The following is a 212,319-nucleotide window of genomic DNA, read 5'->3' on the forward strand; positions in this document are numbered from 1 at the left end:
TCTCCTATACAGAAACTGAGCCCACTGGGCATACATATCCCTCCAAGCAATTTTTTTTTCCAGTATGAAAAATATATATCTGTTGTAGAAATATTGAAAAGTATGGAAAATGATAAATGAGAAAATAAAGACAATATGTAATTTTATCATCTAGAGATACCACTGCTAATGTTTATTGTATTTTTTCCATTTTTTTCTATACATACATTTTATACAGTTAAGGGATATAAACAATGTGAACTTTTATCCTGTTTTTCCCTCACTTAGCATTATATCATAATGACCTGATAGTTTAGCTTTAAAAATTAACTTATTTAGTTTATAAAATTACATTTCATATAAATTATAAAAAATATTTACAGCAAAAGGAGGTAAAGTTGCTTATAATTTTACACCCATAAATAACTACTGTTAAAATTTGGTTCATATCTTTCTATTAATTTCCTAGGAAGACAATTTTTTCCCTAATATTAAGAAATGAGATTTCCTTCTACATCCTTGTAATAGATCCTTTGGGGATGGCTTATCTAGCTCTCACAAGCCCCATTTCTTTGGGCCCCTGAAGACCACATTGGTACTGGATGTCATCTAGCTATAGTGGAGTCATGCGTGGCTCATTAAATTTTTACTCTGAATGTAGATTTGTCTGGAATTATACTGTTCCAGAATTGGGACATGTGGATAGCCATATTCTGCCAAGACTTCAGAAGAGTTACTAGAAAGCTGATCTGTAATGAAAGTGAAGAATGAAGCAGACATGCAAAAACAAGTAGGATGAAGGACATAGAAAAGATCTTAACAGCTTTCTATTTCCTGTATGAGGCCTGACTGTTCACCCATATTTCATTATTTGGATATTACATTCTCCAAGTAAAATTCTTACTCTTTTCTCTTTGAGCTATCTTGAGTTGGTTTCCTATTACTTTTTCTTTTTTTTTTTTTTTGCGGTACGCGGTCCTCTCACTGCTGTGGCCTCTCCCGTTGCAGAGCACAGGCTCCAGACGCACAGGCTCAGTGGCCATGGCTCACGGGTCTAGCCGCTCTGCGGCATGTGGGATCCTCCCGGACCAGGGCACGAACCCGCGTCCCCTGCATCGGCAGGCGGACTCTCAACCACTGTGCCACCAGGGAAGCCCCTCCTATTACTTTTTACTAGAGAATTTTAACTAACACAATGGTTTGTAATCTTTTTTTCAATGATGATATAAATATGTGGAATTTTTCTATTTCTGTAACATTAGTAGCTGTATAGCTACCTTTATATACATGTATCATATATTATTTTTCAAAGTCCTGTTATTCCTTTAGGTTCTGAATTTCAGTTATTATAAATAATATAATTAAATTAATATCATTAATAATTAATATAATATAATCAAGGGATATATTGTTGCTAAATTTGGGGCCCAAGTTTGTGTTCTTTCCTTGGACAAGTTGTTGGGTCAAAGCGTAAGTATATATTTTAAGATCTTTGATGTGCATTGCCAGATGGCTGTCCAGAAAATTGTACCAATTTGTGCCTCCATCTGCAGGAGCAGGGCCTCTTTATTTACACTCTACCAGGATTGGATGTTCCTTTTCTAAAAAGGCTTTGCCATCAACAAGTTTGACAAATAATCAGGAGGTTTTCTGAGCATTCTGGTTTTCCAGAGATGATGGGATCACCTGACGCTACATTTTTATTTTTTAGTTTTGCTAAATAGGAGTGACCATGTATCTTGTGTCCACAGGGAAATCTTCCACTTCCTGAAAGCACTAAGCTAGATGATTAGTACAGGATGGAAAAAATTGGTGCCCTCAGGTAGCCAATCCATTGAGCCTCTCTAGGTAAAACTGGACTGTGTTTTTTTTGTTTTTTTTTGGCTGTGCTGGGTCATTGTTGTGGCGCACGGGCTTCTCTAGTTGTGGCATGTGGGCTCTCTAGTTGTGGCACGCAGGCTCAGTAGTTGTGGTGTGCAAGCTTAGTTGCCCCACGGCATGTGGGATCTTAGTTCCCTGACCAGGGATCGAACCCGCATCCCCTGCGTTTGAAGGCAGATTCTTAACCACTGGACTGCCAGGGAAGTCCCAAAACTAGATTGGTTTTAACCAATTGGTTATTTTTCACAATTTTTAGAACAACTCTTAATTTTTAAGATCAACTCCAAATGATATCAGGCTGGACAGAAGATTATTTTAATTTTCTTCTAATAATAACTTATACTTATTGGGGACTTACTATATATCAGAGACTATACTAAACGCTTCACATACATCACTTACTTAATCCTCACACCAAACCTATGGTGGTATTTCTATTATTGGCCCCATTTTTATAGAGGAATAGGAAATTATCCCAGTCACTTAGTGAGTGGTGGTGATGGGCTAGGGAGAGGCAGCTAGACCAATGTCCCGTGACTCTTGCCAAGCATGGGGTTGCTTCTGCCACATGGTGCCACCTCTCTCCAATTCTCTATTTCTTTTTCATCCTTCCACATTTCCAGTAATTCATATCCATCCTTTAGGGACAGTGGGCCCTAGAAAAAATTCAGTAATCAAGAAAAAAGTTACAACGTTTATTTTTGAAATCTCCAGACCAAGGCCTAGCTCCACACGTGTGGGTAAGTACCTGCTGCCTGCTCTTCACAGCAGTGCTAACTTACTAAATGGTCTTTGGCATTTGTGTGTATGTTTGGAGAAACTTTAGTTGAAAACAAATCCTTATTTAATTATTAGATCGGCTATGAAGAAAATAGGCCTCTTACGTAATCATAATAGCTGCTTATCCTGGATGAGAGATTATTAATTTATTTTATAATTTATTTTTTAATTTAAGTATAGTTGATTTACAATGTTGTGTTAATTTCTGCTGTGCAGCAAAGTTGACTCAATTATACACACATATACATTCTTTTTTATCTTATTTTCCATTATGGTTTATCCCAGGATATTAAGTATAGTTCCCTGTGCTGTACAGTAGGACCTCGTTGTAAAGAGATTATTTATTATAAGAAAACAAAACTGTCATTTTTTTTTTACCACTGTCATATACTTGATGAATTTTTAGTTTCTGTTTTCAGGATTGAGCAAATTGGTACGTATGTTCTCATCTTGAAAAGTTAGGGGAAATTACCAGGTTTTTCTCTGAAAGGGAGCAGTGTTTTCATCAGTTGTCATCTTATGGTGCGATATTTTTTGGAGTTGAACTTGGAGGTTATTCTAAGAGTTTACTATGCAGAGATGTTGGTGTCCCCTGGGGGTTTGTGTTATATTTGCCTTCTCATCCAGTACATTCTTGGTAGAAAGAAACTACAGCTGTTTGAGAATGTAGACTTTGGTGTCAAACCTGTATTTGAGCTTTGGCTTACTAGCTTTTTAATGTGGGGCAAATTACTTAACCTCAGTTAAGTTGCTTGGGTGATAGTTAATGTATCTATAAAATGAGGCTAATAATCGTTTCTACTCATAGGGTTTTGATGAATAAATGAATTAAAAGAAGTGCTTAGCTCAGTACCTGCACAGGAAAAGTGCATAATGGTTAAAAATTCTTATTGTCTGTCCATGTGTATTGAAGACTCCCAGATCTCTATCTCCAAGCTGGTCTTCTCTCCATGGTATATTCCTAGCCGCACACAGGACTTTACCATTGGCAGCCTAAGCTGAAGCTTAACACCTTCACTGTCTCTGTTCCCGATGGATTCCTGGTCTAGGTGATGGCACCACTTTCTGCCTAGTGCCCAAACCACATGCCTGGGAGTCATCCTAGACTCTTTCCCCTCCTCCCCCCACTGCTTCCAGTCAGTCCCCAAGCTGTCCCTTCTTTCTCCCTAACTCACTTCATCTCATTGTCTTCACTGTCTCCTGCCTTAATTCAGGCTTCCTTCTCGAGAATAAATTTTAGTGGTTTCTCCCAAACACAGGCACTTGGTGGACTGCTTGCATAGGTATTAGGTTTTTCAGGATGTTTGGCTATAAAAAGCCGAAGAGCTACTAAGAGCTACAAGTTATTTGATTGATTTTTCTTTTCCGTGTGGTTTTACTACTTCCTCTTATTCACTTATGCTTTTATTTACATCCTGTGTATCTAAGCAAAATGAGCTGTTCATGTCTTAAAGAGTTATCTTGCAGAACTCTCCAGGGTGAGGAGGAAGCTGTAAGGAAGAAGATAGCAGGGGCAGCAGTGGATGGCCCCAGCCAAGTGACTAAGCAACCAGATAGGACCCTGAAATCAAGACAGTTATTGGTTCTTGCTGCTTTGGAGAGTAGGCTAAAAGTTTGCTTTGATGCTCTTACCCTTCAGTGTTTTGAGAGTCTAAAAAGGTACTGAATTATTGGAAGCTACTGAAATAACCCATTTAAAGGAAATGCCCAGAATAGTCAAGACTCTTATTATGTTAGGCAAAGACTTTTAGGTGAGCTAGGAGTAAGTTGAATGCAGTGTGTTCCAGGAAGATCAATCATGGAAAGTTGATCCAGTAGCAAAATTGCTAAGTAAAAAACTAAGGATGAAATGGGAAGCACAGGTGAAGGTTACCCAGCCTGTGCCGCAATTTAAAGCCAGAGTCCTTTCTCCTGTGGATTAACTTTTGAGGAAGATGTAACAAGAGCTGAAAAGGCAAATGAAAATGGCCAATTTTGCTTGGATTATTTAGATCATAATATGGAAGAATTTTGCCTTTATTGATTTGGGTAATTTTGTCAGTTTTAATTTTTATTCCTGTTAGAAATCTGGCATGTGTCAGGTATGTTTAGAAGCCAAAGCATACATGTAGTTTCAGCTGTCACAGGCCCTAGATCAGGAAATAGCTATTTTTGTATGTTCTATGACTAAGTGCTTCATGCGATACAGAGTTGAGTAAGAGTTTATGAAAAGGGTTGTTAGTGTCTTCTTTGAGTTTCTAAATTAGAATTTTGCTTCTAGATGAGGTTTTTTATGGGCAGGATTACCTTCAGGAAATGTGGATGTGAACTGCTCCATGACTGGCTTTTAATTTCGGTATTTTTGTTGGAAGGGGTGAATGTGTCCTTCTGTTGACTTTTCCCTTGTTATACACATTTCTTTACATTGTTTATAAAGCTTTTTAAATACTTTGAAGCATTTCCATATTTCTTTACTTTAAAATTAAGATATCTGTATAGTATTTGAGAGGGTTTTATTTCTCCCTATTTATAATTACATCAGTGCTTCTCCAAGAAAGAAACATATACTTATCTTGAAGTTAAAGCTAACCTAAGGTAGGTGTATATATGTTACTACTGAATGGCATAGTTAAAATACCTGAATATCTTTTTTCCTGTCATCACTATTACATATAAGTTAGTCTTTAAAATTTGATTGGTAGATGTTTTCTTGATGAAATTATACACATCATATTGCAACCAATATACTGAGACTTGAATCAGAATGAGTTTGCAAAATCTGGTTTAATTCATATCTGGGGAGGGTAGGGGAGCATGTTGTGAAAATACATATGCACAGGAACCTAATCAATGCTAGACAAATAATGTGTTAGTTTACAATATAATAGGATAACCAGAAATTCAAAGGCTCAAATTGAGTCCATCAGCGGTAATACAATTTTATATTTGGCTCAAGTGGCTGTTGAATATCAAATGGTGCTGAGTTCCTCCAAAGCACCTCATGACCCCCCAGTCTTGGAAGGAGTTTCACCACAGTCTCAGAAGAAATCCCAGTCGTGCTTTTATTTCTTTTGGCCCTTGGGAGTCATTGCTGCCCAAATACAAACGCAGGCCAGGGATTTCCAGTGGCCACATGTTATTGCACAGAGAGGTCTGTTCTAAGCAGACCCTTATGGCTAAGACGGTGTGAGATTAGCCCTTAAATAGTGGTCTAGCATTAACGTGGTCTATCAAAGCATGTTAAGAAATAGCTCCTTAGTGATTATGTGCCAGCTACTAGTTATCACACAAACAGAAAAGGCAACGTGGCAGCTTCACATTTCACATGAAAGACTAGCATTAACTGGGCCTGTCTTGCTGGCTTAACTTTCACATAAATCTAGTGATTATTTTAATTTAGACCCAGGAAAAAATGATTTCATACCAGTCTTTTCTTCACATAGGTTTGTGTAGCATTAAAATGGTTATGGGTTAATGACTAGGCCATGAAGGCAAAAATGTTTAACTCTCTCCTTTGCCAAAACAGAAACAATCTCTGTTCTGACTCCTGTCCAGTTTCCAAAAAACAAAACATACATACACCTTTGTTATTGCACATCTTTCACACAGACTTGTGTATGTATAATATACATATATATTTTTTAAATATGCTACACATAAAAAAGACTATGGCACTTTACAGAATACATGTTTAACAAAGATCATTACACCACAGATGTTTGATAACTATACAAAAACCCTTACATAATTAATGTAACATTGTTGAATTAGCACACAGGTTTAAAAAATCCACAGAATCCAAAGCAAACATTTCTGCCTTCTTGGAGTTCATTGAGAAGCCCAGCCCCATCACAAAACTTTAAGCACAAACGCAGGCAAAAAATAAATAAGACTTGCTGGTAGTAATAATGGTCCAGGTATATTAGATTTTTAGACTGAGGCGCTTGATAGAAATTTATTAGAAAAATAGGTTCGGGTCAACGATTGTCTAATTGTTTTTAATCTATTTCCTTCTAACACATTCCTCCTATTCAGTGGTTTTTAAACAGCCATGCAGTTTTCGTCTAGACTAGCCTGATTTTGATATTCCATTTATCCCAACTGAAGCCTGGCTAAATGGACTAAAGGTTTAAAAGGCCCACGTTACCTTTTTACTCTCTCTGCTAGAGAAATGTAATCTCTGCTCTGCTTAACAAATCAGTGTTTAAGCAGTTTTTAGTGGTTTGGGGTTTTGTGTGTGTGCATGTGCAGTTTTTTTTGGTCTTCTGTAGCATTCAGACTAATGAAGTAAACACTGTCAAGTGACTTTCTTCTGGCCAAGAGAGGTCACATTTTCGCTCATGACTTCTGTTATCAGAGTGACCTAGGAATATCCCACCCTCCACCGCCCCTCAGTGAAGGCGCAGTCAGGCAGTAAAGATGATGGACGTGCTTAGAGGATCCTCTAAGCTTATGACTTGTCTGTGAGGAGAGTGAGAGTGTAAAATTAGTGTTATAACATGGGTTCTCTATCTTGTATAGAAGAAAAAGTAGAGTGAATCTTGTGATGATAAGTTTAAGAAAAAAAAATTGGGTTTTAAATTATTTACCTGATGGAGGGAGCTGCTTTTTTTTTTAAATGAAAATTATTGCCAAGGGTTAAAAAGCGATGACTGTGATAGCATCAGAACTCGGCTAGAGCGTACAGATGCACAATAAGGGGTGGCGGTCCTGTCCAGTGGCTGCCATAACCTATTATTTCTGTGTGGCGTCAGACACAGTTATTGTTTGTGTCCTGAGCCCTTATGACAGGCTGCTATGAGGATACACATTTACCCCTTGAAGTCACAGATGTACATCTCGCTTTTACTCTGAACTTTGGTCTAAGAATGGTGAGCTCATGACGTCCTGGTTCCATGCCCCTGCCTTCCTGCCCTTTAGCTCATTATCTGTGAGATAAAATGGTTTCTGGTACAGGCCGAAGGCTAGAATGGAATTAAACTGGAATGGAACAACTAAAGCAGTTACTTGTTCTGCAGCAAGGCATGGTTTTAGACTCACACAGCTTGAAGATGACTTACTCAGGGCAGGGTTGTAGCATCTGAATCAGGGTTCTATGCCTGGTGGTGCCTAGCACACAATACCTTGCCCAAACAAGGTTCATAGTTATTTGTTAAATTTTCAAAACAAAGCAAGCCCTCAAGTAAGCAGATTCATAAGCCTAAAGAGACCTGTCCTTTTAGTCCTTCCAGAAATTTGGCAGGTCCACTCCATTTGCTTAAATTGCAAAGAAGTGTTTCTATCGCATTCTGCAATTCTGAAGCTCAGGATAATACCAGACTAGGTTCTTTCTGGTCACTTTGATCGTTCCAAGGTAAGTTTGAAGTGATGGCTAATATCATTTTCCTGAATCAGTTATGTTGGTGATTTATAGAAACTAGATTAAAAGCCCCTGAATCCTTTTTCATAGTGGTGTTTCATTCATTTTGTAAACAGGTATAGGCAGGTGCTATGAGCTTGGTCTAGCTCTCATTTTGCATTAACTTTCTATCTATCTACTCTGTGCTTTCCTGAGAATGAAGCCTTTGATGTAACTCACCAGTTAGAGCAATTTAATGTTATTTCAGTCTGCTTTCAGGACCAACACCAGTAACTAGAAAAACTTAACTCCCATCTTTAGCTCCTTTTTCTGCACAGAATGCCATCCTGCTGCTGCTGGGGGGTGGGAATACAGCTGAACACAGCATGGTTACCACACAGTGGGAAAAGGTCTCCCTGCAAGTGCTGAGATCCTGGCAAGCTCTCCCAGTCACCAGATGAATGAGCTGGCTCGGAGACCTCTGTCCCTGGAATCAGGAAACAGAGTGAGGTTTCCTTTGGCAGTCAAAGCACAGTCCTAGCCCTAGAAGAACAACATGTGATCTCCAGGGGAAGAGGAGACTGGGCCAGTACTGGCGCTAGCCTGGCTGCTGAGGAGTGGAATCAGTTTGTCTCCACTAGCAGGATTTTGTACTTTTATTCTCATGATTGGACAGGTCCTTATTCTTCCTTTACTCAAATTTCTAAACTCTTGGAGTGACAGATCAATTGATCCACCTGACTCTGGAATTCAGCCTAGAATTAAGTCCCACCACAGAATTCCACACTGTCCCTGCTGACGCCTCGGGTCAGCTAAGCAACAGACAGTGTCTTGCTCGGCCCTTTAGCACACATCCTCTCCCCGGTGGGTGTGTAGTCTTCATTGCAGTCTCCACCTGAGACAGTTTGAAAGAACTAGGAGGAAACAAAAGCACCAACCCCCAAACCTCACTCTGAGGCAGAGATGCTCGCAGGCATGCAACCTGTGCAGAAATGTCTCTCAACAGCCTGCAAATCTGGCCAATGGTCTCTTGTGTTACCAGAGAAACTGCTGCTTTAATGGTTTAGATCATCATCCTTCATTGAGCCTTGGGGGGAGATGGAGTCCGACAGAACTGAACTGCATGTCAGGGTTTATGTACTATTTTCAGGTTCCATCTCTTACAGTTTGCACTGTGGCCCTCCTGTGCAGTCACTTTGTGCAGCTGGGTGTTGCCTGTCGTTGGTCCTGGCAAGGCTCAGGGCTGTGGAACGTGGCTTTGGTAGGTAAAAGCTAGTTCTTCACTTGATTCAAACGACAGAACCAGAAGTGAAGTGTTTCACAAGGTTACAGGAGCAAGAAAACGGCATTGATGTCTCTTCCAAACTAAAGGAGGCAGATAAGGTTTTTCCCCTCTTCGATTTCTTCTTGTACTTTGTCACTGGAGGTGGCAATTTCTGCTTGTGCGGAGAAGACGGCACAGATGAAAGTGAGGACCGTGCCCCCGATGGCGGTGTAGAAGGCCCAGCCCAACGAGCAGTCTCCGGGTTTGTAGGCCGATGCGTAGTGTCCGCAGTAGCCTATGGCCTTCTGGCAGCCCCAGCCAGCAGGGTAGAGTATCAAACCCAGGATAAGGAAGAGGCCTGCAGGGCAGAAGAAACACAGGTGAAAGCCCCACGGCTCTCCAATGGCAAGTGAGTAACTGTACCAATCTGTGTCACGGCTACTTGATTTGCCTGCTCTGGGCAATGGCATCCGTTCTGCAATAGCAAGTGTTAGGGACTGTTTTTAGGCAACTGATCTGGCCTGATCAAGACAATCAATCACTTTACTGAAAATACTTTTAGCTGCTTTTGTACATGTTGGAATGTGAACCCACTAATAATTTCTCTTCTAGAAAAGCAGGTAACCTTGTTACTACTTCTTCCCACAGGGCTGTTACTGCAGTGAGCAGTTAGTTCCCTTTTGGTCTGAGGCAGAGGTCGGCAAACTAAGGTCAAGTGGGGTCTTGTTTTTGTAAATAAAGTTTTATTGGAGCACAGCTATTCGCTTATGGACTGCCCATGGCTGCTTCTGTGCGGGAACAGCACAGGGAGAGTTGCTACAGACCCTATGGCCTGCAAAGTCTGAAATATTTACTCTCTGGTCTTTGGCAGGAGAAGTTTGCCCACCCCGGTGTGAGGGAATTCACAGAAAACCATGGTTAAATGCGAGAGACCACATCTTAAGCTGGGTGTCATGCTTTAAAGATAAACCCACGAGGAGTCTGTTTGCTGGCATTCGGCTGGGTGACCTTAGAGAAGTCTTTGAACCTAAGTATGATTACTCACCTGTAAAGTGAGCTAATCCTTAACTCATGAGGTGGGTGTGAGTATTACACAGTCTGTAAAGAGTACGTGCTGTGTCCCTAACAACAACCTGGAACACAGACTAGCGCTAGGTAACAGGTTAAAGCCCTTGGCAGGCCCCTTCCATGCAGAAGCAGTGTAAAGTTTACCAGTTATGAATAGACAGGCCGGCCTATGCAGGGGAGCGGGGGAGGCGGGGGTGTGTGTGTGGATATTTTGAAAGGTGTCAAAACTGGGGGAGAGGAGGCTACAATTAGTACCCTTGAAAGAATAAACTATTCTCCATCTGAACAAATGTAACTCAGCTGGGGAGATCTAGGATGACTGAGCTAATTCTTTTGTATTTCTAAGCCTGTGATAAATCCCGATTAATTCCTACCTTGTTCCCTAGGTAGGGAAACCTCGCCCAAGGCGCATGGAACCTTGGGAGCTTCCTCCCTCAGGTCCTAAGTTACTGCGCTGGAAACCAGAGGCACCATCGCTGGGACCTGCAGCCTGTGGGCAAGGGAGTATTAACGGCTCTCCCTTTTAAAAGGCCAGAGTGTTTATATTTGAATATTAATTGCACACATCGTTTGTATTATGTGGGTTCAACAAGTCCAGTTAGTAAAATTAATGCATTTTAATATGCATTATACCCTTGAATTGTAAGGGTTTCTCTTTATGGCAAAATACTTTTCTTAACCACCCTTCTCTAGAGTGGCTGTTAGCAATTTACATTCCCACCATCATCACAGCAGGGTTCCCTTTGCTCCACGCCCTTTCCTGCACTGGATAGGGGCTGGGGACAGGAGACAGAAAGCACAGTCTGCCGTCACGTAGCAGCTCTGCTACCCTGTGCTGGGCTCTGGCTTGTAGGATGCACAACATAATGTGGCTGTCTCAGATCCTGGGAAGCCAGCAGTTTTAAAATAACTATTATTTTAATATCATCAGACCCCTTTTTGCAGAACCCTCAGGAACATTCACCCCTGTACTTCTCCTTAGCTGTCCCCTTTGCTGGTAGCTCAGATAAGGTTCCTGAAGTGCTTCAGGCCTTCTTAAAATCTTGTGGCTGCTACTGGCCAATCGGTCTGTGAATAAGGACAGCAGGGAGACTTATCATAAAAGGGTGCCATGCTTAAGAGTCTGTCCAACTCCTCAGCTTGACTATTTATAAGCCCACAGGGCAGTCCCCCGGGAGGGTGACAGAAAGTGGCTCTGGTATGTCTGTGAGCCCCAGTGCATGTGTGCCCGAACGACAGGCTCCCAACCTGGGCAGCCGGGCTGGTGGGCCTCTCCTCCCAGCCGTCGCCAGGGCTGCTCCTGGCTTGGTTAATGCCATGAAAACACAGGACAGTCGGAGAGAGAAAACAGCCAGCCTTCAGGTGAGCAAGCACAGAACAAGCATTTGTCATCTTTCTAGGTATTTACAAAAATGCTCCTTTTCCAGAAATCTTCACGCTTCCGGTGGCCACCCGCGGCCCTCGCCTGGCCTCGCCGGGCCGGACTCTCCACCGCTCCCGGGCCGGCGCAGCTCTGGAGCGGCCTGGGCGCCGGCTCCCGGGCCCTAACGGGCGCTCCTCAGTCACAGCTGCTATCTCAGCAGGTCCCTTCTGCCTCCGAGTAAAATTATCGAGAAGCCCAGAAAGGTTTCCCAGCTCTCAGAGTAAAATCCAGTCTTCCCGCCCTGGCCCTCGAGGTCCTCTGGGTCCCGGCTCCCCGTCGCCGGCCTCTCTTGCCCTTGCTCTCTGCTCCAGCCACACACCAGCCACGCTCGGGCCCTCGCTCTTGTTATGCTCCTCTCACCTGCACCGCCCTTCTTCCAGACGGCTTTCCAGCCATCTTCAAATGCCACCTCCTTGGTCTTCCGGTCCCGTCTATTTACAATTCCAAACACCTACCTCTCCCTTAACTTGCTCTCCCCCTTTCTTGCTTTATTATTTCTCTTTAGCATTTATTACTGACAAACAGAATATATTACTTTGAGTCATATGAAACTGTCAATATTTGTCTATTTTTTTACCTACAAAAATGGTCACTTCATGTGGTTCAACCTGATACTTCACTTAGTTATTCCGATTGTTAATCCACCTCCATTCTAAACTTTAAGCTCCACGAGGGCGGTGCTCAGAATAGCGCCTGGCAAGGAGCAGACTCTTAATAAAACTTTATCAATGTCAGTGCAATTTGTTTTGCAATACAGTTTTTCTAAACCATAGTGCCCCTGGGGAGAAAGAGTAAAATAACTTTGGCAGATGCCAATCAACAAGAATGAAGTTATCCCGGCAGGAAAGGAGATGCAGACTCTTGGTTGGCTGGCTTCTCCTGTCACACTGCCTGTTCCAGGCCTGTGAATCCCAGGGGCTAGAAGCAAACATATGCCCCAGATTCCAAATAGGCTTGATGACACCTGCTACCGAGAACAGAGTTAAAGTCCACGACTTCTTAGATGGGCACATCAGACAGCAGGCAAGAGAACATAGTAAGACACATACCAAGTCTGCTGCAAATGTGGCGTGGCTTTTCTAGTCATCAATTTGGAGTGCACCAGGGACTGTCAGCTGAGGTGTGCTTTGGATTGAGTTTCACATAAGAGCCACACCAGAAAATGGTCTGCTCTCCCCGGCAGCTCCTGAAGTGAGGCCAGCCTATCTCTGGGGCCTTTCCTCTCCTTGCCTTAATGCATCACAGTTTTGGTTGTGTGTGAATGTGTGTTGGGAGGGTGGCAGAGAAAATAAGGGACTAGGCCAGTGGACATGTCATTTTCTTTTGACTGGCATCTCTTCCTGGTGCCTGGCTGATCTGCGACAGGCCCAGCTGGGAGGAGGAGGAGGAAAGGCAGGCAGGATGATACTGGCCAACTACCCAAGAAAACAGCCACCACTACAAGAAACCACAGGCAGTTCAGAGGGCTGGTAGCTTCTGCAGTGGCTCGACTTGATGATACCCAAGAAGGTACCATTTTCCCCAACCTTAAGAGATATCCTCTCCCTTGTATCCTGTCTTTTCTCTTGCTAACAGCCTCCCAGTTCATTGTACCAAGAGGACTAGAAGATGCCAGCATATGCTCACCATGGGGTCCCTTGGGGGATGACTCAACCTCATCTGGGGAAGAAATTAATTAATTAAGAAAGAAATTAATGGAAGGGTACGGATGGTTAGTCACTTGGACTACCCCACGGATGACACACCAGGTTGGAGACAGAGCCCTGACAATTTACCAAGGCTCACCATAGGGTGCTGGCACTCTCATGGGCACCAGCTATCACACTGCCAACACCCATCATGTCCCTCTGCCATTTTAGTAAAATTTTCCCCTACCTGGAAGGAGGTTTCAGACTCAACCTTGGATTCCCAGCACTTCTATCCTGCTACACAGGAATTTTTAGAGTCTATGGGCGACCTAAACACGTAGTTTGGGTTAGACTCCATGAGCTCTGAAAGGGAGAGGTCAGGAGCTGTGTTTCATGGCTGAGTTTCCAGTGAAACACCCTGGGAAAAGTAAAGTCATAGTCTTCCTGATCAACAGTCAGCACTGACTGTGATTAGACCAGCCACAAAATTATATATCTTAGGTAATTTTCTTGCTACTGCCTTGAAATCAAACAGTATGTTATCAAATAGAAGTTTTAATCAAATCCCTTAGGTGGGGGAAACAACCTCCATAATCTTGCCAAGCCTCCAATTTTGGAAAGACTAGGAGTTGCTGAATACAGTAAATAATATTTTACTTGTCTGAAGGTGACCAACTCCAGGTTTAAGCGTCCGGGACGCTAGGAACGGGGAAGCCAAGTCTGAACCACTGCTCTTCAGCCTGTGAAGGAAGAGTACGGAAGGCTCAGTGGCTACTTCACAGGCTCTCCCTGGCTGTGTCGGCCCCGACTCCCTCCCTGCCAGTCTGTCACCCAATCACCCCACACTTTCACTACCTGCTGGCCAAGGGAACGGACTCCAGGTTTCTTGCCTTTTGTGGGTCACCCACTGTCTGTACAGAAGGAGGCCCTTTTTCCTGGCCTGACAAGTGACAACTAGAGGCTGGTCCCTGTTGTACAGAAGAACAAGTGAGTCTTTGGACATCATACTCCCGCCTCCTCTTCAGACAGGCTTCCAGACTAAATAGTAAAGACTGACTAGACCTCAGTTTGCAAAGGAATTTTCTAAGGACGGGAAGAAAAGATGGCCTGTTACTGCTACCAGCAGCCTGTGGAGAAGCCCCCAGTGAGGGACGCACACTCAGCCTCCACTAGGTCATAATAAGCTCATTCTGAAGCTCTGAAATATCCTAATATCTCTGGAGAGCGAGTTCACAGCAGACAGCGGATAGCAGGCTTAGCATCATTTGATACGTTTGGGCTCCAACTAGGTCTAACTGAGGAGTGCCCGCTCCCTGAACAAGGGGTCTCACTCATGCTGGGGTCTCACTCATGCTGACCCCTTGGGCACTCATCCACCTGGAAATACCCTCCCCCCATCCCAGCCCAAATGTCACCTCTGTGTGACATTTGTTACCACTTCCTGCCAGAATGTTATTCTCTGTGTGTTCCCACTGCCCTGTGCACATCCCTCTTCAGCTCTTTATCCTATGTTATTTTTGTATATTCAACTCAATTTACTGAGTTACCTACTAAGTGGCAGGCATTATTCTCGGCCCTGAGGATAGAGCGATGCCCTAGCAGGACTCTGAGCCCCTTGAGGGCAGAAAAGCTTTATCCTTCTTGATTTACATCACAATTTTATCTTTAGCATTTACCATAGGGTATGTCACACAGTTAACCTTGGGTAACAGAGGTCAAGAGTTCAACTTATTTCTGGCTTTGAAACAGCCACTGACTCATTTAGGAACCCGGCAGGAAACCATCTAACTATCAAACATCCATTTCCCATTCAACATAGCTCTGGCGGGGGTGGGGGGAATTCACCTGGTGGTGTTTATCCCTATCAGGTCTACCCTGTGACTCAGACTGAGCTCCAGTCTCTGCGGTGCTCAGCTCCGCTGTGCCAGGAGGCTGCCGCTGTCACCACACACCCTGCCCCTCAACCTCTTGCCCAGGCGGCCATCTCTCTAACAAGAAGCAAGACAAATCAGACGGGAGAGTGACTGGCTTCCTGCATCCCATCCCTATTCTGGGACACAGCTCAGAGAGCATTCCAGGCTTGCTGGGGGTGACAGCTTCAGTCAGCAAGTTCAGGAAGTACTGACAATCTTGTAGTAAAGGAAGACTAAGGAGACGGCAGTGCTCCTTGCACGATCATCTGCCAGTGTCCTGCCTCCAGACGGGAAGCCATGTTGGCTGTCCCTTCTCGGTATCCTTGGCTGTTCTTCCTCACCTTTCCAATCTCAACAATGGGGGGCCCAGGGCCCAATCCTTTGTCCTCTTGTCCACATTCTCCTTATTGATCACACTCGGTCCCACAGTTTTAAACACTGCCTCTAGGCTGGCATCTCCTGAATTTTGATCTCCACCTTTAACTCCAGATTTGCATATCCAACTGCCTACTTGACCTCCACTTGGATATCTAACAAGGTACTTGAAAGCTATGTCCAAACCTAACTCTTGATTCCTACTCCCCACTTCAAAACCTGGCCTTTGCCCTGTGGACCTCATTTCAGCAAATGGGAGTCCAATTCTTAGACCTGCTCAGGTCAAAACCCTTAGAATCCTCCCTGACTCCTCTCTTAGGGCCCACATCCCTCTGCGGCAAAGCCTACTGGCCTTCATTCCAGCTGCCCCCTTGGCCGGGAGAGCTCCTTCTCCTGACTGTCCATATGGCTGACTCCTATATCTCCTTAAAGTCTCTGGTTGAATCTCTCCTCACCGAATCCTACCCTGACAACCCTATTTAACATTGCAGCTTCCCCCCTTATCACCCCAGCATACCCAACCTCTCTCACCCTGGCTACTCCTTTTGTTTTTTCTTTCTATAGCACCCATCACTTTTTAACATACTGTATAATTATTTGGTTTATTGTGTCTCCACCAGCTTGAACGTGAACCCCGTGAGGATAGAGAACTTTGTGCAGTTTTTTCTTTATGTATCCCAATTGCCTAGAACAATGTCTGACGTGTAATAGCTGTTCAGTAAATATTTGTTGGATGAATGAAAGAGTGCTATGATGTGGATGGTTACATTTTAAAATGAAGCCATTTTAAGTTCTTGCCAAGTTTTTTAAATGGTTGGAGGAAAAGCTACATTCGATAACGGTGAATCCCAGGGGTCTGCAGTTTTGGCTAACAGCACACCAGCCACACTTACTAATGAGACACACAAAGGGACCAAACCATGGGACTGGCCTTCTACTTGACTGCAAGCACTGACTATCTCTTTTCTGGCTACAGAAAATAGATCTTTGTTGGCAGATGACATAGAAAAAAGCAGTAAGTCAACTAAATGTAATAAGTTTTCAGTAATCTAGAGATCATTTTAGCCTCAAAACTCTGAAATTGTTTCCAACCATGCTTGGCTGCGGTAACGACATCTATAAAGACATGCTGTGACTGACTGTGGGAACTGCCCTGGACACCAGCTGGGAAGGGAGGCGCAGTGCAGGGATAAACCTGGAGAAGTTCAGGAACATGGCAGGTGGCAGAAGGGTACACCAGGGGCAATGAGGAGGGAGGTGGACCACGGCAGTTTGCAGAAGTGGTAAGGGCGGTATCCAGAAGCAGCATGAGCCTGGAGAATGGAGAGACTAACAGAAAGTGCCGGCACTGAAGGCGGGAATGTAGAACTGCTGACGGCTCAGGAAAACACCCACTCCCATCAGCAGTCCTGAGGACAGTGTCATAGATCAATCGCAGGTGGAGTGATGGGGGGGTGGTCAGGAGAGGGAGAGGAGGTGATTCTCTGCTTCCAAGAGGAATAATACGTTTAGTTATTTAACTCTAAGTCTGGGACCATCACGGGGTACAACAACTGATGTACAGAGTGATACACAACAACCCTGGGCCTGCTAGTTAACATTTATCTGTATGTTTACCTCTCTTTTCTGTCTAAATTTTTATTTTTTCCAGAGTCATCTTCCATGCTGACAGCTGGAAGTCATTTTGGCAGTCCCTAATAGCTATTTGAAAGTCATCAACTGTTGTTAGGTAGGGACCTTTTCTCTTTCACAATACCCTAAGGCAAACTCTCAGGTATTATTAAGACTGTGCTTTGAGGAAGGCACCATGTCAGACCGACGAATTTGCCATCAAGCTATTCTCTTTCCAAAGATCACAGTATGAACCTGTATATTCCTCCTGTGCAGGGACTTTGGAGGCAGCCTGTAGTGACCATTCTCACTCACCAAGGCAAGGCTGAACTAGGTCCCCTACACTCTGTTTTAAGAAGAGAGGCAACTCAGAATTTCATGGGTAAAAAGTTTAAATAAAAAATTACAGGGCCTCCCTGGTGGCGCAGTGGTTGAGAGTCCGCCTGCCGATGCAGGGGATACGGGTTCGTGCCCCGGTCTGGGAGGATCCCATATGCCGCAGAGCGGCTGGGCCCGTGAGCCATGGCCGCTGGGCCTGCGCGTCCGGAGCCTGTGCTCCGCAACGGGAGAGGCCACAACAGTGAGAGGCCCACATAACGCAAAAAGGAAAAAAAAAAAAAAAAAATTACAAGTAAATGGTTAACCAACTATCTGAAAAATTATCCAGAACAATGATAGTAAAAACTAGGAATCTTACTGTGACATACTATGCATTTGTCCCATAATAGAACAGCACTGGCTCCAAGGTCTCTTAGATGCCTCAAAGTATGTATATTTGGCTCAGATGAACTCCCGCTGGATTATAAACTGGGCAGCAGTAAGGAGTGTGTTCTATTCCTTGGCTTCTACCTCCATCTCCATCCCAAATCCAACACAGTCCTCTACACATACTGTGGTGTTGATCAACTTCACATGTCATTTCTGATTCCCATTTCCTTTCTAGTCTTCTCATTTTTGGAAGAACCTTTTGGAAAGATCGTCTATGGTAAAAATGGTAGATTCCAAGCAAAGATGACATGGAGTTTAAGCTATAAACACCCTCCCCCAATTTTACACATTCACAACTAATACTTTAAAGCTGGAAGTTTATACAGGTGATTAGAACCTTTTAATGATCATAATGATAATTGTTATAATAACAACGGCAGCAGTTATTAAGTGCTAAGCACTACAATGTGCCAGGCACTGGCTAAGCACTTTAGATATAACTCAAATGAGAGTTCTCTCCATGAGAGGATCTTGTGAGGTTGGTACTATTAATATCATCATTTGACCGACGAGGAAACTGAGGCACAGAGGGATTAAGTAAGGTTACACAGCTAATCAATGGTGGAGCTGGGACTCAAATCCAGGCTGCTGCTTTACTGCACACCAAAGACTAGCTTCCAAAACAAAAGCATCTGTGCAGCTGAAGAGGGGAGATTGCTATATCCTCAAAAGCTGGCTTATACCTACGAGACGTGAGAGAGCAGATGACGATGAACAGCTCTCAAGTGGAAAAAAACCACAGGAATGCTGTAAGGGGATGACGGGGAGAGGAAGGCTGCACAAAAATAAAGGCTCACCTATTCTGAGGCAGGTTGATTTGCTAACACTACAGCAAGACAACAACAAGATAAAGAGTTTCCAACCACCCCTTCTCTTTCATTACAATCTGAGTGTCATCAGCCTCCTTTACTGCAATATAGGTGTCACCTTGGAATGGCTGCCACTGGCCAAAAAAAACTTCTAGAAAGAAAACCTATGAACAGGTCAAACCAACATAATGTTCGCTATGATGTCCTCTCCTGAAGAATCTGTGTGAGCAGAAAACTGGAAATAAAGCACAAAACCCATCAGACCAGAGGGAGAAAATGTAAGCTGTATAATCTGTTCACATTTTAGTCCTTGAGATTCTGTGCACTTGGGAACCATCTGAAACTGCACATCTACCTAGAATACTAATGCCATCCACAAACTGGTCCACAAAAAAACCACATCCTATGAACTTTCCAGGAGAGACATCTGTAGCTGATTAGACAAAATCGAGCACCGAGAGCATTCTCAGACAGCCCCCAAATTACATCCCTCCTCCAGCAGCCGGGGCCATGGTTTAACCATCCCGCCTCCTCCAAGTGGCCTTTTTTTTTTTTTTTTTTTTTTTTGTGGTACACGGGCCTCTCACTGTTGTGGCCTCTCCCGTTGTGGGGCACAGGCTCTGGCCGCGCAGGCTCAGCAGCCACGGCTCACGGGCCCAGCTGCTCCACGGCATGTGGGATCTTCCCGGACCAGGGCACGAATCCGTGTCCCCTGCAACGGCAGGCGGACTCTCAGCCACTGCGCCACCAGGGAAGCCCCAAGTGGCCTTTCTTCATTCACAGAACAGAGCTGAGGATCTCTGCCTTGACCTCCTCCTAACCCTGAACCCTTGCACCATTCACCATTACCTGTACACAGGCAGTAGGTTTTAGTTAATCCTGTGCTAACAAGAGATCTGCTTGCCTCAATGTCTACATTCAGGGGATGCTGCTCTCAATCTAAGGCATCAGGCTCTCATGAAATCTTGCTTATGACAACTACAGACACCAGGATGGGCCCCCCCCCAGGTCTCTTCTACCCAAGAAGAGTTCTGGTCCTTGTCTCCCAAGCCCCAAAGCTAAATTAACAATGCTATTATTCCAGCCTGCTTGACTTCTCCAGATGCCAAGACACTACCCTCAGTACCAAAATGCCAGTTAGCCATTCAGAGTCAGGGGTATTTGAACAGTATTTATAAATAAGAGTAATATAACAAAATATTAGTTATACCATGAATCAAGGAGTTCTGCCTAAGAACTGCCACCTTTGGTTATTCTCTACTTTTGAAATCACTTTGCCCGCTAAGGCTTTTCAAATTTTCATTGAAGATTTATTCTATAAAGCCCAAACAGAATTTGGTTTTACTGACTGCCAGTTCTGAAATGATTCTTATTGGTTCTTTGGATGATGACTCATTTATTTATGCTCTGTCTAGGAGGGCAGAGTACATGCTAGGATTGAGACTCAGCAGCATTTACTACATCCTTTACTCTTTCCCAATGCCTAGAAACTCACAGTTTCTAGCACGGATTAGTGAGCACAGAACAGACTATGTTTCTGTCAGTGAACAACATTTACTGAGCGCCTAGTGTGTATGTGGCAGGCCCCATTCTGAACATTAGAGAGCTGTGAAAAAGTCACAATCCACACCCTTGCTCATATTCTAGAACAGTGGTTCCCAAGCTTCTGGACTTCAGACACTAGCAAAATCTCCAGAAAAATTACTGGGAGGTCAATATTTTTTCTTTTGCTAATATAAGGATACTAAAAATAACCGTTATCTCCTCTCATTATCATTTCATAAAAAAGGGCATTTTAACACAAAAAGGGTAAAGGATGTAATCTAAGAATAAAGGACAGTTCTTTAAATTGAACACATTTATAGCACTATGAAATCTTACAACATTGTCCTTATTTTTCTCGTTTTCGCTGAGGACTGGTGGAAACTAAAAATTGGGGCTTGCCATCTGCCTCTACAAGGACTAAGTCACTGGCCACTGCAGCCGCTGACCTTCAGCACCCCCTGAAAGGAGTTCAGGGTGGAGATCAGGAATGAGGCACTCTGTGTTCTGGGAAAAACTGGCAGAACAGGCCTTCAGATAGATATTTGCAGGAGAAGATTTTATGAGCCCAAATTCTTGCATCTTCTCATCTCTAGAAAAGTACTAAAATCATTAACGGAGACATTTTCTCCTCGTGACTAGCAGCAACCTTCTGCAAAAATGTGTGCCTGACTGCATGCACCCCCTTCACCAAAATCACATATACACTGACCTTCCCCCCTTGACCTCTTCGAGCAGTTCCTCAGAGCTATCTGAGACGCTGTCTCCTGGGTTATAGTCCTCATTTTGCCCCCAATAAAACTTAACTTACAACTCTCACGTTGTGCACTTTTTTTTTCAGTCGACAAACCTTAGCAGAGTGGACCCGCCCTTGTTCAAAGGCAGTGAGAGGCCGCTGGGGTGTGTGTGTTAGGATGGGGACATCTTTCTAAGAAGCCTGTTTGTTTACTGTATAAATGAAAAGGTAAAGAGTTTTCACTGCACCTCATTTTAAAGTTTCAAGGGTTTATGGACAAGCTAGACTGGGCCCAACTGACATTTAAAAACTCTGCTTTGAAGGCCAGATCAGAAATGGGAGGTCACTGGTAATGAAAAGGGTTTTCAGCCTATAACCAGTGTCTTTGCAGAGCAGATTATATCTACATGTCATTTTAGTACATGATCAATAACATTAGAGGTTTTTAACCAACAAGATTTTCTGAGGGGAAGGAGAAGAAAAGTGAAGGATCGGTGTCAGTAATTTTTTACTTAAAGTTTGTATTAATGCTTACACCGTCTCCCTGGAGGAGTCTAGTAGGGTACTTGTTTTCTACTAAAAACACTTCCATGGAATTATAATTGGCAAGAAAAATACTCTTCCAGGGTGGTGGGTGGAGAACGGATGACAAAGCAATAAAGAGAATTCTTTGGAAGACAATCAGAGCATAGTTGTCATAAAAAGACCTTACAGCCAAGCCCCCCAGAGGAAGTTTCTGTTACAATTACTCAAAATTAATGACCATCAATTAAGAATTGTTGGATGCCCCTAGAATATGTGGAGAAACAATCCACAAGAAAGATGCAGTTTCTCCCACACTAAAGCCTCCCTAAACCTTTCCCAGCAATAATTCATGTTTATATGCAAATTACTTCACTGGCAGTTTCTAAAACTTTAACTCTTACCCGTTAAAATGCATCCCAACAAACTAATTTAGTCAGATTATTCCTTCCCATGAGTTAGTGATAAAATTTTACTTTGCATTCCAAGTGAGAAGGTGTTTCCTAAACTGTTTCTATGCAACTGGAAGAACTTTAAAAACTATTTCTTGATAAATTATTCATCCAACATGTAGGATTAGAAAGAGCTCCTGTTTGACTCTAACCAAAATACACTTATAATTCAAAGTAAGCTGCCGCCCCCCCCCCACCAAAAATCAAATGCAGTGCATAGCAGAACAAAAGACACTTAAAAAATTTAGTTACTGAGCTCTGAAATTTTCAGGACAGTAAGTAAATTTCTTGCCTGCTCAAAGTTTTGGGGTCCAGATAATGTTAAATAATTCCTGCAACAAAGCAGGTGCCATCTTTTCAACACTAGGGCCCTGAGGCTGGCCTCTCAACCCTGAACACATAGCCACTGAGTATTTTGGTTTGAAATTTTTAATATTGGCTTCATTTTCTCAACATGTGTATTTTAGGTTTCATCTGTACTGGGGGCTATCTTTTTTTTTTTTTTTTTTTTTGCGGTACACGGGCCTCTCACTGTTGTGGCCTCTCCTGTTGCGGAGCACAGGCTCTGGACGCGCAGGCTCAGTGGCCATGGCTCACGGGCCCAGCTGCTCCGCGGCATGTGGGATCTTCCCGGACCGGGGTACGAACCCGTGTCCCCTGCATCGGCAGGCAGACTCTCAACCACTGCGCCACCAGGGAAGCCCTGGGGGCTATCTTTTAATAAAAGAGATTGAGGGCCAATTAATAAAGCTACTGGGAAGCCTCTATACAACAACTGAACTCATAACTGTGGCTAACTGTGCCTGGGCACATAAGAGTGCACAGATTACTTCAGAAGTGACGTCAGGGCTTAGAAGAACACCACTGTTGCATTAAGTTCTTAAAACAGAGTGCCTGAACCACTTGTATAAATATTCAGAGCCATACTTAATGTGATGATTTGTTACTGGAATTGGAACATAGATCATCCAGGGCTCTGAGATTATTTGTCTACAATTAAGTGGTTACCATAGCAAAGTACTTTATTTGCATATCAACTGCATATTCTATCTGAATTTTAAGAGAGTTTGCAAGTTTTGTCTAGATTTTCCAACTGATTCTTTAAAAAGAGATCCCAGTCCCTAGATTTACTCAAATTAATGCGTGCTTGGTCCACTTGCTCTTAGGCAGTAGTTCTGTTTTTCCTCTAATGATAAAGTTGAATTCTTTTGCTCCCTTTATATATGATGATATTTTGCTTTGTTTTTGCTTTTCTAGGGTACAGCTTCCAAAGCAATGACTCTCTAATATGGTTTTGGAGCAGAAACTCAAGAAATTGTAGACCTGAGTCTACAGGTCTTTGTATTTATCGGGCATCCAATAAAAGCTCCTTGGATTGAAATTTAATTCTGGCCTGCCTTATAACATTTTGGCATTCTTTAGTTTTCCACAAGGTTGAGGAATGAGTCAGGGGTACTCTTCAATTGACTCAGACATAGAACGGTTACATCTGACTTCTGGTGGAGGCGTTATCTGTCTGGAGAGCCAGAAATCCAGAGCCTCCTTTAGACAGCCAGAAGCTTCCAGTGCCTCATTCTAAGGAGAAGTAGGGGATGCTCCCTCTACTTCCCTCATGTCTTTTCTTTGAAGTCGGGCAACCAAGGTCACACTACCTTCTCAGAGAAAGCAAGGTGAATTTTTCAGGTGTAAAATGGGGCCAGGTCTCTGAAAGAGTCAGGAATCTCTTCCCCTCTCCCCATGTTTCCCAAGTCCTGTTCTTACTTCTCTCCTCTCCAGTGACCGACGTGGTCACCGGGAGTGAACAGGTAGGGCATGGGATAAGGCAAAACGGATGCTGCGACCAGGCTGAGTCGTGGTTATCTTTCACCCTCTGAAAAATGGCAATGAGAATGCCAAGACCCAGAAAGCAGTCCTGGTGTATCTCACATGCCCACCCTGACTTCCCCACGCGTGCCAGACTACGACAAAGCAATTCTACACACAGCAGAAACAAAACCCTCCACTTCTCTTCTAAGATCCTTCTTTTATTCCTTTCCCTTTCTTTTTTTCATACTGTTCTCCTTCACCCTCAATCATTGCTCACTTCTAAGAAAACTGAGTCTGCACAGCAGGCCCTAAGCCCCTGCTGCAGAGAGCGATGCCAGTGAGCATGGATGGCGCCACAGTGATCTATCCAGTCAGACTAGTGGGGCAGCTCGCTGAGGCCATCCTGCTGGGCTGAACGCGGTGTAGACAGACAGAGGGCTACAGGGACTAGACAGCGTGAGAGCCAGCCAGACACGAAGCAGCACAGAGCCGGCGAGGCAGGACTGGAGGACAGTAGGCAGCCAGGCCAGAAGCTCACACGCTAGTCCAAGCCTCGTGGCAACCCCAGGGGAACAGCCCGGGCCAGCAGCAGTGGGCCAACTCCTGAGCTCACTGCCGTGGCCCCGTCCCAGACCTGAGTCACTGGGGATTCCACGGACTTCTAAGAGGGCCCTACATGCGTTTCCAAACCCAAACTGCTTGATGCTGTCATGGAAAACCTGGATCTTTGCATTCTACGCTTTCACTGTGGACCACATCCAGGTCACAGCCTAAGGAAGGCAGCTGGCGAAAACGACCCTGCTGGCTGATTCCCCAGCTTTTGTAATGAATCCCAGAGGGCTATGAACTGACGTGTGTTTCTGGCTCTACCAAGTCCCGGACGAGTTCTCACCCAGTGAAGACCAATCAGCCTGTGATTTAGTCTGCAAGGGGAGCCTGAGAAGCCACCTGCAATCAGGACTCAACCGCTAGAAGCTGCCTCCAGAAAGGAAAGGATGGAGAACGTACAGGTCAGGGGAAGAGGAGTGAGAGGAAGAAGCTCTTTGTTTTCCTGTCAATTCAGCTTTTTAAAAAAAGCCTGAGGACACCCAGAGGCCCATAGGAGCCACAGGACTGCTCTGTGCTCTTCAGTCCCAAAAAGGCAGGCTATTAAGGGGCCAGGAATGGCACTTTACAATGTAGTTAACATTTGGTTACGACAGAATAAGATCAGTTCTAAGGACCCTATTCCTTAGAATGCAGCAATTGTAGGGAACACAAAAGAAGGTACTAAAACCTGCCCCCAAAGCATAAATACTTTAATCATCACCATATAGCTACTACCACTTACTATTTACTATGTGTGCCTAAAAGCCTTTCTCATATATTATCTAATTTAATCCTCAAAACAACCCTGAGGTATGTACTACTATTATACCCGTTTTCCAAGTAAGAAAACTGAGGCTTAGAGATGAGGCAGACTGGTTAACATTTCACAGACACTTTAAGGTGAGGTCAGCGCTGATCCAGAGCCAGATGAGGTTTGAGCTCTAACTGCTGCTGAGAGCGCCTACTGAACAGCCAGGGCATTTGTACATGAGCATTTCAGAAGTGTCAGCTGGGTGCCCACCATTAGGTAAGGCCTTGAAGGCGAATCCTGCTATCTGAATTAGCTTAATGGTCAATAGTTGTATTTTCATTTTTTTTTTTAAGTAACCCAAACTTTGAGATTTCCACTGACGTAGCAGATTCTTTTATACCCGACTTGTAAAATCAAAATACTAAGATTTTGATGGTTTTTGTTATACTATGGACAGTGACAACCATGCGAACCTGTGGTCTTTAAGATGAGGCATAGTAAAGGCATACTAGATAGCCTGTAATTCGTCACCCAGTTACATTTTCCGAAAGTGTCATTTTTGCCAATGCGAGTTGTAAGAACAAACACAATCTGAGTATCTTTCTGAAGGAGCCTTTCGTTGCTTTGGCAACAGTCTCCTTTCCCGCCATTTGTTTCAATGTCAAACGGATCCAGAGTTGAGAGAAGGGTTGTGGGGAGAGCAGAGACGGATGCTCACAGCTGCAGCAAGTCCTTGGCTGAGGCTGGGGCTGACCAGATGCTCTTAGAGACCGGCCAGGAGGAGAGAAAGCAAGCCAGCTGCTTCAGACACCCAGGGGGCAACTCGCTTAAGCCATAGACTCAAGGGCCATGGCCGCCACTGATGCTGGCTTGACCTGCCTGGTGGAGACCTCGACTACTGGAGAAAGAGCCCACTAAGCATCCCTCAGAGATGTGCCCCTCATCCCCTCCCCAACAGGAGGGAGCCAGCTGACCAGCGTTCAGTCCATCCTTCCAATGATTTCTTCTCAGAGGGGTGCTGCTGGGCTGGGAGGTGAGGAGAATCCACTTTCCTGTATTTCAGCTCTTAGCCTTAGACCAGTGGCCCCTTAGAGAGGCAGAATCTGACTGTACAGGAATCTCTGCCTCTGGCCAACTTTTAGCAATTTCAGACGTTTTGAGATGCCATATGTATGCATGGGGAACATACGTGAAAGGGGATGAGGAGAAAAATTTCTTTTAGAAAAATCAAGACTTTGGAGAGACAGATGACCAACAGCCCAGCATCTTGGGCGTGCTACTGCTCCCTTCTCCCCAGTCCTTCTTCCTAGAGGCCTGAGGCAGAGAGAAAGAGAAAAGTCAAGAATAACTCACTGGAGTGTATGAATAATACCTAAAATATGTACTCATCTCTGTGCCAAAATGAACACTCTAGCCATTTATGTGAAACAGCAAACAAGAGCACCAGAAGACTTGTTGGACTAATCCACATTCTTAGAGACTAAATTCACTGGAGTAACACCTTATTAAAAACTGCATGTAAACAGTCTTCGAGACTGAAAGACATCCATAATTTTCTGCAAATTGATTGCAAAAGACCGATTGTGGTGGTATGGCCCAAGATGTCCCACCCTACTGTAAATGGCCAGTCCTTTGCTGGAAAGCACCAAGTTTCTCAAGATGAAAAGCATTCCTAGGGATGACAAACCAGGAGTCTCATCTGCATACCAGCATATTGACAAAACTCATAATAAAAGCATGAAGTCATCGAAGATAAGCAAATAAAATATAGTCAGGGCAAACTGAGCAAAAATACGCCTCTCTGGTGAACCAGGACTCTTCAACAGGATTAATTATTTGTGTAAACTGGCTTCCCTTCATCTACATGTTTATTTTGACTTTTCAAAAGCTTTAGTAACACTTTGGTAACACTCCTCAACAAGCTGTAAGATACACGTGCCCCCCGAGGCACTGTGTGCCTGGCGGGGATAAAGTAGAGGCCTTTCTCTGACAAGAAAAAGATGAACCAGGATGGAAACCTACCTTAATGAACATTTCTCGGAAGTGAAAATCCAAGCTTAGGGGATGAACTGCAGATTTGAGAAGTGAATCAAAAGGGGGACAATGAGCTTCACAGAATCAAAACTCTAAGATAGGATCATATTTTCCAATCTCCCTATCTTTCAGAAGAGGAATGCCAAGATCCACAGAATTGGTGCATTTATCTCAAGTGAAACTGCAAGTTAGTAGCAAAGCTGAAAATCAGAATCCTGGCCTCCCAAATTCCGTGAGTGCCTATGAGTGCCTGGGTCTCTCATGGTACAGCTGATCCTGGCAGATAAAGAGATGAGGGGTCCTGAGATCTGTCACGAGTATATCCCCCATTGAAACAGAGCATGACTGTGAAGCACGTCCTCTGTCATTTCTCTGAGCCCATTACCCTCTCCCCCACATACACACATGGGGCCCCCTAAGGTTTGAGAAACAGAAAACATCATCTTATCAGCTGTTTGGAAAAAAAAACTGCTGTTTGACCTGTTTGTTTGGAAGCCAGCCCTGCTGAGCTCAAGAGTTTGCTATAAGGCAGGCAAGAGCTAATTCATTTGAGGTCTGCTTCTTTACAGGCCTGGATGCCAGGCTCAGTGCTTATCTCCATTGTCAGCAGCCCCGTGAACGCAGCTACAGGATGTGCCCTTCAATGAGGGTTCTAAGTGGATTGCTGTTTCTCCTGTTAGAGTTCAGATTAATAAATACCTTGGTTGTGGTTGTTTAAAAAGTGAATTTTTTTCCTGAGAATCAAAGCAAGAGTCTATTCCTCTGCTTCCTGAGGATGTCTTCAAACTCTGTGGAGGGGGAGTACTGTGGCTGTGTGTGTGTGGGGGGGTGTGTGTGTTTCTGCTGCTCAGAACAAGTCCCTTGAGTGTGGACAGACGGATACCCTCTTGGTTCCAGATCCACTTTTCAACTCCACATGGGACAGCCTATGAAAATGCGAGCGGCCATGGAAGTTTTCTTGGAGCTCACGGCCTCCCCTCTGGGATCCCCGTAAAGTGCTCATACTTTTCTTTCCACTGATTTCTAACAAGCTCATTAGTGAGAAACTCCCAGAAAGTGGAACAGTTAGTTTGTAATTTCTGATCTGAGTGCACAGAACATTCTGACAATTGTCTCCAGGAGACAGACAATTTAAACCAGAACATTATTAAACACAGAGCAGCTGATACTAATTCCCTTCCAGCCAGCTTCTTCGCCTGCGAAAGCTGAAATCATCCTGGGGCCGGGGATGGGGCCGAGGACGGGGCCGAGAGTGGGTGGCAGCACCAGGCTCACTGCCTGTGAATGAACGCCCCACGCTCACGCTCATCCCAGCACACAGGGCCCGCTGCTGGGGGGCCTCACACACCGCAGTTCTTCCCTGGACGCACGACGCGCAAAGCATGCTGTTAATTTAATGGGAAAAGCAAAAAGTAGGAGTAGTTACTCAAACAAAACCCAGCAACGTAGAACCCGAGGAAATACGCAAGGAAGAGGAGCAGGCCAGAGCAGAGAACAGACACTTCCTTCACTTCAGGGGAGTGACGCAGGGAAAGGGAGCGATGAGGGCAGCGCGCGCCTGCTGCGTGGAACCGGACAGAAGACCGTCCTCCTCAAGTGTGGCAGCAAATGAACGAGCAGTGAGGGTGCTGCACACACGCACGAGCACACACATGGCTCTCAGGCCCCCTCGCCCTCCGCGCACGCCTACCTGCAATTCCTTGCAGCAGCCCGCAGACGTTGAAAATACTTTTCTTCATGATGCTCTGCACACACATGGTGAAGACGGACACCAGGGCCACCATGCAGAGAATGAAGATGCCCACGGCTAAGAAAATAGCGGTGGCCTGCCAGAAGCCGCTGGCGATCTCTCCGAAGGTCTCGGCGTAGGGCCCGCACAGCGTCTCCCGCTGGAAGTGCTGCACGCCGGGGTTCCGGATGCAGCGGGCGTAGATGCCCAGCGTGGGGTGGTGGGGCTCCAGGGAGCCTCCGCCCTGCTCGCTGGGCTCGGCGCTGCCGCGGGGCTTGGCTTTTCCAATCAGCCAGTCTGCGCTCATGAAGGCAATGAGCTCGGCAAACGCCACCACAATACTCAGGAGGGTCCAGAGCATCGAGCGACAGGTGACAATGACATGACACATATTGATGTTCGAGGCGTCAGGAGTCGGGAGGCCACGGGGTGAACTGTACAGGCGAGCCCGGAGGGCGGTGGGGAAGGCGCGGGAAGGAGGCTCAGGCGCTCCGGGCCGGCAGTGGCCGCTGCTCGGGGGCTCCCTCGTCCCGGCGGCGTCGTGGGGCAGCGCTCTCCGGGGCTGTCATGCTGCCATGTCACAGCTCCGCGCGGCCGCAAGCCTCACGCCTCACCTACGGAGGAGAGAGAGGGGAGGAGAGCGGTTAGCGGCGCCGGCCCCGCCCCCGCCGCCTGCCCGCCCGGCCGCCTGCACTTCGGCCTGTGCTCAGACCCCGGTGCGCGCCCGCGGCACGGCTGCCCCACGCCCTGCGCAGCCCTGCCCGGCGGCGCCCCTCGTGCCCACAGAACCTTGCCCCGGCGAATCCTGCGCCCCCGCCAACACGCCGCCGTCCTCGGCGGTGTCGGCTGGTGTTTTTGTTTCAAGGTCTCCCTCACTGCGCTCTCAGAGGCGTCTGTGGTTACCCTTATCTCTCGGCAGCACGACAGAGGGGCCCATGCCAGTCCCTGCACCCACCCGGGGGCACGCTGTGCATGGGGTTCCTGCCCCAGCTGCATGCTCTTGGGACGTGGCTCCTGCTCTATTATATCTTATTAGAAAAAGTCCAAGAGCACAGGGATCCAGACAGATGAAGATATGACTGCCAGTGAACTATATCAACGGACTGCCTGCGTTTTTTTTTTAAAGTTTACAGGACTCTTTGCCTGCTGTTTTGGTGTTAGGTGAGCTAAGTTAGAAAAACTTGCATCAAAACTTTTTGCTTAACAGTAGAGAGTAGTAACACCCAACTTTATTTCCTGGGAATCAAATTACTAGCAGAGACAAAGGAGGGAGTATTTGCTTCAGAGGTAAATGAGAATTTAAAAGGAAAACAATGCCCCGACAAATAATAAAACTTTGCCACCCAAACTTATTTTTCATCCATTTCTCACAGGGTGATTTTTAGACAAAATGAACTACACAAGTTAAAATACAAAGAAGAAAAATAAAGCTCCAAGAAGAACTGATGACTTACTCACTTGGGGAAATTATTCAAAACAGAGGCATTAATGACCATTGACTAAGTATCATTACCACTGAGGGGACTTGTTGACAACAGAGACATGCCTGTGAAGAATGCGTCCCTTGAACTGTCCCAGTTCATCACGTGTGCCTCTCTGCCTGAGCTTCGATTCACCCCAGGTCTGAAACTCAACATGCGCATTGTTTCTCATCTCACAAGGACTCGTTCTGTTCCCAAGGACAAACGGCTTCATTACCAGAGGGCTCGAACAGCTTAAACCCCCTTCAGGGAGGCCTGAACCCTGAAATGGGCCGCAGGGCTCCTCCTCACAGCCCCATTTACTGCGCGCCTCCCCCCGCCCCCAGCCCACCAAGGTCAGGAAGAATCGCACAGCTCACATCTGACATCTGGGCACATGGCTCTGTTCTGAATGGTTAGATCTTATTAACTGAGGTCATGTCAACTCCCCAAGGACGACAAAGAGCCTCATGGCATGTGGGCAATGGTTGGGCGGGGAGTTACGGAAGAGGGAGGGAAGTGGGGAAAGAAGGGAGTGGGTGTCACAGCTTCTCCACCATGCTGGCTAACATCCTAGTTAGAGGTGATTACTTACCTTATAAAACACAGTGTATTTAACAATCCTCACATGACTGCACTTATACAAGATGCTATATTGCAAAATTAGCTAGTGCAAAGCTAGGAACAGAGGAACTTAACCGTCATGGGTGTGTGTAGGGGGGCACTGGGGAAGGGAGAGGTGGTGTGCTGCATGCAAGGGTTTTGGTGTTCATCAAGTCTGGGCTCCAAATCTAGCTCCACCACAGACTGGCCATATTGGCATCTAACTTCTCAGAACCTTAGCTTTCAGCTGCCTCATGGACACATGAAGAAAAAAGGGTACCCTGCCTCACAATATTGTTGGGAGAAATAAGCAACATCCTGTGAAAGCACTTCGCACAGTGCCTGGCATAGTAGGTGCTTAGTAAATATCAACTCCTTTGCCTCAGAAGCTTTTCCCCTAACATGGATGACACTGGTCGGACAACTGTTTAACCAAGGGAAGTGCGCCGTGGATAACAGAAACTTGGCCGTTAAAAGATTAAGCAGAGGCTATTTAGAGATGGATGAGGTCACTCATGTCTAAAGCTTCCCTGGTGGGCTTTGAGGGTGAGGTCCTGGTCTTACTTCCTGTTTCCCTACTGCCTAACACAGCTGACAAGCTCAGCTGGGGAAAATAAATTAGCCTCAGGCCAGAAGTATAACCTACTCCCACTCACTCACTCTCACCTCCCCCACCCCCCAATATTACCAAAGAGAAATGCCTTTTGAGTAAGACGTTACCAATACAAAAGAGCTTTGGAGGAGGCTGTGTATAATGAAAGTGATCATTCTAAATGAGAACAAGCAAACAAGCTAGGATGACTCCCGGGAGGACGCCCCACCCCATGCAAGCTGGGCCCACCCACCAGGCTTACAAACACTTTCAATCTACAGGTGGAGAGTCTGCTTGTTAGGAGAGAATGAGGCTCTAGGAGATCTTCCCACTTGATTAGAAAAAGCCAGTTTACTGATGGGCCCAGGTGCTCTGAATCCCTGCTGCCCCTCTACTGTTTAATGGCAATTTTTCAGTATGAATAGAAAACCTCTACAGAGTTGTCCTCTTGCAGAACCTCAGACTCTGCTACAACCTCTCAGGTGACTTGGATCTTGATGAATATGCGAAGGGTATACTGTTCTGGTCAGCAAGCTCACCTCAGAGTCAGGGATGCAATTAGGGTGCAACTTCTAAAGAGAAAGGATGTGAAACTTCAGGAGAAGGGGAGATGGCACATTCAGGCTTAGCAAAATGGTTCATGCCAAATTTGAGGCAAGATTATTTAGGGACCCCTGTGCTTAAATTCAGAAAGTAGGGTCGTCTGTCCATCTGTACTGAAACAATGCCCCCCTCCACTATACCAGATTCTCACATCCACACCAGAGTGGCTGGAATGACGCCTTCATTTTTCTGTTTGCAACAGGGAGATAAGATGTTTTGGTCTTGCCAGCAGATCTGCTAATTACCACTATTAGAGGAACAGCCACAATATGCAAGGCTGACTGACAAAAACTGGCTTTCCTCAGCATCCAAGAAAAGCCCTCGGGTCCGTGGGATAGGGGAAAATCTGGAAGTGCAGCAAGGGGCTTCTACCGTGCTCTGTACTCTGGTCAAATGCCCGTTTGGCCATAGCAGATGTGCACGGAAAGTCACGTACTGAGATAACATCCACATCATGGGAAGACAGATCCCTGTCACAGATCTTGTTAACCCGGGGATTCAGCACAGAGCTCCTTAGCACCACCCTGCTGTTCACTGTGATTCCCACTCCTCCAAAGATCCTGTAGTAAGACCAGACCCTCGTTGACATTCCATGTAAACATTTTCTCTCTGTGGACCACTAAATACATATCCCCTCCAGGACACCTGGCTTTACTACCCCATCCCCGATGGATAATGTGGACAGCCCTCTGACTTTCAGAAAAAGAGGCTATGATTGTCACGAAGGTCCACAGAGGAAAGCCTCTGAGCAAGAAATAAGGAAAAAAAACAAAACAAACGAGACTCCTACAGAAACCTAGGGTAATTAATATACCACAGTCAGAATACAAAGCCAGGAGGAGTGACAAATGGCTGGTCCATGGGAGTCGTCATACATAGCTCTCCAAAGAGCCCTAATATTTAAAAGAAGGGGGAGGTGTGAGCAGAGCTGACACCTCTGAAAGGGGTCCTTTCCTTGGCAGCTTCGTGCTGTCAGTGCAAGCGGAAGAGAGTGCCTGTGAGGCAGACCCGCCCAGCACCAGTTGACGAGGAGATCACGGTACAGAAGCCTGGGAACAAAGGTCACAGCTTCTCGAAAGGTGGGGCAGACCGAGCGCACTTCAATCACCGCTGCGTCAAATGCCCACACTCTCCACCATCACAGCAACAGCAACAGCAAAGCCCGAGGAGGAGACCCTGCAAACCACGTTTTGAAGACCACCACCAGCTTACTCACCTTGGTTCTGTTTTTCAACTTCATTAAGAAAATGTGCAAGCATAGATATAAGGTGAAGAGAACAGACAATGAACACCGCATACGGAACACTGGTTAACACGTTGCCGTATCTGTTCTACAGATCCATAGCACACACACTCACACTCACACTCATATGCAGACATCTTTTCTCTGAATCGTCTGAAAATGAGTCACAGATGTCTTGACACTTCACTCCTAAATGCTTTTGCATACACCTAAAAATGAGGACATTCTCCTTCGTGACCACAGTAAAATTAACACACTCAAGAAAACTGACAATAACTCCTTTATATCCAAAAGCTGGGTCCACACTCAGATTTCCCTACCCTGCCTCAATTTTTGCTGTTTTTTTAAAACCATGACTCAGTCAAGGCTCACGCATTGCATTTCGTTATGTCTTTAGTCTCTTTTAGTCAAAAACAGTCCTTCCGTCCCTAACCTACCCCTGTGCCGCCTGCATTTTTCCCTCTGACATTGCTTTTTTTGAAGATACCAGGCCAGTTGTCTTACAGGATCCCACAATTTGTCTAGTTCCTCGTGTTGCCATTTAAACTTGTTCTCTATCCTCTACCCTATCCTATCCCCCGGTAGAGAAACTGGAGGTTAAATTGAAAGGCTAGTTTAGATTCAGCTTAAACATTTTTGGTGAGAATCCTTTGTAGGTGACGCTGTGTAATTCCTACTGCATCACATTTGGGAGGAATATGATTGAGGCTACACCTCAGAATCAGTAACTTTACACATACATACATATGCATAAGTGTGTGTGTGTGTATATAGAAAGACAGAGACAAAAACAGACAGAACAGTCTGCCTGGTCCTCTCTGGCCCTAAAAAAAATCCAAGTGTTGGTGAGGCAGTGAGCAGAAGTCTGCTCTGGGCAGGACGTGGGGGCGGGGCGGGGGGCACTTGGTGGTGGTCGTTCTGATGTCACAGTGAAGAAGCCCTGTCGAGGCCATCCTGGAAGCTAAAGAAATCCTTCACCAAAGGGATTTTACTTTACATAGTCTTTGTGGTTCAGTGAGTACTAAAAAAAAAAAAATAGGAACTCCTGTGATTAATAATAAATTTACTACACTGACCCATGTGGCCCAAACGAGCGATACGCTTCGGAGCAGACTGCACTTTGCTCCCACACCACGGGTCGTTTCTTGGCCCATATCCGTGTGCATTATTACCACCTCCCTCAGACGCACAAGCCCCACAAAGACTCACCACCATGGCCTCCAGCCCAGCGTCTCCGGAAGGATGAGAAGATTAGGAAAGTAGAATTTATGTGCTTTTGCCTTCCAGAAGCTGGAAAGACCCCCTTAGAGTGCTACTTCTAAGAGTGCCGTCCCTGGACGCCCCCAGCTCCTAGAGGGGGGATGTGGGCCACCTGTTTCCAAAAGCCTACGTTCCTGGTTCCCACACACTGAACCAAACTTTCTGGAGGTGCTGCCAGAAACCGCGTTTTTAGCAAGCCCCCAGGAGCTTCTTTACACACTAGACTCTGAGAGTCCGTCCGCTGGGAGGAGGTCTTACACGGGTGCGGTCCGCTTGCACAGCGCTGTTCCCTGGGGCTGGGGCAGGGAGGGGGCGTGGGCGGCGGGCGCTGAGGCCGAAGAGAAGGCCGACAGGCGGGTGGCCCAGAGCATCAGGACACAGCCAGACCAGCTGTCCCCGGCACAGCTCGCAGAGCCACGCAAGTCACAGGCACGGGCGACTCTGCCGGGAAACCAGCCGCCCTCTCACGCCTCCGCTCACGTGTTATCCGGGAATCCTTGGAGGACAGCGTGCGGGGGACCCCCTGTCCATCGGGACCTCCTCTTCGGAGCACAAGCGGTGTTAGAACTGAAGAGACAGCGCTGGCGTGAGCAGCTCAGCGCCTTCCACGATCTTTGTAAAAAAATCAGCCTGGTCCCTCCCTGACCTGAACTACACTGACTATGGAAATGCAGACACCTTGACTCCGTTTAAGAGGAGGGTCCAAGTACACTAATAAGTACACTGTTCTTCAGGCTACAGCCTCAACACCTCGTGCTCATTGCCAGTATCCTTTCCTCAGGGATAAACCCCTCCGCTCCATCCCACCTCTGACTCTACGGGCAAACCCTCAAGCTGTGCTTCTCAACCGGGGGCGACTGTGCCCCTCCCGCCTTGCAGGGGACACCTGGCAATGTCTGGAGACATTTTCGGTTGTCACAACTTGGAGTAGGGAGGGGTGCTACTCGTAGGTAGCGAGCAGAGGCCAAGGGTGCTGCTAACAGCGGCCCTCCCGCAGCAGAGCAAGTCGGGCCGTGGAGGGTGACAGCCCCGCTCTGGGGCCTTCCTGCAGTCTTCACATTTGTAGGTGCAACTTAAAACAGAGCTCGAAAATCCCCACACTTTAGAAAGGTCTGCTCTAATGAGCAAGTCATGTTCTATCATCTGGATGGACAAGCACAGTATTCACTAAATTAAGTACACTTGCAGCCGTTTTTCTGCAAAATTCTTTTAAGGTCCAAGCTAATCTGTATGTCCAAGATGTCAGGCTGACAGGATGTGGAATCCAACTTGCCAGAGTTGACAGAACCTCGACCCTGCCTCTCCCGGGGTCCTGGCAGTTTTTCTGGACCACAAATGAAAATCAGCTTTTGCTTTCAGTAATCTCTACTCTACGAATGGCAAAATGGGGCTTCTCGAAACTGCAAGTTTGGTCACATCGCCTTTATTTCTCTCGAATTCTCCTTCTCCAGAGTTGGGCTGGCCACTCAGTACGTGCTCAGGTGGCCTTGGCCACTGCAAATGTCAGGGAATCTCAAGGAACTTACCAAGTAGACCTAAGTAATTTCAGGCATTCCAGTTATTACCTGACCCCAGCTTGGCTCCCCTCTGCAAGATGCTTCTCTCTCCCACTGAACCCAGAGGTGGTTTCAGCTGCCTGGTGGCCCCTCCAGAGAAGTGAAGCTTCCACTCTCCAGAACACCTCAGCAAGCCTCTTTTTTCTGGGTCTGATCACTCGCTGAGGAGCCGCTCACTGTCAAGTTTGTTTTTTAATTCACCAGTCCTGGCTGGTCACATGTGTCTTCCTCGATGCCCACTCCAACTCCTCTGTATCCAATCAATTTGCTGTCTGAGCACACATTTCTAGAGGGATCATTTTTATACTCTGTCCTGAGGCATCAGCAACCAGGGACAACAGGTCCACCTGTCTGGTCCTATTTTCTAAATGATCCATTCTTTAAGATTTCTCAAGCCCACTTACACATTATTGATTTATTGATTTGGCTGTGTCAGGTCTTATTTGCATCATGTGGGATCTTCATTGCGACATGTGGGATCCTTCGCTGCGGCACGTGGGCTTCTCTAGTCGCAGCTTGTGGGCTTCTCTCTAGTTGTGGTGCGTGGGCTCCAGAGCACGTGGGCTCAGTAGTTGCGGGGCGCAGACGTAGTTGCCCCGCGGCAAGTGGGATCTTATTTCCCCAACCAGGGATCGAACCCGCGTCCCTTGCATTGGAAGGCGGATTCTTAACCACTGGACCACCAGGGAAGTCCCCCACTTACACATTTTATAACTTCTTTTCTTTCTACAAACGTCATCATCTAAAAATCTGCAGGAGGCAAGTCTTCCTTTACGTGTCTTTCTGTTTCTGTCCAACAGGAGAGACTGAAGAACCAACTTCCATGGTGGGCACCAAGGTGTGACTCAGCACAGATACTGCTAGCCAGGGCCCACATGCCTATGCCCTGTACGCACTGTGTGGGGTGTCAAAGGTTTCGGGTTTGCTGAAGCGGAATTACAACTTGAGCTTCAAGAGATGTCTTTTAATGTTACTGTTTTACATGATTTTCAACAGAAGGTATTTTTCATATTCATAATGAATTCTGGCAAAATATAAGCCATTACGTGAGCCTCACTAGTATTTTCAGGATCAATAAGAAAGCAGAGAGTTTTATGGACAAAAGTAACACAGGGTGGAAAACGAAAAACTTGTAAGACCTTACACATAAAAATCAAGATACTTCCTGCTTCGTTAACTCCCTGGTGTCACAGAGGGGGACTGCAAATGCCCTCTGTTTAAGTGACCCAACTCTGAGAATTAATAACCCTTGTGGACAGCTGGGCAGCCTGCCCCAGCACTGGGGAGCACGGATGTTCATTCTTACAGCAACTGCAGGCTTTCTTGTCCCTTCTGCACAGAGGCAGAAAGAATTGCTGCTTGTTCACAAGATACAAGGCCATCAGCCAGGTTCCCCTCCAGCAGCTTAAGAAGGCCCAAACACGATCAATGGAGAGGATTATGCCACCTGTTACTTCTGAGCCTCTCACACAAACCCATAAAACACCAAGTAAACTCAAGAATCAACTAGAACAAAAGTCCCTTCCTGACGGGAAGCTTCTGGGAAAGCTCTTGTGAAAGACTGTATTATACTTTCAAATATTCTGTCTCTTCTTCAAGGAAGATGACATTTTCCCACCCCATCAACATCAGACCTGACCACGGGACTTGTTCAGCCAATCCAACATGGGCAGAAGTGACACATGCCACTTCTGGGCAGAAGAGCTTAGGAGCTGGTGCTTTGTTGTCCAGCTCTCTTCCCACTCCCATGAAATCAGAAAAATCCCAGACAGAGATCTCTCCATCCGCCTGGGTCCCTGACAACACGAAGCAGAGGCACAGCCGGCCCTTGACGGACATGCAGTGTGGGTGAAAAAACCAAACCTCTGTTGCTGCCGATGCTGAGATTTTAGGGTCACGGCATGACCCAACCTCCTCTGAGAGCTGAGCTCCTGGCAGAGCCAGTGCCTTTGCATCCTGTCTTTGGCGTTGGGATACATTCAACTCCACCATCCCCTACGACAGACACGGCGAAGAACTGTTTGAAATTTAACAACAATAAAATTCATCTAGTGAGACACGTGAAAGCTTGGCAACTATCTCAGAAACATTCACTGTACAACTCACTGAGGTAAACTGCTTCGATAAAAACTTTACTTTCTTAATATACTTATTTTAGGGTTAATGAATGGAAGTGCTAAGAAAGAAGAAAAAGTCCCAATTGAGTAAATGAGGACATCAGCAGTGACTCTGAGAGCGACAGCTGGAAGAATCGCTTCCCACATCAGGCGCTTCTCCGAGCCTCTTTCCAAAGAGTCCTGACTCACTCAGAGCTGCCTCGGCTTTCCTTCTATTTCTTCCATCCTGGGATGGCTCCAGCTACCTTGTGCAGCCGCCAGCTAGGATGGCAACTAGGAAGTGTGCTTCTAACGAACACAAGAAGAGAGCTCTCAGCTCTGCCTGGAGGGAGGCTCAGCCGGATCAGCAGCGCAGAAGACACGTCCAGGGCCAGCTGGTACCAGGTGTCAGACCAGGACGCAGGTGCAGGGCTGCCCAGGGGCCTGTCTCCAATGGGCATCAAGTCAGGTCTTTCCAAGGAATGGAGCCCACAGGGCTGGAGTGAGGGTATCCACAAACCAAGGGGGCAAGAGACCACAGAGGAGGGCAGTGGGGATGACTGAAGCCCTGGGCCTCTGGCTGCAAACAAGAAGTAACGACAGCTCAGGATGCAGGGCAGTAAATGCGGAGAGAATGAAAAGCTGAGCCCATGGGGCATGAGGTGGAAGAAGCAAGTCACAGGCAGACAAATGGCAGTGACCACACTTTTAACTGGTTTCAGGTCATCTCCACCATGAGAATCCAAATATTCCCTCCAGGAATACAGTCATTTCAGAGATGAAGAAGAAAAACATAGCATTAGGGTGAAAACTGGTGGCTTCCGTGAAGAAAACGTTCATCAGCACATGAGAACACCTGTCACTTTAAAAATACAGTTGTTTTAAGTTAGGTATTGCCTCCTTTTGAACCAAGTCTGTATATATAGACACAGACACACACAGACGTGCGCACACACACACACACACATATGTGGTATCATCTTATAAACTCAAAAATTAGTAGTAGACGGGCCTCCCTGGTGGCACAGTGGTTGAGAGTCCGCCTGCCGATGCAGGGGATACGGGTTCGTGCCCCGGTCTGGGAGGATCCCATATGCCGCGGAGCGGCTGGGCCCGTGAGCCATGGCCGCTGAGCCTGCGCATCCGGAGCCTGTGCTCCGCAACGGGAGAGGCCACAACAGTGAGAGGCCCACATACCGCAAAAAGAAAAAAAAAAAAAAAAAATTAGTAGTAGACAAAAATGTTAATCTGGAAATAGTCACAGGTAGTTAAAGAATGGCAAAAACGTTTTTCTTTCCTTGTATCTCCACTCGCCCTGAAAACCTTACCCAATTAGTGCTACTGACAGAAGAAACGGGAGTGGTTAATGTTCAAGTTGGGCCTTAGTGCCAAGGTTCCAAGCAGCCGTTAAGGAGGTGACGGGTGTGAGCGTGAGCACAGCGGAAACCTCATCCCAGCGTGGCCCAGGGGACAGGCCAGCTGCATGACTCACAGAGAGGGGTGCCAGCCCAAACCCCAAGCCAGGAACTTCCTGGAGGGCATAGGGCAGGAGCAGCTCACAACAGCAGCAACCTTCACCCAGAATCCCATCAAGACAAACACCACAAGGCTTGCACTGCCATCGGATTTACCTGCAAAGCTCTCAGCAGAGTGACGCATTTCTAATTACCCACTAAAGGATATTATCAGTGAAACGGGCCTAATGATGTAAGATAACCCGCATCCTTAAACCAAGACCTAATTCGGGATTTACCCAGGGACCAAGACAATGCTAGCCATTGCTCACTTTAAAAAAAAAAACAGGGCTTCCCTGGTGGCGCAGTGGTTGAGAGTCCGCCTGCCGATGCAGGGGACGCGCGTTCGTGCCCCAGTCCGGGAAGATCCCACATGCCGCGGAGCGGCTGGGCCCGTGAGCCATGGCCGCTGAGCCTGCGCGTCCGGAGCCTGTGCTCCGCAATGGGAGAGGCCACAACAGTGAGAGGCCCGCGTACCGCAAAAAACAAACAAACAAACAAAAAAACACAACACCTTCTATATTCTCACTGAGGTCACTTCCGTTTCTAACCAACATTGCTAAGCAGTAGTGGTATTTTAGAAAGTTTTTGAATGATTTAAAGTAAAAGGCCAAAGTTTATTGTAGGCTGGTTCATATTTCTAAAAGCATCACTGAAATGTTCAAACTCACTGTTTTTATTATTTCACTCACACCGACGCTGGTCTTTCACAACCAAAGGTACAACTTGCAGACTTACGTCTGAACTGCCCTGTCTTGTGTCCACAGTACACACTTCCTGAAAGCCAGTGAGCTCAGAGAAGGATCTGGAAACAGCCTAAGGTTTTATGTATTGAACACACAAGCAATAAAGAACAAAATGCACAAGTGGATATTCACAAACATGGCTCTTCATTCATGCATCAAAAATTTCCCCTCTTTAGTGCCTTACTTCTCTCAAATATTTAAGACCCATGAAATACCATGTGATGAGGAATGCACACACACATACAGACACACATTCACACGCATTTGTAATGTTAGATGTTTTTAACATCTAAAAAGTCAGCAGGACAGATCTGTATGCTGCATCCATGCCCAGTTCATTAAACACTATCCATCTCAGTGATTGCACAGCCAGATATCAAGCCACCCAGCGTTTTTCAACTTTCCCTAATGAGAAGGCCAAATTCAAAACCATAGACAGGTTTAAACTTCCTTCATTTATTAACTAGAGGAATTCCCCAGACATTTAGGATTCAAACTGTGTTTTGAAAACAGATGAGCTTAAGTGTAGTTCCCAAAGGGATGCACACTCTTCGAGGAAAAGCAAGTTCAACATGGAGCTGCCAGCAGCTTCGGGACCATCCTTAAAGGCAGGCAAGGCCTCGGCCTGCATTACTGAACTGGCCTAAGGACTCGGGAATGTGCCAGGTGGGAGGAGGCGGCCCAGTGAGCTTTTCTCACTGCAGCTCAGATGAAGTCAGTGCAGACTCAAAGTTCAAGCCGGTCACAGAAAACCCCATTGTGGAAATTTGAACTCTTGTCCTTGTTCATAGGATCCAAGACTCTTTCTGGGAACAGGGACTTACTGTTACAGCTTCTAACAATAGCACGGCCTCGTAAACAGAGATGAACTCAGAAGAAGAGAGTACAGATCAGAAGACCAGGCCACTTAAAAATGAAAGCAACAGTGCTGGAAAGACTAGGAATACAAACGGCTTTAGGTTCACTTCCCTGAGACATCCCAACCACTTGTTCCCCACCTTCTCACCTGTAAGGGCTGCTAAGCGAGGTGGGCAAAGAGGGACCTGTCCCAGTTTACGCACGTGTCCAGTGCCCTGGACTCCAGGTGCCGCCGTGGGCACCTCCCTTTGAACCCGCATGGCTCAGAAACAGAAAGGTGCTTGGCAAGGGAGCCCCAGGCAATCAGGGGAGGGGAAAAATAAGACTGTGTTTTGCTTAGGTAAGAACAAGGAGCACCCTGGGGTGCTGACACATATTTCTCTGAGGTGGGTGGAGCTAACAGACTTCATTACAGCAAACATATCCTACGGCTCTGATGACCACGGACCTCGGGAGAAGACACCCACATGCGGCAGAGAAAGGCCCTTTCTCCACATCCCACGTGCCAACCCCCCATGAGCACGGTGGCTGATCATTTTGGGTGCCGGCAGAAAACGTGGGCAGGACAATGTTTGGGGAAAGGCCTCTCAGGCTTACGCACAGGATGAAGGTGTGCTCAACAGTCACCCTCTCAAGGTTGCTACCAAACCCACTGCCCCACCCTTCCAGCCAAAGAGCTCATCCAGAAAGGCAGCCTCCGGTGGGTGGGGGGTGGGGGTGATTCAGTCTGGAGCCAGACTTTCTGGATTTGAATCCTGGTTCTACCACTTACTAGGCGGTCACCTTGGGCCCAAATGTGGCACTGTACCTCAGTTCCTGTGTCTGTAAAGTGGGGATACGAATAGAACCTACCACACAGGCGTGTTGTGAAGATCAACTAAGTTAGAGTAAGTAACAAGCTTAGAACAGTGCTTGCTGGATGGTAAGTACTCCAGGCAGGTGGAGTACACTTTCTCGAGCAGGATCCAGCGTCCCCAGCCCCAAATCCCACATCAACAAGGCTACTTCCGAAGTCACACCATGGCATTCCTTTCTCCATTTAGATCTTCCTGTTTTAGGGCCCACCTGGCATGTGAGTAATTAGCCTCACCATCAAATATCAATTTTCTCCAGGTAAAAAGAGTTCTACAGCACAAAGGATACAAATGGATACAAAAAGGATACAAAAGACCCATTTCAACGCTATCACCCTGGCTGTACCTTTACCTCTGTGTCTTTGAACAATGACGTGGAGGTGTTCAAAGCATCTATCCCAAAGGGTGTTACAAGGATTAAAAATCCGTGCATGTAAAGCAAGGTATAATCTGAAGTACTCAACAGGTAGTAGGAATCATCACTATTACCATATTTGGTCAACATTTATTTTTATGCTCTTGGTGGGCTGTCTCCACACAGCCACAAAAAATCACCTTCTACTATCAATATCCTTCTATAGACTGAAGCTCATCAAATGGCAAAGTCATAGGTGGGAACAAAAACACTAGACAGGAAGCAGGGGAACACGGGCTCTGGTCTAGGCTGTTGGCTAATGGTGTGTGACCACATGCAGCATCCTTAACTGCTCTGGCTTCAGGGTCTCAGGTAGAAAGTGGGGGGGTGTTGGAGCTGCAGATCACCACTGTCACTTCTAGCTCCCAAACTCAGTCAGTTCAAGAACATGACCACCCCTGTCATAGTCTCCCAGACCAGGGGCTCCCCCTGGAGCAGGTGGCTTTCTAAGTCCTGTGGCTCCGGTTGCAGGGGAGAAAGACACACTTATGAGAAGCGCCAAGTGCAGAGGCGGAAGAGAAGGTCCATCTGAGCACAGGGAGCTGTCCAAGGGTCCCGGTCAGAGGGCGCGGGCTAGACTGGCTCCCTCTTGTCATCCCCTTTCTCCTCTGGGGAGGGAGAACCCACCTGTAACCATTCATTTCCAGGTGCAGAGTGGCTCTCTCATTCTTGGAACCACAGTAGAGCAGTCCCCACTCCAGCCTTCGGGTAACAACTAAAAACGAGGTCCTCTCTATCCTTAGCTTCACATATGGAGCCAGCAATGAAAGAACCCTTACTTGGTTCTGAAAAACCCATGGTTATAAAGAGGGTCCTTCCTTTCTTAGATACTTTACCTTCTGTTCTAAACAAGTGCAATGCTTGCTTATAAGGAATTTCATAGCCATACGCCAAAGGACATGATAGAATACAAAGTTTTGATCACTGTTTAAAGTATCTATATTTTGGCTTCCTGTTTATTGCAAGAAGGGTGCCAACTGATTAACAAAGGCATCTGAGTACAAGTTCTCCAGCTGGAGATGCCAACAACATGAGAGACTCCTTTTTAAGTGCTTTGGTTGCAGGCAGAATCAAGTCATATCCCTTTTATTTCAAAACATAAACTGTATGAAACTGTCCAATAAAATTAATGTTTGCTGCTATTTATTCTCTGTTCCTTGGTGAATTATTAAAGTCAAGCAGTGCAATTCTCCCATTAGTTATAAATGGCCCCAGAAGGCTGATTTGCATCCATCGAGGGGCACTTATTTCTGATAAGTATTCTTATTAATGATATAATAAAATGTCTTGTTTTGTTATGATCATTTGAAATGATTCAAATGATGTTTAAAAATCCAACACTCCAACCCAACAGCCTGGTGATGAAGCTGCTGAGCTGACATAAATTTAAAGCAATTTTCAATTTTCCTTGGTACTATCAGTGAGATCATGGATAGAATTTAAAAATTTTTTTTTTTTTAATTTTGGTCTCAGTGGTGTCAAAGGCAATATTTTACCAAGGTTCGGTAAAACTGATCTGATTACAATGATAATCACAGATAGCAAAGGCCTGGGTGGGAGAGGTTCTGGTAAGACAAATTATTTGGCGGTCAACCACACAGATCCTAAATTGCAGACATGGGCTGCGAGAAGAAAGCTACGTCAACAAGAACACCACTCACAAACACGCCCAGTTTCACTTCTCCTAATTTCCTGATCTTTGTCCCAAACTGCCTTTTAGCGGAGGTGGCCATTCACAAAAGCAAGGGCTGAACTGTATTCAGCCTCTGTGATACGGGCAAGAAGAAAAGCACAGCCCTTCTAAGGCCACTCTGTGTAGGTGACTAACGAGCTGATGACTGAGGTGTGCACACACAGATGCACCTCCCACCCCCGCCAAGAAGCCAAGAGCTCAGAGGCTTCAAAGAACAGAAGCAATGGACTGCTGCGGTTCTGGGTGACTGCACCAATTCTGCAAAAATAGCTCTTACTTTTCCCAGGACCCAGAATATTTGATTTCTGGATTTTTCCTCTGTTCTTATCTCATTAAATCCCACCCTTCTTTGAAAATAATGCTCATAAAACATCTGCTGAAACTAAAGCACTTATAAAGGAGTCACATATTGTGGGCTTCCCAAACTGGAGAATTTCTATTAATGTGTATTGTTGACCTTTGTTTATCACGGTGATTAGCAACTGCTAACTTTTATTGAATTAGGCACTGAAGCTCTAAAGAGGTAAGACAAGGTAAGTGCCCTTGTCCAAGATCTGACAGTCCAAGGTGTGTAGGGGACACACTGGGTAATGGGGGGGGAGGGAGAGGGACAACACAAAGATACTCCTACTGGCCTCATGGAAACGTCATTAAAGTTGGAATCAGGAAACAGAGACTTAAGACGGACCAAGGCAAAGTGGAGCGTGACTAGCCACTGAGGAGTGTGCTGTGGTGGGTAGGGCAGTACTAGATAATGGAGAACACTGAGGAAAACACAATAAGGTTTTATTAGGAGTATTATAATTGGGAAGTAAATCTATCGTTAGTTCAAATGGGAGAGTCGCAGCTGGGGTGGGGAAAGGCTGGAATTTTTCTGTTTCTGTTGGATAACCCTGGATGGTGGCATAAAAACACTTCTTAAAAGAAACCTAAAGGGCTGGATCATGCTGACATTGCTTATGCTCTGAGCAAAACAGAAGTGGCTGATAACCCTCACATTTTTTTTGGTGTAAGTAGAAATGATGGCTGAAAGGGTGAATGACAGTTAATCCAGGCATATCTGCTAGCTATTTAGTATGATGAATTTTAAACAGAAGAATGAAAATTAACCTTATTTTCTAACAGTCCCTTTACCCAAATTCACTTTTTTTTTTTTTTTTTTTTTTTAATTTATGGCTGATGGGCTTCCCTGGTGGCGCAGTGGTTGAGAGTCCGCCTGCCGACGCGGGGGACACGGGTTCGTGCCCCGATCCGGGAGAATCCCACGTGCCGCGGAGCGGCTGGGCCCATGAGCCATGGCCGCTGGGCCTGCGTGTCCGGAGCCTGTGCTCCGCAACGGGAGAGGCCACAACAGTGAGAGGCCCGTGTACCGCAGAAAAAAAAAAAAATAAATAAATAAATAAATTTATGGCTGAGTTGGGTCTTCGTTGCTGAGCACAGGCATTCTCTAGTTGCAGTGAGCAGGGGCTACTCTTCGTTGCGGTGTGTGGGCTTCTCATTGCAGTGGCTTCTTTTGTTGCGGAGCGCGGGCTCTAGAGTGCAGGCTCGGTAGTTGTGGCTCGCAGGCTCTACAGCGCAGGCTCAGTAGTTGTGGTGTGTGGGCTTAGTTGTGGTGCGCGGGCTTAGCTGCTCGGCTGCATATAGGATCTTCCCGGACCAGGGATTGAACCTATGTGCCCCTGCATTGGCAGGCGGATTCTTAACCAGTGCGCCACCAGAGAAGTCCCCAAATTCACTTTTTAACTTACAGGATTATTTGTGAACTTTTTATAATGATTTCAAGGAACTAGGATGGCCTTTAAGTGAGTCTGGCTTTCTGATCCAAATTCGATCAAGAAAGAAACTCCCGGGCCTCCCTGGTGGCGCAGTGGTTGAGAGTCCGCCTGCCGATGCAGGGGATACGGGTTCGTGCCCCGGGCTGGGAGGATCCCATATGCCGCGGAGCGGCTGGGCCCGTGAGCCATGGCCGCTGAGCCTGCGCATCCGGAGCCTGTGCTCCGCAACGGGAGAGGCCACAACAGTGAGAGGCCCGCGTACCGCAAAAAAAAAAAAAAAAAAAAAAAAAGAAAGAAACTCCCAGGACACACAGAGTTCGACAGCTTTAAGAGATAAACACGCTCCTGACATGAAGCCCAGATGGTTTTAGGAGGCTGGTGTGCTTTGCCCTCTTCTGCCTCTGTTTCAGAGCGTGGTATCTTCTGGTCCTTAAAAAACGCTGCTAGTGAAACTCTTTATCATTCATAGAAATAGTCTGTACTGGATAGAGTAAATATGTATTAACTCGGCTCAGGAAAAAAATAAATGACCACTCTAGGGGAAGAGTCTGTGAGTATAAAGTGTGATCCCCAAAAGGAATTTGCAACCCTTTTTTCAAGCCGTCCCTTCCCACTAAATTCTCTCTCAGTTCCTGACCACGTGGGACCTTTTCAGGAGAGGAAGGAAGGGGGCTCCAATGGATGTGGTTAAGAAAACTAAAAGTTTTTCATTTTATGTAAGACATTCAATGGCTATGGGTACCCTAATTTCCTCATCAGAAACAAAGCAAAGTTGAAGCAGGCTGGATGGTAGTATTCATTCCTCAGAAACCATATGATCTCATTTCTGAGAGTGAAAGATCACATTCACATACAGTGACTTCTGAAGTCTGTTCACGTGCCTGGTTTAGAACCAGTGCTGTGACACCAAAATGATGACCCCCCATCCTCAAAGGGGTCACAGGCCAGCGGGGCGACAGCGAAGTCAGCGGGTGGGCCCAGCACAGAGCAGTTGGTGCTATGGAAGCAGTCAAGAGGGGCGCCCTGTTCTGCCTGGAGGCAGAGAAGGCCATGGGGACAAGCGCTGAGCACATGGCCTGTCAGGGTCAAGGTCATCCCTCGAAGCCGGCGGGGGTGGGGTGGGGGGTGGGGAGCAGAAATGTGGCAGGAGGAGAGAGCAGGAGCCATCCTGGGAGGGACTGGATAGGTCATGTTCGGGATTTCTCTTTTTTTAAAATTTCTTTATTTATTTTTTTTTTTATTTTTGGCTGTATTGAGTCTTCATTGCGGTGCACGGGCTTCTCATTGTGGTGGCTTCTCTCGTTGTGGAGCACGGGCTCTAGGCGTGAGGGCCTCAGTAGTTGTGGCACTCGGGCTCAGTTCTCCGCGGCATGTGGGATCTTCCCAGCCCAGGGCTTGAACTCGTGTCCCCTGCATTGGCAGGTGGATTCTTAACCACTGCGCCACTAGGGAAGCCCATGTTTGGGATTTCTGAACTCTGTTTTATACGTTATGATGAGGGGCCCCTATAGTATTTTCAGCATAAAAGTGACAAAATTCGACTTGCATTTTAGAAAACTCATCTCTAGGATACCTGTGATGGAAGAAATATTCACATACTGAGGTATGGGGAAGTCATTCTGGCTTATACATCATTTAACTCGAATTTTATGCTAACTAAAACAGCCTGCTGGTGGTCTATCAAACATACATTGTACATCTGCTTGAATTATTAAAGAAAAGGGCACATTGACCAGAAGTAAAGAATGCCGATGTTAAAAATAAAGATTAAATGCCTCTCCTTCTGGGATGCCAATGCTGGTATTCCTTCCGTGATAAGACTCCCTTCCCAGATGCCAAGGCCATACTGACTCGCTGTGTACATACTGATGTTTTTTTTGGCTTTTCTTTTAAAATCCTGAAGGAATGTATCTCTGACTTGTTTGATGCTCTTTGTTCTGACAAGAGGAAAAAAAAAAACTGTGCTGAAAACCATGCTTCTCCAGAGTAGTTCTTCGGGGTTACCTGAGAGACTGTGGGGCTAATCTCCTCAGTGTAGCTCAAATAAAACTCTTTCCCATTCCTGTTACAGACTGTTTGTCGATTATTTCTGTGGACACTTTCGAGGGTTAAGCAAGTAACGGATGGAATAAACCTGTCCCAAGTGAGTGTCTGCGTGTGCCCCTTGCACACGTGCACGCAGAGCTGCACCAGAGCTGCGCACAGGCTCAGTGGGAGCTGGGGACCACCAGGTTTGTTCAACGGGGGCAGTGGCCCCCTCCATCCAGCGGATTGCTGCCTGTGATGTAGAAAGGGGCACATCTGTAGCGCCAGGAAGGCCAGTTAGGAAGCTCTGGCAGGGATCCAAGCAAGGAAGGGTAAGGGCCAGAACTACTGCACTGGAGGGGGCAGGTTCGAGAAATGTTTAGGAGGGGCCGTAAGACTCAGAGAGTAACTGGACCTGGAGGCTACTGGGGAGAGGAGTCAAGGAGGACTCCCAGATTTCTATACAGCTACTTGAATGTTTCCATTCCCTGGAGTAGGAATATGGGAGGAGGGACATGTTGGGTGAGATCACGAGTCTAGTCCGGGTGGAGAAGAACTTGAGGTCTGTGCGGACGTACACGAAGCACTGGGAGCTCTGGGGTCTTCGGGCGTAAGGGCTGCAAAGGGCATGGATGAGATCTCCCAAGTGACGCTGTTTAGTAAGAAGACAGGAGGAACAGGACGTACCCTGGGTATAGGAGAAAACTGCCAAAGGGATGGAGGAGCAGGCCAACGGGGAAGATAGAGGGGACCACGTGTCCTGGAAGGCAAGGCGGAGGGAGATGGGCGCGGGTCCCTGAGGTCCGCAGAGACCAGGGCCTACAGGGCCATTCATGACCCAGGAAACACAGAATCCTAAAAAGAGGTAACGAGGGCTTCCTTGGTGGCGCAGTGGTTGAGAGTCCGCCTGACGATGCAGGGGACACGGGTTCGTGCCCCGGTCTGGGAGGATCCCACATGCTGCGGAGCGGCTGGGCCCATGAGTCATGGCCGCTGAGCCTGCGCGTGCGCAGCCTGTGCTCCGCAACGGCGGAGGCCACAACAGTGAGAGGCCCGCGTACCACAAAAAAAAAAAAAAAAAAGAGGTAACGAGACGGCTAAGCAGGAGCTGGTCGGTCTCACTGTGGCCTGAGATACACTTCAAAATGCTGTGCACTGCATTTTAGCTAGATCCTCAATTTCCCAGCCCCAAGCATTTAATTAAATGCAAAAAAAGTCCCAAGGAGTACCTTATCTGAGGAGCCATTACAATAAACAGGCAGTTAGCACAAGGTCAAGATGAGGACGAATGTGAACAATACAGCGCTTCGAGGCTGCTGGGGGCGTGAGGAGGGGTGCTGGGGAAGGAAACGGGCCGGACAATGCACAGATGTGGACGTTTTCGCTGCCAGGAGTATCAGACAAACAGGAAGACCTTAAACTTCTCCAACTGGGAACGCTCAGTTTTGCCTGCTGAGCAGAGGGGCTGAGCACATGGCTGGAACACAGAAACAGAAGGTTGTGATTAAGGCTGCGAGGACTGCTCCACCCGGAACCTGCAGGCAGCCTAGGCCCCGCAGACCCTGCTCCCCAAGCCTGCGCCCTCCCCGGCTGGTCTATGGGGCTTTGTGCACATGGCCTGTGGGACCACAGGAGCCTCACACACGCGTGAGACCCAAACGAGGCCAGGACACCAAATTTCACAATTTTAAAACTTTTTGCTGACATCTAGCAGAGAATTTACATGTACGAAGCCTCTCAGTGGGAACCAAAGAAAAACTCTGATGTAATTATCCACATGGCATGCACTGCTCCGATAACCAAATCACAACGGAGGTATAGGAATTGTTAGCCACCTTTCTGCATTTCCAAAGTTAGGAAGTTCACAAAACGTAAACAGTTATATATATTTTCTCCCTATTGAGAAATTTTAAAATACTTTTTAAAACTATGCAAACGAGGAATATTTCTTTCTTTCTTTTTTTTTAAGTCTCCAATTGCTATTGCCAAAAAACTGAGCTTTCCTATCTCCCGAGGAATATTTCTTGAAATAACTAAAGTTTCATAACATCACCTGGTTGGTATCCCTTAACCATTAAACACAAATGGTCTGCTCTATCTATAACAGGGTTTTTCAACACTAACATTTTTGACATTTGGGGCTGGATAATTCTTTGTCCTGTAGTTGGAGGATGTTTAGCAGCATCCCTAGCCTTTTCCCACTACATGCCAGTAGTATTCTCCTAGTTGTGACAACAAAAAATGTCTTTAGATGTTGCCATATGTCCCTGAAAGACAATTCTGCCCTAGAAGGTACCCACTTGTGGTTAAGGCACAGGACGTAGACTGAGATGAGATTCAAGTCCTGGCAAATGGCATATACTAGCAGAATAAAGCTGGGCAAGTAACTAACTTCCCTGTGCGTCAATTTCCCCAGCTGCAATATAGGGATAATACTATCTACTTCATGAGATTGATGAAGATTAAATGGGAAAATTAATGTCAAATACTTGGTACAGAGCCTGACACACAGTAAGCTTTTAGCAAATGGCAGCAATGATACTGTTAAAAAAGAGAGTTGTAGTCCCATGACCTTGGAAGACAGAATTGAGCAGGTCATTTGTTTGTCCATCAGGTAAGAACAAGCTGCCCACATAGCTCACGTCTAAACAGTCTCTACAAGGGCACTTACGGCTAGAATGTTAGAAACACAACTACTATGGTACTAACCTTGAAAAAATCAAGTTGCTTGAATCCCTGTGGGGACGAAAGGGGGGTAGGCATAAAGGGAAAAGAAAAGAAAAGAAAAGGCTACAGGTAAAAATTCACGCCTTTAAAAAAACGACTTGGGGGGTTTCCCTGGTGGCGCAGTGGTTGAGAGTCCGCCTGCCAATGCAGGGGACGAGGGTTCATGCCCCGGTCCGGGAGGATCCCACATGCCGCGGAGCGGCTGGGCCCGCGAGCCATGGCCGCTGAGCCTGCGCGTCCGGAGCCTGTGCTCCGCAACGGGAGAGGCCACAACAGTGAGAGGCCCGCATACCGCAAAAAAAAAAAAAAAAAAAAAAAAAAACTTGGGCCATCAATCAAATAAACATGCTGAATCTGGGGTCAGGGTCCCATGATAAGAGCTGGTGAGCATCTATATAGTGACAGCTGGCCACTGGAAGGAGAAGAGGACAGTCCTAAGTTGAAGCAGCAAGGAAGAAAAGTAATGCAAGCAAATGCCAAAGAAGTGGGGAGCGGCGAGCACTGGAGATTCCCTCTGTGGCCAGGAGCTCTCTTACAGCTCTTCTGGGAAACACAGCCGAGCCTTTTGAGGAGGGTGGCAGAGCCCCCAGGGCTGCCCCAAGTCCCTTCAAAGGCAGTGATTAGGAACCTCAGACCAGGACATCTCCCCCCAGCTGTTCCCTGGCCCCTCAGTGGGACAGGTGGGATTTCACTGCTCAGTGGGCCACCGCGCCTCTCAGCCCCAGCCCAGGGCCCACCTGCACCTCCCCTCCACAGCCAGGGAATGGAGGCTGCCTCTCCCACCCAGCCCTTGTCATCTGTGCTTCCCACGCGTCCTGGGTTTGGATGGAACAATCAGAACGCAAACACTGTGAGTCAATCAGCATCCAAACCGTCTTGGGTTTGGAAACAGTCGGTGACTTTATCCGGTAGCTGAAGTCTGAAATAAGCTGTTTCAAACAGTCATCTGACTCACAGAGAATGCAATGCTAAATTGGATCTAACTCCTAATTAGTCATTCCAAAATACAACCAAGTCTTTGTGAGACAGCCTGAACATATTTAGTGAAACACCCTCTTCACTGTCTTTTTCTGACCCATGATTTACTTGTAACTCGAGAACATGCAACTGTCTATTATTACGTCATTCAAATGCACCATATTTTTCTTTGCTCATTAAAGTAAAATAAATAACCCAGAATAGTAGTAGGCTTGTGCCCAGCGTTCAAGGCTGCACACATTAACACGGGACCCTGCGCCCAAACATCTATAATCTTCTGAGCCCAACTCTTGTCCACCCAAAAACCCCATGCAGGCGAGTGACTTTTTACCCGGATACGCTATTATGTTGCTGTCAGTTGAATGCACGCTGAGAACCAAATGAGTAAAACAAGACAAGCCTCCATTCTTTCCTGAAGGAAGGCCACACAGCGGCCTGCATTTGACCCCAACATCAAATCAAAGACATCACAGGGCATTTACATTCCAGGGAAATTTTTACACGATAAAAACTCCCACAGCACAGCTTAGAAAGTAAAATATTTGACATAAATGAAGCACCCAACAGGTAGTAGGGGTTAGACATCGGAAAAACAGGCAACAAATAAAGAGTAGACTTAAAATACCCTAAATCATTTTGAGAAATTCCAGAGAGTTGAATCTAAACTCACTTTGTCAGAATTAATTTGGGAAACATTTAGTCCTGCTTGAGGGAGAACTGGGCTTCCCCCAGCCAACATTTGGTCAAGTCACCATTTCCAGAGCTTGTTCCTGTCAGTGAGTAAATAAGTGTTCCTCTCTCCCAGGGGCCGGGAGGAGGAACGCAGGGCCAAACACCTTGGAGACAGAAAAACAAACGGAGTCAGTTACTATGTTTTTAACTCAGTTCTGTCTGGAAATCAGGATGCAAGACGCTGAAGATCCAGCTTCAGGGAAGCTCTTAATGCTGAGGAGATTTTTCAAAAGTACAAATGAGAAGTCCCGGAGAGCTCAGCCGTGAGGAAGGCTGATAAATGGCACCATGACTTTGCGATGGCCTCCCAGGAGGCATTGTCCATCCCCAGTGCTGGGGATAATTTTTAATTCAAAAGGATCAAAATTTGGATCAGCTTCCTATCTCATGATTTTACCTGACCCTTTTTGTGTTTGCCAGTTTGATACACAAAGTTCCCTACCTAAAAATTGGTAAAGATGGCCAGCTTCACTGTACTTCTAGGGGAGCCAAGGAATGAAGGATTTTAGATTTTACTTCACTCACAAGGAAAGGAAGGAAGAAAGATGGTGAAATTTTTGGATTTCATTATTATAGCAGGTTTTTTTTTGTTGTTTTGTTTTGGTTTTTTTTTTGAGGTACGTGGGCCTCTCACTGTTGTGGCCTCTCCCGTTGCGGAGCACAGGCTCTGGATGCGCAGGCTCAGCGGCCATGGCTCACGGGCCCAGCCGCTCCGTGGCATGTGGGATCTTCCCGGACCGGGGCACGAACCCGTGTCCCCTGCATCGGCAGGCGGACTCTCAACCACTGCGCCACCAGGGAAGCCCTACAACAGTTTTTAATCTCATCAAAAGAGAAGCTGACCAATGTCATTCAACTGGAAAAATCAGCTATACCCTTCCACCTACCCCCAGATTTATTCATCCAGATCCATGATGTTTATTGAACTGCCTGGATGAGAATGTGAGGTGTCACCAACATTTCTGGTCTCAAGTCCTGAAGAGAGTGAGCAGGGATGGGAGGTGCAACACCCAATATTCATCAATCTCTACTTTCTATTTCTCTTGTTTCTCAGTTCTGATAACGCTCCTTCTTTATTTTCAGAATCTGACAGCTGCCAGGACCTTTCACTGATTACAGTCGACCTCTGGAAGTACCACCATCTGTCGAAAACCCTGACATGTTTAAGCCAATGCATTTCACGTGGGCATTTAGCCACAGAACTGTAGCTGCTGCGGGCTTCTGAGTTAAAAGACGCCGTATAAAATTGGTACCATGGGGCTTCCCTGGTGGCGCAGTGGTTGGGGGTCCGCCTGCCAATGCAGGGGACGCGGGTTCGTGCCCCGGTCTGGGAGGATCCCGCATGCCACGGAGCGGCTGGGCCCGTGAGCCATGGCTGCTGAGCCTGCACGTCCGGAGCCTGTGCTCCACAACGGGAGAGGCCACAACAGTGAGAGGCCCGCGTACCACCAAAAAAAAAAAAAAAAAAATTGGTACCATGGTCCTAACTCAACTCTGTTTGCATGCTCCCTACTTTATGCTCTCACTGTCCTTTACTGTATTCTTTTCAACTCATTGCCATGTTTGTGCATTTGATGCAGAATGTGTTCAGGCAGCAGTAACTCACAGCCGTGGTGCCATTTACAGGCTTTATAAAGCAGCAGGCACTGGGCTAATCGTGTACCACGCATGCACTGCTGCTCAACTTCCTCCCTCTCAGCTCTTAGGTGGGTGCTAGGATCTTGTATCATGGATGGGGAAACTGAGGCATGGGCCATTTAATCGAATCAATAAATACAGAGCATTCTGTCTAACATCCAAGATACAGTGTCCACATTTGAAAGAGCTAATAAATACTGACAACCAAGATACTTCTATTTTAATCAGTCTAATGCTAACAAATTTTGAAAAACTGTGTTTTTAGAAATTAATTCTTCAACTGGACACAACCAAATGTTAACTGGCAGACTCCTGTCAAAGGCAAGCCCCTTCATACCTTAAAATTAAAAGTTCACCCATGCCAACACCTGGAATCCTATAGCAGGTGTCTTCCTAAGAACTGAAAAGTACTTTTACTGATGACCTCATTTCACTGTCACAGCATTCCTGTGAAAGGTTGAAAAGAACTGACAAAGTATAGTACTTTCCCTGAAGCATGAAGCCACAGAGTGCCTCTGAAAAGTGTTTTGCAGTCTGCAGGCAACAGGGCCTAGTGTAGGATGGAGCCAGGCCATGCAGCAAGGCTGGCGTGGGTGGGGCTGGGTGATAAAATGCTCACAGCTTTAAAAACAGAAAGCATTATGTGAGGACACAGAAGAAAGGATTTGTGAAACAAATCACTGAATTTTCGCAACACTATAGAGTCTCAAGAAGGGAAATCATCTGACAGACTGAATCACGAATTTCTGCAATGCAGGAATTTATAAAAGCATCAGGGTATGAATCATAGCCACAAAAATTTTTTTAACATCCTTGTAAAAATCGCCCTTGTGAATGCAGCAACACTTCCAAAAGCACCTGTCTTTTTGTTTTAGGTACTGACTCATTTAACAATTTGTAAAAATAATTTTAAAAATCTACCTGAAGATTTAAAATTTCTGGAAACTAGAAGAAGAAAGGGGGAAAGAAAGAAACTAGTTCCAACCCCAGCATGGTAGATTGTTTGCATGCCATTTTATCTACACCAGAAGTATTACCAAAAAGGGAGATTATCATCTTACTCTTTCTCATGATACCAAGTTAAGCCATAAGATCCACTAGACACTTTATTTTTAGTATAAATATTCAAAGGCACTCCAATTCATAACTAAACACCATCAGTAGAACTTTTCTAAAACTACAAATGATTGTCATGAAATTTAAAATGAACTTCTCTGAAATGCTAGATGATTGTTTAAAATTATTTTTTAAATTCTAAACTATCTAATAATCAAATTACGTTTACACTTGAACAACACAGGGGATTTTCCTCTGCACAATCGGAAAATCCAAGTATAGCTTATAGTCAAACCTCCACATCCACGGTTCCCCTGTATCCAGGGTTCCACATCGCGGATTCAACCTACTGCTGATCATATAGTCCTGTAGCATTTACTATTGGAAAAATATCCTTGTACAAGTAGACCAGCACAGTTCAAACCTGTGTTGTTCAAGGGTCAACTGTACGTTGTAGGATTTAAAAACAGCAAATCAACTATTTCTGGTTTCACACACATGTGGCCTTAGTCTACTGCTTTTCCAATACTTGTAGAAGGCCATAACCACTAAGGCCCACACGAAACCAAGATGAATCAGAAACATTCATACTGAGAGGTGTGTCCACACATGGAGTGGGGAGCTGAAGAGTTCTACCCTGAAGGTGATCTCTTCATTAATTTCTCTCCCAGTGAGGACCCATCCTTTAGTGAGATCATCTGCCTTGAGTTCTACAGCAGCTGATAAGCTGTCCTGTCAAGGTTCTTCCCAGAAGTTCCATGCTCCATGGTTTCTGACTTTGTACCTATTTGGTCAGACTTCTGCCACTTGGACCCTAAAGTGGCCACCAGACTCTGATCACACACACTCATCCTTGGTCACCAAAAGCACCTACACCCATCTGAGAATTCTACCTGCAGATACAAAAGTGCTACTGCAAGTTTACTACCGAAAGACTGGGGTTGTTTCTGAACAGTTCTCAGGCTGTAGGAATATCGCCCCCCTGCCAACCACAAGTTTACTCATTCACAATCAGCAGTGGGTAAGGATTTGGGTAAACAATGGGATCGTTCCTTGGCAGAGACTACTGCTGTTCCTACCCAGTATCATTCTCTTCTTCTTGACTAGGAAAACCTATGGTTGGGACTGGGGTGAGGATAGTAAAGCACTTGCCCTGAGCACAAAATTTAAGGGAATGCCCAAAATTGATTAATCATGATAAATACTTTAATAAGCAATAATGTAAAAAATTTTAATTCATTTAAAAATCCAGTAAAAAAAAGTCACAATTTTAAATAAAGACTGGATCAACATTACCAATTTTTTCTTTTGCCTCAGGCTCTAATATGGCACTGTAACATTGCATTAAAACATCATTTATCTTGATTACTGAGTTTTTTGGTGCTCCCTTACATTTTACACCAAAGAAGAATGCTTTATTTGCCTTACCTCATTCCTGGCTCTGAAAGAAACCCTATCATATGGGGGATGGGGAGTGGGGAGGTGGCAATGCGCCCAGCTAAAAAAACCATTTCCCAGCCTCCCTTGCAGATGGAGTGGCCAATGAGCTTTAAGTGGATGAAATGGGGAGGGGTTTCTGCAAAAGCTATTAAAAAGGACCTGGCTCTCTCACCAAAAATTTTTAAAAAACCAACCAAACAAACAAAAAAACCCTCTGAAACAAAACAAAAACTTTGTGAGGTGATGAATGTGTTAATTCACTCAATGGTGAGAATCTGTTCACAATGTAAAATGTATATGAAATAATCACATTGTAACCTTATATATATTATTACAACTTTATTTGTTAATTATACTTCAATAAAGCTGAAAAACGAAAACCTGAAAAAAAAAAAACCAAAGGACCTGACTCAGCTTTGACACTGGCTCCTCTATGTTTGGGGAATGTGACCATAAGGCTCCAATGGGGACTTAAGGAATGAACAGTCCTGCGCCACCAATGGAGCAGAAGGAGAGAAAGAGCCTGGGTCCCTGACAACATCATGAAGTTAACATCTGATCGGCCTACCTCAGGATTGTTTATTACATGAAAACAGCAAAACTCTTAGTTTAAAGTGCTGTAAGTGCGTCTCAGTTAACTGACAAGTGCAGTTCTTAACTAATGAACAGTTGACCCTTGAACAGCACAGGGGTGAATCTGCGTGTAATGTATAGCGAGCCCTTTTTTTGTGTGTTTTTGTTTTTTTTAGTATCTTTATTGGAGTATAATTGCTTTACAATGGTGTGTTAGTTTCTGCTGTATAACAAAGTGAATCAGCTATACATATACATATATCCCCATATCCCCTCCCTCTTGCGTCTCCCTCCCACCCTCCCTATCCCACACCTCTAGTTAGACAGCCCTTGGTATCCACGGTTCCTCCACATCTGTGCATTCAACCTACCACGGACTTTGTGGTACTGTAGTATTTACTACTGGAAAGTATCTGTGTATGAGTGGACCCATGCAGTTCAAACCCACGTTGTTCAAGGGTCATCTACACCAGGAGTACTTTAAAAACAAAACAAAAACTGAAACACCGCGAGAAAGCCATTTAGGTGGGGTTGTTTTGAGAGGTACCACCACCATCTCAGATACTTCTCTTTCCATCTTATTAACCAAAACACCAGTGTTTCCATCCAGATGATTCTAGTGTCAGTTTATTATTATGAGGTCCAATTCACAGGCTCTCCAAGTAATTACAGAGGCAAAAATCAGGAAAAGACATGCATGGATTAGTAGCATTTCCCAGGATGGTGAGCAGGCTGACAGGACACTTGCCTGCTGCGTGCTGACAAGCAGACATGCTGAGTCAAGCCAAGGGTGCCAAATGAGCCCTGCTTTGGTGTATACCTGGTGCTATGTAGACCGGGCAGCACATGACTGATTTCAGAGGCTCATCTCCTGTTTTCTCCTTCACCAAGTCCACTTATATCCTTACAAATGGGGTCCAGTAGGCTGAAATTCTGTGCTTCCTCAGAAGTTAGGGAGTCACCACTCAACTGCAGGAAAAATTAACTTAGGCCTAAATCAGTGCAGTTCATCTCCTCAAAAACCAAGGTTTGAGAAAGACATCTTTCACATTCCCGGCATAGCTCCCCCTACAAAAGAGTCACACTCCTATATGAAGATACACTGGGGAGCACTGACCATTAAACCTTAACTATTGGATACTTTTAAACAAATGAAGCTTTGTTCTATTACGTACAACAGTAATTCAAACCATATGAACAAAGTGTTGCTCCGTGACATTCCTGAGAAGACATGTGACAAATATATGTGAGAATCAATCAGAATGAACAATACAAGTACCAGTCTGTATATGGTCTGTTAACACTGTGAGAGCTGGGGCTGGGAGGTGCGGACACCCTGGGAAAGGTAAGTAAAAGCAGAACTCTTCAATCTTCTTGAACAAAGGAAATAAGGGGAAAAAGTCCTCTCCCGCTGGAAAGATGTCGGTGCTTAAACTGAAGGCTCGTATTCCAAGGTCAGAGCCCCCTTTTCAGCAGAAGAAAAGAAAAGAAAGCGTCATTTACATTTCTGCCTGCTTGTATGGGTTGTTAAGTAATAAGCCATGTGCCAAAACCCTAATCTGCAGGATCAGCTCTGAAAAGAGGAAAAGAACTCTGCCAAGCATTTATCAACACCTTAAATTGTTTCTTTTCATTCCCAGAACTAGGGCTGTTTTATTAAATTTTTAAGCCCAAGGTCCACCATTCCCTTCCAAACCTGCAGTCTCTGCCTCAGATTCGAAGCCATTACTCTAAGAAAGAAAGGGACCAAAAAAAAAAAAAAAAAGCCAGAGTGGCTCTTAGAACAAGAAAAGAGCGGAGGCCCCTGAGCCTTCCCAGCCCTGTGGGGATGCAGACACCACTGCTCCCCCTGTACACCTCTGCAGGGCTGCTACTCACCCAGCCTTTCTAGGCAGCTCGAGAGAGCAGCACCCCAGATGGCATCCCAGCAGGGAGAAGCTGGGTAGCTGCAGCCAAACCTCCACCTGACGCTGGATGCTGGTGGAGGGACAGGAGGGACAGGAGGACAAGGAAGCTCGTCACTATGCCCCAGAAGGTCCTAGCGGGGGCTCTCTGGGAACCAGAGCCCTGGCATCATATTACCCTGCACTCCCTCCTGGAGGGAACGCAGCGGGGGCTCTCAGGGCCCAGAGAGTGAGGGAACAGGCAAGGGCAGTGTCCTGGGCCTGGGCCCAGCAGTGTGCTCAGGGCCACAGGGAGGATGGGCAAGTCACTGTGTCCTGGGCATCATGCTGGAGCACTGGCCTGGGACTCCAGGAACCTGCTCCTCTCCCAACACTGTCCCCAGCTGTGTGTCCCTGGGCGGGTCCTCTTCTGTTCCAGGGCCTCCGTGGCAGGCCCATAAATGAGGCAGGTAGAAAGGGAGCTGTGGAGGACTCTCACAAATGCAGCACCCGTGACTCAGTGATTCCCTGTCTGTATGCCTCACCCATCCCTGGTGCTGACTCAAGCATGTTGTGACCGCTGGGTTTTCTTTTCCCAACCACCCTTTGGATTCAAAGAAAAACAGGAACACAAAGGCAGAACTCCAGATGTGGGGTCCGTTTTCCCTACTTCCCATGTTACTAAAGCGGCTGCAGACCCCTGGGGCCCAAGCTTTGGCCCCCAGGGCCTCCTCTACCCAAGCAGGCTCCTACTGTCCCCCGCTCCGCTCCGGCAAAACTCACCTCTCCTGCCAACCCGTGACGGGGGAGGCAGAGGCTGGGACGAGGCCCGGGGATTTCAAGTAGAAAAACACTGCCAAAACCACCCAGCCACCTCAACTTAAGCTTTTCAAATCTTAGAATATTATTTTTCACCCTGTACTGTAAAGTCCATGGCAAAAACTTAAAAGCTATCATAGCATTTTGTTTCAAGTTGAACAAGTATGCTGGAATGTGGGGAGAAAAACCATCAACTTCTTAGGAGTGAAAGAGAAAGAAAAAAAAATTTTTTTTTCTAGTGTCCCAGGACTGCTCCCCATTACATATTAGTTCTTTGTATCCCACAAAGGGAAATGAGGCTTCATCCGAGTCCTGGGTCATACCACAGGGTCAGACATAAAGGAATGGGGTTCCAGAGAAGGTGGTTTCTTGCCAAGGAACTGCAGAGGCGGTTCTGACCTGGAGTACGACACTCAGCACCCACGTGCACAGGGACTGGCGTCCCACTCAACTCTCACCCTGAGGAAATCACTGTGGGGGGGACAGAGATAAAGACGATCCTCAGAGAGCCCCCTCTGGACCCCTCTGGTGCAGAGACCCCCTTCACGTCTCAGCCCCTCTCCTGCTAGCCTCATGTTCCCCAGAGCAGGGAGGGGACCATCCACAGCGGCCAGTGGGAGCTGGGCAGGGATGGAGAAGCACCATCCCTAGAGTCTCCACCAGAGCTGCCCAGAGTCATGGGAGCATGATGAGACCAGGAGCGGAAATCCAGGCAGAGAGCCCCTCCCTGTCAGCCGTGCTGCCGGCCCCCCCCGGCTCCGCCTGCTGATGCCCAGCCCCGCCCCCTCTGCCGAGGCTGTCCAGGCCCGGAGCCCTCATGCAGGAAGTAGGGAGGCCTAGCCCTTGCTCCCTTGCCAAGCCTGGCTGGGGGTGTCTGTGGATAACCACAGACACATCGTGACTGCTGCCCACTGGGCTCCGTCACTCCAGGACCCTGTCCCCAGGGGCAGGCAGGCTGTGGGCTCCTCCACAGACCTGACCGCACCATTTCCCCACCACAATGGGCTCTGGATCCTGACACAAACTGATAACCATCTCTGGAATACAATCAAAATCACAAGCTGGAGCCTCCCGGTCTCAGAGTTTTAATAATCAGACTGACTGTTGATACCCTTGGAAGGGACTTAGGCATCCTCCCATGAGGGAATTGGGAGTCGATCAAAAGACCCGTGAAAAGGGAGCTCGCTGGGCTTCCTTCTATGGTCACCCAGTCACGGCTTCCACGGTCAGACGTTGCTACAGTTTCTGAGGAGGCCATGCCAAGAACAGACCCATGACAGAGCCTGAAAACAGGCGCAGGGAGAAAATGGGATCACGTGAAGAGTGGGCGCACAGGGGGCGTGGGGAAGGATGCCATTATTCAGGTCCACCTTGGCCATGGCCCTGCAAACAGCGGGTGCCTGTACTGTCCAGACACAAGCGACCAGCCTGTCATGCTCGTTCTCTGAGAGACTGGATAAGGACCCTGGCCTCTCAAGGAATGATTCTATCTCCTGCACAGGGCAAGCTACCTACATTCTCATCAACGTTTTTAAATTATCAAAATGACTTTCACCTCCCAGCTCTAGTGTCTGAGCTATTCTTTTGCTCTTAAAATGTTGCTAAAGTCTGCCCCATTATTTTAGAAGAGCCTCAATTATACATCCACTAGCACAGGCTGCATTTTACTGAATTAATTGTTATGTCGACAGTAGAGTCTGCCCAATCATATACATTTTGACCAGCACAATTCTAATACACAACACTCGTAATTTTGTTGTTATATTAAAAGTGTCACCAGCACCACCAGGCAAGGAAAACATCTCAGGATGATGAGAAACAGCTGTTAAAGCACTGCCATTCTTTTTTTTAGCTTAGGCCAAATACAAGATGATAAAAAAATGGAATGGGGTCAACTCCCCTGCCGGTGTGCCTTCACCCTTCCTCAGAGTCCTGAAGATCATGGTGGACTCGAACCCTTTGCCCCTCAAAGTGTGCTCCCTGGACCAGCATCATCGGCATCCCCTGGGAGCTTGTTAGAACTATAGCATCTCAGACCCCTTTCCCCTCCCACCCTCCCACTCCCCTGTCCACCCCCTACTTTTACATATACTTTGGCCTCAGATCTGAGATCAGTCCCCACTCCCTGGAGGCCACTGAAGCTTTCTCCAAGGGGCCCTGTTGCTGTGGCAACCCCATGCTGGCTGGCATTCCACCCACCTGGCTGCACCCTGACCCTGCTGGCCTCCTCTGCTGACCTGTCCGGGACGGTTAGCAAGGCGTTTTGCCCCCAAAAAATGTTTATTCATGAGGAAAAAGATGTACTTTAAGGCGTCAACTGCCAGTCCATCCTGGCTCACCCAGTCCCTCTCTTCCCACTTGCCCAATTAGAAAGATCATCTTGTTTCCTGGCATCCAATTCTAAGGGCACTGAACACAGGCAGGGGACCAGAAGAGGGCTCCAAGAACAGCTCTAAGTGAATGGAAACAAGATGATTTCTGCTCAAAGCAATTTCCTCGGCACCCACCCTTTCCTCCCACCATGGACCCCATGTTGAAGGGATGCCAAGGCCACGTGGAAGTAACAGAACACCAACATATGCAAGACATTTTTTTTAACCCTCAAAATACAGCAGAAAGAACAGAGAGCCAATCACTTAACTCTCCTTTTATCCCACCCAAGTTGAAAGTCTGATAGTCTTATCCCAATTTCCCAGATGATAGAGAGATGAATCCAAGTTCTTCTTATGTGGAGAAGCGTGCATAAATAAGGGAGGATGTAAACTTCAAAAGCTTCTGACTTAGCTGTGTTCTCAAATTCTGACTTTTTAGGGGAACCCTGGAAATGACCATAAGTGCTCAATTTACCTTATCATCTTGCCATACTACAGGGATGGCAAATAGGTCAGGCCATTCCCCTTTTCTTTGCTCACAGTAGACGGCACTAATTTATCACAGTGCTTTTCCCCACTAAACCTAGACACTGCCTTAGAATCTTTTCAACAGACCCCCCACCCCAGAACTCCTGAACCAGGATGCACATTTGAACAGGACCCCAGGTGATTCGCATGCACACTGAAGTTTGAGAAACACTAGTGCAATCTGGACCTGATGTGAGATGCACTTGACACTCCTGGTCTACTATCTTGGGGTTTCCAACCTCTACATCCCCACTTCTATTCCAACTCTTTCAGAGGTTTCAAAAACTGGAGGCTTATATATACAACAGTTGATCCATTAAACTTTTTAAAAATTGGTAGCAAACATTCAAAGATTGGAAGACAATGTAAAAATCCAAATCTCTGGCTTTTCTTTCAGGTGAAAAAAAATCAGTACACTGGCAATACTGGACTTACATTTCCACATGACAACAGATGACTGGAGTTGAGTAGTGGCTGTTCTCTTTAGACAGGGCAGATTCTCCAATTTTCCCCAGTCTCCACTACTCCATATTGCCTTACAGTACAGCAGCCTGTTTTGCTCTTTGAGCTGCCTACCTGAATGTGTGACTATAACATCATAGAGACTATGTTTCCAAAATCGACAAGAACCATCGCCCACGACACCCACCTTCACATTCAACTCTTTGTACTAATTCTGAAGGTAAGCAACTGCACCTGCATTGGCACTTTCCCCTTCTCCATATGATCCCTGTGTTGGGGAGAGGACCACGTGCTGTGTGAGCTGCCTCTTCATACCATTCCTGTCTTGTTTGAGATCCACAGGTTGCTGGGGTCTGCAACCACACACCACGTATCCTTTGTATTGTCCAGTGCCCAGCACCAAGCCCACATCAGGGAACGCAATCCTGTTTGCAACCTACTTCAAATGCCAGCTCTGCCACTCAGTAGCAGTGTGATGACCCTAGGCAAGCCACTAACTCCCCCTGAGCCTGTTTCCTCATCTGTGAACTGAGAGGAAGCACTTAACTCAGTACTCCACTGAGTTATTGTAGGAAATAAACAAAAGATTGCTTGCCAAGTGCTTAGCCCAGTGCCCCGCACACCTATGCGCTCAATAAAAGTGGCTATTCCTATCATTATACACAGTTGGTGCTCAACAAAGATTTGTTAACTGATTAACTGACCCATCACCTTGGACCATCCCCCTCCCCAGAGAAATGGTCAGCTCTCACACCCTCTGCATTGACACCTAGGGGAGGGGATGAGGTGTTGTAGCCTCTGGGGGTTGGTCTCCGGACAGGCTACCCACATCAGCACTACAGGATGTGGGCCTGTGGGATGGAGCCCTAAAACCACACAGCCACGCCTGGCATTTTTCCCTCACCCCTACTCACAACTTCTACACAAAGCCGCCAGACACTGTGCTTTTTGAAAAGTTATTAGCATCTCCATATGCCTGCCTTGAAGTTAATAAGGTATATTTTAAAATTCCATTTCAACCCACACAAAGCTCTCCCTTTGCTGATCTCATACTGCACTTGGTGAGGACACCACACAGCTCAGCGTTTAAGGCTCTCTCCACGTTTCATACAGAAAAACCCTTAAGTGGCCTCTCAAGGTGATTAGCACACTGTGTGGCAAACAGAAGGTGTTTTTAAAAGTACACACACCTACACACTCGTCCATACACAACAATTTCCTTGTTTCAGGCAAAACAGATCTTTCTTGGCATTCATTTTGCACCAGCAAAGTGCTAAGCACACAACAAACACAATACATGCCATGCCCATCCGTAACCATCCCCTTGTGTTCTAAAAGACAAGCTTCGTGTTAACTAAACTATGAAATGGAACTCGTCCAGTTTTCTTTGGTAATGTTTGACCCATGCACTGTAAAATAAATGAAAAGGGACTGAATTGGGTCACTGGCTTGTTTCCTTAAAAAGGGACTGGTGATGATCTCTGAGCTGCAACACTTTGTCTGCCAACACTGCAAAATTGTTGGAAGAAACATGTATCTTTCCAAAAGCAATGCAAGCTTCCATGCAAGCTCCTCTTTTCGGTTCTATAATATCAGTCACTGATTTCAACAGGCCACAGACCTTGGCCTCAGCCATCCTTTTTAGAAACTACAGCGGCCACCCATTCACAGCCTGGAGAATGCAGGGGGGGGCGTGGTGGTCACCAGCGGGGGCGGGCTGGGAAGAGAACCACCCTGGCTGTTTTTAGTCTCCTAGAGATGGGGAGGAAACAGAGGTGTCTGGGACCACTCCTGGCACCTGTGGTCGATGGCAGTTAGTCAAACATCCGCTGCTGCTGCCGCTCCATGACTGGCCTTGACTTGTAAGTGGCACATTAAAGCAGCTCCAAAATTCACTGTTTTAATGGCAGCCCTTGACAATGGCTCCTCCGTGGGGCAGACAATGGTCTTTTTGAAGCGGCTCTCTGGGGCCGATCTGGAATGGTCTGTTTGTCTGAACAAACCACACAGCCCGGAAAGGCAGCCGCTACCTTGCTATGGAGACAGGGAGGACATCCCACATTCGTGGCCTTTAGCAACAAGGAAAACCCAAGGTCTGTGACTTCCCTGTGTCTCTGGTGAGGGAACAACATTGACCTCTAGCCCTGCCAGAGGGAACCATGGAAGCCTCTTTGAGCAGAGCCTGAGGTGTCCAGGAGGGAAAATGGCCTGAATACTAGCATTAAGAACAAAGGAACAGGGCTTCCCTGGTGGCGCAGTGGTTGGGAGTCCGCCTGCCGATGCAGGGGACACGGGTTCGTGCCCCGATCTGGGAAGATCCCACATGCCGTGGAGCGGCTGGGCCCGTGAGCCGTGGCCGCTGAGCCTGCGCGTCCGGAGCCTGTGCTCCGCAACGGGAGAGGCCACAACAGTGAGGGGCCCGTGTACCACAAAAAAAAAAAAAAAAAAAAAAGAACAAAGGAACAGAAAATCCCTTACCTCCCACTGAGAGGCAGTGTGTCCCTTGATTAACTGCTTGAGGTGTCACCAGGGAGTTGCAGCCTCATCTTCCCAACCATCTGTCACCCCCATTTCACCCCAGACCTGGGTGGTGCCGGCCCTGAGGACAGACGCTAAATCAGCCGCTTTGAAAGAAGTCGTGTAACGGGACCTCGCAGTTGGCCAGCAGTGAAGGCGGAGGAGGTGAAACATTTGGGGAACTAGAGGGAGGGGGAGAGAGTGGGAAGAGCATCTTCCAAGTATTTACTGATAACAAACTATAAACACTCTGACCAGAGGCCCAAGGCCTTGTGGCACTTCCTTGGAAGTTTCTCACTCCTCCTGAATGACCCCTGAGTGCAGGCGTGAGACACAGAAGCCGCTGGAGGAGGTTCCAGAGCTCCCACTTCAAAGGCGACCACTGCTCGTAGAAGCCATTTCACCTTCCACCGTGTGGAGAACACACTCAGTGAGCCAGTCACAAAGTCCCCGGGAAAGGGGGTGGGGTCCCTTCCATAACCTCTCGCAATGTCACCAGCCTAGCACCTGATAAATCAGTTACTGAAACAGATCCTGGCCTTCTGGTGACTGGGGATCCGGTAACACTCAAAAGGGGGGAAAAACGTAAAAAGCCCATAAAATAATACTGTGCTGCAAAACCCACAGAAAAGAGAACTTACAGTTTAGACGTGCACCACAGGAAAATGGTAATAATTAAAGCAACTGCCGAGTACCTGCAAACTTACAGAAGTGAGAGCCGTCACTGGCTTGCGCCCACCTAGCCAACAGAGGACGGGAACCAGAACCACTGGTCTGAGCTTAAGTTAAACTTGAAAAAGAAAAATAGCACCCCCATTTAAAAAATGTATTTCTGTAGAAGAAATGGCATTAGAATACTTTGAGTTTGAATTATGACAAGGGTGCACTTTAAGAGGCAAGCCATTTGTAATTCTAGAATCCCTAAGTTACAGAAATTTAATAGCTGTGACCTTGGATGTTAAAAAAAAACAACCCCATTGTAGCTAAGCTTTTGTCCAACTACCTCCGTATCCTTCAGAAATAAATCCTCCGGCATTGTGTGATGGCTCTGATTTGCCATCAGGGAAAGAAAAGTTAACAATCGACGGGCCCTCGTGTTACCCCAGAGCATGCTTCCTCCAGCAGGGTCCCTAGAGAGGCTCGGGTTTCTGAATGGGGGACAGGGCTATGGCCCGGGCAGCAGGACAATCAAACACACCCACTTTTACAGAGCTGCCAAACCCACTGGCCCTTGTCCCTCTGCGGAATCTACCAGCAAAGGCCACTTGTGAATTGCTTCCTGGGATTTCCAGGAATTGCTCCACGGGGTGGGGGGGCTCCCCCCTGTGCCCACGTGGGTGCTGTTATCTCGTCACCCCTTCATCTCCTCGCATCCCCCTCCCACCTGTCCTTCAAGGTCTAGCTCGAATGCCATCTCTTCCAGGAAGCCTTTCCCTTTAGACGGTCTCCCCCACCAGGTGGCCCAGGTTTTACTGGAGCCCCTCGGACGGCACAGCACTTTCTAGAGCAGGGTGGGTTTAAGAACACGATTTTTCTCCCTTATTGGACAGTCCACACGTTAGTTCTGAATCCTCGTCTGACTCAGCGTCACATCCCCACAGGGCCGCACACGCAGTCTCTGCTCAGCGACCCCCTAGAGCGCCGGCCCACCTGCAGGGAGGGCGGGTGAGCCCACAGGCCTCCGCAGGCCAGGCGCCGGGACCCCGGCCTCCCGGCCTCCCACCCAGGCGCTCTGGGCTTCCGGGCTTCCCACCTTTCTCACTGCCCCTCTCGGGGGGACAGAGAGTGGCAGGATGGCCCCGCCCTCAGCCCTATCCCTAGAGACAACTCCAGCCCCCAGGCCTGGCCTCCTAGGGGCAGGGGCACAGGGCCAGGAGCTGCTGCAGCTCTTTCTCCAGCCCCACCTTGGCCGCCCCCCGTGCAGGTCCCAGAAGCACAGGCAGCACAGGGAGGCCGTGCAGGGGCTGAAAAAAGAGCCCTTCTTCACCCAGTCAGGTCACCTTCAGGTCCACACAGATGGAGGAGTAAGGAGACGGGGAGAGCTGCACAGTGACACTGAGGACAAAGTATCAGTAGGATGAGGCAGGGCCCAGCGGCACTGTGGTCTGGGAGCTGAGGGCAGAGAGCTGACTGTGGAGACAGTGGAGGGGACCGCCTCGGAGGCAGACCCGGGCGGGGGCGGGGCGGGGGCAGCAGCACTCCCGTCCCTGGTGGTCCCGAGGGGCTGACAGCACCGCCCACTGACCTGGGAGCAAGCTGGGGGCCCGAGGGCGGCTTAGGGAAATCACTGACCACCCACCAGTGCCAGGGTAGCAATGAGGAGACACCTGCCAACGGAGCATCTCCAGGTTCTCAGCTCTGCCCGGCTCTCCGGGGCCTCCCTTACTCCAGGTCCCCAGGCTGCGAGAGCTCCGCTGCCACGCGGCTGCAAACCATGACCTCCAGGAGGGCAGAGACCCCGTCTGGCTCCCTGCTCACTATTATATCCTCACACGGCGTCTGGCGCACACAGCTGGCGTCTCCTAACTACCTGTTGGATGACTCCTCAGCGGGCAAGACAGAGCTCGGGTCTGGTTTGGAATCATAGGAAGTAGCACCGTTTGAACACGACGGGCAAAGAGCAAATCTGCGTCTCCATTCCATCATTTATACACAGGGGACCAGAGGGGGCAAATAAAATCTTTAAATCAAAATCGATACACACTTTCTTGTAATTAAGTCAGGAAAACCTCAGTGGTGATTTTTGTCAATAGGACGAATACGTATTATAGCAGTTCCCCCTTATCCATGGTTTCGCTTTCTGTTGTTTGCTACCCATAGTCAACCATGGTCTGAAAATATTAAATGAAAAATTCCAGAAATAAACAGTTCACAAGCCTTAAATTGCGTGTCATTCTGAGTAGTGTGATGAAATCTCCCAAAGTCCCCCTCCGTCCCTCCCGGGACATGAATCATCACCTTGTCCAGCTTGTCCCACCCGTTAGTCACTTAGTAGCCCTGCTGCAATTGTCAGATTGACTGTCGCTATATCACAGTGCTTGTGCTCAAGTCACCCTTATTTTACTGAAGAGTGGCCCCAAAGTCAAGAATAGTGATGCTGGCAATTGAAATCCGCCAAAGAAAAGCCGTAAAAGGCTTCTTCTTTAAGTGAAAAGGTAAAAGTTCTCAACTTAATAAGGAAAGAAAAAAAAAGCATATGCTGCGGTTGCTAATATTCAGTAAGAATGAATCTTCTATGTACAAAATTGTGAAGAAAAAAGAAATTCGTTCTGGTTTTGCTGCTGCACCTCAAACTGCAAAAGTTACAGACACAGTGCGTGACAAGTGGTTAAGATGGAAAAGGCATTAAATCTGTACAGTAAGATATTTTGACAGAGAGAAACCACATTCACATAACTTTTATTACAGTATATTATTATGTGTTCTATTTATTATTAATTATTGTTGTTAATCTCTGACCATGCCTAATTTGTAAATTAAACTTTATCACAGGTGTGTGTGGATAGGAAAGACAGGATATACGGGGTTTGGTACCCCAAGTTTTCAGGCATCCACCAGAGGTCCTGGAACGTGTTCCCCACGCATGGGGTCGTGGAGGCAGGGGTGGGCGGCTATTGTATTTGTCTGAATCTTCGAGTCACCGATCTGTGCAGATGCAGCGAGGAACCACAGCTCTGCTGCCTACAGCAGTTTTATAACAGTTCGTTCCGGCGAGGTCAGGCCACCTTGGCGGGGATGTCAGGCCAAGGGCAGAAAAGCGTGCCAGTAAGTCCTGGGTCACTTTCTTGTGCACGCGCGCGCACACACACACCAGAACACAAAAACGGCAAACCGAAGTGACTGTTTCGGCCGGCATTAATCTGCATCTCAGTCTGCTTTTTAGTAACTCGGTCAGACTCTAAGCTTTTCTTTCTTGTCTTCTCTTTTCTAAAAGAAAACATTCCCTAACCAAAATATGGAATTCATCTGCATGTAATCCCAAGTGGAGCACAGACTCATTTCCTCTTGATCTGTTTCACTTACTCCCACTCCCGTTTCTCATGGACAATGACTGGAAACACTCCCCGGTAGGAATTTCAACCGCCCTCTTTGAGACAGATGTTTTGGAAACCACTGACAAGCGGCCCGTCACTATGAGGCACTCTCACGACCATTCAGGTCCAAACTACCCAGCTCTACCACGGCCTGCAAGACCTTAGGTAACTGTTAGATCGGGTCAGACAGATACCTGTTATTTAGCAACTTTTTCTCCATATCCCCTTTAACCAACACTCCCCACCAGGAGGCCACATCCAAGACCCTATCTCAGCAAAGTCATCCTCATCTGCTACAGCATCAAGGGTGGGATTTCTCAGGCGTCTCTGTAAAGATCCAGTATGGTCAAATCTTTCGATGAAAACATTACTTTCAGGAAGTGAGCGAGGCACTTGGGAAAGAAAAATGAACTTGTATAAGCCACTAGGGCCCTGTTCATAAATTTCTGCTAGGCAAATGGGGCCCTTGTGGCTTGAGAGAGTTATTGCTCAATACTTCCTAAGCACCCACACAAGTTCATGTTTCTCCCTGGGGGCCTCACTGGCTCCACAAGAGAAACACACTACAGGCTTCAGTCTTGTTTCAAATGGGTGTGTTGCACGGAGGCAGATTGTTCAAGTCGCCTGGATGTGCTATGCAATAGCTGCTCAAACAGTTCCAGCTTTTCCAAATGCACCTACAAAAACAAACCTAAATGCCTGTTAAATTCACTCTTTAGGGGACTGCCCTGCTCCAGCAGAGTCAACTGACTGGAGAGAAGTTTCAGCAGATCCTAACGCTCTCACTGGAACCACGTGGTTATTGGCAGAAATAAGGAATAGCTCACGCACATTTGGAAGGGCACGAAGTAAGGGAAGAGCAGATCCGCACAAAGACTACCCTTCCCCAGCCTTTGTGAAGGCCGTGTGTGACACAGAGGATGGACTGGAGAAGCCGAGGTACCTACCACCTGAGAAAAACACCCAACATTTAACAACTTAAAACCTGTGCAAAGGTTATTCCATCTGCCTTAGCAACGCTACCTGCTGCTGTGGCTTCAAGAGTCCTAATTTCTCCTGCACCAGTAAAACTGTGGAGTGACTGTGAGCCATTAAATCCAGGCACAAACACACACTTCCAGAGCTGCACGTGCCTGCTTAGTATTAGCACCCCCCCCTCCCCGTGAGCTTAGACTGTTAGCTCCTTTTCTCTACATTCTTTTTACAACCAATGAGGATCATTTACACGCAACACTACATTTCAGCTTTATATGGAGCCATCTTGGAGCGGGTTGATCATAAAGTTGTAACTATGACAAGAAAGACATTTTTCAAACTAGGTATCCTTAGGTACTCCACTTACCAAAACCATTAGGGAGGAAAACACGCACATGTATAAAAATTAAAAAGGGACTAACAGGGCCTCCCTGGTGGCGCAAGTGGTTGAGAGTCCGCCTGCCGATGCAGGGGATACGGGTTCGTGCCCCGGTCTGGGAGGATCCCATATGTCGCGGAGCGGCTGGGCCCGTGAGCCATGGCCGCTGGGCCTGCGCGTCCGGAGCCTGTGCTCCGCAACGGGAGAGGCCACGAAACTGAGAGGCCCGCATACCGCAAAAAGAAAAAAAAAAAAAAAAAAAAAAAAAAAAAAGGGACTAACAGAGAGAGGCAATGTAGCAGAACATTTACAGACATAAACTCTAACCAAAGGGACCTAACCCCAGCTCCCCTATTGTATCAGCTGTGTGACCTTGGGCAAGTTATTCAATCTCTGAGCCTCAGTTTCCCCCTGTGTGAAATGGGGATAATAACAGAACCTACATTTACTACCACGGACATGTATCCGCAGCACAGCTCTCAGCAAATGGAAAGCTCTCAGTAATGGTAGCTTTTATCACGTGACTCTTATAACCTCTGCTCCATGGCTCACTGGGGCTTACTTAAGAATGACACTCTCTGGCAGAGTCACCTGCACAGATGACCAGAATTGGCCTCCTGTTCCCCTTGCCACTTAGGTCACAGTCTACATGTTCCGTTTATATTGACTAAGAGTTTCCTGATGACACAGCAGTTACCCAGAAACATCTATTTGTTTAGTTCTTTGCTTTTCGCTGCTTCCAAATGTCTGCGGATTGATCTATGTGGATCCCAGAAATGTAATCGTTACTTGCTCGGCTAAAGAGGCTTCTCTCTGTGTTTGTTTTTACTAGAAGTCAGTCCGCCGAACCTGTGGTTTGCAAACTTTCTTCTGAGCATAGAACACTATTTATCAAACGGAATCTGACAAGCAACCCCAGTTCTGTATATGAAACAGATCAAAGCAGAGCTGTGCTGATTAAAAAGTAAGAGGCTGACAAGGGCCACCTTGCTCCTGTCACAACCATTACATCCAGTGAGCCCCTGAAATGCCCTCAGGAACTGTAGCACTCTACAACATGCTCAGAAAAACCCTGATCTAAACCGCTCTTGCAGCTTGGTCCTCATGGCCCACAAACACCACATGCCCTGACCGTGAAGTCACACTGCAGAGCTCTGGCTTTTCGTGTCCCAGTTTCATCAGTGATGGCAAAGTCAGAGACCCACAAAACCACGATCCCTCGCTTAGCAACTGTCCCTAACATGGCTGTGGTCTGTGCAGACACACAGGCTTATTTTCCTTGTTTTACTGACTTACCCTGAGATACATCAACCCCCAAAAGAAATGCCCTAGGTCCACGGTGTTCACACGGCCGTGCCAGTCGCTGTGTATGATGCAGGATATCGCTGTTACTGGTTTCTGGAGGAGCCGAGTTCCATTTAGAGTTTTTTGCACCCATTGGGCTATGACGTATAAACCAGGGTCGATCTAATCTAACAAAACTCCAAAGAATTTTCAGTGACAGTGACATGGCCATGGTGGAGTATATACTCTTCACAGAGCTTGTGAACTACCAGCACAGGGTTCACATATGGGAAATGTAACAGGGATAAAAAATGAGAGAGATTCGGGGTAGGGGGTCAGAATACTGAAGCAGCTGGAGAAAGTCGTCATTTCAGAAAGCTTGGAGACTGGGAAGCAGGCCCCTCTCCTCCTTTGCTTCACCGCTGCTCAGCGGAAGTGTGATGGAGATTTAGCTGTGGGAAGGCAAGAGGGAGAGGGGGACTTGTCCAGGGTGGTCCAAGGGACACCAGCCAGGAGTGATGGGGCTGCAGCCAACCAACAAAAGGTCCCAACCAATCGTGAGGAAAGTATTTCCTTCACAGAAAAAGCCACCCCGTGTCCCGAGGGAACAGCTGGAAGACTCCCAGCCTGAGTCATTCGGAAACAGATTTTACAAAGCGCTCCAGAGTTTCCCAGGGGAACCATCTGGCCATGACGGAGGAAGAGGCTTCAGGACCAACTGGGTCTTCTCCAGCTCCAGCTCCCATGATCCTCGCATCTTTCTGCCTCTTCCCAACTCATCGTGGCCAGCATGGCTGTGGCCTGACTGTCACGACCCTCTAGCCCGAGCATTTTAAGGCCCGGATGTAGCGACTGACGGGGCTCTGCCTGAGGCCTCCCAGCTGCAGTGCACGAGCCTGCGGCCCTGACGTCCCTGTCCACAGCTCCTCCTGGCCTTGGAGCACTGAGAGGACGGCGGGTGTGATGTCCCAGGACCCAGTGCTGCCAGGCCTGGGTCCTCCACAGTCAGGCCTTGGCAATGGGCAGCACCCAGGCCTCATCCACTTCCACATCACACCAGCGCCTGCCGAAAACGGGCCCCTTCGACATCTGCTAATCAGATTTGCTCCACGGAGCCAGGAAAAATTAAACTAGGTCTATGCCGGGAATGCTGGCGAGATCATGGGACCTCACATCCCCACAGCTGGTTGGCAGGTGGAACAGATGTCTGCTGGAATTTAATCATTAAGCTGGAAGGATGAGCCCTAAGTGACACTGGTCACCTTCAGAGATAGGTGTCAGCCAGCCCTCGGGAAAATGTCAGGTGAACGGGCTCCAACTACTCCTTCAGTCCCTCTAACCTTCCGGAGGCAGTGTTAGCACGACCGCCCTGGACCCTCCACCTGTGATCAGGAGCCGTTTTCCGGTGCTACGAACCACATGCCAGACATTTTAGGTTCCTGTTAACTCTTCATGTGACTCGGGTTTCTGGAAAAGCCCTGTCCAGAAATTGAGTTTTAAGCTATAGAAAAGCTTCATAGAAAGTATCTGATTAGATAAACAACCATATTTTTTCTGTCTTGTTTCAAAGTTTTTGTCAGGTGCTACTGCTTACGTTAGTGTATCCATTGACTATGGCTGTGTAACAAAGAGCCTCAAAATTTAGTGGCTTAAAACAACAGTGACTTATGACTTCTCACAATTCCGTGGGTTGCCTGGGCTCACCCACGCACTGCTCTCAGCTGGGTCAGCTGTGCTAAAGGCCCTCGAAGGCTTCATTCACACATCTGGCAGTTAACACTGCCTGTTGATGGGGGCATCTAGGCTCTCCTCCACCGGCCTCTCATCCTCCTGTAGGCTAGACCAGCCTCTTCACATGGAGGTCTCAGGGCAAAGCCCCAAGAGGGCAAAAGTGAAACTGCCAGACTTCTAGAGAACTGGACTCTGGAACTCACATGACACCTGGGTTGCATCTATCACTCCAAGCAAGTCAGAAGGCCAGCCCAGATTCAAGGGGTAGTGAAATAGGCTCCAGTCCTGGATGGGAAGACTTTAAATCTACTTTAAATCTACCACATGTCAGCATCTCCCCCACTGTGTCAGAGTGACATGAGTTCTGGGAGACGGTTTGCAGGTGCTTTCAGATCAAAGGGATCCCAGGACAAATGCCGAATCCTATATGCCACCCCTGAAAAGCCACTGTACTCACTAGCATGGTAAAGTCTCTGAGAAGTCCCACAATAAAAATAAATCCTGTTTAACTTTGTTTCATGATGAACAAATATGTTTATAGAAGCCAAGGAACTTTTAACACCATTTTGGAAAGTGTGGTCATGAATCCTGGATTTGGAGAACAATTCTAGTTTAGCATACTTTTGTCTTTTGGAACATCCCAGAAATGTCATATGTGTCCAAAATACTCTCTAATGTGTGAAACTGGCACATACTACCAGAAGTCCTGCGTTGAGGTCATAAAACTAAAGATCACCACAGTTATCTCTCAGGTAATTAGACATGGAGAAACTTCTACTCAAAATCATCTTGATTAGCCCTAAAAAATTTTCCTCAAAGTTGATACACAAAGGTTTGGAGTCTTCATCTTCAGATATAATATTTTTGAGCATTGACAGAAGCCCTGATTCTTACAGAATGGATTCACTCAAACCTTCACAAGCCTAAAATTCAGTGAAAATATCATAACCAATATTCTTCCACAAGGGGCTGATGAACCACTCAAGAACTACTTTAATTCTTATCTACTGGCCACGATCTGTACCCTCCCATACAATTTTCTGCTCATACAGAAAGAAAAAAGCTCATCCATCCTCAAAACCAGGTTCTCTACTGGAAGCTTTCGATGGCTATGATACGGAAACAATAAATCTAACACTCTGATCATTAGACTATGATGATCTCAATAGTGGGTGAAGATTCATGTGGGCAAGGCCAGGTCAAATCAAGATTTAGGGCTGTTAGGATGACAGCACTTATCAGACTGGAAACGACAAGAGCAATCTCCCCAAATTCAAGGACCAGACCCCCATCCCAGTCCCTGCACTTGGAGAAGAGTACCGGCGCACAGCAAAGGCACACTGCAAACTGGATGCTAAATACAAAACTGAACATATATCCTATTTACTTTTGTTTTTTCTCTCGTGCTGGGGAGAGTGACTGACAAGGGATAGAGAGAAGGATTCATGCATCTGGCTGCTGGATCTGTTTCTTAGACTTGATTATTCTTACATTCACTCACTAAAGGACAGTGATTCATCCAAAGATACAGAGCAGCCAGGGGCCAATTTACTAAATCAGACTCAAGACGTCCTCACGTTTCTTTCTTTGGCATCAACTACTTTTAAGTCTTCATCTTATCTTATGAAATCATTAGGGAAGCATCTCCTGGAAGCCTGAATGCAGTTTCAAAGGATGGAAATGAAAGTGAATCTACAGAGGAATGGGGAATTCCATGGGGAAAAACACTCCATAAATGATACAAGAGGAAGTAACTAATTCCATATACTGTTAAACATAGCTAGATATTTAGAACACAGAACACTTGGGGCTTGATGGACTGATAGAAAATACATGGCAAAGAGAGGATAAATAGTATACTTTATGCATAATATTCACCACCTATATGAAGCATGTCACCTTCCCCTTCAACAAGGCATCCACAGGCTTTACAGGGATCACTGACCAGCCACTTAGCACAAAACGTAGGTTTCACTGCCAAAAGGCTGCATTGATGGGACTCCGAACCTCACCCAAGTTCTATAAGTGCCATTCATCATCCTGCACCTAAGTTGTTTGTTTCTATGACAGCAGGATGTTTGATGGGAACGTGGCCATGAGCCAATAGAAATGGTGTGGCTGTAAGTGGTTAATACCTGTTGACAATGGTGCAGGGGAGATGGCACAGGCAGGGGGGAGGCCCTCAGGACTCTCACAGGCTGACTTCTGCCTGCCGGCACAATCTCACTCACACCAACCACGCCCCGCTGCCTGACCACGCTCTGCACTTTCAGGCCCCTTGCCTTTGCCCTCACTGGTCTCTGCCTGGACTGCCATTCTCCTCCTTCATCCCTGAGTGAAACCCACTCATCTTTAAGGCCCAAATCAAATGTCACAGCTCTGGGATGCCTCCCCAAACAGCAGATTTAATTGCTCCTTCCTCTGTCCCCAATATAATCAGTTTATCACAGTGGCAGCTACTTCTCTGCTTGTCTCATGGCTGCACTGGGGACTCTTTTAGGGCAGGAACACTCTCCTGTTGTTCCGCCATCATGAAACAGGTCTAAGTAATTAGATGGCTGATAGCGTCAAGATCTTATCCCCTTGTCCCCTAGATGACACCAACAGAACAGATAACAGGATATTAGGATATATTGTCCATGTTAAGATGTATCATCAAGCCTGTTGTGTAACAGAAAGAATAGACAAACACGTAGCAGAGAAGGATTCTTTTTAAGGTCTACTAGCAGCACTGGATTCCACCTTGTTTTCCTTCCCCAGGAATTTCCCCAAGTAATGAAGGTGGCCCCATTCACACTTGGCTGGCCACAGTTTCCGCCAGATTTTTGTTTTCTTCCAGATCTGAGTGCATGGAAAAAATATCGTAATTTCCTTGTGGGCCTAGTTATCATTCTGTAGGCTGATTAGCACTGAAGAAACTGCAACCCTATAAGGAGCTGGGACAATCCAGCTGTTCCATTTGTTACCGTAATGGCTTATCAGCCTTTGTGACTGAGGCATGATGTGTCATTTTAGGAACAACATCTAGACGCCTCTCAGAGATTCCCTCTACATCGTCCCTTCCCCGGTTCAGGATCAATGGCCAATTCTCAGGATCTTTTAAATTCACTCCGACATCTATCAGGCACTGATACGACTTAAGTACACTCTACTCATGTGCTTTGTTTCTGACCGCCTGAGGCGTCTCTCTCTCAAGTGACCTCGTCTGTCAATGTTAAGAATGTTAAAGCCGTGTACTCAGCAGGCACTGTTGGTGCCCCAGTCCTACTGCCCTCAGCCCCCTCTCCTGAACATGTGGACAGCAAGCACTCAGGACCTCCACGTGAGGGCTCTCTTTTTGGCCCCAGCAAGGAACAGACCTTAAGCGCTTGCCTGAGGAGCACCCATCAATGACGAATGTGAGTTGGAGGAGACATATCCCAGCTTGCCGGCCCCTCAGATGGGATGATTCTGAAGAATGTTTCCTAGAGTTCACTAGGGATTGAGCAACCTGCTCAAGAGCATCCCTTTACTGGCTTTCTTCTCCTCCCTAATTCACATGCCTATTCCCCAAACAATGCTTTCCAGGATAACCTCCCAGGTAGCCTACTTGTGCTTGAATCTTTGTCACAGGATCTGTACTGGGGGAACCCCATCTAAGAAAGGTACAACAATGAAGCAACTTGATACCGATAAGGGAAGGCAGAACCCTGGGACATCCAATATTCAGGTGTAGTCAGTATTCATAGTAAACAAAATATGTCATGGTATATTTATGCTGAAGAACCTTTTCATGTCTTGGTCATAAGGAGTCTGAGAGCCTCAAGAAGCGAATGGAGCTGTCTTAAATCTCTGGGAATCAGTGCATTATATGTGTTCTAAAGATTGGATTTCAGTGGCTGCTTCCAGCTTCCAGGGTATTAAATTTCCTTTTATTCTTCCCAGCACCATATTTCCAATAAGCCCTGAAAAAAACGTAACCCTGGGGAAGGATATTTTGCTATCTTAATAAAGTCTTTCAATCCTTAGGAGACAATTCACCATATTTTCATTCTCCAAAATATTAATTTTACTCCCTTAAAGAATCTTATGAAAATAATTGTATTTCTTGCCTGATTCCATGGGAGGTGAATTGAAAAACTAGTTAATAAAGGATAATTCCAATATTACAGAAAAACAACACATGTGGAATATGGAAAGAATTAAGACCCAAAGGAAAAATGTCAAGTCCTCAAATCAAAAACCCTTTAAATAGAGAGTAATGCCCAAGGCCTCTCACTTGACTAATATGTGGTAGAGGTTATTCAAGGTGTACTTTGCTTTAAGCCAAGCAAGTAGGTGAAGAATTCAGGTTTCTATAAAAGATAAACTAGCGGATGAGGATTTACTTCACACATAGAATTAATAAATATTCCGTTACAATACCATGCCCTGCAAAACATCAATTTTACTTTAGAGAAACGTGATTTACTTATTTTTAAAGACTGTCTCTAATTGGGAAAGTGATAATCATTCATTCAGGGAGTGAAGCCTGAACTAGGGCAGGAGGAAGAGGGATGCAGATGGAGGGTGTGAAGGAGGCAGAAGTGATAGAACGTCATATAACCCATGGGATGTTGCCAATGAGGGAAAAGCAGGGTCTCGAGATGCTACTCAGGTGTCTGAGTAGCATGGAGGATGAAGTAGAGGTCTTTTTACCAGGAGATAGAATCCAGGCCACAGGGCCAGTCAGGGAAAGGGAACAGGTTCATTTGAGGGCACACTGCATTCGATGTGCCAGTGGGACACCAGGGGGAAACCCCCAACAGGCAGAAGGCTACATGGGTCTGCAGACTGGAGAAGAGGTTTGGTCTGGGGAGGTCTGGCCTGTGGGCAGCAACTGAAGGCACGGAGTACGGTAGAGAACTTGGAGAATGCAAGGAGATGCAGGAGAGACGGGGTCAAGGACTGCCTGGAAACTATCTTAAAGGGTAGGCAGGAAAAGTAAGCCAAGCAGCCTGAGAAGAAACATGAGCAGAAAAGAAGGAGGTAAGAATCACTTCAAGGGGTCAATGAACACTTCATTATGAGCCAACACGTTGTGTTTTTATTATTCCTCTGTCAACAGGCATTATACCACGTCTGCCTGGACAGGGCAGGATGCAGGGTGATGATGGGGTACCCACAAGGTCTGGGTGAGGGAGGACGGGTGCTCACTGGGTAGACTTGACTTTCCAGATGCTGACTGTCACAACCAACAAGCCACATCACAACCTCCGAGTGTGTTCTCTTTGACACTTCCACGCCTGATTTCCCCTCAAATACAGGCCAATTTGGCATGCAATTAACTATCAGTGAGAAGACACCATGCTCAAAGTTATGCATTCCAACACATCCTTCTAGGAAAATGGAAAATCATAAATGTCACAATTACCATAAATGACAATTTGACCGGAAAAGGACAGAAACAATCACAAAAGAGAAAAAACAAATGACTCTTCTATTTATGAAAAATATTCAATTTCATTAGTAATAAAAACAGTAAAATTTAAAATGAGATGCCATTCTCACATCCCAAACTGGCAAAGATGAAAAGATCTGATCATCTTCAGGGCATGACAAAACAAGTACTCTCTTATACTGCCAATGACAGCCCAACTTTCCTGGATATATTTTTAAAACTGAATCAATATCTATAAAAGCATATTCAAAGTTTATATTTAATGGTTTTAAAAAAATCAGAAATCAACTCGAATGTCAAAAATAAAATGTTAAAATGATTTAACTATATACCGTAAGACAATATTCAACCACTGAAATTTTTTTTAAACAAGAAACTTTTTATGATATGGGGAAACGCTTATAATATTAACCAAAAAAGTAACTGAATATAAAGTCACATACAGAATAAGTGCTCAGTTATGTGAAGAAAAGAACGTACAAAAAGAAAACCTTGTCACAAGATTGGCAGTGGTGATCCCTAAAGGAACTGATTATTTTTCCCTTCCTGCTTATACTTTTCTGTATGAACATGGATTATTTTTGATAATCGGGAGAAAAACACATACAAACATCTTCTGGCAATTCTAGTCCAGCCACAGGAGTAAGTACATAAGGACTACTGCTTGGCTTCAAGAGTATACAGTGCTCAAGGGCACAAGAAAGACTGAGGTGTGACCTTTGAGCAGGTAAAAAAAAAAAAAACCATCTTTAAGATGTGCAGACGACATAAATATACAAGCATAAAACATAGACTAAATAAAAATGTAATTCCTGGGTTTTTGCCCAAGTGACTTTCTCTGTAACTATCCTCGTATCAAAATGCCTGAGTTTCTAGAAGGGCAGACTTAAATATACTTGATGTGAGGTGTAAATGGCCAATAAACTGGTTACTCTGACCCTGAACAATGATGAGTCCATGACAGCAGTTGACCACCACCCTAGTCTGAACGTACCTTTCCAATCCATAGTCATTCCATGAACAGTAGGAGAAAAATAGATTGAACTTTAATTGAATCAGGAATGCAGTTTGAGAAAGAAGGAAGAAGAGAGAAATGAGGCAGTGAGGCAATGAGAACCCAGCTCCTACAGATTAGTCACACGAGATTTCTAAAGTGGATTTGCAGTCATATTTGTCTTCATTAGCTGTGAGTTAATGACAGGAAGTGTCCATTTCCTAACACAACTTGGCTGTGTATATAGAATAATTTGGATCAAAGTCAGGTACATTTCCAAGTCCATCTGAGCTTGCCAATTAGCTTTAAGAGTTTTTCATAGGCTGTTCTAGGCTGGTAACATAAGGCACAAAGACTAGGGGCCAGTCCCACCTTTACAGGTTGCCTGGCACCCCAGCCCTATAATACCTGGTAAATGGCTGCCCCGTGGCTCAGGGGATGCTGGTGTCTGGAAGGAGAGGACCGCTGTATGACTAGTGGTCTCCCCACAGTGTGAGAGCACAAGAGGGAAAAGATTACGAACACTTTATTTTGGTTATTGAATTAATCCAAAAGGAAATGTAGATTAAATCAATATTTAATTCAGAAGAAGTCAGTTTCTGTTACAAAGCCATGATGATATTTCAAAGAGTAGAGAGGGTGTTTAAGGGGGCAGGATCTTGGAACTTCACAGCTATATTACAGCCTTCTTTGGTTGTAAGCATGGATTGCTGTGGTTTGACATGGCAAATGATTTAATAAAAAAAAAGAATACCAAATAAAAATGTATGCAGCTACTATTTACCTGTATTAACAAGCTTCATATAAAAGCATAAATATATTTTATGGTGATAGTGAGGGAGACACCTCTACACTATCCCAGTGTATATTCATTCACCTGAGGTTAGTTCACCCCTTCCTTTCAAGGAACAATTTAAAGAGTGGACCATTAAAGTAGAAAAGCTTTCTACATAAGGATTATGGCATTTCTCCATGTATATGGGACGGACAAGAGAGGTACCAGCTGGAACCAAATCAACTTGCTGGAGGGTTTGCAAATAGCGTTTTTCATAGACTTAGGCATTTGATCATAACAAAACTATGTCTACTGATGTGAGATCCAGAAGGTCCTTGTGGACCAACTGCATCAGCTGGAGAACCAGAATTCCCTGTGGAATAATCCATTAGACAAAGAACCAGAATTCATAGGAAGATGGCTACATCAGCACTGAGAAGAGTTCCTTTCCATGTAGGGGATCATGGATTCTTCTTTTTAACCCCAGGCTTCACCTCCTCTCCCCAGAGCAGATGCACTTCTACTTCTCAAAAGAACTGAGGCCACCACGTGGGAATTCTCTTAACATCTACTCCTTGTACTTTAATCTTACCCTATTGCAAACCTCCCTCCCTCTGCCACACAGCTGCCCCAGCCCCTGCCCAGAGCTAACCCCACAGGCACCTTTCCCCCTTCCCCCGGGACTGCGCTTCATCAGTTAGCTGCAGCCCTGCCCACCCTCTCCTCCCCAGCCCTCGTTGTTTCTTGCCACTGACACCTTCCTACCTGGGCTCCTGGTCTCCGGTCAATCTGTCACTCGTGGTGCCTTCTTAATGTTCAACTTCAACTCTCTGCTTAAAAGAACCTTCTTTGCTTCCCAAATTATAAATGGGTTATATTCAGATGGTTACTAGACTTATCATGGTGATGAATTCATAATGTATTTAAAAGTCAATTCCCTATGTTGTTTACTTGAAACTAACATGATACTGTATATCAACTTTTTTTCATTTAAAAAAAAAAGTAGAAGTTAAAAAAAAAACAAAGTGGGTGAGTCTAATAATTTGATTCTCACCAGTGGTATCTGAGAGTTCATGCTGTTCCACATTCTTGTCAGGATTTGCCATTATCAGACTTAAAAACCTTTTGCTTATCAGGTGGAGGTGAGGGTGTATCTTGTGGGGGGGTTGTAATCACATTACTCAAGAGGTTGAGCAACTTTTCATTTTACTGGTTCCTTGCAGTTCCTCTTTATGAAGTGCTTGTTCAAGTATTTCACCACCCTTCTCCACTCCTGGATTTTTGCTTCAGTTGGTTGCCTATCCTCCTTATTTTTTTGGGGGGGGTTTTTTTTTTTTTTTTTGCGGTACGCGGGCCTCTCACCACTGTGGCCTCTCCTGTTGCGGAGCACAGGCTCCGGATGTGCAGGCTCAGCGACCATGGCTCACGGGCCCAGCCACTCCGCGGCACGTGGGATCCTCCCGGACCGGGGCACGAACCCGCGTCCCCTGCATCGGCAGGCAGACTCTCAACCACTGCGCCACCAGGGAAGCCCTATCCTCCTTATTGATTCACAGGCATTCTTTACATATTCTCCTTTGTGAATTTATGAGTGTTTTAAATATTTTATCTTTTCACTCTCTATATAGCCTTTTGATAAATTTCATAATTTTAATGTAGCCAAAGTTATCAATTGTTTCCTATGTGACTTATGCTCTTTGTTTCTTAAGAAATTATTTCCGACCTCATGTTAATAAAGATATTTTTAAATATCAAAAAAATAAACAAACAGGTCATACTCCCAAAAGTCCTTTATAAATTGGAAGTTATACTTAAACCCACATTCACACCTCCATTTGCCCAACATTTACTGAGCACATAACACGTGTCAGGCACTGTGCTGGGCAGCCTATAACATACCTGAAGTAAAGTTCTCTTCAGAGAATGTTACAGAACCAGCTCTACAGTCTAAGCATCATTTATCCTCCATCCATTCAGCTGATATTCACTCAGCACCTACCATGCATCAGACATTGTATTGGGCACAGAGGGTATAATAAAAGACTCAGACCAGCCCTCAGGAGGTTTACAGCCTACCAAGGGAAGCCACTTTTCATAGAAAGGGAATGCCCCTGCTGGGAAGAATGCTCAGGACTCTCCTTCAGACAGGCACAGTGTCTACAGCCAGACTTCTGACCAGAAAAAAGACAACCTATCAACATGCAAGTAACAGAAATAGAAAAAGAACTGCACTCAGTTTAAGTCTTTAATGCATTTAATTACCTTGATTTGCTTTTGCTAAATCTTGTAAACCACTGACTACTTATACTTTATCATTTTCTATCCAAAGAATGTACATTTCATCCAGTTTACCCTCAGTAAAAGGAGAAGGCTATAATATCCTCTCTTACTAAGTGCTTCTCCTCTCCTATTAACTGCTTTCAAGCTGCTGGTGGAAATGAATTCTATACTCTAATACTGGAATTTAAAAACAGTTAAACTCTCTGCAAGGAAAAGCTACCTTTCCTTAGCTGAAGATTCTTCATGAAATTTGATAATGGTTTCTATCTAATATATAAATATCAAATCCTGTTTAATTCCTGGATGAAGTTTACAGTACTGGAAAGTAAACTCTCTCATTCAGTTGCTCAGTATGGAAAAGTATGAGGACGGCAAGGTATTTGCCATGTTTCTTACAGAAAAGGGGTGCGGATGTCACAGATAAAGTACTTACAATGGAAGAATTTTGACAAGGAAAGTGACTGGTGTTTGTTGGCACCAATTACACAGGAACACAGAGAAGTTAGGAAACCTCACTACCATCACTTTGTGACACAGCCAGGACTCAAACCCAGACCAAGATGATTCTGAATCTAGTACTCTTCACCCCACCACTTAAAACACACTTAAGTGTCACCCAGGGCATAAATGTGAAACAGAATACCGATGATTTTCATTGTATTATCTTCTCACGTTTCATACACACACCAGTTACAACTAAACATCAAGCCAGCAATTATTCCCTTAGGAATGTATCTCTGTATTTCTGGTACTATAGTAAGAAGGGAGTGCTACTTGTTATAGGTGATTAAAAGTCATTTTCTCCTGGATGACAGTTCCTAAACCGATCTCCTGGGCATGGCAAAATGTGACCCGGGGAACAAGGTATCTGCATCAAATGTCAGAGCCAACAATCATCAAGGAAGCAGAATATTTAGCTGAAAAACAGTGTGTGGGTTCATATCCTGGTGGATGGCGGTGAGTGCCTCCCTTCGTACGTTTCGTAAGAAGGCTGAGGGGAAAGACTACAGCCAAGACGTCTAAATGGAGCCTCCTCAGGCTGTACCACGTAAAAGTTCAGGTAACAAATCAGCTACGTGCCTTTTCTTTTTCTTTCCAATTTTAAGTATTTTAAAAAATTCCTCTAAACTTGTTAATTGGTAAACTGAAACAAAAATCTTAAAAGAAGAAAAAAACCACTTTTATAATCTGCAGTCTATTGGAAAAACTTGCACTTCACTTAATAAATTAGAAATTACCCGATTCTTTCAAGGATCGTCTAGAGCAGCACTGTCCAATAGAATTTTGTGAGCCATGTACATTATTTTAAAATTTTAGGAGCAACATTAAAAAAGCAAAAAGAAATTAATTGAAATAATGTATTTAACTCAAAATATCTAAAATATCATTTCCACATAGAATCAGTATAAAAAGTATTAAAATATTGACAATTTTTTCTCTTAGTAACACTTCAAAATCTGGTGTGTATTTTGCACTTACAGCACATCTCAACTCAGGCACTAAATTTTCATCAGAAATACCTGATCTGATTTAAACTTTAAAAAATTTATAGTTGAAAAGTAGATGCCCAAGTTGTCCCACACACACATAAAAGTTTTCCAATAACTGAACTAACTATTAGTTCTAAATTTTAAATGAACTAAAATTAAATAAAATTAAAAATTCAGTGCCTCTGTCATACTAGCCATATTTCAAATACTCAATGGCCATATGTGGCCACCATATTGGACAATGCAGGTCTAGAGCTTTCACTTTGCAAATCTGGTCAATTCTGGTAAGAATTCTTCCAGACAGGGAAAGATCTGTTTACTCATGAAGAAAATCCAGGAAGACTAACTCCCAATGCTCTGCCCTTCTGAATGAATGAGACTCACATGGCAGGATATGGTCACTCTTCGTTTATTCAGGACAAAGATGACCTTCCCTGGTCTAAACTATCATAACATGATAGAAAAGGCAGCACAGTAAGCCGAGGTTCAAACTGGAGAGATTTTAAAACCACGGATATTCTTTTGAGTGAAATTCTCTGTCTCCCTTCTAAAAGTATTCTAGCAAATTTACTGGCATATTTCTTGAGATTCACCAGGTACTAGTTCCATATGCCCCACTCCACACACAGTACATCATTTAATCTCACAGCAATCCTGTGAGATAGGGTGAGAGCCAGAGAGGGTGTTAATAATTTGTTCAAGGTCATACACCTAACTATAAGGTGCAGAGCTAGGATTCAAGCCCAGAAAGTCAGATTTAAAAAAAAAAAAAAAAAAAAAGCCTGCCACAGAAGCCCTCTGATTCTAACCACACACCCTAAGTTCCTACTTTTCAAAGGCTCCTCACAATTCTCACGGAGTAGGCGGGGCAGAACAGAGCAGGAATCGCCTTGTACTTTACCAGGGAGACACAGGAGCTACCCAGCAGAGCAGTCCTTCCACCTCGTGTCCAATGCCTTTTCTAAGATGCCTGGGGTCAGGAGCCAGGCAGGGGGTACCTGTCGTCTACTATGTACCACGCATGCTGCCATCATGCCTTGTTCACTCTTTCAAACCACTCTGGAAGGAAGTAGTATCCACACATAAAGAGATGAGAGTTCCGTCAGGTAAGGAAGGCTGCCTTCGGTCACACAGCCAGCTTGCACCACAGCTGGAATTCCAACCCAGGTCTGCGTCCGGCCGAGGTGGAGCCTCAGCCTAGGGCCTCCTGATGATAAGACTCTCCCCAAATCACAGTGACTCTCTTTGCTCAAGAGAAACCTTCTACCAAGCTGATATAACATGAGCGACCATATACAGCAGAAGGTAGGATCAGATTTCTTCGTAATTTAGATGCTGTTAATCAGAGTGGCTGTTCCTTTTTTTTTTTTTTTTTTTTTTTTTTTGCAGTACGCGGGCCTCTCACTGTTGTGGCCTCTCCTGTTGCGGAGCACAGGCTCCGGACGCGCAGGCTCAGCGGCCATGGCTCACGGGCCCAGCCGCTCCGCGGCATGTGGGATCTTCCCGGACCGGGGCACGAACCCGTGTCCCCTGCATCGGCAGGCGGACTCTCAACCACTGCGCCACCAGGGAAGCCCAGAGTGACTGTTCTTATGTCTTCTGATTTGGTAAAGTTTTATTGTATTTACATGGGATGAATTCACAATTCAAAAAACAAAAACCAAAAAAGATACAGAGCAGGTTGGTTTTATCTGGTTAAATCTTCAGAGACAGGGATTTCAAGGGCAAACACGACTTAGCTGCTGAAGGCACTGGCAGATGGAATTGGCTTTTCCCCAGAGCTGGATTAAACAGGCCAGCCTGGAACTGATCCAGGGTGACAACTCACAAAGGGGGACTAAATCATCATTGGAATACATTGGAAACATGGAGCCACTTAACTCGGGGGTGCACTTGACTCATTACATAACAGGCAAAATGGCAATCAGACCTGTTTTCACTCAAGCAGACAATGCCTCTGAGTGGAAAGAAACACCCCTCACCAGCACAAGACTGTCTCTGTTGAGAATATTCCCCTCATAGAACTGTATGAGCAAAAGCAGGCCTCACCACCAACCCCAATTATCACCAGGCTAGCAGGTCTCTGGAATTCTGGATCTGAACAGCGCATGGCAGACTGTTATTATTAGCCAAATTTTAAGCAGGTTTGTGAACACCTGGTTCAGAAAATCACAAGTAATAAATCCCTTATTTTCAACGTTCAGGGAAAGGTATGTATTTTTTATTAATAGTCTTTATTAATAGACAATCAGTTTCTCCCACCCCCACTATATAAACATGAGCAGATATTTAAAGATTATCAGTTTGATAAAGTGCCAACAGGATACCCACCTGTCTTGGGTCAGCCTCGGCTTTCCCATGAGCAGGAACTTTGCTCAAATAATTTCATAATTTGGGAACATATGTATATGTATAACTGATTCACTTTGTTATAAAGCAGAAACTAACACACCATTGTTAAGCAATTATACTCCAATAAAGATGTAAAATAATAATTTCATAACTCATACGTGCTTACAGTTCCCATTTAAAAAAACAAAAAACAAGCCAAGCTTCCTCACCTAACCCAACCAGCAGTTGTTAGGACAATTTAAAAACATTTGAGAAATCAATAGTTCAATTCACGACATAAGAGCAATTTTTCCTTCCCCAGAATCTGTAAACAAAAAAGATCACTTTTCCACAAATGGGACGGTATCTGTGAAAATACTCTTCAAATTCCCTGCACGTGGCAGACCCTCCTGGACAGGGTGTCGGTCAGTCCCAAGTACATACCATGCACTGGTTCCCTTGGCCTGAGCCCCACCCTCAAGTTCATGACAAGAGCAAGGCCCCTACAGGACCAGGTTGAACAGGCCTCTCCCTTTTGAGAAACAGAGCTGGATCAAAGTCTTTGGGGACAGTTATTTAACTTTCCACTTTGCTTTCCTTGAATGCATACTGTAGGAGGTTACTCAGCCCCTATTCCTGTTACTAATATTCTCCTAAAGTGACCTTTATAAATTAAAATCTATAGAGTTAATCATAAATCACCTATTAGTCAACTGTTTTCAACTTTTATTTAGGCAATTCCTCTACCCATGCTGTCATCAAAAACTAAAATTGGGTAATTCGAATTGGCCATCTCTACTTCCCCTTTCAGAGGGAAATGATAACAAAGGGTGAATGATCCACAGACAAGCTCAAAAGGAAAGACAACTTAAAGCCAGCTGTGCCCATTATAAAGAGGCCTTAAACTTGTTTGTAAATGGTGACAGAACAAACCATGTCAGAACTGAAGGTATGGAATTTACAGCATTAAACTTAATATCATTAGTGAAACTTTACAGGGTCCTTTACAACATTTGTGTACGTTCATCAAAGTGGTATTTCTAGCCAAAAACAAAAACAAAAAAACTAGTGTTTATCATTCAGGGCCCCAAAGTTTGGAACACTGCACCTCTTTCAAGAAGTAAGTTGCCACCCACCTCGAAAGGGTTTCCAAAGGATCACTGATAGTAAGGGTATCTGATTTCATTTACTCACCTATTATATCTGCAGGGATGCTGGGAAGTCTCAATGAACAACTTCAGAAAAATGCCACCTGGAGAAACAAATTGAACAAAACATTACTTTTTTTTTTTTTTTAAACACACAAGGAAGGCTTACCATACAATTTTATGTCTCATTAAAATATGTGGTGTTTCAAATATTGGCCCCAGGTTGCATATAAGTTCAGCTTGCATTACAATGTAGCCACCCCTTCCTGGGAACACTGATGCACTAACCCAAAGTCCAAACCACTGATGAACCAGAAAAAAATAAGAGAGCAGGGAAAGGAGGTGCAGCCCATGAACATGTACCTTACGACATCCTTTCCTTTCCCCTCACAAGGGGATCAACTTGAAAACACAACCTGTGACCTTGAGGGCACTTTATGAACAAACAAAAAAAACTCAAATAATCCAAAAATGAATTATGGAATGAAATATAAAATTGTGAATGAGGAATCCATCCTGGCAGCACTTTATATCCTTTATCAGTTATTCTGTTAACTTTTTTTAAAGCTAAATTCACAAGGATGTCAAAAATTGGAGAAATGGGGAAATGGTCATTAAAACCCTCACATAGTAAACAGAGGAATCGAGAAGAAGAATTTCTTTAATGATTAGTTTATTCCAAAATCAAGTATTCCTTTTGGTGTTCTCAAAGTCTTTAGATAACCTTTTAAAATTATAAGCCTATTTAATATGGTCACAAAATAGACCAAAATGTCTTTCAGCACTGCTTTTAAATATTAAACATAAATGGAACAAATTTCTTATATAAAATATCACCGTTGCCATTTCTTGGGAATTTATTGTGCACCCAGGACTGTGTGGCATCAGATCATAACCTTTCCAGACACGGAGTATGTCCATTAACATATGAGGAAGCAGATTTTGAAAGAAGCAGAGAAATTTCCCCAGTATCACACAGATCCAGGGTTTCCAAATCATGCTCTTTTCACTCTGCTATGTGGCCCCTTGAAAGCACTCCTTTCACTCTATGTAGTCTATTCATCACCTCCCCAAATAGAAATCTGACATTCCTTAAAGTAAAAGTCTGGAAAGGAAACTGACTAGCAGATAAAATTAACTTGTGCTTTCTGCATGTTTAAAAATGTTGAGCCTAAACATGCCATTTAGGATTGTAACATAATACAGTACATGAGTAAAAACTTACATCCAGATAACTAGGTTAACAAGTGAAGCATCAGTATAAATTCAGACTGGACCTAAGGATGGAAAGCCAATACTGGACTCAAAGGCTCCTCTATCTAAAGAAATCATTTTAGTTCAAACTCGAGGATACTTGACAATGCTCAATGGGTTTCAGTTAAGAAAAAATACGTACATAAAAGAATTCTGAACTCCTAAGGTCCTTTGTTATATGATAGCTTGGGGGAGTTATGATTTTTTTAAAAGGTTCTTTATAAGTTAATTACTAGTTAAATTCCAAGAATTTCCCACAGTTTAATTTGACCCTTTCAGGAAGCATCATGGGAAGTCATGATCAGTATTTTTATCTGGAAACAGCTTCTGTGAAATAAGCCACTAGGATTATTATGAATGGGCCTGTTATAAATGAAGTTCTTGATCAATGTTTCATTACCTCTAAAAGCTAAATGGGTCACAAAAATAGCACACCTATGTGCTATTGAATTAGCACACCTCCAAATCAAAGATAACATTTTTGTTTTGTTTTGTTTTTGTTTTTTTTTTTTCGGTACACGGGCCTCTCACCGCTGTGGCCCCTCCCGCTGCGGAGCACAGGCTCCAGACGCGCAGGCCCAGCGGCCATGGCCCACAGGCCCAGCCCCTCCGCCGCACGTGGGATCCTCCCGGACCGGGGTACGAACCCATGTCCCTCGCATCGGCAGGCGGACCCTCAACCACTACGCCACCAGGGAAGCCCAAAGATAACATTTAAAAAATCTCTTTTGTTACATACAAGGCAAGCAAAAGTTCTGGACAGTTAAGGCAGATATCGAGACCCTAACAACAGAGAAGGCAGGGTTGAATCCTGATTCCCACCTAAAATTCTCCAAACTCACAATGCCAAAAAAAAGCACCTCCTAGAATACATAAATTTGGTCTAAGGTCCAAAGAAGTATGTTATCTGGGAGTAAGTTTTCAGTATCATGATAAAGCTTTTCTGACAGCCAAGTCCCATCTTGTGAAACCACCAAAGTGATCAGAAAGATGAACCATGCCAATTCTGTTATTGGATATGGTTGGTAAATAAGGTGTTATAGTTTTTTATTTTTTAATGCTATTTCAAAAAAATACAGTAGACTAAAAATATGTCAAATCTCACAGTCCTCAAAAGCTCATAAAAAATAATGTATTAGGCATTAACTGTCAGGCACTGTTCTATGTACTTCATGGAAACTAAGTCTTTTATTTCTCACAAAAACCCTGAAGTAGGTACTAAATATACCCATTTATTTTATTATTTTTTAATTAATTTTTATTGGAGTACAGTTGCTTTACAGTGTTGTTAAAGATTTTTTTTTTTTTGATGTGGACCATTTTTAAAGTCTTTATTGAATTTGTTACAATACTGTTTCTGTTTTGGTTTTTTGGCTGAGAGGCATGTAGGATCTTAAATCTTAGCTCCCAGACCAGGTATCGAACCCACACCCCCTGCATTGGAAGTGCAGCACTCACAAAGGCATTATCATGCTGCCATATCACCATTTTTCCATTTCTCTACGTGCAAATATGTTTTTCATTTACAGGTTGTTAAACACATAGGAGCTTATAAAAATTAGAAATATCTGTGTTTCTTATTTATCATTCTTTTGTCTTCATTTTTGTAGATTTTTTAAAATTAATTTTTATTGGAGTACAGTCCATTTACAATGTTGTGTTAGTTTTTGCTGTACAGCAAAGTGAATCAGTTATACATATACATATATCCACTTTTTTTTAGATTCTTTTCCCATATAGGTCATTACAGAGTATTGACTTCCCTGTGCTATACAGTAGATTCTTTTCTTTTTTTTTTAAGATTTTTTTGATGTGGACCATTTTTGAAGTTTTTATTGAATTTGTTACAATATTGCTTCTGTTTTATGTTTTGTTTTTTTTTTTGGCAGAGAGGCATGTGGGATCTTAGCTCCCCGACCAGGGATCGAACCCGCACCGCCTACATTGGAAGGTGAAGTCTTAAACCACTGGAAGTCCCCAGTAGATTCCTATTAGTTGTCTATTTTATATATAATAGTGTGTATATGTCAATCCCAAACTCCCAGTTTATCCCTCCCTCCCTTCCCCCCTTGGTAAAACAAACCATAAGTTTGTTTTCTACATCTTTGACTCTATTTCTATTTTGTAAATATGTTCATTTGTAGATTAGAAGTCTGCTGAGCCCAATAAATACAGGTACTATTTCTTCTAGCAAGGATTCTTAAAAAAATTCAAACCACCACATTTGTGCATATTAAGGAGTTAAAAACTTTTTGCTTCCCATTCACCCCCATTTGGTTCCCTGCCCTTTGGTTCCACTTCCGGAGATCAGGAGGAGAAACAATAGCTGCCTTTAGTGCCGGAGCACAGCCCCCATGTGACAGGCCCCAGCTCTTATTTATTGAATTGAATTGCCAAAAACAGGAAGCTGAGTTTAAGACCCCTTTCTCAGTTATAAATTTCTATAACTTTACATGCACTGATTTGAACTGTTTCTCGTTGCTCTGTAAAACTAGAACCAAGAAGTGTAAGTTATCTTGAAGTTAGGAGGCTAGATTTCAGCTTAACTGAAGAAAGAATGTCATCATAAACAGCTGTCCCACAGAGGTCTAGGCTGCCTCTGGGTGGGTGAAGAGGCAGCTGCTTGTGATCACAGATGCCCGTAGAAGGGGAAAGTCTTAATAACCGTCCTATAACAGAAAGAGGCATTTCATGAACCCTGCGGTAGTTCACAAAGCCCATACTTGGTAAGGATGGGGGGTCCCGTGTCAGAGCACTGTGTAAGTTACACGACACTTTGAAATTCATTTTCTCATTTGATCAACACTAGGAGTGGAAGGTAGATGGAGTGGGGGTGGGAACAGACATCATTTATTATTCCCATTTTACAGACTAGGAATTTGAACAACCTGAACTGAATCACACAGTAAACGCTATAATCTGGGCTCCAACACAGGACTTCTGACTCTCAAGTGCAGGGTATTTCCAACTAGGCAATATTGCAACAACCAAGACCATACTTATTCATCAAGGACAGGGGCAATGATGGGTCCCAAAGATGTGAAGCACGGAAGTGAATACCAAAGGAGATGAGCTGAAAGCAAAATACGGTAAGAGCCCTACTACTCTCACAAACCACCCCTTCTACCTCACTAAGAAGTACTCTATATTTTTGGTAGAGACACTTCTCTCGCTTACATGTGTCCACTAAAGGAATAATTGTCCAAATCCTACTTTACTGTGCTATGTTGATACAATAAGTGCTTGAGGCAGTCGGTTCACATTTTAAGGGGAGTTAGTGGCAGCATAATACACACAAAGAGCAGTGTCCCGGGACTTCCCTGGTGGCGCAGTGGTTAAGAATCCTCCTGCCAATGCTGGGGACGTGGGTTCGATCCCTGGTCTGGGAAGATCCCACATGCCATGGAGCAACTAAGCCCATGTGCCACAACTACTGAAGCCTGCACCCCTAGAGCCTGTGCTCTGCAAGAAGAGAAAAGCCACCACAATGAGAAGCCCGTGCACTGCAATGAAGGGTAGCCCCCGCTCGCCACAACTAGAGAAAGCCTGCACGTAGCAACGAAGACCCAATGTAGCCAAAAAAATAAAGAAAGAAAGAAAAAAAAAAGAGCAGTGTCCCATTTCTGCATGTAAAGTATAAATTGTCATTCAAAGCCTAGGCTGGGAGTTAAAAAAAAAAAAAGAAAGTCAATGGAATGCACTGACTATTCTAACAACAGGTCCGGGATAACCTTGGGTCTGACAACAGGAGTTTAACAGAAATGGGTCAGCCAGTGAAGGACCGCTGAACCTTACAAGATTTTCCAGGAAAGACGTAAGAGCGTCAAATTTCACGAACCTGTCTACCAAGTAGAGAGGGTGGCAGACTGCCAAAGACTGGACTGTGATAACTCATGTGAAATCCTGGGAACTTGAACCTCTACAATGCATGCCCCGCCACTCAGCCACACAGGGAATGACTGAAGTTCAAGTTTCCAAAGACCTCACAGACTACAAGCTGAATGTTCAACACAGAAACTTCCTTTTACTCGTAAGGAAGGAGAAATGACTCAATTCAAAACTCCCCACATCAGCATGAATCTGTTAAAGGGTAAGTTTTTAAGTATCTGCGTACCACAGAATAGCCTACTTGGATTTTATCTCCTGCATTTGGACAGTGCAAGGCACAGGGCAGATGTTTCATGAATGTTTACCGTGTAAACGAATGGATGATCACATTAGGAAAACTTGCCACAGATAGAAAAGGCACGATATGGGAAAGAGAGAAATACTGGGTTAATAGGAATGAGAAAATCATCAAGCCAAGATGACAGCAGGAATTCCAGAATGAGGAGAAAACACCAGAGGTGAAGGGTGACTCAGCAGGCGTGGAAAGGGTACGGGGTGGTGGTTATGCTGTCCTCGCAGGGGAGTCCTCAAGTCGGTGCATAATGTCTTCTGTCCTGGAGTATCCTTAGAATACAGGTGGTGGAGGAGGCTAACGGAGCGAGTGTGCACAATTAAAGAGCTCTTTAGGGACTTCCTGTTGGCGCAGTGGTTAAGAATCCGCCTGCCAATGCAGGGGACATGGGTTAGAGCCCTAGTCTGGGGAAGATCCCACATGCCACGGAGCAACTAAGCCCATGCGCCACAACTACTGAGACCGCGCTCTAGACCCCGTGAGCCACAACTACTGAGCTTACTTGCCACAACTACTGAGCCCGTGCACCACAACTACTGAGCTTGCACGCCTAGAGCCTGTGCTCTGCAACAAGAGAAGCCACCGCAGTGAGAAGCCCATGCACTGCCATGAAGAGTAGCCCCTGCTCACCGCAACTAGAGAGAAAGCCCACGTGCTGCTACGAAGACCCAATGCAGCCAAAAAAATTGTTTTAATAAATAAGCAAACAAACAAACAAATAAATAAATAAAAAATAAAAAGCTCTAAGTAATTCTGAGAAAGCTTCCTCCGGATGACAACTACTCTTAATATTCTTGCTTGCTTGTTTTTTAAACTTGAGTATAGATGTGTGATCATTTTGCAAGAGAGAAACAGTTGTGAATATCATCAGGCACTGGCAATGAGTAAAGCTCATCCAATCCTCCAAAAACCACTTGTTCAAGAACAGGTCATTTGAGATTTGACAGATGCAGGTGTCACAGGAGGGCAGGTGAGCGCAGCACAGCCGGGGCACATGCCAGGCAAACAGGCGGCCCCATGAGGAACTTGGACTGTAAGTGCTGACAAGCCCTTTCTGTTTGACATTTCTTAGCAGTCTGCATTCCAAATCTGGGAATAAACTTTAAGCAATAACAGACCAGTGTTTCTGAAAAACAGATGCCAAGATGAAAACTCGAAATAAAGAACGTCTACTCATTAAAAAGATTTCCAAACCAATTACCAAAGGGTAATTCAGACTCACACAGGCCAAGGCATATATACAGCAACTAGAGACGCTGCTCCCGGGCTGGCTGTCAATGATAAACCCCTTGAAGTCCAGGAATCAGCCTGTCTGACCTATGGAATGCTTCCTGAAGACCCTCACATGGCATTGCCTTCACAGAGGTGAAGCTCATTGAGGGGCAGGGCTGTTACACCATCGGGACAGGCCAACTCACCATTGTGGAAATGCCTTTCCTTTAAAGGATTTGCAATTTCCTGAAAACACAGGCAAGAAATCAGAGAAAGGGAGAGTCTGCCTCTAAGCAAGGTAGCTCTAGTGGTAAAATGGAGAGCTTGCTTTAGGAAGCCCAGCTTCCCCAGCTTAAATATTTACCCTTTTCGTTATCTTACATATACATAAAAGCATTTATCTGTCCATTATTTTATCTTCTCCCAGTCAAAAAATATCTGCCAGGCACTGGGGAGACCAAAACGAACAAGGCATTCCTTGCTACTTTCCAGGAAAGTACTCCCTCTCGTGTGTTGTTAGCAATTCTCTGCCCGGATGCCCCCGCACTGCACCCCCAAGACCCCTACTGCGGGAAGGGCTGGCAGCCTTTGCTTCTACCACAACGCATGTGGGTCACTGCTGGTATGTGTACCTTAAGCTTCAGTCTTCATAATCAAAGGCTTTGAGCTTTGCTAAACCTTTGACATTAGTGAGCAGGTAACAGGATTTTGGTGGCACAGAGACAATGAAGAGGACCTTCATTTACACCAGAGAGAGCCCAGAAGGCCAGTGTCACTGGGGCATGCGTGAGGATACCCTCTGAATGAAGGCTGGAGGAATAAAATCACTTCAAACGCTCCTCACTTTCAGGAAAAAAAAAAATCTCAAGAAATGTGTAAAAATCTGCATCACCATAAAACCAAGGGTACATGAACCTTTAATAAAATATTCTTAGCTGGCACTAAATCTCACACAGTAATGTACAGTATAATTTATCAATAAAAATAAATTCTAATACTCCTCGGTGGTGGAGTCCGGTAATGAGGCCTGTACTACAACCACCACCCCACAAGGAAGAGGGGAGCACAGCTGCTGCACTCTAAGGAGGGAGAGAAGGAGGTGGGTACTGAAATTCCCTGACATCTCCTCGGACAGCTCTGCTTAACTAAGCAGAGGAATGTGCACACCACAAAGGAATACAATGACTTAGTATTAAAGAATAAAAACTATTACACATGGGGCTTCCTTGGTGGCACAGTGGTTAAGAATCCGCCTGCCAATGCAGGGGGCATGGGTTCGATCCCTGGTCCGGGAAGATTCCACGTGCTGCGGAGCAACTAAGCCCGTGCGCCACAACTACTGAGCCTGTGCTCTAAAGCCCATGAGCCACAACTACTGAGCATGCGTGCCACAACTGCTGAAGCCTGTGCACCTAGAGCCTATGCTCTGCAACAAGAGAAGCCACTGCAATGAGAAGCCTGTGCACCGCAACGAAGAGTAGCCTCTGTTCGCCGCAACTAGAGAAAGCCCCTGCGCAGCAACGAAGACCCGACACAGCCAAAAATAAATAAATTAAAAAGAAAAAGCTATTATACATGACAGAAATCTTATTGCAGAATCACTGTATTTATAAAGCCTTCCATATAAAACTTAAAGTGGGAGGTGGAGGAAACCTGCCCTGATAAATTAGAGAAAATGAAGGCAAACACACTAAAACCAAAATAATGCCAAAGCTGCACGTGGAAGATGCCAGAGCTTTTCTGCGGAGTCCCCGCTGCTCATTTGTCCCATTCCCAACGAGCGCCCAGACCAGGGGTGACCTCAGAGCCCACACCCCTCATTTAGGAGAGCCACAGCCTGTCCTTCCTGCCCACCCCGCCACCAAGACAGCCTCACCCTGGGTCAGAAGCAAAGGCGAAGCCCCGTCCTCTCTCCCTCAAGCTTTCAGGCATCACAACCAGGTCCCTTCCCGGTGGCACCACACAGTGGAGTTCTTTCTCAAAACACATAAATGACTGATCTTCCAGCCAAGATGGCAGAGACTTCTGCAACAGCTCTCAGAACAGGAACCTTGCCGAAGTGGTCTTTAAAATCAGAAAAGGACACAGGATAAGGGGGATGTGGGGAAGGAACGCGCTCAGGGGGGCACCTGGGAAGGGGAGAAAAGGGGAAAACCCAAGATTCTTTCTCCCGTATTTTTCTTCCCCAAGGACAGCATTCAAGGTCAGATTAATGAATGCATCATCTTAGAACACACCTGACCTTAGCTCACCTGTCCTGGGTTTGTTGACCACTCCCCATGACAAGTCATGGGGCTATGCGTCCCTCTTTCGTGGCCCGCTTTGACCCCAAATCTGATGCTGTGTCCTCCAAATCTGCCCGTTTGCCTCTATATCTTCCCTAATTCCATATGTGGAACTCTTTTCAAGACCCAACTCAAGTGTCATCTTCCACGAAGCCTTCTCTAAACTTGCTCTTGCCTTTGACTTCTTCCCATCCCTCTCTTCTCTGAGCCCATGCGGACTTCTGAGCATGGCTCTGTCACTCCCAGCACACTGCGTAATAATTATTTCCTTGGTTGACTCCCAGGTCCAAGTACATCCATCCATCTGCTAGCTAACATTTACGAACTGTGGCTTCGGCAACATTACAAAATGGCCATGACTAAGTCCTTGACTAGGAACAGAGGCGTTCTCCAGTTCACAGATATTCATATGGCTTATCCTCTCACTTAATTCAAGTCCCTGCATGAATGTCACCTCCTTCTCTCACTGCCCGAGCTGAAGAGCACAGCATACATCCTCTCGGTCTCCAGCACTGTCTGCCATCCTCACCCAGCTTTATTTCTCCAAGCTCTCACCACTGCCTGACAGCCATCCATACAGATGGATGAATGGGCAGTTATAGACATATCTAGATATATAGGTACAGATACAGATTTTTTTCTAAGTCAATTGTTTGTCCACTAGAGTGTAAGCTCCATTAAGGCAAGGCCTTGAATGTGCTTGAGTCTGTGCTGTATGGACCCCTAATATCTGGACTAGCACCTGACTGAGTTCTTAATATCAGTTGATGAATACATGTATGGGTAGATGATAACATCTTGGTCAAGAAACCCAAGGGGAAAAGGAGATCAGGTGAGGGTAACCTCTATTTGCTCATTGAGGCTTTTTTTTTTTTTTAACAGATCTTTATTGGAGTATAATTGCTTCACAATACCTTGTCAGTTTCTATTGCACAACAAAGCAAATCAGCCATATGCATACACATGTCCCCATATCCCCTCCCTCTTGAGCCTCCCTCCCGCCCTCCCTATCCCACCCCTCTAGATCATCACAAAGTACCGAGCCGATCTCCCTGTACTATGCTGCTCCTTCCCACCAGCCAACTATTTTACATTCGGTAGTGTATATATGTCGATACTAGTCTCACTTCGCCCCAGCTTCGCCCTCCCACCCCATGTCATCAAGTCCATTCTCTTTGTCTACCTCTTTATCCCTGCCCTGCAACTAGGTTCATCAGTACCATTTTTTTTATTCCATATATATGTTAGCATACGGTATTTGTTTTTCTCTTTCTGACTTACTTGACTCTGTATCAGACTCTAGGTCCATCTACCTCACTAAAAATAACTCAATTTCGTTTCTTTTTATGGCTGACTAATATTCCATTGTATATATGTGCCACATCTTCTTTACCCATTCATCGGTCGATGGACACTTAGGTTGGTTCCATGTCCTGGCTATTGTAAATAGTGCTGCAATGAACACTGTGGTGCATGTCTCTTTTGAATTATGGTTTTCTCAGGGTATATGCCCAGTAGTGGGATTGCTGGGTTGTATGGTAGTTCTATTTTTAATTTTTTAAGTAATCACCATACTGTTTTCCATACTGGTTGTATCAATTTACATTCCCACCAACAGTGTAAGAGGGTTCCCTTTTACCACACCCTTTCCAGCATTTACTGTTTCTAGATTTTTTGATAATGGCCATTCTGACTGGCGTGAGGTGATACCTCATTATAGTTTTGACTTGCATTTCTCTAATAATTAGTGATGTTGAGCATCTTTACATGTACCTCTTGGCCATCTGTATGTCTTCCTTGGTGAAATGTCTGTTTAGGTCTTCTGCCATTTTTTAACTGGACTGTTTTTTTTTTTTTTTATATTGAGTTCCATGAGCTGTTTGTATATTTTGGAGATTAATCCTTTGTCTGTTGTTTCATTTGCAAATATTTTCTCCCATTCTGAGGGTTGTCTTTTCATCTTGTTCATGGTTTCCTTTGTTGCGCAAAAGCTTTTAAGTTTAATTAAGTCCCATTTGTTTTTTTTTGTTTTTATTTCTGTTACTCTAGGGGGTGGGTCAAAAAAGATCTTGCTGGGGCTTCCCTGGTGGCGCAGTGGTTGAGTGTCCGCCTGCCGATGCAGGGGACGCGGGTTCGTGCCCCAGTCCAGGAAGATCCCATATGCCATGGAGCGGCTGGGCCCGTGAGCCGTGGCTGCTGAGCCTGCACGCCCGGAGCCTGTGCTCCGCAACGGGAGAGGCCACAACAGTGAGAGGCCTGCGTACCGCAAAAAAAAAAAAAAAGATCTTGCTGTGGTTTATGTCAAAGAGTGTTTTTCCTATATTTTCCGCTAAGAATTTTATAGTGTCTGGTCTTACATTTACATCTTTAATCCACTGGAGTTTATTTTTGAGTATGGTCTTAGGTAGTGTTCTAATTTAATTCTGCTATATGTAGCTGTCCAGTTTTCCCAGCACCACTTATTGAAGAGGCTGTCATTTCTCCACTGTATGTTCTTGCCTCCTTTGTCGTAAATTAGGTGCCCAGATGTGCATGGGTTTTTCTCTGGGCATTCTATCCTATACCACTGATCTATAATTTTGTTTTTGTGCCAGTACCATACTGTCTTCATTACTGTAGCTTTGTGGTATACTTTGAAGTTGGGGAGCCTGATTCCTCCAACTCTGTTTTTCTTTCTCAAGATTGCTTTGGGCTGGGAGCTTCAAGATGGCGGAAGAGTAAGATGCAGAGATCACCTTCCTCTCCACATATACATCAGAAATACATCTACATGTGGAACAGCTCCTACAGAACACCTACTGAACGCTGGCAGAAGACCTCAGAACTCCCAAAAGGCAAGAAACTCCCCCACGTACCTGGGTAGGGCAAAAGAAAAAAGAAAAAACAGAGACAAAAGAATAGGGATGGGACCTGCACCAGTGGGAGGGAGCTGTGAAGGAGGAAAGGTTTCCACACACTAGGAAGCCCCTTCGCAGGTGGAGACTGCGGGTGGTGGTTGCGGGGGAGCTTAGGAGCCACGGAGGAGAGCGCAGCAACAGGGGTGCAGAGGGCAAAGTAGAGAGATTCCCGCACAGAGGATCGGTGCCAACCGGCACTCACCAGCCCGAGAGGCTTGTCTGCTCACCCGCCAGGACAGGCAAGGGCTGGGAGCTGAGGATCGGGCTTTGGTCGGATCCAAGGGAGAGGACTGGGGTTGGCTGCGTGAACACAGCCTGAAAGGGGCTAGTGTGCCACAGCTAGCCGGGAGGGAGTCCAGGAAAAGGTCTGGAGCTGCCGGAGAGGCAAGAGACTTTTTCTTGCCTCTTTTTTTCCTGGTGCACGAGGAGAGGAGGTTAACAGCGCCCCTTAAAGGAGCTCCAGAGACGGGCATGAGCCGCGGCTACCAGCGCGGACCCCAGAGACGGGCATGAGACGCTAAGGCTGCTGCTGCCGCCACCAAGAAGCCTGTGTGCAAGCACAGGTCACCATCCATACCTCCCCTCCCGGGAACCTGTGCAACCGGCCATTGCCAGGGTCCCGTGATCCAGGGACAACTTCCCTGGGAAAACACATGGCGCGCCTTAGGCTGGTGCAACATCACGCCAGCCTCTGCCACCGCAGGCTCATCCCGCATCTGCATCCCTTCCTCCCCCCAGCCTGAGTGAGCCAGAGCCCCCGAATCAGTGGCTCCTTTAACCCCGTCCTGTCTGAGCAAAGAACAGATGCCCTCCAGTGACCTACACGCAGAGGCAGGTCCAAATCCAAAGCTGAACCCCGGGAGCTGTGTGAACAAAGAAGAGAAAGGGAAATCTCTCCCAGCAGCCTCAGGAGCAGCGGATTAAATCTCCACAATCAACTTGATGTACCTGCATCTGTGGAATACATGAATAGACGAGGAATCATCCCAAATTGAGGAGGCGGACTTTGGGAGAAAAGATATAAATATATTTTTTCCCTTTTTCTCTTTTTGTGAGTGTGTATGTGTATGATTCTGGCTGCGATTTTGTCTGTATAGCTTTGTTCTTACCATTTGTCTTAGGGTTCTGTCTGTCCGTTTTTTGGTTTTTTTATTCAAAAATTTTTTTATTTTAATAACTTTATTTTATTTTACCTTCTTCTTTCTTTTTTTTTCTCCCTTTTATTCTGAGTCATGGGGATGAAAGGCTCTTGGTGCTCCAGCCAGGCGTCGGGGCTGTGCCTCTGAGGTGGGAGAGCCAAGTTCAGGACACTGGTCCACAAGAGACCTCTCAGCTCCACGTAATATCAAACGGCGAAAACCTCCCAGAGATCTCCATCTCAACGCCAAGACCCAGCTCCAATCAACGACCAGCAAGCTACAGTGCTGGACACCCTATGCCAAACAACTAGCAAGACAGGAACACAACCCCATCCATTAGCAGAGAGGCTGCCTAAAATCATAATAAGGACACACACACCCCCAAACACACCACCAGACGCAGACCTGCCCACCAGAAAGACAAGATCCAGCCTCATCTACCAGAACCCAGGCACTAGTCCCCTCCACCAGGAAGCCTACACAACCCACTGAACCAACCTTAGCCAGTGGGGACAAACACCAAAAACAACGGGAACTACAAACCTGCAGCCTGCAAAAAGGAGACCCCAAACACACTAAGTTAAGCAAAATGAGAAGACAGAAAAAAACACAGCAGATGAAGGAGCAAGGCGAAAACCCACCAGACCTAACAAATGAAGAGGAAATAGGCAGTCTACCTGAAAAAGAATTCAGAATAATGATAGTAGAGATGACCCAAAATCTTGGACATTGAATAAAGAAAATACAAGAAACGTTTCAAAAGGACCTAGAAGAACTAAAGAGCAAACAAACAGGGATGAACAACACAATAAATGAAATTAAAAATTCTCTAGAAGGGATCAATAACAATAACTGAGGTAGAAGAATGGATAAGTGACCTGGAAGATAAAATACTGGGAAAAAGGCTTTCCTGGTGGCGCAGTTGTTGAGAATCTGCCTGCCAATGCAGGGAACATGGGTTTGAGCCCTGGGCTGGGAAGATCCCATATGCCGCGGAGCAACTAGGTCCGTTTGCCACAACTGCTGAGCCTGCACGTCTGGAGCCTGTGCTCTACAACAAGAGAGGCTGCAAGAGTGAGAGGCTCGCGCACCATGATAAGGAGTGGCCCCTGCTCACCACAACTAGAGAAAGCCCACGCACAGAAATCAGGACCCAACGCAGCCAAGGGTGGATAAATAAATTAATTAATTAATTAATTAATTAAATTTTAAAAAATAGGGGAATAACTACAGCAGAGCAGAAGAAAGAAAAAACAATAAAAACACTTCAGGACACTCTCAGAGACCTCTGGGACAACATTAAAAACACCAACATTCGAATTATAGGGGTCCCAGAAGAGAAAGAGAAGAAAGGGACTGAGAAAATAGTTGAAAACTTCCCTAACATGGGAAAGGAAATAGTTAATCAAGTCCAGGAAGCAGAGAGTCCCATATAGGATAAATCCAAGGAGAAACACGCCAAGACACATATTAATCAAACTATCAAAAATTAAATACAATGAAAAAATATTAAAAGCAGAAAGGGAAAAACAACAAGTAACACACAAGGGAATCCCCATAAGGTTAACAGCCGATCTTTCAGCAGAAACTCTGCAAGCCAGAAGGGAGTGGCAGGACATATTTAAAGTGATGAAGGAGAAAAACCTACAACGAAGATTATGCTACTACCCAGCAAGGATCTCATTCAGATTTGATGGAGAAATTAAAACCTTTACAGACAAGCAAAAGCTAAGAGAATTCAGTACCACCAAACCAGTTTTACAAGAAATGCTAAAGGAACTTCTCGAGGCAGGAAACACAAGAGAAGGAAAAGACCTACAATAACAAACACAAAACAATTAAGAAAATGGTAATAGGAACAAACATACCGATAATTACCTTAAATGTAAATGGATTAAATGCTCCAACCAAAAGACATAGACTGGCTGAATGGATACAAAAACAAGACCCGTATATATGCTGTCTACAAGACACCCACTTCAGACCTAGGGACACATACAGACAGAAAGTGAGGGGATGGAAAAAGATATTCCATGCAAATGAAAATCAAAAGAAAGCTGGAGTAGCAATTCTCATATCAGACAAAATAGACTTTAAAATAAAGACTATTACAAGAGAAAAAGAAGGACACTACATAATGATCAAGGGATCAATCCAAGAAGATATAACAATTGTAAATATTTATGCACCCAACATAAGAGCACCTCAATATATAAGGCAAATACTAACAGCCATAAAAGGGGAAATCGACAGTAACACATTCATGGTAGGGGACTTTAACATCCCACTTTCACCAATGGACAGATCATCCAAAATGAAAATAAATAAGGAAACACAAGCTTTAAATGACACATTAAACAAGATGGACTTAATTGATATTTATAGGACATTCCATCCAAAAACAACAGAATACACATTCTTCTCAAGTGCTCATGGAACATTCTCCAGAATAGATCATATCTTGGGTCACAAATCAAGCCTTGGTAAATTAAAGAAAACTGAAATTGTATCAAGTACCTTTTCTGACCACAACTCTAGAAGACTAGATATCAATTACAGGAAAAAATGTGTAAAAAATACAAACACATGGAGGCTAAACAATACACTACTTAATAACCAAGAGATAACTGAAAACATCAAAGAGGAAATCAAAAAATACCTAGAAACAAATGACAATGAAAACACGATGACCCAAAACCTATGGGATACAGCAAAATCAGTTCTAAGAGGGAAGTTTATAGCAATACAATCCTACCTTAAGAAACAAGAAACATCTCAAATAAAAAACCTAACCTTACACCTAAAGCAATTAGAGAAAGAAGAACAAAAAAACCCCAAAGTTAGCAGAAGGAAAGAAATCATAAAGATCAGAGCAGAAATAAATGAAAAAGAAATGAGGGAAACGATAGCAAAGATCAATAAAACTAAAAACTGGTTCTCTGAGAAGATGAACGAAATTGATAAACCATTAGCCAGACTCAACAAGAAAAAAAGGGAGAAGATCAAATCAATAGAATTAGAAATGAAAAAGGAGAAGTAACAACTGACACTGCAGAAATACAAAGGATCATGAGAGATTACTACAAGCAACTATATGCCAATAAAATGGACAACCTGGAAGAAATGGACAATTTCTTAGAAATGAACAACCTTCTGAGCCTGAACCAGGAAGAAACAGAAAATATGAACAGACCAATCACAAGCACTGAAATTGAAACTGTGATTAAAAATCTTCCAACAAACAAAAGTCCAGGACCAGATGGCTTCACAGGCGAATTCTATCAAACATTTAGAGAAGAGCTAACACCTATCCTTCTCAAACTCTTCCAAAACATAGAGGGAGGATCACTCCCAAACTCACTCTACGAGGCCACCATCACCCTGATACCAAAACCAGACAAAGTTGTCACAAAGAAAGAAAACTACAGGCCAATATCACTGATGAACATAGATGCAAAAATCCTCAATGAAATACAAGGAAACAGAATCCAACAACACATTAAAAGTATCATACACCATGACCAAGTGGAGTTTATCCCAGGAATGCAAGGATTCTTCAATATATGCAAATCAATCAATGTGCTACAGCATAGTAACAAACTGAAGGAGAAAAACCATATGATCATCTCAATAGATGCAGAGAAAGCTTTCGACAAAATTCAACACCCAGGGGCTTCCCTGGTGGCGCAGTGGTTGAGAGTCCGCCTGCCGATGCAGGGGACATGGTTCGTGCCCCGGTCCGGGAAGATCCCACATGCCATGGAGCAGCTGGGCCCGTGAGCCATGGCCACTGAGCCTGCACGTCTGGAGCCTGTGCTCCGCAAAAGGAAGAGGCCACAACAGTGAGAGGCCCGTGTACCGCAAAAAAAAAAAAAAAAAAAAATCAACACCCATTTATGATAAAAACCCTCCAGAAATTAGGCACAGAGGGAACCTTCCTCAACAGAATAAAGGCCACATATGACCAACCCACAGCCAACATCGTGCTCAATGGTGAAAAACTGAAACCATTTCCAGTAAGATCAGGAACAAGACAAGGTTGCCCACTCTCACCACTATTATTCAACATAGTTTTGGAAGTTTTAGCCACAGCAATCAGAGAAGAAAAAGAAATAAAAGGAATCCAAATCGGAAAAGAAGTAAAGAAGTCACTGTTTGCAGATGACATGATACTATACATAGAGAATCCTAAAGATGCTACCAGAAAACTACTACAGGTAATCAATGAATTTGGTAAAGTAGCAGGATACAAAATTAATGCACAGAAATCTTTTGCATTCCTATACACTAATGATGAAAAACCTGAAAGTGAAATCAAGAAAACACTCCCATTTACCATTACAACAGAAAGAATAAAATATCTAGGAATAAACCTACCTAAGGAGAGAAAAGACCTGTATGCACAAAATTTTAAGACACTGATGAAAGAAATTAAAAATGATACAAACAGATGGAGAGATATACCATGTTCTTCGACTGGAAGAATCAACATTGTGAAAGTGACTCTACTACCCAAGGCAATCTACAGATTCAATGCAATCCGTATCAAACTACCACTGGCATTTTTCACAGAACTAGAACAAAAAAATTTCACAATTTGTATGGAAACACAAAAGATCCCGAATAGCCAAAGCAATCCTGAGAAAGAAAAACAGAGCTGGAGGAATCAGGCTCCCTGACTTCAGACTATATTACAAAGCTACAGTAATCAGGACATTATGGTACTGGCACAAAAACAGAAATATAGATCAATGGAACAGGATAGAAAGCCCAGAGATAAACCCACGCACATATGGTCACCTTATCTTTGATAAAGGAGGAAAGAATATACAGTGGAGAAAAGACAGCCTCTTCAATAAGTGGTGCTGGGAAAACTGGACAGGTACATATAAAAGTATGAAATTAGAACACTCCCTAACACCATACACAAAAATAAACTCAAAATGGATTAAAGACTGAAAAGTAAGGCCAGACACTATCAAACTCTTAGAGGAAAACATAGGCAGAACACTCTATGACATAAATCACAGCAAGACCCTTTTTGACGCACCTCCTAGAGAAATGGAAAGAAAAACAAAAATCAACAAATGGGACCTAATGAAACTTAAAAGCTTTTGCACAGCAAAGGGAACCATAAACAAGATGAAAAGACAACCCTCAGAATGGGAGAAAATATTTGCAAATGAAGCAACTGACAAAGCATTAACCTCCAAAATTTACACGCAGCTCATGCAGCTCAATAGCAAAAAAACAAACAACCGAATCCAAAAATGGGCAGAAGACCTACATAGAGATTTCTCCAAAGAAGATATACAGATTGGCAACAAACACATGAAAGAATGCTCAACATCATTAATCATTAGAGAAATGCAAATCAAAACTACAATGAGATATCATCTCACACTTGTCAGAATGGCTATCATGAAAAAATCTAGAAACAATAAATGCTGGAGACAGGATGGAGAAAAGGGAACCCTCTTGCACTGCTGGTGGGAATGTGAATTGGTACAGCCACTATGGAGAACAGTATGGAGGTTCCTTAAAAAACTAAAAATAGAACTACCATACGACCCAGCAATCCCATTATTGGGCATATACCCTGAGAAAACCATAATTCAGAAAGAGTCATGTACCAAAATGTCCATTGCAGCACTGTTTACAATAGCCAGGACGTGGAAGCAACCTAAATGTCCATCAACAGAAGAATGGATAAAGAAAATGTAGCACATATATACAATGGACTATTAGTCAGCCATAAAAAGAAAGGAAATTGAGTTATCTGTAGTGAGGTGGATCGACCTAGAATCTCTCATACAGAGTGAAGTAAGTCAGAAAGAGAAAAACAAATACCATATGCTAACATATATATATGGAATCTAAGGGAAAAAAAAAAAGGTCATGAAGAACCTAGGGGCAAGACGGGACACAGACCTACTAGAGAATGGACCTGAGGATATGGTGAGGGGGAAGAGTAAGCTGTGACAAAGTGAGAGAGTGGCATGGACATATATACACTACCAAACGTAAAATAGATAGCTAGTGGGAAGCAGCCACATAGCACAGGGAGATCAGCTCGGTGCTTTGTGACCACCTAGAGGGGTGGGATAGGGAGGGTGGGAGTGAGGGAGACGCAAGAGTGAAGAGATACGGGGATATATGTATATGTATAACTGATTCACTTTGTTATAAAGCAGAAACTGACACACCATTGTAAAGCAATTATACCCCAATAAAGATGTTAAAAAATAATTAATTAATTAATTTTAAAAAAGATTGCTTTGGCTATTTGGGGTCTTTTTTGTTTCCATATGAATTGTAAGATTTTTTGTTCTAATTCTGTGAAGAATGCCATTTGAAAGGGATTTGATAGGGACTGCACTGAATCTGTAGATTGCTTTGGGTAGTAGAGTCATTTTCACAATATTGATTCTTCCAATCCAAGAACATGGTATATTTTTCCATCTTTTTATGTTACCTTTGATTTCTTTCATCAGTGTTTTATAGTTTTCTGAGTACAAGTCTTTCACCTCCTTAGGCAGGTTTATTCCTAGGCATTTTATTCTTTTTGTTGCAATGGTAAATGGGAGTGTTACCTTAATTTCTCTTTCTGAGTTTTCGTTGTTTGTGTATAGGAATGCCAGAGATTTCTGTGCATTAATTTTGTATCCTGCAAATTTATTGATTAGTTCTAGTAGTTTTCTGGTGGCACCTCTAGGATTTTCTATGTATAGTATCATGTCATCGGCAAACAGTGACAGTTTTAATTCTTGTTTGAAGTACAGTTGGCCCTCTGTATTGGCAGGTTTTAATCCAAGGCTGATTGAACCTGCATACGCAAAACCCATGGATAGGGACTTCTCTGGTGGTCTAGTAGGTAAGACTCCATGCTCCCAATGCAGGGGGCCTGGGTTCGATCCCTGGTCAGGGAACTAGATCCCACACGCATACCACAACTAAGAGTTCGCATGCCATGAGTAAGAAGTCTGCGTGCCACAACTAAGACCTGGCGCAGCCAATAAATAAATATTAAAAAGAAAAAAAACCCCACGGATATGAGGGCCAACTGTAACTGGTTGGGCAACCAGGTAGGGGGGATTCCAGTAAGCAAAAGGCAGGAACTGAAGCAAGGAGTTTAGAGCAGACAACAGAATTTGGGAAATTATCAGGAGATGGTTGAAGCCATAGTTAAGGGTGAGATTACCCTGGAGTAAGGGAAGAGCTGGCTGTTGTATAGTAAAAAAAAAAAAAAAAAAAAAAAAAAAAAAAAAAAATTAATAGCATCTACCTCATAGGGATGCATACTGAAGGAGTGACTGCATGTGAAATATCTGATCTGTCTCGTCGAGGCTTAGCCAAATTACTCTATAGACAGCAGCTGCTCGAAAAACGCTTATTGAATATATGAACACCTATTAAGACTAAGACCAACCATCCTGAGTGCCACCTTACCCGCACAACATGGATTCGAGAATTGTATATTTACACGAGGCTGTTTTTCTCGCGTAGGATTCTGAGTTAGTCCAGTCTGATCAAAGATTAAGAGATACGGGCTTCCCTGGTGGCGCAGTGGTTGAGAGTCCGCCTGCCGATGCAGGGGACACGGGTTCGTGCCCCGATCCCGGAAGATCCCACATGCCGCGGAGCGGCTGGGCCCGCGAGCCATGGCCGCGGAGCCTGTGTGTCCGGAGCCTGTGCTCCGCAACGGGAGAGGCCACAGCAGTGAGAGGCCCGCGTACAGCAAAAAAAAAAAAAAAAAAAAAAAAAATGGTCCACATCAAAAAAAAAAATCTAAAAAAAAAAAAAAAGATTAAGAGATACTCCAGCGTTATCTACAGTGTGGAATAACGCTGCATTATGGGTTATTATCCAGTGCCGGAAAGAAAGCAGTCAGGAACACAATTACTCAGAATGGGGTATAAGAGGCAAAAGCTCATTCCTACAAGGTCAGTGAACATGAGCGTCCACCATGGCGCAAGCACTGTAGTTACAGGTTTGAATGTAAATCCACAAGGAGAAAAACTTCCTGGCACAGACTAAAAGCAGTGACAATGTGGCATTTGAGCTAAATTCAAAAGATGAGTCAAATGTAAAGGTCCAATCTCAGGATAGAAAAAAAATCACTGGTTGGCTTAGGTGGTTTGCTTTTAAGTTTGTGACGAACTGTAGCTTAACTAAAAATACCCACCCAGGATCAGCAATGGGAAACACACGTCACCGTGAGTGCCCCGTTCAGAAGAGTTAGTCAAGGAGGTGAAGGAAGGCCCAACCTCAACACGCGCAGGGGCCGAAGCAACTGGGTGAGGCGCCTGCTCTAAGTGTGCTGCAGAGGGTCCCTGAGCGCAGGGCCCCAGGGGTGCCGCTGGTGGGGTGCAGGAGGAAGCGAGCAGAGTGCTTCCCCAGCTACAACTTAGGGGTCTCTGCTTTTATCTTTTTCTTCTGAGTTAAAATCTCACTTAAAATCTTGCTTGACAAAAGCACTCCACGGTGAAAACACACACTTTGGAAACCACTGACCTGGAGCAAATTAATTCCAGGGATAAAAATCAACAGACGTTTTAAAATTCTAATTTTTATACCCATTTTCACAATTGGCTCAAGACTATGATGATTGGTGCAGAGATCAAGAGGCACTTAAGTTTTATACTTCTGTAATGTTTATAATGAAAACGAATACTTTTCTCATCAAAGGAGTGTTAAGAGATAACTGACGTTAGTTCAGATGACTTGCCTTTCCTTATCTTTCATAGAAGACAGATTACAGCTAAGTCTAATTGCTTCCCTGGGCAAAAATGAAATCCTACTGAGGGCTCATACATGACTGCATGTATGCTAAGAAACAAGAGAAAATGTTCTGTGTGTAATTAGTAGTAAAAATCTATTCATACAGAACCATTCTCTGGGGGAACTGTGTGCCCTGGAATCATATTTTTCCAAACAACTTTCGTAAGACTCCTGTACGCTATTCTTGTAGAGAGGAAAACCAAGCGTTTCAAATTTTAATTACAAAATGGTATTTCAATGAAGAAATGAGAACAGCTACAGAGAACAATGGACTTTCAGGAGTTAAAATAGAAGCAGATTTCTCTTCTAATGCCAACCCTTCTCCCAATTCCCAAAAATGAGGAGGGTACTGTCACAGCAAGAACTAAAGAGCATTATTTCAGTAATCTCTACTCTAACTTAGCCTTGGAAGTTTTGTCTTCAGGCTAGAGAGACCCACGAGCAGCAGGCACCAAGACCCTGGCTCACGGGGAGTATTTAAAAGATTTTTCTCATAGCTGTTAAAGATGTGGGCAGCATGCCCTCCATCCACCAAGATGAGATGCCAAGCTCTCCGTAACCAGGACCTGCCTGCAAGGTCCCAGGAGGAAAAGCTGAGTTCGGATATCCTTCCAGGCTCTCTGACCCTCCCTGTGATCCATGGCACACATGTGAGAAGCAGCTGGTCAGGGTTAAAAGTACAGTCTGGCTCCAGAGCCCTGCCCAGCTAACTGGCCCCCAGAGCTACTGAACCCTGACCTTGGCTTCACCATACCCCATTCTCTAACCAAATGTGTTAACTGGCTGCAGATTCTTGAACTATGCCTCAGATGCATTTCCCAACACACACACACACACACACACAGCGATAGGACAGACTTTTCTCTAGTAAGAGAATATTATTTTATTTGTTAATATCAATAGCTAAGCACTTAGCAGCAAATTCAACTACAATGGTAGTTGTATTTACCAATCAATTGATTTACCAATCAATGGTAAACAGCAACCTACAACTGGTTTAAATCCCTCTCTCCGCAACACTCTTCTGTGTTAGAGGATGCCTCACTGAAATCTCCAGATAACATTTTCCCCAGAGACAATTCTGCTGATGCATCAGTTTTGGTTCCTGAGCTTTCATTTACATGAACCATTCACACTAGAACAGGATGATTCTTCCTTTAGCCAGGCCTCCTGCTCTCGCTGTGTGTACTCCTCAGTCACTGAACATTTCAGCGTCTCAAAGCTCTCTGTGTATAGCTCAGAACTGCTGTTAGGGCAGGAAGAACCTCAGAGATGATCTGATACAAAGCCATCATTTTTTCAAACAGGGAACTCAGTCCAGAGAAGTGAAGTGACAAAAAAGTCTGGGTGGCGAAGCTGGGGACAGCAAACTGGGCACTCCCTCCGAACCCTGTGTTCATGTCAGGGGATTAAAAACCAGATTCCTCAGGGCCCTGGGTTACTCAGCTGTGTCTCAGGAACCATGAGGCAGGAGGCGGCCGAGGGGCAACCCCCAGAACAGCTGCAGTTTATCTGTTTCATATATTAAACACAAGATTTCATTTGAAAGAAAGGGTTTCACTGTAAATAAACAAACATCTTGAAAACCACCACATGGCAGAACCAACTTCAAATAAATGGAAAGTTAAAAGAAAGAACTAAAAACATAGGGTCTTACTTTAATGAATGTGTCCTTTTTTAAATGGAACAAGGAAAGAAACCAGCACTAAAACCAAATGTTATAGCTTAAGAGTTCTCTCCTTTATTTTTGCCTGTCTAGGAAAATAAACAAACAAAAAAGACAGAGAGAAGAAAAACAAAGGGAAGGTAGTATATTTTAGTTTCTAGGTTCCTGGGAATGTCTTAAATCCATATTACATTGACTGGGCAATTTCAAGAAACAGAGTCACATAGGACATTGACCTAACTAAAATTCTTAAGATAAATCTATCTTCATTAAAAAGAATGGAAGAAAGGTTTTCATAAATTACTGGTACACGCACACACAAAAGCCCTCCAGTTTTACCTTTTGCTTTCCTGTCTGCTGAGCACCTTTAATAGCTTATAACGTCTCCCATTTCTAAAAAACCAATTCTTTCTTACAGATGCTCAAAAGCCAATGAACAGTGTGTCTTTAAGGTCGGTAGGTGGGAGGGAAGCTCGTTTGTCACTATGTGGTAGGCTAGAGCTGGATGCAGTCTGCAGAAGTAGACGGCCAGCCCAGGGGACACTGGGAATTCAACAAGTCACTAAGAACTATGCTCACTGTGGTTTGGCATGCCACAAAAACTTATCTTGACTTTTTCATTTTTCTCATTCTAGACTCCTACTGGAGCCAGATGAGTTAAAAATCTTGTTTCAGACAATCTTCTTAACTTTTTTAAGTTAATAGCTTCCAATGACACTGAACCAACCAACCTCTTCGCATTTTATAGACCATTTAAAGCCAGCAAGTTGGATCATTTAGTAAAGCAATAGTTCTTTACAGGAAGTGCCCTCAAGCTAAGCACTGCTCTTTGGGGAGTTTGTTAATACGCTCAGTCAAGTCAGCTCTGTTGAAGCCAAGTGAGCTCCCAGTGCCACCCTCTGAAAAGATCAAATGTCATCTTCTAAAAGGACTTCTTCCTTCCTCCCTCCTACTCACTCCCCAATTTCCACAAGCAACATTAGCATACAACACAAATGAGAGACACAGTCATCTCAGGGCATGGGGAAGTCAAACATTTTTAAGAAGTCAAAAGACAATGGAACAAAGTACTGATTTTCCTTATGTTCTAAGGATATATGAATATTAACATGAGTTGTTTTCTAAACTTGGGAACTCTGCAAGATGCCATCTCGGTTAGCCTCCAAACAGACTTACCTAAGTGACCTAATTTTCACGTTCTACTTTTGAAGACCTCCAGGACAGAAATTCCACAATCTCCGCTGGTAACCTCAATTGTGGTTTAATTTCCTCCAGAGTCAAAGGTGACTGTTTATTTCAACTTTTTAAAAAAGTTAAACAAGAGCTTACCTCTTTTTAAAAGATGTCATTTGAATCCTGAAACCAGTAACTGGAACAACACAAAGTGAATAACCAAGAACTATGCTATAGGTTAAACCACAGACATCAGAAATATGCCTAGCTTACAAGGATGGTTATGCTGTTCTCTCCGCCCAGATGACCCTATATGCACCATGGGTGTCCGCACTCATGACTCAAATTCACAAGTTTAAGAAATGACTCTACAGCTTCTGGAAAGAAAGAAACTCATGTGCAATGAAGAGGTCTCTCGTAGTCACTGGTGAAAATCATTCCCAGGTCTTCCACACTTTCCAAATGAGTAGAAATTTTGGGTTTTGGTGTCCTTTTCCTTTTCTGTTTTTCTAAGAGTCCCCTAAGCAATATCATACTCAGGTTTCCTAAATCTTTTTTAAGGTGAACTTTCCACTGAGCTACCCCTTGAAACAAGTTTTCTGGAGATTTTGCCCTTGACCTCCTGGAATTTTTCAATGAAACTCAAAAGAGATGTTTACCTGACCTCCTAATGAAAGCTCTAGTTTTAATTCCTTGAATTTTTCTGTCTTTTCTTGTTGTGCCCTCTGGGAAAGAAAGACAAGTATAGTTGTTGGCTTGATCTCAACTGGCAAACACCAAGATAATCCAGTTCTAATAAGTTTCTCAAGAACTTGGATAGCATCACAAAGATATTAAGTATGTTCTCTTCTCTGGCATGGTTGTTTGCACTTCACCTTTTCAGAGGATCAATGTAAAGATAGGAAATGCCAGCACATTACCTTTGTGACAAAAAAAAAAAAGATGTCAATCACACAAAGAATAAAGGGAATATTACTGGGTTTTTCAAAAGCAATGAGAGAGCAGGAAAAAACTACGACCTAAGGGGCAGAGAGAAGAAGGAATGAGACCACTTTTTGCCAACTGGTGTCTAAATGAGGCTGAGTTCAGGCTCTCTCTAGCCGGGGGCATTTGGAGAGGTTTGGAATTGAGCACCTACAATCAGGTGTAGTTGATAATTTCCTTTTCTTGGAAGAAAGAAGGTTCCTGGTGTGGAGCTTTTGGCAGTTCCATTTCAAATGGAAACCTGTTTGGGAATGGCTTGGGTCATATATATTTCAGGGCCTTCTCAGTCCACCTGGGGACAGGTACTTTCCTCTGCTAAGAGATCAAGGGATGAGATGAATGGCTTCACTTTACTGCCAATTTCCTCTAGGAATTCTCTTCCAGGAATCATTCAGTATAAGGCTTCCAACACCATTCCACTCCACTCATCTCACACACTAGGTTCCCAGTAGCATCCTTGCTCTTAGCTATATGTCCTCTAACAAGGACAAAACTACCATGTGATCCATCAACAACATACATGAGCACTGTGAGGGCTCAGAGACTCCAAGTCCAGCTCTCTGATGCCTAGAAGCTACAATTCAGTGGCAGGGAGGCTGCTTATTCATAAATAGCTGTGTTTTGAGCAGACCCTTCTGAGAAGGTACACTCAGTATCACACTAGGTATAACACTCAAACCTTAGTACAAAAGTTTATTTCCTCCACCTTTCTGAATCTGAGTCTGCCAAAAAAAAAAAAGGAAAGAAAAAAGAAAAAGATGAAAACTGCCCTCAAACAAAGCAAAAAAGGCCCTCACACGGCCTATGAAGGGCCCCAAGTTGAGTGATTCTGGCCTGGCCATTTTCCTGCAGCATGGGTCAAAGCAGAGCAACTACTGAAGCCGTGGTTGGAATATTCTCAGATTTCAGGACTGAGCCAAGTAGAAAGATGCATCTGTCAAAATGCCCACCATACTGCATAATTTATACTGGTTGACTGAGTGGACTGATGGAGCTGTAGCACTCTTGAAAAACTGCTCCTGGAATCTCATTTACCACTTTTCATTTATATTCCAGCTTATCATAGCTAATCAAGGACTTTAACAGGGATCTTTAGGTGAAGGAAAAGACCAAGCAAGTCCCTGGAGCTTCCTCAACTATAATAATCAGAAGGAAGATGTTTGAGGAAGAGGCTGGTAGAGAAATTCATTCAATTAACAATAACAGGAAATGAGTAGGCAAATAAATAACTCAATAAATGTTTTCAACCCTTTTGTTCATCTTTGTCCAGCTCAACTCAGACTGGCTACTTCTTTATCCCTGGGCCACTCTGCATAAACAGGAGCCCTACAATTAAAAATAAGGGAACAGGGCTTCCCTGGTGGCCCAGTGGTTGAGAGTCCGCCTGCCGATGCAGGGGAAATGGGTTTGTGCCCCGGTCTGGGAAGATCCCACATGCCGCGGAGTGGCTGGGCCCGTGAGCCATGGCCGCTGGGCCTGTGCGTCCGGAGCCTGTGCTCCGCAACGGGAGAGGCCACAACAGTGAGAGGCCCGCGTACCGCAAATAAATAAATAAATAAATAAATAAATAAATAAATAAATAAATAAATAAATAAAAATAAGGGAACGAATTTTGTCCCCATTCCACTCAAATTTTCATTGATTCAGTCTAGTACCAATGGCTCAGTTTTTCTTTCTTTTTTTTTTTTTAAAGGAGTGACAGTTTTATAAATGGTTTTTCTTCTAGATGATAAATAAGGGATCTTCAGTCTTATTTCATGTTGAAACAATCCGACCTAAATGATTCTAGCTCTCGGCAAGTAGCTGATGAGAAGGACTTTGTAAATGGAGATGGCATTCTAAGCTCAAGGAGATTTCAGCTGGGAAGGGGAGGAACTGACCAGTTTAGGATTTTCACAAAATTTAGATTAACACTGAAAAAGTAGGAACAGAGCCTCCTATGTTCTTTCAATTTCCCATAAGTAAATGAGGATGAAAAGACAACCGGGATAAAAAAAAAAACCTTCTTAAGAAAAGTAAGAAGAAAAACAGTAGCATTTGCTGGGAAGTACCTCTCGTTGACAATGAAAATGAGGGAAGCAGTGTGACATCAGATTTTAGGTCCTCCTGTGGGCCTGTCTCTACCTGTTTCTAGGAAATGAGATAAGATGATACATGTCTACTCCTGCTTAAGTGATGCAGAGGGACATGAAGCATTTGGTTCTGCTCGGGACAAAAATGTTCCATAAACCTTTAAAGGATGAATTAAAAGATTAGCTCTGGACAGAGACTATGAATACCACTGGCCTTAAGAAGGTGTCGGGGTCAACAAGAACCAGAGGCCCAGCTGTCTCCACTGTTTGATGAGGAATAAGAATCTTGAAAGTTTGAACTCGGGTATGTGGAATGAATAGGAAACAGATGATGAGAGAGGTTCAAAAGTTGTTATCCGGGCCTCCCTGGTGGTGCAGTGGTTGAGAGTCCGCCTGCCGATGCAGGGGACACCGGTTCGTGCCCTGGTCCGGGAAGATCCCACATGCCGCGGAGCGGCTGGGCCCGTGAGCCATGGCCGCTGAGCCTGCGCGTCCGGAGCGCTCCGCAACGGGAGAGGCCACAGCAGTGAGAGGCCCGCATACCGCAAAAAAAAAAAAAAAAAAGCTGTTAGCCCTGGAAACCAGCCCCTAGGAAGCTACTGTGGGTGTGTGTAGCATGGGAGGGTCAGGAGTGGATGTTCAGCACAGAAACATCCCAAGCATGCATCCAGGGAGACAGAACCTCCCACAACTAAAACCTCAAGAGCACTGAGCACCTTAACAGTAACAACAATCCCCCTCCTCATCATCATGTATGGACTGAGCCCTTGCCCTCCACGGATCACTTACAACAATTACATGAGACAAGCTATTAACTCCATTTTACAGATGGGGCCTGAGGTCAGACCCTTCTCATACAACCTCCCAGTGGTCTAGAAGGCCATGCAATGCCGGAACTTAAAGTGGAAGGGATGGCAAGGCCATTTTTACACAATGCTTGCGCCTCTCTAAAGGACCTGAGAAGGAGGAACGGCATCAACTCTGGGGTTCAAATTCTTGGGTTTAAGTACCGGCTTCACCATTTTCGGTGTGGGGACATAATGAACACGGGTGGTCAAAAGCTGTCCATTTTGGGCTTCCCTGGTGGCACAGTGGTTGAGAGTCCGCCTGCCGATGCAGGAGACACGGGTTCGTGCCCCAGTCCGGGAAGATCCCACATGCCGCGGAGCGGCTGGGCCCGTGAGCCATGGCCGCTGAGCCTGCGCGTCCGGAGCCTGTGCTCCGCAACGGGAGAGACCACAGCAGTGAGAGGCCCGTGTACCGCAAAAAAAAAAAAAAAAAAACAACCTGTCCATTTTGGTCTCCTTTCCCTGGGGCAAGTTACTCAAACCTCTGAGAGCTTCTCCCCTCCTAACACGAGCTCATCATCATGCTACCTCAGCGGGCACCTGTGAGGATTAAATGAGATGGTTTCCTCACGATGAAGCAGTAGGCAAGTACTGGTGGTTGTTATTCCACGTTACCCCACTGGAGTTTCACGTTGCCTCATTTGCAGAAGAGTGCTACCCCATCTGGTTTTGCAGACGCAGTGCGTGTATTTCAGGCACAGCAGCGTCTGAGCGCAGTAATGGGCAGTGACTGAAGCCCCGCGCACGGAGCCGCCGCAGGGCTGGTGTGCCCCCGCTCCGCAGCCTCCGCTCCTCCCTCCACCATTCGTCTCAGTCACCGCAAAATGGTGACACACACTGGCAGCCAAGCCTGCGAAGAGGACTCCCACGTGGTACGTGTAAGTGTCCCAAGAGTGATCCCACACAAGCCCTACACGCTCTCCAGCTCTCTCCCTCACAGAGCAGGCGCACACATCCAATGAAGCAACAGCAGAAACGTCCAGATTTTATAGGGGGGAAAAATGTTGATCCTTAAATTCTGTTCCACCACTCATTGTAGGTTCTCTGCTTATTAACATAGTATAAGCTGCGTTTCCTAGCAATTATTATTTGAAAAGCTCTAGAAAAGGGCATTTCAATATAACAAGAACTAGAATATTCTTTTTATATATACTAAGGCTTGGAACGTTCTTTTTAATTGTTTTTGTTGCCTAATGAACACTGACTTAGATTTTTTAACTCAGTAAGCTTACCTCTTTATTGGAGATGGGAGAAAGCAGCTATTGCTTCAAAAGGAACAACAGTTAGATTATTACATTTATACCTATCCTTTCGATCTTGACCTTCATTATGAGTAATAAAATAAAGGTATTTCTTACAGTCATTAACGTCCTGGCCATTTGAACTGTGAAAAAACAGATATGAAACAAGGCAAGCCTGAATACTTTGAACTTTGCTAACAATGTGAAAATGTCTGTTGCACAGCCAATTAAAGTTGGCCATAGAGACTCACGCTTTCCACAGTCTATCTACTGGCATGGTTGATGCCTGTTAGCAAAGAAGCCAGTTACAGTCTTCTTACTAAACAGGACAAAGGATGACAATGTCAGGCACTGTGAGCTAGCTGTGGCGGAAGGATTTCACCACCTGTGAGGGTCTGTGAGCCAAGAACAATGGATACGACAGGAAAAGACCACCAGAAAATGCTGACACCTCCAGTCTCAGCATCCCACACCTCCAGGACACAAGGACCCAGGCCTTCATCCTAAATACTCCATGTCCACATGTAAGCCATTAGGAGTAACTGTGCTTGAAATTTAATTCCACATCTGCTCTTCTGCAGCCTTTGGAAATCTTACGAATTTCTCTGACAACTGTTTGCAAAGGCCGTAATCACAGTCATCTGTAACTGGATCTCCAGCTACAGGGCAAAACACCACATAATTCCAAGAGGCTTTTGACCCAACCATATTTGGTTTCTTGTCTCTCTTGCTTTCTTTAAAATTGCGCTGAGCCTTCAACTTGCAGACAGCCTGATTAGCATCGGGAGAAGGCGGCCCAGGTCCTCCGTATCACCCTCACCACACAGGCCCCAGCAAACCCTTACCGTCTCCCTTCCGATTGTAGCAGGAGGCAATTTGGGCTATAAAAGCAAGTGAGGGGCCCTGTGCCAGTGATGTCCCTCCCTGGTGGCTTCAGAATCCCAGGAGGCGGCCTGAGGAGGCACCCCGGCTCCAAGGGGACCAGAAGACAGATGCACTGGTACTTCCCCACCTCTTTCTTTCACTTGGGTTGCTCAGAAGCCGTGTGGCTCTAGGGCTGATATGCCCTTTCTAATTACAGTTGGCCACGGCAATGTGACAGTGATATGTGACACCTGAACAATGCAATTAACCTCCATGAGTCTGTTCTGTATTTTAAATATTTAACAGCATTCACTTATTAAAAGGATTCCTATACTGATCTATCTTCATTCCATAAACACTCACAAGAATCAAGCAGGAAAATTCTTGCACCAATTCAGCCAGGTACGGATTCAGTCACCCTGGGCAAATCACCTCCCATCTGGGGGCCTCCGTTTTCTAATCCCATTTCTAGCCATCCCCCCCCCCTTTTTTTTGTATGAAGAACAAACGTAACAAGGTACACAGAAGTGCTCCTCAAAGGATGAAGCACTATTATTACTGTCAGCCTCATTATCCTCTTCGGAAGCTCCATTCTGACAGTTAAGTGCTCTGGAGCCAGACGGACAGGGTTAACTAAGGTTAGGTAACTGTTCTAACCTCACTTTTTTCATCTGTAAAGTGGGGATGAGATAACAGCACCTAACTCTGAATGACTGAGAGAATTAGATGAGGAAATGTAAAGAAAGCACTGAGAACAGTGCCAGGAACAATAAACGGTGCCTAATATTAGTCACTCTCGTTATCCTGTCATTAGCCTTATTTTCTTTCTTGAGTTCATCAGGCACCTTTCAAAATAAAATACCTTTTTCGAGGCATTCAACTTTGGTGTGCTAAGGGAAAAGGGGGGACTCATTTAATGCTGCCAACCAACACGTGCTATTTCATTATCCCCTTTCATGTAAAGTCCAGAAAGGTCAAGTGGCTACTAGGTGGCAGCCAGCACACAAAGTCAGGCCTGAAGGGCCCAGACTATGTTTTCCACTGCATTGTTTCCATTTAGATATGAAGCGGAAGTATAATAAAGGTTTCCCTAAAAAATGTTAAAGTCACCTGATTTACACAGGCAGTGTGGTTCAAAGGTTATTGTAAAAAAAAAAACAGCTTTAATATTTGGACGTAAGCTGACAAGGCTCAGCTCAGCTGGCACCTACCCTTGACTTCCCTCCCCACCGCTCCTTAACTGCAGTGAGTGGTGAGAGAAACTCCTGTGGCACACCCCGCCCCAGCCTGTATGGACCCCGGGGCAGCACCTGTGGCGTAGGAGCACACCTGCGGGCTCCTGTCTCCTTCTCCTCCAAGAGACCGTGAGCGGCTTCACCTCATGTGCCCAAGGCCCCACCCGACACCCAGCCCACAGCAGGGCACAATGCTGTCAGCTGAATGGATGCATGAATCCTGGCCCTTCCCATAGTCCCTGCTACACCAAAGACTGGTTCATTTGACAATCATGAGAGGTTAAGGGGGTCCAGAATTAAACCTGGCCCCTGCAGGGTGTCACTGCGGAATACGACCTGTGTAGTATGCAAGATCACACCTCACAAAGAGCATTTCATAATTCTATGTAATTATAAAGACATCTAACCAAAGCATATTTATATCATTATCAAACTTGACTTGTCATGTCTGCTATGAAATGTTCTTGCATCGTGATACAAATGCACACACTACACACAGATGGCTGTGTTATGCCACTTCTTTCTTCGTGGGGGGCAGGGGCAGGGGGGCTGAGGTAGTCCAGGAAGACCCCGTCAGCAATAAAACATTGGGCAATACTTTTAACGGTATGTTGCAATGAAAGGTTGCCTTTGGATCATTATATTTCCTTTTAACAAGAACCTGGCAAGACAGTAGATACAAACTTAGATAAAGGCATTAACTGATTACATAAGTAAAACAAAATCCAAGTTCTTTTTTTTTTTTTTTCTGGTACGCAGGCCTCTCACTGTTGTGGCCTCTCCTGTTGCGCAGCACAGGCTCCAGACGCGCAGGCTCAGCGGCCATGGCTCACAGGCCCTGCCGTTCCGCGGCATGTGGGATCCTCCCGGACCGGGGCACGAACCCGTGTCCCCTGCATCGGCAGGCAGACTCCCAACCACTGCACCACCAGGGAAGCCTCCAAGTTCTTTATAATGTATTTAGAGCCTTAATTTACCTTGCCTCTTGATCTTTTATTTTTACAAACTCATTTTTCCCTTCTCACTTTATACATTTTTACAACTAATGAATACTGCAAGCAAAGTCTCTATCAAAGAAAGTTTGGAGAGTGTTATTTAATATTTTTTTTCCCGTTTTCAATTGCATCTTCCTTCTGAAAGGTTGAGAATCACAGAGACATACAACTGCCTCTTGACATTTAAGTGAAAACTCCCAGGACAACTGTTTTTGAAATATCTATGATGTTTACTCTTGGATTTAATAAAGATCGTTATATTTTTCTCACAAAGAATATTTTACACGAAATAAGTTTATACTTCATTAGACACTCAAGCAAAACCAAGAAATAGTTATAGCCATGCGAGAACACTGAGTCTTACCAAAATTATGTAGAATGTAAGGTCGTAATACCCCCAGAAAAATTTTATACAAATGGAGAATGCAGAGTCTGCCTTATGCAACCACAGGCTTATAGCTAAGGAGGTTGTCTTGTCTCTTAAGCCTTTGATCTATTTTAGGATCTCTGACCCTTTATACCTGGGGGTTTGTGACATTCTAGTAAAAATTAACCAAGTATTTCTTGGTGCTAACCTTGTGACACATTTAATGCACTAGTTTGTGGTGGAAGGGGGAAATCTCATTGACTGTTTTTCATAAAACCACCTCGTATATAGTCCCTGTCCATATAAAAAAGACTCCACAGAAGTCAGACATCATTCTTGGCATGTGTGTCTAAGCTCACAGAAGGGAATTCAGATGAGGACATAACCCCTAAATGACCACTCTGTCTGTTCCCATGACCAAGCAACAGACAAACTGCAAGGAACATAGGGAAGCAGTTGACCTACAAGGGCCCGAACATTTTTCCCTCTGCAGCTTTTGAAACAGTTTACAGTTTCTTTATCTTTATTAGGACATTTTCCTCATCAAATTAATGAGTCACTAAACAAAAGGCTTACTAAAATGTTTACAGTTGGGAATAAACTATCTGTTAAGGCTCTAACAGAAAAGACAAGTCATAATTTGCCATTGCTTTTCAGTGAAATCATCTGGGAAGAGCAAGGCCGAAGAGTTGGGATAGAAACATAGGACGGCAACGTGCAATTCAAAGTAAATCCTGAGACCAACGGAAAGACAATGCCTGCAATCCTTTTGGCCCTGTAATCCTTCACATCATCACCTCTACCCTCCCACCTTGACGCAGCTCTTTCATTCCGACAACTATCAAACATAGACATTCTGGGCTACCCTGGTGGCACAGTGGTTGAGAGTCCGCCTGCCGAGGCAGGGGACACGGGTTCATGCCCTGGTCCGGGAAGATCCCACATGCCGCGGAGCGGCTGGGCCCGTGAGCCATGGCCGCTGAGCCTGCACGTCTGGAGCCTGTGCCCCACAATGGGAGAGGCCACAACAGTGAGAGGCCCGAGTACCACAAAAACAAACAAACAAACAAAAAAACCCACAGACATTCTTGTGAAATAATTAGCATTGTTAAAACCAAGTCCTTTGGAAGGTAAGTGAGGGGTGCAGAAGTCAGTGGTAGTCAGGGGTAGTTGTCTTGTGACGGCTTAAAGAAACATAAGGGAAGCTGGTTAGCTGAGGCAACAAAAACAAACACTAGGCATGATTTAGAGCATGGATAGAAACAAAATAATGGGCATTGCATACATTCATCCAATTTTCTTATGGTTCTATCTGGGCACACACAACTGACATGAACATGCAGTTGACAGAGCTGAGACTAATTCCCATCTGAATTCAGGACTGACAGCCAGCGGGGAGGGCTGGGAAGGATGTGCCAAACACTATACCTGGAAAGTTTTTCTGAAAAGAAATGGTCCCTTTCAAATCATTTCCATTTGGTGATCTTTTCAATGGTCAAGAACATGTATTAATGAATTAGCATACAGTACAATATTCTTTTTAACAAGCAATACAGACCTACAGTTAGAGGTCAAAGGGAAGATATAGGTGTGGCAGTATAATTCCAGCCAGGGAACTCTGGAAGAGACCAGAAGAAGCCAGAGATGGCAAGGCATTTGGTCCCAACAGCTCAGGAAGGACAGGGCATACCTCCAGCAAAGGAGTGGGAGGATGAATGCCTCAGACGGCAGAAGGAAGCCTCTGCAAACAGGAGCCCGTCATATGGAGGGGATTCCTGGCTCTAAAAGATACACTGGTGGTTCTACAAAGTAAGAGCTAACCTGGGTTTATCTCCCGGGTGGTTTATAATTCTCCAGGTAAACTGCATAAATTCTCTGCTCTGTGAGGGGAGTGAAGTGCTTTTTCTCTACCAAAGTTTCACAATTAGGTGCCAAACTGACCCTTTTGGAACATCGCTCGCTTTCTTCCCTTCTAATTTCATCCTCATTAAGTTCTGCCCGATCATTCCTCAACTAGTGAAAAATCCAGGTACCTAGAAACACACACTTGGCTGAATCACTCCTGACAATCAGGCGGTTGTTCTTTCTGAATTTCAAAAAAGATTCAAAGCTGTACAAATAGAGGCTCCTTTACACAACCAGTCAGAACAAAATCTACTCCTGGGTCCCTAACATCCCATCAGAACAAGAACCAATGGGCAGTACGCCCATGTTCACAGCAACATTATTCACAATAGCCAAAAGATGGAAGCAACCCCACAGTCCATCAAAAGATAGACGAATAAACAAAACGTGGCTCATACACACAATGGAATACTGTTCAGCCTTAAAAAGGAAGGAAATTCTGACATATGCTACAACATGGATGAACCATGAAGACATCATGCTAAGTGAAATAAGCCAGTCACAAAAGGACACTGTATGATTCCTCTTCTACAAGGTCCCTAGAGTAGTCCAATTCATCCAGACAGGAAGCAGAAGGATGGTTGCCTTAGGCTGGGGGAAGAGGGAGTGGGGAGCTACTGTTTAATGGGTAAAGAGCATCAGCTTCACAAGATGAAAGAAAGAGTTCTGGAGATGGATGGTGGTGCAGATTGCACAAAAAATCATGAATGGATGTGACGCCACTGAACTGTGCATTTAAACATGTTAAGATGGTTAATTTTATGTTATGAGCATTTTACCACAATTAAAAACAAAACAAAAAGCAACAGGCTGTTGCCACACCTGGTTTTGGCAATTACTGCACAACCTCCATCACTGAAGGTTTCTGGCTGGGAGGGGCATTCCACAGCAGTGCCAGGTGCCCAGCAGCTTCTGACATTTATGTGGGGTGAAAGGAGATGCCCAAGGAGCTGGGCCATCACTCCCTGCATGGAGTCCTTTCCCAGGAGCAGTTTCTACAGCAGGAATGCCTGACTCACTTCGCTTCCTCGTGGGAATCAGAAGAGAAATGTTTCACTGCTCTGAAGGGGAATGGGTAATAAGACCTGCAGGTTCCCTGAATAAGGAAGGGGGAAGAGCTAAAGTCAAGAGCCCAAGGCCCGAGGATACCTGGGGACACGAGTATACCTTGTAGTTTCATGGTTGAGGAAGACGGGGCCTGGGAACTTAAAGGCACGAGTGTCTACCCCAGGTGCCTCTCCCTTCACGCCCAAGGTCCCATAATAATATCATTTTCGTGATTAAACGCTTTGGAAAAAAAAATGCTTGACTCGAGATTGGTTCAAGATGGCGGAGCAGAAGGACGTGCTCTCACTCCCTCTTGCGAGAACACCGGAATCACAACTAACTGCTGAACAATCATCTAAAGGAAGACACTGGAACTCACCAAAAAAGGTACCCCACATCCAAAGACAAAGGAGAAGCCACAATGAGATGGTAGGAGGGGCACAATCACAGTAAAATCAAATCCCATAACTGTTGGGTGGGTGACTCACAGACTGGAGAACACTTATACCACAGAAGTCCACCCACTGCAGTGAAGGTCCTGAGCCCCAAGTCGGGCTTCCGAACGTGGGGGTCCGGAAACAGGAGAGAATCAAACTTTGAAGGCTAGAGGGATTTGACTGCAGGACTTCAACAGGACTGGGGGAAACAGAGACTCCACTCTGGGAGGGCACACACAAAGTAGTGTGTGCATCAGGATCCAGGGGAAGGAGCAGTGACCCCAGAGAGGCTGAACCAGACGCACCTGCTGGTGTTGGAGGGTCTCCTGCAGAGGCAGGGAGTGGCTCTGTCTCACTGTGAGGATAAGGACAGTGGGAGCAGCAGATCTGGGAAGTACTCCTTGGCGTGAGCCCTCCCAGAGTGCCCCATTAGCCCCACCAAAGAGCCGGGTAGGCTCCAGTGTTGGGTCGCCTCAGGCCAAACAACCAACAGGGAGGGGACCCAGCCCCACCCATCAGCAGACAAACAGATTAAAGTTTTACTGAGCTCTGCCCACCAGAGCAACAGCAAGCTCTACCCACCACCAGTCCCTCCCATCAGGAAACTTCAACAAGCCTCTGAGATAGCCTCATCCAATAGAGGGCAGACAGCAGAAGCAAGGAGAACTACAATCCTGCAGCCTGTGCAACAAAAACCACATTCACAGAAAGACAGACAAGATGAAAAGGCAGAGGGCTATGTACCAGATGAAGGAACAACATAAAACCCCAGAAAAACAACTAAGTGAAGTAGAGATAGGCAACCTTCCAGAAAAAGAATTCAGAATAATGATAGTGAAGATGATCCAGGACCTTGGAAAAAGAATGGAGGCAAAGATCGAGCAGATGCAAGAAATGTTCAAAAAAGATCTAGAAAAATTTGACAAAAAAAAAAAATTTAACAGACAGAAAAGATCTAGAAGAATTAAAGAACAAACAAACAGAGATGAACAATACAATAACAGAAATGAAGTACACTAGAAGGAATCAAGGGCAGAATAACTGAGGCAGAAGAATAGATAAGTGACCTGGAAGACAGAATGGTGGAATTCACTGCAGCGGGACAGAATAAAGAAAAACGAATGAAAAGAAATGACGACAGCCAAAGAGACCTCTGGGACAACATTAAATGCAACAACATTCGCATTAGAGGGGTCCCAGAAGGAGAAGAGAGAGAAAGGACCCAAGAAAATATTTGAAGAGATTATAGTCAAAAACTTCCCTAACATGGGAAAGGAAATAGCCACCCAACTCCAGGAAGCTCAGAGAGTCCCATACAGGATAAATGCAAGGAGAAACACGTCGAGACACATAGTAATCAAACTGGCAAAAATTTAAGACAAAGAAAAATTATTAAAAGCAGCAAGGGAAGACAACAAATAACATACAAGGGAACTCCCATAAGGTTAACAGCTGCTTTCTCAGCAGAAACTCTACAAGCCAGAAGGGAGTGGCATGATATACTTAAAGTGATGAAAGAACCTACAATCAAGATTACTCTACCCGACAAGGATCTCATTCAGATTCGATGGAGAAATTAAAACCTTTACAGACAAGCAAAAGCTAAAAGAATTCAGCAACACCAAACCAGCTCTACAACAAATGCTAAAGGAACTTCTCTAACTGGGAAACAGAAGAGAAGAAAAGGACCTACAAAAACAAACCCATAACAATTAAGAAAATGGTAATAGGAACATACATTTGATATTTACCTTAAACGTGAATGGATTAAATGCTCCAACCAAAAGACACAGGCTTGCTGAATGGATACAAAAACAAGACCCATATATATGCTGTCTAAAAGAGACCCACTTCAGACCTAGGGACACATACAGACTGAAAGTGAGGGGATGGAAAAAGATATCCCATGCAAATGGAAATGAAAAGAAAGCTGGAGTAGCAATACTTATACCAGATAAAATAGACTTTAAAACAAAGAATGTTACAAGAGACAAGGAAGGACACTACATAATGATCAAGGGATCAATCCAAGAAGAAGATATAACAATTATAAATATATATGCACCCAACATAGGAGCACCTCAATACATAAGGCAACTGCTAACAGCTATAAAATAGGAAATCAACAGTAACACCATAATAGTGGGGGACTTTAACACCTCATTTACACCAATGGACAGTTCATCCAAAAAGAAAATTAATAAGGAAACACCAGCTTTAAATGACACAATAGATCAGATAGATTTAATTGGTATTTATAGGACATTCCACCCAAAAACAGCAGATTACACTTTCTTCTCAAGTGCACACGGAACATTCTCCAGGACAGATCACATCCTGGGTCGCAAATCAAGCCTCAGTAAACTTAAAAAAACTGAAATCATATCAAGCATCTTTTCTGACCAAAACACTATGAGATTAGAAATCAATTACAGGGCAAAAAAACATCAAAAACATAAACAAATGGAAGCTAAACCATACGTTAGTAAATAAGCAAGAGATCACTGAAAAAATCAAAGAGGAAATCAAAAAATACCTAGAGACAAATGACAATGAAAACACGAGGATCCAAAACCTATGGGATGCAGCAAAGGCAGTTCTAAGAGGGAAGTTTATAGCTATATAAGCCTACCTCAAGAAACAAGAAAAATCTCTAATAAACAATCTAACTTTACACCTAAAGGAACTAGAGAAAGACGAACAAACAAAACCTATAGTTAGCAGAAGGAAAGAAATCATAAAGATCAGAGCAGAAATAAATAAAATAGAAACAAAGAAAACAATAGCAAAGATCAATAAACCTAAAAGCTGGTTCTTTGAGAAGATAAAACAAAGTTGATAAACCATTAGCCAGCCACATCAAGAAAAAGAGGGAGAGGACTCAAATCAATAAAATTAGAAATGAAAAAGGAGAAGTTACAACGGACACCGCAGAAATACAAAAGATCATGAGAGATTACTACAAGCAACTCTATGCCAATAAAATGGACAACCTGGAAGAAATGGACAAATTCTTAGAAAGGGATAACCTTCCAAGACTGAACCAGTAAGAAATAGAAAATATGAACAGACCAATCACAAGTAATGAAATTGAAACTGTAATTAAAAATCTTCCAACAAACAAAAGTCCAGGACCAGATGGCTTCACAGGTGAATTCTATCAAACATTTAGAGAAGAGCTAACACCCATCCTTCTCAAACTCTTCCAAAAAATTGCAGAGGAAGGAACACTCCCAAACTCATTCTGTGAGGCCACCATCACCCTGATACCAAAACCAAAAATACTACAAAAAAAGAAAATTACAGGGCTTCCCTGGTGGCGCAGTGGTTGAGAGTCCACCTGCCGATGCAGGGGACATGGGTTCGTGCCCCGGTCCGGGAAGATCCCACATGCCACAGAGCAGCTAGGCCCATGAGCCATGGCTGCTGAGCCTGCGCGTCCGGAGCCTGTGCTCCGCAACGGGAGAGGCCACGACAGTGAGAGGACCGTGTACCGCAAAAAAAAAAAAGAAAAATACAGACCAATATCCCTGATGAATATAGATGCAAAAACCTCAACAAAATACTAGCAAACAGAATCCAACAACACATTAAAAGGATCATACACCATGAGCAGGTGGGATTTATCCCAGGGATGCAAGGATTCTTCAATATATGCAAATCAATCAATGTGATACACCATATTAACAAATTGAAGAAGAAAAACCATATGATCATCTCAATAGATGCAGAAAAAGCTTTTGACAAAATTCAACACCCATTTATGATAAAAACTCTCCAGAAAGTGGGCACAGAGGGAACCTATCTCAACATAATAAAGGCCATATACAACAAACCCACAGCAAACATCATTCTCAATGGTGAAAAACTGAAAGCATTTTCTCTAAGATCAGGAACAAGACAAGGATGTCCACTCTCACCACTATTATTCAACATAGTTTTGGAAGTCCTAGCCACAGCAATCAGAGAAGAAAAAGAAATAAAAGGAATACAAATTGGAAAAGAAGAAGTAAAACTGTCACTGTTTGCAGATGACATGATACTATACATACAGAATCCTAAAGATGCCACCAGAAAACTACTATAGCTAATCAATGAATCTGGTAAAGTTACAGGATACAAAATTAATGCACAGAAATCTCTTGCATTCCTATATGCTAATGATGAAAAATCTGAAAGAAAAATTAAGGAAACACTCCTATTTACCATTGCAACAAAAAGAATAAAATACCTAGGAAGAAACCTGCCGAGGAGACAAAAGACCTATATGCAGAAAACTATAAGACACTGTTGAAAGAAATTAAAGATGATACCAACAGATGAAGAGATATACCATGTTCTTGGATTGGAAGAATCAATATTGTGAAAATGACTATACTACCCAAAGCAATCTACAGATTCAACGCAATCCCTATCAAATTACCAATGGCATTTTTTTACGGAACTAGAACAAAAAATCTTAAAATTTGTATGGAGACACAAAAGACCCTGAATAGCCAAAGCAGTCTTGAGGGAAAAAAACAGAGCGGGAGGAATCAGACTTCCTGACTTCAGACTATACTACAAAGTTACAGTAATCAAGTAATCAATATGGTACTGGCACAAAAACAGAAATACAGATCAATGGAACAAGACAGAAAGCCCAGAGATAAAGCCACGCACCTCTGGTCAACTAATCTATGACAAAGGAGGCAAAGATATACAATGGAGAAAAGAGAGTCTCTTCAATAAGTGGTGCTGGGAAAACTGGACAGTTACATGTAAAAGAATGAAATTAGAACACTCCCTAACACTGTACACAAAAATAAACTCAAAATGGATTAGAGACCTAAATGTAAGACCGGACTCTGTAAAACTCTTAGAGGAAAACTTAGGAAGAACACTCTTTGACATAAATCACAGCAAAATCTTTTTTAATCCACCGCCTAGAGTAATGGAAATAAAAATAAAAATAAACAAATGGGACCTAATGAAAGGTAAAAGCTTTTGCACAGCAAAGGAAACCATAAACAAGACAGAGACAGCCCTCAAAATGGGAGAAAATATTTGCAAACAAATCAACGGACAAAGGATTAATTTCTAAAAGATATAAACAGCTCATGAAGCTCAATATTAGAAAAACAAACAACCCAATGCAAAAATGGGCAGAAGACCTAAATAGACATTTCTCCAAAGAAGACATACAGATGGCCAAGAGACACATGAAAAGCTGCTCAACATCACTAATTATTAGAGAAATGCAAATCAAAACTACAATGAGGTATCACCTCACACCAGTTAGAATGGACATCATCAGAAAATCTACAAACAACAAATGCTGGAGAGGGTGTGGAGAAAAGGGAACCCTCTTGCACTGTTGGTGGGAATGTAAATTGATACAGCCACTATGGAGAACGGTATGGAGGTTCCTTAAAAAATTAAAAATAGGGCTTCCCTGGTGGTACAGTGGTTGAGAATCTGCCTGCCAATGCAGGGGACATGGGTTCGAGCCCTGGTCTGGGAGGATCCCACATGCCACGGAGCAACTAGGCCCGTGAGCCACAACTACTGAGCCTGCGCGTCTGGAGCTTGTGCTCTGCAACAAGAGAGGCCGCGACAGTGAGAGGCCCGCGCACCACGATGAAGAGTGGTTCCCGCTTGCCACAACTAGAGAAAGCCCTCGCACAGAAATGAGGACCCAACACAGCAAAAATAAATTAATTAATAAACTCCTACCCCCAACATCTTCTTAAAAAAAAGAAAAAGAAAAAGAAAAAGAATTACCTTAAAAAAAGAAAAAGAAAACTAAAAATAGAATTACCACATGACCCAGCAATCCCACTACTGGGCATATACCCAGAGAAAACCATAATTCAAAAAGACACATGCACCCCAATGTTCACTGCAGCACTATTTACAATAGCCGGGTCATGGAAGCAACCTAAATGCCCATCAACAGATGAATGGATAAAGAAGATGTGGTACATATATACAATGGAATATTACTCAGCCATAAAAAGGAACGAAACTGGGTCATTTTAGAGACTGTCATACAGAGTGAAGTAAGTCAGAAAGAGAAAAACAAATATCGTATATTAACACATATATGTGGAACCTAGAAAAATGGTACAGATGAACCGGTTTGCAGGGCAGAAGTTGAGACACAGATGTAGAGAACAAACCAAGGGGGGAAAGCAGCAAGGGGTGGTGGTGGTGGTGTGATGAATTGGGAGATTGGGATTGACATGTATACACTGATGTGCATAAAATGGATGACTAATAAGAACCTGCTGTATAAAAAAAAGAAATTAAATTAAATTAAAAAATTAAACAAGAAAACAAAACTGGGGCTTCCCTGGTGGTGCAGTGGTTGAGAGTCCGCCTGCTGATGCAGGGGACACGGGTTCGTGTACCAGTCCGGGAGGATCCCACATGCCACGGAGCGGCTGGGTCCGTGAGCCATGGCCACTAAGCCTGTGCGTCCAGAGCCTGTGCTCCGCATCGGGAGAGGCCACAACAGTGAGAGGCCTGCGTACCGCAAAAAAAAAAACAAAAAACTGCTCTATAAGGTCCTCACAGACTCGTTCCTTGCCTCCGGGAGGTCATAATTTATGATACATTATTGTGTCCACATCAGGTGAAACATATGGACAACAGGCTGGGATACCCAATCAGTGTTTGGTGGGCCATGGTGTATTTATAGCACATGTGGTAGAGGTTGAGGACACACACCTTTTGGGGAGAACAGGGAACTGGACCAGAGACTGGACAGACGAAGGATGGGAGGAAGAACCTGGGAGCAACACACATGGTCTAGAGGGTAAAGACTGGACTGAGGCCAGAGGAGGCCGCCCTCACCAACTGACAGTTCAGCACCCTCCCTCCTCTGAAGCATTCCCACGAGCTAACCCAGGGCTTCCTGCTTGATAAGGCAAGAAAGAGAGAGATGGAGAGGACTTCTCATTCTAGTCGGACCTCAAGATAATATACAAGAGTAGCAAACCCTCTCATACTGCTTATTATGAGCTGTTCTTCTAACACTTTAAGATATTAACTTATTTGAGCCTCAAAACCGGAGGCACTGTCTTATCCACCAATGCAGAAAGGAAGACATAAAAAGGCTAAGGATCTTGCCCAAGGTTTGAAACCTAATAAGTGTGGAATTCGGGCATCGCCCTTGTTTTTTAACCATTATACTATCCTGCTCTTCTGCAAGAAGACAAGTTGAGAGGCTGAAGGACGGTCAGCACTAGGTGGCATGGCAGGTCTGCCCCCTCGTTTTTAGGGGACAGGCAGTAGAGCTTTTGGTTGAGACACATCCTCTCATCACGCCAGTGTGGGTGAGAGGTCAACTCTTCCAGCTCTTACCTGCTAGCTGTGTGGCCGTGCGCATGTTAATTAACCTCTCTGAGAATTAGCTATTCGCTGTAACTGTAAGTTATGCTGTCTAGTGTATCTGTGAGGATTAAATGGGGCTCCTGGCACATACCCAATAGATAGAATCTATTATTCGACCAGCTGAAAGCTCTCAAAACAAGCATCTGACACACAGTCACCATCTAATAAATTAATCAAAATACTGTAAGAAAGTAATAATGGCTATAAGTCTACAACCGCATGTAAATGGTGAGTTCATAGCCACAGAGCTACAAATCTTCAGCAGTTCCTATACCACACTGTTTGGGGAGGGATTCGATAATTTTTCCTAAGTGTTCCCCTGGGATAGTTAAGAACCAAGACATAAGAAAAAAGAGACAAATTTACAAGTTAACAGAATGTTTCACTTAAAAACGTAATGCAAGAGTTGAAGATAATTTTTAAAACAACATCTTACAATAGTCTTAGTTTGATTCTAGAAAGGTAAACATTCCACAATTACTAAATCACCTATAGAAAATGGACAGCCTCCAATGACCAAAGAAAGAACATAATTGCATATAACATCCCAAAGTGCAGAGAGAAACCATCTGACAAGGTTAACCTTTTAATGGGTGTGAGCACTGTGTTTGTTGCTCTCCCTCAGGATGGAGCCTGGTGACTGGTGCCTGGCTGGCCTATCCTCAGTGTGAACAGCTCTCTCTCAGTGACCAGACAGCAAACTTTGTACCCAGTATGTTCTGAACTCACAATCAAGAATGCAACCACAGGGGGCTTCCCCGGTGGCGCGGTGGTTGGGAGTACGCCTGCCGATGCGGGGGACGCGGGTTCGTGCCCCAGTCCAGGAGGATCCCGCATGCCTTGGAGCGGCTGGGCCCATGAGCTGTGGCCTCTGGGCCTGTGCGTCTGGAGTCTGTGCTCCGTGGCAGCGGAGACCACAGCAGTGAGAGGCCTGCGTACCGCCAAAAAAAAAAAAAAAAAAAAAAAAAGCAACCACAGCCAGCAATGCCACTGACACACACGCTGATGGACAGTTGCCAGGACCACTTCAAACCAGGATTTAAAGTAAAACAACAAGTTAGATGAGCCCTGTGCTGACATCCCACCCCCAGTCAGGAGTCAGGGATTCTCCTTCCTGGAGACAGACCATATTTCTACAACAGGCTTTTCTATTTTCCTTACAGATTGCTTCAACTATAAGAGCACAAACCAAACATCTGAAATAATGAGTCACCTACTGGCTTGAATCCGAAGCACCAGGTCAAACGCAGTTTAAGCCACATCAGTGCTTAAAGGCAACTCTAGTGCAGTGAGTGGACAGATTTCTGCCGCCTGGAATCTGCACACGCTTTCTATCATGATGGATGATGTCTCAGTGATGAGAGACATGACGAGCAGTCCTGGCTGTTCAGGATGGCATCAGGAGAATCTACGGCATTCCTTCTCTCGGAAATTGCCCATCTTTAGAGGAGATTCCAGACAAGGAGAAACCAGAAAAGAAACCCAATATCAAATAGCATTTTTTTCCTTATAAGCACCTCTGGGAAAGAGTAGTCTGAGGGAAAGGAGGGTTTACATTACCAATAATGGTATTAAGTGATATCACTCTTATCTGTGGATTTAAGTTAAATTTATTCTTGATTATATTAGATAATAAAGGTGAAACATTCCTTCATCAGTTTAAAAAAAAAAAAGTGGCATTGTCAATTCTCCAGCTATTCTGGACTGAAGAAATAGGTCACAAGAGATAATAAATTACAAGCAACTTCATATGACATCCAAATTATACATTTCTTTTCCTCCACTATCATTATAATGTCTACCTTTAAAGGCAAACAAATATTATTTGAAATCGAATTGAAAATGCACAGCTACAAGATTAGTTCTCAAGAGAGAAGGCTGGACTTCCAGGACACACACGCCTGCTTAAGATAACCTAGCTCGGCATCATCTCGCAGGAGGTAAGAAGCTCTTGGAGGATGAGCTCTCAGAGAGACTTTAATTCTGCTGAGTAAATGAATGAAGCATGCAGGCACAAATGAGTGATAGAATATTTGAATGAAGTAGCCCTGGAATTCCAAAGTTCCACGAGTATTTTTCATGAGTTTCACAGTGTCCAATTTTCCTTCAACATAAGTTGGTCTTACCTCTTCTAAAATATACCAGAAATGTGATAAAGAGAAGCACAGTAAAAATCACTGATCTTCCTTGGACAATCCTCGTGAGTCTTAAATCTAATCACTCCAATGCTGCCTAGGGGTGAAGGTGTCACCCCGCTGCGTGAAAATGTCCACTACAGCCATGTCCCACCTGTCCAAAAGTCAGGCCCCCAGAGCCCAACCATTCAGACCCCAGCTAGGAATCCAGAAGGAGAAAGAGGCTCTGAGTAGGGAAATGCTCGGCTGGTCAACAAACCACATTTGGATGCTGGCAGAATGTAATTTATAAATAAGCATCCAGAAAAGACAAATTCCTCCTTTTATGATAATGTTGATAGTTCCTTCTGTTCAAGTTTTTGCCTTCTTCCCATTAAAACACAAACATTGACTCTAAGCTGTCCATGTTCCACAGTCTAAATTCATATGAAATGAAAATTCAGACATTTAAAAGGAAACAATTTGTAAGTACTGACTAAATAAAACACAAAGTAATATTTAACATACTACACATGATAACTGTGTGAGCAAAGCGTATTTCCAAGCCCGGTTATCAGCCTCTGGTCCATACCAGAATTACCTGCGGGACTTGGAAAACTCACAGATGATCCTGTAGCACCCCCAGAAATGAGGGGGGTCTGGCGGGGAGTGGAAACAGCCCTGAGCGTGGAGCCAGGAGATGCACTTTCCAAGCAGGGCTTTTCACTCCCTGTGTGACCTTGAGTACATCACATCTCTTCCCTGTGTTTCCTCAAGTCTAAAATGGGAGTACTGTATCAAAGCATAATCTAAGTCTCTTCTAGCCTAACATAAAATTTTTTTCAATTTTCTCCCAAACCCAGAGTTTTTCCCACTTTAGGAAACTTACATCTCTTAGTGTGGGACAGAAGTAAGGAAAGATAGAGAGAGAAACGTACCAAGTGTATCTCAGGGGATACGGGCTACTGATTCAACAAGATGAAAGGATATGTGTGGGAGAGTGAGGAACTGGCAGGGTAGACAGGGAAGACTGTGGACAGGAGGCTTGGAAAGTCACAAAACTCTCAGACCCAATCCTTCCTCCCGCTCCCCTGGCTCCCCCTTTTAAGGGACGGAACAAAAGAAGTTGTGAAGGAGAGAGAAGTGAAGTAAGAGACAATAAATAAGTCCAATACATTCAATTAACATTTGTCAAATGTACATTATGCTATATTATAGGCATAAGAAGGTGTTTAAGTGAAAAGCAACATGGTTCCTGAACTTAAGAGATCTGTGATGGAATTCAGTGGTTCTCAAACCTCACATGCATCAGTACTGCCAGGCAAGCTTGTTAAAAATGCAGATACCTGGGTTCCAACCACTCATTCCAAACATACAGAATAAGAATTTCTAGGAGGCATATAAAATAAACAACAAGGACCTACTGTATAACACAGGGAACTATAATCAATATCTTATAATAACCTATAATGGAACAGAATCTGAAAAAGAATATATATATATATATATATATATGCATATGTATAACTGAATCACTTTGCTGTGCACTTGAAATTAATACAACATTGTAAATGAACTATACTCCAATAATAATTTTTTTAAAAAAGGAAAAAAAATAATTTCTAGGAGGCCAAGTCTAGAAATGTTTTTGTTGCTCACCAAAAATTGACAACAACAAACTAAATAACAATGGGAGGCAACTTCTGGATAATGCAGTTAAATACACAGGCCCTTTCAGGCAACTCCAACTTAGTTATAGAGAACAAATACAGGTTAACACCAGGTTTCCCACAGTACGTGCCAAAGTGCCCTGGTGAGCCACAGTGAATTCACAGGAGGATGGAAGGGTATTTCAATTTTTCAAAGAAAACAGAGTGAAGTGTTGGACACTGTAAAAATGACTAGTTCAAGTTAATTCACAGATTGTACTTTTGATGACATCCTATCATTGTGAAATTGAGTTTTTTATAATTGTTATGATACCAAGCCAAGTATATCTGAAAATCAATGTGGAGCAAAAAATAAGGGTGGGAGTGTCTAATTCCAAAGTTTTAGTGACACATCCCACTAGCAAATAATGGAGGGTATTTAAGAATGAAATAAATTTTAAAATTTTGTAAAGAGAAAAACATATATTTTTTTTCAATTTATAGGTATTACTTTTTCAAATGGCAACTAAGTTGTTAGGACATTAATACTTAGTAGGTTGTTTGTACTTATCTATCAATACTTAATAAAACTGTAGGGTATTTCTTTTGAAAACATTATCAAGACACTTAGGGCACCAAGACAGAGACAATTTAGGAACTTCTGGGTCAAGGCAACCTCACAATGAGATTCTTTTCATAGCACAATTTAATTCACTTGATCAAAACAGATCTGTCTAATGTTGCATTCTGGTAGAGAAAGCATTCTAGTGGAGTTCCAGAATAGTACTCTCCTAAGTATTCTCAAGTGAGAACAATGGATAATCATGAATGTCTATCCACCAATTAACCAATAACCTCATGAATTATTTCATGTTATATTTCAAATAATATTCCAAGGTTAAAAAAAAAGGATATTGTTTTCATGGTTAGCATTATTGCATTTATGCAAAGCCCTCAGATATGAGAAAGTCTTATTTCACCAAATTTGAACATACAGTCATTTCATTAACAGGCGTGTTAGTTAATCCAGGTCCAGTTATCCCTAGTTTTTCAAGCAACACGTCACAGGAAATGCTGAGCTCTAACTGTTGGTGTGCTTAACTGTCAGCCCAGCATCCTGATCTCCAGCCCGTTTTTGACACAGCCGTGCTCTTTGTTTTGTTACGTCATTCCTCTGTCCTTCCAAGGGTTTTAGATATAGTTTTATTTTCTCAACTAATGTGAAATGTATTTTATTTGTGACTTCTATGATTCCTAGAGATAAAAACTTCCCAGGATTAAATGGCCACGGGTAAACCCTCCTCCTAGCAGGTAGAACTTTGTTAAGAAGAGGCCATATGTCTATACACAGGCTCTGCCTGCCAGCCCAACAGTTAAATGAATAAGAAACATCAAGGTTTATTGCCTAGCCTTGGGATCTTGTCTGCTTGTGACTTGGTGTAGAAAATGAGACATCCTTGTGCATGTGTAATGACCTCGGCCATTCTGAATGCTTCTTAGCCCTTAAATCTGGGATTTTTCAAATTGTCCCCCAAATCACTGGCAGTTTCTGGAGTTCTCTTCAGAAAATGCCTGAAAAGATAGAATTTTTGAAGTGACTGTTCAGAAGTCAAATCTCTAAAAGAAAATTTTAAGTGGCCAAGCAAACCTTAATTGTGACTTTCAGCAATTAATCTCTCACTTAGATTAATAATAAGCAGGCAATATACTCTTCAGAAAGAGATGCTTCTTAGCGAAACAGAGATCAAATAAAGGGAGGTTTTTCATGTATGAAAATTATTTTGAAAGACTGAAATTGAAAGCATTGCACTTACTAAATTCCCAAATAGTTTTGAAAATTTCAATGTGAGGTCTTTCACTTAAAAGTGAGCCTTTCAAATAAAATTACAGATGTATTCTTGTCAAGTAAGCAAACTAGATACCAATTCTAACAAAAGCCCTGTTACTTCATGGTATTCTCCCAATATACGGCCACATCAAAGTTCAGAGTAAGAGCTCATCAGTAAGCCCTTCAGTTTGGGGTTAGGGGTTATGAAAAAAGGAGTTAAAGCTATAACCCAAACCAAAGGATAGTTTCTCTACTGTGAGTTTGAAAAATCAAATCATAAAGCTTTCATAGAGAGAAATGACTAATGAACGCAAGTTCATATATACCTGCCCCTTCAGAAAGACAGTACCGACAAAATACTATGAAGTTGGTAACTAAAGTAAATGTTCAGAGGAAATACTTTCCCCAATGAACATAAACAGAAGACAACCAGGACAACATTCTACTTTGGCCTGTGTCTGAACTTAAATTAGCTGTTTAAAAAAGCAAAAGAATTAACTGAAACTCCCCAAACACTAAAAACTGAAAGGGAATCACATCTAAATCTGCCCAACACTTGACCAGCAGGTCTGCCATTTGCCAGACCCCACAGGCCAGGAGGGCACTCACGTCTGAAAGATCAAATAACAGCAGGCAGGGAAGCCCCAGAGGAAAAACTGTGAAAATACAATTAAGTAGAACAACGCCTACCATTTGGTCTGGTGATGAAAGGAGAGGTGAGGTGTCGGTGAGGACGATAAATATTCGGACCCTTGACTTCTTTGTGACAGTAAGGTAACAGAACAAATGCCTTTTCTTGAAGGGGTGATGGGGTTTGGCCTGAGATTTATTAAGCTGAGATGAGTCTACCATGGTCACAAAACTACCACTGAGAATGTAGGTCCCAGAGCAGACAGTCCCAAGAGTGCAGAGTCATGGATCATTCACTGAATTCCTCTGCCCAGGACAAGTGCCCATGAACAGTGCAAATTATTCTCAGGTTTGTATAGGAATTAAGACTCACAGTGAAGGGCTCTGGTGAGTGAGGCAGAACCCCAACAGAAAGATGTTAGTTCTTTAAGAACCAACAGATAAGGACTAAATCTAATTAGAGTACCAACATCTCTATGTAGCAAACTTATACCACTGATGAATTCAACAGCATTAGAAGGGGAAAAAACCAAAACAATACCTTCCAACCCCTCACAAGCATTCCTCAGGGTTAGGGCCAACACAGGATGAGACACCGCGCCCCCCCCACCATGTTGGCTGCCTTCTCCTCAGGCCACCTGCTAACTTGCTGGAGAAAGAAGAGAAGCCAGAGGACTGAGGAGGGACGGGGGCTTCTTCTCCAGGCTTTTAGTCTCCTCACCCTAAAGTCATTTTCCTCAGATCCTCAGTCCCTCCAGCAGTGGAAACACGGGTGTAGAGAGTCACCACACTCCTACTTGAACACTGCTGAACAAGTATAAATGTTGTGCTGTGGCTGGACCCTCAATACCAAAGAGTAAATGGGTGGGGAAGTTTAACTCTTTAAAACCAAAAAATTGAAAAGTGCTTTTAAAAAATATAGTTATGTGGAAAACGCACACATTAGTTTATACTCTAACCCCCCCAAATACTAACGAAATATGGTACCATACTTAAAAGACATTCCACTGAAGTTTCCAGAAAAGGAAGGCATATCTGATACAAACTCTGGAGAAAGACAAGTCACTGATCCAGAAGTACACATATGGTTAAAGGGGACGATGAAGGCACTGAAGAAGGGAAATAGAAAAGAAAAAAAAAAAATTAAGGTCCAAATGACATGACACTTCTTGGACTTGATAAAATTAGGTGGTTTTAAGGTAGAAAGATTCCTTCTAATGTCACAGGAAAGTGAAAGGTGCAACATTTTCTTATAAAACCCGAATAAGTTAAAATTCTTACCTGCCCGCTTCTCTAAAGGCATTTTGTTCAAGCTAAGAAAATACAGGATTGAAAGGAACATATCCTTCTCAAATTCTCCATTTTTTCACCAAACAAAAAGAGGATGGTGTAAGTTTGTTACACAGAGATGCTGATACTCTTATTAGATTTAGTTCTGTGCAGGAGTCTAAGCCACAGAGGCCCTTCACCACCAATGTTCATTCAACGTATAAACCTGAGAATGAGCTGTACGGTGAGGACTTAGCCCAGGCAGAAGCGCACTGACCTGGGGTTCAGTGAACACACCCGAGAGCCCAAGGACTTGGGGACCAACCTGCCAACGTTGCATGAACTCCACGTCAGAGGTCTGTTGCCACAGGCCCCAAGTGAGAGCAAATCACGGCAGCTGCACACACTGAGCACTGAACATGAGCCAGACCTCTGTTAGTGAGTCACTTTACAGCACATCCTTTCATTTAAACCTCACCACCACCCACGATGTGGCAGGTGTTAACGTGCATTTTATGAAATGGAAACTGAGGCCAAGGAGGTGAAGCCACGCCTGGCTAACCCCACAGCCTGTGCTCTGAACTTCTACCTCCAAATGCCTAATTCACCTGTTAGCTCACAGCAGGTAGAGCCTCAGTTTAGAGATCCGACAACTATCGTTCTCGGACAGTTGAACCAATAAGAAGGTTCCACACCTCAGAGACAATTCCTTTTCCTTCCAGTCGTATTTCTCTTTCTCATTACATCTCCTCAGAGGGCGCTTGAAGCAAATGGGAAGTAGCAAAATGGAGCAAGAGCTACACGAGTCCACACCCTTTACCAGCAGGCACTTCTCTTGGAGAAATATAGCCCCAAGAACGAACTCCAATGGGAAAGGCAATCTGCTTAAAGATGTCTGCAGCAGCAGGGCTTCCCTGGTGGTGCAGTGGTGGAGAGTCTGCCTGCCGATGCAGGGGACACGGGTTCGTGCCCCGGTCCGGGAAGATCCCACATGCCGCGGAGCGGCTGGGCCCGTGAGCCATGGCCACTGAGCCTGCACCTCCGGAGCCTGTGCTCCACAACGGGAGAGGCCACAACAGTGAGAGGCCCGTGTACGGCATTAAAAAAAAAAAAAAAAAATCTTTGCAGCAGGATTATTTATGCCAGCCTCAAACCGAAAAGAGTTCCAAGGCCCTAATATGGGGCTAGTTGAGCACACTATAACACACAAAATGATGAAATACAGTTGATCCCTAAACAACTCAGGTTTGAATTGCATGGGTCCAGTGACATGTAGATTTTTTTCAACAGTAAATACTACAATTCTACATGATCCCTGGTTGGTTGAATCTGCAGATATGGAGGAACCACGGACATAGAGGGCTGACTATAAATTATACATGGATTTCCAACTGCGTGGAGGGCTGGTGCCCCTAGCTCCCACGTTGTTCAAGGGTCAATTTCTTAAATGGGCTATTCAAAGTGAGCTAAATGTGGTTCATGCATCTATATGGAACGTAAATTACCATAACAGTAAATATTTTAAATATAATAGTACTTGCTCACCACTTAAAACCATAAAACAATCTCACACGGATACAATCTCAGAACCAAAAGCAGAGACAGAGACATGAGAATTCAATCTGCTATAGTTTGTTGATTGGTGATTATAAAGCTGCTGAACAAACACGAAATTGTAAAAAGTCAAAACAAAGACAGGTAATAGATTGCTATGTGATCAGAGAACCTTGTATTCACGCCAACATCACATGTACACTCTGACCATTAAAATTAATTTATTAATTTGTGTTATTAAAATACCTGTCTGCTCTGTGGCTTCTTGAAGGCTGGCTTTACAATAAAGCCAGCAGGATCCCTGGGGAGAGTAAAGAGGAATGAGGTTCTACATCAGTGCCGCTTGGGACACATTTCCTTTAATCCTTTTTGTTTATTCTATTCCCTGCATTTATGAACTCTCTAAATCCCTTCTACTTAAACCATAGCACTAAACCGCTAGGATTAAAGATGTGGTGAATTTTCTCAAGAATGTACTTAACTTTATGTCTGATCAATGTGTTTACAGTTTCATACATTAGTAATTTGCTGAATGAACCTGTACAAAATAATGCGTCTGAAAACTCATCTCTTAAAATGTGTTTTATCAGAAAATGTGATGGGAGGTTTCCATTACCTCCAGGGTAAGAAAAGGTTTTCCAGCCCCACTGTAGTAGACTTTGCCTGTATTAATGGGCTTCTGAAGCCAGGTGACAGAAGCCACGGTTTGCCTAGGGTTTAAATTATGTTTTAAACATTATTAGAAAGAGGAGTTTAATGAAAAGTGTTTCAATTAACTGTTGATTAGCTGACAAAATGAGACATTCTACAGGACATCCAGGCAATCAATGCAACTTCAAAAGCTGGTGGTCATTAGAAGCAAGACATGCACTGATGCATCACTTGGCCTCCAAACAGGATGACATCTATCTGGGAAATAGATGGCACCAACTTGGGCATCAGCCATTCCAGGAACCTGTTCCATGGGCCACTTCTCTGTGTCATTAGCTGCCAATCATTCCTTCCACCATCCTTCAAAATACTCACCAGGATTTTTAGTATTTTTTACGTCACCATTACTACCACCATGACCACCATACCACCTAAACTGGACAGAATTCAGACAGGTCACCTTATGACACATCCGGCTTCTATGACAGGCAAACTCACAGAAAAGGCAGCCTTTATGCTTCTTTTTTAAAGTATCAATTTTAATTAAATCAATCTTAAGACCTTCTCCTTTGACCTGTCATAAGTTTAGCTCAGGAATCAAGACACAACCACCTGAGGATGAGTTATCTTTAGATTAATCAGCTCCGTATTTTAGAATTCCCCAGAATTTAATATAATCCAAGATTAATCATTTCTGTGTAGTACTGTCAGTGGACAATATTAATTACCTTACATTTACAGTCTGGTTTGATGCCCTTCCAAAGCTTTCACATTTGCTATTTAACCCTCACAATCCCCACATAAAGTGAAATTTCCTTAGTCAGCCATATTCAAGAACACTTTTTACAAAATTAACAGCTCCAGTATGAGCTCTGATGAAAGAGGAATAAAATTAAACAGGTATCATCAGCAAAAAGTCTGTCCTAAAATGCATAACTCCATTCAACTCAGCTGGTATTTACCAAGTGCCCACTATGCCCTAGGCAATGAGCTCTTGAGTCAGGCTTCTTTAGGGGAAAAATAATTGACAAAATCAAAAATTTAACAACCTTAAATTAAGTATGTCTCTAAACACTAAAACAAAACAAAACAAAACAAAACAAGAAAACTAGTCCATGAAATCCAGAAGTCCAGGCACCATTAACTTGAAAGATTTTCTTGCACCTTTACTTTCCCTTGCCTAAGTGACCGTCTGGTTTCAGATGAGCATCTCCAGAAGCAGCATTAACTTTTTTCTGCCACTAGGGACTAGGCCGTGAATTATTGCAGAGGGCTATTTAATGTACAACAGAAATTTATTAAACAGCAATGAAGCAGTAATTACCAAATGGTTCCCCAGTGGCTCAAAGAGTCAGTAATTAAATACCACTTACTGCACTAAGACTGTGAGTTATTAAATAGCACTAAAGCAACAGTTCGTTAGTACCTTCGTGTCCTGAAAGAGTCGTTTTCATACAACTCACTCTGAGAAGAATTAGACACTGGGGGAATCCAGCTGTTCGCTAGAAAACAACATGAACTGTCACAGAGTAGTCAACTCTAGCCTGGAACCCTGGCATTCAGCTAGACGGATGAGCAAGCACTTTATTCAACATCCCCAATGAAAGTCCCCCGCATTCTGGTTTGCCCTGCAGCCTGACTACTGGGTGTGAAAAGACAGCAGCCTCACTGGGTCTATCACAGACCCCTCTCTTCTACGAATCCACACCCAAAGTTGTCGTGCATCTCCTTCCATAGGTTTATATTTTGCCACTCTGACGTGAACAAAGGACATTTAAAAATAAGCTATGATCTAATTACAAATAAAATTTGCCATATCTGCTCCACCAACCTTCTCCAAGATGTCTTTTTTGTGCATCTTTTTTTGTGTTACTCCCCTCCTCTTGTTTCCCACCTCTCATTTCCCATGTTATTCTAGACTAGCCTCTTCAATAGCTATCCCTGCCCTCCAGTTAGCGACCCCAGTCTTTTAAATCAAAATTCAACATGAAAAGTCTGTCTCCTCTGGAAGGCTTTACCTAATGAGGAGAGAAGACATTGAAAAATTTCTCCCAAACTACTTTAAAACTCATCCCTTCAAATTCCAAATAAGGTTCCAAACAAACAGTTGGTAATGTTTTTTTCCCTTAAGCTAAAGGTGCCTACACCTTGGTATTGCAATAATCTCAGCAGCCAAAGTCTGGGTTTTGTGGACCTGTGTAAGGCCCAGACAAAGGGAGCACATAATGAACTTCAAATGTTAAATCACTCCAGGCAGTAAAAGAACACACACCAAAAAAGCTTTTTAAGAAGATACATGATATCCCTCCCTATCATTACATGAACTCAAGAAAGTGTAAAAGAAAGATAAGCAATTAACCAATGAACTGGTAAAAAGTTTCAGGTGACACCAGGGGATGGACAGATGAGATCAAGGAGATAAAGTTCAAAGAGGTGGAACAACAGGTCATGAATCACATGGATCTGGGAAAACTCTCACAGATTGAAAGGAACGGAGAAAGCATTCTAGAAGAAACCAGAGATGGTCATGAAAGCAGTGCTTCCTTGGTAGAAATGCTAGAATACTCACCTGAAGATTACACCTCCAAATAAGAACTCCAGAGTTATTTTTTTAAATCCCTATTAAATTGCAAAATAGTATTTGCTACTTTTACTGTCAAAAAGCCCTCTTTGGCAAAGTTTTAGGAGTAATATGAAAATATGGAGCATGACTCTTCAAAATAAAGACTGAAAAGGGAACTGTTTTAATTACATAACTTCCAATGTGGTGACTACTTAATTTGAAAGCCAAAAAAAGATACAACTGCATACCAGAATAACGTGAGGGAAAATGTACACTGGATATTCATTTTTGGTTTTTAACCACTGAAGCTGAAAAATTAATCATTAAATCTCTTCTTATGTAGTTATCCCAAATATATTTGCCAAGAAAAAAAGTAGCTAAAAAGTTTGGAAAATGTAATCATTTAAAATACATTAAAGGGACTTCCCTGGTGGTCCACTGGTTAAGAAGCCGCCTTCCAATGCAGGGGACACAGGCCCAGTCCCTGGCTGGGGAACTAAGATCCCACATGCCGTGGGGCAACTAAGCCCATGTGCCTCAACTGCTGAGCCTGCATGCTCTAGAGCTGTGTGCCGCAACTAGAGAGCCCACATGCCACAACTACTGAGCCCGTGTGCCACAACTAAAGAGAAACCCACATGCCACAATGAAGAGCCTGCACACCTCAACGAAAGATCCCGCATGCTACAACAAAGATCCTGCGTACTGCAACTAAGATCCAACGTAGCCACATAAATAAATACATACATACATAAATACATAAATATTTTTTAAAATAAAATACATTAAAGTACAACATTAAAGAAAGTCAGCAAGGGCTTTCCTTCATTATGGGATAATAAAAAATGGTTCAACTTTTCTGATGGTAGTTGGTCAACCTGCATGAAAATCCAAAATACTCTGACTCAGTAGTTTTAATCCATTTACCCTATGAGATCATCAGAGAAGTATAGTACAAGGACGTTTAATGGAGTATTATTCATAACAGGGAAAATATTCCATCTATAAGAGTTTGATTAAATAAACCACAGCACATTCATAAAATGGAATATTCTTCAGATATTAAAAAGGAGGTGTCTAAATTTATTGACATGGAAAGACTACCACAATTTATTATGAAGCAAAGAATAAAACAATGCCTTGTAATATGATTTCACGTATCTAAGGTTGTGTGTATATATGTATGATAATCATCAAAAATATGGGCAATAATTATGTTTAGAAGGTTAGTACTTGGCATGGCTTGCCCTCTACCTGTACTTTTCTGTATTGTTTGAACTTTCTACATTAAGCATTTTTGTGAAACAACAGAAAAGAAACCAGAAAATTAAGCTTCTTCCATTTGGGGGGAGAAAAAGTCACTAATACATTTTTTTTTAAAAAGGAGTTTTTTCTAGAGACAGTAAGAGTCATCCTTTATCCATAGGGTGAAAATTCACTGCCATACATCAGAAGCTGCTGAGTAGAAACAGCCTGCCTGGCTAACAGCTCCAGCACTCCTGGAGTCATCTAGCCAGACTGGCCTGGACAAAGCTGGGCAGAGCTGCCTCCAGTCCGCCCCACCTGAGCCCACTGGACCAGCCTCCTGGGCAGCACATGCACACTTTCCTGCTCTGTGACTCCACAAGGGGCAGGTGGAATCACAGGTTCTAGTTCAGGGAATGCCAGGCGGGCCCTCTGTACTCGGCATGTGCTCTGTCCGGGTAGGGAATGGTGCTAAAATGAAACTTTACCCAGAGGTGATGAAAGAAGAGAGAGGAGAGAAGGCAGCCCACGGCCACCGGAAAAGACTTGGTCTAAGCTCACCCACCAAATACAGTTGACCCTTGAACAACACGGGTTTGAACGGCACACGTCTACTTATACACAGGCTTTTTTTCGATAAATGTACTGGCAACTTTTTTGGGGATTTGTGACAATTTTAAAAACTTACAGACGAATGGCATAGCCTAGAAATAAAAAAAAAAATTAAGAAAAAGTCGGGTAGGTCATGGATGTGTAGAAGTAGATACTACTCTATACTTACATGGGCATTAAGGTGAGTAATATTTAATATAAAACGAATAATGTGTTCATTTTCTTATGGTTTTATAACTTTGCTTTCAAAGAATTACATTACCATAGAATATGCCTCTCTCTCTTGTAATTGGAGAAAATGTGTATCAGCCTATCATCACAGGTAAGTGGTTTTTTTAAAAAGTAACAACGTTGGGCTTCCCTGGTGGCGCAGTGGTTGAGAGTCCGCCTGCCGATGCAGGGGACACGGGTTCGTGCCCCGGTACGGGAAGATCCCACATGCCGCGGAGCAGCTAGGCCCGTGAGCCATGGCCGCTGAGCCTGCGCGTCCGGAGCCTGTGCTCCGCAACGGGAGAGGCCACAATGGTGAGAGGCCTGCGTACCGCAAAAAAAAAAAAAGTAACAATGTTTCCAATATTGTACTATTAATGACTGTATGCCATAAAAACTGTATAACGGTTCACTCATTAGTGTACAGGCTAGGCTACTGTGAAGCAATCACATTGATTATTACACTAGGTCACCATAAAGCAATTACATTGCTTCTTCTTCATTATCAATGCATGAATCGTTACACCTGTAAATAAATATGAATTTCTTTTTCACACTCTTTTCATTTCTGATGTCTAGTGTTAACAATACATATAACATCTACAGTGTTTTGTATAAGACAATACTGATGTAGGTACTGACAGACGATTCATCTTGTAAACAGATGATGTGAATTTACGGTATTGATAAATACAGTACAGTACTGTAAATGTATTTTCCTTAACATTTTTTTTCCTCCAGTTTACTTTAAAGTAAGAATACAGAATATAATACATGTAACATACAAGACATGTGTTAATAGACTGCTTATGTTATCAGTAAGGCTTCCGGTCAACAGTAGGCTATCAGTAGTTAAGTTTTGGGTAAGTCAAGTTATACACAGATTTTCAACTGCAAGGGGGGGTTGGCACCCCTCACCCCTGCATTGTTCAAGGGTAAACTGTGCTGGCAAGATTCCACTCAAGGAGTAAAGGATCTAAGCAATTACCAGTTAATAAGTCCCTAATGGAGGCCAACTATGGGTCTAGAACTGTGGTACACACTACAGGTGGGTGGGGAGAAGCCCCCCCCCTTCAACTATTCCAAAAATTCAGGGCATCAGCAAATAAGAAAGATATTAAGCAAAAAGGCTACACAGTCCAGGGAAAAGTACGCCATCAGTAGTCTCTCCAATGCAGACCAACCTCAAAGTCCAATCTCTCCAACAATTAAAGCAGCAAAGAAGAGTTTCTCTAGCAGTCACTGTTCTTCCCTCCCCTTCCCTTCCCCACCCCCTTCCCTCTCATTCTTTTCTCTCTCCCTCTCCCTCTCTCTCCTGTGCATTGTTGAATAATTCTTAATCTGTTTTAAACATGTGATTTTTTGCCATATGCAGGGATTATACCAATATGCTGACATCTATCACGTGGCAAAAAGAAGATATGATTAGACCCTAAATAAAGAAAGGAGCGTTGCCTGGGCATTAATAGGATGTATAAGTGTTTCTTCCCAAGAAGCAAGAAGCAGAGTTAAGGGGTACAGCTCCAGATTCCGTTTTCATTGCTTAGTTATTGGAAGAAAAAAAAAAAGTTTATGAATTGCTACAAGCCATCAAACAAACGGATAGGGGTATAAATTCTTCCAAGGCACTAGTTTTTAAAATCAAACAAGACATAATGCCAGTGTTCATCAAGCAAGGGATGACAGTCCCTGCCTTGCCAGCAGAAAGCTGACAGCAGATTGGGCCAGGGAACAGGCAGCTCTAAACTGTGTGGCCTGGCTCCAAGGACAGTACAGAGCAGGGCAAGGTCAATGTAGGCTGAGGTATAGAAGAAAGACTTTCAAAGTGGAACTCAGCCTGGGCCTTGACCTCTGTTCCTTGTCCGTCCCTACACCCTGCTGGGAAAGAAGCACCATCTGACCCTGGCCCAGGAGGCTTCTGAGCTCTTTTCTCAATAATTGACACACCAGAGCCTGGGGAGTAGCGCTGAGCCCCAAGCCTCAGGAAGGCACACCAGAGACTTGGGACAAGAGCATCTCAGGGCAAACGGCCACATGTGAAGGTCCTGAGTAGGGCAGGAGCTTGGTGGCTGAGTACCAGGAAAGAGGTCTCAGGACTCGAGCAGGATGAGCTGGGGCTGGCAAAGAAGACAGGACCAAATCACACCAGTCCTCATGCATCATGCCAAAGAATTTGGATTTTATCCTATGTGCAACAGGAAAGGATTGGAAGATTTTAAGCAGTGAATGAATGTACTCTAATTTACATTTTTAACAATCCCGACAGCTGCTGTGTGTATAATGGATCATGTGGGAGCTCAAACTTTAAGTCTTACTGAAAATCTATAGCTAAAACTCAGAATGTACTGAGGCCACAAAGGGGAGTCTTTTTCTAATTCCATTTTCCCCACATGTCATACAGACAAGCCCTTAGACTACACACACACACAAAATAGGTGCTTCACTCTTTAAAAACCCACAGTACATTGTATGCTAGTCCCTTTTAGGGACTGTATTTCTCTCTGAAAGAACAAAACAACCATTTTTATGTTTTGGTGTTTTCCCTAAGACAAAAGGCAAAACAGAAGAGAACAGTAGGAAGAAAACATTCTTTGATAGTAAAGGACTCCCCTTTCACTAGACATTTTGTTACAAGCTAATGCAAAGTTGGCTGTTCATTGACAATAGAGCATTTTCAACTATCTACTTACTATTCAAACTTTGATACTCTGAAAACATTTCCTCTCAAAGAGATTTTTTTTAAACAGTTGAATGAAGTTATGGAAAAATAAAAATCACTCCAAGTCTTTTGCATAGGTTGCTCTATAGAAATTAACAATAGGAAAATAGCCACTGAAGTAAATGGTTAGTAGGAGAGTATGATCTGCATCTTTTAGGACTGGAATGCCATTGTATGATCCAAAACTCTGAAAGTACGACCACTATTTATCCAGAGCCTTCTGTTAAGCAGTTAAAGCGCTTTACAAGTATCATCCTCATAATAACCCCATAAAGAGAGGAGAGTTTGCTATAAAAGTTCATTGGGCGGGGCTTCCCTGGTGGCGCAGTGGTTGAGAGCCCGCCTGCCAATGCAGGGGACACGGGTTCGTGCCCCGGTCTGGGAGGATCCCACATGCCGCGGAGCGGCTGGGCCCGTGAGCCATGGCCGCTGAGCCTGCGCGTCCGGAGCCTGTGCTCCGCAACGGGAGAGGCCACAACAGTGAGAGGCCCGCGTATCGCAAAAAAAAAAAAAAAAAAAAAAAGTTCATTGGGCATGAAAACTTGGCTCAGTTATTCAACAGCTTGATCCAAAAGCAATTATTAAAATTAATTTTTAACAGCAACAAAAATAATTTGGCTGAAAGAGTAAACTAATAAGCAGTCAACCACCTACCCATTTCCCCTACACAAAGGCTGCCGTTCCTTGCCCCAATACCCAGAATTATTGCTATGAAACCAGCTCCTGTAATGATGGCTCAGAGGCCCGGTGCCAGGGGCTGAGTCAAAAGCACTGGACTCCATTTTATAGCAGTACTTGGTCCTCTATTTACACTGCCCTTAAGGCCAGCACCAAATGAGCTGGGGAGATAGCGATTTCCTAATGAATTAAGGCTGAGCAAAGAGCCATCCTTCATGATGCACGTGGGATGGTCCACTAATTGCTCCAGGACAGACACATCCCAGCCTCTCCTCCCCAGTGAGCTCCAACACATGCACACCTGGCAACCCTCAGGTCCTCCTGGCAGATAAGGCACCAGGAAGATGGGGTGGCTCAGTGGGGCAGGCAGTTGTGCATCAAAGTTGATGCATTTGCTGGTGCAAAGAATGCCAGTTCTCACGGGCTCTTTTCCAGGTTCTGCAGAGCAGAGGCCACAGGAACAAGGCCAAGTCCATGGAACTGACAACTTAGAGGTCATGTCTCCTTTGCCAGTCCTCTTCCTCCCTTGTGGGCTATTTCTCTCTTTAGCCACGGGTAAGTTTCCTGGATGAGAAATGAATTTAAGGTAAAGGCTGTTGATTCCATAAGACAGTGAGAAGCCTGGAAGATACACTTCGTTTTCCTGGGTCTTAATTCCAGGATTGTCCCATGTACCCTAGGAGTGACTGGAAGTGATGAGGCAATGAGACCTTCCCAGCTTTTTCACAGCATGGTGTGGTGAGAAAAGAATTCATATCCCTGCTTTTCACCTACTGGTTGTGTTATTTACACAAGTTACTTATACTCACTGAGGCTCTATTGCCTCATCTGTAAGATGGATCTAATACTCTATAGGGAGGTTGTGAACACTGGCATAAAACAGATGCTAATTATTACTGTCTTCTGTTTACATAAAGTCAACTTTCTCCTATCATGAGTGATTTCCATCTCTCTGTGCTTGTTTGTTATTCTCAGTTTCAAATTTTTAAATCTATTTCAAAATGGACTATCCATGTCTATTTCATACTAAGAGAAAGGCCAAAGTAGTGATTGAAAACAGGCTTTGGATCAAACAGAGATGTGGTCCAAAAGCTGTCAAACTTTTTGGGGGGTGGAATAACAACTTAATAACAACTTAGTAACACCACTTCCGGGACTTCCCTGGTGGTCCCGTGGGTAAGACTCCGCACTCCCAATGCAGGGGGACTGGGTTTGATCTTGCATGCATGCTGCAACTAAGAAGCCTGCATGCTGCAACTAAAAGATCCCACTTGCCCCAACTAAAGATCCCGCATGCTGCAACGAAGACCCAGAGTGGGATAGATAGATAGATTAGATAGATAGATAGATAGATATAATTTAAAAAATAATAACATCACTTTCTTTCCTAGGTCAGAGTACTCTACAATAACTGAAGAACAGAACTTCGAAACAATGCTTGCTGACTGATGACCTGGGTGGCAATGCTATGTTAGAAACATTAGTGGGTGACGGGGTTTAGCTCTAAGTTTTAAAGCCTTCATGGGTAAAATATACCTGGACAGTCCTGGCCCTGGATCTGGTCTGGTCTCCTTCAATGCCATTGGGCAGACTGGCCTGGTTTGCATGGGCACCATTTCTAGCTGGACCCCTAGGAAGCAGGGCCCAACAGATAAATGCTACTAGAACAACTCTACCCACCTTCCGTGGCTAGTGGGGGCTCATCTCCACTGGGTCTCAGGAGGGTGCGGAAGGTCAAGAAAGCTCGTTATTACCCATACTCTGAACATCTGAGGCTCTGGGTAAAGCCCACTCATTTTAAGGAGAAAGAATCTACTTTTTAGCGCCACCTCTAGAATTAGAAAAGCAGTCCTAAATCAGACTATTACAAGTTCTTCTCAGGGTATCTAGCATACAAACATTGTTTCTATTGCAAGACTCTACCCAATTTCATTAAAAGTCTTTAAGAAATACTCTTAGGGAATTCCCTGGTGGCACAGTGGTTAAGAATCCGCCTGCCAATGCAGGGGACACAGGTTCACACCCTGGTCTGGAAAGATCCCACGTGCCATGGAGCAACTAAGCCCGTGCGCCACAACTACTGAGCCTACGCTCTAGAGCCCACGAGCCATAACTACTGAAGCCTGCGTGCCTAGAGCCCATGCTCTGCAACAAGGGACTGCAATGAGAAGCCTGCGCATGGCAACGAAGAGTAGCCCTGCTCGCCGCAACTAGAGAAAGCGCACGTGCAGCAATGAAGACCCAACGCAGCCAAAGATAGATTAATTATTTTTTTAAAAAGAAATACTCTTAAATCATTTTGTTATATTTGAATTTTAAATTGTGGTAAAATTCATATTGAGTCTGTAAATATAAACATCTGAACATCAATATAGCTCATGTTTAGAAAAAGAAAAAAGACTAAAAGATTTAAGAATAGGGGTAAGGCCTTGAGATCATTTAGAATGATATTTTATTAGAAAGAAGTAACTATTGAATACTTAAAATATGCCAAGTATCATTCTAACCCATTCGATCATCACAAAAACCTACGCAGTTTTTTTTTAAATTAATTAATTTATTTATTTATTTTTGGCTCTGTTGGGTCTTCGTTTCCGTGCGAGGGCTTTCTCTAGTTGCGGCGAGCGGGGGCCACTCTTCATCGCGGTGCGCAGGCCTCTCACTGTTGAGGCCTCTCTTGTTGCGGAGCACAAGCTCCAGACGCGCAGGCTCAGTAGTTGTGGCTCACGGGCCTAGTTGCTCCGTGGCATGTGGGATCTTCCCAGACCAGGGCTCGAACCCGTGTCCCCTGCATTGGCAGGCAGATTCTCAATCACTGTGCCACCAGGGAAGGCCCCTATGAAGTATTATTAACCCCTATTTACAGATGAGGGTACTGAAGCAAAGAGACTTTAAGTAGTGTCCCAAAGATCACCCAGCTGGGAAACGTTAGAGCTGGTTAACTTCCCAAAGATCACCCAGCTGGCAAATGTTAGAGCTGGTTTCAAACCCAGGCAGTTTGGCTCCAAAGCCTGGCCTTTTAACCACTCAACTCGACTAGCTTGTTTTATCTTAGCTAGTCACAGTTTATAAATCAAGGGTCAAGACTCTTTCTCTACCATAAATTGTGGAAGAGCCTTTGACTGCCATCTACAATGCAGGCAGTATTAACATTTCAGGAGGGATTCCTACGTAGACATTTAGGATCCCTGGTCCCTATTTCCTAAAAGTCTTTGGGAAATCCTAAAAAGACTTTGGGGATCCTAAAATCCCCCTTCCAGATCCAAACACCCCTGGAATATGGAGGGGCAGGGGAGGAGAGTGTTTGGGTTTGCCCAAACTGTCATCAGTCAGTTAGAACCATTACAGTAAACAGAAAAGCAAATCAAAAGGACATCAAGAAAACTGAAACAAAAAATACCTGTTAGAAAGCAAAGGCAGATGAAGAAAGAGAGACAAGAGGAAGACACATATATTTCCTCCCTTCCCCTGCCTCAACGCTGCACTGTTAGTTTAGCAATTAGACTAAAAACAATCCAAATGTTTGAGAAGTCATCAGGACTCAGCAGCTGACAGAAAACTGTTTTCTAAAAACAAATCCATATAGGGACTTCCCTGGTGGCACAGTAGTTAAGAATCCGCCTGCCAATTGCAGGGGACACGGGTACGTTCCCTGATCCGGGAAGATCCCGCATGTCGCAGAGCAACTAAGCCCGTGCGCCACAAATACTGAGCCTGTGCTCTAGAGCCCGTGAGCCACAACTACTGAGCCCACGTGCTGCAACTACTGAAGCCCGGGCACCTAGAGCCCAGGCTCTGTAGCAAGAGAAGCCACAGCAATAAGAAGCCCATGCAACGCAACAAAGTGTAGCCCCTGCTCACCACAACTACAGAAAGCCCACGCACAGCAACGAAGACCCAACACAGCCAAAACTCAATCAATCAATAATATTAAAAAAAATAAAAACAAATCCATATATGGTAGGCTTTTTTTTTTTTTTTTTTCTTTTTTTGCGGTATGCGGGCCTCTCACTGTTGTGGCCTCCCCCATTGCGGAGCACAGGCTCCGGATGCGCAGGCCCAGCGGCCATGGCTCACGGGCCCAGCCGCTCCGCGGCATATGGGATCCTCCCAGACCGGGGCACGAACCCGTATCCCCTGCATCGGCAGGCGGACTCTCAACCACTGCGCCACCAGGGAGGCCCTGGCATTCTTAATCTGTTCTTTCATAAACTCTAAGCCCAAGATTTCAAATTAACTTAGGACGTGCCAGACGATCTCCAATCTACAGATGAGAAGCCCTTCCCTTTGTTCAGACTAACACAAAAGAACTCAGATTGTCCAAAAATAAAAAATCCAATTTGGAGCCAAAACCTTGTACTACAATTAATAAGAACCTCTATTCTGACACAAAGGGAACCGCTCAATTGGCTCCAAAAATACAAATAACCAAGATGGTCATAATGATAGATATGCATGAAACAACCACACTCCTTCCTCAGCCTGCCCTCTCTTCTCTGCCATCTAATGAGGCAACACGCCAGCAGGAACACCCAAAGGTAACTCCCCTAGATGACGACACAGAGGGAGCTCACCTTTGCAAAGCTGGTGCCAGGATGTGGGATCTGAAGGGGCCAGTGGTACTCATGCTCTCAGGACCAACAGTCACACTGTGTCCTCCAGCCCCTCACCCATTCCTCCTCTCTCCTGTTCTCCTCCTTCATTCTTCCCTCTATTCCTCTCTTCCCCACTCTCCCATTCCCTTAGCAAATGCAAACATCTTTTCTCAGGTTTTCTTTGTAGCCATTCTGACTATGGATTGCTTCTGAGGACATTTAACACAAAAATCACAAAGCCAGAAAGGGATTTTGGCAAGAATTCCAAGATAGTCATATCCAAATTTCAGAACACCATGCCAACAGATGCTCAGCACCCCCTAATCCCTGGACTGTGAAATGACATATCCCAGAGAGAAAAGGAACGGATGCTACAAGGAATTCAGAATGTGGGTAGCCTTCCAGCTCACCCTAAGGCAGCCTGATGTGCACCAGCAGTCCTCCCCGGCTCTGCAGAAGGTAACCACCACTCTCCTTGTCAGATTACAGCCAACAGTCCCTGAGACTAGTATGATGCTCGTGCACTGACATCAGCATCGACAGTGACATCCTGGACGCCCATACCCCTAACAACCTGGACTTGTTTATATGTGGGCGGCTCACCCCACCCACCTGCCCTAAGTTAGGAGAAATGATCCCTGCATGTGAATTGTTAATCCTGACTTTCCTGAAGCAAACCCTGGCTTCTGGGAGAACTCATTATGCACACTTAAAATCTGAAGCATCGCAAGTCTCTTCTTACGATGGTCATTATGTTATTGCCAGGCTTCTTAAGAGTGCCAGTAACTTCACATTTACAAGGACACTAACAGCTCTCTTGTAAGAAAAAGGTAAGTACAAATAATTGTATGTTTTCCCTCCCTAATTGGGTCAGCCTCAGGGATAGTCATTCTGGCTGCTCACAAGCACACAGACACGCAGCCATACCCCCAAAGATCCCATTTTTACAACCTATACTTTAATTCTGATCACCTCCAGGAGACATACCTTTTAGAGTGCATGCAACCCCAGTACTGGCTTTAGGGCAAATTGATCTAATCTAGTAAGAATAACTGAAAAGCTCTTTCGAACTGTGCACTTCAAGGAGGTTCCAAAGAGTTGCCTTGGGCAAAGAGAACATTAATGTGGGATAAGGCACCAGATGAAGGCAAGGGGCTCTGACCCTTATCTCCAGATTAAACCATAGCAACTTCACTTTTATTTGCTGAATAGTTGTTATTAAGCAATATTTGTTAACATTAACATTTTTTAATGCCCGAGAGGCATCACAGTCAGCAGTGAGGCATGACATGTGCAGTCATGATTACCCTTCAAAATTTCTTTAGAAGACCAAGAAACCACCTCTCAAGAAGCTTCCAGAATAAGTTTTATAGCACACTAGACAAAGTGGTTGATTTATTTTATTAGGGATCATCTAAAACAACAACTTTGATAGTGTCTCACATTTTGTGTGCCAGGAATCTGGGCAAGGAACAGCTGAGTGATGCTTCTATTCCATGCAGCGATGGCAGGGGTCATTAGGTAGTAGACGGATGGGCTAGTCTGGAGGGTCCAAGATGGTTCATTCACATGTCAGTGGGGCTGGCTGGAAGGTTGGGTTTACCTGAGACTGTCCCCTGGAGCACCTGCCACAATGACCGTACGGCAGACCTCTTAAATGACGGCTCAGGACTTGAAGAGCAGTGCTCCCACCATCAAGGCAAAACTGCATGGCCTTTTATGACCTAGCCTTGGAAGTCACATGTTGACACTTTTTGTCACACTCTACTGGTGAGAGGAGTGACAAGCCCACCCAGATTCAAGGAAAGAAAGCTTGTTTTTAAAATCCAGAACCTGCCCAGCCATACTGTATAAAAAATAATTCAAAGACTCTGACAAAGGTAGTTTGCACCAAGCCTTGAACATATCCATTCAGAATTGCCTGTTTCGGGATGCTGAGCCTGAGAAAAAGGAACCAGTGACTGCTTTTCAGAAAACTGGTCAAAAACAGCAGGGAAACAGCCCAGTGGTATTATCCAGACTCAATAAACAGACTTGGGGTTTAGAAATTGGCAATGAGCCCCAACTATTACCAAGAAATTCTGAACTGACAAGGCAAGGATTTGTGTAAAAGCACCAACCACTTTTCTTTTTTTTACATTAATTTTTATTGGAGTATAGTTGCTTTACAACGTTGTGTTAGTTTCTACTGTACAGCAAAATGAATCAGCTATACGTATACATATATCCCCCCTCTTTTTTGGATTTCCTTCCCATTTAGGTCACCATAGAGCACTGAGTAGAGTTCCCTGTGCTATACAGTAGGTTCTCATTACTTATCTATTTTATACATAGTACCAATAGTGTATATAAAGCAATCCCAATGTCCCAATTCCTCCCACCCTCCCCCCTTCCCCCTTGGACCAGTCACTTTTCTTTATAAGGTTTTGGCCTTCAGAAACTTCTAGGAGAGATTTCACTGAGGCCGCTCTCCCTTGAGGCATAATCCCCAATGCTTTAAACTCATTTTCTCTGAGTTATCCTTTGCAATTTACACTTGTTAGGCCTCAGTTTTTATTTTCTTTTAACTCAATCATACCCCGTAAGGCAAGATGACGTATGAGAGGACCTGGAACCCCGGTCACTTGAGGTAACAACAGAGTGAAAAGAACCTAACACTCTCACTCTAAGGCAGTGGTTCTCAGCCAAGATGATCTTCCTTCTCCCCGTTTCCTGTCCCCAGCCCACAGGGGAGAAGGGGCAGTGTCCGGAGAAGTTCGGATCTTTACAACTGGGGTGGGCGAGTTCTGCTGGCGTCCAGTCGGCAGAGACAAGAGATGCTGCTTAACATCCTACAATACACAGGACGGCCTCCACGGCGAAGAATGATTCAGCACAAAAATGCCTATGGTGGCAAGGTTGAGAAATCCTGCTCTAAAGCACACACTCTAATTGAGCAGACTGTTTAGCAGTTCCCCATCATTTTCATTGTTATTTCTCTCTCCTCTGTTTTTGCACCATGCATGTACAGTTGAATTTCTATGAGTCAAATGCACAGATGCCATGGCTCCACCGGAATATGGCATTTTAAACAAAGAGTTCTCAAAGTCTGAAAATCATAATTCTCATCATGAAATCACTCTTTAACTTAATTTTTAAGAGTCCCTTTTAATTTAGATGACCCAGTCACATCAGTAATACTACAGACAGGCAAACCAAAAACGAACTCTAAACGAATCAGAACTGAGGGGCTCCCGTATGCTGTGGTCTTTTGTTTCTTAAAATAATGAGCTGAAATGTTTATGCATGGGTGCGAGCAAACCCTGAGTTACAGATTAACAGCCGCTCTTTCAGGACAGCCTCTCCCATCTGTCATCTCCCAGCAGGAGAACAACAGCAACACTGACGCAGACATGGCCGAATCTGACCAAACACAGCCGGTCCTCCGCCACCTGTCCGTAAGACAACACAGATGACTGCCTGAAGAGCCCAGGGACTGACTTTCTTCCCTACAGTAACGTTCACACACGCTCTGCTCTGTTCATGGCACTCATCCTTCGGTTTATACTTACAAATCAAAAGCTGTCAACTTACCAGGCAGAGAACACTTTTCATAAATTCTGATGTTCACCTTTGGGGAACTTCTGACAGTCATTTTTATTGGGTCTCTTCCACCACAAATTTGTAAAGCTATTTCCTACTTCTAACATTAATTGCTATTTTCCTCTTAAAATAAGGTTTCAGTGACACCCATCCATGGCACAAAAAAACCACAATTCCCTCAGTGAAATAAATTACATCGCTGAGTTGGCACAAACTGCAGTGTGGGCCAGGCCCGTTAACAGCACGTGATGTGTTGCCATTCTCCCAGGATAAACATAAACACTTTTTATACAATTTTTGGGTTTTGAACCCCCCTTTCCAACAAAGATTTTTGCCCCAGGAGGGAGAACCTTAGCTATCCCACACATCACCATGGAGCGTGGCCCTCACTCCTGAGAAACACATACCCGCTAACAAATCTGACCACAGGACTAACTTTTAAATGACGACTATTAATTTTACCTCATGTCAAAATACACACTCCTGGGCTTCCCTGGTGGCGCAGTGGTTGGGAGTCCGCCTGCCGATGCAGGGGACGCGGGTTCGTGCCCCGGTCCAGGAGGATCCCACGTGCCGCGGAGCGGCTGGGCCCATGAGCCATGGCCACTGAGCCTGCACGTCCGGAGCCTGTGCTCCGCAACGGGAGAGGCCACAACAGTGAGAGGCCCGTGTACCACAAAAAAAAAAAAAAAAACACACACACACACACTCCTTTGATCCTTAAGGCAAAGGAAGCCCTGGGAAAGGCCAGATTACAGAAGCTGCCAGCTGAAGAAAGGGCAAGCAAGGCAAGGAGTGCCAGGAAACTCACGGCGAGCTTCAGCATGGAAAGGGCGGCACCAGCATTAAACACACCACATGCCTGAAAATGTCAGCTACAAAAACCGCTTTGAGCACCTTGGCTTGAGGGGCCAAAAATTCGGGAGAAACTTTCAGAGTTCTTGGATTACTTAAAGCTGACTTGCTTCTATTTTAACAGTGGTGATAACCACCACTTACTGTGTTCCAGATATGCCTTACAGAGGTTGCCTCTATTATTATAACAGTTCTCTCCATTTCACAGATAAGGAAACCAAGGCCTAGAGAGATTGGTAACTTGCCTAGGGCCATGGATCCTAGGAATGGGGGGTGGGGACTGGAACCTAGGCCTGCTTGACTCAAGGCTGGTTCTGCCCCATCCCAGATCCTGCCCAAACACAGAGCCCACTCCCCGCTGTGACAACATGGGGCTGAGAAGGGCTGTCTCCAAACACTCTCTCCTCCAAAGAGCCTGATATATAGCTCTCTAGTGTTTGTTAACTGGTAAAATATATACTTAAACAGGCTGCATACTCACCAAACAACATCTAATCCTGTGTGTTTAATCATTAACAAGTTTAGGCTATAGAAAATGCATACTCTTCAGATTCAAGGTGAGCTGGGCTGCTTGTTAGGTACAACTGGGATCCAGAAAGGACCCAGAGACACAGACCAAGACATCCTTGGGACCTGGCCTGACTGGAGGAAGAACTTGGTCCTCTCATGAAGACCCTGCGGTTGAGTCCTTATAAACAGAGGGTGATGAAACTGGGGTGATGATCTGGGATTTAATACAGGTTCTGGGGAAAGAGCACAGCAAGGGAGGAAATCACCTACAGAAAATACAGAAGGTATAAATGGAAGAAAAACAGATGGGCGCATGAAAGACTTCTCTGATTTGTGTTACAAAAACAGGAGCAAGGGCTTCCCTGGTGGTGCAGTGGTTAAGAATCCACCTGCTAATGCAGGGGACAAGGGTTCGAGCCCTAGTCTGGGAGGATCCCACATGCCGCGGAGCAACTAAGCCCATGTGCCACAACTACTGAGTCTGTGCTCCAGAGCCCATGAGCTACAGCTACTGAGCGCACACGCCACAACCTCTACACGCCTATAGCCCATGCTCTGCAACAAGAGAAGCCACTGCAAATGAGAAGCCTGTGTACCACAACAAAGAGGAGCCCCTGCTCACTGCAACTAGAGAAAGCTCATGCACGGCAACGAAGACCCAACACAGCCAAAAATAAATAAAATAAATAAATTTTAAAAAAAAACAGGGGCAAGATGCTTGCAAAATAACTACAAACTTTGATTCTTACTCTCCTACTCCCTATAAAACTGTACCTACATGATTTATACCTTATTTGGGGAATGACTAATGAATGTACATATACTATGATTTCACTTTCCAATAAGAAAATCATGAATGTGAATCAATCTTCTAACTTATTAAACTTTTATAGCAAGTTGGAACCCTATGAATAGAGAATTCCATCACATTTCAGCATTTAATTCTGTAAACATGAACACTACTATATAAACCTCCATGAGCCTTTTTTTTTTTTTTTTTTTTTGCCATTGTGGTTACAAATCCCCATAGATTACTTTAAAAAAAAGAGAGAAAGAGAACTACTGAATTGAAATGATTATCACATGCAATAAAATGAGTAAATAAATAAACAAAAAGTATGCCTTCACCAACAGGCAGTATCAAAACACTTTTCCACTAAAAGGTTTGCTTTCTAAACCACTCTTAATAAAAGCTCAGGGCTTATAGCTGGGAAGTCAGGCACTCCCACCTCAATTTTCTTTGTACTTTCAAGAAATCTAAAGAGAATAATCAAGATTTCCCCACATGTAAATGAATTCAAGAAACCAGATGCTCCAAACACACTGTTTTTATCAACATATATGTATTCTTAAAAATTGAATTTGTTTCCCATTTGCATGGTTTTTCATATAAAATGTTTTGGGTTCGAGTATAATATTTACTGTTCACTTCCAAAGCACTATGCTAGCACTGAACAGCACAGGATCACAAAGAACCATATCAGTGCCAAGGAACAGCCCCCATGAGAAGTTCAAACACCCGACCATGCCGGCACTATCACAAAATCACTTCCCCAGGCCTGACTTTCACCAAAAAACAAAGTAATGATTAATGCCACTGTGCAAGCTAAAGTTTATTCTTTTTATTCAAGATCTAATAACTTATCCAACAGTCATCATTCTTCTTGCTGCTATGGAGACCTGGTCAGGCCCACCTCTGGCCTGCAGAATGCCTGCCAGCTTTAGATCAATAAGCCCTGTGATCCATAACACAGAGCAGAAGCTGATAACCCAGTGGTACCTTCCTGCAGGCATCAATCAGGGTTAGACCCACCAGGAGACTGGATGTCTGCTGCCTATTTCCTGAAGAGAAGCAAGGCGATGTCATGCAAAGCCAGCATCAGCAGAGGTCTGGTGAACCTGTGAAGGGACTATCGGCTAGAACAGGTTTCCAGAAGGAACTGTGCTCTCTCCCTCGGAGGCAGCACAGAAAGTCCACCTGAAAGTGGTCAGGTGCCAAGGGTTCCAGAGGAAGGACACTCACCCGCGGACATCAAGGCCACGTGGTGAAGCCTAGAGGTCAATTTAAAAAGATGCTCAGCTAGGCTAGGAGGCTGGGCCAGAGTGGGTGGATGAAACCAACCAAGCAGTAAACAGTGACATCTCTTCAGTGATTGTGAATTCAAACAGAATATCTTGACCTTCCAAATGCTCTTTGGCAACTTTTCATCTTGAATGAATCTCCTATTAACTACTCTAAAGTTTAAAACTCATTTGCAATGGTACATCTTTTTGTGAGTTAACTGGGAGGTTAGATAAGGGAGGTAAATGAACTGCAATGCTTGGAGTTACCAGCCTGAAAGCAGCTGCGTGCTTGCCGCCACTGTGGGTCTCTAGGCACGTGACACCGCACGATTTGGTTTATTTACTTGGCTGGGGCCACTGACAGAAGGGCTGCAACTTTCAAAATGAGGCTGGGAGTGGTGGCGAGCCTGATTTACTGGTCAGTGGCATCTATCAGTGTGGAGGCCTGAGTCCTCCTCCTCTGGCTACTGTGCTCAGACGTATCAGGGCCTTCCGCTCATACCCACAGCACCATGCACACACGCACACACACATCCACCAACAGACTGCAAGTCTGATAAGCTCCAAGTAGCATGTCCCTCTGAAAAGGAAGCACTGAACCACGAAAGGAGGGTGGGCTCTGGCTGTCGGGTACTGTTCTTGGGTAGAGGGGCAACTTCAAGCCCAACCTCCACAGCTGTCCTGATTCCTCCGGACTGATTGGGACCACCACCTCCATAAGGCACAGGCTCCGCCCAACTCCACAGGGCACCGCTCAGCCAGGCTACCACGTGGCATCCTGCCTCCCAGCCACCCCCAAGCCTGAGAAAGCCTGTCTTGCGTCAACTGCACCACCAACTTTACGGCATCAGTTTAACCTTGCTACGTCTCAATTTTCTAACCTACCTGTAATCTCAAGAAAGCCTCAACTATGTACAAGCTACTTGACACCACTTCTTAAAGACTTTTCAGCCTATCAAAGTATGTCAAAGAGCACTAGACTGGGAGTCCGAAGTCATAGCTTCATGTACATCATTCACCCGCCTAACAAGTGCACATGAAGCACCTATTATAAAACATGCCAGGGACCAAATGTATGAAGCTGTCCAAACAAGACACAGCTTGGGCAGAGCCTGGGCCAAGTCATTCAGTGTCTTGGACTGAAATTAAAAGGCTTGGACAAGAAGCTCTTTCAAGTCCCTCCCAGCTCTCCTATTCTCCACTCTTGGCTTTGGTGCCAAGAGGGGACTGAAGCATTCTGGAATGTTCTGCGTCCCTGAACAGATGCTATTTTTACTCCATATTCATATAGCTCAGGTTGCAGACGTGTGACTTCTCTGCACTCTGCTGAACATAAATGACTCATTTTCATCCCAGAGTTTAGGAGACTAAGTGTAGCCCTAACAAAGAAGGCCCACAGGCAGGCACAGCTCAGGCTCCCGGCACAGGGACCCTCACGGCCTTGTTCCTTCTACACAGAGGCAATCTGGTTCCTTGAGATCAAAACTACAGAAAAACAGGAGCGGGGCTGCCAAGGCTTCCTCACATGTTGCCTGGGTTTGTTTATTTCTTCTTCATCAACTCACATCATTTCTGACACTGCACTTCAACTGCCTGGACACAGCTAGAAAGAAAGGCTTTCAAGAGTCACTGAAGTCCAGCCAACTTCTGATTAGCCACAGTAATGAAGGAAAAGAACAGTACATGGCCAAAGTAAGAGGGCCCCTGAGGACTGTAAGGGCAAAGATGTTTGTACAGGATATGGAGAAGCACCAGTGAAACAAGTGAAAATCTTCCTCCAACCCCCGGAATTCCCCTCAGACAACATTTCAGGAAAACACTGGCTGGAGTTCCCAAGAGCACCACACACACCCAAAAGGGAGGCATCTATGGTCTCCATTATCAACTTGTATGGGAAAATACTGGCTCCTGAACCAATGCGGGGATAGGATTTTATAAGAACTATACAAACTGAAGCTATGATTAAATGTACTTACTAGTAGTTAAGGTTTTTATTAGCACATCTTAATAGAAGTTTTCTTTTTATTCAGAGCTGAGTTCACAAATATTAGGCGGAAATGTCTACAGCAGAGAGGAAGAAGCTGGAGACTGGAAGGCAAGCAGATATGAGATAGTGAGAGTGTAAATGAAGATGGACACGGAAAAGGCTGGGCCCTGGAAATAAAACACCCAGAAGCAGTGATGCAGACAGCTGATGCCTTGGCCTTTGTGATCATAGACACAGGCTCTCCAGACGTTACTCAACACTTTACCTAGGACTGTTTCATACATACAAAGAGCCCTTTCCCATCCTGCCCTCTCTCCAACCTCCCCCAACTCCCACCTCCCTTGCCCTGCCCACCTGGATCACTCTGCTCACCCTCAGAAAGAAACCAGGCTGCCTTGGGGAATGGTGCCAGCTGGTGGCTGGTATAGAGAACTATCTATTGATCACCAAACTTTTCTCTCCCCTCTCTTGGAGGACTCTCTATCATTCATCCCCTATTCCTCTTTCCTCGGTTTCTTCTCATTACCATCACAGAGGGCTGAATTTGAAAGTCAGAAGTCCAGGGATAGAATCCCAGATGCCCCACTTCCCTACCCAGAGAGTCACATAACCTCTCTCTGCCTCGCTCCCTTCTCTGTAAACATGGACAGAAAGACCTGCCTACCCAGCAGGGTCTTTATGAAGCAGCAGAAGTGCGAGTACACCGTGAACAGAACAGGGCTCATCAAACAGAAGGCACAGCCTCAGCGTTCTGCTCACTCCCCGGCACCTGGACACTGCTCAGCTCGCTCGCGGGAATTCGGGGCCATCATGCTCTGAAGCAGTGACCTCGACAACAGATGACTGGCAAGCCTTCCTCAGAGGTAAAGGCACTGTCCCAGCTCTGAACGAGCTCTCTTGTCCGGCGGATGTCTGTATTTTCAGTGTGAATGCCATGTTCCTGAGTAACAGGCCAAGTGGTCCATCAAGACCTGTATCAGCTGGTTTGAAGTCGCTAACTCATTTGCAGCAGGAGAAACTCTTTTCCTGGCCAAAGTGCCCTAATTGATCACTGGGCCTCGCAAGCCCTCCCCAGTGCTATTGAAATCGGGCTCTAGGTTTACCAGGAGGCAACTGGCCAGCCCCTGTGAGGCTCTGCCCCATCCCCAAATGCCATCGCCCTGTGATACAGATCTTCAAGGGGCTAATGAAATTATCTCCTCTGCCTTTTATTCCTCTGTAACAACCACAAAATTTGATAAGAATGACCCCCTGCTCCTCTAATTTAAGGCCTGTTTTATTACCTTCAACCCTAATTCTCTCTCTTTTAAATGGATATGAGACCCTGAAGACCCCACAGGCCAATGGGATTAGTCATTGATGGCTTCCTCCTGGCCGGCTCTCCAGAGGGCGCTTCTGCTTTCCCCCCTCGGGTGGGGTCACAATCAGTTCAATCTTCATGCTTCAGAGACATCCCCTTTGAACAGGATCAAATGTCCCCCCACCCCTGCCTGGTGCTCCTGCTCAAAGGAGCAGCAGCTGCTTCCCACTCAGAGTAGTAATGTCAACTCAGCCAGAAAGGCAGAGGCAAGAGGAGGTCGGCGTGGTTAATTGTCCACCAGGCTCAAACGCAGGCCCACTCAAACCAGCACCTGGGAGGGCTGATCACCCCTGTAAAATGCAACGTGCACTTTGAACCCAGGAACAAGGAGGATGAGAACTATCTTCCCCAGCCTGCTGGGACTTGATGGAGCTTCAGCTATTTGTTTTCTTTTTCAGATTGTAGCCATAAAGGGTAGAAGCACTTCTCTGCAGCAACCCCAGGCAGGCACATAAAACACAGGCGAGGTGAGCAGCAGGGCTTGCCCACCAGGAAATAAAGGAAAGGAAAGATAAGCATCCGTGGCATCAGTCTAAAGGGAGCCAGCCAAGGCTGGCCTCTAGCTTTGAAGAAGGAACCTGAGAGGAGAGAATTCCGAAAGCCTCAGAAACCGCTCCTTCTAAGAAATACTCTATAGAGAAAAGGAAGCATTTAAAATGCAGGGAATTTACTCTTTCTCATTAAGAGATGGAAGAGAAAATTTTTTTACTCTTTCGCCTATTTGAAAAAGTTACTTTTATTACCTAGTTATCTGAAGGCCTCCTTCCAACTCAGATCCATAATAATTGTAAAAAGACTCTTAAGAAACAGAAAATAGTCATTATGTAACTGAAAGAGGACATGAGAGTGATCAAAACAACACCTACAGGGGGCTTCCCTGGTGGTGCAGTGGTTAAGAACCCGCCTGCCAAGGGAGGGGACACGGGTTCGAGCCCTGGTCTGGGAAGATCCCACATGCTGCGGAGCAACTAAGCCCGTGCGCCACAACTACTGAGCCTGAGCTCTAGAGCCCACGAGCCACAACTACTGAAGCCCACGTGCCACAACTACTGAAGCTCGCATGCCTAGAGCCCGTGCTCTGCAACAAGAGAAGCCACCGCAATGAGACGCCCGCGCACCGCAACGAAGAGTAGCCCCCACTCTCCGCACCTAGAGAAAGCCCATGCACAGCAACGAAGACCCAACGCAGCCAAAAATAAATACAAAAAACAAACAAAAAAAAAAAACACCTACTGTCCTTTTGTAAAGCAAAAGCCTAAGATATTCCATTTAAAACCAACGTTCCCTGGAAACAAGTACTTCTAAGTTTTTCTTTCACATCAATATCAAAATCCCCACAGTAGATAAGACAAACCAGCCATCAAATCACAGCTGACAAGTGACGTGATCAAAGTAGAAAGTGGTTCCCAAATTATGCGTCAACTGTGTTCTGAAGTACAAAAACCAAATTCTTCCCCGGAGATGTCAATACCTGGATGCAGCTTTACAGTGAAACTTGGAAACCGATTTTGGAGATTTTGCTTCTTCTTTAAGAGAAGGATAAGATAAAGGCCCACCTGAAGCTGAAGATAAAGGCTTCACCCAGAAAAACCATACACCTAAGGGGGGACGTGCCACTTTGTGTGTGTATCTGTCAGCAGCTGCATTCTGACTTCCCACTCATTTCAGCAATAAAGGAACTGGCTGGTCAGAGACCAGCATGCTAACAACACTGGAGTCCGGGACCAGCAGACCAGTTGCTGTGTCTGCTAGTTGCCTTTGCTCTGACTGCTCCCAAATGTCTGCCCTGGATACAAGGGGCCCATGCTGGACAGTGTCTTTGGATCAAGGCCAAGGCTCCAAAATGGCTAAATCAAACGCACACACACAGACACACACGTGCTCGCGCACCCTGATACACAATTTTACTGCTGCTGGGGCACTAGCGGTTTCTTAGTAAAACTGTTCTTTAGAAAACAGTAAACATTCAGTTGCATGAAAGAAGAACACCACATTAGAAATCCAAAACAAAGTTCAGAAGCTCTGAGGAAATTCAGGAACTAGATCACTTCTTGGACTTTCTAATTAGGATGACATTGGGTTGCCGAGATTCAACGAGAGAGCTCTGTGAAGTGTGCCCAAACGCACACTCACGTGTGAGACGCCCTGGGTGGAGGGGGACCAGCTCAGTAACTGGATGACTTAACCTGCCTCATTTTTTTTTCTAACCAGATTAGAATTGTTATCATAAAACAGGAGACACTCTGAGAATCAGAGGTCTTCTAGAAGCTCAGAGAATCAGAGATCTCTTAGGAGCTCAGTGAGTGGCCAATTATTATCAGTTGGGAAGTACTCCCCATGTGTTTGGCGGCAGGAAGACCAGACATACTCACCACCTTGCACTCAGCTTCTGCAGGCATTGGTACAACAGAAAACAGTTGGTAATATCTCAAATTCCATAACCTACTAAAAAGCTAAAACTCACTCATATATTAACATCTGGGCTTTTAAACTGTAACTTTCTTCATTTATTTTTCAAGTATGATAGACAAAATGGAGTCCATGGAGACTAGAAATCCCTGGCCAAAGCTGAAACCCTCCCTCTCCCCAAGCCCTAGGAAACTTTAAGATGAACAGGGTCAGGTGAGAGTCCAATTTCCTCTACTGCTTTGCCTTCCACTAACTTCTCCTTCAGGCAGCTCTCTGGCTGGGGCTCAGCACCAAGCAGAAGAAACCATGGAGACGTGACCGCTTTTTTTATGTGAGACTAGGTGGCTGGTACTTCTGCTAAGTGGTGGAAAGCACACCCAGAAAGCAGAAAACAACTTCTCTTTGCTTTCGTGCTGCACACACCCAAACAAAGCAAATGGAAAGGGTGAACAATGAGTATTGTTCATGTAGAGGCAGGGTAAGAAGGCAGGAACGGGGGCTTCCCTGGTGGCACAGTGGTTGAGAATCTGCCTGCCAATGCAGGGGACACGGGTTCGAGCCCTGGTCTGGAAAGATCCCACATGCCGCGGAGCAACTAAGCTCGTGTGCCACAACTACTGAGCCTGCGCCCTAGAGCCCATGCTCTGCAACAAGGGAAGCCACAGCAGTGAGAAGGCTGTGCACCGAAACGAAGACCCAACACAGCCATCCATAAATAAATAAATAAATAAATAAATAAATAAATAAACAAATAAATAATAAACAAATAAATTTTTAAAAAGGCAGGAACAAACACTCAAGACCTCATTCTCCTGTGTGAATGTGGTCTTTAATCAGATTGAAGTCCCTCCCGCCCCACCTCCACCCTGGCTTCTGGGAACTCAGCCACCTGCCAGTTCCTAAAAGGACCCAGGCTCCATTCTGGCTCCAGATTCAGGTGAACCATTGCCCTGGGGGTTGCTACTCCCAACCCACAGGATGAAGCAAAATGGCATCAAGCCAATCAGTGTGTCTCTCAAAGATCCCAGCATACTAAGATTACAGGGGAAATGGAAATGCATGATTTAAAAGCTTTTTATTAAAATTATTTAAAGCTAAACTGTGTTTTAGAAATATTTTTACTTCCTCTGGGTTATAAATTGGTCAAGTCAATTGTTTGCTCCCTTACTGCCATACATTTGGTTACACGTTCAATCCTGGGGCTGCCCAAGACTCCCAGGGGCTGGCAGACAGATGTCTCTCCTGGGGCAGCCAAGGGGGCTGGTGGCTCAGGGTCCCAGGCTGTCAGTTAGCACCTTACTGACAATGACACAAAAACTCCTGATTTCTCATCCTTTTCAATAGTGGTAAGAATCTAAACTCCTGCCGACTTAACATATTATGGCACATTCTCAATTACCCGTGGTAATGTGAGCAAACAGCCATGTCATTAATCCAAAAAGGCACTCTACACATCAGTTCATTGGCTTAGGAATACATTTTTTTGTAGCTGTGCCTCAGTTTAGTTTACTAGGGCTTTTTTTTTTTTTTCCTCCTCCTCAGATGAACATTCACTCATTTACTGAAAGTCTGTTCCACGCCAGAAACCATGCAAGATTGGAGATGATAGCAAAAAGAACTCACACACTAGGGGAAAAGATGTGTACAAACAAGTAAGTAAAGCTCACCACGGGCACGTGCAGTGTGCTGTGTCAGCAGAGGGGCAGCGATTCGTTCCGCTGGAAAGCTGGGAAAAGGCTAGGCTCCGAACACCCTCTCTTTCAGACAGTTTGTAAATAACAAGTGAAATGTTGGCTGAGTCTTAAATGAGGAAAAGGAATTCTAAAGCACCAACTCAAATGGAGAGGTGAAGGTGCCCAGCAAAAAGGAAAGAGCGTTGGGCACTGAGACGGGCAGCAACATCCAGAAGAAAGCCAGGCAGGTCAATAAACATCTTCACCCGATAACTCAATGGGGCAGGTAACCACTTTACACCTTTCTTTTTTTTAATTTTTTTTTTTTTTTTGGCTGTGCCAGGTCTTAGTTGCGGCACATGGGATCTTTTTTTTTTTTAGTTGCGGCATGAAGGATCTTTTAGTTGCAGCATACGGACTTCTTTAGCTGCAGCATGCTGACTTCTTAGTTGTGGCATGCATGTGGGATCTAATTACCCTGACCAGGGATCGAACCCGGGCCCCCTGCACTGGGAGTGCAGAGACTTACCCACTGGACCACCAGGGAAGTCCCTTTACACCTTTCTTAGAGGAGCTGCCACCCTATATTTAAGGATTGTCTTTTTAATGCACGAGAACTTGGGGTGGTTATCAGAGTGCATCGCATGGCTGGAGTTTTCCCAGAACCAGCCTGAACATGAGCAGATCCAGGAAGCAACCCCTTACCTGTACGAGGAGGAGCTCCCTGATGAGATGCAAAAACCACAGGCCAGCTGTGAACTCAGGAGTCTGCTTCCCAGTTTACCTGAAAAACAACAGGAGAGGGCCATTTCTGTTAATTTGGAATAGCCAGTCTTTTAACAGCCCCAGTAGAGACCTGCAGACCCTGCCTAAGGCTCCTTGGTCTCAAAGCAGAAAACCTGGCCAGCGTCACTTGGCCAAGGGGTTGGATCAGAGAAGTGGGTGAGAATCGTGGTGTTTAACTCGGAGGGTAATGGTGAGCCAGGCACTTAACCTACCTGTGTCTTGGTTTCCACCCCGCCATAGCTATCTCACAGAATGATCAAGAAGGCCTTCAATATGCCGGGCACCATGCCAAGCCTGGAGTCATGCGAATGACCATGTCATGGGTTCCCCGCCCTCGGGGAGCCGACAGTCCACAAAGACAGAGAAGTAAATGGGTGGTAATCATGACCTTGACGCAGCTGAGAGAAGCTGAGGTGAGGAAAATACAAAGTGACGTGGAGCCTTTGCAGAGGCACCAGCTGACCCCAGAGAGGTCAAAGGGAGCTCCCCAGAGCAGGTGATGGCTAAGCTGAGGTCTGATAAGCAAGAGGTGGCCAGACTACCAGCATACCAGGCAGAGGAAACAGCAAAATGGGTGCCCAGGAAGCAAGAAGAACATAGTGAGTTCACAAGAAAAAGGAATATTTCAGAGGCCGAGAGGGAGACTGGCAGTCATTTTAGGAGAGTTTGGACTTTCTCTTAAGGCCAATGGCAAGCCCATGAAGGGTCTCCCATAGGAGAGTGGCATGCTCCAGAAAGCCTTCTGCAACAGCAAAGAGAAAGGATTGCAAGGAGGCCAGGAATGCCCCCCTCAGCTACCCAAATGCCACATCCCTGGTCTCCTGTGGGAACGACCAGGAGAGAAGGCCCCAGGGTGAGAAGACAGGGCTAGGGCTCCCTCCAGGGAACCACAGCTTCTGAACTACAGGTTCCTCCAGCATTAAGTGATTCCACCCAGGCAGACACGCCATCAGGAGCAGAGTCTGCCTGTGACAACACGCCCTCCAGAAGGTGGAGAAGTGACTGGTGTCACAGTGCTTCTCAACTTGTGCTCCCCAGACCAGAGGCATCAGTATCACCTGGGAATGTGTTGGAGATGCAAATTCTCGGCCCACCCCAGACCTAGTGACTCGGAATCTCCGGGAGTGGGGTCCAGCCAGTGTGTGTTTTAACCAGCCTCCAGGTGATTCTGATGCTCCCTAAAGGCAGCAAGCACTAAGTGGGGGCAGTGCCAGCACGGGGGTGGCGGTGAGCAGAGCACAGGGTACAGAGATAGCCCGGTCTGATACCCCAACAGCACCTCCATGCTCAAGGCCTCACACTCTACAGGGACTGTGATGTCCATTTATGCTTAAAAGGAAATACACATAGCTTTTGCCGGGGGTGGGGGGGGGGCGGGTTGGTTTTTTTGGCCACACCGCGAGGCATGCGGGATCTTAGCTCCCCAACCAGGGATCGAACCCATGCCCGCTGCAGTGGAAGTGTGGAGTCTTAACCACTGGACCACCAGGGAAGTTCACACAAAGCTGTTTTTATCGATACTTAGAAATGATGCTAGCCCTGTGGACCATGGGGAAGAGTACACGGGCCCACTTCTGGAGTGGGGAGGTAGTACGTCGGGAGAATTTCATTTCCCTAAGAAATGCCCCATCCTTTCTGTGGCCCTCCTTTATTTCATAATAGACAAAGGAAACTCCAGCTTCAGGAACAGGGACAATGTTTCTCCTCCCACCCAGATACAGAACCTGACCACTCCAGAAAAGAAACAATGAAGCCATCCAGAAAGCTCCCGTGGTTTCATCAAAGGGTCAAGTTTCTTTCTGGAGTGGGTCAGTTTGTAAAAGTTCCCAGAGTTCTGGTCCCTGGGATGTACTTGTGTGTAACTTCTCTGTTGGTCAAGCAGTAGCAACAAGACTCTCCCCACCATCTCCACGCTATTCTGAAAACACCCTAGACCACTCAGACAAGCTTCAGCTGGGCACCAGAATGGCCAAGTTCAGAGTTTCTTTCAGCCAGCTAAGAGCTGAGAAGTTCTTTAAAATGTAAATATTTTTTTCAGCCATGAGAGAGAAAGCATGCCCTAAAGCACTTTCTAGGTGGCATGAGGTCTCAGAAGAGTCAAGCCCCTCCTCAGAACTGACTAGGAAAAGGCCCTTAGTGGAGAAGGAAAGGTTTCTGCTGCGGGCCAAGTTCTCCTGATAAGCATGTACAGAAACTGGATCATTTCCTAAGCTTCTCTCTCAAAATCAAATAGACTAAAAAAAAAAAAAAAGAGCAACATAATCCCAAGCACAAGTACGGTGTTTAATCTTAACTTTCATATCTAGATCACCTGGCTTTTCATTACAACTGGTCAGGTATATGTGAAATGGCCACACTAGATAGAAAGAAGTATGCCAGATGCATCATCAAAGATACTAAAGCCCCTATTACACAGCGTGCACATGCGCACGTGCACACACACGCACACACACACACACACACATTAAGTGAATGAGAATTCGTTCTGCCTAGTGCCCCCCACCACCAGGTATCCTGGGCTCCTCTGGACACCTGAGCTGTCCTTGGTGGCCCTGCCCCAGCCCTGCCCTCACAGTGCCCACACTTCACCCATCAAAGTCCACTCTCTTCATACCCTGATCTTTGCTGGCATTTTATGAAAGTCTTCCTGTTAAGTCCTAAGTAACTAATGTAGTGCCTGTTCTATGGATGCTTACATGTTGAATAAGAGGTTTAAAGAGAACCATTTTGCCCAAATTCCTCTAACGGTAAAATTTTAGGCACAACAATAAGTGAATTCCAGCTTTTCGCTACAGAGCCCCTTCCATACTCCTCCAATCCCATCACACTGACCACTTCCCACTTCATTTGTTTCATAAGCGTCAGCTTATGAAAACACCTCCACCTCCTAGGATGGAGATGAGATGGATCCTGCATTTGTAAAAATGGAGGTTAATGTTGATACAATAACGTGCAAAGTCCATCTCCTCCATCTGTCAATTCACCTGTGTCAGAACCAAACTGTCTCTGGAGGATGAGGATCCCTTCTCCATCCATTTCTGGTCAGCGCTTACTTAGGAAGGGGACACGCTGATCCCAAGCAGGGGAGAGAGTGGGAGAAGTCAGCCTCAAGACATTCCTTTCTCTGCAGAGGCCCAAAGCATACAGCCCAGTATCTCCAAGAATGCCCCAAAGCACTTAATAATCAGTGTCTGTAAAACCTTCCTAAAAATAACGGCTTCAGAACTGACTCTTACACCGTTGACAAGGGACTCTGATTTGGTCCCATCCAAGATAAAAAAGAGCCTTATTGTAAGAATGAAAACATGAGTCAAGATAAAAATTGAAGTGGGTCCAATGGGACAAAAGCCAGCCCTTCACAACCAAGTATCTAAGAGGCCAAGAAAAGAACAGGTAAGGGTGCCCCTCAGACATGGCTGATAACACAGGCTCAGATGGACAGGGTTCTAAACTGATGTTTCTCGAAAATGGTGTTTCTAGAACGTGCCCAATTATAAAAACCATCCAGACACTTTGTTTAAAAAATTCAGATTCCCAGGACCCACACCAAACCTATGAAGTCAAAACTCCAGGGCAGGGTCTGAGAACACATAGGTCTAACCAGCACCCAGAGAGGGTCAGGCAAGTTTCAGAAACAATTCCAAAGGAAACAATATGTAACTTTTTAAAACGTTGTAGTCACATAACTTCAAAGTGATAGGGTATGTGTGAAAAGGTAGGCTTAACTGGAGGAAGTCAGAGCCTTCTTTAAGTAGTTAAAATTATGGAATATAATCATCAGGTAATGAGGAAGTCAATTTGATTAAAATGTAGCAAAAACAAAACCTCTCCCTTTAGCTTAACCATATTCCACCTGGAAGACCTCCCATGACCTCCCTCCCTGCCCTAAGGATGGAAGGGAATCCCCGAGCAGCTGGCCCGAATGCAGTGACAGGGTTGAGAGCCCTCAGGGTTATCCCAATAAAGACAGCCCCAAGGAGCAGGCAGCAAGCTCTAAACCAGACCCTGCTGGTGCCCTCCTGGTGTCAGCCTTTACAGGTCTGAGTCTCCGGCTGACTGATCCGCAGCCTCAGTTGTGTCCCAGTCTATGTGAGGCCTTGCTCCACAGGACCAGTGGCACCAGCCTCACAGGGAGCCTAGCAGCGATGCAGAAGCCCAGGCCTGCTTCATCAGAATCTGCCATTTCACAAGATTCCAGATCATTCTTGTGCACCTTCCAGCGTGAGAAGCCCTGCTTTAAGGCACGGAGAGCGCCACCACGGGGAGACTCTCACCCCACTGTACAGCCACCAGCTCACCAGCGCACCCACTGCGACCCCACACTCTAAGAGGCCTTCTTCCCTCACAGTCCTTACACAAATCTTCTCAGACTTGCTTTGTCTTGGAGCCAAATCACCATCAGCAGGGCCCAGTGACAGCTGACAATCCAAAGCCCCACCACCTTAGGGAGTTAAAAGGAGGCGGTAAGTACTGACCGTCTCTCACATTCTCCTCCGGCTCCTCTACCTATCAGGCTCCCTGAGGGGGCAGGAATATGGACCCCACGACCACAAATCAGTAGAGACGACCCAAAGTCAAACAATACTACGGAATGCTGGCTCGCTCTCTGCCAGCACAATGTTAATGAGGTCGAGGTCACGAGTATGATTAGCTTCCTCGGGTATCGTGGCACAGACTCCAACCCACTGCCCTCTAGCTGCCTGCAAAGGCTGACACACCCCTAGTTACTAAGAGGAGAATGACTGGGGAGGCTGAACAGAGCAGCGGCAGAAAAGGACTCAAAGAGCTTGGATGGGGCCTCCCTGGTGGCGCAGTGGTTAAGAGTCCGCCTGCCGATGCAGGGGACACGGGTTCGTGCCCCGGTCTGGGAGGATCCCATATGCCGCGGAGCGGCTGGGCCCGTGAGCCATGGCCGCTGGGCCTGCGCATCCGGAGCCTGTGCTCCGCAACGGGGGAGGCCACAACAGTGAGAGGCCCGCATACCGCAAAAAGAAAAAAAAAAAAAAAAAAGAGCTTGGATGACTGGTGAGCAGAATGGATTGAAGAACAGCACTCAGCCCAGAGGGGTGGGTGACATGACAGATGACCCGGGAGAATTCAAAATCATCCCAATGGGCTGAACAACACACACCAGGATGAGAAAGCTGAAATTTGACAAGAAGAAGTGGGAAGCCCTACAGCCAAGATTTTAAAAATCAAATACACATATGTAAGCTAGAGGAAATCTAACCTGACGACAGTTCTAAAATGTTTTAATGTTTTAAAATGTTTAAATTTTTTTTAAACATGTAAGTTTTGTTGACTAATGTAGTTGCTAAGAAAGCTAACATACTTAGGGTCCATGAGTCTAGTTTCCAGACCAAGGGGAACAGTGGTCCCTGTGTAGCACAGCTGACCAGACTATCCTCAACAGTCCCCCGGCCACCTGCCCACACAGGTGTATACACAACCTGTCCCATCTCTTCATCGCTACCACCACTTGTGTTCTTATTATTCAGTATGGCCTCTGCACCCGGCTACCGTTCTTTTTGGCTTTGGATTATAGTTTAAACATTCCCCACATCAGCTTAGCTCCCTTTCATGCTGCCTTTTCTTTACTAATCAAGAAAAGAACAACAGACCCGAGCACAAATTGGAAAAAACACATTAAAAAAAAAAAAAAAAAGACAAGACAACCTAAGCAACCCATTTACCAAAAGGATTCAAACCCAAAAGACCTATAGTCACCTGTGTAAGCTGGCACCCTAGGCTACATATTACAGCATGGATCTGTGCAGAATCGTAATCAGGTTGGTAAATTATGAGCTTCCAGCACAGAAAAGCCCTGAAATGGCTATAATAAGAATGAGCAAATGACAGAGTAGATATCTGTTTAGACATACTTCCCTGTGCAGAATCATCTTCTAGGAATGGACAGTTAGCCATTAAAAAAAAAAAAAAAGTGATTTTTAGATTGTTTTTCAAGTTGTGAGCCGTGTTTTCCTTACGTGTATATTTCATATACAAAGGGTAGCCATTTATAAACACAAAAACACCAATTACTGGTGAAGTCTGTAGCTGCGAGACTGGCCAGTCTATTATTTTTAATTTCAGAAAATTTGATCCCTATGGGTGAGAGAAAAGTTATAAATTTTTAAGAGGTTAATTTGTCCTGAGTAATAAGTGTGTCATGCACCACTTATCTGAAGATTAAATGTGGCTACTGTCTATGCAGTTACAGGCATCTTTAAACAACTGGCTATCTGCCTCAAAACTGGAAAACAACATGTGAAATTCAGCCCAACTGCAGCCTGCTCCAGGAGAAAGGAAGCTTGAACTCCAGGTGCCCTTGACAACACAGCTCAGTGTGGAAAGAGAGAAACTGCTGAACAATAGAATCAGTAGAGGAAAGAGAGTCCCTCTAATTTTCCGGGAATGTGGGGAGGTTGATGCTAAAGGGATATTTAAGATCTCACTGCTGGTTTGAGTTCTACTGAACACTGAAACAACTGAAAACAAGAAAAAAAAAAAACTTACATGTGAGTATAGTATATATATACAGATAGATAGATAGATAGATATTTATAGATACTTAATTAGGTACATATCAATCTGACAGATGTTTACACATTTAGATATAGAAGTGAAACACCTCTCAGATCACACTTAACAGTGTTTATGAAAACATACAAAGTGCACCAACAGGAAGGAGTGGGTCCTTCCCTATTGTTGGGAGGAAGCTGCCCCATTCTGGCTCTGGGTCACAGGACCCAGGCCTGGTTACATTCCTCCACAACTACATTTACAACAAATAGGAACTTCAAGTCTTTTTAAAGACAGAGACCTGCTTTACCATGGATGTAGCACAGCTGTAAGGAGGTGTATGGTACTGTGGCCAAAACTGCTGATACAGTTTTGCACAAAAAAAAGAATGGAAGAAAACACCAACAACTGTTTTGTTCTGGTTTTTTAAGTAACATCTACTTTTTAAAAATCTGAAAAGCAGAAAAGTAAAGAAAATAGTCACCTGTAACCCCACGAGTCCAAAATAACCAGTCAGAATTTTAGTCTACATCCTTGCAGTCTGTCTAGGCTACCAGTTTTCCTTTCAATGGCAGATCAGTTAGGCAGGCAAGAGCAAGGTGAGGCATTATTGCTGGTTACACAGACTAACGATGATTAATAATTCCCACTGGCCGTACCCTAAATCCACAACAGTAAGGAGTAAGGCTGTACACAAATCAAATTGCATGCCTGCCCTTTAACAGGCATTCACTGGGGCCTACTTTGCACACATTTTTTTATTCCACAAATGAATGAAATTCAAATTAACAGCCCCTTGAGGGCCATATGGTAACTTCAAAAAAGAAGGCAGGGGCTTCCCTGGTGGTGCAGTGGTTGAGAGTCCGCCTGCCGATGCAGGGGACACGGGTTCGTGCCCCGATCCCGGAAGATCCCACATGCCGCGGAGCGGCTGGGCCCGCGAGCCATGGCCGCGGAGCCTGTGTGTCCGGAGCCTGTGCTCCGCAACGGGAGAGGCCACAGCAGTGAGAGGCCCGCGTACAGCAAAAAAAAAAAAAAAAAAAAAAAAAAAAGAAGGCAGACAAGCCTTGTCCCTGGTGGAAATGAAAACACTAGTTCTCCAAGTACAAGTTCTCAAGGTGCCTACAGACTGGGTTCCTAGGAAAAGCCCTCCTCCTGGCTTGCAGATGGCCACAGTCTCACCATGGTGGAGAGAGCATGCTCCAGACTCTCTCCCTCTTCTTAGAAGGACACTAATCCCATCATGGGGGCTCCACCCTCATGACCTCATCTAAACCTAATTACCTCCCAAAGGTGCCCCCTCCAAATACCATCACAATGGGGATTAGGGTTTCTATTTAGGAATTCGGGGAAGAACACAGTCTGTCCAGAATATGTAGATGTGTCGGGGGTGGAGGAGGATCAATTTTAGCAGTTGTACATCCTAGCTATTAAAAATGTTCAGAGCCATTCTACGTACATTCCTCTATATTATCTCAGTTCAAAACAATAAACAGGTCTCACAAGTCGGCAAAATAACACCAGTAAGAGTCTGATCATTGAAGGCCAAGGTCAGGGGCTTGATTACCCCATTAGTCCCGTTGAAAGGATGAAAGAGAAAAATTCAGTTACAAGGACACAGATTACTCTCACCCTGAGCACTATTCAGTAAACCTCAAGAGACCAGCCAACCACTTGCTGCTACTGTAAAAATAACTCCATCTTTCACCTCCAGCTCCAGACCTCTCTTCCTGCCTGTGGATCCAATGCTCTGCTGGGCATCTCTCCCTGGGCGCCTCACAACTCAGCTGTGGATTCAACTGAACTCGTTACTCCTCGCCATCTCCCCAACCTGAGGTTCCCATAGCTGCTTAACTCAGTGAAAGGCGCCATGACCCACTCCAGTCACCCTGGACTCCCACCCATGGGACAAGACCGAGGAAGTGCGGTCAGCCTCTCCGGGTCTCTCCCGCTCTCCCTCACCAAGTCCCACCGGGATTCCTGTACTAACCTCCCGGCTCACCTGCTATCCCCGGCCCTGGCCTTGTCACCGAGCCCACCTAGAGTTCCTTCTAAAGCACAATATGATCAGGTCAATCACCTGCTGCAAGTTCCCCATCTTCCACACAGGTTTCGAGATGAAGTTCAGATTCCCCAGCTCAGCACCCAAGATCCAGCACCCTCAGGGACTTCCCTACACCACTCTGCCTCTAGTCCAAACAGCTACTCTCAGTGCCCTGTTGACCTTATACCATTTCGAGCCTTCTAGACTCAAAACATAATGCATCCTTACTGTACCAGGTATTACTGTAATCTTAAAAGTAATGGGGAAAAAAAAACCTTGAAGGTACATGAGGGACTAAGTCTCCACTCTTCCCTTTACTCACGGGCCTGCCTCCTACAGCGAAGGGTCCAGTATTTTAAGTACCAGACCAGACTCTTCCCTGGACACAATCTGGGTTTTATAAGCTGATGATCAGATCTGACCTTTGATTCCTTCTTTGCCTTTCTAAGGCTGTGAAGTCTCACTTCGGAGAAAAACCTGTTTGTTCTCATGGCACTTTGGCTGGTGATTGTACTCAAACAGGACACATGCTTTATTATAAAGCACAGAAAGAAACAGGCTCCCCCTTCTTCCTTCTCCCTGTGGAGGACCCATAGGACCAGCTGGCCCCAGCCACCACCCCCCAGCCAGATCACTTCCCTCCAAGATGGCTGGCTTGTGGAAGAGAAGCACGCCCAGCACGCTGCTTTCCCAGCGCAGGCACTTCTAAACAAAAAAGAGAACTTCTTGGGTTTATGGAGCTCCTTCGCACACAGAGTTTGCTTCCCCAACTAGAATGAGGGCTCTGTGAGTGGAGAGGCCTGCTCTTGGTTCTTCCTATGCTCCCAGAGGCCAGAACAGAGCCTGGCCCATGGAAGAGGCTCCATGGGTATTTGCTGAACAACTGGATAAAAGAATGGATGAATGAGCAAACAGGCATTCCTCCCAGATTAGAAAAGAAATATACAGCATAGTTCCCCAGCTCCATAAACTACTGTTTTGCTAAGAATGCCTTCTGTTCATTCTGCAACTAGGTACAACCTTAGGAAAAACTGGGCAATGTTCCATTAACCCCAAGACATACTTTAAAGGTGCTTTTTGGAATAAATTCTACAGATCAGGTATTTGCTTACTATTTGTATTTTTCTAAGGGCAGTAAACACTGAGAAAACACTGCTTTAGAATTCCCAAGAGAGACACCATGTCCACCACTCAAGTTTCCTTTTTTTTCTTAAATAAAATGTCGATATTGACTTTGGTGAGACCTGGAACCTGAGAAGGTGCCTTTGCAAGGGGGCAGTGAGGCTTGGAATTACAGGCCACACCTGTGCTCAGGTCCTCAGACCCACACAGAGCCTGCACTACACATTCCCCACAGCTGGAGTCCCAGAAAAGGCTGACTAGAAGGGCCAAAAAGATGCAGCCTACAAGCTCTAGAAAGATCAAATATTTCTGAGTGTGGGCTGCTGGGGGCACAGGGACAGCCTCAACTAAGGGTCGACCATCGGCCAACCTAAAATCAGCAGTCGCTCAAAGTCAGCTCCCCTTGCAGCCCAGCTCTCTGAATGGCACTGCTTTCTCCCGGGCATTTGAAATACTTGACAACCATCATCAACATTTTCTGAGCACTTACCCAGCGTGAGGGACCACCCTAAGTTCTATACAAAAGTACATAATCATAGTTAAACTTCCAGGCGATTCTCTGACTTGAACTTTATTACCATCATTTTACAGACACAGAAACCAAAGCTGAGAGAAATTAAGTAACTTGTCCCAGGTTCAGGTAATAAGTGACACCTCTGGAAACTCAACAGTCCCAATTTTGGGTCTCCTACATTTTGGTCTCCTATTTTGTCAATTCTTTGCAATAAAGAAGTTGAGAAGTATGTTGTCCATTAAAAATGGATACTTTTCTATATGTTTTCTATCTTCTCCTACTATGGACTTTTCCTCCCTGCCCTGCCCAAACACTACATGCAGTAAAATCTCTATAATTCGTCAGTCCACACATCTGAGCCCATCCACATGCATAAAGAGCATATATTACTTTTTCCAGAAGGCACCGTTTTGCTCTAATCCACAAAGATTCATTTTCCTTCCTATAGACAAATTACTGGTTCATGTCTCGCGACTCAAATTATATTATATTCAAGAATGTTCATCTGCAGTGTAATTATTCTTCTTAATTGGACTGCTCTGAAGACAAATGATTTCCCCTCCCTAACCCCATCAACTCCTTCACCACACGATGTCTTCTTTCCTGGCATAAAATGTTTGCTGCACCCTTTGCAAACACACCACAACAATCCACACTATCTGCTCCCTGTGTGACCAGTTAGGAAAAATATTATCATGACGTTGGGTTTTATCTGGTATTACCTCAAACTCCTCCAATATTATTTCATCAGAATCAGATCTCTGACAAAGATTAATAACAAGTCTATCACAGTATGACAGCAAAAAGAAATGAGAATCTTGGGTTTTCTTTTCCCTATCTGTAAAAACATTTAATCTCCCCACCAGCATGTATTCCCTATCTCTTACATTTGAAAAGGAGAAGTCGTTTTTTAAAGAGGACCAGTAGAAAAGAGGAATATCCGGGAAAGAGCAACGCCAAAGAAATTCGCATCCATCATCGCTTAAACCTGGCGCGGGTGGAGCTCTCTCAGGCGAATGGGCGAAGCAAAAGCAACGTGCGGAGGAGAAACGTCCCTCGGAACTCGGTTACTCAGGTTTAACTATCCGCACCAGGCTCTAACAGCTCCCCCTCTCCCTCCCGCCCACACCTCTCCCGGCTCGGGCTCCAGCACACACTTGTCTACAGAGGCCGCTTTGCGATTTCAGACAGAAGCTCTCCTTTTACTTGTGGGTCGCTGATGGCAACCTACAGGAACGCACACAATCACAGTAGAAAACGCGCTAAATACAGGAAATGGCCCAGGTGGCAGTGAGGGTGGGGGTGGGATGGGGGGGTGAGTCTTTACTCCCATTGAGGAAACAGCTCAAGGATTCTCATAAAACTCACGACCCTCCTGAAACGGGAGAAAAGGTGAACAGGATTGAAGAAAATGCTTTCGCCCTTCTGAGTTCAAAGGACACCAGACCGCTGAATGAAAGGGGAAAAAGGACACACACACAACTCTGTGCCTAAAAAACGTCCGGAAACACAGAGTCCCCCCCCCGTCCTTCACCCCATCCCTTGGGTTCAACCCACTCAGGCCAGATGTGGTCTTCCCCACTCCACGCCCATCTCCTCCTCCTCCAGCCCGCACCCCCAATCCCTGCGCTGCCCACAAAAATGCAGCGCAGATCTGAGAAGCCGCTGACGTCTGTGGCCGGCGTGACCCACACGCCACAGACCAGGCCCCGCGGGGGCGACCGCGGGGCGGCCCCCGGGCGCGGTACCAGGCGCGCTGAGCCCCGTGCCAAGCTGCGCCCAGAACCCGAGCGCCGGTCGCAGTCCGCCGCCGGCGGCGAGAGAGCTGGGCTCGCGCCGGCTTCCCGGCAAATCGTCTTTCCAGGCACAACTTTTTTCCACTTCTGCTGAGGGCGACCACGGCGACCAGAGCCGAAGCGGCGCTCCCTCCCGTTCCCAGCGTCCAGCACCCGTCCCGCCAGCACCTCCCCGGCCCGGTCCTCCCTCCCCTCGGGCTCCTCGGGCGCCGGGAAGAAGTTCCCGCGCCGGCCGCCGCGCACGCAACCCGGACTCGGCTGGTCGCCGACGGCTCCGCGAGCCCCGCGCCGGGTGCCCTACCTAGCGGAGGCTGCGGGCTTTCCCTCCGCAGAGCGCGCGGGCCCGGCGACCTCAACTCAGCCGGTCCCGGCTCGGTGATCCCGGCTCCGAGCCCGCAGGCTTTCCCAAGCCGGGGCTTACCGTTACGCCTCCTCGCAGCCACCTCTGTCTCTCTCTCTCTCGGTCTCTCTTTCTCTGGCCCGGCCGGCCACTCGGGGAAGGAGGAGGAGGGAGGGGAGGGGAGAGGAGAGGAGGCGGCGAGAGGAGGGGGAGATTGAGGGAGGGGAGAGGGTCCCCGGGCAGGGGAGGAGGAGGAGGAGGAGGAAGAAGAGGAGGCGAGGAGAGAGCGCCGACCTCGGCCGCTGCCGTGGCTAGCACTCAGGAAGGGGAAAGAGGGGCGGGGGCAGAGAAAGAAAGAGGCCGCCGAGCCTCCCTGCCCAGGACCCGGCCCCGAGCCGCTGCCCAGTCACCATCGCCGCCGCGTCCCGCTCTCGGGCGGCGTCGGGGGGAGGGGTCGGGGCCCGGGGCTCTCCCGGCGCGGCGCGCGGGGCGGGGCGGGCGGCCGGGGACGCGGCGGGGGCGGGCGGATGAGGCCCGGCCTCCGGGGGGAGTGTCCTGCGGGGCCCGGGACGGTGTGGGCGAAAGGGGATCCCCGAGAGGAGGGGCGGAGGCCCGTGGGCCTGGGAGCCGGTCCTTGCGCCCGCCGGGCGGCGGCAGCGTCTCCCGGAGTTCCGCCAGAGTCCCCCGAGCCGCGCCGGGGAACCTCCGAGCACAGTTCCGGGAAATCGTCTTCGTAGCCCGGAGAGCGCGCACCGCCCGGCCGGGGAGGCGGGGAACGGCGAAGTCGGAGTCGGGGGTGAGAGCCCGGACTCTTTCGGCGGAGAGCGTGCTCGGCGGCGCCCGGAGCGGTTCCCCAGGCAGGGCCCGAGCGGGAAGAATGTCCGCCCGCTGGTCCTGGAGAATCCAAAGCGGGAGGGTGGGCTGGGGGTGCCTGGACCCCCATCCTCGCCTTCCTCGCCCGGAGTCGAGGCTCCGGGCGTAAATTTCCTCGCCCTGGGAGTCTCTAAGAAAGGAAACTCAGTGCGAACAGCCGCGAAGAATATACGTAAATTGATTGCTTGGGATCCTGATACATCCTCCCCTGAACTTAAAATATGGTTTCGGGGTGAATTTCTAAGGCACTTTAGCTAATAGTCTGGAAAGGCATCTTTGCCCAGAGAGGGGACTCACTAACTGCCCCACACCGCCCCCCGGGGGGGGGGTGAGCAAAGAACCCAGAGTTAAATGGCCACGAATTAAGGTGACAAGATTCCTTGTGATTTTAACGTCAGGACGCAGCATTTAGCCAAGCAAACCCTTCTTGTCTTTTTTTCCTGGCAAACTTGCTCCTGTCCCCAGCTTCTCAGCCTCTCGTCTGGGTCACCTGTAGCCACTAGTCGCGAGAACTCAGAACCTAGCAGTCAGTTTGGGGCCTCCCTCCTCCACTGCCAATAGCCGCTCCCATTGATTCTTTAAGGTCCTTCCAATTGCCCCGTCCTTTCCAAGCCCACTGCCACCTTCCTGATTCTCGCTGATTCAGGACTTCATAACTTGAGTGACCTCCTCCCTGGTTCCCTGCTTTGGCCTTCTTTGTACTGGCATCCATCTGCACACGCCTAGCCTGCACGCTAATGGTTCTAGAACACCGCTTTGACAGGCTACTTCCTGTTCTGGAAGCTCTAGGAGGCACTTTGCCACAGAAAATTATGAATTACTTAAAAACTTTTCCATTCAAAGCCATCCACCTACCCACTCCTTGGAGCCTGGCACTCTCACCAGCGTGGGGGGGATCCTCCCCTCCCCCCGAAGGTTCCATACTGTATGAAACATGGGAGGTGCTGATGCTCTTGCCAGAACTGGAATGCTGTCTTTCATCTTCTCTCACAGCCAAATCCCACTTATCTTCGTTGAAAATGAAGTTTGTAGTACAACATTTCTTCTATAAAAGGATGTGTGGGATCTTCCCACTTTTGAAATCATGCACTAGAAATAACAAAGCTTATGGGGGAAATAGGATAAGAAACAAACAACTCAGAGGTTATGTAACACTGCAACCAGAGCACCAGCAAAAACAGTAACCATTCCAAAAAACATGCTAGCAGAGTTTAAGAGCCACGTTCAATTCCTAATAAACATTACAGTAAATATAAATATAGGACTTTACCTTTATAAAAAGATGGAAGTAACTGATGAAGAGATTGGAAGGAGAGTTGTTTGAGGCTGCTGAGTTAGGAAGATAAGCACAAAATGTACAAGTAAGAAGTGAATTCACCCCTCCCAAGTTAGAGCTCATGGTCAAACCAATCCAAGAGAAAGAACATAGAGTGAATGAACATCGGGCGTAGCACTGTGTGTCCTCCCCAACTGGCATTCTGCTGTGTTTTGTTTGCAGCTTCTGTTTCTTGATGGTGCAGAATATTAAGGCACTGGCAACAATTGCATGTGAACCAACATAACCACTGCATTTTACTAATATCCTTTCCCTACATATCAGTCATGAATGAGTTAATTTCTGTTACACATGCTTTCATTACAGAAACATGCTGGTAACAGAGTAGACTGTACTGTACTGAATTCCATGCTTAGAAAATAGATTCTACTTCATTCCACACATCTGTTGAGCACTTACTATATGCCAGGGACTGTTTCAGGCACTGGGAATGCATCGGTGAATAAAGAGAAACACAAAAATGTCTGCCCTCATGGACGGTGGGAACTTGAACATGGCATCACAGGATGATCCATATTATTGAGTTGTATTATGTTTCGTATCTATGTAACTTGATGCCCCATCTACGTTTTAGTCTCTTTGAGGGCTAGAGTCAAGCCTCATATCTGTGTATCTTTTGCAATGTCTGACACAGTAAATACCTACCGGAATACGTAAAAAAGGGAGTTTACACCCATTTTATACCTTGTGTTACTGAATTCACAGGAGAACCACCTGGGAAATCTAAAAAGAAAGTTTTTTTCAGGACCATGTTTGTTGATATTTGGACTAAAGTCAAAGCAAGTATCCCCAGATAGGGTCATTTGGATCTGAAGAGTAGATAAATTATGCTTAACAGGAAGCAAGAAAGTAGGCATGGGCAGGGGAGGGAGAACAGAAGGAGAGAGGCTAAAAGGTGTAGTTCAAGAAGAAAGTGCCGCTAAGTTCTCTGGAAAGGCAGGTCTGGAGAAAGAACAATAGCGGGAACTTTGGGTTATTGTGAATGCTGCTTCTATCATGGGCTTCAGCCAAATGTTCAAGAAATATTTACTGGGAGATAAGTGAGGAGGAAATTATAAGGAATTAAAGGGTACCTACAACGTTTGGTCAGATGACAAGGAGACCTTGGGAGAAAATAATTATGAGCCAGTGGGTCATAAGGTAAAATTACAGTGGTGCCTGGCTAGAATGTTGTGATTCTGAACTTAACTGCCTGTGCAGATCACTCATTTCTCTGAACATTATACCCCACCTAGTGTAACTGGCATCAACAAAGCTAGATATTTTTCATGTGTGAACACTTTTTATCCTATTCTGAGTATGAATCTGGAATGTAAATAAACTATGCATTTATGACAGATACATTGGATATATTTTTATGATTGTCAGCATAATGAATATTGATTATTTTATTTATTTTTTAACATCTTTATTCAAGTAAAATTGCTTTATAATAATGTGTTAGTTTCTGCTGTATAACAAAGTGAACCAGCTATACATATACATATATCCCCATATCTCCTCCCTCTTGCGTCTCCCTCCTACCCTCCTTAACCCACCCCTCTAGGTGGTCACAAAACACTGAGCTGATCTCCCTGTGCTATGCAGCTGCTTCCCACTAGCTATCTAGTTTACATTTGGTGTGTATATATGTCCATGCCACTCTCTCACTTCATCCCAGCTAACCCTTCCCCCTCCCTGTGTCCTCAAGTCCATTCTCTATGTCTGCATCTTTATTCCTGTCCTGCCCCTAGGTTCATCAGAACCTTTTTTTTTTAGATTCCATATATATGTGTTAGCATACAATATGTGTTTTTCTCTTTCTGACTTACTTCACTCTGTATGACAGACTCTAGGTCCATCCACCTCACTACAAATAACTCTATTTCATTGAGTAGCTTTAAATTTGTCTCTTCATCTTCATAAAAATCTACCACTCAGAACCAGCCCCCTCACCCCCATTCTGAGAGCTTGCTGTTTCCTAAAACTGTAATCATAGGATTTCAGTGCTAGACACAAACTTGAAAATCATGTCTTTTGAAGATCACTTAAAAAATGAAACAATTTAAGCTGAGAATCTCTTCAAGGAAACTAGCAAAATTATAGTTTACCAACTTGGGGTCCTCTGAAAAATCACTCTCAAAAATTTTCATTCTGCCTTTTTATTCCATGGATCGAATTATACAAAGAAGCCATCTGAAATTCTAAGAATCCATTTTCCTTGACAAGTACATGTTGATAAAATGCAATTTTGAAGGGCTCTACTGATTTAAAAGGGCTCTGTCAATTAAAATTAGTGCTCTCTGATCTATGTGAGACAGAAGCCACCCTTTGGGCCATAGGAATGACCTAGCCAAAGTCTCCACTGGACTTAGTAATGTCATATCTCAATTTCTGCTTCCAACTGGCAGTTAAGTCAAGGGTGAAAATTAAGCCTGTAAATACAAAAGAAATTTTCCCCCATTACCAAGGTGCTGTTGAATCTGTTGAATGAGGATAGCAAAATGTCTCCAACTGAGAACAAATATTACAAGTGCAGATGAGCATGTCGGATTTTCCAATAACCACATAAAGGGACAGCAGTAGGACCAAGTCAGCCATGGGCTCCTGATGAAATCTCAATGAACTGTAGAAAAGACTTCCTTTTCCCTCACGGATCTATTAAGGACACTGTCCACACTCAAGCCAAGGAGAAACATGGCCCTGAAAATACACCACGGCTAAGTCATGAGAGAAATAAGAGCACTGAACTTTGGGCATTTGCCCTCTTCTGGAAGAAATTGAGGGCTGTCAGCCACTTTTATCTTCCAGCCACAGTATCTACCTCCAGGCCTTCCCTTCTTCTATCAATGAAGCAATAGCCTTAATTTGCCACTGACTACTAAAGTAATTGTCAAATTTCCTGCCTCTAGTTCCAGAACTAGACTTCATGTGACTCTGGTAAAACTAAACCCAAGAAGGTGCTTCATTTATTTCCTCCTATTATGTCATCACGGCCATAAACAAATGTATCTGGCCCTCATCCAGTTGAGCTTACCGTGAAGTGAGGTGGAAATTTCCATATGAGAGAATGTTTTATTGCAATATTACTTTATAAGTTGCATGCAAATTCTGCAACATTCTTAGCTGCTCAAGAATATGTTACTGGCAAACTCAATTCACTGAACTTTTATTCACTCTGAATCTTCACCTGCAGACATTTTCCTGGATTACAAACCTTTCTCGGAAGAGGTACAAAATACAGAGAAGCTTGGGGGATTTGCTGTCTTACAGTATTCATGACGTACATAAAACCACCCCGAGAAAGCATGCTGTAGCCCTTTATAAGAACAATGCTGTGCATCTGGTCCCTGACTTGTGCTTTCAGGAGCTTTATGTTTTCGATTATGAATTATGTGTTGCTCTCAAAACCTCTAATAGGTAAGGTTTTACTGTTACCCTCACTAGTACCTACAGTGAAATTTGGAAAATATTCAGCCTGTTTTAATAGCAATGCTAGGATGAGAATTTGAGGAAATTCCTGCTGTTTTCTTGCATTGTGAAGAGGATACTTGTGCCTAATATAACCCAGACTGAAAAAACCTAATCTCCAATCTGAAAACCTGGCCTATAAGAAACATTTTTTTCTTTATCTTTCCTTACAATTCTCTTTCTGGAAACAAGGAGCATAAACATGTATATCTGTAAAACTAGCAACTGTCGGGCACCCTATTTTCACACAGTGCTAGAGTTAGAATATATATTATTTTCTATTGATAATAAAAATATTTAGAATTATGGATTATAACATGTACTCTACCTACTTCCAAATTGCCCTGGAGTAACTTGTTGTTAAAAACAACAGAAGGAGGTAAGAGATCCTCTTGCCGGGGTCCTGGATTAACATAGTCGAACGTTAAATTTAGCTCTGGGCTTCCAAGAGTCAAGACAAGAATGACATACAATGAATAATATAGTTCTCATGGTCTGGCAAAAACATCATAGCTGCTCTTAAGTTAGGCAAACTTTTTCCTGGCACTAACTTCTAAGAGGAATTGAGTCATGGGAATCTTTACATAAGCGACACTGAACAATCTAAACATCTAGGTGCAGCATCTTCACTGAAAGAAAGCAACAGATTCTTGCCCTGCAGAGCAGAGAGGGTAAAAAGTTAACAAGAGATGACAGAATTGTCTAGACTGTGTTTCTGTCATGGCTGAATCTGCATTATCTAAACTTAACTTCTACCCAGACTCTGGGACCCAGAAGATACTCTCTGTGCTCTCACTTAAGAAAAAAAAAAGAATGGAGCTTGTATCAACTGAATTATGCAAAAAAAAATAATGCCATTTCTTCGTTGACTTCACAAATCTTTCTCAATTCTAAATCTTCTATTATTTCACATACAACTCATTTGACAACTATGACCTGTATTCATTTCAGAACAACCTTGGGAAGGTTTTCAATGAAAACAAGAACTAAGGACAAGGCTAATCCACCCACATAGCTGAGATTAGTTCTAGCTTTTCTTCCAACAGGATGGCATTGTGCTATGCTAATTATACAAAATAACGTTCAACACTTTTGAGGTCATATAAATGAGAATAACATATGCTGTGAAGTTAAAATTAACCACAAAGCTAGTTTTTATAGTTGAAGAGTGATTTCTTGACATATCCTGTGAAATTTTGCTGTTAGACAACTGTCTCAAAATAGTTACAAGTACTCCTTTAATTCCTAGAGTGTCATGAGAAAAATGTTTGATATTAATGAATTCAAGTCCCTCCACTGCCTTCACGTGCAGCTTGTGTTCACTGGCTGTGTGGTAAGAAAAGTTCCTTGTTATGAAAAGACCATGAGTTTGAAGTCCTAGGGACTGTGTACAAATCCCACTTCTTTCACCAGTTACTAAATTATTTTAAGCAAGATACTTAACCTCTCCAAACTTCAGTTTCCTTGCCTTAAAATGGAGATAATTCTACCTATTGCATGGGGTTATTACAACTATTACATGATTGTTATCACAACATATGTGAAGGCGTCTACTATAATGCCTAACATATAATAGTGCTCAGTAGATGTTTATTTCCTTCCCTGACATCCATATTTTTGCAAAAAGAATCTTCTCCCAGTTCAAGGAGACCACTCTTCCCAACTTGCCAATACACAGCTTTCCTAGTCTTCTTTTTAAAAATGATATGAAAATCAAAACACTGTAGTGTTATCATGATGACAGACATATAGCTCAATGCAGTAAAATTGAAAGTCCGGAAATAAACTCTCACATTTATGGTCAACTGATTTTCAACAAAGTGCCAAGACACTTTAATGGTGAAAGAATAGTCTTTTCAACAAATGGTGCTGGGACAACTGGATATCCACATACAAAACAAGGAATATGAATCCCTACCCCACACCATACCAAAAAAATTAGCTCAAAATGGATCATACAACTAAATGTAAGAGCTAAAACTATAAAACTCCTAGAAGAACACATAGGAGTTAATCTTAATGACCTTAGGTTAGGCAATAACTTCTTAGACATGACACTAAAATCACAAGTAACAAAAGAGAAAAATACATAAATTGTACTTCATAAAAACTAAAAACTTTTGTTGGCATGAGGACACCATCAAGAAAGTGGAAAAAATAATAAAATGGGTTAAAATATTTGCAAAACATGTTCCCGACAAAGGATGTGTATCCAGAATATATAAAGAATGCTTACAAGTCAATAATAATAATAAAATAAAAAATGGGCAAAGAATCTAAATAGATATTTTTTCCAAAGAATACATACAAATGACCAATAAGCACTTGTAAAGGTGCTCAACATCATTAGCAATCAGGAAAATGCCAGTGAAAACCACACTACACATACAAAGATAACTAAAATAAAGAAGACTGATAATAACAAGTATTGGTGAGGAAATGGAGAAATTGAAACTTTCAAACATTGCTGGTGAGACTGTAATGGTGTAGCTATGTTGAGAAACAGTTTGATAGTTTCTCAAAAGGCAAAACATAGAATTACCATATGACCCAGAAATTTCCCTCTTGTTATATACCCAAGAGAAATAAAAACATGTCTACATAAAAACATGTACAAAAATGTTCAAGCAGTATTATTCATAATAGCCAAAAGGTGGAAATCCGGATATCCATCAACTGGTGAATGGACAAAGAGAAAGTGGTATATATACACATAATATGCTCTCATTTTATTCAGCCATAAAAATGAATGAAGTAGTGATACATGCTCTAACATGGATGAACTTTGAAAACATTATGCTAAGTGAAAGAAACCAATGATTAAAGATTGCATATTGTACGATTCCATTTATATGAAATGCCTAAAATATGCAAATTTATAGAAATAGAAAATAGATTAGTGGTTGCCTAGGCTGGGGTGGAGTTTGGGGGTAGGGGAAAGTGAGGAGCGACTGCTAATTGGTACAGATTTCTTTTGGGGGGAGCGACAAAAATGTTCTAAAATTACGTTGTGTGATGGTTGCACACCTCTGTGAGTATACTAAAAACTACTGAACTATACACTTGAAGTGGGTGAATTTTATGGTACATGAAATACATCTCAATTAAAAAAAAGAAAAATGATAGGAGAAAATGGTTGCGCTATCAGATACAACCAGGAATAATTTTGTTAAACATTTGCTAAACACTTACTGTGTGTAGGGAGGATACAAAGATGACTAAGCATGGACTCCATCCTCAAAGAGCATAAAATCTAGTGAATGGATGTAGTTCAATGAAGATCAATGCATATTTTGATTGCCAGTGAGGCCAGGATAAAATAAATAGTTGTTATACATAGCATTCCTCTAATACACAATGCTGAGCACTGTGTTAAGCTTAAGGGTGCAGAGTTTGCATGTCCCAGTCCTCTAAAGGCACCCAGCCTTTTGGGGGTGAGAGGAAGGATCTAGGTAAAAGTGCTGTGCTACAGATAAGAGCATGTGCCATGGGAGCCCAGCAGCAGTGAAAACAGGTGAGGAGAGGGGAGGGTATTAGAGGAGGTTCTCTGGGGGTTGTGACCTTTTTTTCACGAGTGAGTAAGAGTTCGCAAGGTGAAAGGTAGAAGGCAGTCCACTCAGACAAAGGACACTGCCTGCACAAAGGCCCCGAAGCACCAGAGAATGCATGGCTGAGGGTATTCAGAGAGGAAAAGCGAGGGATGAGAAGAAGTTGACTGGGGAAGGAGGGTGGATGGCAGTGGGACCACTAACATTCTAGGAGTCACATCAAGAAGTTCAATCCGAGGTCCATGGGAAGCCGTTGAAGGTTTTAAATCCCAGGAACCATCAGATCTTGTTTTAGACAGATTGCTCTGGCTGCCATGTGAAGAGATGGATTGGATGAGAGCTATACCAGGAATGGAGAGACCTACCTTCCAGGGGAGGGGATGAGGACTTACATTGGCGATGGCAGTGGGCTTGCAGCACCAACTGGGTGGTCAGTGAAGGAAAAGGAGTCAAGGATGGCCTCCAGGTTTCCAGGCTGGGGGATGCATAGCAGGTTGCGTCAGCCACAGAGGCAGCAAACATGGGACAAGTGACCAGATTCCGGGAGAGGCATGGTGAATGTGACATACCCCACCTATGAATGGGAGGGCCACAGATATGTGACACTGGAGCTTCTCTCCTGGAAACTTTAAAGACCAATGTCAAATCCTTCCCTTTGCCAAAAGATGGTGGAGTTGGGCTCAGCTATACCTTCCTTGGTACTCAAGCCAGGAACAGGCCTTCAGGCGCTAGAAGATACCAGCTTCTGTCTCAATAACTTGAACTACACCAACATTACATAGTGCTGATAAATGTTGGCATACTGCACGCTTTCCAGCCAAATGAAAAATGTCAGCTAACAGGCTGTGGGAAAGACTTTCCCAGGCGATTTTATGATCCAGGGTTTGAGAGAGGCTGGGAAACTCTTTCTAGAAGTTTATCCTGGTTGGGTTAAATTATATATCATTGTCATTTATTATGGGCACATGTGAAACCTACTAGTGGTCTAAATCAGTATTCCTGATGGGTGTCACCTCATTACCTAGTTCAACAACTTAATAACAAGTAAAAAGAAAATTTCCCTTCTTCTGAGTTGTTCTTTTGCAATTATACAAAATACTACTTTCGAAAACTTCATATCTTTGTGAACCAGATAAGGCCTTCAAATCCTAAGGGAATTATTGATCCTCAAGTCAAAATAAAGTTTCAATGCAAGGCTTAATGCATTTAGTGATTGCTGATGGGATCAAAATTAACATGAAAAAATAATCGATAAACATATCCTAAAAATAAAGTTACATCAGACACCATCTCTGTGTCTTCTAATGTGGGATTTTTCCTGTCAGTGCAATGTTTTCTTAGAAACCTGAACTTTCTTTGGCCTGATAGGAACTAGCCACTTCAGCAATAGAAAGACAATATGATATGCCTGTTCAGAACTAAAGCATTATTTAAAGTGCATTTTAACCTCGGAGACCTCAAAAGAAAAAGCAACTGCCACGTTTACTGATAATACAAAAGGAATTCAGGAGAAACATTTCAAACTTAGAAGACAAATTGTTAAATCTTTCTTATTCTTTGTCTGAAACTGGCTGTAGTCCAGAAGCATAGCTTTTCGTTCTCTCAGCCCAGAACACCTCTTAAAGCTTCCAAGCTCATGACATTGTAAGTAAAGGAAATCTGCCAATGCCTGAAGGTAACAATGCCAGCACCCTGCTAACATTTTAATGTAAGAGATTGTTTGTGCATTTACTGTGTTCTTCAAGGAGCTGACTTATGAAATTACCTTGAGAAAATGTATTAATGTCTCTCATTTCTCAATATTGCAAAATAAAGCCATTTAATAATGCTTGCTTATATGCATACATTGAACTTTAATGAACTCAAAGTTTTATCACATTTTTTAAACCCCAAATCTCACAAAGTTTTATGGAAAGTATTAGCAATAGTTTATAGCATTTTACAAAGTACAAACTGTAGCTGTGATGGTTCAGTTATTATCTTGAGCCATTTCAGGTAGTGGCAGAATGGGAGAACCAAACATTGGTTTCTTGTCTCACAATTTATTGTCTAAATCATGATCCAATCAGGATCATGATTTAATTATAGACCATTTTTTGAATAAAGTAACCTAACCAAACATTCTATATGGCAGTGGGATTGTGAGGAAATGCTTTTAAAAGATTCATTTCTAGGGCTTCCCTGGTGGCGCAGTGGTTGAGAGTCCGCCTGCCGATGCAGGGGACACGGGTTCGTGCCCCTATCCCGGAAGATCCCACATGCCGCAGAGCGGCTGGGCCCGCGAGCCATGGCCGCGGAGCCTGTGTGTCCGGAGCCTGTGCTCCGCAACGGGAGAGGCCACAGCAGTGAGAGGCCCGCGTACAGCAAAAAAAAAAAAAAAAAAAAAAAGATTCATTTCTAGGTTTCACTTTATTTACATCTTGAGAGAACTTATGTTAGACTATATCCCCCATTGAGACAAACTCATGATGATATAATTTGCTGAGTGGGAAGTTCCAGAAGAGACCAAGTGTCTATTGACCCAGGTCTCACTCTTCAATGTCTCATGACCAATTTCCAGTAACCTCTCAAAGTATTTATTAGAAGGGTAAGTTGGACCCTTACCTCACACCATATAAAACAATGAATTCAAAATGGATAAGAGGGCTTCCCTGGTGGCGCAGTGGTTGAAAGTCTGCCTGCCAATGCGGAGGACGCGGGTTCGTGCCCCTGTCTGGGAAGATCCCACGTGCCGTGGAGTGGCTGGGCCCATGAGCCATGGCCGCTGAGCCTGTGCATCCGGAGCCTGTGCTCCACGGCGGGAGAGGCCACAGCAGTGAGAGGCCCGCGTACCGCAAAAAAAAAAAAAAAAAGGATAAGAACCTAAATATAAGAGCTAAAACTATAAAATTCTAAGAAGAAAACATGGGAGTAAATCTTCCAGAGCTTGGATTTGGCAATGGATTCTTAGATATGGCAGTCAAAAGAAAAAGAAGAAAAATAAGTAAGTGACATTTCATCAAAAATTAAAACTTCTGTACATAAAGATCTAGTATCCAGAACATACAAAGAGTTCTTATAACTTAATAACAAAAAAAACCAACCTAATTAAAAATGGGTGAAAGATCTGAATAGATATTTCTCCAAAGAAGATATACAAATGCCCAATAAGCACACAAAAAGATGCTCAAGATCATTAGTCATTAGGAAAATGTAAATCAAAACCATAATGAGAGAGCACTTCATACCTACTAGGATGACTACAATAAAAAACAAAGGGAAGATAACAAGTGTTGGTGAGGATCTAGAGAAATGGGAACCACCAGGCATCACTGGTGGGAATGTAAAATGATGTAGCTGCTTAGGAAAACAGCTCAGCAGTTTCTCAAAAAGTTGAACATAGGGGTTAAAACATGACCCAACAATTCCACTCCTATATTAAAAGCCATCGGTTTATCTTGAGAAAGTGTAAAATAGAAAGGTGAGACTGAAAGGTGGTAAGGCTTTTTTCTTTGTACATATATAATGCTGATTTAATTTCAATACAAATAATATGTTCAAGGTTATTTGTTAATGATTAGCAAATTTAAAAAAAGTTATTCAGCATTAAGGAACATTTTTATGTTGAGTGACAGGGAGGTATTTTTAGTTTACAAACATTAAAATTCCTTCCATATGCCAGAAATTTGGCTGGGTGGTGGGACAGGATGCAGAAAGGAGATGGTAGAAAGTGTACAACTGAAACGTCTGCCTACTTCAAAAGTTTGCCCAGCCAGGCTGGGTTAAGTCTGCTTACCCAGGATCGGGCGGTAGTGGGGAGGAGACTTCACGGCCCCTCCAGCCTGCACCAGTGGGCAGGCTTCTCAGGGCAAGGCCAAGACACCTGTGTCATTGAGTCACCGGCACAGCAGGTACTCAAAAATCCGTGTTGAACTATTACTGAATTAGAATAACATAGACCAGTGGAAAGATTCTTCTTTCTCGTTGCTTGACTTAAAAAATTAACAAATCTTTTTTGAAAAAACTGTAAGTTCATTTATTTCATCATTTTTATGTATCTCTTTACATCATTGAGATCATACTCAGATATACTTCAACCGTGTAGGTAGCTATGTCACTTTCTTTTTTCACTTAACACCATGACCTATACATTTCCTCATGTTAGTAAAAAGTCTGTCCACTCCAATCCTCATGGATTTCCTGCATCTCTGTTAAGACCCTATATATTTCAATAATCATTTTTAAAAACACCTCAATTTTCTATCACACCACGTGTCCTGCATTGCTGATACACGGTACCTTCTACCGCCAGCCTGAGAAGGCCCAGGCAGTACAAACAGAGTAAGGAAGACCCAGGCCTGCCTGCAGTGAGGCGTCTGGACTACTTGTCTACGTTCAAACCCAGCCATACTATGTAACCCTGTGATCTCAGACAAGTTATTTAATCTCTTTGTACTTCAGTTTCCTCATAAGTAAAAGGAGGAAAATGATAATAATAGCTCCTACCTTGTAGGTTTGTTGTGAGGACATACATGTCAAGGACTTATAACGATGTTTGGCAGGTAATAAATACTCAATACATTTTAGGTATTATTATTATTCATCAGAAACAGACAGCCCTGGGCTGGAAGCCCCTATTTTCTACTTGTTCCCAAATGTCAGTGGGCACCTTGTTTAAACTATCAGTGTTTCAGTTTTCTACCCTCTAAAATTGGTCTTATAACACCCATCTCATGGGGTTGCTGTGAGGATGGACATTTAAATGAACTCAAAACAGAGCAGCTACAGGACTTGCTCTCAGCCGACACACAGGAGGTGGTGGTCTCAGGCTCCTTTTATAAGATGCTGCCCCTATAACACCACAGAGCAAGTGTTCAGGGAACTGAGGGGAGAAGTTTGGAGACAGAGGATTTTAAGGGCAGGAAGTGGACACAGTTGCCAGTATTTGGGTGGCTTCCTTCTTGACGACTAAGTGGAGAGGCCTCAGGGGTCCTCACTACCCTGAGACCCACCCATGGATGTGAGAGGGACCCCTGGGCCAGCAGACTGTCTGAGTTTCCTTAATTTGTTTCTCATCAAATATTAGGGCTGGAGGACTTTTCCAGCTGTGGTAGGGTGGGAATGTTTCAATGAATGTATTATCGGAAAGATCTAGTTTCTCTGTTTAAAAAATATCTACCACTTGTGGAATCACAGAAATGGAAGGGTTTGTGATGAAACAGGCACCCCAGGCCATTCCCAAACAGAAGATTTCTTTGTAGAGTTTTCTTTGGGTGACTTTTCAAAGGCTCCTTTCTGGCTGGCCTGCCCCAGGCAAGTCCACAGAGTGTGGGACAGCAGTTGGAGAAGAGGTGGTTCTCAGCAGACAGGGCCTTGGATGGTGGTCCCTCTCTTTGCCCCTTTTACTGCAGCACAGCACGTAGGCTCAGCCATTTTTTTTTTTTTTTTTTTTTCGGTATGCGGGCCTCTCACTGTTGTGGCCTCCCCCGTCGCGGAGCACAGGCTCCGGACGTGCAGGCTCCGGACGCGCAGGCTCAGCGGCCATGGCTCACGGGCCCAGCCGCTCCGCGGCATATGGGATCCTCCCAGACCGGGGCACAAACCCGTATCCCCTGCATCGGCAGGCGGACTCTCAACCACTTGCGCCACCAGGGAGGCCCGGCTCAGCCATTTTTAAAGTGCCTAACTACTCTGGGAATTAGGAAAGGGAATAAAAGGAAACAATTAATATGTAAGTCTGGTACTCAAGTATCTCATGAATGATGAAAACATGACTCCAGAAGTTTATCTGTCTCTGAGGAGGGCCTGCTTCTTCCACCCCCCAAATCCTGATTCCTCCTCCAACTCCATCTTGGAACAGCTCCTTTTCTGTATTTTGCCTTACTTTCAGCCCCCTATCCAAGTCTGGGATCTCCTCTTTAATATCCTTAAACCCACCTTGGAGACTCAACTTGTCAGAGCTGCTCCAGGTCTTTGATCAAAACCTGCCAACCCACACCTTTAGCAGGAGTTAACATAAATCTTTAAGTTAGAGGGTCCAGAGATAAGAAAGGAAGCTACAGTCCAAAAACCAGATGGAACCAGCTGGGTCCAAGATGATGATAAATCGGACCTCCAACAAACCCTGAATCTCATGATAAGCTGATTTTTACTACATTACCATATTAAACAATGCACCTACCAAAGGCCAGGGCTGGACATTAAGGAATCAAAAAAAGATAAAAAGGGAGTGGCACCCCACTCCCTCAGAAAAAGCACTGCCCCTTCCCCAACAGACTAATGCATATGCCTCCCCATCATCAGCCTCCCTCTTCCTCCATCTTTACTCTTTAAAGACACCTCTCACCAAGTGGGTGAGAAGTTGATCTGTGAACTTAGTTCCCACTTCTTCATTCTTTGGCCAGTGAACAAAGCTTGTTGCTGTGTCCATCTCAGCTTCACTATCGTTATTGGCTGCTCAAACCCCAACAGAAAACAAACCCTCCCCTGCTAAGGCAGAGAGCCTCAGCTGGGCTAGAGCCCGAGCAGGGTCCATAGGACTTAATTCAGTAACAAAGTTATCTGCCTGGACCGGGGGGCAGCCTCTCTCCAATTGAAAGCTGCCTCCCCAAGCCTCTAAAATGCAGTGCATTTAGAACTTTGCATGGACTTTCACTCCACCTCGCCCCACTTCTGAGGATCCCACGCTGGGCTCATCTGGCCTGAACTGAGCTCCTGCCCTCTTGCAGCTTGCCTTCGCTTCTGGACATAAGGTGTTAGAGAATTCCCTGTTGCTCCCACATCCTGCCTTGGTTTTCTTCCATCACGTGTTCCATATCTATTTTTGGTTACACCTGCCCCTCCAGCCTGTGGCAAACAACTGGGAAATACTTACAAAGGTCACTGTGGCATGGCGCTGTGCTAGTGTTACCAAGCAAGGGCTCATGTGCCGGCAGCACAGAAGGCCAAACTCTGACAGTGAGTGTTTGCAGCCAAGAGTTTATTTGCAGGGAGCCAAGCAAGGAGAACTGGCAGCTCATGCTCAAAAGAACTGAACTCCCTGATGGCTTTCAGGCAAGGGATTTTAAATACAGTGTTAGGGGAGAGGGTCGAAGGATGCATTATCAGCTTGTGGACCTTCTTCTGATTGGTTGGTAGTGAGGTAATATTACTGAATCCAAGCTTTTCCCACTGGTCAGGCCAATAAATCGGGAAATGAGGTGTTGGGGCAAGGAATTGAAACTTGATTTGGAAAGCCAGCAGACCAAGAAAATGGTGGACTAATGTCCCAAAGAACCATCTTACCAGAGTTAGAATTCAAGCTTCTTTTATACTAAAAGGGGGGGTGGGTGTGGCTAGTTGCTGAAGACTTCTTGGTGCAGGAATCCTTTGTTCTTGCAGCTGTCTACATAGCTCTTCACAATGTTCCTGTAAACCTCCAGTAAGACAAATGTTATTCTCTGTTCTGCAACTTTTTATCTTTATATGAATGGAAAAGTATTATACCTTTAAAGGTCAGAGCCTTGAGAATGGGTTACCCTGTATATTTCAGGTTGTAGGCAACATTCTTTTACAAAGGTGCAGAGCCAGCATGACTAAAGTGCAGGCGAGAGAGCACAGGGGTTAGAGCTAAAGGAATAGATCCAATATGATGTCAGGTTTGTTCTTCTCTGTTACAGGAACAGGGGGATGTTGTTCTTCTCTGTTACAGGAATAGCGGGATGTTGGGGAATGTAAACCTTCTGGCTCCAACCTCTCTGGGGTCTACGTGCTTGTGGTCAGCATGTAGTCACTATCCTCCACCTGGGTGGGGATCTTAGTTTCTACAGAACAACTCAAAGACTGTTATCTATATCCTTACAGGAGGAACTAGGAGTCCTGTGACTCTGTTGCTCTAATCATTAACTGCTTGAGTCTGCTCTTTGGAACTGGGGGAAAGCCTAAGAGACTAAAGCCTTTTTTCCCTACAAACAAGAAATGAGGGACACAGGGGGGCTTTTGTACCTAGGAAGGCCCCGAAGAGTCCTGCTTGGTTTCAATCCACCCCTTTTCTTTGATACTCCTCGATCCTGAGGGGAACAGGGTGGGAAACGAAAGGGTATAAAGTTTTGGATAGAGAGATTAAACCTAAACTCAGTAAGAGAACTTGGTTTTGGGGGACTCAGTTTCACTAATGGCCCAAGAATAGAAGATTATAAGACTAGTTTCATGGTCCATGAGCTTCTGAGCTAACTCAGGGTCATATAAGGCTATAAGCGTTAGGTGCCATTGAATGTACCCATACTGGCAATCAGGAAGGACTTTCTTCCCTGGCATGGTCAGGGATGTCTTCCCAGAAGAGGTGGGATTTGAACTGAATATTAATGGATTAGGCAGGCTAGTGGTTCTCAATGCATTTTAAAGAAATATATGTGCTGGGCTCTACCCCCAAAGTGGAGATCTACTTGCTGAATTCCTCTTCTTTTTTTTTTAAGTTGCAAAGGTGATTGAGTGAAGTCATCAGCGTTGAGAATTGTTGGGTTTTGCCAGGCAGAGAGAAGAAGGATGTCATTTCAGATGGAGGAAACAGCTGTAACCAGAGGAAAGGCAGGAAAGCACAGAGCTTTTATTTTGGGGAGGACGGGTAAGAAATAATTTAGACGAATTTTGCTGTGTATATTAGTGCTTGAAAGGCAGCTCAGAAGTTTAGATTCTACACTTTATGTGATGGGAGGCCATTGGTGGTTTTTGAGGAGGGGAGAAGTTCTAAGTGATATAAAAATGTTTCTACAGTGGGCACTTGCTCTGCCTAGAATTGTCAGAATTAGACTTGGAGGAGGTATACCACTTTTCTGTGTCCACAAGTGTTAGTCCTAGTCTCTTTTGAAAATTGCAGGTGAAGCTACAACTAAATGTCATGTTGAATGTTGCCCCAGAATGATTGGTAGTGATGATACCCATTGTTTTGTTCCCACATTCTCCAAAAGACAATCATAAAATTGAGCCTAATGTTACGTTTCCCAAAATTTCAAATGTCTGATCATGTCTAGGGAGAGGTAGTGAATTTTCACAGGAGTACAGGTAAAGGTGTTGGAAGACAAAGAAAGAAGGGACCAATGTAAGAGATACAGAAAAGGAAGAAATGTAGGACTTATTGCCCAATTGGATTGGGAAGCAGGCAGCCAGGATAGTATGTAAGAAATTCTTAAGGAAAATGGGGAGTCTTTGATTTGCAGAGCAGCTGCCTTCGAAAACCCAAAGGGTCTCACAAGGTAGAATCACTAGGCTTGTTGCAGGTATTGGTAAGCTTCCTCAAAAGGTAATGGGATGGAAATGTACAAACAGATCATGGAAACCAAGATATAACATTGTAGGATTCTAATGTAGGATTCTGTATGTTTTAATTGCTTAAACATATAGAGTCGGCCATTACCTTCAGCAAAAGGCCATTAATAACACAGGACTGGAACAACAGCCCTGCTTATAATAACGACACTTTTTGTTTATATAAGGTCAGGCATTAAACTTCATTTGGATGCTACATAAAACCTAGCATGATTTGGGGCTATAGTAGTTCTGATGAAAAATATATTACTTAGGGCTTCTTACTTCCTTTAAGCTAGTGGCCCAAATGAACAAATGCGTTATCTAAAAGAAAATGCATGTTATAGTTTCAGAACATAATCTTTTCCCCCTTGAAGATTAAAAATCTCTTTCTAAAGTGCTGTCCACTGTTATTCAGCTTATATCCTAGTGCTCTATTCTCTCTGGAGTCAAGGAAACCCCCCTAGGGACCAGTTAGATGCTTGACAATATGCATGAGCTCTGCAGGAGCTCCTGACAAATAAGACCTTCAAGAGATAAATAGTGCAATAGAAAAATAGAAAAGGGCAACTTAATAGCTACTCTACTAAAATATATAGAGTTCCCCTTAGGAGGATGCTGAGCAGAAGGTCTTCACCGCTGTTGAGAATAAGAAAAAAATCATCTTAAATTCAACAGTGATGTCCAGAATGACCCTCAGGAAGATGTAATAAAATATTTTCTAACTAAATGTCTGAATAATGCAATCTTCTTCTATGAGGTTGGTGTAAAACTGGGCCTCTAGGGGTTGCACCTTAGCCCTCTTATTACTTCTCTTTATGATACATGTGCTAGACTATGAGCACCATGAGAGCAGGTGCACCGTTGTCACCTTTTCTATGATTGTCATCACCACATCCCCAGGATCAAGCACAGTGCCTGGCTCAGGGTAGGCACTCACAGAGCAACTGATTAAACAAAAAAAATAGATTTGATTACCTACTGCCTGAGAGTATTACATAGCTTACTTTTTATTTATGAAAGTAAAGAAGTAGCCCAAGGGCTTCCCTGGTGGCGCAGTGGTTGAGAGTCCGCCTGCCGATGCAGGGGATACGGGTTCGTGCCCCGGTCCGGGAAGATCCCACATGTCGTGGAGTGGCTGGGCCCGTGAGCAATGGCCGCTGAGCCTGCGCGTCCGGAGCCTGTGCTCCGCAATGGGAGAGGCCACAACAGTGAGAGGCCCGCGTACCACAAAAAAAAAAAAAAAAAAAAAAAAAGAAGTAGCCCAAAAGAAAACCCCCAGCACCACCAATCTCCCCACATAATATGCAGTTTGGCAAGTAAAGGAGAACCTTGGATCACAGTGAAGAGCTATAAGGAGGCAATCAGTGGAAATGCTGTAGACTTGGAAAAGGACCACAAATGGTTCAGGCAGATCCTGAGTTCAGCCAGCACAAGATTAGAGCAATAAACTGAGTATATTTATCACTTAAATGGACAACAAATGGGAATCGGAGATAAGCTGACATTCAAACTCACTTAAACTTTGTACTTGCAGAATGAACACTTTGCAAATGGCCTCAGATTTACAGTTCTTTTAAACTTTTCACATTATTATTCTAATACGTGGTGGGCCTGAAATACCATAAGAGTGTGAGGTTTATGCCAAAAAGCAAGCAAGGTGGATAAACAGGAAGAGGGACTGCCTGTTTTCTTCCTGACTGCATGTTTCAGAAGTCCAGCTACTTTTTTAAATGGATAAAGATCTAGAAAGCAAAACGGAGGTTGGTAGAAAGAAAAGCAAAAGTAAAAAAACAATACAATACGTGGAAAAAGAAGAAAAAAGATTAAGGACTAGCAAAGGAAAAGAGAGCACGAGTATGCCACCTGCCGATGCAGGGGACACGGGTTCGTGCCCCTGTCTGGGAAGATCCCACATGCCGCGGAGCGGCTGGGCCCGTGAGCCATGGCCGCTGAGCCTGCGCATCCGGAGCCTGTGCTCCACAATGGGAGAGGCCACAGCAGTGAGAGGCCCGCGTACCACAAAAAAAAAAAAAAAAAAAAAAAAAAGAGAGAGCACGAGTATGAATAAAGACTCTAGGACCTTATAAGAATAAGAGGAGGACCTTTGAAGCTCTATCTGCAAAAATAGTAAAAATATAACCACAGAGCAAAAGTCTTTCGGGAAGTCTTGAAATTTAAAGGTATACCATATATGCGTCTTATAAGTACAGCTTGGTGTTTTATGTTTACATTGCAACAGCAATCCAGATTTCCTATGAATCCCTCTTTCTCTCAAGGAGAAATACTATCTCCAAGTAAGAACAACTCAGTTATGAATATGACTTAGAATGCTATGCCAGGTCATAGCCAATTCTGACCCCCTTACCCCCATCAAAATCCTTCTTGCTACCAACTTCAGAGGGCGGCCAAACTACATGGCACAGATGACAAGCTTGGATAATAACATTTCCTCTGTTACCTCCTCACCACTTCCTTCAGCTCCTCAGTTTTAATCTTGGACATGAGTCCTTTTTTACCTCCATTTTCCACCTTTCATATGACATTTACTTTTGCCTTAGGCAATTTATTTTTTCTTAACCTGAATAAATATAAGACACCAGCATCGTCAGTCCCTAAAGAACTTAAACCAGCCTAGAAATTCCATCCAGAATATCCAAAAAAAATCTCTATCAGTTTACTGCTGCATGCTCTAGCATTTACCATAAATAAACACTATTTTTCTATTTACTTTTTTTTTCCTATCTTGTTTAAATACAGGTGTGTTGCTTTCTAATCCTCTTCATTCCCATTACATTTCAGCTACCTTTTTTTTTTTTTTTTTTTCTTTTTTTTTTGCGGTATGTGGGCCTCTCACTGTTGTGGCCTCTCCCGTTGCGGAGCACAGGCTCCGGATGCGCAGGCCCAGCGGCCATGGCTCACGGGCCCAGCCGCTCCGCGGCATATGGGATCCTCCCAGACCGGGGCACGAACCCGTATCCCCTGCATCGGCAGGCGGACTCTTAACCACTGCGCCACCAGGGAGGCCCTCAGCTACCTTTTAAATGACAGATCCTTTCTTAGAGTTGATCTCGGCATGGTGACAGTGGAAATGTTACCAGACAGGGTCTGGTAAAATGGCAGGTCAGGGTCAAGGCCTGGCTCTCTTTGCTTTGATGTGCACCGGTGCTTCAAGCTTAGCGTAACATGGCCTCCCCATTCATGTTTCCAAGGTAGACTCTTCCTCAGTGTCTCTCTTCAAACTCTTAATAATCCAAATGGCATAGCCCTGTCATGACTTTACTTCTCTGAGGTGAGAAGGTTTGAACTGTGGCTCTCCAGCCCTGTCCAAACAGCTGAGAACAGGGCTGGGAGGGGAGGCAGGTTCTCTAATGAGCAGATGTGAGTGGGGAGGAAGCAACTAGCATCTCCTCTACAATTTGCTACAGTCTCTCGCTCGACTATGGTCCATGTGAGTAATGAACAGATTCCGGTCTCTTTTTGCTCTTAACAATTAACGCCATTATCCACCGAAGCAGTTATCAAACAGATTCTGTGAAAATTAGTATCTGATTTTCCTACCTCTGGTTATTCATTCTAGAAAAAGATGAGCTCTGGGAACATCTATGGGATTAATCCTTTCAGGTTTACACAGAGCAAAGGATCTTGGTATAAAGACAGAGTGAAGTCCAATATATAATGACTTCTATGTGTAATCACTTAGAATGGGCCCCAGGAAAATATCCAAAATGGTGAGGTTTGTGTGTCCCTCTTTGGGACTTCTCTCCCACCTCCTCTCAAGTTATTATAATGACCTCCATTTGCACAATTCCTTATAGTTGACCAACATTTTGACATGGATTATCTCACCTCATGCTCACAGACACCCTGAGAAAGGGAGCATTACCACCATCAACCCCATTTTACAAGGGAAGAAACTGGGGTTCATTCAACTATTATAGAGTGAAGACCATGTGTCAGGTCCAGTGAAGATACAACGATGAACATACACAGTTCCTACCTTCAGAAAGGCCAGTAGAGAACATTAACCACAAACAGGAAGTGACGACACAGCCCTAGACTATGAGAGCTCAAAGAAGGGCCAATGACCAGAAAGAGGTTTCTGCAAGAGGTGATACCTGATTTTTATAGGACCTGGTTGGTAAGGTAACAAGAGCTACAGAAAGAACATTCTAGGCCCCCAACTCATTCTTGTTTGACCTCTAAAAGAGGAGATCTATCAACTCAAATGAATTTCCAATGGTGAGATTTCAGAACTTATAACCAAGCCAAAAGAGTTAATTGGAACAGGCAATGTGTGGGGAAATTTGGGCTCAGAGTCTCACCCTGCAGTCACCAAATTGGATGTGCCCCCTTTTGGGGGATCCCAGACCAGCCTCCAGGACAATCTTCTGAGCAGGCCTGTCTGAAAACTGCAGCTTCCTCTCCAGAGGCTGAGCACAGAGTAACTCTCCCTGACTCTTCTCCTCAGTGGGAAAATATACGTGTAGATCACACATGCTATGTGCCTTTCTGGAGATGACAACCAGGAAAATGATGCCAAAGCTTTTCGACCACAAAGATGTAGTCTAATAAACTCAAGCACCAAGAAATATTACTATCAGTTGTTTGTGGTCAGAGGTTCTATCCAGAACAACGTTTACTGCTTCTTCTATCTCCCTGAAAAAGAGGTAGAGTACGCCAGATGTCCTGCAAAACGGGTGCAAAGACAACTAATTTCCAAAGGCAGCAAACAAGTCTCCAGAATGTTGCCCCAAGAGACTAGTCCAATATCTCCAAAGACAGTCATAACCACCATGGCACAACTTTGACTTTTCTCTCAGTTGGACACAATAGAAATTTTAAATTATTTTGAGGAAAGATAAAACATCACTTTCAGCCATGCAATCCCCCCTTTTAAAACCATCTGGGATAGCAAAATGGGTGAGGTAAGTGTAAAATAATTTTAAAAGACGCCATTCCTAGAAATAGTACAGAAGTGCTTCCGCATGTGGCCTGCGTGGTGGCTAGGGGTCTGCAGGCTGTCCTGGATCCAGGCCTAGGAAATGACTCAGACATGGAGAAGAAGACACGTTGTTGAAGAATATTCCGGGGCTGGATTGGGAAATGGCACAGATTCGATGATGATATAAATTCTGCTCTTGTGCACATATTGTTTTGCAAAATCCAGGCATGAGATCATTCGGCCTGAATGTTTTCCCTGAGGGTTTCTCACAGACAAACACAGTTATCTGAATTGAGTTAGACCAAGGGGGAGGCATTTTGGAAATTATCTGATTGTGCATGTGGACATTTAAACATTTCTCATTCAGGGCAAAAACCAAAGGTTTTACAGAGGGCCCATGAAAGAGGAGCCCACAGATCTCTACTCATTTATTTTTCTACTACTTTATGGGGAAGAACTAAAAACCCTCTCTCCGAATCATGGGCAAGAAGTGGTTGTTATTGCTTTAGGCAGCATTTATTTGATTCGATGTGTGGATATTTTTGTTTGTTTTGTTTTGGTCTTTTGTTTTAGACTATTCAGAAGAATAAGAGCCTCTAAGATTGCTCATAGTTTTTGTTTTTGTTTTTGTTTTTATTTATTTATTTTTAATTTTTGGCTGCATTGGGTCTTTGTTGTTGTACACAGGCTCTTCTCTAGTTGCAGCGAGCAGGGGCTACTCTTCGTTGTGGTGTGCGGGCTTCTCATTGCAGTGGCTTCTCTTGTTGTGGAGCACAGGCTCTAGGTGCACGGGCTTCAGTAGTCGTGGCACGCGGGCTCAGTAGCTGTGGCTCGTGGGCTGTAGAGCACAGGCTCGGTAGTTGTGGAGCATGGGCTCTAGGCGCGTAGGCTCAGCAGTTGTGGAGCACGGGCTTAGTTTCTCCGTGGCATGTGGGATCTTCCCGGGCCAGGGCTCGAACCCGTGTCCCCTTCATTGGCAGGCAGATTCTTAACCACTGTGCCACCAGGGAAGAACCAGATTGCTCATAGTTTTAAGTGGAATTTTCTATCACAAGTGAGAAGTCATGAATAGTGTTAGTTTTAGATCAGCTACACTGCCTCTTTCCGGAAGAGAATGGTTTGACTGATCACATCACACCATTTCAGTGCTTCTGACCCCTTACATCAGAATTAAACTGGGGGGGATCTAGTTAAATTGAAGATTCCTGGACTCCGTTCTAGAGAGCTTCATTTATTAGGTCTGGGATTGAGCCAAGGAATCTACAGATGTTTCTGATGCCCACCACACTTGTGATCCACAGAACTTTTTTTTTCCTTTAAAAATGTTTATTTTGGGACTTCCCTGGTGGCGCAGTGGTTAAGAATCTGCCTGCCAATGCAGGGGACACAGGTTCACACCCTGGTCTGAAAAGATCCCACATGCCGTGGAGCAACTGAGCCTGTGCAACACAACTACTGAGCCCATGTGCCACAACTACTGCAGCCTAGAGTTGGTGCTCCACGACAAGAGAAGCCACTGCAATGAGAAGCCCGCACACTGCAATGAAGAGTAGCCCTCGCTCGCAACAACTAGAGAAAGCCCTCACGCAGCAATGAAGACCCAACACAGCCAAAAGTAAATAAATAAATTTATTTTCTAAATCTTATTTTATTTTATTAGTTTTTTATTCAAGTATAGTTGATTTACAACGTTGTTTTAATTATTGCTGTACAGCAAAGTGATTTAGTTATACATATAGATACTTTCTTTTTAAAAAAATATTCTTTTCCATTATGGTTTATCATAGAATATTGAACACAGTTCTCTGTGCTATACAGTAGCACAGAACTTTTTTTTTTTTTTTTTTTTTTTGCTGTATGTGGGCCTCCCACTGCTGTGGCCTCTCCCGTTGTGGAGCACAGGCTCCGGACGCGCAGGCTCAGCAGCCATGGCTCACGGACCCAGCCGCTCCGCGGCATGTGGGATCCTCCCGGACTGGGGCACGAACCCGTGGTCCCCTGCATCAGCAGGCGGACTCTCAACCACTGCGCCACCAGGGAAGCCCAGCACAGAACTTTTGATTGCCAAAGATAGTGGGATTTTTTCCTCTCTCTTTCTCCCACATCCTTTGCTTGATTCATTTAAAAAAATTTTTTTGTAATGTGACAGCTTTCATAAACTAAAATGTTAACACTCATCAGAAAGGTAGGAGATATTGTGGCCTATTAACTGTGTGAAATAATGAAGGGCAAGAAAGAACCTAAATTCTAGTTGGTTATTAATCCTTGAGTGGAAAGAAGAGAAGGGAGTAGGTGTCCTAAAGGAAGACCTGCCAGACACAGTGGGGAGGAGACCATGTCCAACTAGAGGGAGGCCTGTGAAGGAGGACAGGTAGGCAGGTTTTATCTTTTTTTTCATCTGTAAGATGCCCATAGTCAGCTTCTGCGATGAAGAGACTTGCTTATGAGGCCAGATTCAGGCAGACTCAGAAACTGAGTGTTCTTAATTAGGGAGGAAGATACAAGCAAACTTTATAAAATTCTGAAAGTATGGATAGGGAAAGAATATGTACCCCAAAATTCAGAACACTAGAAATGGGGAATATTCACTGAAGTGTGAAAAATATTTTATGTTGATATAAAAGCAATACTGAAAAACACAACTGCTAGTAAACTTAAGTTACTTCTTATCCCAAGAGATATTCCGGGTTGGAACTAGAAATAAATTTAGGAAATATTAAGAAATTTATAGATTACAGACCTATTCAGGTTATTAAGGAAAGTAGTGATATTTGAGATGTATGTCTTAATTTTGAGGTTGATTTCCTTGGAGAACAACTGAGGTATTCCTGCAGTTCTCCTTGGGGTCACAGGTCAAAATATATTTCTAGAGTTTTCATGTCCTGAGTTTTTTGGGTTATACATCTGTTATTTGGCAACAGCCAAATAGCAGGACCTAAATTTCAATTCTATTTCTCCTGCTTACTAGCTGTGAAATGTTGGATAAGTTATTGTACCTTTCTGGGTCTTGGTTTCCTCATCTGTTATATATATACATATATATATATATGTATATATGTATATACACACACACACACACACATATACACATATGTATATATACATATATGTATGTATATATTTATATTTACTATTATTTATTTAGTATATATAATATTTAGGCATGTTCACAAACATGATCATATTTCATTTTCATGATAATTCTAAGTATTCTTGAGGTAGATAGGTGCTCAGTGAATGCTTCTGAATGGTGACATTTTGGGCTGAGTTCTGAGTAAACCATATGTTCTATATGTCTGGCCACACATAATAATTTCAATCCACATAGTAAATATCAGAATGTCCACACTAAAAATATATAGGAGAAATAAAATGGATGAATACATTTATCCATTAGCATATTAAAAATACAACTTCATTCATTTATTTCTGAGTTTTAAAAATAATTTATGATAAATGCTCTGACTTTGGTTTAAAAAGGCAACTTATTAAATAAGAAATGCTAAGTATCTGCATTTGAGAGTCCACATCACCTAGATAAGGCTGGGGGCAGCTGTGTCAAAGGTTCTCTCCTCTCTCTCCTCTTCTTATTGGGGAAATAAGGTGGAATTAGACTTCCTCCACAAGACAGGTAGGACCAAACCCTGATGATCTGGATCCTGGGGGAAAAACATGACTTAGATGCTTAGGCTGACTGCTGGCAGTGCTCATAAATTATGGAAGGCACAATTAATTCTTTTCCATTCTGAATACACATTACTTCTCTGTTCCCAAATGCAACTTTGTACTTTATATTCTGTTCTTCACATGGTTGCGATGGAGAGTTATATAATTTATATTTCTATTAAAACTTTCCTGACTGCAGAAAATGCCATTGTGTAAACAGCTTTTTTCACGCAATTAATAGGGTCTCAAAAAAGATTTCAAGTCACATGTTCAAACTCATGTGTCATCTAACTAAGCAACTGAAAGCAGATGTTTGGATGCATACACAGACAAACCATTCTCCTGTAGCCACTAAAATACCATGTTGAATTCAGCTTGCTAGCCTACTGTAGGTGTTTGAAAGGTACCAGGTGTATGGTGTTCTTTTTTACATTGGAGGTACATTAGTGTTGGCTTAGGACCTATGTGGTAGTTTGAGCTTCTTGGTACGAATTTCTTACAAGTCTTACTTTAATAGCATTTTGTTGCAATTTTCCCCAACTAACAGTTTATTTTTTCCAATGTAACATTGGAAAAAGGAAATTTTTAAAGGACACCATTTTCTGATTATTTCTAACTAAATCATCTCTTATGAAAGCTATCTTCTAAAACTTTCACTGGTGGCAGATTTTTCTATAACACTTAACACTTTCTAATGAAAGTGTTTTTCCTTTAACTGCCACATCAAACCCGTGAGAGAGAAGGGGCAAGAATTATTACCCGTGCTTTAGAGATTAGGAAACTAAAGTCAGAAAATTTAGAGAGGATGTAGAAAGACTTGCTGGTTTTTCATTCCAGATAACCACAAATACCTTCTTTCAGTGACAAAACATCCTTTCCAGCTTCCTATGGTTTTCTTGAGTTCTAAGTTATTACCAAAAAGAAACTCCGAAGAAGTCAAGTTCATAGTCCATGTTCTCACATAGTTAAACTCTATTGCAACAAATACTATTTCAAAGAAGGTAATGAGAGCAATAAGAGTAATTTATATTGACCACTCATTATGTACCAGGTTCTATACTAAGTACATTATGTGCTTTATCTCATTTAATCCTCACAACATGCCTAAGCAGAGAGGAACTATTACTATTTCTATTTTACAGATGAGGGAAATAGGCTTGGAGAGATCCAGTGACTTTTCCCGAGTTACAGAAGTAATATTGTTGAATCTAGTGATAGACCCAGCTCAGTCTGACTCCAGGTCCAGTGCTCTTAAGCAGTATTTTATACAAAGCTAATTCTCTGTCCCTGCTGATGTAACAGGGAAGAGCAAAATCTGACCCCATATTGGATCTGTTTCTTTGCTTTTCATTGCTTTTGTTATTATAATCATACAGAATGGCCTGCCTCAGGGAACCCTGCACCTCTGCCTGAATGTTAAACTAACATGCCTTTGTTCAGCTCACAGGGAGATAACCTGAGCCTGCCCACCTGTGAATGGCTGCAAAAAAGAAGAAATGAACACATCCCCTCCCCGATGCTGGCCAAGCCAGGGAAAACTAATGGCCCTTTTACTTTACTTCCTCACCTCCTCCCCTTCTCTGCTCCATGAAAGAAACTGGTATCCAGACCCCGATAAGATGTTTTTTTGGGGAACCTAGTCTGCCATCTTCATGGTCTACTGGCTTTCCGAATAAAGTCGCTATTCCTTGCCTCAACACCTCGTCTCCTGATTTATTGGCCTGTTGTGCAGCAAGCAGAGTGAGCTTGGACTCGGTAACACTGATGACACCAAAGAAAGGTGTTTGTAGATCTGTCTGCAATGAATTGTTGTACATGTCTACATCATGTCTTTGTCAAAAAAATTCAGTACTACGTTGCAGTTGCAAATGCAAAATGGTACAGCCATTGAAAAACAGTTGGTCAATTTCTTATAAAGGTAAACATACACTTAACATATGACGCAGCAATCCCACTCCTGGGTATTTACCCAAGAGACATTAAGACACATGTCTGGACCAAGACCTGAGTAGGAATACTCATAGCAACATTATTTATACTAGCCCCAAACTGGAAACAACCTAAATGTCTATTAACTGGTGAATAGATAAACTGTGGTACGTCCATACAGTGGAATTCTAGTCAGCAACAGAAAAGAAAACTTACTGATAGATGCAGCAGTATTAGATAAATCTTTAAAAAAATTTTTTAAATTAATTTATTTTATATATTTAAAATTTTTTTAAATGTTTTACTTAAAAAAATTTGGGGGCTTCCCTGGTGGCACAGTGGTTGAGAGTCCGCTTGCCGATGCAGGGGACATGGGTTCGTGCCCCAGTCCGGGAAGATCCCACATGCCGCGGAGTGGCTGGGCCCGTGAGCCTTGGCCGCTGAGCCTGTGCGTCCAGAGCCTGTGCTCTGCAATGGGAGAGGCCACAACAGTGAGAGGCCCGCGTGCCACAAAAAAAAAAAAAAAAAAAAAAATTTTATAGATAAATCTTGAAAGCATCATGCTAAGTAAAAGAAGACAGACACAGAAAACTATATTCCATGTGATTCTATTTACATGGAATTCTAGAAATCAAAC

General features: G+C 44.5%; 1 protein-coding gene across 3 annotated transcripts; it reads right to left on the reverse strand.

Annotated features, from left to right (window-relative positions):
- Positions 1–5,384: 5,384 nt before the first annotated feature.
- LHFPL2 (LHFPL tetraspan subfamily member 2) lies at positions 5,385–183,133 on the reverse strand. 3 transcript variants are annotated; one of them, XM_060093080.1, is made up of 6 exons: positions 182,756–183,133; positions 170,256–170,334; positions 88,881–88,938; positions 65,956–66,076; positions 28,938–29,590; positions 5,385–9,579 (listed from the first exon to the last, which is right to left on the reverse strand). In XM_060093080.1, the coding sequence occupies exons 5-6, from the start codon at positions 29,365–29,367 to the stop codon at positions 9,323–9,325; spliced, it is 687 nt and encodes a 228-aa protein (XP_059949063.1). In that variant the 5' UTR covers positions 29,368–29,590; positions 65,956–66,076; positions 88,881–88,938; positions 170,256–170,334; positions 182,756–183,133; the 3' UTR covers positions 5,385–9,322. The 3 variants fall into 3 exon arrangements, with proteins under 3 accessions (XP_059949063.1, XP_059949062.1, XP_059949064.1); XM_060093079.1 differs by lacking the exon at positions 65,956–66,076; XM_060093081.1 differs by lacking the exons at positions 65,956–66,076; positions 182,756–183,133 and adding an exon at positions 182,636–182,749.
- Between the last annotated feature and the right edge of the window lie 29,186 nt (positions 183,134–212,319).

This window comes from Mesoplodon densirostris, chromosome 3, assembly GCF_025265405.1.
Source record: "Mesoplodon densirostris isolate mMesDen1 chromosome 3, mMesDen1 primary haplotype, whole genome shotgun sequence".
Classification (NCBI taxonomy): Eukaryota; Metazoa; Chordata; class Mammalia; order Artiodactyla; family Ziphiidae; genus Mesoplodon; species Mesoplodon densirostris.

What these genes read in the sequence shown, in the direction of transcription:
- LHFPL2 (XM_060093079.1), bottom strand. Translation starts at nt 29,367, where the DNA reads ATGTGTCATGTCATTGTCACCTGTCGCTCGATGCTCTGGACCCTCCTG. An exon ending in GCTGCTGCAAGGAATTGCAG is followed by an intron (nt 9,580 to 28,937) that starts GTAGGCGTGCGC and finishes TCTGCCCTGCAG; the next exon opens with GCCTCTTCCTTATCCTGGGT.